General features: G+C 34.4%; 28 protein-coding genes, 2 non-coding genes and 1 pseudogene across 52 annotated transcripts; 16 read left to right on the top strand and 15 right to left on the bottom strand.

Moving 5' to 3' along the window:
- The first annotated feature begins 10829 nt into the window (after positions 1–10829).
- LOC18050000 (scarecrow-like protein 6) lies at positions 10830–13956 on the top strand. The gene has a single exon (XM_006440270.2). It carries the CDS (start codon positions 11165–11167, stop codon positions 13544–13546), a length of 2382 nt encoding a protein of 793 aa, XP_006440333.1. The 5' UTR covers positions 10830–11164; the 3' UTR covers positions 13547–13956.
- Positions 13957–24502: 10546 nt separating this feature from the next.
- On the top strand, positions 24503–25004 carry LOC112100284. Its single transcript, XM_024189289.1, has one exon. The coding sequence runs from the start codon at positions 24680–24682 to the stop codon at positions 24854–24856; it is 177 nt and encodes a 58-aa protein (XP_024045057.1). The 5' UTR covers positions 24503–24679; the 3' UTR covers positions 24857–25004.
- Positions 25005–27795: 2791 nt separating this feature from the next.
- Positions 27796–31077, bottom strand: LOC18049999. Its single transcript, XM_006440269.2, has one exon. It carries the CDS (start codon positions 30688–30690, stop codon positions 28423–28425), a length of 2268 nt encoding a protein of 755 aa, XP_006440332.1. The 5' UTR covers positions 30691–31077; the 3' UTR covers positions 27796–28422.
- A 7662-nt stretch (positions 31078–38739) lies between these two features.
- Positions 38740–43789, top strand: LOC18049997. Of its 2 annotated transcripts, none has more exons than XM_024189186.1 (16): positions 38740–39175; positions 39265–39442; positions 39574–39628; positions 39721–39760; positions 39857–39910; positions 40151–40263; positions 40380–40445; positions 40521–40663; positions 40779–40839; positions 40945–41006; positions 41452–41556; positions 41722–41797; positions 42401–42513; positions 42909–42968; positions 43057–43145; positions 43271–43789. In XM_024189186.1, exons 1-16 carry the CDS (start codon positions 39088–39090, stop codon positions 43294–43296), a joined length of 1329 nt encoding a protein of 442 aa, XP_024044954.1. In that variant the 5' UTR covers positions 38740–39087; the 3' UTR covers positions 43297–43789. The 2 variants fall into 2 exon arrangements, with proteins under 2 accessions (XP_024044954.1, XP_024044953.1); XM_024189185.1 differs by having other exon boundaries at positions 40512–40663.
- A 906-nt stretch (positions 43790–44695) lies between these two features.
- LOC112100357 lies at positions 44696–45508 on the top strand. The gene is made up of 3 exons (XM_024189600.1): positions 44696–44977; positions 45124–45205; positions 45298–45508. The coding sequence occupies exons 1-3, from the start codon at positions 44921–44923 to the stop codon at positions 45489–45491; spliced, it is 333 nt and encodes a 110-aa protein (XP_024045368.1). The 5' UTR covers positions 44696–44920; the 3' UTR covers positions 45492–45508.
- A 161-nt stretch (positions 45509–45669) lies between these two features.
- Positions 45670–46920, bottom strand: LOC18049996 (heat shock 22 kDa protein, mitochondrial). Its single transcript, XM_024188328.1, has 2 exons — positions 46406–46920; positions 45670–46298 (listed from the first exon to the last, which is right to left on the bottom strand). The coding sequence occupies exons 1-2, from the start codon at positions 46587–46589 to the stop codon at positions 45877–45879; spliced, it is 606 nt and encodes a 201-aa protein (XP_024044096.1). The 5' UTR covers positions 46590–46920; the 3' UTR covers positions 45670–45876.
- Positions 46921–46991: 71 nt separating this feature from the next.
- LOC18049995 (vesicle-associated protein 1-2) lies at positions 46992–50345 on the bottom strand. Of its 3 annotated transcripts, none has more exons than XM_006440265.2 (8): positions 49979–50345; positions 49782–49852; positions 49401–49482; positions 49195–49310; positions 48942–49106; positions 48805–48855; positions 47968–48045; positions 46992–47448 (listed from the first exon to the last, which is right to left on the bottom strand). In XM_006440265.2, the coding sequence occupies exons 1-8, from the start codon at positions 50028–50030 to the stop codon at positions 47338–47340; spliced, it is 726 nt and encodes a 241-aa protein (XP_006440328.1). In that variant the 5' UTR covers positions 50031–50345; the 3' UTR covers positions 46992–47337. The 3 variants fall into 3 exon arrangements, 1 of the variants encoding a protein (XP_006440328.1); XR_002906436.1 differs by having other exon boundaries at positions 47360–47448; positions 47968–48092; XR_002906437.1 differs by having other exon boundaries at positions 47360–47448; positions 47968–48083.
- Positions 50346–52044: 1699 nt separating this feature from the next.
- Positions 52045–55477, bottom strand: LOC18049994 (phosphatidylinositol/phosphatidylcholine transfer protein SFH11). The gene is made up of 11 exons (XM_024189530.1): positions 55053–55477; positions 54802–54901; positions 54244–54510; positions 53960–54037; positions 53671–53772; positions 53533–53582; positions 53293–53401; positions 53104–53166; positions 52296–52406; positions 52169–52210; positions 52045–52089 (listed from the first exon to the last, which is right to left on the bottom strand). Exons 1-11 carry the CDS (start codon positions 55424–55426, stop codon positions 52045–52047), a joined length of 1341 nt encoding a protein of 446 aa, XP_024045298.1. The 5' UTR covers positions 55427–55477.
- A 6428-nt stretch (positions 55478–61905) lies between these two features.
- On the bottom strand, positions 61906–72758 carry LOC18049992 (bifunctional adenosine 5'-phosphosulfate phosphorylase/adenylylsulfatase HINT4). 3 transcript variants are annotated; one of them, XM_024187864.1, is made up of 7 exons: positions 72587–72758; positions 72354–72400; positions 72128–72204; positions 71956–72022; positions 71053–71130; positions 70846–70948; positions 61906–62479 (listed from the first exon to the last, which is right to left on the bottom strand). In XM_024187864.1, exons 1-6 carry the CDS (start codon positions 72665–72667, stop codon positions 70846–70848), a joined length of 453 nt encoding a protein of 150 aa, XP_024043632.1. In that variant the 5' UTR covers positions 72668–72758; the 3' UTR covers positions 61906–62479. The 3 variants fall into 3 exon arrangements, with proteins under 3 accessions (XP_024043632.1, XP_024043633.1, XP_006440325.1); XM_024187865.1 differs by lacking the exon at positions 61906–62479 and adding an exon at positions 70621–70709; XM_006440262.2 differs by lacking the exon at positions 61906–62479 and having other exon boundaries at positions 70621–70948.
- On the bottom strand, positions 62864–64886 carry LOC18049993 (probable aspartyl protease At4g16563). The gene has a single exon (XM_006440263.2). It carries the CDS (start codon positions 64691–64693, stop codon positions 63233–63235), a length of 1461 nt encoding a protein of 486 aa, XP_006440326.1. The 5' UTR covers positions 64694–64886; the 3' UTR covers positions 62864–63232.
- Positions 72759–73315: 557 nt separating the features above from the next.
- LOC18047315 (protein arginine N-methyltransferase 1.6) lies at positions 73316–82217 on the top strand. The gene is given in 15 exon segments (XM_024188378.1): positions 73316–73831; positions 74145–74379; positions 74734–74859; positions 75631–75795; positions 75865–75983; positions 76062–76141; positions 76938–77209; positions 79379–79502; positions 79505–79614; positions 80237–80310; positions 80680–80773; positions 80896–81045; positions 81156–81230; positions 81516–81612; positions 81774–82217. Coding segments are annotated over 15 exon segments (2205 nt in total). The 5' UTR covers positions 73316–73505; the 3' UTR covers positions 81932–82217.
- A 1495-nt stretch (positions 82218–83712) lies between these two features.
- On the bottom strand, positions 83713–90080 carry LOC18047314 (chaperone protein dnaJ 13). Of its 4 annotated transcripts, none has more exons than XM_006440258.2 (14): positions 89666–90080; positions 88911–89197; positions 88430–88627; positions 88238–88352; positions 87776–87862; positions 87540–87628; positions 87047–87131; positions 86191–86244; positions 85771–85851; positions 85422–85499; positions 84720–84959; positions 84443–84550; positions 84290–84360; positions 83713–83996 (listed from the first exon to the last, which is right to left on the bottom strand). In XM_006440258.2, the coding sequence occupies exons 1-13, from the start codon at positions 89807–89809 to the stop codon at positions 84304–84306; spliced, it is 1623 nt and encodes a 540-aa protein (XP_006440321.1). In that variant the 5' UTR covers positions 89810–90080; the 3' UTR covers positions 83713–83996; positions 84290–84303. The 4 variants fall into 4 exon arrangements, with proteins under 4 accessions (XP_006440321.1, XP_024045138.1, XP_006440320.1 ...); XM_024189370.1 differs by having other exon boundaries at positions 83713–83993; XM_006440257.2 differs by lacking the exon at positions 83713–83996 and having other exon boundaries at positions 84081–84360.
- A 1160-nt stretch (positions 90081–91240) lies between these two features.
- Positions 91241–93205, top strand: LOC18047313 (ABC transporter G family member 23). The gene has a single exon (XM_006440256.1). The coding sequence runs from the start codon at positions 91241–91243 to the stop codon at positions 93203–93205; it is 1965 nt and encodes a 654-aa protein (XP_006440319.1).
- A 2423-nt stretch (positions 93206–95628) lies between these two features.
- Positions 95629–95724, top strand: LOC112100589. Its single transcript, XR_002906957.1, has one exon. It is a non-coding gene; the product is annotated as a small nucleolar RNA Z161/Z228 (small nucleolar RNA).
- Positions 95725–95954: 230 nt separating this feature from the next.
- On the top strand, positions 95955–96053 carry LOC112100590. Its single transcript, XR_002906958.1, has one exon. It is a non-coding gene; the product is annotated as a small nucleolar RNA Z162 (small nucleolar RNA).
- Positions 96054–110068: 14015 nt separating this feature from the next.
- On the top strand, positions 110069–114834 carry LOC18047311 (putative glucuronosyltransferase PGSIP8). Its single transcript, XM_006440254.2, has 5 exons — positions 110069–110755; positions 113059–113317; positions 113409–113610; positions 113694–113841; positions 113939–114834. The coding sequence occupies exons 1-5, from the start codon at positions 110475–110477 to the stop codon at positions 114477–114479; spliced, it is 1431 nt and encodes a 476-aa protein (XP_006440317.1). The 5' UTR covers positions 110069–110474; the 3' UTR covers positions 114480–114834.
- Positions 114835–115514: 680 nt separating this feature from the next.
- On the top strand, positions 115515–116414 carry LOC112100253 (annotated as a pseudogene).
- A 1609-nt stretch (positions 116415–118023) lies between these two features.
- On the top strand, positions 118024–120817 carry LOC18047309 (probable pectinesterase 68). The gene is made up of 5 exons (XM_006440251.2): positions 118024–118471; positions 118572–118761; positions 118947–119153; positions 119959–120197; positions 120345–120817. Exons 1-5 carry the CDS (start codon positions 118185–118187, stop codon positions 120499–120501), a joined length of 1080 nt encoding a protein of 359 aa, XP_006440314.1. The 5' UTR covers positions 118024–118184; the 3' UTR covers positions 120502–120817.
- Positions 120818–120983: 166 nt separating this feature from the next.
- Positions 120984–123728, bottom strand: LOC18047308 (peroxisome biogenesis protein 19-2). The gene is made up of 5 exons (XM_006440250.2): positions 123436–123728; positions 123304–123352; positions 122905–123175; positions 121438–121754; positions 120984–121169 (listed from the first exon to the last, which is right to left on the bottom strand). Exons 1-5 carry the CDS (start codon positions 123473–123475, stop codon positions 121124–121126), a joined length of 723 nt encoding a protein of 240 aa, XP_006440313.1. The 5' UTR covers positions 123476–123728; the 3' UTR covers positions 120984–121123.
- Positions 123729–125398: 1670 nt separating this feature from the next.
- Positions 125399–129170, bottom strand: LOC18047307. 2 transcript variants are annotated; one of them, XM_006440249.2, is made up of 3 exons: positions 128549–129170; positions 127044–127154; positions 125399–126744 (listed from the first exon to the last, which is right to left on the bottom strand). In XM_006440249.2, exons 1-3 carry the CDS (start codon positions 128948–128950, stop codon positions 125566–125568), a joined length of 1692 nt encoding a protein of 563 aa, XP_006440312.1. In that variant the 5' UTR covers positions 128951–129170; the 3' UTR covers positions 125399–125565. The 2 variants fall into 2 exon arrangements, with proteins under 2 accessions (XP_006440312.1, XP_006440311.1); XM_006440248.2 differs by lacking the exon at positions 127044–127154.
- A 461-nt stretch (positions 129171–129631) lies between these two features.
- LOC18047306 (asparagine--tRNA ligase, chloroplastic/mitochondrial) lies at positions 129632–136564 on the top strand. The gene is made up of 15 exons (XM_006440247.2): positions 129632–130166; positions 130494–130562; positions 130680–130790; positions 131119–131223; positions 131412–131549; positions 131951–132031; positions 132242–132319; positions 132416–132484; positions 132609–132683; positions 132818–132901; positions 133047–133133; positions 134626–134721; positions 134843–134917; positions 135070–135196; positions 136318–136564. Exons 1-15 carry the CDS (start codon positions 129786–129788, stop codon positions 136431–136433), a joined length of 1692 nt encoding a protein of 563 aa, XP_006440310.1. The 5' UTR covers positions 129632–129785; the 3' UTR covers positions 136434–136564.
- Positions 136565–136857: 293 nt separating this feature from the next.
- Positions 136858–145217, bottom strand: LOC18047305 (protein transport protein SEC16B homolog). Of its 4 annotated transcripts, XM_024189377.1 has the most exons (14): positions 145034–145217; positions 142858–144894; positions 142337–142657; positions 141634–141753; positions 141428–141550; positions 141098–141268; positions 140519–140644; positions 140301–140435; positions 139758–139885; positions 139571–139679; positions 139173–139490; positions 138907–139062; positions 138481–138779; positions 136858–137818 (listed from the first exon to the last, which is right to left on the bottom strand). In XM_024189377.1, the coding sequence occupies exons 2-14, from the start codon at positions 144757–144759 to the stop codon at positions 137332–137334; spliced, it is 4395 nt and encodes a 1464-aa protein (XP_024045145.1). In that variant the 5' UTR covers positions 144760–144894; positions 145034–145217; the 3' UTR covers positions 136858–137331. The 4 variants fall into 4 exon arrangements, with proteins under 4 accessions (XP_024045145.1, XP_024045144.1, XP_024045146.1 ...); XM_024189376.1 differs by lacking the exon at positions 145034–145217 and having other exon boundaries at positions 142858–144988; XM_024189378.1 differs by lacking the exon at positions 145034–145217 and having other exon boundaries at positions 138907–139056; positions 142858–144987.
- Positions 145218–156524: 11307 nt separating this feature from the next.
- Positions 156525–157747, bottom strand: LOC18047304 (zinc finger protein ZAT1). Its single transcript, XM_006440245.2, has one exon. It carries the CDS (start codon positions 157667–157669, stop codon positions 156716–156718), a length of 954 nt encoding a protein of 317 aa, XP_006440308.1. The 5' UTR covers positions 157670–157747; the 3' UTR covers positions 156525–156715.
- Positions 157748–165155: 7408 nt separating this feature from the next.
- LOC18050197 (putative pentatricopeptide repeat-containing protein At5g47460) lies at positions 165156–167202 on the top strand. The gene has a single exon (XM_006440244.2). The coding sequence runs from the start codon at positions 165315–165317 to the stop codon at positions 167148–167150; it is 1836 nt and encodes a 611-aa protein (XP_006440307.1). The 5' UTR covers positions 165156–165314; the 3' UTR covers positions 167151–167202.
- Positions 167203–167406: 204 nt separating this feature from the next.
- LOC18050196 lies at positions 167407–169847 on the bottom strand. 7 transcript variants are annotated; one of them, XR_002906283.1, is made up of 4 exons: positions 169472–169847; positions 169238–169387; positions 168566–168624; positions 167407–167666 (listed from the first exon to the last, which is right to left on the bottom strand). XR_002906283.1 is itself a non-coding variant. In XM_024187392.1 (4 exons), the coding sequence occupies exons 1-3, from the start codon at positions 169630–169632 to the stop codon at positions 168008–168010; spliced, it is 300 nt and encodes a 99-aa protein (XP_024043160.1). In that variant the 5' UTR covers positions 169633–169847; the 3' UTR covers positions 167407–167666; positions 167986–168007. The 7 variants fall into 7 exon arrangements, 4 of the variants coding, with proteins under 4 accessions (XP_024043160.1, XP_024043158.1, XP_024043159.1 ...); XR_002906282.1 differs by having other exon boundaries at positions 169207–169387; positions 169472–169846; XR_002906284.1 differs by having other exon boundaries at positions 169269–169387; positions 169472–169846.
- Positions 169848–180680: 10833 nt separating this feature from the next.
- On the bottom strand, positions 180681–181774 carry LOC18050195 (metalloendoproteinase 1-MMP). Its single transcript, XM_006440238.2, has one exon. The coding sequence runs from the start codon at positions 181755–181757 to the stop codon at positions 180681–180683; it is 1077 nt and encodes a 358-aa protein (XP_006440301.2). The 5' UTR covers positions 181758–181774.
- A 12460-nt stretch (positions 181775–194234) lies between these two features.
- On the top strand, positions 194235–199934 carry LOC18050194 (O-fucosyltransferase 29). The gene is made up of 9 exons (XM_006440237.2): positions 194235–194837; positions 194987–195086; positions 195859–195935; positions 196304–196392; positions 196502–196691; positions 196986–197167; positions 197524–197626; positions 197916–198244; positions 199079–199934. Exons 1-9 carry the CDS (start codon positions 194565–194567, stop codon positions 199461–199463), a joined length of 1728 nt encoding a protein of 575 aa, XP_006440300.1. The 5' UTR covers positions 194235–194564; the 3' UTR covers positions 199464–199934.
- Positions 199935–200404: 470 nt separating this feature from the next.
- On the bottom strand, positions 200405–211897 carry LOC18050193. 4 transcript variants are annotated; one of them, XM_024187812.1, is made up of 17 exons: positions 211677–211897; positions 211469–211564; positions 208821–210490; positions 208424–208741; positions 208010–208156; positions 206946–207343; positions 206274–206737; positions 205987–206039; positions 205803–205910; positions 203888–205725; positions 203624–203732; positions 202726–202906; positions 202403–202470; positions 202131–202246; positions 201154–202047; positions 200868–200964; positions 200405–200791 (listed from the first exon to the last, which is right to left on the bottom strand). In XM_024187812.1, exons 3-17 carry the CDS (start codon positions 210478–210480, stop codon positions 200775–200777), a joined length of 6468 nt encoding a protein of 2155 aa, XP_024043580.1. In that variant the 5' UTR covers positions 210481–210490; positions 211469–211564; positions 211677–211897; the 3' UTR covers positions 200405–200774. The 4 variants fall into 4 exon arrangements, with proteins under 4 accessions (XP_024043580.1, XP_006440299.1, XP_006440297.1 ...); XM_006440236.2 differs by having other exon boundaries at positions 211496–211564; XM_006440234.2 differs by having other exon boundaries at positions 211469–211561.
- Positions 211898–216780: 4883 nt separating this feature from the next.
- Positions 216781–222265, bottom strand: LOC18050192. 2 transcript variants are annotated; one of them, XM_006440233.2, is made up of 11 exons: positions 221910–222265; positions 220869–220944; positions 220593–220703; positions 220223–220339; positions 219599–219946; positions 218699–219021; positions 218459–218558; positions 218322–218381; positions 217972–218058; positions 217541–217681; positions 216781–217341 (listed from the first exon to the last, which is right to left on the bottom strand). In XM_006440233.2, exons 1-11 carry the CDS (start codon positions 222035–222037, stop codon positions 216940–216942), a joined length of 1893 nt encoding a protein of 630 aa, XP_006440296.2. In that variant the 5' UTR covers positions 222038–222265; the 3' UTR covers positions 216781–216939. The 2 variants fall into 2 exon arrangements, with proteins under 2 accessions (XP_006440296.2, XP_024045720.1); XM_024189952.1 differs by having other exon boundaries at positions 217295–217341; positions 217461–217681; positions 221910–222264.
- A 6723-nt stretch (positions 222266–228988) lies between these two features.
- LOC18050191 (probable aquaporin TIP2-2) lies at positions 228989–230193 on the top strand. The gene is made up of 3 exons (XM_006440232.2): positions 228989–229115; positions 229462–229712; positions 229822–230193. Exons 1-3 carry the CDS (start codon positions 228989–228991, stop codon positions 230191–230193), a joined length of 750 nt encoding a protein of 249 aa, XP_006440295.1.
- Positions 230194–231017: 824 nt separating this feature from the next.
- On the top strand, positions 231018–235578 carry LOC18048408 (3-hydroxyisobutyryl-CoA hydrolase-like protein 1, mitochondrial). The gene is made up of 14 exons (XM_006440231.2): positions 231018–231425; positions 231560–231640; positions 232333–232401; positions 232497–232560; positions 233231–233310; positions 233415–233498; positions 233607–233691; positions 233788–233873; positions 234218–234339; positions 234472–234532; positions 234639–234737; positions 234832–234933; positions 235038–235079; positions 235165–235578. Exons 1-14 carry the CDS (start codon positions 231387–231389, stop codon positions 235291–235293), a joined length of 1143 nt encoding a protein of 380 aa, XP_006440294.1. The 5' UTR covers positions 231018–231386; the 3' UTR covers positions 235294–235578.
- The last annotated feature ends 3295 nt before the right edge of the window (positions 235579–238873 follow it).

Here is a 238873-nt window from a genome sequence, read left to right as displayed (position 1 = left end):
CTGTTGACACTAAAAGTTAGTTTTTTTTTTCCCTCTCTTTATTTTCAATTACATTACCATTTAAGATCGAAGGAGAGATCTCACACTTTAGTTGAAGTGTTTGTAATTTTTAATAGTGCGTTTACTAGACTAAAATTGTAATGGCTGAAATCGGAATAGGTTGGAATGAGAATGAAAAATAGAAATCGGAATGAGTTAGATTGTAATAAATTATTTAAAAGTACTTAATAAACTATTGTCATAATTATTATTTTATAGTTTAATTACATTGATTATTTATTCGTAAATTAGTATTAATAATAATTATTGTTTATAATATATTAATTAATGATAATAAAATTACATTAATTAATTATTATAATATATTAATTAATTAACTATAATAATATAATAATTATTATGATTATTTATTCAAACATTTATTAATATTAATCATTTTTGTTAACTATATGTTAATATATTAATTAATAATATTATTATTAAATAATTGTAATAAATAATTAATTAATTAATTAATAACAATATATTGAGGGAAAAATGGGTAGTTTTGATTTTGTGGAGGTGCAAAATGGTTATTCATAGGAATGAGAGATTCATTCCCACCATCCCTTTAAGAATCAATCTCTCATTATTCATTCCCTAATTGGGATGAGCCCCACGATTCCGATTTTGATTCCCAACTCTATTTTGTAAAATAAATGCGGTCAATGATTTCAATTTCCTAATCTAAGAAGTAAATGCACAATATTTGGATCCAATGGGTTCGAATCTAATCGTCCATTATTTATTTTAATTTTAAAATTTGCATATAGTAAGACATATCTTATATAAATTTTATGAGCCATTCCAACCAGGATCCCCTATTTTAACTAAAGTGCAAAATCCTTCATTGGAACATAACTTTATTATCATCTACCATTGTATTATATTAAAGTCTATCATAATTCACCTCTACATCTCAAACACTCGACTTAGAAAGGAAGATGAAGAGATGCCTACCGCCCAACTAAGGTGATCAAGGTTTGCGATACCAAATATGATTAATGAAATTATGCATTCCATATGAGATAAAACCCAAGAATCAAAATAATATTCCACCCTTTTCAAGAAAAAAAATTAGAGATTACAATTCAGAATTCATAAACATCAAATTTCAAAGATGTTTGCCAGTGGGCTCCTTGCACCAATAGTCCCAAGCTCTCAATTTTGGATTCGAGTCTGGGCTTCTCTGTTTTTATTCCAATTATACACACACAGACACACTGGGGTGGGAATTTGATTTTTTCTCCTGTTGATTAGTGTTGAATTCTAATTAGTTGAACTGTACGTCTGTACCATATTAAGAAATTCCAAAGGCGTTTAATTCAAGTGGCTTCCTTGATCAGCCGATGCCACGCATGCAACGGATACATGCCTTCATGGTGCAAATCCACCCACCTTTCCATGTGTATTGCTTTCTACTCCCTAGTTACAGTCTTGAGTATCAATTGTCATAAGAAAGAAGAGAAAAAATCTACTCAGTTTCCTACCCTATTCCCTAAGAAAACTAAAAGACGGGAAGCGCATATTACGAACCTTTTTTTTTTGTCTGGGGTGTAGTACCCAAAGAAACATACAAGACAAGAAGATGGAACGTTTGATTTAAGGGGGAACATATGGTTGTTGCACTGCTTTTGATGGCTTGCAGCAATCGTTTCGTAAGGAAGAAATGTGTGTTTGGACACTGGACACAGACGGAAAAATAAAATAAAAATGAAATTAGACTCAATCAACAATAGCAAAACCCCAGGCCAAAAAGCAAAGATTGTATGTTTCTTTGATGTGTTATTTGCTAATTATTCGTTATTTAGTTCCCAATGACTTGCAAATTTCATGCTTTTCCTCATGGCCAACCGACAAACGCGGAATCTTAATGCCTCATTATTCATTAAAGCAACCCATTATGGTGACTGCTGGTCCATGCATGACTCCATAAGCATATAATTTGCTGCATTTAGTTTTAAATAATTAGATTCTGATTTTTCCTTGCGAACCATTATGATGATTGACTCTGACAAAGTGGCTGTTTTAGTTTTTTAGAGAAAGATTAAAAGAAGATTTCGGAGTCGAACGGGGGGGGGCTCTACTTGCATGCAAAAACAGATTTAGATTGTAATTAATTACTATTGGATTAAAGTTGGAAAACTACTATATCTTCTTAATTTTATAAAAGCCGATGAGTGATGACTAAAGATGCATGAATTATGGGGGGGAACAAAAAGAAAAGTCCACAACTTTTACAGTTTGTAAGGTCATTAAACAGCACCATTACACGGTCGATGGGGTTCTGAATTTAAATATAATAACAAAATAATCTGAAAAGTTGATTCCACAGTATACATGTTGCTAAATCTCCCATGCATCCTTCATAGGAAACCCCATTTACAATAAAAGCCGATAATACTAGTTAACCACCAAATCGGTGACTTTTATGTTGCATGATTGATTGTATATTGAACTTTTGTTAGTCAAAAAGCTAAAAATCAAAACAAATTAAATTATAAACCACTTGGGTACTAAGTTATATATCAAAGCCACACCAAATCTCTTTTCTCTTACGTCGGCAGATCTACTAAATTAATTAAAACAGCAAATATCATAAAATCTATAGTTATATATACTCTTTTGCAACCTCCAGCAAACTGACGGCCGATCGATTTGCTTTCCAGTTGACTTTGTTAAATGATGATCTGCAACTTCCGTAATTAATTAACAAACACTTTGAAGTTGGAGGAACGGATTATGTGTATATGCCCTTAAATATAGGGTCATATATATATATATATATATATATATATATATACGTGTGTGTGTGTGTGAAGATTATTTATTCACCCATATATTGCGCTTTCATCCGTACGGCTTTACTAAGTTTATAGTTGCTTCTGTTGAAAAAAGGAACTCGTCAGATATATCTGTTGTCACACTTATAATATATATTTTTTCCTTCCTATTGATCAAAGATCAGCTTGCAATCTCCAGGTTTAGATCTTTTAAATTCTAATATTAATATGTGTTTAGCTTTTGTTAGGAAATTGAACTTCCTCCCAAGATCACTTCAAGCAATTTATCAAGCAACAAATTAATAAGAAAATTAAATGGAGAATACATCAATCAAACAACACAAGATTTACGTGGAAAACTCCAAATCCGGAGAAAAACCACGGCCGTTGTCACAAGACAACCAAAGAAAAATATTCACTATGTGGAAAATTATTACAACCACTCTCAGAAATAATTTTCTCTCACCCAAGCCCCAAATACATAATCCTGAGAAATACCCCTTAACAAAGCAAACTCGTAATACCCATATTGAGGAGCCAAATGCTCTTTCAATATAACTACATGCTTAAGAATATTTCTCTTTCTCAATTTCTCACCAAAACTTGGATTCATTCTCTGGGATTTTGGATGCCAAGCTCTCAAATGAGAGCTTCCTTTTATAGGCAAGATTGTCCCTAAAATCAAGCCAATTTTTCAACATTCAATAGCCACCATTTCAATAGTTTTGACCACTTCCAATTGCTTATCAAACTTCTCGACTATCTCCAAATTGAATTCAAATGATATCTTCCAAATTGACTTTTCAACTCTTTTTTTTTTTTAATCAATTTTCAACAATCTCCACCTTGATTAAAAAAAAAAAATTCATAACTAATGTTACAAAGCACTGTCTTCACCAACGGTCATAATTCTCAACATAGAGAATTACCATACTCCACCATAAAGAGTATACCACTTAGAATTAACCATTCTAAGATTTTTTTTTTCGGCACATGTCGAACATATCCGCTGAAAATTATGGTGCAATTCTCATGCTTGGTTTCCCTGAGAATTCTTCAGCCATGACATAACTTTTCCACCACACACCTTGCATTTATACCAAGCCAATGCCCGCGTGCAAACTTGTGGACCCCGCTGATCATAACATGTTCTCTTTCATGGCAACTTGGAGATCTACATGCCAAAAGAACTAACCCAGTCTCCTATCAAAAGGAAACTCACCATCTACGAGAATATCAGTATCTCCTTTACTGATTCTGGAGTAATTTGCCGAGCCCACTCTGCTTTCTTGACAATTTTCTTAAGGTACCAAAATTGTCCACACCTTCAAATATTTGTGCATACCAGATTGGATACACCTTTGACTTGAATTCTCCACAAGCCAATAAAATCATTCTCCCATTAATTTTTCAACAACATCATGAAATGCAAGTTATGCAACCCAAGAGGGGGGGTGAATTGGGATTTTAAATTTTATGCAATACAATTCGCACAACAATTTAATCTACCGCCTTAATCAAATCAAAAACAATAAATTCAATCAAGTACAATATTAAAAGAGTAAGGGAAGAGAAAACGAACACAAGGATTTTTACGTGGTTCGGCTATCCCCGCCTACGTCCACGCCTCCAAGCTCACCCGGCTTGAGGATTTCACTATCCAAGCCTCCCAAGGCTTCAAATGTTTACAATTGACTTCCAAGGTGTCAATGAACCTTTACAACAAGAGATTATATCCCCAATCTCTTCACCCCAAGTGTTTCCCACACTTGTACACTCACAAATTGATGAGAAATGAAATTCACAACAATAAAACTCTCTTTAAGAGTGAATAACAAATTATAGCTCAATGATGATTCAACAAATGATGATTTACGAAATGGAAGCTCAATATATGTTATATGATCTTATATTTGCTTGTGTTAGTTCTTAAAATGAAGTTTGAGTTGAGTTTTTATAGTGAAAGCCCAAAAACTAGCCGTTATAGGCAAATTCCAGCGCTCAAGCGGTTAGCCGCTTGATTATCCGGCTAGCCGCTCAGGAACAGTAATATTACCGTTATTTTTGAATTTTGCTACAGTACTACTGTTCACTAAAATTACACTTTATCCCAAAACTTTCTATAATTATACTATGGCCCAAAACGTCAGAAAACTTTGCAAATAGGTCCAATTTCAGAACTTCATAAAAATAGATGTCTTTCTCAAACTTTCTGAAATTATGATATGGCCCCAAAGATTTTCTTGTTTCACACAAAGGTCCTTTTCAACATAATACCTATATTTTTCAAAGTTCTCAAAATCTTTCACTTTAGTCCAAAATATTCATAAATTATAGTATGGCCCAAAACATTTCAAATATTTGTAAAAACGTCCAACTCCGAAATTTAATACTTATTAAAATCAAAGATTTCAAATCTTAGCATTTAAGTCCAAATTACTTAAATTCACAAAATACTTTTCTTTATAAAAACAAAAACTTTTAGTTTATGAAAATTATTTAATTAAATTAATTTCTTGAGCTTCTCAAATGCTAAATCAAACATCAATTAAATCATACCGGCTTTACAAGAATTTATTGCACTAATTTGTTCGTTGAGCTCTAAACTATTCTTGATGTCGCCATTGTCCGTTGAGTGTCTTCAATCTTGATTTCACTTGATTTACTTGTATAAATATTATCCTTCAAAAACTAGTAAAAATGTGAAATACAATATTTATTAAATCACTCAATACATATGTTTGTTATCATCAAAATTACATTATGTATAGCCCTTTAGGCTAACACATCAAACTCCACTAAGTTTGAAAAAACACTAGCTGCTAACATATTTGCTTTACAGATCAGCCTATTCTCTTCACCACAGATTATTTGGATTGGCTCCCACTGCTTCACGTGAACAGTACCGTATACGTGAATAGTACCCCGAAACCAAAACGTCAATCAATGGCTCTGATACCACTGTTAGGAAATTGAACTTCCTCCCAAGATCACTTCAAGCAATTTATCAAGCAACAAATTAATAAGAAAATTAAATGGAGAATACACCAATCAAACAACACAAGATTTATGTGGAAAACTCCAAATCCGGAGAAAAACCACGGCCGTTGTCACAACTTTTGGCAATGGGAAGCTAGGAATATATTTTTTGGGGTAATTTGGGTTTTTTTTAATTAAATGCTTTTTTATTGGTCGAGAAAATTTATTAATAAGAAATTCAAGATGCACCTTATTTTGGATATAACAAGCTTACTCCTCAAAAGTTTGTTCTATAGAATTGAAATTTGTCCTAACCCTTTGATTTCAATTTTAAAAGCTTACATTTTGACAGTGAGACATGAAAAGATGAGATCTTGAAGTTGAAAGAAAGATGAATTCTGACAAGAATGACGGTAGTTGAAGAGAGGCATAATTAATCAGTATAAAATTTTAATCCCCAAAATATTTGTTCTATAGAAATGAAATTATTGGAATTTGTAATTGCTCTGCTCTTTGATTTTAATTTTGGAAGCAGAAATTTTGATAAAGAGACATAAAAAGGCGAGAGCTTGAAGTTGAAAGAAAGATAAAATTTGACAAGAATTTGATGATAGTTGAAGAGGCATAATTGATCAATATAAAATTCTTATATATGTTCCAGTGAGAACATTTTTAAAATTAACGAAAAAAATTTCATTTAACTTCACCATTGGGTTCTAGTATTGCTTTCCAATTTTCTAATTTTTGGCTTTAAAAACTCTTTCTGCTTCAACTTATTTTTTTCTACAGTATGAAACTCCTTTATAGTGTTCTATATTCATGGTCATTTTGTAACCTTGATCACGAACATCACGAGCCTGTTGATCAAACGTTGCTTATGCATATATAAATATACACCCTGTATTTATCACATTAATTTAACATATATATCTTCTAGGTAGATTCAAAGAACTTGAAAATTTTAGGTTCCTGAATCGTATTACTATTATTAGGGAGAAACCAAACGCTTATATCTAATAATCGTTTTCAGAGGTTTTATTATTAAGTCGTCAACCAGGGGGGAAAAATTGTTTAATTATAGGGAGCTTCTAAGTTACAATAATTGTAACATACATCCCTCATGTGAACCACACAAAATTATAGGACCCATAATTTGTGTGGTTCACATAAAAAATGTATGTTACAATTATTGTAACTTAGCATTTGCCTTAATTATATTATTACTTGGGATGTCTTCAGGGTGACGGAAAGAACGTGGCGCCATGCAATGCACCCATCTTTTAAGCCAACAAGAATGGGAAATAATAATTAATATCACACAAATATTAAAAATAACCTCTCTCTCTCTATATATATATATAGATACACACACATACACATACACATACACATACACATACATATACATATACATACATATCAAAAATCAAAATGATAGGCTGGTCAAATTTGAAATTTCGACTCTCATTATTTATTAATCCGTTTACCAATCTTTACTTTTTAATTTTCTTTACTTTTTTTTTTTCTTATGAATAACAAAAGTTGCACGCACTGCACAATTAGGTAATGAACCTTGTGAGAAATGAATTTCATATCACCAATGATGGGGCGCAGCGTTGGACTTTAAGATTTCGAAATGCCAGACAAATGAAAACTTCTAAACAGTAGATATTGATTGATTTGATTATTCATATCACTAGTGATGGGGCAGAGAGAGAGGAGATTGATGAGTTGTGTCGCATTAATTCCGCTTCTTATTTGGCTAAGCAATATGCATGACATGATGATCGCATTCACATGGGGCTGGTAGTATAAATGATACTGATACGTAAACAAAATTGGCTTTGTACTGCTGACATGTCCAAAATCATCGTGGTCCCCTTTTAAACGATATTTCGTAAGAGTAAAGAGACCAAAGCAGAAGCATGTCTCCTCTCTAGACTCTCTTCCCTTCCTCACAAGTGACCAATACCCATTGTTTTGGCAAATGCTGCGTTACATAAAATGTAACATACACACTTCACAATAACCACACAAAATATATGGGCCCATAATTTGTGTGATTGTTGTGGAGTGTGTATGTTACATTAAATGTAACATAGAGGCTCCCCATTGTTTTTTTTCTTTAATGCATGTCATCTGGACAAGGAAACATTACACACTCCTTCTGTTGGAGTAATTAATGTACTGTTGTTTCATCTTACTGTTAAATCTATAGACAGAGACTTTTTTTTTTCCTTTTTTTTGAATAAACATGACTCTTAATTTGTAAATTATACAATATAATCTCTAATTGCTGTTTCTAAATCAAAGTCATTAGTGTTTATCAAATATTGTAATTTAATATTTAATGTCAAAGGAAACGTAATTTGTACTAGGACAGCTGGAATATCATTTTGGACAAATCAACTATAAAAAAAAAAAAAAAAACTTGTGATTGACCTGATCATACGTAATTGATATGCTGTAAACAAAAAAGAAAAGAAAATAAAGAAACCATGGTCTTAATGTAAAAATGATTCTTGCCTACTTTGCTGCATTGGGTAATGGTATAAGTAGATCGAATTCAATCAAATATTGATTTGCAGCTACAGGTCCATTTGGGATCGTCACTTAATGTCCCGGTATCTTAACACACATAAAAGGGAGTCCTAATTTAATTAAATCTAAAAGATTATAATTTTTCATTACTAAATTAATAATTTTATGGGTTGAGTTGTGTCCCATATTAACTAGTAAAGCGAGTTACTGAGATTTATAAGATGAGTCATTTCACCCAATAAACTTGTCTTTTGAGTTGGATATTTAGAAATCACGGACCTAATTTCCCAACAAGTGTTATCAGAATCAGATCCTAATAGACAGAATGTGGTGGTGAAACAACAAAGATGTGTTAGGCGAAACACTGGCTCGAGAAGTGGTTTCTTGAGAGGGGGAGATTGTTGAGCTATGACCCACATTAGCTAGCAGAGAGGTTCACTCAATAGACTAGTTTCACTCAAACAAGTGATATAAGAACTAGACCCCAATAGTTAAATTGTTGTGGGTTGGAAAGAGGGATTGCTTAGTTGTGTACCACTCTGCCTAATAATAAGTCACTCCACCTAATAGGTTAATTTTTTAAGTTGGATACCTAGAAATCATAAGCCTAAACCTTCAATAAGTGATATCATATCTAAACTCGCAATATCATAATTTAATTTTAGTAGTCAGACAGCGGTAGTGAAACAACTCATGTGTGTCGAACGAAATGATCGAGGTATAACAGTTGTTTTATTGCAGGTGATTATTGAGTTTTGTCTCAAATTGAGGTAATAAATAGGATTGGTCACTCTACTTAATAGACAAGTTTTTGGAGTTTAATAATTAGAAATCATCCCCAGCCCTCAACAATTTGGCCTTCAATTGTATGAAGTTTCTCAAACCACGTAAATTGGCTGCGTGTTCTGTAAATAATAATACGTTTTAAGATTATTTGAAACCTCATTTTAAACTGTATAATAAGGTCAAGCTAGAGAGCAGCACCAATGCAACAGGTCTCTACTTAACGACGAAGGTTTTAGTTTTTGAACATGGACTGCCTTTCATATTCACAGAAATTTAACAAGTGTATAATGAGTTATAATGACCGGTAAAGCTTTTATTAGCTGCTTTTTTCTTTTCTTAATTATATCTTTATCAAGCATTTACCGGTATGCTTGTTTGTTCTGTATGAAAACTATTGCAACTCAAAGGAAAAAAAAAAAAGTTGGAGGGAAAAAGAAAAATCTATACGGGCCTTTTTGGACGTAACCTATATTCGGAAATTCTCGAGACATTTGGTTTTAAAGAATTTGTGCTTTGAATTGCAGCCATTAGTCGATAGTTGGAAATTAAAGTGTGCCCTATTAAAAGCCATTATAAGAACTTGTGATGTCAAGAAAATGAATCAAATTCTCTCAACACATGTTTTTCTCCCATCTGTCTATAAAAAGTCGTTTTGTAAGATCACGCTTCATACTTTCTTTCAGGTTTTTGGCAATTTGCATAATGAAGAAAAACCCCAATTTTGGTATAGCCAGTTGACAGAAGAGTAGTAATAAACAAGAAATTTGTGGGCAAAATAGGAAGAAGAGGCATCACTTGTCCGGCCTTTTGCCTTTTCTAACAGAACATGCAAGGGGGGGTTACAGAATTACAGACAAGTGTCTGTAATAAGAAATCAAGGCAAACTACTAATAATTAATGACCATTGACATTTGGAACAGGCTATTTTAGGTCCATTATAGATCAACGTAGCTAAGGCGTTAATGTTCCGAATGATTTTAAAATGCGGACGAAGTTGATAGATAAATAAAAAATAAATAAAAATTGACATTAATGCATTTTTTTGATATATTTTATAGTATTGGACGTTCGTATTTTTACATTTTAATTTTGGGTACATTTGAAATTCAAATATTATAAAATAAAATAAATAATATATAATAAATTTAAATTTAAAATAATAATTTTAATAAAATTATTAAAGATATAATAATTTTTTTATTATATAAATAAAAATTATATTAATATAATTTTTAAACAATAATATTTAATATTTAATAAATATTTTAATATTATAATTTTTAAATTACAATTGTATAAGCTCGATCTCAAACCCAGCTTCTGTCTGACGGTTTAAAATTGAAAATTATGTTTCCCATAAACTGTTCTTGTCAGTGACTGCAACCGCAGCTTCGAAATTGAAATTCAGTAAAACAAGATGAAAGTAAAGTGACAAGGCCCCTGGGCTTCTAGCCCAGTACCCAGGCATCGAGGGTTGCGCTGCCACTCGACTGAAAACTGAGAAGCATTGAGCCTTGGCTTGTACTAGTTAATAATAGTTTAACCGCAACTGCACGGACAAAACAACCTGTGATAAGGACTGTAGTGTAATTTGATTGGCTAGTGTACCGTAGTACAACGTGGAGTGCCCATTTTACCCTTTGGAAACAAGAGTATAGGCATAGCATTATGAAAGTGACAGAAGAGAGGGAGAGAGAGAAATGCAGAAGAGTTAAGAGGGAGGACACTCTGTTCGCCTTTTTTATGATGCACGCATCCACGGCAGAGCAGAGAGGTACTGGCGTGACACAAGGCCAAGGCTCTTAGAAGGGGGGGAAAAAAAAGGAACCAAGAGCAGCACCCCCAGCGGCAGTTCAAGAGCAGTCTACTATCAAGAGCCAAGTTTCTGTATTTGGAGGAGGCAGATGAAATATGCACATGGGAGGCTGGGGCTGAGGAGAAAGAGAAAAGAGATTAAATTAAACAAGCGTTTTGCTGGAATGGGTGCGTCTTGTTATTGACTTTGAGTAGTTAGAGAGAAAGATTTAAAGAAACAAATGTCCGTGCCCTCTCACTTGCAAGAAAAATGTGTTTTTAAAATCCAAGATTTCACTCCTATTTGCTCTCAAGGCAAATGGAAACAAAAACACCAACAGCAACAACAAGTGAACAACAACAGCTTCTGTTTTTCTTGTAACATTGATAACGAACCAACTTCTGTCCTTCATATGAGAAGAAGCCAAAGCCCACCCACTTCGGCTTCCACTCTTTCCTCCTCACTCAACAACACCAACACCACCACCACCAACTCGGTCCCGCAAGAACCGGTGTCTCCTTTGCTAAACAATGAAAGGAAAGATGAGTGGGCTACTGAGTTGCTGTCGATGCCAAACGGCTTGGAGGTGATTCCTACTGGAGCTGAAAGATGCGGTCTTGGCTTGGAAGATTGGGAGACCATGTTATCGGAATCCGGTCAAGAACAGTCTATCTTAAAGTGGATCGCCGGGGATGTGGACGACTCGCCGTTTGGGCTGAAGCAGCTCTTGCAGAGCGGCGGAAATGGGAATGGTCAAAACCCTTTTGTTGATTTTGATGGCAATGCTGGCGGTGGTGGCTTGGGGTTTGTTGATCAACCTCCAAACTTTGAGTCAGTTGGTGGGGGTGGCAGCCTTGCATCTGGTAATTTTATTGCTACTAATTTATGTGCTTTTCCTGGTTCTGAATTGCTTTCAAATAACAATGGGAATGGAAAGATTGGTTCTTCACCTGGTTTGGTTAATCTCAATCACAAGGTAGTTTCTGGTGTTGGATTGAATAGTAGCAATAGCAACAACAATTGTAATTACCAAAATCCAATTTTTGGTTCGCCAACTAGCAGTAATGTGTCTCTTGCACCAGTTTCTTTGCCTCCTGGTGTGAATATCCAGCAGTCTCAGAACTTTGTTGAAGCCCCTGAAGAGAAGCCACAGATTCTCAATCCTCAGATATTTATGAATAACCAACAGGTGCAGTCTCAGCACCATCAAAATCCGAACTTTTTTTTCCCTGTGAGTGCTTATCCTTTGCACCAAGAACACCACCACCATAGCCACTTGCTTCAGCCACAACCAAAGCGCCACAACTCAGGAGGAAGTTTAGACCTTTCCTCTCCTCACGTCCCCAAACCACCATTCTCTGATCCACGCCATGAGTTCTTGCTCAGAAACCATCAACAACAAATGGGTTTTTCTCAAAATGTGCATTTTCTTCCTCAGCATCTTCAACAAAAAAGTTTGATCGTATCAGCAAAGCAGAAGGTTTTAGGTCCAGGGAGTGAAGAGATTTCTCGGCAACAACATGCTTTACTCGACCAGCTCTACAAGGCTGCAGAGTTGGTGGGAACTGGGAATTTCTCACACGCGCAAGGGATATTGGCGCGGCTCAATCACCAGGTGTTTCCTGTAGGTAAGCCCCTTCAAAGGGCTGCTTTCTACTTCAAAGAGGCTTTGCAGTTGTTTCTACTCATGAACAACCAAGTCACCAACCCACCACTACGTAGCCCTACTCCAGTTGATGTTATCTTTAAAATGGGAGCTTACAAGGTGTTCTCTGAAGTGTCTCCTCTTATTCAATTTATCAACTTTACTTGCAACCAGGCTCTTTTAGAAGCTCTTGATGATGCTGACAGAATCCACATTGTGGACTTTGATATTGGCTTCGGTGCTCAGTGGGCTTCATTTATGCAGGAGCTCTCAATGAGAAGTAATAGGGGTACTCCTTCAATGAAAATCACTGCCTTTGCTTCTCCTTCCACTCACCATCATATAGAGCTGGGGCTTATGCGTGAGAATCTGACTCAGTTTGCTAATGCGATTGGTGTTAGTTTTGAGCTTGATGTGATTAACTTTGAGTCATTAGATCAAACCTCTTACACACTGCCCATTCTCCAGTCAAGTGAAAATGAGGCTGTTGCTGTGAATTTCCCTATTTGGTCTTCTTCGAATCAACCCTCTGCACTGCCCTCTCTCCTTCGCTTTGTGAAGCAGCTTTCGCCAAAAATTGTGGTATCAGCAGATAGAGGATGTGATAAAAGTGACTTGCCTTTCCCGGAACATATTCTTCATGCCCTCCAATCATATATAAACCTACTGGAATCGCTTGATGCTGTTAACGTGATGCCTGATGCTCTCAATAAGATTGAGAGGTTCCTTCTTCAGCCTAGAATTGAAAGTGTGGTATTGGGGCGGCTCAGGGGCCCGGGCAGAATGCCAATGTGGAAAACAGTCTTTGCATCGGCTGGGTTTTCCCCCGTAACATTCAGTAACTTCACCGAAACTCAGGCAGAATGTGTGGTGAAGAGGACTCCAGTGAGGGGCTTTCATGTTGAAAAGCGCCAGGCCTCACTTGTCCTCTGTTGGCAGCAGCGGGAACTTATCTCTGCATCAGCTTGGAGGTGCTGAGGTGTAAATATTTGGCAAGCAGGGGGTTGTTTTTTAGCAACTCACTCTACTATAGAGGTTCCAACTTGCTTTACTTAATAAGTGAATAAATATATTGAACTATGTTGTTGGCATCTCTTTTATGCCTTATTCCCTGCAAATTGTTGTGCCTGTGAGTCCTCTGCTTGTTCTTCGTCTAGTATATGAACAAGACTTGTATTCCAAGAAGTAGAAAACATCTATCTGGAAAGTTTAGTGGAGTGTTACATTTCTGGACTTGATATTGTTACTATGGCATTTTGGTGTTTTCATATGAGAAGCTACATTATCTTCTGGTTAAGGGGGCGATAGTTTGTTGTATATCTGACAACAAATGTGAACTTTTAATGACATTGATCTTACCAGAAAGTTCAGTTTATTTTGTGAGTGAATTTTTGATTGCATGCTGATTTGATATGTGTGTGCATTCTGATGCCTTGCTCCATATAATGGTATAATTTCAGGTTATTTGGTTCAAACCGGTTGTTACAATCATAAAACAGAAGTTCCTTTCCTCTATCTAATAAATTTACTTGTGTTTATACTTTTGAAAGTAATCATTAGGTAGTGATAAGCTTTTGATATTGTAGAAGTTTTAAAATTGAGAGTGAAAGGGAGAAGATGTCGCTGAAGCAAGAAATTGGGATGTCAAGGCAGTTTGCCTTTGGCCGACAATTGTTGCATGAATTTTCCATTCATTGAGCTATGATAGTGCGAGCACAGGACTTTCATTTCTTAGAATTATGTAGTCAAGTGTGTGGATTTAGCTGCTTAGGTAAAATGCTCATTTCCTCAGTTGAACATAGTTGTAGGCAGTTAATAAAAGTTGATTTATTGGATGGGTAGTTTATAGAATGCCAACAGTCGTCAAGACAACAGGAACCCTTAAGATCATGCCGTTTGAAGTATCTATGAAGATATAATATACCACCACCACATTCTTTGAAGCTCAAACCCTATTGTGATCTTCAGTTTTGGTGCGAAATAGATCCTTTCCAAATTGCTTGAAGTGTTAGAGGATGCCCCTTGTTGGATTGAAATCTGATTAATTAAATGCAGAGAACAAAGCGGTGCAAGATTTTGTTAGATACAGCAAATTTAGATTTATATTACAGTATCTTATGCAAAATGAATTGCTTCCTCCTGTTTGTTACTTCTCCGAAGCTGACATTAGACGAATTCTCGAAGCAAGATTTACATAGTTTAGCTATTGATTCATGAAGAAGCAAGCCTTCTATACGTCGCCCATGGCCCTGGTGCAATGATTGCCCAGAAAATCGCAACATTAATATAGAATTAACCAGCTGACTTTTAAGATTTAAACAACCAAAAAATAAAAAAATAAAAAAAATTGCATGCTGTGACAAAAGAAGACAACACAGCTTCGAAGACACCTAAGATTGATCTATCAATTTGACATAATTGGTTTGAGTTTTGATATAGCTTGTCTCAAAATTTTATTTTTCTTTCACGTACGTGATACGCCGAACACGTAACGCGTCATTCTCCTTTTCTTTTCCAAGTAATTAATATAATATAATATTAGGTTTTTATTTAGTCTTCAAACCTTTGATTATTGTTCGAGCTACCAATGCTTGTCTAATAGTTCATTGATTTATGATTAGTTATGGGACATCTACTGATCGGTTCACATGGGGTCATGAATACTTTAATTCACATTTCTATAGTTTTTTTTTCTAATTTATTTATAAATGTTGCGTTTGAAAGTTACATGAAAGCTAAGATAGTCCATGAAATTCATTATTCATGTTAGGCTACTTTAATATTATAAAAATAAAATAACCAACAAAAACTCATGTATTATAGTTAAAATAATAAAAGAACATGCTGGGCATGGACAGCGACAAGGATTAATCATAGCTTTATTTATGGTCTCCCTTATTTTGCCTTAAAATATTGAAATAATAAAATTCATAGTACAAAACGTCGGTATCTTTGAGAACGAACTTCTATAAAAATGCCCGCAAAACAACCTTGATAATCGTTTCAGATTTGAAGTAAACCAATTAACAAATAAATAATTAATTAAGAAATGGCCTTTTGCATAATTAACTAATAAATAAAATAAGATTTGGTAGTGTCATGTTTATTATATTATATTATATTATATTATAAATCTATGAGCTACGAATTTATTAAAAAAATCTTTAAAACCTTAATCATAATGATGATTAATAATGAAAAGAAACCAAGTTCCCGTTGCCTTTAGCTCATTATGAGTGTGTATTTTATCCTTCTCAAATAAAATACATTGATGTTCTTAATTTTTTTTTAAATTAATTCATTAGTTCTTTTACTATTATTAGGTGTAAAACGGGTATTTAAAGAATTAACTGAGGACCAATTATTAATCGTAGCTTTTAAAATGATTTTAGATAGTTGTGTTGTAAAAAACTAAAAATAATTAAGCTGTGAGGAGAATTAATAATTAAGTGTTTGATAAGTTTTATTTTTAAAAGTGTTGAGTTTTAAAAGTAATTATATGTATTTGACAAATCTTATTATTAAACTAATGCGAATGATTAAAATAGATATAATATTAAATGAAACTTACTTATACATGTACAAGTTTAATATATTTTTTTAATATTGTATATATAATAGTCGATCATCAAAAAAATAATATTTGTATATTATATTTTTTTTATTTTTTGTTCTCTCAAAATAATTGATAATAAATAGGGCAAAGAATGAACATGCTAAAGGAGCATTGGAGAGAGAGAGAGAGAGAAGAGAGCATTGATATAGCCATATAAGTGCTTTTTTAAAAAAATTTACTGAATAGCAATATTATCTTTTTATCTTATAAAAATCACTTTACCTTCCATCAGTAATTTCAAATAGGCCAATACATGTGAGACTTATGAGTAGGACTTTTGACAGCTCTCAAAATTTCTTATAATTTTTTTTTAATTGAAATTACTTAAATAACATAACATGAATTTGATAAATTATTCTTTTGAGAAACCTTTTTACACCCACTCCACTCCATTCCATGATTTATATTTATATCTATATTTTAATTTCTAATTAAAAAATATTTTTTTTAGAGAAAGTTATAAGAGTTTAGGATTATGAGAATTGAAATTATATAATGAGAATAAAAAAACTAAGATAAATTGAATATTTTAGGATTTGTATGTAATTTAAAAAAAAAAATTGGTTAAAATTTTGTGAGAAAATAACTAATTTTAAGATATAAATTTATATTTTATTAATTTAACTGAAGGTATTCGAAGAAATAAATTAAAAAGGGATGCTATAAGGATTTTAGAGGCGTGTTAAAAGCTCGACTGGAGACTTGCTCTTGTTTGGAAATCTCTGGGCTGCGAAGCCCAAATCCCAATGCGAGTTTGTGAACTTCAATGAGATGACCCCTTTTACAGCGGGTGATACGATCGATTTTACATGGTTGGGACTTGCAGGTGCGCCGGTGGACCAGGCGACCAGCCCAGCTAAATAGCTAATGGTTTTGTGACCATTTTTTGTTTTTGTTTTTTTTTATCACTTGAGAAAAAGAAAACAAAATAGGGGCACCACTATTTTCGTTTTCTTTCCGTTTTATCCAAAAATGGAAAGATTGGACAACAATACACTTCAATAATGGACAATAGCCAAATGGAAAAATATCCACCGTCCACCTATCTTTTATAATTTTTTTTAAAATACATAATTTCTTATTTTTTTAGTTGGAATCCACCTAAAGTTATATTTTATTTCACTTTTTCACTTCCGTTTGGAATCTGTTAAGAAAACTAACGGAAACTTTAAAAAATGATCATTTTACCGCCAAAACGAAAATTACAATTTCACCCTAAAAATGTCAAAAATAATCAGATTTAATGATAAATATCATTATTGGTACGTTAATGAAGTACAAAAAAATCTTAATTATTAGAGATTATAACTCAATAAATAATAAAACTCTACTTATCTTAAATTCAATTGATGGTTTGTGAGATTGAGCTATTTTTAATACTACTGTTATAATTTAGCATTCTAATTACAGACATATTTTAAAAAAAAACTTGCATTTGATGGTTGTGGAATTAATTTCTTTATTGACCGATGGGGAAAAAAATTAGATTTAATCTGATTATTTTTGGTAATTTTTAAGGTGAAATTGTAATTTTCGTTTTGAGGGGTAAAATGGTTATTTTTTTTAGTTTCCGTTAGTTTTCTTAACGGATTCCAAACGGAAGTGGAAAAGTGAAACAAAATGTAACTTTAGGTAAATTCTAGTAAAAAAAAAAGAAGGAATTGTGTATTTTTGAAAAAATTGAAAAAAACGGGTGGACGGTAGATATTTTCCGTAGCCAAATTACGCATCATATTCCCCACTTGTCTTCTCATCCGTTTGACAAAAACATCTGAGGTCCACACCATCAATTATTTTTTGTGGTATAAAATGAAAAATAAATAAATAAATAAATAGTGATCGATCACGTTTAAAGGCCGAGAAAATTTGAAGAATTTTTCTTTTTTAAAATGATATTATTTTAGGCGATCAAAATCATATTATTTTTTTCTGTTTTTTTTTTTAATAAAAAAGTGACTATATTGGTAAAGCCAAAGAGCAAAAACAGTTAAAAGAAGAATATAACCGGCAAGCGATTGTTTTGTTGGACTCAACATAGAAAGTTGTTTTGGTGATGGTTGTTGAGGTGGGCCATTCACCCATTGACCAGATGACTTTGTTTCTTAACTTTGCGATCATAAAATACAATTTCTCATATTTAGCTCAGCCGATTGTCACGGATTACTAAAAATTCCAGACCAAAGAGGCTAAGTTTGCAAGTCAAGGTATGCTAGCTTGGCTTGATCTTAAAAGCTTCCAGTTATGGCACACTCCAGCACACTTTCATAACTTATACATGGATAGGAAGTCTTTGAAAATAGCTAGAGTAGCATGTATATAGAAATTTCTAGGCATTTTTAGATACGAGAGCTCTCACTAAGTCTTGAGAACACTCTAGACATAGAACATTCTAGATCTAGGCAAGGCCTCCCCTATAAATAGGTGCATGACACTTAACATTACACAACAAGAGCAAGCAACTCAAGCATGTAACTTTGTAAGTTATTAAGCTCTCTTGTACAGACACTCTTCTGAATAATACTCATTCTCTTTGGCTCAATTGCTCACTATTCTCTCTACCTCTTTCGCACTTAACTAATCGAGAAGTTCAACATGCTTATTTAACAACTATCAAACTAGATTGTTTAAGTAGCTCATGGAGTAGTTGCACAAAATCTTCATCCCGTGACGTGGTGCTCATTTTGGTCTTTTCGAGATTTTACAGGGTAGTTCTATAGTTAAGAATCTTTAAAAACCCAAATATGCCCTTTCTTTTGCTTAAAATTCCAATCATGCCCGTAAAAACAATGATGAAAGTGGATACGAGTCAAATGACCTGATCTCTCTACCCCATACGTTGCGCAATGAGATAATACAGAGATGAAAATGACTGTGAATCTCTTAGGTTCCCCTCTAGCCCTTTAAGGTGGGTCTAGTTGCCTGAGTAAGATCATGCCACGTGTATGGACTGTTGAGACTAGTAGGTAGCGGTAATGAGATTAGCGATTGATAAAGGCAAAAAAAAAGAATAATGTATTGATTGATACTTGATGATATATGTGTAAAATGGTTGGATTACATCGAACTTTACAGGAAGATAAGAATTTTGACTGAAATTGTATACAAAATATAGGGTATTTCTGTTATTCTTATTTCACGATTAGTCCCTTCGTCTGTACAGATGTTATGTAATACATATATATTCTTCTTTTTATATTTGAATCCGCCTCATTGTCTATTTAATTTTATAATTTTATGTTATAATGTACTCAAAATTATTTGTGACTTATAAATGTGTCCAATCAGAATCCAAATTTCGCCACCGAATAAAACTTAAAAGAAAATTGACATATACATTTAATCAATTTGATCACTTCCTATCGGACCTTCATTAAAAACGCACGCGCTAGGCACTTGTACGTAACGCTCAAGACTATACTGGAAAGGTTGTATCATTAACAAGCCTCCAAAGAGTGAGGGATCAGCTTGATTTTTATTCAGTTATTTGGACAACAACATAGATTCCATCATGAAACAGGAACCGGTTTTTTTTTTTTTTTTTTTATCCTTCTCTTTCCACAATCATGCATGTTGCGCAAGACAAATGATGAGTAGCAATCAAACCCTACTTGCCATATTAATATCTTCAACTTTTTTCTCATCAACAAAAAAAAAAAAAAGATCTTCTTCAACTTTTTTCTTTCTTTTCTTCCCAACCAAGATAATATATAATTACTTCATCATATCTAAAGTTTCTATTAATCGGGTGCTAAATTACTTTCTTTTTAACTACTTGGAAACGTAAATCTAACTCCTTGCATATGTAAAATTTTGGACAAACATTTTGTCGGCATTTTGAAGCAAATTAATGACTGTATTTAAAGGGAGAGAGAGAAGGAAAATATAAAATAAAAAATAAAAAAAGGACAAATTAATTTCGGGGAACGTGTGAAAGAAACCATAGGGTGCTACTATTCAACATATTTAGCTCGTGGCTTCTATGGATTCCTTGCTTTGGCATCACATCTTTTCCAATATCTGATCGAATCTTTTTGATGCTGAGCTTAATACACTGCTTATTTGCTGTGCCGTCTCCTTTATGTCGTACAGTCGTAGTGAGCGTTTAAAAAACGCAATCGTTGTTTTGTTTACTTAAAAAGTTAAAACCAATCTCCAAAAAGTCTCTCATGCATGTCAAAAAGATTAAAGAAGCCGTTGAATTGTAGGGCCCCTAACGTCAATCAAATTGGTTCGATTTTCTTTGTCTTTGGACCACACAACTCATGGGAGTTTTGGGTTCCACGAAAATCAAAAGTTTTGTAAAATTTGTTCAAAGCAATGAAAACCTCAAGTCTATTTCATGATAACTCAATTTTCGCGTTTATATAATTGGAAAAACACGTCAAATGGGCCACTTGTATTTGTTCCTTCTATTAATTTCTCTCAAACAGCCAATCTCAATAGAAGCCGAATGTCAAACTATTCAATCTTCATTTTCCAAATCCTTAACTTGCACACAGCCACACACTCAATTGTGCTACCTTTTTCCAGATACTTGCGGTATTTATTCCCAAAACCATAGTTAATCCTATTGTCATATTTCATATGTAATAGAAATTGCTAAATTTGTTCTACTTTGCTTCAGATTAAGCATTGCACTGCCTAACTGTTTATCGATTTGTCTCGAAATGTTATTAATTTATTCAAATGTGATAATTAACGTGGACCGAAATTCTAGAGTGTTGATGAAATTATTTTGGCACCACAAACTTTTTTTTTCTTCCTTTAGGTGTAATATCATAGAAGATTAGTTAATTTTTTTCACCCAAACTTTTTATATAGGAGAATGTTATGTTACATAATCATGTAACATACATGATTATGTAGCAGTTGGATTTTCATCCAACGATTGTAGAAATATAAGATAATAAAATCATGTTATTTTCACAATCGCTGAATTTTTATCCAACGACTGTTATATAATCATATATGTTACATGATTATATAACATAACAAAAAATTATATAAATTACGGAAAAATTAGAGAGAAAAACTATCAGCTAAGCTTGTCAACTCACACTTTTTGAGTTTTGGCGACAATAACTTCGACTTTCTTTGTAAAGCTAATTAATTCCAATATTTCCCTTTCGAAATTTCAAAAGCAGACATTGTCCGGATCGAATTTTTTGGCCGCGCAGATAAAGATTATGTCTTGTGCTACTGCTGAAGCTTCTACAATCTACTGGGGTCTCAAGGCCTCAAGGCGCTGGTTGTCTATTTCGGGAGTTTGTTGTCAGCATGGTAATTAAAGAGGTGTGGATTAATCCGACATCTTTTGCCAAGACTGTTTTGCGTTGCAATTTTGGATGCTAGAGGGATGGCTTTGAATTTTTCCAACCTGCTTTTATCTGATGCTGAATTCCACAGTTGTCTACGTTGTTTATGTGGGGAATCTGGGGAGATAGATAGGAATAAGATGCCGTGTGAAGGGACGCTAACGAGGCCTTCTTGTGTGGTGGCTAAAGGCTGAGGGGCCTTTGGGACTCACGTAATTCTGTGAACTGGGTTGCCATGGGGCAGATCTGGCGACAAATAATCTTTCTACAGTAGCATGGGTGCCCCCACAATTGTGTTGGTTTAAAGCTTTATACTGATGCAGCAATAGATTTAACTTTTAATTGGTGGTGGTGCTAAAAATCATGAGGGTTTGGGGATGGTGGCGGGTGTTGATATTGGGTTTATTCAGATGATGTTGACGCTGTTGAGGCGAAAGACTTATGCTTTGGTTTGCAACACACTAGAGATTGATTTATTTTCATTATTAGTTGAGTTATATTTATTTCTTGTAATTAGTTTTCATGTGAGCTTCATATTCGTACTAAGCTGTTTTAGATTATTTAAAAAAATTTAGTAACTTATTGAACAAAAACGAAATTTTCACATTTGTCATATCTCAAAGGTTTGCAACAGGATAGCAGATGCTGTAATTAAATTTGCTCTCTGTTGGGCTGATTTCCTTATTCGAGTTGAAGATTTTTCATAATTTTTATCTCGTTTCCTTGAGTTCTAAGTTAAAAAATGAATGAGAGTTACCAATTTTTTTTTTAAAAAAAGGAAAAAGAAATAAATAAATAAAAAAAGCAGACCTGCTCCAACAGAAGATTCTGGCCCAATGTGTAGCCCAGTTCAAGAGTTGGAAGAACCCCAAGCCCAAAAACATAGAAGCAATTGTCGACCCTTTTTTTTGTTTGGGTAATAAATAAGATAACTCAACTATTCAAGTGTTGGATATCCATTAAGTTGTCAACTTAATATCATCAAGGAGATCGCTAATTTTTTTACCTAAAAAAAACTATGAGAAAATTAAGAGCGCATTTGGTAATGTTTTTTAACTAGTATTTTTGGCTCTAATTTTAGAGAACAACAATGATATTTTTGATGTGATATTTTTCAAAATGAAAATTTGTTTGGTAGTTTGTTTTAAAAACAACATATAATAAAAATGAAAATAGTAAAAACGCGTTTAGTTGTTTATCTAAAAATATAAAAAATAATAAAAATACATTTGCTTATTTATTTGAAAATATAGCATTTTTAATAAAATAATTTTCTTCAATTTATTTGTACATTTTATTTTTAATATTATAATTTTAATCAAAATGAGATTAAATTTCATATAGGAATAATAATTTTCAAAAAACCTGCTCATAATTTATTAAGTTTAAGAAATAAAATAATAAATGTAGAATTAATTAGCATATACCAAAATAAACAACTAATGCTTTCAGTATTACAACAAAGTACATGCTTAAAATGCAAAAATACATAAGCACGTATAAACTTAAATAAGATAATTTAAAATAAAGCACCATTATTCATTCTTACTAGGTAAAACTTACAAAAAAAAAAAGAGGGATCTTCATCTTATATTTGATATAATAAAAAATCATACAAAATTTTAATGAACAATAAATAAAATTATAAAATTCAAACAAAAAATACTTGGATCTTGTTATAAAGAGATAAGAGCTGTTGAGTGATTACAGTGAAGAAGAAAAGATAAGGTGTAGAAGAGGTGAAAAATTGAAGGGATAATGTAAAAGTAATTAAATAACAAAGTAATAAAATAATAATTGAAAGTGGTGGGCTAGCACCACTTTTTGCCTTGCCTTTTTTAATCTTTCTCTAAAGAGTCAAGAACGCCAATTTGGCGTTTTTAAGTTTTCTTTATAAAAATTTAAAAATAAAAATATTTTGTTTGCTAATTTTTTTTATTAATTATTAGAAAATGGATTAACTAAACATTTTTTGTGTTTTTTTTTCTGGAAAATAAAAAACACTCGACAAAAAAGTTACCAAATGCACTCTAAGCCTCTAGCATTCAAACATTTTGCTAAGATATAGAAGTAATTCAAGTGTTGGACATCCATTAACTTGTCAGCTTAATATTATCACGGAGATTGCCAAATTTTTATTACCTAAAAAATAATGAGAAGTGATTAAAAATATGTGAAAAAAAAAATTAACTCTCCATAGCTCAAATCCATTTATATATTAAGAAAGTTATAATTTTTTACAAACAATTTTCCATTAATAAAAAATTAATAATATTTATATTAAAACTCGGTGGATTTAAATTTTTTAAGGGAAATTATCATTGCACTATTTTTATTTTTTCTTATATTTATTCAACCACCACAAATTTTTAATATGTTCTCTGCACCACTTTTCTTTTTAAATTTAGATCAATTAGCCACTTTTACACTAACACTGTTAAATAATCTAAAAAAATGATAATTTTACCCATAAATAAATTAAAACAATATTTTATCTTATAAAAGTTTTGAAAAATAAAAAAATTATAATTATAAAGATACCCCTAAATTTAATAAAAATTTTCCAAATAGAGGTGCTCAGCTGAATTTATTTATTAAAAAAACTTAATCCTAAAATTTTAATAATTTAAGGGATTTTTATTAAATTTCAAAAATTTGCAATTATTTTTATAATTAAAAATAAAAATTTTAATTTCAGAATTTATTTTATTAAATTTAAGGGTACTTTTATAATTATAATTTTTTTTAAAGATCTTATAAAATAAAATAATTTTTTAATTTATTTAGAGGTAAACTTTTTATTTTATTTAAATTATTTAACGATATTAGTATACAATAGTCAATTGATATAAATTAAAAAAAAAATGGTGTAGAGAATTTTTTTGGTGGTTGCATGCAATAATACCGAGAAGGGACCCGCAAACAACTTGATTGAATCAACGCCTAGTTCCTTAAAGCCCAAGTCCGTCAGTGACAGCTGAACTTCGCAGAATGGGCCAGCAAGTCAACAATTAACGCAAAACCAATAAACAATTGGCCTTGAGGAACAAGTAAATGAGTTCCGTTCCGTCATGAATCGAGCGATTACATCATTATAAAATCTCAATTTAATTTCGTCTCAAAACCCCAAGTTCACGCAGACAATTAAGTAGTAACTGCCAGTCACCGGCGGCGGTGGTAATGGGTATAATCAAGAGCTGCTTCTCCTTTATGGCGGGTACGGTGTTCGGCGTCTATGTGGCTCAGAACTACAACGTCCCTAATATCAGGAAGCTAGCCGATACTGGCATTTTGATGGCCAAGCACATCGAAGAAAATTACCGCAAGCCCAAGAAGAAAACTGACCGCGATGATTAGTTCATCTTACATTCCCAGGTTTTAGGAATTTTTTTTTTTTTATCTTTTATAATGTCTGCCGTAACCACGAGCTGATAATTCTTGGCAAACTATGTACTCGAAATTTTAAATTATTTGTGTAAATTTAAATATAGTTTGTGAATTCGTGTCTTCATTTTATTAAATTTGACGTGAATTCAGTTTGGGGCTTATTTAGCAGCTCATAATTATGTGATAACTGGGAACTGGTGAAGACTTTGAACGTTTGATTCTGCACTTTCTTGTGCGTTTTGGTGTCAGGAAATTGCTTTTTATTCCAGCTTTTAAAAATGGTAACTTAGTATCCAAAAATATTGATACGAAAGCTGTTTACATCTGATGTTGAAAAACAATGATCCTAATTTTAATGATTTTCATATGGGGATTACAGAGACGTAAGCTTTTGATCAATCAATCAAGGAGGCTTAATCCGTGTCATGTTGATATCTGGAGTTCACAGTCACTTTGCTCGGCTGAATTGAAGTCCACTGAGTAGTTCTGTATATCTTCATCATACTTGCTTAATGTTTTTGATTGGGTGATTTCTCCCTAAGTAGCGCCCATATCCTATGCTTATGTCTTTCTTGATCTGTTGTTGTTGTGATGATGGTCTAATGGAGGGTGAATTTCTTCTAATGGAGCAGCAGCTTGCTTTTTGATGATGCGTCTCCTGTTGCTAACATCTCTTTGCCATTAACACATTAATACCTCTCCATGGAGGTTAGTTAAATGTGATATAAAACTGAGTTTCCAGTTTCACAAAAAATAAGGGATGTTATTATATAAAATCTACAGAAATGATGCGGTTTGTCATGTTTACATTACAAATCTGTATCACAGATCAACTGTGTTATATATAATATTTACTTACAAGCATCCTGCATGTCAGTTGAATTCTTCTCTCTTCTTCTCAACTAGCCTCAAATAGCATGTTAACTTGGGATGCCCCTTTGGTCTAAAATTTTCAATATTGTTTCAGATTTACCAAAAAGGTAAACTGTGTTCCGCATACAGTCTTCTCTTTGGTACACGGTGCTACTCAAACAATTCAAGCACATGACATGTGGTAAGTTGGTGAGACAAGCACCAATTATATCGGAGGTCATGACAGCAATTACTTCAAACAATCTTTCTGTTGTCTGGTTGTTTCTGCTTTGGTGAATCAGCAGAATTGTTTGGCTTACTCTATATATGGAATTAGATGCCAATACCTTGATGGGTCAGTTTGAAGAGCTTTCCTTAAGTTCTTGGATGAGCTTTTTTTTTTTTTTAAATGATGGGCAGGGAGATGTTCTTCAAGGAGATGTTCATCAAAGAGTGAAAATGATGGGCAAAAAAAAGCTCATCTGCATCCAAGGAGATGTTCTGGCTGCTTTTTTTTTTGGCCCATCTGCATCCATTGCTAGTTCATTTATATCAACTAATTCATGCCAATACCTTGATGGGTCACCATTTTGTTCACGACTTGGTCGAATTTGATGCAACATTTATAGCCCGAGGAAGTAATTGACCTTTAGTTCTTGAGGTTGGGGGAGAAGTCTATGTTACAGATTCTGTAACATACATCCCCCACTCCATGCACTCCACGTGTCCCTGTATGTGGAAACAAACTAACAAAGTCAGCAAATGGCACCATTGGGGAGCTGGCTAACCTGGTCTGTAAGGTACAGAATCTGTACCGTAGCCAGCTCCTGAGGTTGGGTTACATATTCCTTTGGGAGAAGTAAAGTAGAGCATAATAGACCTGCTGTAATCAGTGTTTTGCAGATAAATCGAAGAAAGAATTTGCCAATGCAATTTATTGAAAAATTTATGATATTAATGATAGCACACAAGCAATTTCTTCTTTAAATTTATCAGATAACATGAGCTATATCTACCACTAATTTATTGCCTAAGAGGCTAATGTAAGTATATATATACTTCAATCTCTAATTCTCTATCCAAAAACAAACTCAAATTGAAAAATTTTAGCTTGGGGTGCTATATAATTATAGATCTATCCCTGAATCTATGTGTTTCTTGGATTTTATGCAGGGATAGCTATACATAGAGCCTAGTGTGGGTAATTGATCCCACTCAAGAAAAAATTTCATTTATTTTCATAATAATTTTTTTATAAAATTTTGTTTGGTTTAGGGCAAATTTTATAAGAAATTATGATAGTGGGGTCAGCTTTATAAATTATTAATTTTCATTATAATTTTGCACCCAATTAATTAATTATTTTTAAAATCCACCCCAGATTTTATGAAATAATATGGAGACACTAAAGTAGAAGGTTGAACTATGAGGTGATGGAAATAGGAAAATGATGGTGATATTTCATATAAGTTAGAAATTTTTATGAACATTAATACTTCTTGCAAACAAAATCATTAATTTATAAATTCTAAAAAATATATTAATTTTGAATTCTGACAAGAATATGGGATATTCTGAGATAAAACAATAAAAAATTGCGGTTCCATTCCCCACACAAAAACAATAAGCAGCCTTGGGGAACAAGAAAATGAACCCCGTTCCGAAATGAATCCAAACGATTACAAAATCTTCCAATAAAATTCCTCTAATTTCAACTGAGATAGACAATTAAGTACAGGCACCAGTAGCAATCGGTACAATCAAGGTATGCTTCACCTTTATGACCGGCACAGCCTTCGGCTTCTACTTGGCTTAGAACTACCCCCAAAGCCATTGAAGAAAATTACTGCAAACCCAAAAAACTAACCACGACTCTTGTTTCAGGTTAGAATTTTTTTTTTAAAATGAAATAAAAGATGCCTGTTGTAATAACGAGCTGATAATTCTTGACTTGATTTTACTTGAAATTTTAAACTACTAGTAGAAATTTGAAGATAATTTGCGATTTTGTGTTATAATTTTATTGTTAATTGTGTTAAAGGTGAAAGTCGGTTTGGGCTCAGATCATAATTATGTGAAAATGTAGTTTTGGGCTGTAAATTGTTGAGGTATAATTGAATTCATTTGCATGTGTGATGATAATTCTCGAGCACTGAAGCAACCAGGTCACGAGGCTTTCGTTGCGGAGCTTTCTGTCGATCTTGTAACTTTTGACAATGGCTACTGTTTCCATATATCTTCATCGTATTGAAGTTCACAGTTAATGTTATTGATTAGCAGCACTTATACCCAATGATTATGTCTTTCTCGATATGTTGTTGCTGTGATAACAGAGAATTTCATCTAGTAGAGCAGTAGCTTGGGTTTTGATTATGTATCGCTAGCATTATACCTCTTCTTCCCATCATCACATTGCCATTTTTGCATGTGGGATACACCTAAGTTTCATTTTCACAAAATTTAGGGATGTTGTCCCCCCCCACTTTTACATTACTTATCTACAAAAGTCTAGCAGATGCAGTCTCTCAATTTTAAGTTACTTTTCTGTACTACACATTCACTTTGTAATATTTACAAGCATTGCACATATGTAAGTTGCATTCTTCTCTCTCCCCTGAACTGGCCTCAAAGAGAAATGTAAACCATAATATATTTGCTTCTTTCAGTTCCATGCTTCTGTTATTTTACTCAATGGTTAGACAAAACTCGCTTGAAGGGGAAGTAGCAGTGCTGCTCTCTGATGTAGATGGAATCGAGAGCAGACAGTCTTTCGGCTTCTGCAATGATCGCCATTTGTCAATCAACACCATTTCTTCAGGATGTAAACTTGGGATGCCCCTTTGCTCTATGATTTTCAATATCTTTTCAGATCTGCCAAGAAGGTAAACTGTGTTCCGCACACTTTCTTCTCTTTCTTCAAAGATACTACTCAGACAATTCAGGGATATGACACGTGGTAAATTGGTGAGACAGGCACCAACTATATCGGATATCATGACAGAAAGTACTTCAAACAATCTTTCGCTTGTCTGGATATTTCTGCTTTGGCAGTTCAGCAGAATTGTTTGGCTTATTCTGTACATGGAATTAGATGCTAATACCTTGATGGGCCACTTTGCAGTGCTTTCCTTAATGTAACATTGATTCATATATGTCTCCTTTTGTTCCAAGTACTTCTTTTTTGCGGCGTCCACAAGTGCTTCAAGTATTTCCTTTGGGCTGTCTGCTTGAAGGGACAGTTTACGAAGATTCACATCCAGCCATTTATGATGAAGATCAACTTGTAGCCACACAGAGTCAGCCGCCTTCCTCATGTTCAGCAGATCTCCTTTCACATCTAGGCTTTCTTCTACGATTTTGACATACGTGAGGCTCTCATGCACCCTATCCATCAGATCTTTAACAAAACAACTTTTGATGTTTGGCAGTGCAACTGCAATAGTTGTCAGTGTCACTACAGGAAGAGCCCAACAATTTGGAGGTTCCACAACATCTAGACAAGGAACTAGGTAACTGTCAAAGTCTTGCACTCCCTTGAATCCTTGTGAATTCGATTGTTTCAACAGTTGAAGGAGATGTTCTGGCTGCTGCTTTTTCCCCTTTCGCATCCAATGATCAGTAGCATCACAATTATTCTTCATTATTATCTCAACTAGCTCATTCTCACCTTCGAGATGCAGAACAAAACGGCTAAGATCAAGCTTTGAGCTGGGTTGTGACTCTGATCTTGATTCATCTGAAATATTGCAGTTTGGTCTGAACTTCTTCAACAACCCTATGCAACAATCACAGAATAACAGAATCCGGCTCACAAAGTAAATGGAAATGAATTGGATTACCTTGCTCGCTAACACAATCCCAGTTTGCATTCCAATGCACACATTAAGGCATTTACTTTTGGATTCATGGAAAAGTTTCCTGCATGGCCGATTTGGGATTTGAAAAACTGATGGACACTCTTTCAACTCTTCTAGCATCTGAATCCAGTACCGTTCTACTTTGAAGATCTTATTGATGCAAATTTTCTTGCCTCTGCTTGGGCATCTGAAATTTATGGCTGTGAACCATCTAAGTGCTGGGGCAATTGTCCCAACTGCTACTGCAATGGTCTGTGCAACAAGAACTAAAGTGGTTGACCACTTATAGTCGGACTCCCCAGTACAAAATTTGAATGACCAGGGCATCAAGTAAGATCGGAGCATGGTTTCTGCTAAAGTTAAGGCACTCAGGAGACATAGTGCACCAGAGGCAACGCATGTTACTGAACGCCCCATCACAAACTGGGGACTGCAGGTATGAGCCATCACCCAATGTTTCATTAGATGTTCTTTGAGCTTTTTCACCACTGGTGTGTCAGCTTCATTTGAGCCTTCTTTGAGAGCTAATTCATACTTCTTATTGTACTTCCTTTCTAAATACTGCTTGTTGATTGGCACAGTTAAAGCCGAAAAACTAATGATGACAAGCAAAACAAGCATGAGAAACATGATAAAAGCATGCTCTTTCCAGAAAACAAAGATTACGCCAGTGCCTAATTGGATGCAGATGTTAACAATCATGGTAATAACTAGAATTCCCAAAGCTATAATGTCCATGAAGAGTTCTTTGGTGTCCATGGTTCCAAGAGAAGGCATAGTATTACCCATTACCGTACAGATCAAGGTGGCACTGCTAAGCTTTGCGAGTTGATCCTGTCTGCGAGGCATAGCGGTGTTCAGATCCACTGAAAACTTGACTGCTACGGCTATTATGGTCAGGGAAGTGGCGTTCAGAGAGAAACATTTGCAGGGGAACCAGAATTTGCGCTGGCGGAAGCCGTGAAGTGCATCACAAGCCATTGAGACTGCACAGGCTAGAGATGCTACTGCAACATAGATGCCGATCCACGGCATGGGCTCACTGAACTTTTCTTCATTCAAGTTTCCATCGATGCTGCAGCCGAGCCTACCCATCTTCTTCTTTATCTAACACAGAATCGATTTCTTAATTATCTTTTCTTTATGGCTGAGAATTATCGATTCTGTTTTTTTCTCATTTATTGTTTGATCAAGAGTTTCTCCCAGTTTCCGAAAGGCGTCGTCTTTTAACTGGGATTCTTTTTATCTTTCCAGTTTCCACACAAGAACACGATGCTCGTGTCTTTGACGCTGGAAAGTCAAGTAGAGCATGATAGACCTGAAAGGCTGAAACCGATGTTTTCCAGATTCATTGAATTTTTTACTTTTCAATTTGCTGGTGGCCGCAGGTGGTTGGTCGTTTTTTATTAAATTTTGAGTGTGAGTTGTGGCATACGCACTTGAGTTAGACATTCGAGTGCTACGGATAATATTATTTCATTGAGTTTTGCTATGGGAAATTTGTAACCTACCCCCAAATTAATTGACATTTTGCACCGCGCACCCAAAAAAAATGACGTGTTACACTGCGCCCCCAATTCCGTTAGTTTTTCGGTTATTATTAACGGGGAAAGGGCAAAAATGGAAAAGCAAAGTGATATTTAAAAATAAAAAATTATATTGATCGAAAACCGCGCCAAGTCATTTCATCTATGATTTTACTTGTTAAGTCGGCAAGGACAGGCATAGAAAAAGCAATTCCATGGATCCAAAATCGAGACGATGATATGTAATTGGGCGCCAAAAAAACCACCTAACCCAGACTCATATGCAAAGGAGATAAAATTTGTGAGAGCCATAGTGGATATTGGTGTGTGGCTATGTGCATTTTACTAACAAGAGAGGAGAACTCAGTGTTTGGTCGTTGAAGAAGCCCAGGTTAGTAAGAAATCTTTATTTATTTTTTGTTGATTTGGTTTTCCATGATGGCTGGGTCTTTATTTTTTTTTTTAACACTCACAGTAGCTCCATTTTCACTCACTACCCATTTATTTCCTCACCATCTTGGTCTTGGTTTTCTTCCCTGCTTCTCATTCGATTCCTATCATAGTGCTCTGTGGTAAATTTTTGTTTAATTTTTCTTTTAAAGATCGAATTTCGTTGATGAAGATTTTATTTTTATTCATAGCAATTAATAGAATTCTTTGAATGCTTGCTTTTGCCTACCCATTTTATTTTAATTAACTGAAACTATATGCATGTTATTGCACTATGTATGTGATTGGATCTTCAATTTCACTTTAAATGCTTGCTTTTGGTAATAAATTTTAGTTTAAAGTTCATTATTTGCATGTTATTGCATTATGTATGTGCAACTCGAGATTTTCGGGCTTATAGTTTCACTATTTAACGATAATGTCGGGAGAGGATTTAGGTGAATTGTTTGCACCTTCATCTTACAGAATATAATATCTATATTACATGACACTAGCTGTAAACATTAGGTATTTAAGGACAAAATCTACTTTGTACAGGTGAAAATGGATGATGCTGATAATACAACTTTTTATGTCACATTCAAAGACACAACACATAATCTTGGTGTCATTGATCCTGACAAGTTGAGTATAGTCTCTGTTATCAACAAAGTTCTAATGACAGTGTATGGAAGAAGGATGACTCATGATGAGAAGTTTAATCTAAATGTTTGGCAATCTTGGGAGAGGAAGAAGGTTCAAATTGTGGATGATCATGATCTCATTGTTCAGTTACAGGAGCACCACAACAGGCTGTGCTATGATATGCAACTTTACCTCGACGAGATACATTCAGTTACAGAGTCAACAACAAAAAGAGCGTTATTCCAAACTTCTGAAGATATCACTTCTGCAGCCCCTAAAACCAGCATTCCAATCATCATTGATCAGAATAATCTTGTGTCAAATGTCCCTCCTACTAGGATAAGTGCCAACTCTGATTTGTTTGAGGATTTTATGGACATCTATTTTAGATCATCAACAGGCCAGCAAACAGTATCACCAAATCAGAGCAATAAAACAGACACTATTGATACTACTAGTGATAGTAGTGTTGATAAAACCTCTTCAAATTGTTCTGATGAAACCCCACAAAAGAACAAAATTACAAAACATTGTTCCATCTCTTCTCAGCTTCAGCAGCAACAACAGATGTCGTATCTACGTGAACCAACACCTGATACCCCAAATGCCTTCCCAACCCAACCAACACAGAACCCTGACTCACAGGTCTTCCAAACATATAATGTTTTTCAAAGTTGTGCTGATAATGGGCAGAAATCCACAAGAACTAAACCTATAGCTTCCACATACGACTTTGATGACAGTGATTATTGCTTGACTGAATCCGAAGAAGAAGATCCATATCATCCACGAGGTGCTGCAAATGTTATTAATTCTGCAGCCCCTCCTATTGATCAAGCTAATGAGGGCTATATTCATTCTGATAATAGTGATGTGGATTGCATACTATCTAATTGTGACAGTGATGATAATGAATTTGGTGAAGATTCTAATGATGAGACTGATGAGGTTTTGGCAAAGATGGATGCAACAATGAGAGAAAACATGTATGTTCCCAGTGAAGACCCTGTTGTATTTAGAATTGGACAATATTTTAGAAACTTTAGGCAGCTAAGTTGGGCTTTAAGAAATTATGCAGTTGAAAATAGGTTCAAAATGTACAAGCACAAGTTTGAAAGATCTAGAATTACAGTTGGTTGTGCCTTCTTTCAATGCCCTTGGTTTTTACATGCAGCAAAGACCAGATTCGGACCACCATTTCTTATTAAGAGACTTCACAACGTCCACACATGCCAAAGAGATCTGAAAAACCCTGAATGTACAGCAGAGTTCATAGCTGTGAAGTTTGCATCAACATTTATAGAGCAGCCAGACACCAAGGTTGAATGGTTTATAAGCGAACTTAGAAGAAGATATGGTGTGAAGGTTAACAAACATAAGATATACAGAGCCAAAAAGAAAGTTTTAGAGCGTCAAGGTGCTGATCATGAGTCAAGTTATCGGCTAGTGAGGAGTTATGCGCAGATGATACTTAACAAGATGCCACAGGCTCTGGCACTTGTTAGTGTGATCAGGTATCATGTAGAACAACCCAAGACTTACTTTGACAGATTTGTTGTATCCTTCCCTGTATTAAGAGAATGCTTTAACCAAGGTTGTAGACCTTTCTTGGGCATTGATGGATGCCATTTGAAGGGCCCTTACAAGGGTGTACTGCTATCAGCTGTGGCCATTGATGCAAATGATGGAATCTTCCCAATTGCTTTTTGTGTGTGTAGTGTTGAGAGCACTAGCACATGGACATGGTTTCTCAGGCACTTGAATACTTTTTTAGGAGATAATAGGCAGCTCACCTTTATGTGTGATAGGCAGAAAGGTATTCAAAATGCTTTAGCGTTGGAGTTCCCTAATGCACATGTGAGGTATTGTGCCAGACACATTCTAGCCAATCTGAAAGCAAAGCATCCACACTCTGATTTCAAACCACATTTTTGGGCAGCAACAAGGGCTTCAAATCGAAGAGCATTTGATAGAGCTATGGAAGAGTTGAGAAAGACAGATGAGGGCGTATATGAGACACTAAGGAAGCTACCAGCCAAGTTTTGGTCCAGACATGCTTTTGACAATAATTGCAAGTCTGATCATTGTACTAACAATGTGACTGAATCATTTAATGCATGGGTTGGGGTTCAAAGGAAGATGCCAATACTGACAATGCTAGAGTGGATCAGAAAAAAGCTTATGAAGAGACTGATTAATAGAAAACAGAAAGCAATGGCTTGGGGGAATAAGATTCCAAGAAGAATTTATGACAAGATGATGAATCATTTGAAAATTGGAAGTGTAAATCCAATTTCAAGAGCTAGCGAATGGTTGTATGAAGTGGATGACAGCTATAGAACCTATATTGTTGACCTTGAACATCATGTTTGTGACTGTGGATATTGGCAAGTAAGTGGGATTCCTTGCATCCATGCCATGCCTTGTATAAGCCACAGTCATAAGGACCAAGCTGATTTTCTCAGCCCATGGTTAAAGAAGGACACTTACATAAGAGGTTATTCGTGGATGATTCACCCAATTCCAGATAAGGATTCTTGGCCAAATCCTGGTGGTGATGAAATTTTGCCTCCTTTAATGAAAAGGCCTCCTGGAAGACCTAAGATTAACAGAAGAAGGGAAGCTGATGAGGTACCACCAGAAAGTAAAAGATACAGGCTCCAATGCAAGTGTTGCAAAGAGTATGGTCACAATAGAAGAGGTTGTCCTGCTAACCCTGAAAATTTAAATAAGAGGACAAGATTGTACAAGGTCAGTTGGCTAGCTTCCGTTGGAAGTTTTAATTTTTTTTTTAATGCTCTTTACAATAGAGGACAGCTGTATAACAATAAATTTTTTTTTGTTTGCTTATGATTTGTCTCAGCGTCATCTGAGAAGCTATTTAACAAGGCGTGAAGGAGAAGAACAAGGTCGGTAACTATTTAACACAATTTATTGTTACATTGTTGCTGAATTTAGGCTGCCCTGCTAAATTAATTAATTCCCTGCTAAATTAATTAATTAATCTTACTTGCTGCGTTAATTAAATACCTAATTACTTGATGACATGAATTGTTTGATTTAAGCAATTAAATTAGCATTCTAAATTGCTACATTAAATACATGTCAAATAGCATTATGCATATGATTTAATTTATATTAAGTAAAGTAGCAATTGAAAGATGTTTAATGCCATAGTAAAAGATACAGCTGCAGCATTAGAAGGACCTGCTTGTGCATCAATCGTTGCTCCAAGACAGACAAGTGATAACATCCAAGTGGCTGTAGAAGTTGAAGATATAACAACATACAATCTGCGTAATTCCAAGAAGCATAAGACTGCCACTCAGGCAGGCCCATCAGCTTCAAAGAATTTGGTTAAAAGGAAAAGGATGGAAGGAAGCAGTGATGCTACTTGGGTGGGTGTCCAAGGCAAAAAGATCATAACAGCTGCTGGAATTGACCCGAGGGAAGACCATCGAAGAGATGAACATAAAGCTAAAAAGAAGTTGGACAAAGGGAAGGCATTGGCTTTCCCACCATGAAGGGTAAGTTATATGTTTGCTAGGCCAAAAATTAATTTGAATACTTTATAAATGGAAGTTTTATGGTATTTGTAAACATATCATCTACACTTATTATACATGAGTATTAGATACATTATGCGTAATATTTCATGTATATTATTTTAACTTGGTATGATATTTCAATAATGTCATTTTAAATGCAGTGATCGTGTATGTTTGCTTGAAGCATTGGCAGTAGCAGATTTGCTAACAAGTAGTGGAGGTAGTATAACCATTTTTTGACACCTTCCACAATGCCATTTTGAACCACCCGACCGACATGAAGATCAACAGGCTTGTATTTTGACTTGCTCTATTTTTTACATGAAATTGGAGCTGTAGTGTGCAGTTTGTGATAAGTAGTATATAAGTTGTGCAAGGTTCGTGGCATTTTGTAAGTTGTTGGGCATAAGACTCATATACAAGTATTAGAGATTAGACCAACAATTCATTTTGTTTTTTGGTTTCAAATGTATGTAACCATAGAGGTTCTAATTAGAATGTATAGGCTGCTGCCAATGTTTGTTTGAGAATCAAACAGTAATTTATATTAGAATGCTCAAATCAGATCAGGTATTACAGTTAATATATGTCTTGCTTTTTTGTTACAATCAATCATTCTACACTATTATAACTTGCATTATAATGTATTACAAACAACAAAACTAGTAGCATCAATATGGTTGTGAATTGATACTTTTTCAGTTGATGAAGCATGGTTTCAATGTTGGTAAACCTATGATGAAAGGCGTCAATGTCTAATTTGTCACTAAAACTACGGCTGTTGTGAACAGCTTCTTCGACCATGTATGGATTTGCTTGTTCTTCAAATAGGTGTGATCTTGCTTGAATTTCTCCAGCCTCCTCTTTAGTTGGCTCCCACCATCTAAAAAAACCACATCCATGGTCATTAGGACAGCAGTAGTATAATCTATTGGGATTTGGTATAGATTTTGAAATTTTGATTGCTGCTCTGCGTTGACAGTAGCATATTTTGTTGTGAAACTTGATAATGCCCCCATTGATTAAATTCCTCTGTGATGTTGGGTGGGTTGATGAACTTGATGCACTCCTCGAACTGGACATCTCTTCTCTTCTTTTTCTATGGATTATTCCTTGTAATGTTTATGATATGTACAAAGAATGGAGTCACAACTGAAAGTGTTATGCTTAATTGTTGAATGTGGTATGCTGTTATTGTTGCTGATGTTTTAAGCTTGCATTGGGTGAAAGTTGAAGGTATGAAGTTACTGCTGATGTTTATTGTTGAATGTTGATGGAGGCTGGTTGTGAGGGTGTGTGTGTTGAATGTTGATGGAGGCTGGTTGTGAGGGTGTGTGTCTTGAATCTCTATATATTTGGGTGCTTAATTTGACCGTTGGAAACATATATAGCCGTTGGATCGAGGCTTCAACATTCACTTAAGTTGAATGTTGCTTCATTCATGTGCTGCCACGCGGCTGTAAATAATCCATATTTACTTGGCCATTCAAGCAAATGTCTATCGCTAGCCTCATCAACGATGTGCAAAGCCTTCATACAGGGATAATAACGTCAATTAACACAATAAAAAAATGGTCTTTTGTAGCTTTAGTGTTTGAATTTAAAAAATGGGTATTTTCGTCATTTCATTAAATTTCACACCATTCTGTTAATAATAACCGAAAAACTAACGGAATTGGGGGCGCGGTGCAACATGTCATTTTTCTTGGGTGCGCGGTGCAAAATGTCAGTTTATTTGGGGGTAGGTTGCAAATTTCCCTTTTGCTATTTACCCGGGTCAAACCCCGAAAGTTAAAACAAAACGACGCCGTTTTCTCTTCTTCATGAAATGTTACCGTTTCATCCTAGCAAAAGCAAATGCTCCTCTGCTCTTCGTTTTCCTCTTCCTCTGCTCTTCGTTTTCTCCTCTTCGTTTCCCTAGGGAACGACATAACCCAATCCTCTTCCACTCCTCTTCGTATTGTTCGTTTTGTTTAAGATCCAAATTGGGAAAATTTCCTCCTAAACAAATCTCGTTTTGTATCAAAAGGATTTGGGGGCAAATTAAGATTTTCAACACATCCACAGAAAGAGAGTGAGAGTGGTGAGTGAGTTATCAAAAATGGTGAGAGCCCCAACGTATAATGGAAGAGGAATGAAGAAAGGTGCATGGAGTAAAGAAGAAGATGATAAGTTAAGAGCTTATATTCTGAAATATGGCCACTGGAATTGGGCTCAACTTCCCAAGTTTGCTGGTATTAATAGATCACATCAAGTTATAAAAATCACATCAACTAATATATGGGATCTTTATTTCTTGTTGTTGATAATTGTTGTTTAATTATCAAGGAGTGGCAAGAGTTGCAGGCTGCGATGGATGAACTACCTGAGGCCATATATAAAACATGGGAACTACTACACCAAGGGAAGAAGAAACCAAAAGGAAACGACTACACCAAGGAAGAACTACACGATTATTGAAACGACTACGTTTCATGGAAGCAAAAAAAATAAACCGGCATCATTTTGGTCTAATTCGGGGTTTGACCGGGGAAAGTAGCATTTTCCTATTTCATTAGGAAGCTGACGTACTCGATGATGCCAGAAATGTCATCGAACTCTGAAGCTGTCTTGATTCTCTGGCATAATTCAACTCTTTTCGGCTGAGGAGTAGTTATACACAATACAGAGTCAAAGCCTTCAGGAGTGACTGACGGTCAATATACGGGCATGTTTGAACTTTTGGGTTACGGGCCTTTCTAAGACTCCTAAGAAACACGTTTCTGAATTTTAGACTTTGTTTGACCATTTGCCACATTGATTGGAATGCAAATACTGGATTATGTTGGTCCAACAATTTTGCGAAATCCGTTAACTTGATTGTCCATATTTCTCACATGCCTTCAAACCTTCGTTTTTCAATTTGCAAATTTGTTCCCAGACTCTAGTGACCAAAAAAAAAGGGGAAGAAAAAAAAAAAATACTATGTAGAAGCTAATCAATTTGAGTTGAAAGATTTTATGACACAAATCATTTGGAAACTTTGACTAAAAGCTTTCATTTTTCCAGACGACTTGTCATACACGTCTTCAATTTAATATGACTGATCATTTAGTTTTGTTTGGATAGACATTTATTCCTCCATATATTCGCTTTAAGACCGACAAGTCGTGTAAAACAAAAAAAAAACTTCCACTACGTACCTTTTTCATCAACGCTTTCGGTGACGCATCCTGCTTTCCGCCTCGTCGTTCGTGGCGTTCTCTTCTTACCTCGAAACGCACCGTTTTTGGTTCACCGTCGGCGGTTACCGAATTCAATTCATCGCGACGCAGATACAGTCATACAGAGAGACTTTGAAAAAAATGACGACGAGGACTAATTTCTACAAGAATCCTTCATCCGCTTACAAAAAGGACATAAGCCTCTCTTCTGTTCTCCAAAACTTGAGAGGTACTAAATCCAATCGTCCCTTTTGTAAGAAGATTTCGGTCTATTTGGCCTCTCTTTGATATTTTGGTTACTTATTCAAAATTTTGTAGCATATAATATCGCCACGGGAAATGCTTCTCCTATTGAAGAACGACCTCCACCCGAAGACAGAAATCCCCGCGTGAAACGTCGTCGGTTTTCGAAACCACAGCCCGATAGTTGCAGCAACCCCGAAGATGAAGGGAAAGATGGTCCCATGTCTCATCAAGACTACATTGACAAGAGAAGGCAATTTTTTTTTTTTGGTTTTCCTAATCAAGTTTGAGATTTCTAGCTTTAGTTATTCCAATTAATTATTATCAAATGATGATAAGTTAATATTGTCTTTTTTCTTTTTTCTTTTTTTTTGGCTTGAGCAGGAAGGAAGTTAGCTCAAATCAGTCCTATTCGGAAGAATTAACGGCTGATGTGTTGGTAATCACAATTGCATTTGGTTCCATTTAATTTTGATTTTAGTTTTTGTATTGTATGTTTATAATTATAAATGTTGGTCTCTTTTGTCGCAGATAACTTCTAGTTCGGTTATCAATTTGGTCGGTTACGATAGTAAGTTATATTAACCTTATAAATTTTACTGTATCTGGAATTTATATGTTTCAGTGTATTTCTCTCATGTTTACCAAACATATGTTGCAAGCTCAGGTGATGACAATGATTCTCCAGAATGCAAAGAAAGGGAGGATCCTCTGAACTCTGGTTTGTTTTTCTGTCATCTTATTGTTGTTTGGAAAATAAGTAGTTAATAATCTCTCTGTGTTGCAAGAATTCTAACTTCCTCCGATTAGTTGTCGCAAATCTTGCTCATTTCTTCAAAATTTCTAAACATTTAAGTAGTATTTTTTTTCCCCTAAAAAATTAGCGTTCAACCTTTCTTTTAGAGCAAGTATACGGCTGTAGTTGTTGTTGTGTAATTAATTTGGTTTATTTTCTCTTCAGATAACATAAGTGAAGTTGAATCAATTAAGAGTAGAAGTGAGCAACGATATCCTGTTGCTGGAGAACCTGTTTGTGTAGTGTGTGGTAAATATGGAGAGTATATATGCAATGAGGTGGGTTATGTGGACTGTGTATTTTCTATTTTACATTTTTGGTCACTTTATTACCGTTTTATTACCATTTTCCATGCTCCTACACACCTTTTATGTAAGTTTGTATGTCTTGACAGACTGATGATGACATCTGCAGCCCGGAGTGCAAAGCTGAGCTTCTGAAAAATCTTAAGCCAGTTGAGGTGCCTTTGCAGTTGCTTAAAATTTGAGGTAGCGAAAGTAGTTTTGTTTTTAACTGTCTTTTATAGTGTTATCAGGGGTCCTCAAGTAACGAAAATTCTGATGTCTCATCATCTACATATGAGGTTGCTCCTCCAGTGCCCGAGTTTGAGAAGGACTTTTGTGTTAATAACTGCAATCAATGGTCCAAAACAATATCTAGTCTTTGTACTTATGAATGGTATGTCTCTTCATCTAACATCTCCTCTGTGCATCATGTGTGTATATGTATTTCTTCAAGCATGTCAAATGGGAATTATGGCTGTTTTTGTTTTTTGACAAACTTCTCATTGCAGCTGGAAATGTAAGAGGCCTGGGCACCTTGCCAAAGATTGTTTGGTCATGACTAGTAGCCAGGTAGTAGTCATGCTTTCACTGCAAGTACAAAAAGTTTGCATTTCTTGGTGGCATGAGTATATGTTGACAGTGGATTAGCTATATTAAAGTTAATTTGGCATGTAGGAGGCCATGGGGCAGAAGAAGTCCACTTCCATATCCAGAGATCTTCTTCAGCTGTATAGAAGGTGCGTAGTACATAACCTCATTCATTGTCCTCTTGTAATATTTATTTTCATTTTTATTTGTACATGTATGTTTTTCTCATCTGTTTCCACATGCTACTGAACAAGTATGTTTTCTTCTTTTGTAGTATTTATAACATATGAAGTAGTAAAACTCTGTTTTCCCATATCAATTTTATGGTTGCCCTTTTTTTTTGTGTTGAATGCCTGCCTGGTAGATCTAAATTCTGTTCCTCAACCACAGGGCGTGAATATTTTGGTTTGGTCTCTGAAGTTAGTAGCTGCAAGAATTTGTGCTGTCTCCTTTGATTTCTTCTTTGTAAATATGGCTGGCATGAACAAGCTGAAAATTACTTCCCAGCTCCCCCTCTTTTTTTTTTTTTTTCCTAACTTTTTTTGTTTTGAACAACCTGGAACTCACAAGGATCTCACTCTCTTTTATGTGCAGATGCCACCAAGTTGGCAAAAGCTTGTCAGCAGCAAATTGCAGTGCGTGCCGTGGCTCCTTAAATTTGGCCACTTGCCTTGATTGCAGTGCTGTTTTTTGTGACAAGTAAGTAGCAGAAGTCCTGTTAGTTGGCCACTGCCAAGTTTAATTTAGGAGTGAAATTGTGAAATGATGAGATTTTTTTGTCCTATCATTCTTTTATTTGGAAGGAAAAATTTATTTGGTTTTGTGTTAGTGGTGAGATTTGCTGATAGGGTTACCTATTTTCAGTGCAGGGCATTTGAATGAACACATCAAGGGACACTCTTCACATAAAAAGTATTTCTCTCATAAACTCAAGCGCTTGGTGAGTATTTTCATTGAGATCCAATAGACAGTAGATTTGATGCTGTTGTTTGTCTTGAATTTATGGATTCTGCATTATAATTTATTCTGATTGGTTTTGGTTTCTTAATATTGAATATGTTGTAAGCAGCATCTTAGTAGTGTCACCATTGAGTCCTGGTATTCGAGAGCATAAACTCTGTTGGCAGATTTTTTCTATTGCAACAGTGGTCAAACTACGTGAAACTCAACCATTAATTATTTTATGATATAGAAGTGCACGAGTTAGTGGACCGGATCATCTCTTTATATGAAATTGAAATTAACCACATTCAGACAATATATATTTGTGTATTTTCTTTGAACTCATGTAATCTCTCTTAATTATTCAAGGGCTTAGTGCACAGATGCAAATAGAATTTTGGATGCTTTACTAAGTTTAGGGTTAACGACTATTTTAGTTTGGTCATCACTTTTCATGGCTTGAGATCATACCGAGGAGAAACCTTTATGCACATTTGTTTTTTTGCTCACAATCTGCTGTAGTATTATTCAAGTTTAGATATAAGATGCATAAGTTTATGTCATCCTTCTGATTAATGATGACAAGATGCTGTTGATGTAGGTGAAATGCTGTAAATCAACATGCAAGGTGACTGACATCACTGATCTTATGGCTTGCCACTACTGTTTTAGTAAAGCCTTTGACAAGTTCTATGATATGTACACTACAACTTGGTATGTGGATCTAACTGCAAGAATTATTAGAGTTGTGTGAGGATGGCGTATGTTGTGCTTTCATGTTTTTTTTTTTTTAATTTATATTATTCCTTGGGATCAAGTATATCATTGGGGAGCTGCTGTTCGACGGGAAACCACTTTTTTGGTCTCCTCATGTAACTGTAATTCCATGGTTCTAGATAATACAATGCACTGGTTATTTGTCCAAACAGTTGGATTAGCCTAAATTACCTGTACAAGATAGGTCATGAATATCCTTCTGATTATCTTTCAAACTAAGCTTCATAAGTTTCCTTCTGGGAATTGATTGTAGCTTAAACCTGTATAGGACCGTGTTATCTTTTGTTTCATTCTCTTACTTTCTCATATTCACCTTTCTTTGCTTACTGTAGGAAAGGAGCTGGACTTTCAATCATTTGGAATTCAATATGCTGTGAAGATCACTTTGAGTGGTATGTCCAGTAACATCACTGCCTGTCATATTTTCCTACTACGTTCTGTAGAGCCATTGACTTTAATTATGAATTTTCATTGTTACAGGCACAGGATGAATTGTTTAAATGCTGACGTAGAAGACACAGCTTATGTCATCAGTAGGACTAACAGAAAGGATAAGCAAGTTCAGATCAGTGAGTTTATTTTCTGATGGAGTTGTGATGACAAATTTACTGCCATCTAAACACCCATTAGAGCACCTACTAATATTCAATATTGCAAGAGGAAGAATAGCTATAGAAATGATCAAATCTTACAGTCACACTACAGGATCACTTCCAGTGAGTTTGATCGCAACATCCATGTGGTGTATTTTACTTTTACCTGGGTGAGCATCAAGACGTGTACAAGACAACGAGGTAAAAATTGCGCTCAAGAATTTTCTCTGTTATATGCTGCAGTTTTATTGCTGTATGGTATGGACTGCAATATCACTCCGAATCTGCCGTCATGCACATGTTGAATTTTACCTGCCTATCCTGATTTTGATGCTTTCAGTGCAGCAGATATCAGATAAGCTACACGGAATTTTGTTTAGAATATATGATAATTTCTTATCAATTTACAAGTTTTTGTGTTGCTGGGTCTCCTCTCCCTCTCTCTCTCTCTCTCTCTTTTCCAGCATTTAAATTTACAGTTAATGTTTTCGAAGATTACGGTCAATTGTGACAGGCCTTGCAAGCCACCATCAATTTGCATTAGAGGTGAGCTAGGTGGTTGTAAACATTGAATTATGAGAGAAAATAAATTGGTGCCGCCAGTATTGAGAATGTTTGTATGCTTTTCTCTATTGCTACTTGCATTTCCTTAATGATAGAGAGAATTCAAGAGTGAGACGTGTGATTGCGATGGGAGGAGATTAGGGAAAAGTCGAAGCAATTTCATATACAAAATTGTAAAGATAATGCATTAGAAAGATTCAAAATATCTTTATATATTCCGGAATCTCCACCGTCTGAATTAATGAACCGTGCGTTCCGTGGTGATATTATAAAATTCGAGTTTAACCCTCTGACGAGAGATTGAGTGTGGCGATGTCTTTTTTAAAAAAAAAGAAAAGAAAAGAAATTAGAACTGTAGTATCAAACTATTAGCACACTTTGAATATTATTTAACCTTGGTTGCACGGGTGATGACGAGTCGCTGGGGCTTCTGATTGTGACCCTGATCCAATAACACAACAGATATTCAGGAGGTCAACTGATTGCATTGTTCCTTGAATGAAATTTATGTATTAAATTAGTTTTATATCTAGCTTGCAGATCCAAGCTCTTTAGCTCATTGCGTAGGAAAACAAAACTAACGACAAACTCTTCATTTTCAACGTACCTTTCTGAAGAATTGGAGTAAAAATTTGTCCACACCTAGACGCCTGCTGAATAAAGATCAACAAATATAACTCTGTTGAATAGCTAGCCGCTTCAATTCTTAACTTACCTTGTTTAATTTAAAATAATTTAGTAAAAACTCAATGAGGTCAGTCATTTGATAAACGTTGTTGAGAACATGAACCCCACAATTACATGCAGCTACGGGCAGCATGCGAGGCCAGTGGGTTTCGGTGGCCATAACGTGCTATTTTCTTGCCTAACAATTGCCCTTGAAGATGATGCTTTTTGTTTAATAATGTTTTCCCAAAAAAAAAAAAAAAGAAATGAAATTTTAAATATTGAGCAGTTGAAACTACTTGAAGAGAAGAGAGTGGCAAACAAATTAAAATGTGAATTTATTAAGAGTCAAAGATCTTCAAGATTGAATTCATGTATGGGTAGAGCTGATTACGCAAAAGTTTGGATTGAGTATGCGTGAGGAGAAGTACATGCTCCTCATTTAATGTAGGTACAACTAAAGCTGATCATCAGCGCCATCGGAAGATACAGCTCCTCAGTTCTTGTATGCAATTCTGAAGATGGTGGCGGTATCCAAGCAGTCTCTCTTATATTTTGAGGATCTAACGCTTCCTTCCGTAAGTTGACAATATCAATCGCCTCTTCTGATCAAGTTGACTCATGTTCATATGCATCGATTCCTAGCAAATTAAAGCATTGGATACAGCGAGTTGAGAGCTTGTTCTTTATACTCTAAATCTGTCTTCCTTCTACATGTGTTCAGTTTCAGGTAATAGTGGTGACTGCAAACATGGGCTGTACTCGATGCAGAGGAAGAGTCAGCCAGATTATTTCAAAGCTGACTGGTGAGGATTTCAATCCCTCTGGATAGAATTCATCGTTATGTGTTCTCTCAGCTTTTCAATAGTGCTCGTGCTAATTTTTAACTTTATTTCAGGATTAGAAGAGTACATAGTGGATGTACCCAACAAACGAGTAACAGTGAAAGCTGATTTTGGACTCAATAAGAATGTAAAAGATGATCCGACCAGAAGCCGTGTAAAGATTTCCGGGTGTTATCAGTTCTTCATTAGTGTTTCCGGGCTATTTGCTTCAGCAGCATTTTTGAGGTTCAAGCAAAAATCTGCGTGATTAAAGCTACTGTTCCATGTTTATTATCATTGCAGGGGCAACACACAAAACCCAACTGTCTCCGTGAACCTCATTCTTTTCTCGTTAAAAGAGTACTTACAAAAAAAAAAGCAGTATTTACAAATACTATTTTTAAAAAAAATTGAAAATAATATATCAACAAAAAAAAAGAATCGCGGCAAAGTGCTCAGTGTTTGGTAAACTTGGGTCTGATTTTGTTTTTCTAGAATACAGTAACAGAGGACACACATAACTTATGACTAACCCGTGCTTTGAAATCTAAATTAAAACTACAGCACCTAGATTATTATTATTATTACAGTAGCAGGACCCTAGTTAACTCATCAAGAGATCTCCGACTCAAGACTCGGGCTCGCTCGCTCGCTCACTCAACATTGACCTTGAACACATTCTTGGCCTCGTCTTCTTTAACTTTAGGCACCACAATTTTCAAGACACCATTTTTCATCCCAGCTTTGATATCATCGAACTTATACAAATTGGAAGGCAGATCAATTCTGGTAGAGTACCTTCTCCCATTCTCCTGATCATCATCGCCACCACCTGATTCTGATTCGTTCTGAGGTCCTTCGCCTTTGATGATCTGAGTGTTCTGTTGAACTGAAACCCTGACGTCCTCTTTGCTGAGTCCGGGCATGTCCATTTTCAGAATTAGATTGTTGTCATCTTCCTTGGCAAGCCAGCCTCTCCGAGAGACGGGAGACACAAATGGGTTGTCCAAGAATTGGTCCATTAAGTTCAGCACTTGGTTCAGACTCCTTGGCGGCGAAAAGGGATCCAACGCATCTGCAATTAATGCAGAACCAAACATGCATTAAGAAAAAAAAAATCAAACATTTGTATCCCCAGGAAAGAAACTGGGATATTTCGGGAGCATTTAATTAATAACTTAACGGGGAAGAAACTGGGAGAAGGATCACGACGGCGAGAGACTGAACGATCAGAGCGACGCTCAACATCAACGACCCGAGCGTTCGTGTTGAAGGAGCGAGAGACAGAGGCCGGGCGAATTAGATTACTGAAGAGGAGTCTATAGGCGCCGGCCCTCCTCAGCGCCATTGATGATGATAATGCCATTCTTTCTTATTTCGGCTTTTGTTTTTATTATTCGGTCTTGAGGGTTTAAGAAGTGTGCGTGGGGGTGTGTATAAATATGTGTATGCAATGGAAGGGGTAGAGGGGATGGATGTGGGGGTAATACGTGGAGAAGCCGAGAAGGGGAAAGGAAGACAGAACAAAGCGGTGCAGAAAGTTCCAGGGCAGAGAATAAGGTTCTAGAATAATCACGTAAATCTTCTTCTTATTACAAAGATATTTTTTCTCACTGCCTCGCTTTTAACAATGAAGAACATTTACAAGGTCATATAAGATCGTGTGATTGAATATTTAGCATTGCAGAAGATGAGAATTAAAATGGATTTCCGAAATTTGTTTCTTTCGAGGCTGCGCTATCAGGAAAACGAAGTACCATCGAAGGAATTTGCAGCAAAACTAAGCCGTAGATTTTATTAAGAGTCACTGGTATTTCCATAAGTGGAGTCTCTCAGGCTGAACACAAATGAAAATATAATATCCTCTTTTTAAGTTACAAAAGAATGCATGTTAACAGAAGCATGAATCACCGCATCAGATACACTTAATTTCAGCAAGCTAAAGACCCATAACCACACCTAAACAAAGTTCACTAATTCGATAAAAGCTAACTAAAGAAGACACCGTTATCTGCTCATCAGTTTGTCTTCTTCCCCTTTCCTCGTCTTCTTTGATCGAGGACAAAAGGGCATAGAGATGAAAATTTCAACAAAACCCTGTAGTGGACAGATACTTATGATTTCTTCATCACGTACCCCAAAACAATGCCGACCAAGCCAACCAAAATGACAAATATGAATGATACGCCACCACGATTTTTGTTGCCTTCACGCCTCAGGAGTTCCTACAAGTTGCAATTTTATCATGCAAGTGATTATCATAGTTCAAAGCTTTAGAGCATAAAGCACAAAAGGAAGAAGAAGAAACTTATCAAAAGCATACTCAGATTTGTGAAAGCAAGATTCTTTACAATGTTTACTATGGTTCACATACAAAAGTATCCCCAAATCTAATCAAGCTGAAAACACCAGGACAAATGAAGCATCAGAATTTGTCTTTCAAGACCTAAAAGTGGGTAGCATTCAAGATCATCATTGGGTTGACTTCCAATAAATCCATAAACCCCATACCCACATTACAAAAAGTTAATGATCTTGTAGAAGATGGACATACTTTATAGCATATATCTTCAAAAAGAAAAAAAATTATAAATACTAGGCATACAGTATATTGGAGGCTCAAAAATTAAACCAACCCTGTCCACTTCCGGCGAGTGAAGTAAAGAAATTGAAAAAGAAAAAGCAAAAGTCAAAGGACAGTCAAGTAATAAACCATAAAGATGAAGTTAAATGTAATCACTAACCAGATCCTGACGAAGCTTATTATTTTGTTGAACTGCATTATTTTTCTCATCTGTCAGCTTTGAAATAAGAGCTCTGGCCTGCAATAATCAGATACTCTCAAGAGCAAATACGACAGCTGTAAACTCTAATAAGAAATAGTACAAAAAATTAACACCACTGGATGCTACAAAATCTAGCTGCAATTTAGAGGACAAAAACAAAAATTTCTCAATTCAAAAGTCAAGGCATAGAGCTGCTGCCTGCTGCAAGTCTTGCAAACACGACAAGAATCAACACTAAACAAACCAACCATGTAGAAGAGAACCTCTATAGAGTGTCATTTCGTTGGTGTTGAAGCATAAACAATTTCATTATCATTAAACACGTGGAAACAAGCGTATGGAAAGGAATGCATGACGAACCCTAAATTAGTCTAGCAGCAGGAAAAGCAACTAGCATTGTGTTTCTGTCAAAATGCCCTAATGGACACCTAAGGAAATTGCAGTTAACTATGATACATCAATCCTGGGCTACGGGCTACAGGGATTATGAAATGAGGTGGTAGAATTTTTCAACACATCTGACAACAGAAGCAGAACCATAGATTCAATGAATGAAGACTTATTTCAGACGTATCCAAAACACACACTTATGAACTAGATGATCTCATCTCTTATTGCAGGTGTCTGCTTCTTAGTCTAACAGTTAAAGCCCTTTAACTAGTTATAAATCCCTCTAACAATACAGTATATGGCTTTTGCATTCAATGTAAAACAAATGAAGGTAGATATCTATTATTGAAAATAAGCAAAAATAAACTAAGCTACGCAAGGACACAAATGAATTTTAAACTTTACCTCTGTGCTTTTGTCTTGATGTTCAATCCGCTCAGTAAACGCTCTGGCAGCCTGTTTTCACAGAGAAAAAGCATGCAATCAATTTGCTTCTTTGATAACAAACAAAATGTAAAACAAAGTATGGGTCAAGCACTGACAGCAGCAAACTCAGCACTATTCACATGCCCATTGTCTGACACAGAACCCCTGGGTGAAGACCCTTCTTCCGATCCTTCAGGAACAGGAGATGGAGGTTGCGGTGGAGAAACATAAATCACTCTCAATTTGCACTCCTCAACCACATGCCCTGCCTCCTTATTAAACTACACAAAAGCGCTTCCACAAATTAAAAACTTCAAATTACAGATCATAAAAACTCATATAATCAACAATATCACTTAAAAAGAATACCATTTCAGCATTAATATCCTTGGCGGTTGTTCCATCATTCGTTTTTACACTCTGAAGAAGAAACTTATCCTTACATTGCATGTCAGGAGGTGCCTCTTTTTGCGCTTGCATGGTAACTAAATCAAGAGCAGGCATTCGCAAATTATCAACTAATACCAAAATCAAAAAATTAAAAACACTAGAAAAAAGAAAAATTAGCAATGTACCTATAATATCACATGTAGATCGAGGCAAAACAATCCCAGTGTTTGGACGCACACAGTACTTCTTTGGGTTTGTTGTTTTCACCTAAACATAATCAATAACAAACTTAGAGAAACCAAATCTACATTTAAATTTTATTTCCAATCATATAATCCTATATTTAAAAAATAAAAATAAATAAAACCCTATCAAATGTATATAATTCACGAAATTGTTCCATGTGAGAGTTATTAATAATTTATAGTTAGAAAATTTCGACACCTTTCCAGCAACAAAACAAGATTCCAAATTGCATCATACAACAATGATATTAAACGTTGTAGTTCAATATAAGATACAATTAAAAAAAATGACAACTTAACGTATAAATCAGAGAACGATACCTTAAAGGCTACATAATTGTCGGTTTTATTCGACAATTGAAGAGAACAAGAGATCTGCTTCTTCAGTTCAACTAATCATCACAAACCGGAAAAAAAAAAGAGAAAAAAAGGAAGAAGAAGAGACACAAATTAAAAACGGAAAAAAAATAAAAACCTAGAAAACAAAAACAGATCCAACAAAAAAAAGAGAAACTCACAGGGAAATTTGAGCTCTAGAGGCTCGATGCTTAGAAGCTCTCCCGTGCTCATTTTCCAAAAACAATGTTGAGAGAGAAGATCGAATCTGTTTTTATTGTTTTTGAAAAATAAAAAAGTGTGAATAAAAAGAAAAGGACTGGGGCGGACAGATCGAGAATTTGAGGTATGGTGTACTCGCAGAAGAAATTAATTGTGATGGTGGTTGATTAATGCGTAGTCGCTTGCTTTTTTAGTTTTGTTGAAAACATTTTCTTTTTTATTTTGCTTTCGACGGATTTAATGGAGAGAGCGAGCGAATAATTAAATAATTAGAGAACGTTCAGAGGAAAATCCACTTGCGGAAATAAATGCATCGCGCACCCTACTCTTTTGGGTGCTTTGTTTGGTTTTGGTGCTTTTTAATCTTTTTTTTATTTAAAACCAATTAATTAATTTAAAACTTTCAAAGTCTTTGGAAAAAAAAAAAACCTCCTTTGAAGTAAAATATAGCTGGAAGTTTTAGAAGAAAAATTAAAGAATTATATGGCCACGTGAATGAAAATGGATCGAAATTAATTTTTTTTCTTTTGTTTTCGTTAAAGCACAACAGATTTATGGATTAATAATCGTGATTAAATGATTATTTTTGTTTCCCATGTTACAATTTCGATATATTTGGCTTTATAATTTTACTTACCCTTTATGAAGACAACAAATTTGCGTGGTTCAGTCAAAGTCATATGGTACAAGTGGATCGTTTTGAAGTACTTTGGCCTATATATGTAAAGAAGTATGATTCTCTCCTCCTAAGTAAAAATATATATGAGTAATTAGTAATTAAAAAATAAAAAAAATAAATCTTACTCATATACTATTACTTAAATATACATGACACAAGATCATTAAAAGCTCATAAAAGCTCATATCAATAGATAATTTTTATCCATATGTAAATTGGTCTCAAGTACCCATTACTGTGAAGATTATGGTTACGTTTGGCACGCATGATTGAATTGGATTAAGTTGGATTATAATATATAGTCTTATGTTTGGTACAATACCGGATTAGATTATGTTAAATTATATTTAAATAATATTAGCTAGCATTTAAGTTGGTATTTTAATTTAAATATCAATTATCCATGAAATTTTATAATCATAATTAAAATAAATTTAAAAAGCACTTACTAGGAAAATTAAATATATTGTAAATAAGTTATTTGTAGTCATAATATAATAAACAAATAAAAATAAATTAAAAAAATTAAATACTTAATTAATTTTTATCAAATATTTAAAAATATTATATAAAATCAATTAATTAGTGGCATTATTATTTTTCATGATTATTTTTAATATTATATTAGTGATTATTAAATTTAAGACAATCAACTAATGCAATAAATAATTAAACATTTAATTTTATCGATTAATAATTATATATACAAGTAATGAAATTTTAATCTCAAGAGTTGGCCGAAGTAAAAGTATCAATTTAATTAGATCATAGATAATAAATAAAAATAAAATTTAAGTAAATCATAATAAAAAAAATTAATTAATTAATCAATCAATCAATCGATCAATATTAGGTGTAAATGAAAAAAATGATACAAATAAAAATCTCATAAATTGACAATTTTTTTCTTTAATCTTATCCCAACTAAACTCATGTGTAAATTATGATTATTGATCCCATGATTCTAGGATTAAATTCAAATTTAGTCCCCCTTAATCCAATCCAACTAAGCTTGCCAAACGTGGGATAAAAATTTAATTTCAAAATTAGTCCAATCCCATACTTAATCCTAACATCCAAACATGGCCATAATGTATTGAATGTGGCTAATGAGCCAAAATCTTGAGAGGAATTGTCTATTTATAACTTGTATTCTCAAATTCTGTACATGGCCTGCTATTCAAGCAAAGACTGTTGTAACTTCTATCGTTTGCTCTCTTGTCCAAGCAACCATTCCGAGACACAATCTATTTGTGAACATTCACCGGAACCTTCAGCCAAAAAATAAATGTAGCTATAAATAGATCTTCTGGTTTTGGATCATGCTTTTACTTGAAGATGATTGGCTCAATTTTTCAGATCTTCAATATGCTGAGCAAGTCCTTTCAAGGCCTGCGTGGGGCAAACATTTAGAAAGAAAAGATTGAAATTAATCGTCGGATATAGAATGTGAGCAGAACTTGAGACTCACCATCTTTGTGTCCTCAAGTGCAGCTGCCAATGCCTCGATTTTCTGTGACGCAAAATTCATTAACATAATTTTGCATTAGGTTTTAGATTGCTAGAAACAGAGGATCAAAATGATTAGTGCAACTAACCATCTTGGTTTCATCAAGTGCAGCTTCAAATGCCACGATCTTTTCCGATGCAAGCTTATTTCTGATAAGATTTTCTTCATATTTTGAATCGTCTTGATCTTGGACAATGCCCTGCATTGTATTGCATTAAACTCAGCATTCACTACTGTCACCCTTTGTCTTGTAAGAAAAGAGGCGGAAAAGGAAACTCGTTTAAGTTAAAGAGCATCATGATTATTATTCCTCCTTTTGATACAAAGCATTCTGTAGTGAATCATCCCCCAAGTCCATGATTATGATACAGCTTAGATTCTGCATTTGATTATTGAACATGAACATCTGATGCTAGCTAGTCTATAGCTATGCTAAGCAACTATGCAAAACGTAGCCATTCATACACAAAATCGTAGAATCTTTAATTTTTTCCTCCAAGCAGAAGAGAAATGGTGCACAATATATAGCATATCAGGTGACAGAGCATCATCTGAATCCTGAAATAGAAAATATCTAGACGTATGACAGGCAGCATAGAAAAGTCATTTCTGCCTGATGATTCCTAGCACAGAAACTTGAGTTCTTTTGAGGACCGTACCTCTTGTCGAAAATGAACATTACATTAAGGAAATGTTCAAAAGATGTCCAGGGGTTTAATTAAGTACCCATGGCATCTTTAAGATTACAGTTTTCACGAACGAAGCAGCCTCAAAAATGTAAAAGATATCAGAGCATTAGATATTTATAACATTAAGCCAGAAAGATTTTGGGAGTCAGTTGATAAGGAGTAAAGATAAACATCTTTGCATAGCAAATGAGGTTCCTCAGTTCTCACCATTTCTGAAGGGTCACCCCCATTTCCTCCCAAAGTATCCACCTCTTCTGTGGCAGAAACTGCCTGCAAGAGAGAAGTGAAAATATCATCTCAACTAAGTCGATACCAAAATTGAAAAGATTAGTTCATTTATGGATCCCACATTGGTGATAACGAGTTGATTTTCCTTAAGTGAACTCGGAAGTTCACCTGAAGAACTTCCTTAATTTCTGGATTATTCCAGGGCCCTTTGTCACTGAACAGGCAACCGCCATAGTCAGAACATGTGCAGTTTCCTCCCAGAAAACTCGGCAAATTACTGCAGAATGCAAAAACTATCTTTAGTAGGCCCACTACATTCAAAGGTCAGTGGAAACATATAAAGGCAAGAGCAAAACTGTGTACTCAACTAATTCATATAACCATATTGATATGTACTAGATATGTAACCTCGGATCAATAAGTTCGTGCAGGTTGCTGAGGTAGTTGGATCCCAGTACCTGAAAGTATAATGAACCCACCGTTTGAGAAGAAACTTCTTCAATCTCACCATACTTGATATTCAACATTATTAACGAGAACTCATACTTGAATTTTAGCTAATGTACGTGCATCTAGAAAGGCCTTGACTACTTTCCACAGCATCCTGAAAGCAGATCCAGCGTTGATAATGAAGAGTCGGTGTAAAGTCTGCAAGATCAATGGCCGAAAAATAATCACGTGATACATTAGTGTTCATAATAATCAATGCCTCACTATTAGGCATGGGAAGCATCAATCTTGCTTTGTGTCAATGGCTATTGGCTAATCAACGGCCGCATTTTTGCTTGAAAATCAAAAATTGGAAAACAATCAGATCAATTTGGGATCCACTTACCTCTGGGTAGTAGTTGCTATCTATCTTAAGAATTTCCATAAAGAGATATCTTGCAGGCTTCGAGAAATTAGACATTCCCTAAGTAAAGATCGCATATGAAAGTTTTAGAACTTAATACTAACCAATCTATGTAAATTACTAAAAAGCTTGGCAATCTACTCTTTGAGCCAACATACGCTTAGAAATTAATGTTAACAAGCTAGGTTTACATACCACTTTGACATGAAAATAAAACTAACTGTTCTCTAAGAAAAACTTTTCAGAAGATGTATGGGGGTACTTACCACGCCTGTCACATCTAAGATACTTGTGGTTGATGCTATATGTCTTTTCGCTGCAATCGAACAAGAGGGATATCTGAAACTTAAGGTTTTTTCTTGTTCAGATACATGATGCCGGATAAATCTTTCAACTGTAGTTACTTGCAATAAGGCATTTAGATCTACCATCCCAATCCTTTCAATGTATACCGGTCTACCAAATTTATCGACCCCATGATATCCATGAGGATAGAATTTTTTGACCTCCGCAAACTCCTCAAACTTAAATTCCTACACAATGTTCAATGTAAGTACGAAGAAGAGCATAATACAATGATAAACAGCTCCAAGCATCTCAGCCATCTACAAAGGAAGCCAGTTTCCTGCAGTTTTAAAGAGGACTTGCTTATAACAAGCATTGTTATCGCTGTATTCTAAACTTCTTTCAGAGTCCATTAAGCAGCTATACCTAACGTATAAATCGACTCCAAATACAGCTTCATATTTCAGTCAAATTCAACGTCGTAAAACCAAAGATATGATATGTTCATTGGAAAGGGTAAGAGTTCATCCGGAATTTACCTTCAAAATTGTATCAACTCCGTAATCCGCACACCACTTAAGATAATTCAGAAACATCTCCTTTGATTTTGAAATATCAAAATCCCTCATCCGTAGAAACCTGAATCCAAATTGAAAAAAGAAAAAAAGAAGGTGTGTCATCTTGTGATACAACAACTACCACTAAAAATATACACGTATCTATACCTTATTATGTTACGAACCGCTGACATTTCTAATCCTCTAAGAGAAAATGTTACCATTACACTTACCGTAAAAGGGTGTGATAGTCATTGTGCTTTGGCGGTAACTGACCCTCAAGAAGGAGCATTTCCCTGAAGGACTGAACAAGTTGTTCATCTTTCGGATCACTAGCTCCTTGAAGCACTACTTGCATGCTCTTGCTCCTTCCAATTCCTTTCAACGAATCGCGAATCTTGATTGGGTAATTTAGCAATGACTTAATGCCCCCTTTTGATGATGAAGGAGCCTTATCTTCTTTCTCAGGAGGGAAAAGCCAGTAGGTCTCAATGGGTGGATGTTTCACTTTAGTCCATTCTCCTGATCTCTTCGCCGTGGATTCCTCCCCTTCTTCACTACCTCTAGATATAACTATGTCTCTGTAAGTTTCCTTTAACTTATTCATGTGTATTGCTCAGGCTCAATCAAACATGAGATTCAAAAATGCAATATGCGTACAAGCAACAGAAGCATCAAAAGAGACCTGATCAATAAAGAAACTTTTATGTGTTTGGAGAATCGAGTTCCAATTGTTTCTTTCCTGCAGTGGAGATTAAGGCACAAGACTTACAACTGCCACATATGTGTAGCATCGTCTAAGTTGTCCCATAAAAAGTTTAAGGAATAATTCACAAAGAAGTTTCGTTACAAGTTGATTACAAGGCAAAAGAAAAGTACATTATATGAAAAACATGTGAACAGAACTGTGTTAAAAAAATGAATTAAAACTTCATTACTACAGCAGAAACCTTATTTGAGAGGATTAAAAAGGAAAACGTCAGCTTTGTGCACGCTTGAAATCATACAAAAGGCTTATAAGAGTAGAGAATCAAAAGTTTGCAAATAAATGAAAGAGACATGACAAGGATGAAACGAATTTGCAAGTGAAAAAAGAAGAAAAAAAAAATTTGAAGCAACAGTGAAGGATCGAATTTTATCGATTATATTCTTGCATTTGTCGAATAATTGAGTACCAAGGAACTGTGAGAAAGCAAGCAACAAAATTCTATTTTCTGTAACAACAAAAGTGGATTCAAATTTCAAAACGAAGCTGGTAAATTTTGGAAGCGCACTTTAGGAATCTCTGATTTTGCTGCTAAGGCGGGAAAAGGCATCAGGCCGTAACTGCCAAGTGCCAAACTAATTTTCGTGAAGTGCATCAACAGCACCCTGCCTTTTTTAATTCTTATATTGGGACTTCAATGCGATTTAGCCCAAGAATAAAAATTATGTATATATTTTTCTATGAATTGACAACAAATAATGTTAAAATAGAAAAAGAAATTACAAATATTTAAGTCGCTGTGTAAAAATAACAGTAATAATAAATAAATATATTTTCAGAGTTTCAAACAATTTTGGGACAAGCGCGATTTTGGTTGGGCCTGGCAAAGCCCCTTTCGGCTTAGCTGCCAAACAATGTGGGCTCCTAGCTTCTAATCAGCTAAACCAAACGGGTCAGCTGGGCTGTTTAAAGCTGGCCCAACTGTTTTTTAATTTTTTATTTAATGTAATATTATTTGACAAAATTATTAGAAATATTAAATTAATTGATAAATTTAGATAGCTATGTCTACAAATATCATACAATTTTTATCCTTCAACCAATGATTTACTAAATACTATAATCCCTACAATTTTTTCACAGAAATAATAATTTAAAAATTATATCACCTCAATAATAAATAGACCCTACAATTGGGAAAGGACCATTAGAAACTTGATAAAACTTTAGTAGTTATTCTGGATTCAAGAGAGACGCAATTGTGTATTTGTTTCATTCTTCAACAGCGTGTCCTACTAATTGAGTGGAAATTACACTCTTGTAAGATCTCAGGATATGCTTTCCATTTTGAATGAAACGGTGAAAGATTACGAGACAAGAAAATCCATGCAAATCTTTCCCAAATCCAAGAATTGTTTGTAATTTTCTCATTCCCATCGCCAATGCTTAGAGTTTTTTCAGGCAACTTGAAACATCATCATGGGGCTTGGAAGAGTTCAAACAAATCAAAATTTTTATATGTGCCTAAGGTACGATGAATGTACATCGGATGTACAATTGATTTAGTATATATATTAAAGTTTTGGATCATACGCTACAACCCATACCGCTAGCTATATTAAATGCGTGCCACTATGCTACAGCCCAAGTTTCTTTCCTCCCAATTTTTTTTTTAAGAAAAAAATAGTTGTTTGTTTGTAAAAATGTGCCGATCTCTGACATGGCCACGCAGTCCTGACATCAAATCTAAGCAGCATGCGTATGTGTATGTCAATTGGCACACAAAATACAAACGAAGTCATTGCCCTACACTACAGTCAATGAATATGAAATATTTGTATTTTTGGCGTTTTATGCGCAGGAGACTGGCAATTTAGGGGCCATTTTATGGAGAAAGATGCGAGCAAATTTGGCGGTTAAGGACTTGAGCGCGACAATTTCCAAAACACACACACACATATATATATGGTCCAAGCTAGGCTCCTGGCACAGGGCATGCAGCAGTTGAGACTTGAGAGCGTACCAATTTCTAAATGCTGATTTAAGTGATGGGTGGCTTTTCTCATTTATGTCAAAACTAAAAATTATAGGAATAACACCTATTTCTTCAATTAATACTCTTTAACAAAGGGGAACGCCCCATACATCATTATACGAGCATTAACTCGTATTACTATTTTTAATTGCTATTAACGGATGTAAATAAAAGCATTATTGATTATCTTAATAATGCGTCGGAAAAGTTGTTTGTATTATTAGGTGGATGAAAATTGTTTATTTTATTCTGTCGGAAAAAAAAAAGGCGCCAACGAAGTGGAGCCCAGACGGGCTTTTGCTCGCTTAGCAAGAGGAAAACGTGGAGAATAACCAAGAAGCGCACGTATGGCGACAGCTAGCTGTGTGCAGACACCCGGACAAAAACATCTCAGCTTTTCGGAAATTGGAGAAAGCCTGACGTCATGTCCAAATAAAAGAGAAGGCTTCGCGGCGGCCTGTTCGTCCTTTTCGCCACGTGGCATACAGCGGACCACTTCGTCGATGACGTGGCATAGTCGAAAGAAAACGAAGAGGAGTAGTTCATTGCTATCTGCTTCTCTTTAAAGTATTTAATCACACGATTTATTAAAAATTTAAAAATCTCCCACCAACCATTACAATAATTGGCTAATTGACTCATTGTCATAAAATTAGTAGAAAATAACGAGCTTGTGAAAAGCAAAGTGTCGGAATAAGGACAGGCTTATTGTAATAAAAATACAACTCTCATTTGTATTAAAAAAAAAAAAATACAACTCTGACCTGTGACACTTATGATTAGGGTAGATGAATAGTGGGGTCACGGAATGATTGACCACCAGCCACCATCAGAAAGAAAAGGTGGGTTCTGCTTCAATAGATGCCAAAGCGCGAGAGTAGTGGAAAACAGCTGGTTTGCATGACTGAGTTGACTCAGAGCAGAACCTCGGGTCCGAACTCTGAACTGAGGCCCTGCCGTCGGATTGTGCACAAATCTCCGCTTGTCAAGGCTTCCCACTGGATTGACGACGTCAAAAATTTTAATGAAACTAATTATTATATGGGAGCTGCTACCTTACATGCAATGTAAGGTACAGTCTCTCACAAATTTAGATGTGGATCCCACTTGAATCCACAAGCCTTGTGAAAGATTGTACTTTACGTGCATGTAAGGTAGCAAAAGCCTTATTATATAACTCTTACAATTTATGTTAAAAATACTAATCTTGTGTGTCACTCGGGGCTCGTTAGAGTCCTGCCCTCACAATTATGAAGATTTATGATTTAGCTAACACAAAATATTGTATGGGTTTAATTTCTTTTCTAATTATAAAAAAATAATTGAGTGAAAGTATTTTTTTTCTTTTCAAAATATGAGTAACGTTCCTTGAATATTAAAAAAAGATGAGTGAAGTAGATATTTTTCGAATATTAAAAAAGATAAAATCAGGATAATAAATTTGTCCTAATAATTTATAATTCAAAAAATAAAAAAATCTTGTGTCCTTTGCATACTTAAAAAAAAAAAAAAGAAGTTCTTCTTGTTGTATCCTTTTAGTACTTAGATAATCGGTTTTCATTTCATCAATTTCGATCTAAAAATTGGACACGTATAACAGAAAAAAAAAATTGTTCATAGAGTCGATCATTTTTAATGAATCGTTATCAAACAAGTATAGTTACATTACTTGTCTTCTAATAACACACGACTTACTATATTTTACGTAATAAAGATTAAAATAACATATAAAAATATAAATTTTAATATTTTATAAAATAAAATATATTGTATTATAATATATATATTTTTATCTTTTGATTTGATCCCTAAGAGCGAAATTATTTATGTGCAAAGACAGGCTATAACCTAGCCAAAATCTGACTTTTTTTTTTACCATAATTCTAATGTTGTAATTTCACAAATTACCATACAGTATTTGCAACACTATCACTATTATATTTAGAAAATTGCCGCAACATTATTTATAAGTTTTAAAAACTAACCACTATCATTTTTCCATACATCTTCTCCCTCACTTTCATCTTGTTATAGAATTTTTTTTCTCAAATAAACTAGTGATGACAAGATATTTATCACACATTTGATATTTAATTTTTAAAGTTAGGGCTGTTTGATTAATGCTAGAAAGTGTGCATCTAATAAGAGCTAAAATTATTAATTTTCATGTACATTGTTAATAACACTAATAATTTCACCACATTTACAAATTCCTAACTCATTTTATGAATTGTTTATTTTTATTTGTCTTTAAGTATGATTTTTTGTATTTTGCAAGCAAATCCTTAGATTCATGATGCTTGGATCGAAAAAAAAAAAAGAACATTAAATTTTGAATTCCAGAGATTCAAAAGCCTTTGGAAAATTTTTTAGCTTTTCAATCTGACACCAATTCTAAATGATTTAGATTATGCCACGCATCTAAGCTCAAGTGCACCTTGTTGCTCTAAATTTAACACCGATCAATCTACTAGTTCAACCACCTTGATAAATGAGCCAATGGAGAGTCCCATTTTGACTTCACCTAGAGTAATTGATTTATTGAGTCCAACGATCTATAATAGCTGCAATTTTAGACTGTTGGATTGTATTAGTAAAGTTTATCTAAAGGTTGTGGTTGCAAGCTCAAGGAAAATATTATGTAAATGCCCACACTTGATCAACTCTAAATTTGCATAGATGAAGGCAAGAATTAGAGAGATTTGTGATGGATTTTAGAGGTGAGTTTTGTAGAGAAAATTGATGTAAATCTAAAGTGAATTTTATGGAAAAAAAAACTCTTCTTTTCTCCTTTGTTTTCAATTTTCTTGTATTAGTATTTCATAAATTTGTTAAATAAAATGAGTGTTTTGCTAGCTAATATGGGTGACTAAATTTCTAAATTAAGGTGAAGAATGAATCTCAAGAATTCAAATTGTGGAATTAGTTACTCTCTCAAGTGGATTTTAAATTTATTATTTTTAATTGTATGTTTATAATTTGTATTTTCTACTAGTCATTTTCATTCCATGTTAATATATAGATTTAGATTCCCTTTGGATCTATATGGATTTTTAGACATAGTGTTGACACACTAATACGATAGTAATAACACTCCAACATGGCTATAACATATCACGTACTCAATCCTTATATTTATTAATAGAATAATTAGTTAAGAACTAAGTCGCAAAATATTCAAACTAGTAAAAAATATAAAATGTAAATATGAGAGATATTATGACCATAATTTGAATACCAAAAGTAAATCTCATAACATTGGCACTTTTTTTTAATTTAGATTATTCCTTATTAATTTCTTTTTCTGTAATTTTTTTATTTAAAATTGATTACTAGATTTTTAAGTTCCTATTGTTTAATCCTAGACTTACTGAATTATATTATAAATATGCACTTTTATACTTAAAAGTAATCAACCAATTTTGAATCATGTTATTGTTTATTATTCACAAGGATGCCAAACCCCTTAGATAATTAAAAAGTTATTAAAAATTAATAAACTATAACCATCTTACTCTGCCAGATTGTGGATATGGTACTTGTAGGGTATTGTAGTCAGCTCTAAAGCTGATTTTTTTTTTTACACTGATATTACAATTATATTATAACTCATATTACATGAGATTATTACTGATATTTACAGTCAAACTACTAGTGAGACCAGTTTATATTAAATATTATGAAACATTGTCCAATTTTTTTACCCTAACTAATATTCGAGAGACGCCTACTCTACTCATATTTTGTAAGTGAGAAGACTGCTTTCACTCAATTATACAAATATAATTAAAGAAGAAATTAATCCTCATAATGTTTTTGTGGGGGGGTTCAAACTGCTGCCCTCACAATTGACCAATGAGCCCTAATAGTTTTTTATTTTAAATGAACTTAATTCATAATGTATTTTTAAAACTCAAAAAAATGTTAATTTAATATTATGGTTTGATTTAACAACTTTGCTTTAATTTTTTTTTTTTTGCTCGACAAAAAAAAAAAAAAGATAGTCTACCCAATCCTAGAAAAAATTTATAGCTTTGCCCATGGTCCTTAATTGAATAAAGCACGAGAACTCTTAGTGTAATATCGCTCATTGTAATAATAATATACTTGCATGATTAAAATGATAAGAGGCAGCAATGTATATAATGAGCAAGTGCACACGTGCCACACGTATGTGACACTTTATCCTTTATAAATAATGTTAAAATTTTGAATTAACTCGACAATGTGAACAACATTGTCTAGTAAAATCATTTTCTTAGTAACTATTAAATCGTCCTTTTATTATTAGTAAAAAATTAACCAATTGTGACAAAAGGTGTAATAAGATTGTTCTTTAATCGGAGGCTTGATAGTGAATAAAACCCTTTTACTTTTCTCTAATATCTGGCGGTTGAGCAAAACTTCACAATTCACATGAATGCACAACTATTGAGCGACAGAGGCTGGAGTTGTGCGTGATTATTTTGGACGACCATGTCGAGACTGCGTCGAAGCATACGCCTATCAAAGCTATCGAGATTCAAGGTTTTGGCGACGCTTGGCTTGAATCACAATCCAAAACTATAGAGAAGTGGAGTTACTTAGTCAGTCAGAAAAGGATCCGTATCTTTTCGTGGGAACGTCACTCTTTATATTCATTTCTTGGCTGAGGGTTTACGCTACGCTTTCAAACCTACAACAGGAATGAAGGGTCCATGCACATCAATATCAACGCATCCTTGTTAAATGAATTTTAAATGTTGGTTCAATGAATCACATCTCCAGCTAATAACGAGGATTATGAAGAGAACTTTACATATGAGATTGGGTTATTGGGTTAACTTAATGATATAATCTCTAATGATTAAAATATATAAGAAGCATGAGGTCCATCCATAAAGATCAATCCTAGTCCCACGACATACGAAGGCCCCAATCTGCAGCATCAAATTAATGGCAAACTTAATGAGCTACGGGAAATATCATGGACACTTGAGAGAATTGAAACAAAAGAAAATAGGAAAAATTAAAAGAGTCTCCGATCAGAAGCAAAATATCTGACAAAACTCATGGCGTCCCTCCCCAACCCATTTTTTAAAATTTAATGTACCATCCACACTAACAATGGGGAAAAACTTGGCATAAAAGTACATCTTTTTCGGATTGACAGGCCCACTGCCAGCCAGCTGATAATTTGAAAATAATAGCGTCGTCATCATTAAGAAGCACTTATGCATAGAGCGCTCATCTGCAGCAAAGTCTGCTATGACTGCTCTTGCTTTCGCTTATAAATTCATGATGAATTCAAAGCTTCATGCAAAGATATGAAAATATGATAGTTCAAAACAAAACTAAAATTAACCAATACACATAATATAACATTGAAGCATATTTATGTTCAATCTTCAATTTATACTAGTTCTTGGGGATTGGACTGCACTTCATATTTTGCTTTACACATCCACCTTATAGACAAGTTGAAAGTATAAACAGCTTGATTTACATTATTTTTGTGGAGTCCACAAAGCTAAAAATGAAGTGCCACCTAACCTTAAGTCCTTAACCTTAACTTTATCCTTAATCTTAAACTAAAACTTATCCATTCACAAGATACGACCAACCCAAGGCCTGAAATCCACCTTGTTCACCGGGGTCAAAACCCCGCAGACAAAAGGTCAACTCGGTGCACGTTAGTTTTTGTTCAAGCTTTCCCACAAAGATGCGCACTGCCTCCTAGCAAATCCGACCTTCCCCTTTTCCAAATCATAAACCACCTCAAACCCCTGCTGCTGGTAATTCCCCAGAGTAGCACCGGGCCCACCACTCAATTCTTCTTCATCACCACCGTTCATCAGCATCAAACACCCCACATTCCTCTTCTTCGCCTTCCCATCTCCAGCGTCCAGGAAATCGTAGAAATAATTCTTCCTAGGCAACGCCACACTAGAATTACTTCCCACGAAATGCAACTCCACTGTTGGCACATTCCCTTTCACCACCTGATCAAAGTAATAACAAGGGCTCAGTCCCGTTTTCTCCTCAATCTGACTCGCCCGCTCGTGGACTCGCCCGAGTCGGCGGTCAAACTCGGCCACAACTTTCTCATACAGACTCGCCGGCAACATCGTAAAAGTGGTCCCAGAATCCACCACCATCCCTCCATACCCTTGCCCATCAACCCTCCTCAAAAACCCAGGCGCCGGAATATTCCTTTTTCCAACAGAGATTCCCTCAAGCCCAACGGAATAAAAATAAGGATGCTTAGGATTATCCAGCATGTCTGTGTAAACAAACTCAGCTTCTTCACTGTTAACACGCTTCTCTTTATCTTCATAACGTCCAAGGATGAGCGGACTCGGGAGACGAGTTCGGTTCGAGTCAAAAGAATGAGAGACCAGACAGTAAGAGAATCTGTTACCGAGATGAGGAGACAAAGAAGTGAGCTGAGCGGGAAACGAGAGCAGGCCACGACCGAACCCAGCAACACCAATGGGCTCACCGAGAGTGGTGTGGGCGCAGCCGAAAGTAAAGTTGTGAAGAACTAAAGATTTTTGTGAAGAAACGGGCATAGATAAAGAATCTTTATAAAGCCGAGCAACCAAGCTGCCATCGCCATAAGCGTAGTAGAAAGGCGGGCAAGAGAAAGACTTGCAATCAGAAGTCTCGATGGAGTCGAGAGGGCATTTGGCTATGGCGCACAAGTCGGAGGTTGGGAGAGAAGAGTGAGCTGCGGAGCATGCAGGGGATTTGCATGAAACTTTTGTGGCAGTTGGAGAAATATTGAGAAGTGGGGCTGGTTTTTCTTGCTTGTTTTCGCAGAGAATGCATTCGAAGGGGTGGCAAGGGAGCCATACGAGGTCGGAGCCGGTGTCGAGGTAGAGGGAAACAGAGGAGGAGGCGGAGCCGCCGAGAGAAAAAGAGAGTGTGTAGTCGCTTCCGGGGGAAAGAGGAAGGGAGACTTGTTGCTGGCGGTGACGGTGGCGGAAACGGGCAGCGGAGCGGGTTGTAGTGGATTTGAGGAGGTGGTGAGTGGAGGTGAGTTGGGTTTTTGATAAGGAGTGTGTTAGCGGGAGTACAAATTCTGATAAAGAAACAGAGGCTAATGCAGATAACAAAATTACTAAATGATATATGGACAGAGAAGGAGCCATGAAGTGAAGGAGAAGAGCAAAGGAAGAGGAAGAGTTTGAAGTTATGCAGAGGGAAACAGGCAGACTTGTTTTGGTTATATAAGTGTGAGAGAGAGAAAAGGTTCTGGTGGCTTAATACTGGGACTGTTACTGCGTTCCTATGAACACTAATTAATTCTTTAGTAGAACATTTTAATTTTAATAAAGTAAGAATATTATTAATAGATAAAAAATATAGATTTTAAGTAGGTGATGAATGATGATTAAATACTTTAGAAAGTGGCTATCTGTTAATTCTTAGAGCGCCAACGTTAATGCCACAAGATGACTTCTTCTATCGCTGTTTTGGGCCAGCCAAGAACCCACAACCATTTAAAGCCTTAAGCTGTGCTGGACTGCTAGGTGGCTAAGCAAAAGAACTAGGATAAAATAAGGGTCTGCCTAGCGCAAGTCAGCGGGAGAAATGTTATTTATGCAAATTTCTTAAATTTGACGTTATATCTCCTAAACAATTCTTAGACCGGGAGTGAAGATATTTGCATATAATTCAGGCGAAAAGATTCTAGGGTCTTTTGTTTTAATTGGAGATTAAATACTCTGCCGTAATAAGTGACGAAATTAATGAAAAGCTGCTCATTTGCTTATAGGGAAAGCAAGTTTGTCATTCATTGACGCCTATGATAAATAAGCAAATGGAGAGCCCTTACTGCATTGGCAGATTATTCTAATCGAGGAAAAGGATCAGGAGTGTACAATACTAACTGGAATGAGTCATTAAACTTCAAGCAACTCAATATACGCAAGTAGTAAAAAGCACAGGATAAGCTTGAACCCAATTTCAGTGAGAGAAAGCAGAAGCAAGCCAAACAGAGTATTAATGCTAGTCAGCTCAGAACTACCATTCATGCAGCTAGCGGTAAATCAATTCATTTTTTCTTGAAACAAGTTTCAAGCATTTTCTGAAATCCAATTGCCCTTGAAACAAGTACAAGAAACAGAGCTCAAAATATATCCATCTAACTCACTCAATCCAAGAGTTCACCAATGAAAGCCTAATAACTTAACTCATTAGACATGATTAGTTGACAAGATGTTATCTTTAGTAGATAATTCTGAAGATAAGGTCTAGTTTTAATGATAAGGAGTGGCCTTGCTACGGTTTAGTATTAAGTTAGAACTTTAATAAATGCGTGAGTTAATAAAAAAATAGTAAATAAATTTATTCATGCCGACAAGAAATATTAGAGGTTTCTTGCTTATCCTAACTCTACCCCTTAATCTATGAAACAGTTGTCCAATTGCAACACTCTTAAGCAACATAAATGCGTGTACCTTGTTTCTCTCGAGGAATCCATTGAATCCATCCATCTAATATTGTCCTTTAATTTTATGTACATTGGAAATTTCTATAGATGTCGAAAAGTTGCTTTTGTAACGGTCAATCATTGCGAGCCGACCAAAATTGTATCCATACCATAGGATATCAATAGATATAATGCAAGCTGTGGTTCAACTACTAGGAAATAGAAAGTAAGAAGACACAACGCGTTGAAGTCATAAACACAATCATATTTGACTCAGAAATATATAGAAAATTAATAAAAAGAAAATATTCTTCTCGATTTGCTTTCTGTTTAATGCATTCTATATATATATATATATATGAAAAATATTGTATGAAAAAGCCTACAGACAGCAGTCAAAATATCAAAAACTTCTTGCATATTCTCTCACCTAGCTCTCAGTAGCAGAAATATGAAGCTGCTCCAACTTTTACTGGTCCATTAGGTAGACGCCACTAATGAAGCCAGCCTATGCTTTTGTCCGAAAATGGGGAAAAAAAGAAGAAGTAAAAATGGCACTAAATGGCCAAACGACAGTAAGGCACAACTTTTGGCAAATTTATTTCGACTCACATCAAAGTGAGCTCTCTGTTCTTCCACTTGGGTTTAATCCCCCTACAATTGAAATTTGGTGGCAATTTTCTCCCAGCACAAATTTTTTAGAGGTGCCCACTTGGCCTTCCGATTATACTACTGTTTTATGGATAAACTCTAATAAACCCATGATTATAATATAATAATTTATTAAAAAAAGTAGAATTTAATTCCATCAGAAAGATAATTTTTCCCCGGGACATTTTTCCCAGGACAGATACTGAGCATTCGACGCAAAATTGCCAATAACCATAAAGAGTAATGGAGACCCGCCAGCTCAGCACAGCACACATGGATCAAAGATTAATCCCCCCATACTTTTAACTTGAGTTAGATTCTTCCGAGTCCACAAGCGCCGCCTATTAAAATAACCACGGGCCCGAACTACCAAACCCAATCGTGCGGACAGCAGGTCTTTTTTATTTGTTTTTAAGTTTATGAAAACGAAATACCACAAAACACTTTTAGCCAAATAAGTTTTCTAATCGAAAAAATAATAAATTCTATCAAAATAAACAACTATATATAAGCAGATGCCATGGTATCATAAATTTCTAAAACCACGTTGTTCTTCAAATATGCATATAAATATACATATAATTGAAGATAAAAACATTTTCTTTCAATTATTGTGTACCGAGTAAAGGGGAGAACAGAAAATCAAAGAAATGCTACAGAATATGTGACTTTCTTGGACTCCGCCAACTCTCCGTCATCATTGGCAGGACCACATGTCAATATATTCAACCCAAACAGACAAATAATATAATCGATGTTTTAAAACAAAATACAAAAAATGAAAGCAATGCATTATTGTTTTGTTCAAACATCCAATATAGCTGTACTTTGTGAACCCACAACCAAATAAAACAATGAAGGAGGATGCCTTTTGATCAACCAATGCCCCATAAATTTATGAAAATCATGGACGCCATGCCTACAGCTACAAGAAGGAGAAGTCCATGATGTATACGTCCTACTCCAGTCCTTTTCATATAATTGTAGGAGCCAGCTATAAGGAGTCACCAAACATTGCAAATAAAAATACAAAACTTATCTATCATATATCCTGTAGCCTTCCTTCGCCCTCCCCAAAATTTAAAAAAAAAAAAAAGTTCGAGCTAATTAAGTTCACATACCTCTTTATTTGGCCAGAAATTATGACAAACTTTTATAATGAACTACTTTCTGATCAGCAAAACTTTAGCTTTCAATATATCAATCACGAAACTTAACTACCAGCCAGAAGTTGTTATAGTTCTTTGTGAGTTGATTGCTAACCTAATGGATGAGACACTTACCTAAAAATGCAGTGTTTTCTCATAATTCATCTGTTACATCTAACAAAGAGACAAAGGATATACAGAAAATCTGAAGATCCGATGAAATAACAACTTTGTGGACCAGGTTTGGTGAAGTTGAATATCCTAAATGCTGTGGGATTTTAGAAACCATAGTTCTATCTGCCATAATCATTGTGAATTTAGAAAATTGCTGCAACAGTTTTCCTCTCCTACACATTTATACACTTATTAATTGAATATTGCAGTTATTTCTGACACTTGGTGTGATTGCTTTTCCAAATCTTAGGACATAAATAGAGAGCTCACGCATTGTATGACTTCGTCTTCCTCTACAGCTGGAAGCATGGCACGGTATTGGGTGTACATAACGAATTCACAGTTAATATCCTACATGACCTAACCAAGAGATGCTTGAACGAACACAAGTATGCTCAGGTCTCATAATCACTTGCTTTTTACAATACGGGATGGATAACAATGCTTCCTTTTCGCCAACTAAAATTTCATGCTAACAGCACAGGTCACAAGTGAATAACGATTCAAACTATGCATAGGGTTACAATAAAGGCTCTGCAAGCTGTTCTCGGCCTCATTACACTAGAAACATGTGAGCAGATTTTGTTATGTTAGTACTACCGACTTCAAACACAAGCATTAATAGCCATTTCATTAAAGTTGAAGCAGCTTATTCATCTTAATTGTAAATTATTCCCCAACTTCAACATTGCAAAATATATAGGATAAGTGCACCAGTAATGATGCCTAACAGCAATAAGCACAAAGGACAATGATCCTGATACTAAAATCTCCATCATAATTTTATCAATAAGTTATTATCTACCCTGATCTCAGCTAACCATTTATTTTGAGATCACAAACCTACTCCTTGAACTGAGAATTTTCCTTTGAAAAGTCAAGAAAAAGTTTGTAATTGTTCCAATAGGCCATGTAGGTACATTCAATTTTTCCCCGTCGTAGCGGATAATTTTATTAGGAGGTAATAACACAAGCGTCCATCCTATTTACACAACAAGTTAAATTGAGAGCAGCTTAGGCTCTTTCCTGCGGGGGACTAATTAATATATGCTGCTACCCTAACTACAGCTTAGAATTATTTTATGGCTAATGATGCTAAATAGTAGTTAAGCAAGCATCTGTCCAAATTCTTTCCCTATCATCATCAAAACAACTTATCAATTTATGAAATTTGAACTACAATAATTCCTCGTTGGTTTAATTTAAAGGGAAATTATCATTGCACCACCTCTATTTTGTCTTATATTCATCCAACCACCACAAAATTCTAACATGTTCTTTGCACCACCTTTCTTTTTAAATTTATATCAACTAGCCACTTTTAAACTAACACCGTTAAATAATTTAAACAAAATGACAATTTTACCCTTAAATAAACTAAAAGACCATTTTATTTTATAAAAACTTTGAAAAATAAGAAAATTATAATTATAAAAATACGCCTAAATTTAATAAAAAATAAATCCAAAATAGAGGTGCTCAGCTGATTTTTATTAAATTTAGATTTTGCAAAATTTTAATAATTACCTTATTTTTATTAAAATTTTGCAAAATAAAAAATTATAATTTTGCAAAATTTTAATAAAAATAACTGAATTTATTTATTAAAAAATTATAATTTTGTAAAATTTTATTAAAATAACTGAATTTATTTATTAAAAAATAAATCCCAAAATTTTAATAATTTGGGGGATTTTTATTAAATCCCAAAATTTTGTAATTATTTTTATAATTATAATTTTTATTTAGATTTTTATTAAAAATAAAAATTCTAATTTTGAGATTTATTTTTTTATTAAAATTAGGGGTATTTTTATAATTATAATTTTTTTATTTTTTAAAGCTTTTATAAGATAAAATAGTCTTTTAATTTATTTAAGGGTAAAATTGTCATTTCATTTAGATATTTAATGGTGTTAGTGCCAAAGTGGCTAGTTGATACAAATTTAAAAAGAAAGGTGGTGCAGAGAACATATTAGAATTTTGTAGTGGTTGAATGAACATAAGACAAAATAGAGGTGGTGCAGTGATAATTTCCCTAATTTAAAAAGGAAAGTAGGATAATGATCATACTCGACTGTTATTAGTCATGAACTGAAAAGGAAAAGCAAGATAACAATCAGATTGAACAAATATTCACAGTTCAGAATAGAGAAATTCATAATAACAGATGGACTCATGCATCTTATTTTTCTTGGAGTCTTTCTTGGTATTGATGATCGTATAACTTTTGGTCTCAAATTAAAGTAATTTTAGCTCAGGATTCAGGAATTAGTAATTTCCTGAACTCAATCATTCAGTGAACAATTATAGATACCAAATCCAATTTTGAATACAAGTAAGCAAATTTCCAAGTAATTTAAATGTGATTGCTAAACCCACGACCATTAAATGTGAAGGAAATCAAATCAAAATCACTATCTAATTTAAATAAGTATCTAAGTGAGTTACGTCCATCTGCATAGAGAACTTTAAGATCCATAAATGAGATTAAAATGCTGATGTGGAAAAATGCGTGGAATCTTTTCTAAAAATACAAGCAATTGGCTTTTGAAAAACTGGAAAACTTAGTTTACAATTAAGAGGAGTTTCCCTTTTCTATTTTCCCAGTAATTTCAGAAAACACTTGAGCGATCTATCCTAAGCCCCCCACCACCACGTAGACATGCACTTCTAGAGAATCCTCTCTTTCCAGGGCATAGTGAATACAGAATCTTAAGTGTCAATTCACCCATATATGATTCATGCACAATGCAGAATCTGATGAACATGCACAAATTACAGAGCTTACTAACGCTTATTAGGGAAAGACAGATCAATAATTAGCACGACAAGAAAAAGTCATATCTTAACTTAAAAACAAAGATAATTTAAGCCAATAAAAAAAAAACCACACCTATGAAGAAGTTGATGAGAGAGGTTTTATCTTCTCCAGCAACTTCTCAGCTTCAATGAACCCACCTAATGGTCCCAGAGACAAGTATTTTACATGTTTCCATCTGTTAAAGCTTGTTAAAAGTTAATTAGTTATGTTGTATCTTCAATTGCATTTATCAGGTATTGAAAGACAAATAACATGAGAATAACAAAGACAACGACTTGCCTGGGTATGAAAGGCGAAGCCAAACAATGGAGGTGAAGATGGTTAACACTGTTCAGCGGAGGCTGATGAAACCCAAATCTGTTATAATTGTAACAGAGGATCACACAATGTAGAGCATGTTCTCATACTAGATTCAAAACTAACTTGACTTGAGAAGTACAGACAGCTTGAAGTTACCCCAAATTCACAAGTTTCAAATTCAAGACATACTCTCTCTCTTACATGCTCTCTCTCTGTCTATATTCGGATCTTGATATGTTGTATCTTTCACTTTATTTATTATGTACAATTAATTATTTAGATTTCACAATCTCACTAAAACCAAGATCATAGAATCCAAGATGACATTGATCAATACAGATAAATGCTGTATGTTATAGTCGATTCAAATTAAATAAGCATTGTCAACTCTTTAGCATGCAAATAATGAAATAAGAAAGAAAAAAAGAAGAAGCATATATGTACAAACAAACAAGCTCTGCATTGTGCCACATTTTCCACTGCATATTTATCATTTTGAGATAAAATCACCAAAGCCTATATGACCACAGAGCATAGAACAAAAGCGGCAGATAGCAGCAGAAGAGGTTGGAGCATGAATGGTACTACACAGTGGCAGAAAGACACCACATTTACAACACAATGGAATTATAAGCAAGAAATTCGCTTAGTTGAAGGAACGACACCATTGCCTACAATCTATCACCCAGTAAACTGCAGTATTGGTGTTCATAAACTCAGTGAAGCATAGCAAATTTTGATAGAACATTGCAGCCAAGTGCTTAACAGTTTGTAGAAGCAATTTGAATGACTAAAACCTTCTTCAAACCAATTCTTATCAATGAAAGAAAGTTACAAAGGCAAAAAGAACTTTGCCAAACATTCATACACAATAAGCAATACCTGTACTGATTGGACTGAGGAGCATCTTGTTGTAACAGTTCTTGCCCAACATTCAACATGTGTCTCACTTGATAAAATCACAGCTAGAGGATTAGCCACGACGAAAATAAATACAAGAAAAGCAAAAAGGAAATATTGCATATTAAGCACTGTACTTCAAGATTTTATTTACCCAATGAGTAGTCTTCAGCTCTCCTCTGGAGATCTCTAACAGTTGGAATGTGGTCCACAGAAATAACCAAGTAATGCCTACAAAAGTCGATCGGTTTATAATATGCCGGAACTCAGATAATGATTGATTAAACTGATTGAAAATAAACTGCTAAACCGCTAATAAATTAAAAATCAATTCATAATCTCGTCTCTCGAACGACTCTTATTTCGTAAATTAGTGCAACCTGTAAGCAGCGGGCTTGATGTCTTGAAAAGCGACGACCTTCTCGTCCTGCATGACGTCGCAAAGCGAAAATAATTAGCACGTTAATCAAAGGTAAGGCCCCTGTTTGGTTTCGAAGGAAATGAAGGAAGATCCGTGGATTAGTTAAAAAATTAATCCAGCCATTTGGTCTCCTGCAGCCAAACCGAAGATGTAAAGGAATGGAGTTGAAGAGAGACAGAGAGCGGGGCAAACCGAATGAAGGAGCGGCGTCGAGGTCGAATTGCGAGCGATCTGACAGAAGACGCAAGGCGTCGGCGACGTCGCTCCCGCCATCCGTCCTAATTGGAATCATCTATGCCATGTCAGGATTTTTTTATCCATGGCAAGTAAACTGCAATTTACGGCCTAGTTTTAATTTTAAATGATAAATATAAATTATTATTATTATTATTAAAAAGTTATTTTCTTTGGGAAAACGAAAGAAAATAAATTGAAGATACCAGTATACCACATTGACTAATAATATCATTATTTTCGTGATAAATTATCTTCAAGTTTTTATTTCGTTTTGATCACGTTTTTGCTTTTTACAATTTTTCATTAGTTAATGTGTCAATGTTTTTGTTAATGCGACAATTATTTAATTGAATAATTTAATATATTAACCTTGTTAATTTTTCAATACATTGTGAGATTTGAGATGAATAAAATAGAAAATAACATTGCATCCATTTTTTTTTTTTAAATTCATTTAGTTAAAAGTTAGTCCCCAAAAAAAAAAAAAATCAAGAAAAAGGGTTCTACCGACGATGGCATGAACAAGTATATGAGTAAATTATTAACCACAAGAAGTAAATTACAGACAACTAAAATTATTTTATTATAGTAAAATCAACCTAGAATGGAATTATGATGATCAAATGATACACAAAACAAATATATGAGTAAATTTTGAAAACTTGAAAATTTACAATTATCAATCTTTTTAATGTGCATTGTCGTAATAACATCTTCGAACTTTACTCGAAAATTTTAAACTAATGATGGAACTTGGGAAAGAGCGGAAGTTCTTGGTTTATAATGAAAGTTGAAAGAGGTTTGAAACTCATATAGAAAAGGCGCGGGCTCGCGGCGGTGACACGCTAAAATCATCCCCCCCCTCCCGGTATAAATGCTCTCACTGATACCTAAAACCCTAACCCTCTCCCTTTCTTCCCGCGCCACAACTCGTTTGATTTTGATCCTTCACTCATTCAAACCCATCGCCTCGCGCCACATGTCGACTCAGCGAATGTTCCAGCTGAAGCTCGACCCACTCACCGGTAACTCGGAGTGGGTTGTCATCGAGGAAAACGAGGATGTTCCGGAAAGTTCGCAAGAACCGCTTCTGGCCACGACGTCGTATCTCGACATGCTTAATGACTCGTACAGGAACAGAGCCTATCGCCTGGCCATCGACAAGATGGTCACTAAATCTTGCCACGTGCTTGATATCGGGTACCATTTACAACAATAATCTTTTAATACAAGCGCTTCCAAATAGTCTTGTAGTTTAATAGAAGTTCCTTCCATGAATTTTTGAAGCCATTAGAAACTTATCTGATTCTTAAAAAAAAAAAAAAATTAAAGAAAATAACTTGGCTTAAATTGTGCCAAAATTTGTGAGGAGCACATTGTTAAATTTGTCTAGCTTTTCTTAGAAATTACATTTTGTCAATTCTTTTCTCAAACAAGTTTTAAACTGTTCCATTTTTCTTCCAAAATAAATATTTTAATATATCTCAAATGAGTAATTTCTATTATTGTGCAGTGCTGGAACGGGATTGCTTTCAATGATGGCTGCTCGGGCAATGGGTTCTAGTGACTCAACAACCAGCCTTAATACCAAAGGAATGGTTACAGCTTGTGAGTCTTACCTTCCCATGGTGAAGTTGATGAAGAAAGTTCTGCATGTTAATGGTATGGGGAGGAATATCAAAGTTATTAATAAGCGTTCTGATGAACTTGAAGTCGGTGTTGACATTGATTCTCGTGCTGACATTCTTGTGAGTATTGATTTTTTCATGTTTGCTATAACATCATGTTTTCCCCCTGCGAATAATTATACATGGTTACAGATTACTGAATGGTTTAAAGAAGGAAATTTTGAAAATTGAAATGTAATTAAATAGTAAGATGCTTCTCCTTTTGCAGTATCCCACAAAGATCAAACCGATATTATTTAAAACTTGTGCCAAGGTGCAACTTCATGTTTGAAGTGGGGTCATTGATAGACATAGGAATGCCTTATATCTGCCATTGTGTCCATCACAATATGTCAGTCTTATCAATTATACACAGCTGGGAGTTGGCTTCTTTTCGTTTCCTAAATATTATTACATTTTCACTCTAAAATGCAGGTTAGTGAGATACTGGATTCTGAATTGCTGGGTGAGGGACTAATACCAACTCTACAACATGCACATGACAGGCTGTTGGTGGAAAATCCACTAACAGTACCATGCCGAGTGACTACTTATGGTCAGGTATCTAGCTTTCTTCTTCTTCTTTTTTATGGCCCAATATTTCCATCCTTTTACAGAAAGGGATAGCTTTGAAGGTACTATTCCTATAGAATGGAGATTGATCAGAGTTCAAAGACTATGTTGTCCTTTAAGTCAAATGTAAAGTTGGGGCAAGCCACTGTTATCATCAAACTTTTCAGATAGTGGGACCTGGACTGGTATAACTCATGTTTGGTTGTATTCATCTATTATAATTGCAATTTCTCTTCCTTACAGCAAACATGAGCATTGGTTTTCTCACTTACATTGCCATGCTTGTATGGCAATTTAACTTATCAATTAGGGGCCTTTTGGCAACATGGAGTCTGTTTAACAGAGAAAAGGTTAGTTCTCTTAGATAGACAACATTGCAGTTGAAGATGGTGAAAGACAAAATATTTTAACTGATCCACAAGGCCTTCCTCCGTGACATTGCAGTGATTTCTTTTCTTCTAGTGGTTTTTCCTTATACTATCTGGTCAAACTGAACTCCACAACACTAATATACATTTAATGCTCTTTCCCTATCCCAATACATGATAATACTTGATTGTTTTTACTAAATTTTTATTGCCTCAGGGGCACTTTGATTTTGCTAGCTGGTTAGTCTTCTTTTAGTAGCTTATTGCTACCTTACTGTATTGTATTGATTTTGCTCTTCTTTGGGGGAAATCGTATTTTCTAATAATTTTAAAGCTCATACAAATGTATTTATCTCTTCTCTGGGTTTGTCTCCTTTCATCCCTTTTTAAGCTGGTTGAAAGCACGTTCTTGTGGAAGCTGCATGATTTATATAATAATGAAGCAAAAGCATTGGACGACATTCATCTTGTCCCAGCTGGCATGGATTCTATCTTACATGTCAAATCACAACAATATGCCATGCACTGTGATGCAATAACAAAAGAAATCAAACTGGTAATGATGTTAACCACTCTTCTACAGAATTCTTAGAAAGTACCAGTAGTTTAATTCACATTCATCCAGCTCTCGGAACCCTTCAAAATATTTGAATTTGACTTTTGGAAACGGCCAGACAGTCATGGAGAAGCTGAGCTGCAGATAAAGTCAACTGATGATGGTAGAGTCCATGCTGTAGTTTCATGGTAATTATATCTCTGCTATTTGTATCTGAATTTATTTTGTAGAGGGCATCCCTGGAAATTTTTGTCTTTTGTTTTCAGGTGGGTTCTTCAGCTTGATCGAGAAGGGACAATCTTTTATTCCACTGCTCCTAGATGGATAAGTCTGCCAATTCACAAAAGTGAGTCACTGTCACCATAATATCAGTGCTCTAGTATCATGGACTTATGGTATTGTTGAAAGCAAATCAAGTAATGTAATTAAGAAATATATATATATGAAAAAAAAAACCTCAGTATTTCCTTATTGCTTACATCTCTCTTTGTTTGGATATAGAATTTGGCCATGTACTTTCAACATTTGCACTCCCAGTTTTGATTCTGACTAGCACAAATATGCAGCTCCCATTTAAAAGCCTAACAGTGATGAAAACTAATAGCTATAGCAGGCAAATTATATCATATGGCAGTTCTCTGTGCAACTATACTTTTCTCTGTCAATTTCTCCAATTTATCAAAAGAAAAAAATGACTAATTTTATACACATCTTGGATGCATCTGTCTTTTAAAAATGATATCAATGGTGAGATGCAAAGCTTGCTATAAAATAACTTTAGAACACATTGTTCCTTGATGTTACTTTTAGATGCAACCTTAAAAGTTTTGTGCATTGCTTTAAAATTCAACCTTCACAATTTCATGCAGCCAATACAACTAAAAGATCTTGGTTTATGTTGAACTAAATAGGGATCTTTTTTCGAGCTTTGAGCAATTTTTTTTTTTAGATGATTAAGAAACTTACATGGCATTTCAAAATTTTTATCAGAATAGTTTAAAGATCTATCTGCAGCTAGGGGTTGCAGTTAAGTAAATCTGGAAAGATGCTTAACTTAAAATAAGAATAACCTTTCGAGTTTGCATGGTAAAATGCCATGGTTTCATGTTAATTTGACAAATAAAGCTTGTTTGATGCTTCAGGCACTGGGAATTGGTGTGATCACTGGAAGCAGTGTGTTTGGTTTATTCCAGGTAAGGGTATGTCCATATGCAAAGGTGAAGAATTGTTGTTTCATGCTTTGCATACTGAAACTAGTGTATCATACGAACTCAAGTCCCAAATCCCAATAACTGACGAGAGACAGCATAACTTAAATGCTAAGGATTTTCAGCTCGCATTACCACCAGAAAGAATTGCCATCTATGGTGATGGCGAATGGAGGCTTTCCATGGTAATGGCCATGAGAAATGCGGTAAGATCTTCTTCTCTCCTTGCGTGCTTATTCTCACTCAAAACTGAGCTTATACACTCATTCTATCACAAAAGTAAAGAGTTACCGTAGGAAATTGAGCACCAAAACCTGAGCTTATAAAATCTGTTTTCAAAATATTTGGACTGTTTCCCCAGATCTAATGTTGATCAAGACTATGCTTGTTGATGTTACCTTGTCAAAATCAGTCTCAGCGGTTATTAGTCAGGTTCTTACTACTCAATGTCTACAACAATGATACCACAGTTGTGGCTATATCTTCATGCTAACTGACCAGTTGGTAGGCCAGCATACCTGTCGAACCAGAAATGGAAGTTGGAAGAGAACCATTAGAATATGTTGCCTTTTCCTCTCATGGAAATACACTGTTAGGATATCTATAAACCTCGATACCTATTAGATCTACTATGAAGCCTAATAATCATAAGACACAACATCAAAATATAAAGCAATACGACGTTGCATAAAGTAACTGGCTTATGATAGTTTTTATTTGGAAAGTGATGTGAAATTAAAAATGCAGATTCTCAAAGTTTCCTTTCCATTTGGCCAATGTCTAATGAATTAGCTTGACTAATTTTGAACCATACCATTGTTTAGGCTATAACTAAGTGGGCTGATTATATAGCTTCCCTTAGTGATTTATGTCAGAGAAAGAGAACTTCAAAACAAAATTTGGAGGTTTAACAATTCTAGAGTGACAAAAGTGATTAGATTTGTTTATCTTTGCTGTCTTAAAAACCTGAATTATAGCTCAACCTCATGAAACAGACGGGAGAATCTTCATATACTTGGTGGGATATTTTGCTTCTTGGCTCCCATTTTAGACATGCCAAGTATCATGTTTATTCACTATCAAGTCCTTACTATCAGTCCTCAACTTGAATGTTGAGACCATCTTTTTTGCTTTTTCTCGTGAAATACTAACTGAGCAACCCGAGAAGGGGGGCGGGGGGGGGGGGGGTGGATAAGAGATTCTCAAAAAATTTAAGCAACTAAAGCTTAATGCAATTTAAGCAAAGAAATTAAATTCGAAATGAACAGATTGATGTGTAATGAAAAATAAAGAGATAAGGTGAGAGAGAGCAAACACGTGATTTTTACGTGGGTCGGCCAACCGTGCATACATCTACGCCTCCAAGCTCACTGAGTTTGAGGATTTCACTAAGCGAGCCTCCAAGGCTTTAACAACGCTTACAATTGACTTTTAAGGTGTTAATAGACATTTACAACAAAGTAATTAAATTCGAAATAAACACATTAATGTGTAATGAAAAATAAAGAGATAAGGTAAGAGAGAGCAAACACATGATTGTTACGTGGGTCAGCTAACTGTGCCTACGTCTACGCCTCCAAGCTTACTGGGTTTGAGGATTTCACTAAGAAAGCCTCCAAGGTTTTAACAACGCTTATAATTGACTTTCAAGGTGTCAATAGACCTTTACAACAAGAGATTACTCTTAATCTCTTAACTTAAATGTATCCTAACACTTTTAACATCTCAACTTAATTTTACAAAAAAGATTATAAATAAATTTACCTCGCACAATGTGTTTGATTACGAATGAAAGCCTAATGTGTAAATGAATGAAATGAATACACAAATTTTAAGCTCAGATTGTTGAAAAATGCTCAATGATAATAGTAGTTGTCCAACACTCATTTGAATTTGATTGAGTCATTTTATAGTTGAAGTAGAAAATTAGTTGTTATTGGCTTTCTGGTGCTAACCGGCTCACTGTTTATGCTAACCAGTTTTCTATTTGATGTTACCGTTATAGTAAAAAAATTTAAATTTTTGTATAACCAGTTTGTTGCTTTTCATTATCCGGTTAGCCGTTTTTATTTTAGATAGCTTCTGCTTGATAATTAATTTGCCACTTGCTAAATCTGGTTAGCCATTTTGATTCCAGAGAGCATCTCTCTGGTAATTAGTTTACCATTTATTTTATCCTGTTATCCGATTTATTCCCATTTTTGTTTTTAAACATACTCATTTCTGTTTTATTAGATCATAAAATATAATTCTTTATTATCCAAACATGTGGTTTGTTATTATCAAAATTAACATTTATAGCCATATAGGCTAGCACCCCAGAGTTTGAATGTACACATTTACTATCTTTTTTACATGAATTGTATTCTTTGCAGTTGCAGGGAAGAGTCCAGCCGTTGTGTGTCGTTGCTGATGACAGTGTTTTCTTAACAATTTGTGTTGCACGTCTTTCAAAAACAGCACATGTTTTATCATTGTTACCAGGTCTAGGAGACAAGGGTGCCAATATTTGCGCACCGTTGCAGATCCAAATTGTTTCTCAATAGATCGTGTAGAAATTCTTCAAAAGGGGAAAAAATGCTTGACTATGGATGACACTCAACAAAAGAAGGTAATTTCTCCACTCAGATTGTATACAGTTGCCATAAATTTGAAATACTGACCCTGCTTTACTTCCATGAATCTGTTGAAAAGTTGGTCCACATGAAACAAATATTTTTTGTGCATCCATTCTGTGGACATTCTATGCTGATCTAAGCAGCTAATCCACAAGTCCTCTTTTACCATCAGATTAAGGGTGTGATTGGGATTGAGGTGTTGTAACTTTTAACTACACCTGCTGTAGAAATAAAGCTGTAACTATGAAATAAAAGTTAGTAATATGTAGTAAATGTAAATTTTAAATAATGATTTTGATAAAATTATTGAAGATATAACAGATTTTCCATTATACAAGTGAAAAATCTTATTAACATAGCTTCCAAGGTACAGCAGTTAGTGTTTACTAAACACTTTAGTGCTGTAACTTTTAAGCTACAGCTGCCCAACCTCAATCCCAAACGCACCCTAAATAGGTGATTTTCAAATTCCAAAGCTTAGTAGAATACTTCGGTCATATGTGTTATCCTAGTCCTATTACTTGAGAGCAGCACTATGGCATTTTGGGTGCATAATATGAATTGTACATCTTTTTGACAGAATGTAAACAATTTGGTATGCTTTTTCTATCGCAGGTTGACCTGTTAATTGGAGAACCATATTATTTTGGAAATGATGGCATGCTTCCATGGCAAAATCTGCGGTTCTGGTATGTAACACAAATTGATTTCCGTTTTGTATAAGTTCTATTCCCATTCTTTGTGCTCTATTTAATTTATTCTGATATTTAACAAATTTCTCTTAGTTTCTTATAAAATAAAAAATTTTAAAAAAAAACTACATGACTGCAATATTGGTTCAGACCTTGTTAACATGTTTACTTTACATGCCCTTGGACTACATTTAATGATATGTTACATAATTGATAAATTAATTATGTGTTGTTTTAATTATTTTTTATAGTAAAAAAGGGGGTCTGCATTATGGTGGTGCATATCTAATCTATTATTCTTAAAAATACTCCGTATTTAAGAAATTTATCTAATGGTTTTTACTATATTTTATTTATTTTTCTAAGGAAAGAACGGTCTAAGCTTGATCCTGTCCTTTCCAAAGAAGTGATTATAATGCCTTTTAAAGGAATATTGAAGGCCTGTGCCATTTTTTGCCCGGTAAGTTTTATCCTTGTCACACAAGAAAAAAGCATGTGCAGACACTCACATATGCTTTTGGTATAAGCAAGGTCATGGGATTAATTCATGTGCATCAAGTTATGATTTTAACCTTTCAACAGGATATTTGGAACAGTCGTCGCAGCTTAAGTAAGATCGAAGGCTTTGACCATGCAGTTGTAAATACCACTTTAGGAGCATGTGGGGATTTACCGGCTCCAAAAGAGGGTCCTTGTCTGCCTTTCTTTACGTGGCAATGCGGAGAGATTAAGGTAATTAAAAACAATTGATAGAAACATAAACAAAAAATAAGGTTTGTTTAGAAAAAGTAAATTGAAATTGCATTCCACTGTGCTGATGTAACCATATCGGGCTTTTCCAGAAACTCAGTAATGTCTTTACTGTAATGGAGTTTGATTTCTCAAAACCAATAAGTCCATGTCAAGGAAAAGTCCAGGTATGCACCTTCTAATTAGAATGTTGTTGGACATGTTAGAATTTGATTGTCTACTTATAGAATTAGCATGGGTACTGATCTTGCAACTGCCAATTACCTAACTACAGGATGCAAAATATATTTCTATGTTACCATTCGCACTACCCAGTTAACTATAAGTTAGATTAGTAATGAGTAGATTAGAATACTGATATGTAGATTAGTAATGAGTAGATTAGAATACTGTTATGACTCAGTTTATACTTTTCTCTAGATCTAACAAAACTTTGCTTAATAAATTAGCAGGTTGAATTTACAGAGCTTGGGTTATGCCATGGATTTGCCTTATGGATTGATTGGGTAATGGATTCAGAGAATTCCATCATCATATCAACAGGACCCGGTATATTTTTATTCACTTAGAAACTGGTTCATTAGAAGCAAGCCACTTCTCAATTTTATGACAGTGCTTCTTTATGAAACACTATTGTCATTATGGGATATAAGAAGAAAACAAAAAATTATCATTTCAATTTTTATTATGCCTATGTGACATGCCTGCAGATAAAAGATATTGGAAGCAAGGAGTGAAGCTCATGGCCAAGCCTGTGGCAGTTGGATTCGAGGGGTCCGGAAGAACTGATTTGTGTTCTTCTACGCTAGTCGAAGCATCATTTAATCCATCGAACGGGGAGCTCAACGTCCAACACACCTTCTCCTGATAGTGATTTTCGGCACAGAAGCTCCTGTATTATTATTATTATTATTATTATTGCTGGTCGATGAGAAGCTTTGTCTCATGTATGAAATGTGGAGGCCCTGCTTTATGATTGATTCTGAGCACCGCTATTAGTGCTGGGCTGGGGTTTTGTTTATTAATCAAATGGCGATGTAGGGGATGGACACGTGCTTCCCGTTTTTGACGATTGCTACTTTGAAAGCAATGCTGCTGCTAAATTATATTATCGAGCGTATCGTAAAAAAAATCGTATCATCCTTTGAGATTCTCTAAATTATATTATCGAACGTATCATAAAGAAAAGGGAAATTTGTAACCTACCCCCAAATAAATTGGCATTTTGCACCGCGTCTCTAACAAATTTGATTTGTTGTACTGCGCACCCAAAAAAATTGACATTTTTGCACCACGCCTTCAATTTCGTTATTTTCTCAGTTAAGTTTAACGGTGGAGGGGTAAAATTGGAAGTTTATTCCTTAAATTAATTTTAATGGGAATTCTCTTTATTGTAATTAAAATAAAAATTTTTAAAAAAATTAAAGGAAAAATAATAGTGGTGATAATGTACATGTAACAAGAAATTTTTTTATTACAATTAAAATAAAAATCTTTAAAAAATTAAAGGAAAATAATAGTGGTGATAAATGTACATGTAACAAGAATTTTTTTTATTAAAATTGAAATAAAAATTTTTAAAAAATTAAAGAAAAAATAATAGTGGTGACAATGTACGTGTAATAAGAAATTTTTTTTATTGCAATTGAAATAAAGGTCTTTAAAAAAATTAAAGGAAAATAATAGTGGTGACAAATGTACATGTTAGAGCTAGCAAAACAGGTCATCGGGTCGTGTTCGTGTCGTGTCAGCTTCGTGTCGTGTCAAATTTAGGTCGACCCAAACCCGACCCATTTAATAATCGTGTCAAAATATTGAGACCCAAACCCGACACGGAAAAATAATCGGGTTACCCAATAACCCATTTAATATCTATTTATTGAACAAAAGTTACATCAAATATTTACACACTATCATACATATGTATGTACATAACTACATACATACATACATAATTTATCGATATTATAAAATATACATATCTACCAATATATTACACATTTACACTATTGAGGTTTTAATTATATATATATAATATTATATATCAATATTATAAAATATACATGTCTATCAATTTTTACACATTTACACTATTGAAGCTCTAAATGTATGTAAAATTTTATAAATAAAACACTGTGTTTATATTCACCCTTTTAAAGAATAAAAAAAAGAAAACCATCTCTAATATTTGAGTTTTAATTATAAGAATATGTAAATTATTTTAAAATAGAAAATATAATCGGGTCATTGATCGGGTAAATGGGTCAAGAATTTTAACCCAAACCCGACACGGAAAAAAATCGTGTTGACCCGGACCCGACCCATTTAATAATCGTGTTAAATTTGACTACTCATACCCATCTATTTATGTCGTGTTCGTGTTGGGTAATCGGGTCGTGTCAAATTTTGCCAGCTCTAGTACATGTAACAAGAATTTTTTTTATTAAAATTGAAAAAAAATCTTTTAAAAATTAAAGAAAAAATAATAGTGGTGACAATGAACATGTAAGAAGAATTATTTTTTTTTATTGCAATTGAAAAAAAAAACCTTAAAAAATTAAATGAGCTAAAAATTTTGTTTTTTTACATAGAGGGGCATTTTTGTCATTCAATCAAAAGTTAAACGGAGCCGTTAAACTTAACTGAGAAAATAACGGAATTGGGGGCGTGGTGCAAAAATGTCAATTTTTTTGGGTGCGCAGTACAACAAGTTAAATTTATTGGGACGCAGTGTAAAATATCAATTTATTTGGGGGTAGATTACAAATTTCCCTAAAGAAAAATCATATCATCATTTAAGATTCTGTCTTGCTCTTCCCTTCCTTTCAAATGCTCGAGTTTTAAATCCATGACTTGTCAAATCCGTTTACAGGCTGGTGACTGTGTAGTCGTGGGTAGGTTTAACCGTAGTAACAGAAGATGAAATTAATCTACTGTGATGAAAAGTGCAAGTTAGTAGCGTTCAAGAGACGACTAAAGAAGATCATAAACAAAAATAAATAAATAAATAAAAGTTATAAACAAATGCCTTTTTTCATTATGTCACTGTAAAAATTACACAAAGAATAATGCACCCAGTTTTGTAAATGCTATTATTGGATTTACTGTCCTAAAACGAAATTAATATATTAGTTTGAAATGCAACAAAAGTTGTGATCAAGGTGGAGTACCTCAAATGACACGTGATACATTCAAAAATGCGAGAGGTAACCAAGTCTTAACTTACATGATGAATTACATTTAAATTCTGTGAGCTTCCTGGGGTATAAACAATTCCTCATAATCATCGACAAAAACCTGATTCAGATTGCAAAATTAGCACAATGCAGAAAAGCAACCATAAGAATGATTATTCTAGATCAACAGAGAGCAGTCTTACCTCGTATCTATTGCCGCCATAAGTGTACTCCACATACAACTGCTTAGGTTCTCCGGGACAAGAATCACAGAAACCCATGATACCTGACTTCTTAACCCCGTCGTGAAGCTAAAACCAAAAGATTGAACAATCATAATATGTGAAGTCAAAATTGTGAGTGAAAAAGTAAAAAACATATAACGAATGGCTTTTGCAAACCTTGATACAGTGGCGCAAGCACCAAACTAGATTCATGTTTTCAGAATTATATAAGCAACAGGACTCAAGAGAACCATACCTTGAGTCGCCCAGAATCATTTACTAGGAAATTAAGAGGTAATGTAACATCCAAGACTTGTGAAGCCAATTCATCACTCGATTCTCCTGTTTCACCTAACTTAGTCAAAGCTTTACGAGCTCCATAAACTGCTTTGGTAATAATCAGTCCACCTATTTCTAATTGCTTATTTCTTTTCCTATTGGCCACATTTTGTAATAACTGCTGAGCTTTTTGTGCTGCCGCCTTTGTTTCCCGGACCTACATATTAAGTGAGAAATGCAGGTTATCCAATAAGGGCCAGAAAACTTCAAATATCCATCATGTTAAAAGTACCACATAATAGTCATTCCCATTTTGTGATAAGTCTTATAATCCCCTTGTTTAGTATTTGCAAGAGGTTCCTCACTGTTATTTCCTACTAGTATGACCAGACGAAAAACAAATATGAAATCCTTTTCTTCAGAAAGATAAGGTACAGTAGTCTCAGTAACCCAGCAAAACTCTTCCAATAATTGGGAGGTTGGGGGTCCAAAACACACAAGCAAAGTTCATCCATTTATAACGAATTCCAGTCCATTTCTTAATGTGCATTGTGTAAGATATAGTCCTTATGAAAAAAGAATTGATCAAGAAAATGAATCCGACTCTTGCAGATTCAGAAAGCAGGTTGACTAAGGCATATATAAACCTCACATACCCTTATCATATGAATAATCATACCTGAGCAGAAGTTTTTTCCATATTCTCTAGTGCTTTCTGCTTTTCCCTCTTCAGGTAATAGGGTTTGAGGATGAACTTCTGGAAGTACACAATGAAAAACATATAGATGATCCAACACCAAAGTACTCAGAGGTTGAAGAAAAAAACGCTAAAAATACTTCATTGCATATATGTTCAATACCCGAAACATAATGTATTTTCCTAACAGATCAGAAAGTAGCATCTATTAAAAAAACCCTTCATGCTTAACTGTATTATATTTCAAAGCAGTTTACGTCCAATGAACAATAAACAATCAAAATCCAACTGTTTCACTAATAGGTCAAATAAGAGTCTGAAATATTATAACCTTAAGTAAAAAGTAAACTGATGCTGGAATTATAAATGCTCCGGTTGCAAAGAAGGAACTGAAATGCCTGGAAAGCAAAATCTGCACACAACAAACAGTCAGCACAGATCAAACCCAAGAGGCAAAGCAAAGAGAAAATATCAGGAACTCTTTCCATGTAATGTTCCAACAAATAATAAAAACAGGGTAATGATATACATGAACATCTAATGGAATCCAAGAGATGACATTCATCAGCTAAAAAGTATCACATCCTAAATGTTTTCTTGCACAACTAAGTTGAATCTAAGCTTGCAGTCAAAACATAGAGCCATTTATCCCCTAAATTCTGCTAAGTTCTCCATCCTCAACACAATCCCAGTCCTATTGCAATTAAGAAAAGTGCACTGACATCCACGAAACAAGAAAAAGATTACTTACTGGAACAACTAACTTTTGACCCGCTCGATGCAACTCAAATTTCCAAAAGATACCCTGTTAATAGAAAAAGGTCTAAGATCTCCAGATGTACAGAATATTAGAAATAGCTAAAGAAGCAATCAATCACAATATAATTTCTTACATTCAAATGATAAGTTAGCAACTGCAGATAGCCATGCCAACACAACTTTCTATCCACAAAGTGCCCCTCCCCACCCACTCACCCCAAAAAAAAGAAAAAAGGAGAGAGTCAAGACGATAAACAAGCCCACAGACAAACTGAGACATCCGTTAGCTTCATTTTCCTCTTACTGTAAAGGAACTAGTTCAATCAAAATCCACTAAAGTATATTAAAGGAACTAGCTAAGCCAACGCAACTTAAAAAAAAAGATTCAAGACAATAAACAAACCCACAGCCATACTGAGACATCCATTAGCTTCATTTTCCTCTTACTGTAAAGGAACTAGTTCAATCAAAATCCACTTAAGTTAAAGCACTTAGAAATGGCAGTGTCACAAATATACTAAAACAAACAGCCCTCCATTTCAACATGCATATATTATGCACCCCTAAGCCTCTTGTACTCTTATTCCCACCTGAAAATTCATCATAAAGAAAGTAACTTTTCCTTCCTGATAAATAATTCTGGCACCAGCTAAAAGTCAGCACATGTGATAGACAATGTGTTTGGTGGAACTCTAACCCCCTTTACAGGAACTCATAAAGAATGGAACATTCCCTTTCTGAGACATAAATTCTGGCAACAGTTGATATATGTCGAACAAACCGGGAATTTGTTTCACAGCAACAGTATAAAAGCATGAACATATTTGGTCATAATAAGCAGCAATTACCTGAATTCCTACTGAATACAGCATGCGGATGGTGCTGAATTCAGATATTTTCCTCCCACCACCAACTTCAAGCTCAAGAGCAGTGCTGCAACAATGATATTTCCAGTCACAAGAGAAAGCATTTTCAAGTAGCTAAAATATTTGGAAGATTACAGAGTAATTTGTGCAAGATTGTTTGAAAATTTTATCAAAAAATTTATAGGAAAGAAGTATGAGTTACACTCAACTCAAAAAGTTTATCCAATTAAAGCTTATCCCTTACAAGATCCCTTATTGAAAAATTACTCAATATGTATATAGAAGATTGATCGGGCGAGCGCAGTCGCTCACCTTATGCACACACCTAATCATCACCCTATGTTAGAGAGTAATCATGGTCTATGTAATAAAGATATTAACACTTGTAAGATATATGAAGTCATCAGTCGTAACAGGAGGCATTTGATAATGATATTAAATTACAACTGCTAACAAATAGACTCTGTGCACATACCTTCCAAGCCGGCCTTGTATTCGACCATGGGATTTTTTGGAAAACCGGTGAGTATAATGAGCTGATGCCCCAAAAGAACTTGTGCCAATCTATGGTCAGGGAACATACACGAAAAGGAAGGAATAAAGAAACAGTCAGACAGTTCACACAAAATACCCAGTAAAGATAAGCATATCTCTTCAACCCTCTCAGTGAGAATGACTGTTTTGCATGCTAAACGGAAGCAACACATTTACCTTAAGCTCTCCAGCAGCAGACATTCTCTCATCTTTCTTTTGCCACCCAACAGAAATTGATGACTCTATACCCAACAAGAGCTGTATCTGGAAAACAAGAAGAGAAACAAGAATCAATTTGAAGACTGTAGAAGCCTGAAAGTTAAATAAAAATGTGAAGCTCAACATTTCATACTTTTCCATTGTTCAAAAATTTTCCATAATTTCAAGTTTACACTAAATATATCAAACTTGCAATGACTTATTTACTTTTTCTTATATCATCCTTAAGTATACAACATAATGTAAGAAAACAGGTGTGAACGTAAACACACAAAGCTGCATAACAATTTTCTTCATATCCTTGTTGCTCAAAATTAGTCCAGTAAAATAGTTTCAAGTAGAAAGAGGAAGAAAAAATATTCAAGTAAAAAGAGGATAAAAAAATTAAACTAACAGAATAGGTAAGTTAAGGTAGCATACATTCCCATTCGTTGTTTCGGAGATCTGGCGGGTCCAGTTATTAGAAAGATTAATGGAGCCATCTCTCAAAGACATAGCAACGGCCATTGTCGCAGTCGAATGTGATGATAGGTGACTATAAAATGAGAAAATAAAGTGAACAAAGTATATATGCCAAATAGTCAAAATGACACATCAAAACAAATGAGCTACCGTGTTGTTTGTATTCCAACCAGTGCCCGTAAACCAGCTGAAGCTATAAATTCTATAGATGAGACAGAGGACAACTGATGCCTAAGCACAACTGAAGCAGCTCCACCACCAGAATCATCATTTACTTCCAAATTTCCACCAAAAGCAAGAATACTGTTTTTAGATAGTTGAGACTGAACTTCACTACTCATAGCCATCCTGAAATTCGGGGATATTGAACAATGAGGCCAGATAAAATAGGCAGTAAAATCTAAAAACTACAGAGACATCGAAGGCATTGAAATATCACTGCATATATTTATTGGAAAATTTACAAGAAAGCAAAAAAAACCAGACATGAAAGTGAGCCTGCATGCATGCCGTGTGCATTGTGTGGGAGAGTGTTGAGAGTTCGGGTTGAAAGTTTTTCCAAACTTGTGAAGCACTACAAATCATTAACACATCAACTGTGAAAGATAAAATAAAATAAAAAGGGAAGCACCCTCTCATTATGCCATCACCCTCTAGAAACTGTGGCAAAGAGAAGCTGGCCAGTATCGTCCCAGAAGGACGAAAATGTGCTAAAGCCTTCTCTTGTTCCTTCCTCTGCCGTAGCCTTTCAAGCTCTTCCTTTAACTCTTCCACTTTATTTAGCTTTGGACCAAGTTCCAACCCAGAAGTCAATCCTTCCATACCATATATATCATATATCAGCCGCTTATTCTCATCTGATAATATTTCGTACGCTTCACATATCCTCTGAAAGTTCTCTGTAGCAATTTCCTTCATCTGAAAATGAAGATTTAATAAAAATTCAGTAACCACTTTCACAAAATCAACAAACCCGTCCAAATTCACGCTCATATTAATTAGTAAAAATTCAATTACTAGGCATTGCTGAGACAAGAGGCATACGTAACAGAAAGCGAAACAAGATCCTAATCATGCTTAAAGAGCAACAAGTTTAACAATTGACGCACATACTACTTCTATAACAATGCATTGAAGATTAATATAGAAAATAAACATATGAATAATGTTTTTAAAAAAAAAAGGGGAAAAAGAATATTATTAACAGTAGTACAGTAATATGTCTTCATAAACACAATGCACACGATTTTGGATAAGCAAAATATCACATTATAAAACACAATCAAACTCAACTTCGGTTAGTTTGAAAGAAAACGACGCAGCAATTGGATAAGCAAATTTACAATAGAAATAAAGTAAAAGCAGATAAATGATTGAGGGGCATACATGAGGAGCTTGATATTTATCAGGGTGATAGACTTGGGCCCACTGGCGATAAGCTTTTCTGATTTCTTCATCGGAGGCTTCCGGCGAAAGATGCAACAGTGCATACAATTCCCTGTTTGGCGGCCCGTCCTTTGCTTCCCTCATCTTTGACTTTTTTCTTCTTTTTTTTTTTCTCTCTTGGGTCCTCAGAATCTCAAAGAAAAAGTGAACTCAGTTCGTTCTTCGACATCCAACATGTTAGAAGAGAGAGATGCATTACTCCTTGTGGGGTTTTAGGGGTTTTGGTGACTAGCAGCACTCCAAATTTGCAATAATGTATTTCAGAAAAATTGTAATCAGGCAGCATTAAAATTCAATGGGCTTTTACGCAGCCTGCGAGCTCATTTTGTTTGCCCCTTTGGGCATGTGCCTGGCCGAATTTGAGAAGGGAAGTACTTTTCACACCACTTTTAAAATCTTTATAGAACCCCACGTTCCAAATCATTGTCTTATTAGCTTGAGTCAAAGCTACGGTGCAACTATGGTACCGTATTATAATTACATCTAGCCGTTAGATATATTTAAATAGGTGGGATCTACTGACATCCAACGGCTGGATGCAACTGTAGCACGGTGCCACAGTTGCACCACATGTTTTCTCGTCTTATTAATAAATGAACTTAGCAAGACCTTTAATTTAGTTAAATTAGTATTTATCTTTTATGTAAGTTACATCATTTGTAATTTACAGCAAATCCATGTTCAAAAGAAAAAATAAATAAATAAATAATTACAACAAATCCAAAAATAGTTATACATTATCTCTCACTTCTTTTACATATTATCATATTTTGATATTGGATAACTACTTTGGGTTACCGTAAGTCTATGTAACTTAGCACTCGTACTAAATCAAAATGTTTTTACACTTACAACTCACGAACCTTCTCATCTTTAAATGATATAAATAATTATTTTAAGATCAAAATAATTTTGAGGTAATAAAGTAATAAATTACGTAGTAATAAAAGCTGTATTCTAAAAAAAAATGTTTAATAGCTAATTAAATTTTATTTGTAACCTTTTATTCTTTTCTGTAACATTCTTTTAAATAAAAGTTATATATATAATATGTAGGATTTATAAGAGCTTTAAAAAAATGTCAGGAGCTTCGCTCAATTGAGAATCAGGCCAATTTGCGCAAAAACATCACCGCTGTTTTGACACACGAATTTATGTGTTCACCGCCTCGGAGGCTGAAAACGCAGTACCAGCAGTTTCGTTAATACCGTACGTATGCACGGATCAAATATGCCGCCATTTTACAGTAGCATATATCAACATGGCAACATCTGACAGGTTAATTCGTTCAAAAGATTAGGTGCAGACTACGTGCTAGAGAAAACATCCAAAATTAGTCAATTTGCTTGGATCACCAAACACTGCCAAACATGGCTGACCACCTTCACCAGCTCTCAAGAACTTTCTTTCACAACCAACTAAATGTTGGTGCAACCTCCATTACTCAATCTTCTACATTTCCCATTTAATTAAAAGCCTCACTGATCAACAATGCATTAATCCATTCTCCCAAAAATGGGGTCTTGTTTCCAGCAACCAAGGCCAAGTATTGAAGATGACTCGGCAGTTCTCTTCTCAACTTCCAATTCCCCTGAGGAATATTCCACCAGCCCTTCCTCTTCTTTCTACCAGCCTACACCGTCGCCGTCGCTGCCACCTCAACGGTTGAAAACAACCTGTAAAGTTACCGTAAGAAACCTTTCGTACGCCATTCAACCAAATACTTCAATACTTTCTCATTTATTACATGAGCCTAAGGTGCCACTTCACATACTCAAATCAGTCTCTTTTGAGGCCAGGGATTCTGAAATTCTTGCTGTTGTTGGCCCAAGTGGCACTGGAAAATCTAGCCTTCTTCGGATAATATCAGGACGAGTAAGAGATCAAGATTTTGATCCAAGGAGCATAACTGTCAACTGCCATCAAATTAAAAAACCTGCCCAATTGAGGAAGATATGCGGTTTTGTAGCTCAAGAAGATAATTTGCTTCCTTTACTCACGGTGAAGGAAACTCTAATGTTCAGCGCCAACTTCAGGCTGAAGGGGATGAGCCATAAGGAGAAAGAAGATAGAGTTGAAAGCTTGATGGATGAGCTTGGCCTTACGCATGTCGCTGGCAGTTTTGTTGGGGACGAAGAGAACAGAGGGATCTCTGGTGGAGAACGGAAAAGGGTTTCTATTGGAGTTGACATGATTCACAATCCTTCTATTTTGCTCCTTGATGAGCCAACTTCAGGCTTGGACAGCACGTCGGCACTTCAAGTAATTGAGCTTCTTGCTTCCATGGCGAAAGCAAAGCAAAGAACAGTTGTGCTTTCTATTCACCAGCCAAGTTACAGGATTCTTCAATACATTTCAAAATTCTTGATCCTTTCTCGCGGTTCGGTTGTTCATTATGGCAGCCTTGAATTGCTTGAGGAAACCATCAATAACTTGGGATACCAAATTCCAACGCAGCTGAATGCCATCGAATTTGCCATGGAAATTATGCACCCCTTGGAAGATTCATATTCTAACAACAACAATTTCTTGCCCTCGGTAGAAGATGCAGAGCAATTTCCTGATTTAAGATGTGAAAAAGTTGGCGGAGTCGAGCATCAACAGCATGCTTTCTATCTCATTTTGTATGAGATTATGGTTCTCTGCTCAAGGTTTTGGAAGATTATTTACAGAACAAAACAGCTGTTCTTGGCAAGAACAATGCAAGCACTGGTGGGAGGATTCGGATTGGGAAGTGTTTATGTAAGAGTGAGAAAAGATGAAGCTGGAGTTTCAGAGCGATTAGGATTATTTGCTTTCAGTCTAAGCTTTCTCCTTTCCTCAACAGTCGAAGCTCTCCCCATTTACCTTCAAGAACGGCGGGTCCTAATGAAAGAAGCATCAAGAGAAGCGTACAGAATATCATCATACTTGATCGCCAACACCATCGTGTTTTTGCCCTTCCTGTTTGTGGTGTCTCTCCTCTTCGCCATTCCTGTGTACTGGATCGTAGGACTCAATCCTTCAATTGAGGCTTTCGTGTTCTTCATATTCGTGGTCTGGCTTATAGTATTGATGGCGAGTTCTCTAGTTCTTTTCCTGAGTGCAATCTCGCCGGACTTCATCTCCGGGAACTCTCTCATATGCACAGTTCTTGGAGCTTTCTTCTTGTTCTCAGGCTACTTCATCCCCAAAGAATACATACCAAAGTATTGGATTTTCATGTACTATATATCGCTTTACAGATATCCGCTGGATTCTCTTCTGACGAATGAATATTGGAGTGCGAGGGGAGAGTGTTTCTCTTGGCAGAAATATAATAACGTTGATGGAGATCATTTTTCCAAGTGTTTGCTCACGGGAAATGATGTGTTGAAGAGTAGAGGACTTGAGAAGGATACCAGGTGGGTGAATGTTGGTGTCATGCTCGCCTTCTTTCTGTTCTATCGCGTGCTTTGTTGGATCATCCTCAGTCGAAGAGCCTCAAAAACAACTACCTAAAGAATTGAGAGTTTGGGATTTGCTCTTATGAGCTTTTTAAAATATTTTGTCACACATGTATATTATTGAAAGGGATTATTAACTTATATTTACACTTGGGACCAATCCTTATTTAAGTTCAAATATACTTCTATTTTTCAGTTCAGTTTTGTATTTTTAAATAGTACATATGTAAAAGCCAAATTCTTTCTCGTCTTTGTAGTTGAATGTTTTGGACATTTTATGTACATATATGTGGGTAGTCCTTCTCTAATGCGGGCGCTTTTATTTTTTCTTTTTTTCATATGGACACGCTTTTAAAGCGTAGAGTTTAAGAGAGTTAATTTTAGAGTTTAAGAGAGTTAATTTTAACTCTCTTAAACCACATGGTTTTATAGTTCATTTAAGAATAATTTTCTTAAATTACATAGTTTAAGAACATGTTCACATTAAAAAGAATGTGGGTATTCACATATGAAAATGATTATATATATAGTCAATGCCTTATATATCCTATTTGACGCTTAACTCGGATAATTATATTAGAAATTTATTAGGAGTTGTTTTGATGTAATCCTTTTGAAACTCATTTTGAAATTATAGTCTAAAAATAAGAGACATATGTTAAAATCAAGAGAAATTTTACTTTCATGAAATTATAGTCTAAAAATAAGAGACATAGTTTATAATCCTCTTCAATGGATAACATATGGAGTGGTGTGTGTGATAATTGAAAATGATTCGAGCCACACATATGATATTTACTTTCAATTTAATCATTTTTAAATAAAATTACACCAACCCTCTCTACCTCAAAATGCATCACTTAGAATAAAACCTTTAACTACAGCGGACCAAACTTACCGATGGCATTAATCTTTAAGTTGCACTATTAACACCCCTCCAAAACCTTTTTAAAACACCATCTTGAAGTATATCCCATTAAATAATAACTAAAATTTCATCACTACTATTAATACTCACTTTAATTCAAAAATTACCCTTCTTCTAAACGTTATTTTTTTCCTCACTCCAAACTCAGAAAAACTCATTTTTCTTTATTTTTCCTATTCGGTCTCACTACCCACCATCATATTCTTGGTGATAAAAAATTCTAAACATCGATCATTTATTTCAATCAAATAAACGTTAAATTCAATATTGAAAACAACGTTCATATCTATAATTTCTAACTCCAATGCGCATGTCACATTATTCTCTCCTTACGAATTAAGAAAAGAAAAGAAAAACTCATCTAGTACCTAAGAACAATTACATAAGGGTGTGTTTAGCAGACTATATTATGTTGCATTAGTTATATTGCATTATGATGTATTTGCATTAGGATGTATTAAACTGTAATGCAATATCATCTTTGGTAAAATATAGATTGCAACATATGTAATAATATTTTAAATTACTATTTATTATTAGTCATATTAACTTATTAGATAATAATAAAATTTTCTAAATATTAATTATTATAATATAATTAAATAGTACATTATTTAGTTATATGTTTAATATAATTAAAATAAAAATATTATAATATTACTGAATAATAAATTACAAAGTTATTTCTATTTATTATTATAATAAATAAATAGATAAACTAATGCAATAGTTATTACAGCTAAAGATGAGACTGTATTGCATAACATTAAGAAAAATCTTTCTTAGAGGACGTAACATATAGTGTTAAGAATTCTTATTGCACGAAAAAACAACCGTGGGTTTGAGCGTGGGTGTATATAAGAGTTTTTTGAGAGAGGAAATAGTGTGGGCTTACGAGATTACTTGTCTTCTCTATTGCAATTATAACGTTGATGGAGGGGTGCTAATAGTACCACTCTTATCTTTTAGGTCCAATGTTAAGAGAAAGTCCGTCGGATTAGTATTTCTTGAACATAAAAAGCAATGGGCTTAGGCCTAAATAGCAAGCTCGCGGCATGAGTTGAGCTTTTGACTTCTTCACATCATCAACAGTTGTTTTCTGTAACTTATGAGAACAAATTCGAGTCAAAACTCCACGAGATTTTCTGTTGTATTTGGAATACGTATCATTTATCGGGTGTGTGAGTTTAATTATAACTCTTTGTCGAGTACTGTAATAACCAATCATGATAAAACCGTAAACATAACAAAGGAGTTTTAAAAGGAATTTTAAAGCGTATCAAAAGCTCAACTCCCGTCGCATATGTTCTATTGGAGCCCATTTTGCCCCTTTGGGCCTGTAGAAGCCAGAAAATTTGTTTGCGGGAAAAACGTCACCGTTCTATTCTAGGGTTCCAAATACACAAATCTCCGTAAACCTATATATCTTTATAACCATCACCCCCAAACCTCAAACGCTGTGTCTGCAGTTTTGAGAAGGATTTCATTTTAAAATTTTAGATAACTCGTATGTTGAATTTTCGTGTCTTGGATTGAAGATTACACGTTCGAAATCAGGTGATGAGATTGGATTCAAATTTCTCACGACGGTCGTCTGAGACACTTCGTGTCGATACTGATGCATTGATCCAATGTTTCTGATGGTTTCATTGCTTCTTTTTATTTTTAATTTTAATAACTGTCTATTTTATTTTCGTTGGTGGTGCGTGCATGATGATGATAAATTCTAAATCGTCTGATAAAATTACATGACGAATACAAAACCTCCTACTCATACTGAGTGCTCGTTCATCACTAATTTTCATGGTCTTTTTTCTTCGCTTCTTTTTTTTTTTGGTTAAAAAAAAATATTTTTTTTTCTCGATTTATACTTCTAAATGACACGATGAGGAGCAAGCTTTGTGTATTCATTGAGATCGAATGATCTATGACATTTTCGAAAGTTAAAAAAAGTCCTTTTCATTCTGAGTGTCAATGTATGTAGTATTGTAGCTGGGCAGCAGCACTAAAAACACTTCTTATTAAATTGATTTCACTCTACATTCGTATGAAAAAAATTCATAATAAATTTATTATTTTTACCAAAATTATTATTATTTAAAAGTTATATTTCCATTAAATAGTAAAAATGTGCCGGCGACGATGGCGTCTAAAAATTATTCTGATGAAAGACTGAAACAAAGTGGCATGTATCAGTGAGGATGGCGTCTAAAATCTACTTCATATTGGAATGAAAAATTAAATAGAAGAGATGATTCGGTACGAGAGGATATTAAAGGTTTATTTTGGCCCAAGAAGTTGTAACCTACACGGCCCATTGGGCAAATAGTTTTAAACCGAAGAGATTGATTCAGTTTGGGCTGTGAGTGGTTCACGGTCTAGCCGATGAAAATCGGGAAAAATAGTTTTAGCTTTACTGAAGATTGTTAGAGAGTCACAATTTCTCCACGAAAAGATGCTGCATGATATGATTTGTTGATTAAAAATATAAATAATAAGATTCAATTATAGAAACATCGTGTTTTTAATTTAACTAATTGTAATGTATCGCGTCAGTTTTAACAAATACATAATATTTTTATAAAAAAACCCGTAGGGAGTCGAAGAAAAATTAGAAGCTATCAACTAAATTATTTTATTCCCTACCCCACTGTTCTTGCCTATTATTGATAGGGATTTGCGGTTGGGATGACAATTGTGCCCCTAAATTCGTAAATTCGTTCAAATCTGCCTGTAAAAATCTGTCCGTTGCAGATAATTTTGCGGGTTGTGGGTAAATTTAATATTATAAATTAAAACCCACACTTGGATGCGGGTGGATTTGGTATTATCTTAATAACTGTCAGATACTTGTACTGATATTCGCCAAACCCTCAAGGTTTATTTAAATATTTTTAATTTAATTTTAATGAAAAAATTTTAAATCTAAAAAATATACAAAGAAAATAATGCAATTATGTAAAGTGTCAGATAACATTGTAGTAGACTTCATCCAAAGACGTCGAAGGCTTTAATGTGTGCTCAAAATTAGTTATGTGCTGAATTTAATGATATGAAAATAACATCGTAGTAGACTTCATCCAAAGACGTTGAAGGCTTTAATGTGTGCTCAAAGTTATGTACTGAATTTAATGATATGAAAATGCATTTTTACTTCAATATAATATAATATCTATTATACATTACAAACTTATAATCATCTATCTTTTTTCTTGATATACTTGTTACTTGTAAATGCAGAATCTTCTAATAAAGTAGGAAATAACAAATTCTCTGAAAATGAATATATTGTTGATGAGGTAAGACACTAAATTTATTTAACTTAATTCATGGATTATTATATACTTATTATAAAATTTTATGAACTATTTTTCTTTAACTTAATGTATGAATTATTTCATTATTATAATTTTTTTCTTCATATTAATATTTGAAAAGTATTATTCTTTGGAAAATATTAATCTTAATCATTATTGTAGGCATCATGTTGGATGGGTGCTAATGGTGGTGAATAAAATGAAAATCTTTTCTTGGAATTTGTGTTGAATGATAATATGAAATGTAATTGTTATTTTTAAATACTAGTTTTTGATTTTTTTTTAATGGATTTGTGTATTTTACACTTAAATTTGAGAATTTGTGTTGGTTTAATGTTGAAATTTAAAATTTTCATTTACATTGGTTAAATTTAAAATTGAGTATGTTATTATTGTAAATTTATATATTGAACATTTGTGATTTTAAATGTACAAACACGTAAAAAAAAAATTCCACTGGATACCATTGTAGATTTGGTAATTGTCAAAACTTGCAGCGGATGAGTTTTCTTAAAAAATTAAAATTCGCTGCGGGTTGCGGGTGGGTTTGGTAATGGCAAACCCGCTGTGGGCGGTGCCTATTGCCAGCCCTAGATTTGCTTGATGCTGAAGGTAGCCTGGTAAAATTATTCATGGTTGTACTTGTATTATTACTCATGTTTAATTACTTACCGAACACAAAATTAAAAATAAAATTAACCATTCGACTAGGGTTGGCAAAATTAAAAAATATATATATATAATAGCATGAACACAAAACCATTGTCGCACCGAGACCTCTAAAGCACTCACTAGAAAGAAAATGCTAATATTTTCGCCTTTCTTCTTTTTGACATTTTGTTAAGGATGGCAATAGGAAGGGGAGGGGACTGACATCTCGGCACCCATCACTGATATTCTCCATATATCTAGATCCCCTCCCCGTCCCCATCAGAATTGCTTGAGAGAATCATCGTCCCCTCCTCGAATAATAAGAGGGGATCCTTAATCCTCGAATAACTGATATATTTTTAATTTTTGAACTTGATTTAGTCATATTAAAATAAAAATTTAAACAAAAGCAAGGTTTGACAACATATCTTACACTAATATTAATCAATTACAAAAATCACATTACAAAATACTAATCATCAGAATAATTATCTTCGTCAATTTTTATAATCCTATAATAAAAAGAAATTATTTTTATATCAATAATGAAATAAATGAAATGGGTATAAATATTGAAATTAATATTTTAATAAAAACATTTACTCTTATACCTCATGCTCCTCCTATTCTTCCTCAAGGAATGTGACAAATTGAGAGATAACTTCATGTTTCAAATCTAAAATAATAAAAATAATATGAGCAATATTACTCATAATTTTAAATTATTTTGGGCCAAGGCCTTTAGAATAAGGTTTGCTCGAATAGTAATTCAGGATTATAACTAGTTAAGTAGGCTCGAAATTTTTATAACAGATTTGTATAAAATATTTTGATATTTGTTATTTATACTAATATTTAATATTTTATAATTTAAATTTCATGATTCGTTTATTAATAATTCTATAAATAAAATCAAAATTAAAAATTAATATAAGGAAATGGGGGAAAAGGAGAGAGGATGAAGATTCCACCTCATCCTCGTCCCTTCTCTGAATAAGAAATTTGGTATAAAATTATTTTCATACCCTCCCCGAATAAGAAAAATCCCCAAGGGTCCCTGTCCCTGTAGAGATTGTTGCAATCCTTACATTTTGTTATTTGGATATTTGCTAAATGCCAATGGGATATCTATTTAGTCTTTAAGAGTGAAACTAAATTGGTGAATTTTTGCAATTATTGTTTTCATGAACAAGTTTTATGTTTGTGAATTTCTCGTATTTATTTCCCACACATAAGAATGTTATATAATTGGAGATATATAATTTATTAAAAAAAAATTGAAAATGGAGCAAATCTGCAAAACCAAACTGGCTTATCCCCCACTATACGTAGATTGGATGGATTAAGTGCTAATCCGACTAATAACCGTTCTTGACTTCAAGATATATAATTATTTTTTTGTGTGCATGGTATTATTGGGACTCAACTCCTCTCCTAGTAGGAGTCTACTTGTCTCATCGCATTTGGAGTAGAATAAATTTCCCTCTAATAAGGGTCGATTTTCAAACTGTACTACAATAAAATTATTAAGGAAAGTCTTGATTAATTTCTGAAGTAGCAAGTGCCATATGTATGGGCCACATCATAAATGAAAAATATGCGCCCATTGATGTTGATAAGTGCTTTAGTGACATAAACAGAAATGGGCCATTGGATCCCAGATCAGGAATCACGATGTGTGTGGTGTGGTGACTATCATTATCATGGGCAAAGCTGTGGTACCACAGTTGTATGGTACCACAGCTGAATCCAACCATTAAATTTAGCCCACAGTTATCATCAGAATTAAATACAAAAACTGGATTCAGTTGTAATACCATACAACTGTGTCACCATAGCTGGACCCCATTATCATTATCATTATAGTTATTGAAATCGCCACCATTAGTATTGTCTTCGGTTTGGTCATTGTCAAACAGCAAAAAATAGAGAGATAACCCTTTGCAAATAACAAAGAGTACGAAACTTCCCAGCAGTTTCCACTCGACCCCACCCCACAGATTGCCATTGTTTTCTTTAACCTGATTGAGTAGCAGATAAACCAATTATCCTGTACCACGTCACGCAGTTTCTATTTACTCTCGACTCGGGTCACTTGTAAATGTATAAACCTACTACACTTGCAAAAGTTGGATTCAATGTTCAAAGAAAGTAAAATGGTCTCATCCAAGCTAAGTTACAAGACAGCGTTAAACATTGCTTTTAATTACCTTTATAACCTTGCGGCGGCGGTAAAGAATGACTTTCCGCATATTGTTTTTTATTTCCTTTTTTTGTTTTCCTCCCAAAAGGAACCGTCTCGTGAGAAAAGTTTCTGATGATATGCCATCTGTCCAATTTATACGAAATCAAAATTTTACTTATATATATAACACACACACATATACTCTTAATCATTTAACCCTACATCCCGAGCGACACATAAAATACTCTTGTCATCACGTGGGTCATTTTTGTCAAATTAATATGGATAAGATGATTGGGATATTAATGTATATGTGCAAAAGTTAAAAACAGCCTCAAAACCCTAATTCTATAGATATTCTGATGATATTTTAGTACACTGATCACTTGGACACAAAAATGAGCATAATCGATCTGCTTCTGTAAATCGCTAAAACCAGAAAGTAAATTTCGTCCGAAATCTCCTGCTGATTCATAATTAAAAAGGTCTAACTACTAAATGGGGCTGCACATGGTGGCGCTGGCGAAGCTCAAACTGTTGTCATCAGCAGCGACGTCTCACAGCATATGTCCAGCAATACTCGCCGGCTTGGTATGCCCGTTAGTGCTGAAATTCTGCTTCAGCTTCAGGCTTGTGCGCCAAGCCTACATTGACTTGGTATATGCATCCAGGCTCTTTGTATTTCAACTGGGTCAGATTGCTTTTGATTCAGGGCCACCTGCTAGCAGTAATCATAGTCTTGGCAGCAGATGGCAACGAGCACTTCGGCTTGTTTGCGAGAGGGTAACGCTAACGCCCACACAATCCGATGAACATGATTTCCATACTCTCACTCTGATATCGCTTTAAAACTATCTATCCACTCGTTTCCTGTCGTGCCGTGTGTGCCCGTTCACTTTCAGGTCAGGATCTTTTAAGTCATTTAATTTCTGGTCATTCACCATCGAGCTAGCTAGCTACAAGTACTCAGATCGAACTCAATTATTGTACTTCTAAGTGGATACGATTTTGCTTTTTTTTTTTTTTGGCTGAATTATAATCAGTCAGACATGGACAAAGCTTACAGAGAAATCAACTAGCCACTGAAATTAAAGTTTACTGAAAATGTTAGCATAGGAGTAGCGTCAAGTGTGTGCACCTGCTCATGAAGTAAATCAATACTGCAGGCCTGGATCAATATTCAGTCTTGTGTTTATTAGAACCAAGTAACTGGAAATCTTTACAATTAAAAGAGTAAAAATGAATCCCCTCTCCCAAAAAATAAAAAATAAAAGAAAAGAAAATTTCAAATGCCTATTGAAAAGTTCCATGCAGTAATTCCATCCGAAGAGTCAAGAATATATGCCTTCAAAGGAAAAACTATGCACAATCCGGTAAAATGAACAGGTCAAATTAAAATTATGGAAATTTTCAGTGACATACTCTTAGATTTTCGTGTTAATAAGAATGCTAAAACACTTTCAATTGTGTCATTCAGTCACTCACATTATTCTGCCACCAAATCGTTAGTTTCCATTAGAAAATTAACAAAATTATTGTAAATTAATAATTTTACCTTGAAACTTAATTGAACATAAAATGAAGTTGGAAAATTATCAACCATATACCCTAGTTTAAACTAGTATAAAAAACAATTACAAAAATTTGAGTTTATTTTATAATTTCTATCAATTGTCCACCAAAACCTTACCATCATTGTAATAGTTTACAATACTTAAGTAAAATTACCATTTTGTGACTGAATTCAAAGGCCCTTTTCTTTTAGCACCATAATTAATAAAATAACATTTATCTTTATTGAACTATAAAGTCGAATTTAAGGAATGGATTGATTGGGTGTTTATGAGTTAAGGTTTAGGATAATTTGTGGACTTATTTTGATTATGCAAATTTGTGAAGATAAAATATTTTTATATTTTAAACTATTATTTTATTTTATATTTAGCATGTTAAATGTATAAATTATTCTTTTGACGTCATTAATTTAATTATAAACGACAGTTAACATTTTGATGGTTGGTTAATATAAATTACAAACTTAAGGTGAAAATTGAATAAATTCAAATATTTGTAGTATTCTTTATAACACAATAAACTTAAGGTCGATGTCTGATAATTTCTCTTTTATTTTTTATTTAGTATGTTAAGTGTCTAAATTACCCTCGTGATGTCATCACTTTCTAACAAAAACTAACGATTTGGTGGATGAGCAATAAAGAATATAAATTTATAATGAATGAATAATAAAATTTAAAAGTATTATAATATTATTTTATAATAAAATAATTTAAAAATATATGATTGATAATTTCTCATAACATTATTTAAGTGTTTCGTTCATGATTTGATTTTGCCTCGACCTAGGGGCTAAGAGGCCCAAAGCTATTATTGTCGTTGCCTTAATTATTAGTCACAGCGGAGCTGCAGCCCAAAAGGCCAAAACATGTGGGGAGCCTGTTCTGTGGAGGAAATTCAAATTATTGGACTTTTTATGCATCGCACGCACCTTCCAGAGGAATAGTTCTTTTGAGTTTTGACATCTCTTTTTAATTTTTTATAAAATCTCCTTCAATTAAAATTATTTAATTAACTAAAAATAATTTTTTTTGTCAAATAATTTTTTTTTATTTTGAAAAAAAAAATATTTAAAATTTTAATAAAATATTATTTTAATAAAATTTGCATTTACACTATTTTATAACTTATATTTGTATTTAAAATTAATTAGAAAATAATTTTTAAAAGTATATTATATTTTAAAATTATGGAGATAGAAATTATGTAATAAAAAATTATTTTAAAATTTTAAAAATTTTCGGTATAATAAAAAAATAATATATATATATATTTTTAATTAACTTCGTCTTGCCGAGGTAAATAGGGAATTCAAAGTGTTGGACTTGACAGGATAAAAGCCCAATGCTTGAGAGAAAAAAATATAAAAAATAAAATAAGGGCCCATTTGGTCTGCAATTCTCGTACAACGCTAGTACACATTTGTCATATTATGCGGTTCTTTCTCAAATCCGTCCATACATCTTACCTTTCTCTAGCGTTTCACATGTCTCAAGTGTTGTCACAATTTTTAAATTTTCTTTACAATCTCAAATAGACAGCGAGATAGAATAACAAATAATTTTAAAAATTACAACATTAATCAACTGATAGACACATGTCATATAACACTTGAGAAGAAATTATTTGAATATCTATTAAGAAATCCAGTATTACTTAAACAAAAAAAAACATAATTCATAACTTAGGACGTAATGAAAAATCAGAAAGATATTATGAAAAGCTTTTTGGGATATATTTAATGAAGCCACAGCAACTTGCTTCTCCACGTGTCTAATCTATCACTTTGACTTGGTGGTTGCGACTTGCGAGAATAGAAATTGAGTGTACGGCAATGAGCACCGCGTATACTTTTGAGACCATTGACTCTATTAAAAGATTCATAGCAAAAATATTTAGCCGACCATATCTACTTGCCAAAGATAAACTTGTTATTTCTTCTCCCACCGAATTAAGGACTTGGGAGTTATCAGACGTTGAAAAAAAAAGGTTATTACACATGCACAAGAAAACGCCAAAAGGCAAGAACCAGTTGTTGATGGCTTGTTGCAGTCACTCCATTTTTATTTTATTTTTATTGAAATTAATAACATGTATTATTACGATTGAGAATGATTAACAATACATTACCGTATAAATGTAGGTATAAGATCGGACTTAAGTACAATATATTACCACCATGCCTAAGACACTTCTTTAGCTTAACCAACTCAAAATTTTCTCTTCACTAGAGAAATTTTCCTTGTAAGTCGCATAGAGGCGTGGGAAAATTTTCTGATATTACAACTAGAAACTTTTGGAGAGTTTTAGCTTGAAAGTTTGCACGGTTGCACTTGCACCCAATATAGCTGAGATTTTTTTTTTTTCCATTTACAAATAAATATTTACACGAGAGTAAAAGTTTCCATTGCTCATTCATTCCTCCGAGAAAAGTTTCAGTATTAATTCATGAAAATTTATCCAATAAATTATTTGTTTTTGCAAGGTGAATTATTTCGTATTCCATAATTCAGGAATATTCGAAGAAGTCGGTTTTAAGACAAATAACTTTAACAACTTGATTATCTCGCACTTGCCTTTCCAAATTGATGTTTTATTGGATATCTCGTGGGGACTTCTGGTCTGGATTGTGGTACGGGTTTAAAGGTGCCTCCCATAGTTGGGCCCTCTCCAGGATACCTCGTGGTTAAGACAAAAAAAAAATAAATTAATGTTTTATTCTCGCATATTCGTATTCCTGGCATTGGGAGAATTTTATTTAGGGAAAGAAACAAAATCTCAATTTCTAATTTATTGTAGTCTAAGGCATCTTTACAAATTTCAGCAACAACGTACATAGAAAATGTTTCTTGTAGGGCAAAAGCATAGACGGTGAGACATGCCCAACTTAGTATAAGATAAAATCAAGTGAGTTGGGGAATAAATGTCACGATTCTTGTTAAGTTTACGAGAAATTCGCTGATACTCTCAATATGTAGTCTCTTGTTTTGTAAGTTTTTATTATATAAACGTCTGGAATAATCATGTAATAGTAAGGGTCACTTTGCTATTGTCATACCTTTCAAAGTAATTATTATTAGTTATATTATAGAAATAATTAATTGTGAAAATGTAAATTATTAAAATACATATAACTTTCTTTTTAGTATCATTTATTATATGATCAAAAAATTACACAGAGTAAGTGTGTGTGTATGTTTTTACTTTGTTAATTTGATTTCTTTTATTTTGTTGTCTAACAACTAATTGATAAAAGAAATATTTAATATTCCATTATTAAATAAGAACAAATTTATATAGAATGTAATAAATGTAAGGATACACACACATATATATACACATAGAATTTTATTAAAGGATAAAATGATTTTGAAAATTAGATTTAAAAAACAAAAAGAAAATTTCTATGATGCTGTGAATCTGTGATTGAAAACCACAGCATCAATGCCATAATTAAATATAAAATTGTTTAAATGAAATATTCATTTACAAAATTTATATTTTATTTTATACTTATTTTTTTTGAACATAAGAAACAAACCTTGAGAAGTGGAAACTGAAATTGGTAGAAATAGTCAAATAATAGAAAATTAAAGATGGCTAGTGCCCCATCACCTCGTTAAAATAAGTAGGTGATTTTAATTTTTATGAAATTAAATAACAAATTATGCCTTCACGCCACAAAATAAAGAGCTTTGAATACTAGAAGAAAATCACCTATATCTAATAAGATCAAATGAGTACCCAAAATTGAAAAATCAGGGGCTATCCTTTTTCCCAAAACTCAAAGGAATTTATTTTTTTTGTTTGTTGAAAGATTTTTTATTTTTCTAATTAGAATGAATTTGATTGTACGTACTCATCTACCAATCGAATATGAACAACCTACTATTCACATATCTCGATCATAATCATTGTGTAGGAGAGATGGTCGAGCGGTTCAAGGTATAACATTAGAACTACTATATAGATTTTTAGATTTTGACATATGAATAGTAAATTGATATATTATTGGTAAACAAAACTTATAAACGAAAGGTAAAACAAGTAAATTAACACTAATTTATCACTTTTATATTATATTCTTTATTTTATTTTCTATTTATTAGTCTTATGTGTAATTTACTAAAATTTATATTTATCACGGTATTGATACCGTAATTTTAATGTTAAAAAAAATTACTCTTTTACTACTTTTTAAAATTTACTGTAAGATAAAATATTCTTATCAAAGCCCAAAATAAATTTTTAAAATTTACCAAACACCAAAATTAACATTTGAACCTCCCATTGACAATTCCAATTTCTCTGCGAATGATGTGGCAATGATCAACTAAACAGGAGTGCACTCGCCGAAAATTCCCAAGATATTTCTTGCCGCATTGAATCCCTCCCCAAAACCAAAAAAAAACCTCACCTCCAGCAGTGTACCCACGTGAAAGTGTTTTTTTTTTTTTTTTGATAGGGTACCCACGTGAAAGTTGTAACGACTAACGAGTACCATCAAGTTAGAAGAGGGTGCCACTAGTCTGTCCAGACTCCACTGACTGGGGATAGAATTAGCCAACACAAAAAAGTGGTCTTGGTCAATTAGACGCATTAGAATTGAACCACTCGTATACTCGTGGCCTAACCTACCATACAACCACTGCTGACTACAAACTTCAACTACGTACAATTGCACGCATTGAGCTTGGAAACAAATTTCAAATTTGAATGCTGAGTCCTCCTCTGGGTTGTCTGAAGAGGCACCCCACCGTCCCCATCCGGTCAATAACATATTTTATCATTGCACGTATATTCCATACATGCGTTTTATTTTTATTTTCTTTAATTTATCGTAATCCCTTAGATCAATTTTATGATTCACAGAAAGATAACCGTAACCCCTATTATTATGTTTTGAAAGAAAAAAAATTACGTAAATATATTCGCTTGAATGAATGAAAAGGTAAATATTCGTTTAATCTCTATATTTTGAGTTAAGTACTCGTTTAGTTTCTATATTTTAAAAAAATACTTCAATATACCTCTACTATTAAGGGTGTGTTTGGGATTGAGGTTGGGCAGTTGTAGCTTAAAAGCTACAGCACTAAAGTGTTTGGTAAACACTAGCTGCTGTAGTTTTTAAGATATGTTGATATGATTTTTCACTTGTATAATATAAAATTTATTATATCTTTAATAATTTTATCAAAATTATTATTTAAAATTTATATTTACTATATTTTATTAACTTTTGTTTCATAATTACAGTTTTTTTTTTCACAGCAACTGTAGCTTAAAAGCTACAACACCTCAATCCCAAACGCACCCTAAGTATGTTATACTCTATCCTAACTTTTTTTTTCTTTTTACAATAATACTATTGCAACAATATTCTTGGGGATATCAATGAAAAGAAAAAAACTGATAATTTGTCAAATTAATCCTAAAAGTAATATAAAAATTTACAAAAACTTTTATATATAATTATTTATTTTTAAGATTAATTTGATAAATTAATTTTTTTTATAAAATAATTACTAGTAAGATTGTGATATAATGTATAAAAAGTACTAGTTCTTTCATACTAATATTTATTGATTAATCTACTAATTAACATTTTTTATATATAAATTAATTAATGTCAAGAATAGTTTTGGAAGGGTATAATTATAAAAGGAAAAAAAATAAAGGTAAAAATATAACATTTTTAATTATAGGAGTATTTTGAAATTCTTTAAAAGATATATAAACTAAACAAGCACTTAAATTAAAATATAAATACTGAACAAGCATTTAACAAAATGAAAATTATACTTCCCTATTAAAAAGAAAAGTAATACTAGGCTGGAGTAGTCACATTTGGCAACATAAATTAAAATAAAAATTTGTAGTTTGTGGGGACATATTATCCCCAGGTAACACTCCCACTTACAAAGCTTACTTCCTGCTCGGCAATGGCAATTCATTGACAGCTAAAAGCACGCCGTTTCGTACTAAGCCAAAGATAACAATTCATGTTAATTTATTCGATAATGACAATGTCAACTTAATTTACAATTTAATAACATTTCCGCCAGCATCTTTCCCAGGCCGAGGCATCTGCCTCATCGCACAGCATTTGACATCGCACATACTGGTGAAGGACTGCATTTGGCATCGCACAAACTGGTGAAGGTATAAATTTAGGCACAAGTTGACTCTTATTGCTAGCATTGAGCGGTGGGTAGAATCTTATTTTAGTGCATTGCGTCCAAACCAACCTCCCTGCCACGTCAAGTCCAAATATACTGAATTACACCAGATAATTTTTCTTTTTAAGTTGTGCAAGTTTAAGGTATAAAGGTAACCGCCGTTTGCTTATTGTTATCCTAGCGTGAATTTTGCAATTTTGGAAGAATTTAAAAAAAAAAACTTTTAATTGTATTATAATAATATAGATTGATGATGAGAGTACAAGTACGTACAAAGGATATGTGTAATGTACAGCAAGATGCCGTTAATCAATACAAAAATGGTTACAGGTGAATGCTGCTTCTTTCACGACAGAGACGTGAAAATATGATTATCCAGTTTACTTAGCGAGTTCGGACTGGACGGTTGTTAATCAATAATCAGTATGATCAGATGATACACGCAAGCAAAAGTGACTAGTAATAGTTGAATGCGTAAGGTGACATTAATTTATTACTAGTTCCTTTGAACTGATTTCTGAGTTTGAGTAATCGATGTTTAAATAATTCTTTAGCATTATCAAAAGCCAATTAGAAAGAAACATCAAAAAGCCTTCGACTGTAACTCGTCTATTCAGACGCCACATGGGCTACATGATACCGTGGTTGACCGCCACTTGACACGTAGGGGCCCTTGATAAAAATATCTTCTACTTGACTACTCATTAACGAGACTTTCATTCCATGTTAATAGTGAATCTTAGTTCTATTTTTTTTTTCTTTTTTAACAAATGATATATTTATAAAATTATGATATAAAATTTACATCCAAATAATATATTATCAATCAATCATTGTTATATGGGTAATAGACTAATAGATGATTTTTTATATTATTATTTATAAAATAATTTTATTAAATACACCAATAAATGAATGACACATACACTACAATTGAAATATAGATTTTATATCATAATCTTATAAATATATCATAACCCTTGATTTTTATTGGATTACATAAGTATTACTAGAGTTTACAATAAATACAAACTAGTCCATACATTTTCAAATCGTAATAGATATCTCTTTGAATTTTGGAACGACACTATTTCCTTAAGTACGAGGATCACTAAAGTTAGATATTTTCAAAATCTGATTTACAATTGATTTTATTTTAAAACTTAGAATCAAATTCTAAAACTTTAAAGTATTTTAAAAAAGTAACGATAGACATCTTAATTTTTTTTATCTCAAATGATGTGTTATTAATTGAGTGGCTAATAATTTTTTATAAATCTAAGTGAATTAAATGTATTATCTCATCAGCTAATTGATAAATATTATATCATTTGATATAATTTTTTTAAATAAAAAAAATTAAGATGTATAACATTACTCATTTAAAAATAATAACGTTATAATATTCAATATAATCAAACATATCAAGTAATTATTGAATATCAATTAAAATCTAAAGTAAGAGTTACATATTAGAAAACAAACAAAAGCCCATGCTATATTAATTTATTATTTTTTCATAAGTATTAATTTACTATTTTAAACAAAGATAAACGGAAGTCGCTATTTTCGTTAAAAAAAAAAAAAAAATTCCATCTTCTCCAGTCATCGACAAGATAGTGAGTTCTTATGTGTACAACTTATCATTATCGAACTAGATAAATAAACCATCTTATTTATCGAAGAACTAAAAAAATAAATGATAAATCCAATGAAATGATTCAGCCTGGAGGTCTGCAACTGAAGGAAATCCACAGCAAAGTTGTATTAGCTTGTGGACTTGTAGTTGAACCATGTCTCAAAACCGGGTCAAGGAATTGTCCCGTTCCTGAATTCCGGCTTTGTGATTCTTCTTAACGCGCTATTGAATACCAATTTAAAAATAAAAATGGTTTCTTTTTCTTTAAATTACTGGTTACTTTTTGGACGCAAGCCACGTGGCAAAATGTCACTAGTTTTGATCGTTTGAAACTTTCTGTTTCTTCTTCATATCCCCAAATGCCCTGGCCTGTATGGGTCTGTAGAAAAAGAATTTAATCAGTTTTTGGTAAAGATATTTTTATTTCTGACACCTTTTCAAAAAAAAGAAAGTTTCTCGCCTTGGAATCACGCGGTAAAAAATTGGCCGTGCGATGTAATATCGTTTTTCTACAGCCACTAAAACAGCCCAATTTTCTTTAATCAACGGCCAACATCTTAAAGTAGTCAGTGGGCTTTTAAATAAGATTACAGGGTCATTAAAGGTATAAGAGACTCTTCGTGAGGAATAGATACTCTTTATCAAGAGCGTTCCGTTCCCAGCTACCTTTCCAAAAAAACGATTCATCTCTGACTGTCTCTAATTTCTATATATACCGTACATAATTAGCTCATAGTGGCGCAAAGAGAGAGATTATAGAATTTCCAAATAAACAAAAAAGCGCATTTGGAGCTTTTTTGTTCTTCTTATACTGATTGTTTACCGCTTGAAAAAGAAGGAGAGATAAGGAATGGCCTATAGAGAGAAGCTTAAAAACGCTTCTGGGTTTTGGTTTTTGAGGGTTTTGTTCTTGTTTTATGCCTTTGTCGCCGCCACGACGACGGCGCAGCAGCGGCAGCCACAGCGGCACAAGAATGCGTACGCCACCATGATGTATATGGGGACGCCAAGGGACTACGAGTTTTACGTGGCTACACGTGTCATGATCAGATCGCTTGTTCGGCTCCACGTGGACGCTGATATTGTCGTCATTGCCTCCCTCGACGTTCCTCTCCGATGGGTTCAAGCTCTGTAAGTCTCCCTTGTTACTGTTTTTTTCCTTTTTCCGTTTTTTTTGTCTGCTTTTGATCTTTTTAAGGTAATTTCATCTTTTGTTTGCCGTGGGCCCCGCAGTAACTTGTGAAAATTTTCAAATATTAACCCGTCAAATGAATTAGAATCATACCAATACTCGATGACTGAGTCCGCATTTTTTCCATTAACGAACGAGCAAATGGGTACTGTAATCTTTGAAAAATCATAACACACTCCATATGTGCGTGCTCCGTGGGAGTTTAAATTACAATATTTTATAATGGGATAGTGTATATTTCTACCGTCCCCACAATAAATTGGGAGGCGGTGTCGCTTTAGTTAGATAATTAGATTATCTCATTGGTCCATATTTTGTTTATGTGGTCTTACACGTTCGAAGCTGAGAACTTTCAAGAAAATGAAGTAATTAAAAGATACGAAAAAGATATAAAAAAAAAAAAAGCAACTTCGCCTTTAGGCTTCATCCTTCATCCTTTATACCTTAAGTCTTTTTCAGATGGAAATATGCTTTTAAATTACGCGTGGCTCCCCATAATCTTTCATTAGTGTTGTGCCTTAGGAGATTCGGAGATGGTATTTGTGCCGATACCCTTTCACCGATAGGAAAGTAAAGTTTTCATCAATTTCGAACCGGTGAATAATGACATAATTCGTGAGGGGAATGAACCTTCCATATAAAAAGCTACTTTATTTAGCGAATAAGTCCTTGTTTTTATCGTGGGTTGTACGTTTTAGTTTGTTTGGCTTCCTCGATCTGTTTCGTAATTTTTTGGCTTTTAAATATCGGTACTTTGAAAAACAGATAATGTGGGCATATTTCTGTGACCCTACTACCTCATGTAGTGATGGAGTATACACGTGTCATCCAAAACGCATATTTTGTTAAGGTCTCTTCGCTTGCCAAGCTACAAATAATTCTGTAGACCTGTAAAGCCTTGTTCTCAAAAATGGAATATGACTTTCCCTAGACTCATTACTCATTAGTCCTTTGTTATATACTAAAATATTGCAATTTATAGACTACTTCCTTCTTTTTCCAATTTGTTTTTAAGAAATTACTTTCTGTGCATCCAAAGTGCTTTTGGGTGTGACTTGTAATCCACTGTTCCTTTTCTTGCCTTCTTATGAGCCAAGAAAGGGAAAATTTACAAGTAGGGAACATTGTTTAGAAACAATAAACGAATGTGAATTGTTTTTTCTTTAACCATTTCTTAAATGTTCTTCCATAAGATAAACTATAATGGAATTCAATAAATTTCATTTTTTGCATATTTTTCCCTGATATTTTCTTGAGAAAATTTGCTTCTCATTGATTTTAGCTATTGATAATTTTCAGTCAAATAATATAATTGACTTTTCTACCTCACGCACCTGCCTACTACTAGTATGTTAAGTGTGTCCAATCAATCAATTTAATGGTTAACTAACTGCCATTCTTATTTTAGAGGCAATGCTAATTGCCTGCCTTTCGTCTTTGCTCTCTTTGGTTTCATTCAACATTTCAAACCAAAAAAAAAAGAAAAAGAAAATCAGTTTAAAATTGAAGTGCAATGTTTGTTAGGCCAGTAAATGCTTTCTCTTTGACATAAGATATTTCAAGTTACATTCAACATTTCAAACTAAAAATTCGTCTATTTGTAATTATAATACACCTAACAGAAAGTTGAAAACATAAGGTGAGAAATTTTGGCTTTTTTGTCGCAAGGAGCAAAATTGGAGCAAGCAGCTAGTCATGTGCCTTTAATTACGTTGGTCAATTCACCGACCAGTCCATAACGCTCTGCTTTATGAAGGAAAATGGTAGATATAATACCTAGTTGCTGGGTAAAAGCACATGGGAACAATATGAAAATTTGGCAATTTTCAAATGAGATGTCCGACCGCTGTCCATCACTTAAATCAATTTCAAATGACTTTCCAAGAACTTTCATACCTGCCTGATAAACTTGTTTGTCATAATATGCAAACTGCTGTTGGTTTAACAACAATTTACACTTTTTAAGTTCAAAGTTTTCTCTGGAGAAAGTCTTGAGTGTTATTAGTGAATTCCAGTTGTCAAGTATATAGACTATAATAATTCAACAAATGAGAGAGTATATATTTTGAACCACCCAATATTTTTTTTTAATAATACCTTTATATCATTATCATCCAAGAAAAACACTTGCATAAATTTAATTGATATTAGAAATGCTTTACTATTGACATATGATGCGTTCAAGTTCTCTAAATGTTGACATGAATTAGGAAATGATAAGTTTTATTAATGTGGTGCATAGGGAACAGGAAGATGGAGCAAAGGTGGTGAGAGTGGAGAACCTTAATAATCCATACAAGGATCAAGCAAATTTTGACAGGAGATTCAAATTGACACTAAACAAACTCTATGCATGGAACCTAGTGGATTATGACAGGGTGGTCATGCTTGATTCTGATAACCTCTTTCTTGAGAAAACAGATGAGTTGTTCCAATGCGGCCAATTTTGTGCAGTTTTTATCAATCCTTGCATCTTCCATACGGGCCTTTTTGTCTTGCAGGTAATTTCATACCAAGTTCTTTATTATCTATTAGTCCAAGGACAGGCAATGAATTGTTTCTAATTTTTCTTTTATGTATATGAAATTGCAGCCATCAGAGACAGTGTTCAAGGATATGATACATGAATTAGAAACTGGGAGAGAAAATCCAGATGGTGCAGACCAGGGCTTTATCGCTAGCTATTTCCCTGACTTGCTTGATAAGCCAATGTTCCATCCTTCCCTCAATGGCACCAAGCTTGATGGACATTATAGACTTCCTTTGGGCTATCAAATGGATGCCTCGTATTACTGTAAGTATAATAAAGAAAAATATTATTTTCTTGAAGTGAATTATTCATCCAGCTATTAATGTGCCAATTTATGTGGGTTCCAGACCTTAGACTGAGATGGAGTGTACCCTGCGGGCCAAACAGCGTAATTACATTCCCAGGTGCCCCGTGGTTGAAGCCATGGTACTGGTGGTCATGGCCTGTCTTGCCATTAGGCATTGAATGGCATAAACATCGTCTTCAAACTCTCGGGTAAATTAAGAATGCACTTCAAATTTATTTATTTGTAGAAGGTAACACAAGGTGTTTTTGATCGTTACATGTCATTAACGTATACAAACTTGTCCAGGTATAGTGCAGAGATGACAATGGTGATAATCCAGGCAGTGATTTATCTTGGAATGATAGCAGTGACACGTCTGGCAAAGCCAAACATGCCCAAGCTGTGCTATCGCCGCTCAGACAAGAGCATCTCCATAATACAAACAGGTCTAAAATTAGTAGCAGTTTGGTCCATTCTTGCTTCCTACATAATGCCATTCTTTCTTGTGCCAAGCACACTTCACCCGCTACTGGCTTGGCCATTATATTTTCTTGGCTCCTTTGCACTTTCCACTATAGCAATCAATTCATTTTTCCTGCCAATTCTTCCTGTTTTGGCTCCATGGTTGCTGATATTTGGCTCACTTTTGGTCATGGCATATCCCTGGTACTCAAACGGCGTCGTAAGAGCTTTAGCAGTATTTTTCTATGCATTCTGTTCAGCTCCTATTGTTTGGGTATCGTTAACGAAGGTCATGTCATGTCTTCAAGTCTCACTTGAAAGAGAAATATTTTTTCCAAGACTGGGAGAATCTTCACCGCCTTCAGGATTCAACAAGTTGTACTGAGAAACTAGCCGTTTTAGTAGATTTTTAATTGATGGCTACACTGGAATTGGATGACATGAGGCTCTGTTAACAGTCTTAGAGACAGATTTTGGAGCTTGCTCAATTTTTGGTGGAGGAACAATGGCTGATAGACCGGTTTAATTTTGCCAGGATTTCGAGGTTCTAACAGCGGTTGAATTTAGCATGAGAGGTCGCGCTTTTGTCCACTCTCAGCTGAAAATAGCTTTGTAATGATACAAAAATTACTTCATTAATTATTTATATATATGTGTTTCACGGCCAACAGATTGTGTCCCAAGTTCCCAATGTTTTCTTGGAACTGAACTGAACGGGATTTAATTGGTTTATCATTTGTTGGATTCAATTTTTTTTAATAGGTTTGTTTTTTGAAGTCAAACTGAACAGATGATTACTCATTTTATAAAAACGAAATTGATTACTGTAATATTTGGTATTGAGATTGGATAATTATAGTTTACATATTAAACACTTTAATATAGTAAAATTTGTTTTGATCTATTATTTATATAATGAAAATTTTATAATTATTTTTATTTTTATTAAAATTATTATTTAAAAATCATATTTAACATATATTATTAATTTTTATTTTATAATTATTCACCTTTTTTTTAACAGCTACAACACACTAATACCCAACAAGACCTGCCTTTAACCAAATCAAATTGAACCATTAGATTTGGATCGGCTACCATAGAAATTTTTTTCACAATTATAATTAATTAACATTTATTTTAGAGAATCGGTTCGAGTTCCGTTGTGGGACTACGGTTGACAAAAGTCCGGGTTTGGGGCTGCCCTGGACCGGCCTACATGACACTCATAGCTCCCCGGACCCGGACCTGAACCGTGCTCGAATTTTTTCTATGCGGGCCGAGCATGGTCTTTTCATCCGGGTTTTCTCTACCCGCATTTTAAATTAAAAAGAAAAAAAATTTATGTAATAAATTATTACAACATCTTAATTATTTCAATCTATTTTATAAATTTTAAGTAAATAACAAATAAAAATTATTTCAATCTATTATCTGCTATCTAAATTCATTCAATCCCTATCAAAAAGTATACACAAGAAAAACTCAAAAATTACATAGAATAGAGCAAATTGCACAATCAATCAAAAACATAAACAATGTCAGATCCTTACAAGCGAGCGAAATAAAAAAGGTTGACCTTCAAAGATGAAACTCTTGCAACTCGCAAATCCAAAGAGAAGAAGAAGAAGAAGAAACAGAAGCATAAGAAAAAAAAACAACATCGAGGACGACAAATCTCAACCGTCCATCGCGGATGCTGCTGCTGCTGCTGCTGCTGCTGATGATGATGATAATAATAATAATAACGAAGCAGGAAAGATTTACAATATCGACGCAACCAAAAACATGAAGTACGAGGAGCTATTTCCCGTCGAGACCAAGAAGTTTGGTTAATATTCGAAATTCAGCACCTTCAAAACTGTCGAAGATGCTCTTGATGATCGCGTCAAGAAAAAGGCCGTTGAGAAGATGGTGGCTGCTGGTGGAGAGACGGAGGGAAGTGCCGACTGCCGAGATTTGGAGATTTCAGTGTGTGTGTGTGTTATGTTTACTCGCGATTTAGGGTTGGATTTGGGGCAATTGGGCAAAGCAAAATGTTTTTTGTTTTTTATATTTTCCTTTTTTTTTTTTACTTTATAAAAAATGGGCATAGGTCCGGGTTCTTGGTGCTGTGACCGGACCCGTGCCCGGAAGCAGCCGGGCATTGAAAATCAATATCTGAATCCGCTTATTTCATACATTCGGTTTGAATTTTACCCGAACCGAATACACTAGGTCCGGGCCGAATCCGGTCCGGATGGACTTTTTTGCCACCTCTACGTGGGACTCTTTGGTTTCCCTCCCAATAATAAGATAAGGCTGGTTAAGTATACGAAATGACGCAGCCGATTAGCTCTATAATTGTAAATATGAATTGCTAAAAAATATTTAACATTCAATTCTCTTTATTAGAAGAATCGGACCTGAAAGATGTATCTATCCGCGAAGATGTATTTATTTATCTGTGGTAATTGGTAAACAGTATTCAGCCTTTAATTTTACTTTTTACTGTGTATTAAGTTTGGGCCAACTGTCGGTCCAAATTAGAAACTGAAATCAAGAGACTTGACCCACCGATGTCCGAGCCTCAAATAAAAACAAGTGTACGGTGAACAATGCCAGATATTAAGGGACCAAGCGCGGCTCTATAGTAATTGAATCCACACTGGATCACACAACAGATTACCCGCGAACAACGGTCCTGATTTTACTAACCAGGAGGGACCGAAAAATGAGCAATCATAGCAAAGTGCAAACCATGACGTGCGAAGGGTATCTTTTCACTCTTTAGACCCGGACCCACTGCTCGAATTACTGCTCCAATCATCATAAATGACTTTCACGATGGCATTAAAGAAAAGGAATCTCAATCTGTGTACGAGTTAGGGTGATTTTTGTCTCTAGCCCTGATTGGGGAAAGGTTTCATCTCAGAGTTCCCAACGTTCAAAAACATGAATTTTCAAAAGAAGTGGGCTCCCGTTGAGGGTACCTGAAACAGACGAGATTACATCAAAGAATACAAAAATACTATTGAGCCATGCCTGGACCATCGTTGGCCGTGCACGCGCCACCACTGAATACTCGACAGTTTTAGAGGTGACCGTTTTCGATGGAGTTAATCGTATCAATATCGAAAACATTTAAACAACCAGTGGTCACCCTCGTACCCAGGAATGATGAGCCTTTCATATCCGCCCAGGCTCGGCTCACACCTGAGTTGAGATCGAAATATTTTAGGCTTGCTCGTGAAAAACATACATCACGTACATTTGGAAAGGCTTTCATATATATAAGTAACATGGCAATATCTGCAGTAAGCTGACCTTTTACTGCATATAATTAATTCAATAATGAAGGGAAGTTAACTAGCGAAATCACCTGATATCCCTAAGCATATTGGCCATCCATATATATATATATATATATATATATATATGATCTGATTCATTATTATCTAATGACTCTGTCATGAGGGTTTACGGTGTTTTAACTGAGCATAAGCGAACAAACAGAGAATCATAGCAATGTAGATTCCGAGTCCAATTAGCCAATGAATTTGTGTATGTATTTTTTGATCTCTTAATCACTTGATTATAACATTCCATTAAACATATATAACATTCTGAAAGGAAACTAGTGTAGCTTGTAGGAATCTATGACAGCTAATTAATTAATCCAACAGACAAAATTAGAGAGATTCTAGTATTCAGAAAGTATCTGAGTAAAGTAATGCAAGGCCAAAAGGATAGTGCCCCCACATGGAGACTCGTGCTTACAATGCAGCCAAGAGCTACTGTAAAACCTATGGCCGAAACAAACTGCATTGTCCCTAAGAGCGAGGGAAAAAAAAAAAATGACCGTTGCAAATGAGAACCCAAATAATATCATTGATATTCCCCCGAAAGGAATCAATATTATATTATTAACTATATATATTATTTATTCATTAACTAAGAGTGACTTCAACTCTGGAGATCAAATTCGTTCGGCTTATAAATGCTTCTCTCTTAAATTTCCAACTTCCATTGTACTTGCACTCATTCAATTAAATTTCTCGGAGCCTCTTCGAAAGCAGATTACACACGTTCTCTCTGACAATTTTAAATAATGCTGTTTAATTTAATGTCATCTGTTACTTGTTTTTCGTTCTTTCACTTGTACATTGTTACTTCTTTCTTGTCTCTTGCATTGTTTCAGGTTACGATCTCGGCCACAGCTCAAGCTGCAAATTCTACTAAGCACCATCACATGTGGATTGGACCCGTCGGCCACCGTGTAATCACCGTTGATGTTAATGGGTCCGGCGAGTTCAAATCGGTCCAAGCTGCCGTTGATTCCGTCCCTGAAAGAAACAGAATGAACGTGCTTATTCAAATTAGCGCAGGTTGTTACATGTAAGACCAATAATAATATTAATAACAAATCTTACGAAAATTAGTGGTGTGTTACTGCACGTAATGAGTTGTGAGTTCTGATATGGTGGATGCGGTGCAGAGAGAAGGTGACGGTGCCAGTGTCGAAACCGTACATCACGTTTCAAGGTGCAGGGAGGGATCGGACGGTGATCGAGTGGCATGATCGAGCATGTGATCGTGGGGCTAATGGCCAGCAGCTGCGCACTTACCAGACAGCTTCTGTAACTGTTTTTGCTAATTATTTCTCTGCTAGGAATATTAGCTTCAAGGTATATGACTAAAATCAAACTTAAATAATTGTACAAAGATGAAAGTACACACTGGGGTTAGTATTGTAAATTATTCCATAAAAATGTATTAGCTAACTGCGACGATGCATGGCATGTCACATTTCTTCTCTGCGAAATTGAATTGCAATAAGTTAAAAGTAGAACATATGGTAATGTTTACGTAGAACACAGCGCCAGCACCACTACCAGGAATGCAAGGGTGGCAAGCGGCGGCGTTTAGGATATCCGGAGACAAGGCTTACTTCTCAGGCTGTGGATTTTATGGGGCACAGGACACTCTTTGTGACGACGCAGGGCGGCATTACTTCAAGGAATGTTACATTGAAGGCTCCATCGACTTTATTTTCGGGAATGGCCGGTCCATGTACAAAGTAAGCACCATTTTTTTTTTCTAATTTCATTATCCTCTTCAACATTTAACATTATAAGTTTTGTTTTTAACGATATCCTCCATACTCTATATATACTCGTGATCTAGGACTCACTGTCTTCTTGTTTTAAAATAAAACCGACCCTGCAGCAGCAGCATGGCCACTCTTTAATGGTGAAAAGGATGTTTCATTTTTTTCTGTTTTCTCTGTGTTTCTGCCTTTATGGTCTATGAAGTTCAAAAAAAATAAATAAACAAATAAAAGGAAATAGTACTTTTCTTTAACGTGTTTTTGTGTCAGTAACAGTGGCACCCAATTCGCCGAAAGATGAAGAAATGTAGAGAACGCAGATTACAACTCGCTAGCCTCGAGCTTAGCATGCATGAATTAAAACTAATCCATAATTATCTCAGATTTGGTCACCATCTAATTTTTTCTTTTTACTAGTCAATTAATACTCGTTAAAAGTGCCCCTTGTAAATTAAGCAATCATCGTTCATCATTAACTGTAAAGTATATATAAATTTTGTCCCTTAAAGTTTGAATTAATTTATAATTATCATATCCCATTATGGCATCCATTTGAAAAAATACATTTTTATCATTTAAAGAACTTTACGGGTGGGATCCAGGTGGGAAAATTATTGAAATTTTCCTTATAGGCATAGTTGCATGAAAACAAGCGACTCTAGCGTTCATAAAGAATCTTTTATATTTATATATATATATATATATATATTAATTTCTGCCTTTTCTTACTTTTGGTCACGAAAAGAAAAGTTGACTGTTGATTGATTGGCGGCAGGACTGTGAGCTGCATTCAATAGCCACAAGATTCGGGTCAATTGCGGCCCACGATAGAAAATCGCCGGATGAGAAGACAGGATTTGCTTTTGTACGATGCAGGGTAACGGGTACGGGCCCACTATATGTGGGCCGAGCCATGGGCCAGTACTCGAGAATTGTTTACTCATTCACTTACTTTGACGACTTGGTTGCTCACGGTGGCTGGGATGACTGGGACCACATCAGTAACAAAAACAAGTAAAATCCCACCTCCAAATTCCTAAAGAAGAAGAAATGCTGCCCCATCTTTCTAATTCTATTCAACATTCCATTTTGACGTACTGTGTCAGTTGATGCTTTGTGCGTCTGACTGAAACGCGCTTTACTTTCGATTTGCAAATGCAGGACTGCATTTTTCGGAGTGTACAAGTGCTGGGGGCCTGGAGCAGCAAACGTCCGCGGCGCGTCATGGGCTAGAGAGCTGGATTACGAATCAGCCCATCCATTTCTTGTGAAGAGTTTCATCAATGGCAGGCACTGGATTGCACCATCAGACGCTTAGCATGATGACGGCCCACATCCATGCCTCCGTCCTCTTTCTTCTTCTCCAGAAATTCGTTTATTCCATTCTTTACATGAACCGTAACAACGAAGTTCCTGTCCATTCAATTCATTTGTTTATTCTTTGAAATTTGTCCAGTTTTGCACCTAGTTGTATTCGAAATCAATATACTGCCTTATACAATATTTGTTTAACAACCATCGCTGTGGGTTGGTTAGCCAGGAGCAGTCTGCAAAATAATCCTGTGGAAGCTCAAGCTTAGCTGCCCAGATAAACTTTTGTCACTCATTTAAATCTAGTACAGTCAGTTATGAATCAAAAGACGAAGCATTTTGCAACGGACCATCATTCTCAAAATATCAAACAAGAAAATTATTCCTTTGGTGATCTCACATCATGGTGATTGGTATATAAACCTCTTTGGATAATAAATAATAAAAGCTAACCTGGTTCATTAAAAGAATCACCAAACAAGCATACACTCAACTCTATCCCCAAACTTTATATCTCATTGAACTGATATTGAAATTAAATTAATTTATTCCTTGCAAATTCATATGAAAAGAATATCTAAGGCACAAATTGAAACAACAGCTGGGACTTGCAACTAGAACATGCTGCTTCACATTATACAACACTTCTCCTGAGAATCATGCATTTCTGTAGACCTGCAAAAGTCAGACACTTATTAGTCATGTCATACATACAAGCGTGCGGACGCACACACATAAAGTTAATTCCCATTTACTTAACATTGATAATAAATATCTAAAGGACGTGTCCGCCTTCCACTGACCAGTTACTGTTATTTACATTTTTGTTGCATAGTTTTGGCAGAATAAATTCAAGAATTCTTGTATATGTGAACACTTGTGCCAGACAACTGCATATGAATCAGAATTTTGATTTTTATGGTAATAAAAGAAGAGCACTTACAACTGGCCAAGACTAGCTAAATCAAAATCAGGAGCAAGCTCTTGCACAATATCATTTGGTGGTTGGCCACATTCTTGCATTTTCTGCATGAGATCTACAATCTTGGTGAAGTTACCAGGGTCATTTTCGTATACTTCATTAAGCTGTTTTATGAGTTCATATTGGTGGAAGTAACGGTCATATTCTTCTTTGTTCAAACTGGCTTTGTGGTCTTCCAACCATTTAGGGTATCTTTCTCCGATTTCCTTCATCGGATCATAAAGAATATCCTTAGACAACAGCTGCTGCATCATGGTCTCCACTATTGATTCCATGTCCTGGGTAAATGAAAGAACAAAAAAAAAAAAAAAGGTAAAAATGTCTTATTCCCAAGATCTTAATATCAAACATACAGATATCTAATTTACTCAGTAGACAAATGGGAGGACACATATGAGCATATGATACGTTAATCTGAACTCTATACTTTGAATTACGAATCAAATCAAAGCCAGTGCCAAAATATATAAGGAAAGGACATAATTTAGCTTAGTAGATGAAGCGCCAACGTTTGATCTTATCTAAACCCATAATTGAAGCAAGAGAACTCAGTAAAAACATTGAACATAATCACATTTCAGCTATAAGCCCCTACCAATTTGACCACATGATTCTCGCTGATGTCAGATTGGATATAAGGAATCATGATAAAGGCTCTCCAACTCAAACTCAAATTATTTCAAGCAATTTCAGAACACAGACTAATGCTATTACAGTTGAGACATGCGGCATTCAACTGAAAAATGCACCCTATACCCTCCCATGCATCACGCAATGAAGCATCAGAGCTATCGAATTTGAGCACTCTTCCAACATAGGACAATGAGGTTAAACATCAAAGTATTGCTAAGCGAAGAAGAGTAGCTCTCTATACAGCCTTTTTCTTGATAATTGGAAACTCAATAAATATAGAGGTAAAGCATGGGTCTATGCATCATAAAGCTACTAGATTGACCATTTGAGAAAGTTGAGCTTTGGTCTATGCCAACTATAAGTCCATAACCATATCCATGAATAAAAACACTACAAGTTGCAAATCAATCTCATGCAAATATTACCAATCCCAGAACAAGAGATTCATCAACAGTATTTTTTTAAGTGCTTCTGAAAATGAAACTCCAAAGTAGGCATGAAAAACAGATGGGTCAAGTATGCCTAATTACTGATGAGGCCACATGATGCAACAAGAGTCCCTCCAAACTCCAATCTCTAATGATGTTTCAGGTCATGGTCCTCTTTCAACAATGTTACAATTGAAACCAAACAGCAGACATCCATAAGCAAAGTCATAATCACTTAAACAAAAACTACACTATCATATTTAATAATGATTCACAACATTCTAAAATTCAATCCAGGGCAAAAACTCAAAAGCATGAACACAACCCAGAAACCCAATTCATTCAGGGAAGGAGTAAAAATTGTCACCTGAGAGCCGGCAAGCTCCTCAAACTGCTTAACCCAATCATCAACCATTGCATCCTCACCCGGCTTTGCCATCGACTCCAATCCCTTGACAGTCTCCCTAGTCTGTTCCCTCAATTTATCAAGTGCCTCAGTGGCATGGGATTCCTTTGACACCTTTTGTTTTCCCTTTTTCTTGCTCTTCAAGTCAGGCAATCCCATGCCCAACCCTTGCACTCCAGACGGTAAAGAACCAGATTCTTGCTTCTTCTCTGCGCCATTCCCTTCGCAACTCCTATTAAGCAACTAAAAAGCTAAGACTTCTCTAACCAAAACGAATAAAACTTCAAAATTTTACAGCTAAGGAAAATATCATATAGAAATCAAAACTCAAAATTCAAATTTCGAACAAATTTTATAGACCTTTGAGACGGATTAGTGAGATTGAGATTCTGGAAATCATCCAAAGCACCTGAAAAGTTAATAAATTAGGAAAACTTTCGTTAAAATAAATATAGAGTTTTTTAAGCGAAAGGAACAAAGATGAAGACTTACTGTCGAGAAGTTGGTCTAAATCATCGGAGGGGTCAGCCATGGATTCAACTGCAACTGTATTATCCAAATCAATTGAAATTCAATTATCCTTTATCTCCTACTATATTATATTATCTACGAGCGAGTTCTAGGCTAAGACTAGGGTTGTTGCGGAATTGTGAAGGAGGAAATGCTGCAGATGATCACGTGATTAGGCGGTGGAAACGACGTCAAGATGAAGTTTGTTTGTTTGAATCAAATACAAAATATCCAAAGGCTGTTATTTTAGTTTTGAGGAATTGTTTTGGACTTTTTTGACCCCCAAAGTCTTACGATACTTGATGGATCTTATTATTATTATTTTTTTAATATATATTTTCTTGTCCTAATATATTTCTTTCTTGATAGAATATATTTTACTTTTTTGATTTCATAAGAAAAAGAGTTTTGTATTTGCTATGGTGCAAGCCTAATACTACAAATTGATTTTTTTTTTCAACCTCTTAGTTCAAGCCAATTAAAGAATTTTAATTTTTATATTTAATTTTTGTATCAGTATCTATATATATACTAATTGAGTAGTTACAATAAAAAATATTAGGTATTTTAACTTTTAAGTCACAATTTGAGTCATAACCATTAGATAATAGTTAAATAATTTAATAAAAATCAATCATCCAATAAATGAGTAATACATTCTATTGGAATTCAAATGTTAGGATCTTAATTATTACAAAAGTAAAAAAAGAAATTGTGTGCAAAAAATATATTTTTTAAACTGTTTTTAACTAACCTTTTTAGTTAAAGGTGTGTGCAATTTTTTGTAAGGTTATCAATGTGTACGACCAAATATATGAGAGTGGAGCTGCATTCTGGCCTGATGTGCATCGGCGTATAATAATAAATCTAATAATATCTCAACTTCTATTGATGGGATTGTTGAGCACAAGGAAAGCTGACAAGTCAACGCCATTGCTGATCCTGCTTCCAGTTATAACCATATGGCTTCATGTGTACTGCAAGGGTCGTTTCGAGCCTGCATTTGTGACGTTCCCATTACAGGTTTGTTGGAATATTTGTATTCGGGGTTATTTGGGTGGCGAATATATGATGTTTGTTTTCTGAGAAATGAAAGCTGAATGCAGGAGGCAATGGTGAAGGATACACTTGAACTGGCTACAGAACCAAACCTCAACTTGAGAACCTATCTCCAGGATGCGTACGTGCACCCTGTTTTCAAGGGGATTCAGGAGCAGAATCCGCCGGCGGTTGAGGAGGAGGAGGATAGCAGCCCACTTGTTGCAACGAAGAGGAGGAATTGGAATGCTAGTAAAAATGAGTCTGCTGCCAGTTCTAAAGCTGGAAGTGGTACTGGTCAGTGAGAGAGTGAGAGAGAGAGATTATTATTGTACATGCATATTACATATACATGCGAAAGAGAAATGGAGGAAGAATCACACAACTCCGCTGCTGGCCTAGCTTTATTCATCAACAAGAAAAAATTTGTTTTTATTTTTATTTTTTCCCGTGAATTAAAAAAAGAAAAAAGAAAAAAAGAACACGTTTCACATGCAAAGATCAGCTTAAATTAAATTAAATTTATTTATTTTTATTGCTGCTGGGCAAGGGATAGTGTCAAGAAAGGAAATTATAAATAAATAGACGGGCGATCTCAAATCAGAGTTGTTGACTGATGATGAGGACTCCCACTGGCTGGGAGAGCTGTTTTTAGGGATGACGATGGACACCTCCGGTTTGTTAATACCAAACCGGACTGTTTCTAACTAACTTTTTTAGTTGAAGGTGTGTGCAATTTTTTTTTTTTTTTTCTGACCCAGAGCAGTCAAAGTGGAATTGTGGAAAGTCTTCCTTTGATATACTTGAAACAGTGTTGCCGCCCTTAATTTTAGAACGGAAATGCACAGTTATATTATGGAAGCATTGATATATTTTGGAACGTTTTGAAAAGAAGGCCATAAAAAAAAAAAAAGATTGCACATGGAATGTATAAAGCAATATCGCTATTTACGAATATATTTTTATATATTTTAAGCCAGCGAAAACTGCATTTGCTGCCATCTCAATGTAATATGACATCGTTTTCACACTCCAGTGACTCTGCTACTCTGGTGGGAACCTTCCTTTTGCTACCTAATGCTGAGCTTCTGATGCCGTTGTAACAGCATTCTGTCCACCATTTTGAACAGTGGTTTCTGCCTGAGCCATGGGATAGTGTTGAAATTGAGGATCCGTGCTAACTGATGTGGCCACAGCTTGGTGAGTTTGGGATGGTAAATAAGCCCCACGCTGAAGATATGAGCCCTGAGAACCATAAAGAGTATGTACTATAGGGTTAGGGGGGTAAAGAGCCTGAACCCCCTCAGGCCCATACATGGCTTGGTGACCTTCAAATCTTTTAAGCTTTGCAATATGTTTTTTACCAGAAAGATGGCGTCCAAAAACTTCCTTTGTGTCGCACTTGACATTGCACAAGCTACAGATTAAGGGAATTACCACTTTAGGTTTGGGAGGTTCCATTGACTGCCTTGAACCTTCAAATGTTGATTTCATGCACTTTCTTCCTTGACCAACTCTCTTCTTACGTTTCATTCCACGCCTCCAATTATCAAAGCGATCCATCCTAGGCTTCTCTTCTTGTGGATTGGAAGACTCATTCACAGGAACTTCAGGCTGGTCATCAGCATTACCTGGATGCTCAGCCTCTATTTCCTTTTCATCGTTGACAGTTTCAGAAGGTACATCAACTGCTGCCTCTTTTTCTTCACCATCCTGTGCAAGCTCAGGCTGCTCAGATGCTTCTGTCTGGCACTCAGCTATGGGTTTCTGTTCCATCTGGATTTCGGCCATTGGTTTAACAGCCTTTCTCAACTCCTCAATCCTCAGCAAGTTCTTTCTATGTCGCTTTCCATTCCTGTGCTGTTCAAGAATTTGCAAGCTAGTACAATCAACTCTACAAAGTTCACACCATGCTGACTTCAAGGGTTGCTGGCTTGGCTCTACCTTCCCTGCTGCTGTAGTAGATAGCAATGGCTCAGGTAGAAATTGAGCTGCTTTTTCAGTTGCATTAGGTGAAGGATCTGCCAGTTCTGCACCCTCAGCAGCAGTATATTCAGGATTTGGAGAAGATGATGATGCACCACGTGCTAGGACGTGTCTTGAACCTCCCCTACCCCGACCACGTCCTCTTCCACGAAAAGATCTGCCAGAAGTAGCGGGATTAGAATGACGGGGACCAAAATTTTTATGACCAGCACCTTGGAATGGCCTGCCACCCTGTCTGCAACCACCTTTGTTGGGGAATTGACCACCCTGCAAAATTTATTAAATTGTTTGCTTGGGTATTAAAAAGCCTGTGCAGCCAAACATGTGCTCAATACAAGCTGTAGGGGAAGTCTGGTTCAAAATTCAAATCTAAAAACAAGTCATATTAAAATAGAATTTCAAAACTAAATGAACAAACTAAATAATCATGAAAACAGCAGAGCCAAAAATGTCTTCATAACATGCTGAGGAAAAAATAGTTCTCAAAATCAGGGAAAAATAAAAAAATCAACAGAATAATAATGTATCAATATTGATTACATATGACATGCACTATGACGTGTCACCTGTAATGCTATTAGACATGTAAAACAGCAGAGGGACTTGCTCAGTAGAATCATATGCGAGATAGCCCCGATCAACAACACCAGCAATTTGAAACGTCCACACTGCAAAAGCTAAAAGCCTAAGCTAAATTATTTTCCAGGTGTGCACAAACGCAATAATTTAACGACTTGTACTAGCAAAGAACAAACAAATCAATTATTCAGGCTTGCGCGGTTGCCTTCTGGGCGCAGGTTGTCTAGAGTGAATGTGCTTTGAGCCCACGGTCGCCCAAGTTCATGTTAGTATAGGGGGGCGATGGTTAGTGTTTAGTGAGTGAAATTTCTCATCCCCATCCAAACCTTTTATGAAAGGAGGGGCAAAAGACAATTCTTCATGCTAGACACTATTAGTTTAACAAAGAAAGAAGAACCTAAGATTCGGAATCTCCACCTCAAAGCACATAATTAGATTTTAAAGAGGCAAACCATATTGCCCATCAGAAACTGTGATTGCAACTCAAGCAAAACTCTCAGACATGCAAAATTCTGAGTAGAATTGGGTAGGCAGACCAATAAATAGTTCACTACAATTATAATCAAGTGAGTTAATTCAATGAGATAAACCTCAATAAATTTTTTGAATCCCACTCACTGTGACCAGTGAACTTATCAGAAGAGTAAATGTCTGGGTGATCCAAGTAGGTCCTTAACCTCAAATATTTTTTAAAACACTTACTAAAAGCAAAACAAGTGATTCAAAAGATCCATACCTATTCCTTTTCGCAAAGAATCCAATCCAATGAGAATTCAAATGACAATAATATGATGGTCATCGTACAAGAGAAGGGCTCCTGATTTGCAATCTCTAGTTGGTAAAATTTCAGCATCTCCATTTCTTACTGAGACTTAACATTCTACCACACAATATCAAGAAAATTTAAGGCAACTATCAGTTAAGATTAATACAAAAGGACATGTCAAGAGCAATGCTATAAGCAAGATTTCAACAATTTGGCTCAGGCGCATAACTGCGACACTGAGTTTGGCCAAGGCTTAAGCTCATCCTCGTTTATGCTGAGCTGACAACACAGATTCCAAAGTGAACAAGCTCAAGCTTGCTTGGCTCAGTTCAACAGTTTACATTATGGAAATTTCCATAATTCCTTCCTGTATTGATATCAGATATTTTTGAACCCCTAATCCTTGCCAATGGTCCATAACAAACCCGTATCAATACAGGAATATTTATCTCAGCAAGGTAGAATGGCCCTCACACATCTGCTAACCTTACATTTCAGCTCTCTCTAGTCATATTGCTACCGACAAATTGAGTGTTCCGTTAGAGATAAGAAAAACACTGGCAATATCAATAGCAAGAGCTCTCCAAATTCATTCGTTTACTATTAATAATGACACATGAGATTAAATAATAATAGTCCTACAGAAAGGATAAAATAAAATTGTAAAATTCGCCAATGACTGAATCAAGGAAGGGTGTCATAAAAAATTCCAAGCAGACCACCTACCGGCGTATGCATTCCGCCCATCGCCCCCTCCGCCGCCTGCATCGTCCCTGCAAACTGCGCCAGCTGTGACAAAGGCGCAGCAGCCGGATAATACGCGCTATGCTGCTGTCGTGCCTGTTGGGCCCCACCGGGGCCGGCTATCTCCGCCGCTTCATTTGCAGAAACTGAAACCCCCGGCGGATTTAACGTACTCGTTTCAGGATACTGCTGATGTGGCAGGCTCTGATAGGCTGTGGAGTAATATGATTGTTGGTAATAAGCGTGATGGTGTTGTTGTTGTTGGTGGTAGTAATAATAATATGATTGATCGTATGATTGGATTTGTGTTTGATCATAATAAGATTGAGAAGCGTAATCTTGATTTTGCTGTTGAGCTTCTGGGAGGGATGAGAGGTCCATCATAAGTTTGTGATCTCGTATGTACGAGATAAACCAGTGCTTTTGTTGTGGTTTTCTAAGGTGCTTTTGTTGTCGCTGTCGAAGATTGGCAACGCCGATTACCACGGGTACGGGGAATACAATTGTGGGACCGATTAGATGCGGTCCCAGACAAGTTCTGCCGTGGTGTAGTGTTGACGCGTTGGGGAGTACGAAATTGTCAAGCCAAGTAAGACAAAGCTTGTTTTTCGTGTCTTTAGTTTGGTTTATATTATTACTCGTTAAAAAAAAAAAATTAATCGTATACTCTTAATTAAATTTATTATAAGCTTGACGTAAAAGAAATAATTTAATATTTTTATATGATATAAATAATAATTTAAAAATATATAAGTAATAATAAGAGATTTTAAAGGTACATAAAGAATAATTTTTAAAGGTAAAATATTAATTTACTACAATTCTGTTAAATTTTAAATAGTATTTAATAATTTAGTAGTTGGCAGATAATTTTTGTCAATTTAAAATGAATGATTGATATATATACTTAAAATATTGTAATATTTTTTATAAAAGTGTAAATTTAAGATATTCGATAATTTTCCTTAAAAAAAAAATTGTAAAATATTTTTAGACGAAATCACAATTAAATTGAAATATGCAGGGCATTTATAAAATTATAACTAAAATATAGATCTGCGCAGCAATACTGACGACTAAAGGGACTTAAGCAAGCAATATTCGACAAAAAAAAAAAATTCAGTTCAGGTTGAGGCCCTAAACTCCTTCCCTCAAAAAGATAACAGCACAAAACAGCAGGGAGTAGTCAGCATCCAATAATCCTCCCGCCAGCACGAAAATGGCTGCTGCTTTTGCACCGTCCACTACTCTCCGGTTACGGCCGTACTCTACTCTACGGTGCCTCTCCTTCTATCCCAAAAACCTAACAAAACCGTATCCTGTTTTCCCGCCACTTATCCGCCGCTCGCCAATTTCCCCCCGTAGATTATTCTCCTCAGTGATCTCCGGAGCCCTGCACTCTGGCGAGAGGACGAAATCGGAACTGGCGGAAAAACAGATGGGCGAAATGGGAAGTAAAGTTGGGGAGTTCAGAAAGAAGTTGAAGATTGTTGATGTTAAGGGTGGGCCTAATGAAGGTTTGGACCGGGTCGGGCAGATGATTGTTGTCGCGGGCTGGGTACGAACTCTACGGGCCCAGAGCAGTGTCACATTTATCGAGGTAACGCCCATTTCCTCACTGGCCACTGCACTCTGGAATTTGATGTGTGAGTTATTACTATATAATTGTCACATTACAAAAAGTCACATATATTCTATAATATTATGTTATAGTTTATAAAAATGAAATTTGTACACCGACGACTGTTTAAGTGCAGTATTACCAATGAGACTGTGGTCTAGTAGGAGAGTCCTTACTCTCACAATGTGTGAGAGTAAGGGTTTTGGGTGTCCATAAAAACATTATGGCAGTGCTTATGAAGCAATTAAAAAAAAAAAGGTCCAGTATTATTGGTATTCATAACCTTTTTCCGTTTGCTGTGTATAGGTTAATGATGGTTCATGTCTTTCAAACATGCAATGTGTGATGACCTCTGATGCTGAAGGTTATGATCAGGTATTACTTATTAGATTTTTCTATCATACTGATTTTTAAGTTTTTTTTTTTAAATTTAATTTAATCTTAGTCATCAATTATCTGTTTATGTCAAGCTTTGGTGTTTATTATTAATAGGTTAAATCTGGCTTGATCACCACTGGTGCATCAATATGGATACAAGGTAATGTAGTGCCAAGCCAAGGATCAAAACAAAAAGTGGAATTGAAGGTCAACAAGATTGTATTGGTATGGTATTGCTCACTGTTCTAGTTGAACAAGACCCTTTTTTCAATTCCATTTGATAAGAGTTTTTACCTTTTTCGGCCTTTTATTACTCAAGTGAAGTTATAATGTTCAGAACTTGTTCTGAAAAAAAAAAAAAAAAGTTCAGAACTTTCTACAACTTCTCTACTAATTTGGTAGCATCTGTGCATGTTTGCAAATTTAGCCTCTAAGTTGTCATAGAGCCAACGGCTCACATTTACATGTACTTATTGACTTATTGCTGAGTGGTTACATGTACTTCTGGCTGCTAGTTGTGGCATTGATTTTGTCCATTCATTTCTTTTCATAGGTTGGCAAAAGTGATCCTTCCTACCCCATTCAAAAGAAAAGAGTCAGCAGGGAATTCTTGAGAACTAAAGCTCATCTTCGTCCTAGAACAAACACGTTTGGGGCGGTAGGTTCTTCATTTTATTATAGTTGTTATTAAGCTTCTTTCTATTTGACGTGCTTAAAGCATGCGGTTAGATCTCTATAATGGCTTGCCTTTGGCTGGGGCTTTGGTAGGCGGCAGAGATATTTGTTCATATATTTATTTTGTTTGTTTAATCTCTCTCTTTACTAAATGGTGGAAGTTGGTTTTAGGTTGCAAGAGTTAGAAATGCTTTGGCCTATGCTACTCACAAGTTTTTCCAAGAAAATGGTTTTATTTGGATCTCCAGCCCTATTATTACAGCTTCAGATTGTGAAGGAGCGGGTGAACAGTTCTGTGTGACTACACTGGTATGCTCGGTAGCCTAAAATAGTATAACCTTTTGCACTGGTTTATTTGCCATATGATTTTTAGATTTATTATAATTCACCAAAAAAATAAATTAATGATGCACATATTGACTACGTCTAGGGTATACCTATTAGAATTTCAGTTTTGTTTTAATGATATATGTTTATGCGTGCAGCATGCTTGTTTTTTCATTGAGATCATTTCTTTTTGTTTGCTCGATCATTTATTTTCTTTCCTAATTGGTGTCTGAGTGGTGAGAAATTTTGTTTCCGTAAAATATCTCTGTGCATAGAAATTCTGTGAGAGGTGATTACCAATTGCTTGTATAATAGGTCTTATGCTCTGCTTTTAATAAAGTTCTTTGGTAGATCTCAACACTAAAATTATGTTAAATTGATAGATTCCAAGTTCTAGAGAAGCAGCTGAATCCCCTGTGGATGCCATTCCAAAAACAAAGGATGGGTTGATCGATTGGTCACAGGTGAATACGTCTGAGTCTGGTTTTCAAAATTTTTGAGTTAGTCCCCTTTGTGTTGTGTTTTATATTATGGCTGAAAGCTAGTATTCAGAAAATTGTTTTTGTTGAATTCTATTTTGTATTTAAAGTTATGTCCAGTCAGCACTTTGAAGAAGCATGTAATGTTGTTAGTTGCCATTAATTTATTATTCCTTTCTTATTTTGTTTTCTCAGGATTTTTTTGAAAAACCAGCTTTCTTGACAGTATCGGGCCAACTTAATGCTGAAACATATGCTACCGCTCTTTCTAATGTATTACTTTCTATCTCATACTTGTCCTTAATTTGATCACAAATTGAGAAAGTAATCTTTTTAGTTTCGAATTAATATAATTTTGCTTCTTCTCAGGTGTATACATTTGGTCCCACATTTCGAGCAGAAAATTCCAACACTTCTAGGCATTTAGCTGAATTTTGGGTAAGCCATCCTCATTTGTGTTTGCTATCTTTTGTAAGTTCATATTTATTTTTACTTATTTTTTCAAGATTAGTACTTATTCTTTTTTGAATGATGTGAGAACCACATTTTTGTTTTATTCAAGATGATTGAACCAGAACTAGCATTTGCTGATCTAAAAGATGACATGGCGTGCGCAACTGCCTATCTCCAGTATGTAGTATGTTACTTTTCACATCTGCTGTCAATTCAACTTCATGAGTAGACTGTATTCTTGCATGCAGGTGCAGACATTGAATTTCTTGAGTTTATCATTTTGGATGAAAGAGATTCATATTGTTTTATTTATGGAAGGTGAGATATATCCTCGATAATTGCAAGGAAGACATGGATTTTTTCAACACTTGGATTGAGAAAGGAATCATTGATCGATTGAGTGTATGAGCTCTCAGTGTAACTTATCTTTCTTAATCCCTTCTGTAATTCATTAATCCTTCCGTGCTTTTTGCTATATTTAACTTTTTCAAACTAATTGCATTGTTATTAATTCCCTAATATTTGGTGATATTTATCTGATTAATAGACTGTGGCTGAGAGGGACTTTGTTCAGTTGAGTTACACTGACGCAATTGAGCTCCTGATAAAAGCAAAAAAGAAATTTGAATTCCCGGTAATGCATTTTTTTCAATTTGTTGGAACATTTGTGATCCCAGTTGGGTGCAAATTCAATTTCAGATGTTTTCCTTGAATGTGATTTGGTTAAAACCTTATTGCTATCTCTTTATTTTCTGATGCAGCACTAATGCACTATAATAGTTTTTCTCGTACTTGGGTATAGGAAGATCAGGCTTTTGTGTCCACAAATGTATTGATTATGTTTTTTGAATGCCGAATTATAATATTCTACTAGTTTTGTGAAGTTTTTCCTTTATTATTGGGTGATTTTTCTTTCTATCCTGGAGATAATTTGGGCAACAGTGCTACATATTCCTTGGTGCGTTAACCATGTGTCCTATCTGATTTAGCTGCAAAAGTCATTTGTTGTGTGTTACTTGACGAAAACAGTTCATGCTATTAAGACAGCTCAGGCAATGGACTGTCATTTTTGGTGCATTCAAACATGCAACTTCTGCATACAAATAGCAACCATAGAACTTGTGCAGGATTATTCAATCATTACAATGACTTGTTACCTAATGTCAATAGGACATGGAGTGTATATTTTCGTGAGCTTGAGGCAGTAGTCACATAAAGTTATCTGGTAATATACATTAATCATGATTCAGCATCACCTATATCATTTATTTATTTATTTTCCCTTTTCTAATTCTCTTAATGATTAAAAGTGTTGATAGAAAAAACGGTTTGCTATATGAGGATATTTAGATGGGTGAATGTAACATGATCTTATCTCCTCTTTTGTTGCTTCCCTGTCGACTGAATTTTCTTTTTCCCAGATAATCTTCATCATTCTAGGTGTCATTCATCAGTAACTGAATGCATGACCTTTGTTATCTGTGATCAACAAGTGTTTATTGGCTGCCGCAATGCACTTTTTTTTTTTTTGTGGGAGGTTGGGGTTGGGGGAGTTGGGAGGGCGGAATTCACCACAATGGAAAGTGGAGTGCTCTCATTCTTAATGTTTTGGTTCAAATTTTGCCAGTCGCTCATATTTTGGTGCAGCATCCTTAATCTCTGGGGCCAGCCAATAGGGGGTGCAGGGTTGGGGTGTCATTGTCCAATTGAGAACTAAATTTTCCAATTGAGAAAGAAAAAGTATATATTGACATTCAAGAAAAACACCTGGTAGAGGATGCATGTTGACAGTTGTTATAATTGAGAATTATTTTCCTGACTATCAATACCTAATAGTGGATGCATGGTGACACTTGTTATAATTGAGAATTATTTTCCTGACTATCAATATATTTGATTTACTTCTCTCTCCTTATTTGTTCCGAAGTAGTGCAAGAATAATCTCCCCTATCTTGATCTTTGCTTGTGGCATGTCTGATGTTCTAATTTTCGCTTGCGATCGTTGATAATTTTTCAGGATGTATGGTGCAACGAGGATTTAGTCTTTTGGTTTGTCGTTATCTGTTAAATTAATATAATTATACATGTTAAATATCTTACATAATGGCCACGTTCTTATTCTCTAGGTGAAGTGGGGATGCGATTTGCAGAGCGAGCATGAACGTTATTTAACTGAAGAGGCATTTGGTGGATGTCCTGTCATTGTCAGTGATTATCCAAAGGTATGCAATCCCCTTCCCTTTTCTGCTTCTCTTCTAGAAGAAAGTGGCAGGTTATATGTTGGGACTTTCTGCCATGTGTGGAACTGATAATTGGTTATGTTCCTCAATGTAAAACTCTCAGGAGATCAAGGCATTCTATATGCGGCAGAATGATGATGGGAGAACTGTCGCGGCCATGGATATGTTGGTTCCTCAAGTAATATACTCTTTTTCTTATTTTATGTTTATATGTTAGATTCACTGTAAATGTTAATGAGTGTTGGGAATGAGCTTATAGAACATGAGTGCTGCCTTCTATGAGAATATTTCTGTTTGCTTATTACTGTTTTCATTGTTTTCTTTTGTCAGATTGGGGAGCTTATTGGTGGAAGCCAAAGAGAAGAAAGACTTGAATATCTGGAAGGTCGATTGGATGAGTTAAAGCTGAATAGAGATAGCTATTGGTGGTATCTTGATCTGCGTCATTATGGGTCAGGTCTGGTTTTCATCTTGATAAAAGTTACTAATTTCTTAAATTGCTGAAAATTGTGAAGCTTGAGTTTGACTCATTGTTTTACGTGTTATGTTTTCTCTGTGTTGGAAGATTTATTTCTAAACATTCAAGTTAAATTGTAAGATGCCTGTTTCTATCCTTCATGTTTACATGCATGGGGCTTGGTAGAGTTGATTTAGTTTAAGGCATATTTCTATTTGTCCTGCCTTGACCTTTCTCAGTAACTGTTGCGGTGGGACTAATTCCAATAAGTTGTTCGGGTACACTTTAATGTGCAATATACTTATTGTGACCAAGTTTCTAGTAATTTCACAATCTAAATCGATTAGTTAGGGAGAAGTTAAACTTCTATAGGTCTCTATAGGATTACTCATCTTCCTGCTCTGGTGAGAATAGATAACCTCAAGGGAAAGTAGGCTGGCTCTCCATATTTATTCTTGCCCACCTCTCATTTAGTTAAACAACTATGGTTTCCATATGTTTTAATAGGTTCACTGTTGGGTACACCATAATGATGGTGGGTTGCCTCGATAACCATCATACGTCCAATATTTTCATCATTGAGGATTCATTTGTGCATGGAGAACAGACACAAGTTGATCTCATTATGTGTGACTGACAGATTGAGGACTCATTTTCTGTTGTCTGCATTATTGGAATTTAGAGTTGAATTGTTGGTAGTAAAAATGTCTGTTCAACAAATTAACCAAGGGAAGCAGCTTGTTTTACATCCTTGAGTATAGTTGGTCTGCTGTACACCATGTTCATGCATCAAAATAGACCGAAGAACAGTTTTCTATTGGCCCCCATCTCCTCTGCTTCCCATGCTCATTTGGAGGTTATATGAGATTTGAGAGGCAAGAATAATACTCTCACCAAATTTACTAGAGACCGAGTGTGGTTTAACTACTACATTGAATCAATGAACTGTTCTGATGGCAGACAGGTTTCTTGATAGCAGTATAATAAGTTGCTTTTGAGAGGGGTAAAAAATTGTTCATCTGGAACTTACTTTAATCAACAGATAATCATGTTTCTGAATGGTTGAAATGGTTTCCTGCTAATTTGTGTATCTTGATCTATCGTGATATCTGTTTTGCCAGTTCCTCATGCGGGCTTTGGACTTGGCTTTGAAAGGCTTGTGCAATTTGCAACTGGAGTGGAGAATATAAGAGATGCCATACCTTTCCCTCGAACACCCGGTTCTGTAGAATTTTAACGTCAAAACATTGGTTTGATTTATTGGCAAACATAAAAGACGCTATAACTTTACTCGCTACCTTTTTTTTCCCCCTTTTTTTTTTCCCGAAAGGATTTTACTTTCAACTTTCAAGTCATGAAATCTACATTTTTGTATCGAAAATATCGAATAAATATATCATTTCTATAATGTACAAAAGTTTATTTATGAAGTGTTTAATGTAATAACTCGCAATCTCACATCATCTCGTGGGAGTTTGGTCATGGAATTTTGCGAAAAAGAAACGGTTGAACTGACAGGGTTAAATTAAAAACTATTCTCCTACTAGTTTGCGAGTGGAATTGATATTATTCCTCCAAATTAGTAAGAGTAGAATTCTCAAATGTACTGCAGATCTATGTAAAACTATACCAGTATGTGTAACGTACTCGGGAGAGGGGGCAAAAAGAAAGGAAACACGGTCAAAACATCTTATTTTCTACATATCAATACATTAATTATCCTTTCCCCTTGAGAAGTTACCCATTGAGGCTTTTCTCCTAATTCAAGGGTCGCTTTTTTCCCAAAAGTTGAAAAAAAAATGAACAAATGAACTGTACAATAGTGCGCCTATTAAGACTTTCTTTCCCTTTTAGTCAAAAACCAAAATGGAAGGACAAAATCCCCAGCTCCTCTGGCCTCAATCATTAGACGGTGGCAACTCCTTAAGCATAGATATTAGATATTGCTCGAGACTTGAGGTTAAACACCGACATTTTCAGCATTCACTGCCAGGACGACAATACTTTTCCATGGACCCTCCCGGCGCATGCACCACAATTTCGTATATTTGAGAGATGCATAAGAGCATGTTACCTGAATGGACTGACCACAAGGAACAAAAATTTGATATTTTATTTTACATCATTACTTTTCTTCAAAGTTCCACCTCATGAAGCTCATCCCCAACACTGCCACCGCTAATTGGACTAGGCAAAAATGATGATGGAGGCATGCCCATTGCCTCACCTAAAGGTCTTGTTTCTCTCAAATTTGGATTCAATCCATCAGGAAAGCTTCCACTCCATGAAGCTGTCCGCCTAGTATGAGGCGGAAGGGGGCTATTCCCTCTTGTCATAGACCCACCTGGGATATTATCCATGCTTGGGGACCTTTGTTTCGTCATTGATGATGCGGGAGGTTGGAAAGAGTCATTCATAATGGATGTTGAAGGCTTCTCACCAGTTGCACTCTCTTCTGGAACATTTTCTGCAATAGCCTCCATTGGCTGTTCAGCTGGTGATGGCGGGGCAGGTACAAAAAACTTCGCATTTGCAGTTGCAGCTGGTTTCACAGATGGAATTGGAGGTGATTGGAATGATTTTGCTGGGCTTGCTTTACCTTGGTTGAAGGTGTCGACATACCTGTCAAAGAACCATTAATATAACATTATCAAGATTGACTAGCACCTTAAATCACCTTTCATATGATAGAAAAAAGAATGAAGAATGGAAAGTAAATGAAACATTAAACATAAATTTTATTACCCCAATTTCTGAATAGTGTGGACAGTCATGACATTAAAGATTACTCAATAATCTTTAATTAATTATTCTTCTACCACATTTTTCAAAGCAGCAAAATATCAAAGGGTTAGGTTGCAACATTTGGAAGGTAAAGCCACCTGACACAGAACTGAAGCCTCGCCTTTCGTGTCCAAAAGAATAATCCAGCTTAATTCACGGTTAGGAGAAAATTAGCTGATGTTTAAAACCTTTGTTGGAGCAAACAACATTTTAGCACTAAGCCTATAACAAGGGGCTCTAATATTTTAGACATCTAAAGAGAGTGGGGAACAGAGACACAAATTTTACACCGAGTACATAATATTGCAATCGAAGCCGTAAGAAGCATAAAGATTTTGTAATGAGATCCATGGAACAAAACTTAAAAGGAAGCACCTGCTCCCACTGATCCAACAAGTTTTTAACCATCTATTCAATTTTAATACTACAGAATACCTTAAAAAGCATCAAGAAAGCTAAGTTTTTTTTTTTTTGGGGGGGGGGAAGAACAAAAAAATCACCTTGATCGAACACCCATACGTCCACGAGCTGAAAACTGATTTGTGCTTGTTGGAATAGGAGGTATGCCTGAAGTTTGTTCTGAAGGAGGTGAACTTCTGATTATTGGGCTCCCATTACTTGAAGAACCCTCACTCTTCAATGCATATTGCAAGTTGTAGTCAGACGTTCCATTCTGGAAGGCTGCGGTTGTTGGAGGGGGTGCGAGGGCAGCTTCTTCAGCTGGGGGTTCAGCACCTTCCTCTACCCATCTCTTAAGCTTTTCATCATAATAGAACTTGTTCTTTTCACCCAATTTAGCCTTCAATAGAAATGGAAATACAGAAAACGATCAACTTTTGTACCAACAGAGATTTTCAATCATTCTTCCATGAAAGTTTTATGAATTTAATCTTGACATAACATGGAAATATACCTCAAGGACTTACCTGTTTATCCGCTCGAGGCCTTAAGACCAGCCCCACTGTCTTCTGCAAAAGCCCTGAGCCAAATCCAAAACGAGAAAAGCGAGATGTCCCACCTGAGCCTGATGCTTTGCCTTCTGCACTAGATGAGGTTGCTTCCATTGACGAATCAACCTGATGCTACCAAGTGCCAAAGCAGACCTCATAAAAACATTATACAAGATAATGGGCAAGCACATCAAGCAGTTAAAAGTAAACACAAGGTTTTCTACTTTATAGCAATTACCCACCTGTCTCGGGGTTCTACCAAAGTCTGGCTCTGAGACACTTCTATTAGGCACTGTCATTCTGTTGCCATCAGCAGCCCACTCACTGATGGGCTCCATAGAAGCAGAAGGTATTAATGATGACATAGCCATTGTTGACTGACTACCTGATACTCTATTGCCCATAGGTTGGTAATCATGTTCATTACTTTGACCAGTTCCTTGAGATGCGGATGGTGCAGGCGGTGGTAGACCGCCAACAACACGATGTGCAGTACTATCAAAAAAGTTGAGCAATTTGCCAACTAATTTTCCAGGAGCCAGATTTGCTGTGTATCCACCCTGTGGACATATTTCATTATTAGGACTAGAATTAAATTCCTGAAAGTTGACGAAATTACTCACCGGCAACCAAAAAATACCTGTTGATGGATTCTAATCCTCTCCTCAAGAGATGATACTAATTGCTTCCATATTTCAATTTCAGGGGCTCGGCCAGTTTTCAGTGATTTTGATAAAGCTTGACAGTACCTGAATTAACTTCATCCTGTTAGAAAGAACTGAAGGCAGAACTGGCAGAAACATTGAAAAGGCGAATACTTCACATACTTTAGAGAATCTGAAACCTTCCCCACTTCAGCGAGCATGTGTGCATATATGAGCTTATATGGCTGAAAGGGTAGCAGGCTAAACTGAGAGTTTCCAAGCACCTTTGAATATTCATATAACTCGGTCCTCTGTCCATACAACATTCAATCAACCAATTAAGACTTTCTTAGGAAGCATAATATACAAAATAAATTACTGGGTGCACAGATAAGCATATAGTGCTTTGTTTATTTGTCCTGTGTGCATGTCATGTCGCCTTGCAGGGCTGGTGGTTCTCAGAAAGAGAGATGAGTTGCAACCACTTGAACACAATCATACTAACGAAAACTCATTGAAATCAATCAATATTTCTAATAACTGAGAAAATATTCCCAGCTTAATATACATACTAGTATTGGAAATTGTTAAAAGTCCAGAACACTACCCGAAAATAGCATCCACAAAAAGCAACTAAAATCTGCATTTTATTTTCTTGGTTGGATTAAAAAACCATAACCATGTAATCTAGTCATTAACAAGAGCCACAAAAATATTAAAGAGCACCTGAATAGCATCTGGACTAGCATATGTTCGAGGAAATTTCCAGTGATCTGCTCCAATAAGACAAAGTCTCGCACTATCTGAATATGGCTCAAAGTTTGCTTCAGCAACTAAATAGCAGATGTGAGCAGCAGTGATCTGAAGCATAAATCTCAATTGTGATTCAGGAATGAAATAGTTCCATAAAATGTAAAGAAAATTAGCCATGAACCTGAATATACCTCACTTCTGTCCTTCCATAAGCAATCTCCGAGATGAATAATCACGAGTTCATCATCTTTTGTTCTATTTGCAGTTATCACAGCCAAATTTTCCTCCCAATCATTGAGCATGCAATTGTCTCCAAACTGTAGTTCCAGAGTTAGGAAAAGGGGGAAAGAAAAACGAAAAAACAAAACAGAACAAACATTAAATCTTCCACAACTAACGTATATACAGAAAGAAGAGTTGTAAATTTTAGAAATATGACAATGACATAACAGTTTTCTAAAAGCCACAAGTTTTCAAGAGTTTGGTAACCTGGTCCTCGGACAGGCATATTTACTCTTCGAGCTAAAATATAACCATATTGTTGCGCAAAGGGACTAAAATCACCACCCCAACCAGAATGATCAGACACACTTTCCGATTAGTCCTAGTAAGAAACTTGCCCTCGCTCCAGTATGTATTTCCCACTTTTTTTTTCTAAGGATGTATAATTTCTAGTATATGAATCCCCAATACCACAAAGACAAATTAATTTAAATTATAAATTGAGTGATAAAATATTAGGACAGATACTTATGACACCAATATCTTACGTTTGTGGACTGTTGTGGCATAGTAACAGCACCAGGAAAACCATTAACAGCTGGCACTTCTGTGGCAAACACATCTGCTGGTTGCCCAGCTATAAGCAAGCATAATGTCCGCAGAGGAGATCCTGCTATCAGCTGCCGAAGGGCCATTTGCTTCACAGTATCAACATAAAACTGCAAACTCCCATGTCCCAAAGTAAGCACTCAAGTGAATGACAGTATGTGTGAGAAAGACGAGACAGGTGCAAGCTTAAGCACAAATTTGACAGTCTTCTTCTCAAATATAAATCCATGTCCTAAGAAAGAGATAACAACGTGAAACAAAAGCCAAACCTGTTCGCCAAGTTGTGATGCAAGGATAAGTGCAGGCCCCCACAGCTGACCTTCTTGTGCACATAAAAGAGCCTCCTTTTTCCGACCAGAGACCAGAAGGTTCTGCACCTCAGAAGCAGTTGCCTGGAATAGACATTGCACAGTTTTCTTCAGAAAAATGACAAAATGTTTGTCCCATGGATAAAGAGTAGTGATCCAAAGCATACCCGAATCTGTCCTTCTGATGGCAAATTTTGCAAGCAGTGGTTAAGAGCACCAAACTGTGTGCCATTCATCTTGGCAGATGCAAAAAGTTTAGCAACTGCTGATTCTGGGGTATCACTTTCCTATCAACACCACAAAAGCAAAAGAACATCCAATGCAAAATTAACTTATCTCCCTAAATGGCACTAAAAGCTCTGTGAAAACTACTAAAAAGATTGCACAGTTATGAAGGCAAAACAAATGCAAGACAATAGCTCAAAAGATATAATTTTAAAAAAAATGAAATAACCTCGATATAAATTGGCAGAAAATGAAATGTAAACTACAACGTTCTCATTTACAAATAGCTTAAAGATTTATTTATTTATAAACAAATCACCAGGATTTCGACTTATCAATTACATAGAGTTGACAGTACCAATTGGGGTTTTATTTCAATACAATTTGCAAATAATGGGCATACGGATGCATTTTTGCCAAGATATACAAGGTGCTTAACACCACATGAGAAACATGATTTTATGCAAAAGTTACCAAATGCAGCATACAACAAGGTAATAATCTAGGATCAAATTCAAAGTGGTAGAGCAAGTGGAAAGCACTGCAGAAAATACATTAAGAAAATAAATGCAAAACATTTTTAAACCCAAAAAAAAGAAGGTTCATGACCCAGTTCAAGAAAAACAAAATAAAATAGAAGGTTACCCTTAATGTAGCATCAGTGCCAAAAGGAGATCGAAGTTTTCCATAATGCTGACAAGCTATTTTAAGTAATGAGAGAAGCAACTTCAATGCTTCACCCTTCCTATAATCCATGTCAAGAGATTCACAGTTAGCAATCCTCTCATCGATCCACTTATTCAACTCCTTACTTCCAACACTTCCACCAACCAATGGACCTGGACAAGATTGTTGGCACAGAGCACGAAAGTAACCAAAAGCACCTGTTCCAGTGCTAGAAGCATCAGTGTTTCCCAGCACTACTTCCATCAAGTTCAGCACACTAATGGATGCTTCTACATGACCCTTCACAATTAAAAAAAAAATTAATTATTAGCCACAGCATAAGAATTCAGTATTTAGCCCATAAACTAAAACAGAACTTTTATTTTTTATTTTTTTAGTATGGAATTGAAGACTATCCCAAAAATCTTCTGCAACTGCTCTTTTTTAGCCAACTCACTGCCCTTTTAAAATAAACAGTGAGAAAATATCCAAGTCCTAACCTGGTTTCCAAAAGCTGAGTTCTGAAGAGAACTGTTATCTTTCATTACTACGAGTTTTCCACCAAAACCAAAAGTAACCAATGCATGTGGAGGACGCCCAGCAGATGATCTTCCAATGTTTGGAGCATAAGAATTCTGATAATCACTCTGAAGTGATTGCCGTGGAACAGTTACTTTGTTCTGACTGCCATAGAGGTCATTTGAGTGCTGCATTTGTTCATTCTGCTTCGTATATGCCTGATTCAACTGCTGACTAAAGTCCCCACTGGGCACAAAGTTTTGAAACCCAGAAATCCCTTTAGCTTCAACACCATGACCTTGACTTGCTTTGTCATATGATGGAATAGACCGCATAGAACTGAAAGCATTCTGTTGATCCACATGGCTGTTTAAAGAAGCCTTGGAACCATAAAAATTATCCACTGGCTGATTTTGACGAAAATTTGAAACAGACATAGCATTAGCATCAACCTTGGGTTGCCACATATTTAAACCCTGCTGATTGTAATTACCATAAGACTCAGCCCAACTTCCATTTTGATTTAGGTTGCCAAGGCCTTGAGACCCATAATTATCAGCTTGCTTGTCATGTAGGCTTTGGATACCATCACCTTGAGACCCATAATCATTAGCCTGCCCAAATTCACCATAAATACTGTTACTATTATTGAAATACGCATCTGCAGAAGTGAATCCATTTTGACTCTGCTGATCATGAGATTGAACTATAGATTGTTCTGATGAATTATAACTCTCCAATGCGCGCCATTCTTGAGCAATTGTATCATAATACCAACCAGGATATTGAGGATCAAAAATCATATGTTCGGGGAAACCATTATTATCCACTTGAGAAACCTGACTCTTCCAATTGGACACACTCTCAGTTGTACTCGTCTCTGAAACTGTCCCCACAATAGACTGAGAATTTTGCTTCAAGTACGCAAGCTCTGATTTCTCTGAAATAACATTCCAATCACTACCAAAAGTTGTATCAGAGCTCCCTTGTTGAGTGTTCGCTGTTGCACCCACCTGATACCATTGCCCTGTATTTGCATCATACTTCCATCCCGGATACATACTCTCCCAATATTCAGTACTATTCAAATCGTGACCATTTGCATTCTGTTCAGCCCCATAAACTTGACTCTCTTGATACTGAGCATAATTACCATAATCAATGGAGTTCCCTAACAGTGAACCTGTTTTAGATTCTTCATTTCTGGATAGAATCTTAGCTTCTCCATTTTCACTAAGAGCCACATTTGCATTTCCCTCCACTTTTCCAGGGAACTCTGCAGAATTCTCCCCCAAATCACTGAAAAAATCTGAATACGAACCAAACCCATGATTCCCATTCTGCTCCGTTCGATCTGCATAAAATGAATTCCACCCAACCTCCCTAACCATGGATCCATTATTCTTATGAGGAACCGGATCCATCCCATCCTTTGCATCACCCTCATTATTTGATTCGTCCAAACGACCAGCAACCAAATCACTCTTATCATCCAAATTCAATTCTGTACCGAAGTTTTGTTCCCAACCATTCCACTTGCTCTTATTTTCAGCAATTGACTCCGTACCAATATCTTCTATTGAATCATCAGGCTCACTCTTCTTTTCCCCAATCGATTCCGTGGCAACTTTTTGTCTCGAATCAATTCCGCCATCATCTATAGTCAGATTTGCAAAAGCTTTCGCATCGTCAGAATCAGAGTCATTGGAGTCAACCGTAAATTTATCGTTAACGGCGGATGTGGAGGTGGAGGAGGTGGTGATGTTGGTCGCGATGGGGGTTTTGGTGGGGCCAACGAAATCGTCCTCGTCGTTAACTAAATTATCGAAAAAGTCCTCGTCCGTCTGATCCTCCACCTGAAACTGCGGAGGATTCGAAGCCATCGATCGGACTATAACCTGACAACCCTCACTCCTCGCGATCTACACAAATCAAAACCTAAACACCCTCCAATCACACAATAACTTACAAAAATACCTCGATATTCGAGCTGTATGATTGCAAGAAGTTCGAGATCCCTAATTCAGAGAAAGAACGAGATCTATGATTTTAAGATCTATTTTAAATCCAGTAATTAAACAAACCTATAAATTTTTTTAGGATAGAATTAAATTGAAGAATAAAAAAAAAGGTTTAAATAACAAAAAGTTAACTTACGGATTGAGGAGAGAATTTGCATAGAAAATCAAAGACAGAGAGAGAGAGAAGAAGAAGAATAGAGACAGAGCCTTCGATTTCGCACCGCCAACACGACAAAGAAAGAAGAGAGCTACGTTTTTTTTCTTAATTTTAGTTTTATTTATTTACTCTTTTTTTTTTCCCTAATCTTTTCGCCCTTCGTGATATGTCGAGTTATTTTGTAGCTGTTTTTATACTTCAATACCTTTTTTATGTTTATTATTATTATTTGGGACGTCGCTGCGTGATTTTCAATTTTACCGCCATTGTATTTGAGCAATTTTATTTACGTGGGCTGCGTTATTATTTTCCAATTTTCCCAGCGTCATTTCTGCTGCTACCACTTCCTCTGTTGTTTTCTCATTGGTCGAATTTTTGGAAAATTTTCTTCCATTAGTTAAACACTCTTATTAATATTTAATGTTGCCTTAAGGAAAAGGTGGACATTAATTACCCTAAATCTACTACTCTTTTGATATTACCATATCTGCCGTGTATGTGTCTATCCATTCTCCAAAATCTATCCACTACTACATGTCTATTGTGGTAAAAACCTTGTTATGCCTAAAATATTAAGGAATAGCTACATATGTGAAATTTTAGTTCCCAAATTTTTGTACTATCATTTACAATATAAAATAAATTTTAATTATGAGATTGAAAAACAAATAAATTATAAAGCAGTATATTTTACATGTCGGCACAACTCTGCCGTCAATTACCATCAATGGTGAAGTTAGAAAATTATTTTAGTCCGGATCAAACTAATAAAATTATTACTATACCATTTAATAAATGAATGTTAGATATAAATTAGGTTCAATATGCTAGAATACTTAGGGTCCATTTGAGATTGCTTTTGAGAGGCTTAAAAGTGATTTTTAAAATTTAAAAACTAATTTTAGTGTTTGGAAAAAAAATCAAAATCAATTTTGTCAAAATCAACCTGTCTTACAGCTGATTTTGAAAAATAAAAAAGAGTAGTTTATAGATTTTGATTTTGAGAATCAATTTTATCGTTTAATTCAATTCCATAAATATGCTTAAAATTATTACCTAAACCCAAAATTATCTTTATTCAAATTGGAAACAAAATCAATATTTTAATAAATTTTTATTATAATTCATCAATGCAAATTTATTAATATCAATTTGTTGGATGAATTACTATTAAATTTGTTTCACTATATTATAAATTTAATTATCAATTGTTTTAAGATAAAAAAATAAAATCAATACAATACAAATTATTATAATACACAATTAAAAATATTATATGAACATGTTTTTATATGTATAAATAACTTTTATCTTACATTATGTATATTTTAATCATTTATTTTCTCTCAATGGTTTAACAATAAAATTTACCAAATATCCATAACTACTTTCAAAATTTATAGTAGTTCTGAAAACGAAATTTACCAAACATTTAATTTATTCTCTTCACAACTAATTATTTCTATAACACAGCTAATAATAATTATTTTAAAAGTTACAGCATTCCCAAACTGGCCCTTAGTATTATTATTCTTATTTTAGTATAATAAACAATTATATGAAATGTTAACTAAGAAATGTTAATACAATATAGAGAAAAGAAATCGTGTCCTTCGCCAAAAGAGCATTTGTGAACTACTTAAATCGCCAACTAGATCATAATTATTCATAATAGAAGAATGACCCAGATTATATTTAGGATAAGATTCTCTTTTTTACATATATAGAGATAAATAGATAGATAGATTTCAATATATTAAATATTGTATTTTTCATATATATTTTAGTGGCATCTTGAGATGTAGGCATGTAGCTGATAGAGTTAATCTTGTAATGAAGATAAAAGTCAATAACATTTTGATGCAGAGCAAGAAATTGAAGAAATTCTAATTAGATTTAAATGTATAATATTTAGAATATTTTAATTAATTTGTATTTTAGTTTAATTTGATTTCCTATTTAGAGTTTTGTTGTTTTGGTATTGCTTATTTAAGTAATATTTCTAATTTAGGTATAAGTCTTATTAAAATAGGTTTTCTAATCATATTAGGATAAGTCTTAGTTAGTATAAATAAGTATCTTTTGTAGCTTTTACAAATAGATGTTCGATTTTAATAATATTTTCAATTTTCAAATCTCTTTGTGAGTGTTTGAGTTTAGTTAATTCTCGGTATTCTGCAGAATCAATGAGTCTTAACTCCTAAATTCACGGCATTCTTTTGAATCAACATGAGTTTAGTTGTTCTTTTATTCCGGCATTCTCTAGAATCAACGGAGTATTTTGAACTTTAAACTTCCGTTGCATCATATTTTGTTCCACCCTGAAGCACCTAATTACATAATTTTTCTTAATATTGTATCAACTACTGTTGACATAGATCTGGATTTTCTTTCATATTTATATACATAGTCTATCAAGTGCTTCTTAATTCTCTCACATTATAGGATAAGGCATTTTCTTGTTCATGGTTGGCATAGAGTTAGGGTCGACCGATGATGAATGATGTCTAAACTCACTACCCATCATGCATAGATGTGCGTGTGTGTGTGTATTATATATACATATAGCACATGATCAACAAATAAGTTAAAAAACAAGTAGTCGACATAAGTAGACTTTGAAGCTGATTAATGAAATTTTGCAAAATAGTTGTACTTTCAAAATAACAAGTACCGTTTTTCTTATTTGGCCACCATTTTTGTCAACGACGTATTAATGACTCTGACATCCAACTATATTTTACGACTAATCATCACCAAACTTGTGCTTCTTGTCAAAAAAAAAAATACTTGTGCTTCTTGTCGGCCATTGATTTGCTGTGCCTATTTGTCGCACCTGTTAATACAAAGCGGCCATTGAGAATTACTTTTAACTTCTTTAAAATGAATTTATATTATAATTAAGCAGTCTTATTATTACTATTAGCTGGAAAGAGAAATGAAAAAGTAACTAAAACCAAGAGACAAGGCCAACAAGAGCGGGTGATGTGATTGAGCCCATGAAATAGAGCAGAAATGTGCAAGAATTCTGTTGAGCGAGAACTCGATTTTTTTAAGCAGGGCCATCATCATCTATCAACATGCACGTCGCTGGGCTGCGTCATGAATGGTACTCTTTATCACCGGCTGAAGAATCCAAATGAACGAGGCCGATTCATGAACATTGCCAGCCGGTATTGGCATTTGGCAACAACTGTTCGGTTGCAGGATGGTTGTTTGGCCTCCATTTAATTCTTGTGACCTAATTATCGGGTGAATACTTAATTGGTCCTCATACTTGGAATTAAGTGTATGTTCAGTTCTTATATTTAAAAAATATTTTAAAACATCCTTATTATTAAATATGTTGTACTTCTAACCTTACTTTTTATTTTCTTTTATAATAATACCCTTTTAATAATATTTCTAAGATATTAATAAAAAATGATAATTTATTAAATTAACCTTAAAAGTATTATAAAAATTTACACAAACTTTTATATTATTATTTTATTTTTAGGATTAGTTTATTAATTAATTTATTTTATAAAATAATTATTAATGATATTGTTGAAACATTGCTTTAAATTTGATGATAGTAAGGTTGTTGTACATGTACAAAAAATAATAATTCTTTCACATTGATATTAATTAATTAATTTTTAATAAATAATTATTGGTTAATTTACTCATTTATAGATAAATTAATTAATATCAAGTATATTGTTGAAAGTGTATTATTGTTAAAAAAAAAAAGTAAGTGTAAAAGTATAATATATTTAACTACATAGATGTTTTGAGATATTTTATAATATAAAGGGATTAAACAAGTATTTATCCCCTAAACAAATTCTACTATGGTCAAGTATGGATATTGAGTCCAATCTGAATATAAAATATCTGAGTTTACCTTGTATCGACTCTCTGTGCAGTGCAATCTAAGTACATATTTAAAGAGTTTAAAATGAAATGGATCTATTTTTAGATCTCTTGTCTTGTATCAACTCCATTAAGGTGATGAATTGGCTAAAAAGAAGGAAAAAGTAATTGTAAAAATGTAATACATTTAACTACATGAATATCTTGAGGTATTTTATAAAATATAGAGACTAATCAAGCATTTATCTCCTAACTATACTCTACTATGGTCAAGTCCTGATGTTGAGTCCAACCTGAATATAAAATGTATGAGTTGATCATATATGGACTCGATGGAGTGCAATCTAAATATATACTTAAAAGAGTTTGAAATGAAATGGATCTATCTTCAGATCTCTTGTATTGACTCTATTAAAGGCGTAGCTTGAATATTTGAGCCTATATGAAACCCATTCTATTTCTAAATATTTGAAATAAGTCTTCCTTCACAAAAGACTGAAACTGTACTTTCTAGGCGTGCAATGAAAGGTGGATTAACTGCCATTCAACCAATAGGTCTGATTTCCGCCTTCCTTTACTCTCTTGAGATTAAGATAGTTCTCCTTTTGGTCATGATTAGGCCTAGGCCCTGAGCTATGTATGATTCGAGAAATCTTTCTCCGTTACTGAAAAGTCCCTACGTTGAGTTGGGTCCAAATTGTGACTCAAGTTCCATGACAGTGATATGTGGTCGTGGCCCTGTCATGGTGGGTTAGGCCTAGTTTGAAAAGTACATACATCAACACACATCATCTTCAAAACCTAAATTCTTTATTAAAATATTTGTGATTAAAGGAAACAGTGTCACTCTTTTGATTATCTAAAAAAACAGAATGATTCATTATAAAATTACATCTCAAAGAAATTTGTAGCAAAGTATCAATGTAATTTTTTTTTTTGGCAACATATTATCAATTTGTTTGATATTTTTAGTATTATTACAACTACGATGTTCATTTATATTTCCTTTTAATATACAGTATAATGGATGCGTGTGACAGAACGATATATATGTATACCACTGATTGTTGCCATGAGTAGAAAATCTTTTTCTTTTTAATTTTTAATTTTTCGATTTTCCACTTATTGTCTTTATGTATTTAAACAAGCTGGGTATCTTGATTCTTGGCAGTAGAATGGAAGCTACGGTTAATTATCAAGTAATGTTAAAATTTTTGTCATGGAGTCCATAACGAATTGACAAACTTCCAAGTGAGAAAATTACCTTTTATGCATTATATTTCTTAACCATGACAGTACAGGGCAGTTGCCTAATAAAAGCTATAAACTATAAAGTGGAATTTGATATTTATTTGTCCATGGCTTTATCTGCAACAACACAGAGGGGGGACAACACCAGAAATGAACAAAATTTGCATAAGCACATACAGTGGCTTTAATCATCGTTTTGGAATATGCGACCGTGGCCAATTTACAAACATCCAAAACAATCCAATTAAGCAGGCCGCAGTGCATTTTTGGCTCCATATGATTGTTCATTTTGATATTATCCAATCTTTATTGATAACCATAAAGAATTTTTTTTCAAGGATTACAGCAGCACATGCTCCAAAGATGCCTGTGTGTTTTAAATGACCTTTGATAATATGATCTAATGGGAGAAGTCTTGTACTTATAATATTGAATATAAGAGTTTGATCCTCCGTAAGAGTTTTATGGAGATTAATTTCAGTACTACTTCAATTATCAACTAATTGAGTGGAAACAATATATTCTTTACGAAAAATAAGTGAAGTAGACACATTAGAGGGTTTAAAGTATTAGGACAAGTGCTTCAGTGTGTCAATATATGGCGGTAATCCCACTTGTATAGTATGATTGTAAATATGAATTGTAATATCGATGTAATATCAGTAAACAATCTTTGTATACATAATTAAAAAAAAAATCCTCCCCCCCCAAAAAAAGGAAAAAAATATCATTCTCTAAAATATGTTTTCACATTCAAGTTTAAACATAAACGGGGTAAATCTAGCCCATAGAAATTTGACTTACTCATAAAATCAGTCACTGTATCTAAAAAAAAGTTTACATAATTATATTAATGGTGCAATACGATCTAAATGAGTTTATGATATATAAATCTATGGTCATAATCTATTTCTTAATGTGCACATAATTTATTGATGAAATTGTATTATTTCAAAAACTACTTCTCCGTCGAACTAATGTGAGTGAATTTATAATGATTTAAATACTTGGTAAGCGTAGAAAGCTATTTGTATAGATGTGTAGATCTTGTTAATGTGGGATTTGTAGCTGGACATTATATTTGGTAAAATAGCTGCTAATTTCCTCCTCTCCTTCCAACCCACCCCCCCCCCCCCAGTTTGACCCAGGCTTGACTAGTACCTCATCTAGTCATCTGATCAGCGTTCAGCACGTGCATGCTAAGTATACTAATCTGGAATTTAAGAGTTTCATCAATCTCCATAAGGAGGTCGGATAAAACCTGAATCGGACGGTGAAGATTGGCGTTCAGTAGATGCAGCAGATAATCATATCCATGCGCGGTATAGAGGGGTGGAGGCATAGCATAATGGGTGTTGGGACTTTTAGGTAATCGAAAGGCTCGGATCACATGCTGCGCGCTTTTGTGTGGCTGCTGGAAGGCAGGCAGCATATTGACGGGGACTGAAGTGAGTGAGCAAGGGAGCATTAATTTGCCGTGTTTAGCTGTGACGACCTATAAAATTGGTGCGTGAAATCATGGTGTTTGTAATGCGGCGTGGCGTGAATCAAGGTTAATGCCAAAGGACGCAACAAAGTTGTGGGCTTAACACACACTCCTGAGCCTTCGAAATAAAGTAATAATAAGTGAGAGATGCCGCTATCCGCAGTAAAGCACTGAATTGTTAAAGAGAAAAGTGGGGTGGTGACTGGTGAGAGGCATTCATGGTTATTTACATTGTTGACACCAACAGCATTTACGCCGCAAGAGGGACTCTTATTTCCTTGAAAATATTAAACCTTTATTTGTTTTGTACGTCCATATTTTGAATGTATGCAGATTTGGCATTAGTTATTGGTAACCAACCGCAAAATAAGAGACAGAGAGAGCATTGAAATTCATTTCTGTTTTAGCTAGTTGTCAGCAACTACTAACTAGCCAAGTTTGTATTTCTCAAAAGTCTAAATATTCACACCAAATAAGACATTGGCACTCTGAAAAAAATTTAGAGTCTTTTCTCAATCCATGAAAACTGAGTTAAGACTTTCTAAGTTATACCTCTTCTCCTACTCAATAAATGTTATCAATTATTATTTCAACCTTCTTTTTCCTGGATCGAAATTTCAAAAACCTACGGGTCCCAGCCGAGCCATGAGCGTACTAAACAAGAGAATACAAAGATAAATTACAGCTTTTTTATGGAAATAATAAAATGTTTAGCCAGGAAGACAAATAGAAAGCAGACAAGGAGGTATATAAATGATTATGTTGATAATGATGATGCATACACATTGCGTAGTTTGTTAAGTCTTTTAGTGATGGACTGAGGGTTAATAATTACCAAGTAGATTATTGGGCACATAATGCCCTTCCATTTTGTTACCAAAGAATTTTCAAGGAAACTGTGTCGAACACAATTCGTCAATAACCGTATACAATTTATCATTAAAATTTGTTATCTTATGTACTTCTGGTGCAGAGTTATATGTTTCTTAAAAATAATTGAAGCCATTAGTGTTTCAAAACCGGAAGCGCATCATTCCCAAAATTATGATTTAGTGTACCCTAAGATAAATCAAAAAAATCCTATAATATGACCTACATATGTCGGTTGGAACTTGTCGTTCGGGAAAAGAATATCACGAGATAAAGTGAAGAAAGTGCTTTCTAAATTCTACCATGGCACTGAAACACCAGGGATTATTGGGTCAATAATTCCTTAAAACACTGCGGCTCGGTGATTTGAAATGTAATTTAAAAAAAATAATTAACCAAAAAAAAAAAAAAAAAAAAAAAGGGACTGCTGTTATAAAAAGCATAATTAGCCACTTCGCAAGAGACAAGTGCAGACCCCATTCACTTATTCTCATCTTTCCGCCGGACTCTTTTTTGGCTACTGTTCCTTTTAATTTCGGATCACGGGTGAATGATAAATTTGACTGGAGAAAAAGATAATAAATTAATTTCCACGTAGGAAATAACTCTAGCGGGTTCAGATGGGGCCCGGATAACATTTTCTAAGAAAATGATTTGCGGAAGTTGACCGAGAAGCCACTGCCACCCCCACTTTAACCCACTTCGCGACTTCACGTCTTTTCTTCCGCCCAACTCTCATGAAGCGTGGCACAACTCACGCTGACTAAAATTCCTCAAAATGAATTCATTTACCAATCTACCCCTCCCATGCGTCTCCTGTGCATCAACCATTTTTATAAAAAAATTACTGATCCTCTGCCGTTGGATGTGTGGAAAATTAATGCGATTTATCACGTGGATAAAAATTAGAGCAGCCCACTTCTTGGCTCTTGCTAAGCTCTTTCTTTGCATTAGCTGGCGCCTGTCGAGTTTCATTAATACACATGGTCATTCTTGTCACAAGGCTCGTGTTACGTGCACCGTGATAGGCCCTATCGTGTTATTCTATCTAACCTTTTGATAATGACAGAACCACCAAAATCCTTTTTTAATAATCATGGATAATGGATTAGTTGATATGAAGCACCTACGTAATTAATTTTGGTCATAATTTATTTCGCGTATTAAATAGAGAAAATAGTCACGTCCCATTCCCATGATAAGTGATTCTTAACATTATTATTTTTTTAAAAAAATGAAAATAGCCACCGGCTCACACCTTTAACATCCGGGCGCGTCCGCGAGTTCGAGCTTCAACCAGGGCTCATTTTCCTTTCAAATATTTAGATAGGTAAACATCTCCCTAATTTGTAAATGTTTTATTTTCATCAATTTATTTAGCATTGTGAATGATTCAAACAATAATCTTTTGTTGTATGCTTTTTTTAAGAGTTATTATCCTTTCACTACAACCACACAAATTATTGAAAGATAACATTTCACCTTAATTTTTTGAAAAATAACAGTTTATTATATATTTCTATCACTGCCAATGGTTTAATGATGGTATCATGTTGACGTCATAGGAGTAAATTTATATTTTTATCAAATGAAACCCAAATTTGTAATTAAGTGTTAGGGTTATTATCCTTTCATTACGGCAATGCTTATTATTAAGAGATAACACTTCACTATATTAACTTTTTTAAAAATAACAGCTATCAATTTGCAATACAATAGATCAATTGCAGGGATAATATTGTAATTTAAATATCATTATAAGCAGCAATGGTACTTTGTTTCACACTAAGAATAGGGTAAGATTGTAAATTCGCACGGCACTCATTTCTATTACTTTTTTTATTTTATTTTAGGAGTTGTTCGTTAAGAATAAAATTGGTATTTTATAAGTCAATTAATGGGTCAACTAATGGAAGTGATAAAAATATATTAAACTATTATTTAAAAAAAAATTAATCTAGTAAAGTGTTATATTTTAATAATTTGTATAGTAGTTTGTTAGTTTGCAATTTCGGGGCCTAGTAAAAAGAAAATAAAATCCTTTTTTTAATTTTTCTTTTTATATTTCACCCCTTCGCTTTTTTCTTGTCTTCATTTCCACTACAAGGTACATCAATAACCACTTTAACCGTTGTTATCAACCCGGAAAAAGAAAAATGATCACTTTCAACGTAATTTTTCATTGCATGTGTTTTTTTGACAGGAAAAGGCCCAAAAAAAAAAGCTATTTTGACGTCCCCTTAGCAAGAATCTACATTGTAAATTTATAAGCAATTACTACCGTGACCTTACGAAGACGATGCATTTTAAAGGGGACATTAGCAATCACAATTGTGAGAAAGTGAAAGTTTTTAGAAGCACAGGCAAAATAATCAAAACTATAATATACCCTTTTAAGGGGTTTAGCAGTGGTGCGAGCAAAATCACAAAATAGAAAAAAAAAAAAAAAAAAGAGTTATTTGGGGGATATAATTTTTTGTATTAATTAATGTGGTATATAAAAGTTTATGCATGTAATGACAGCTAATGAAACAAATTAATCAATGCAAATAGTTTGTGTCTCTAGCATTATTCATTGAATAGACAAGTCTTTTGTCAGACAAATTGGTGTTAATATGGTTGGATATTTATCAGCATAATTTTTTTTTTCTTGCGTTACTTTGTTCCCACCCCTTTCTCACGACAACTTAATCGTATTTCATCCTTAATTTGTTGTTTTCATCGTAAGAGATCAAATCAACTATATGCTATCATTTAGAGAAACCATGAACATAAAATTTGCTTTGAGTTTTGATTCTAAAAATCAAAAAATTAATTTGACTCAATCTAATTAAGAATTTAGAACAAAAATAATTAATGGCATCTTTTCAACTGTGAATTTTTTTTTTTTGGTGGCACAATTTACTAAGAACATGATCTATTTTACGTGCATAAGTCAAATTGAATATAACTTTTGAAATATATAATTTGGGTTACATGGACAAAATTATCCTTGAAAAAAAATTCATAGGTTAAATGAGAAAGTGATGAGAGAGCACAAAATGGTTTTGGGTAGATGAAGCTTCCCATCCATGAAAGGTGAAAACAACTAACAATGGGTTGCACTGGCACTAATCCCTAACATAATTTAAGCTGAAAAATCTTGTGAACCAAGAAATCACATTGGTATGCATGAAAGAAAGGAACCCAATGACCAATCATTTATTGACTGACATGTCCTTGTAATCAAGACTGTACTGTCTTTACTAACCTAAAGCATTATCAACTCATATATTTAATTTAATTAACTCTCCATTATATTAGTATTCTACTTCCTTTTAATAAATAAATCTTGACTGATTCTTCTATAAGAATAGCGTGGGTTGGGTGCCTCCTTTTGCCCGGATATTTCGTTCATTTCAAGGCAGATTATTTTTTACATATCTTTCCAGTCAGAAAAAAATTAGGAGAATTCAGATCTCCACCAGTCACATTATGGGGATATGAGTGCGTAAACAAAAACTACGTGGTCCATTGAGGTTATTCCTGTCATTTCATCTTGTAGTTTGTGGTTCATCTTCTAATCAAATCATTGATTTTATACTTTTAAGCTAAACCAACAAACTGAGGCTGAAAGCCTGAATCAGAGAACAAAAGAAATAGTGTGCGAGACTTGTGAGAGAGAAAGAACTCTTCTTCTTCAGCTTCGTTCCCCAAGCGGACAAAGCCCATGATCATTTTTTTAGCAAACTTGTCAGCTTTAACTTAAAGAGAGTAGAAACTAGCAACTAGCAAGCAGTTTTTACATGAACAGCTGGAAACGTGAATAGGACATGTAACATTAACTGAATTGAACTCCCCCAGGTACTTGCAGAGAACATGTTCTTGGGTCCACTGGCAAAACCCCAAAAGTACTCATCCGAAACGAAACAAAGTTTTGCTAAGCATTGCTACCAGGACACTCTTGAATGCGTGCTTACTTGCTCCACTCTTAAATTGCTTAAATGAATGAGTTCAAGATTTCAAAGGGATGAATGTTGGCATGTCAGTCAATGTTACAGAGACTGAGTTTAAACTAGTAATGACAAAGTAAGCGGTGAAGAAACCAAAGAAAAGAACTATTCTTTCCACAAAGGAGAATCCATACACTTCAAAAAATTATCGAATGAACATTAAAGCTAACTACAAAGAACAGTTTGATTTTCCCAAATCATCTATTACGCATCTGAAACCACACTAAAGTCATCTTCTTCCAATGGGGCAGGAAGATTGAGATCTATCAAATTGTTCTCAAACTTAACTGCAGGGTCTGTAGCAACAACAGCAGCAGCGGCAGCAGTTGATGATGAATTGGCTAACAAGTGAGATCTCTTGTGGCCGCCAAGTGCTTGACCAGAACCAAACACCTTGTAACAAAATGGACACTCAAATATTTTTTCATCAGCAGCAACTTTAGTACCCGCATTAATGTTTGTTTCACAAACTTTCTTGTGTCCGCCCAAAGCGTGATAAGATCGAAAGGCTTTCTTGCATTTCTCACACCGGTATTTCCCGCGAGTCAACTTGATCTCTTCGGATTCCTCCACCATCTCGACAATTTTATGATCTTGTGCTTCGTCATTGTTTCTCATCCACACATCGCGCGAAAGCATCATAAGGCACATGGCAACATCCTCTTCAGGAGAAGTATCAGATACTGAACTCACCGGTTCCGGCTCTGCTGGTGACTCAAGGAAATTGGGTTTTTTCAACATTGGTTTCTGATGATGATCCTGATGAGCTGTAAACAGTTTCCGGTTCCTCTTAGATCGTCTCCGAGTTGGGTTTCTTGACTCAGTCTCACTCTCTCTGTCTTGAACAACAACAGAACCAGAATCGACTGCAAAAGAAAACTCAGGATCTGCAAACCTGAAACTCTTCTTTGGATTGTTTCTCAACCCGTAACCCAAAGATTTCTCTTCTGCAACTTCTGGGCTTTTGCCTTTCACTTCCACCCCCTCTCCAGAAGATGAAGACGAAGTTGAAGCTGACTCGGTACTATCACTGGGTTGCTGCTGTTGATTCGTCTTTGGAGGTAGAGGATGAGCTGCCAAGTGAGCTTTCATGTGACCACCCAAGGCTCTGCCATTAGAGAAACTCCTAGTGCAAAGCTTGCATTTGTGCTTCTCCATTGGCACAGAGCATAAGCAAAAGCAGCAACCTCTGAAGCAAAAGCACTTTTCTTTCTCTCACAAGTAAATAGAGAGATTAATTGGGGGAACTTAAAAGGAGTAGGTGACAAGCATTCCTCCACCAAAAGAAACACACAACCCAAAAATTATGATTCTGAAAATAAAATATGAAAAAACAGTTGTAAATTTTTAAAGAAAAAAATATATTATTAATCAAACTGTATTTTTTTTCTTTTTTCTTTTTCTTTTTTTTTTAAGAATTGCAAAAACTATGAAAATGTGTGATCATGAATGGCGAAAGAGGGACAAGTAACATGCAAATCTTGCCCATTTGGATAATAAGCTTTTCTTTTTACCGCTTTCTGAAAGTCCATATACTGCCAGTTAGGCAATTACACATCTTTTTTTGCTTAATTTAATTTAGTTAATACTATGCTTTGTGTAGATACAGTGATACTCATTCATAACACTTATCATCAGAATCATCATTTTAATATTTATTTGGCAGTCAGCTTAATTTTATGATGGGTTTTCAATTCAAAAAATTTGAGCGCACCCTTTTTATATATTCTATGGACCCAGTAAACTTTGTTGATGAGTGTAACTTTGCATCTCTTACATTAAAACCATTTTTTTTTAAATTTCTTTTCCGGACCAATGATCATATTATATGGTTTGTTTTTTCTCCCAATTACACTAACAAAAAATTTTTAGTCAGAAATTTATGGAATCTCCTAAATCAACTCTATGATAACCTAATATAGGTCAAAGTTGCTATTTCTACATTTTTGAAAAACATTACCCACATAATATATATAAGAGGACTCAAACTCTCAATTTTAAGAATGAGTCGAAGAAACACCTATCACCCAATTAAATAATATTTTACATATTTTACGATACTTAGTTTAACAATTTTGGTAAATAAAAAATTGCTCGAATTTATAAACTTATAACTATGGGCTTGTAAAAATCATTTTTATTCCGTTACTATATTGCAATCCACACACATCATACTTAGAAAATTTGCGTAGATTCTAAATACATATAATTCCAGTATGACTGAAGAATGTTTTGGGAAAATTTTGGGTTAAAAATTAGATGCATAGGTGGCTTATACAGTTAAACAAGTCAAGAGAACTGTTGGGTTTGTTGCATCTGACAGCCCGATCAGTCAAGATGCCCATGAGAATGAGACGTGCTAACCAGCTATTTTATTTCACATTCCCAAAAAACAAAAGTAAGTTTTCATTGCAAAATTAAAAAAAGAAGAAGAAGAAGAAGAAAAAAAGTCTTATGCGTTTTCAACGTAAAATCATCCTAAAATTTTTGGCACGTTTACAGCTTCCCCCTCTATATAATCAGATGTAGTTTCAATTCCTTAATGTATTTTGCCTAAATAATCTACCAAATGTCATTTGTTAATATGATTTTCTAAAATAAAAATTTTTTCTTCACCCCAATCTGCAATTACACTTTCATATCAATATGATTTCAAGATTAAAAAATTAGTTCAAAGTCTAAGGGTGTGTTTGATATTGAAGTTGGGCAACTGTTAAAGTATTTGATAAATACTAGCTGTTATAATTTAGAACTTATGTTGATGTGATTTTTCATTTGTATAATAGAAATCTACTATATCTTTAATAATTTTATCAAAATTTTATTATTTAAAATTTATATTTACTACATTGTAACTTAAAAATTACAACACTTCGATCTTAAACAAAATCTAAATTAAAGATTTTGTAATTTTTTATGGGTAATGTAAATTTGCGCACCAGTTGATTGCAACAACGAGTTTTAGCATGCCGGCCGATGCTTTTAACAGAGTAACCCACGCTCCACACATGATTGTGATAAAAAAAACGGACCTAATGCGAAAGGGCTTTTATTAATTTCGTTTCTTGTTATTATTACGAGAAACAAATAGCTTCTCTCTCCTTTTATTATCATTATTGTTTCTTTTTTTGTCCTTTTTTTGTGTGTGAAATCAAATTTTCTTATTTTCGAACCTTCGACCATCATACACAGTTAATTCATCGTGTAAGAGTAAAATTGAGTCGAGTTATGAGTTGCAACCAATGATTTTTGCAAATTTTCGGCAATGGCCGGGTGAAAACACATTAACACTACTTCTCCATCAAAACATTTGAGTTTGAGTACTCATATATCAAAATTTTTACTTATTGAGTTTGAGTCACCGTTGATAAAAAATTTTACTGTATAAATATTTATAGTTGTAAATATATAGAGTAGACCTTCCTTCATTTTGTGTATATTTATTCCACGTTGCATTTATTTTACGTAAAATTTTCAATTATGCTCAATAAAACGTGATACCTTATAATTTTAATGATTTAGATTATGGGTAGACGTATGATTATAATATCAATTAGTGTAATTAATAATTCCTATAGTTTAAGTCAATTACTAAATCAATTTTTTCATTTTTGAAAATTTGCTAAATGGTCGCTGTTGTATACATATTTTGATTAAAGTCTACTTAATTATCGTATGTTATTCACTCATTAATTTTATGTCGTATTTATTTGAATTTTAAGTTGTATGGAATAATGAAAGTAACTAAAATTATAGAACCATTTTGGTCATTTTCAAAAATACAAAGACTAACTGACATTAACTCAACTGTAGGGACTAAAATAGTAATTACCCTATAATGCAGTACTTTAAAAACAGAAAGTAAAGTGAACAAACAATAAATTCATGTAGCTTTTGATTGTATTGACCTCTAATATATTATAGCATTCTTCTTTTTACTCTTTTTTTTTTTGAATTCTTTTAACCAAGAATTTCTACATCCTCAAAATCTACAGTCGTAATCAATTCTTTTTTCCTTTTTCTTCTTATTTTTTTACAAGCGTTGAATATGGTACGTCGGATTGATGATTCATTTTACATGTACATACTTCATGATTTAGAAATTGTTTGTATTAAGTTATCCACAGATTTTTTTTTAAATTAAATATGCATTGGATATAATATTCAAGAACTTGACATACAATATAAGAAAATTAATACGAGTACATTGTACACGTATTAGTTAGGTACGATTTATTAAACGTGCACTACTGAGTTGTGACTAAGTGAGTAGAGTTTTTTTTTTTAATACTGTTATACAAGACTGTAGGTATTACAATTAATATTTACAAACATATTCTACAATTGGGACCTTCTTTGTGGCATGTACTACTCTGAAGCGCTGCCCAAATTCTTCAAACTCTCTCAAATATTCGAGAGCTGTCCACTCCACTCACATTTCGTGAGGGATAAACTGGCTCCACTCAATTATTTGATAATTGAGGGAGGATTGTAAATAACCCCCATAAATGCTTTTATGGAGGGTCGAACCCTTGCACTCAATATTGTAAGTGCAAGGACTCTAAGTGAGTAGAGTTACTGTGATAAAAGTGGTAACATGTATGGATATTGTTGATGGTAAGATTTGAGTAAGAAATACTTAGGATATGACGCGTGTGAAGACATTTTATATGACACTTGAGTCTCTATGAAGAATGAAGAAGGAATTGAAAAGACAAGGGTGTAATGGGAAAATCCCATAAAATCAGCTTAGCCACCTAAATCACCTGAAATCTATAGAAAATGTCTTCGACAATACATTAAAAATGCCACATGTCAGTATGGGACCACAAAGCAGTGACAACTTCACCAATGAGGCCAAGACACATCTTCACAACATGGTCTTCATTTGGGCCGTCCCCCAAATATCTGACTACAGGCCATATGAATCAAATGTGAGAAATGGGGACCACACACACAGCCGTCAGCTACCTACTTCTCCTTTAGCGAAATCAAATGCTTCTCGGCCGAATTAGCTTATTTGAAATGAGCCAATCATAGTAAGGACAATCTTTTAAAGGACAACCATCCACCCCAAGAAAACCCAAAGACCTCAATAAGAAACACTAAATTACTCTTAAACCTTTACCTGAGGATGTAAACAACCAATAACAATCTACCACCTATCCAAAAAGATACAAAGATGCCCTCAAGGGCACTTCAACTTAAAAGTTTATGTTAGTCTCACAAAGGAGGCAAGTTCTCTAACTCACACAAACATTCAAATTTTGTATCATTCAAGGGTTTTTTTTGAAATTCATCATCTCCTTCAACCTCCGGTTGACTTGACTGTCGAAGTGCCTTCGTTGGCGTCACTTTTAACGGCAGTTTTCTTTGATTTCAAGTTCATCCAATCACCGCTATTCCCAACAAAAAAAAAAAAAAATTTTAGGCGCTTTAGTCTCCATCATCTTCAAAACTACCTGCTGAAAAGGAGCTTTGATAATATTTTCGGGATGAACTAAACTTACGCCAAAACAAATATCCATACACATCCATTGACCCGTAGATATAAAACAAACTAGTGTAATAGAATTGAAAAAAAAAAACTAAAGATAATTAAGTCCGGCCAAGAATAGACTTAAAATATTACAAGTTGCTATAAACAGAAATTTAATTTAAATTTCGATCATAATTATTTTGTTTATACCATGATTAGATTTGAAGATCGAAGGCTATTGGCGTTGTAGCAGTAAACGCCGTTCTGTTAGATACAATAACAATTCATAGTGGTTAGGGAAATGCCGTAATTAAAGACTAGGCCATATATAGAATAGATATTAATAGATTCCCCAAATACAAGGACGGTTTAGTACATGTACGGTGTCGTATTCGATACGGTCATGTTTTGTAACTTTGTTTTCGTATGCAGAGAGAACGCGACAGATGCCACGTCACGCTGTTTGCTGTTTATTAAACTCTCCGTGGTCTGCATGATATGGCAAGCTTCTCTGTTCTTTTTGTACAAAACATTGACTGTAATTTGTACGCACGCTGCTTGTGCGCATCATTTTTTCTGTTTTGTTTTTTTTTTTGCGTATTTTTTTTAAAACCTTTCTCGGCCTTTCGGCTAACATTAAGCGTATTTTTTTTTTTTTGTTACCTGCAAGAAATACTTAGCTCTCGCGTTCTCAATTTTGCCATTTTTTTTCCCAATAAAATGTTCAAACTTTAACCATATAGTGGCATCTCACAATTATATAAACGTGGGATAAAATTCGTAGAAGTTTATGAGAGTTCATGTTAATGGATGGTAGTCTAAATTCTACTTCTATTTTGATCAAAGATAACAAACTATAAGGTTTGTCGATAAGGCTAAGGGCCCGTTTGAAATTATTTTTTTGGAGACTAAATATTAAAAAAATTAAAAGTTAATTTTGATATTTGATAAATTTTTCTAGAAATAACTTTTCTTAAAATCACCTCATCTTAAAGTAGACTTTGAAAAGTAAGAAAAAATAACTTTTTAAAATTTGATTTTGAGAATAAGTTTTTATACTAAATAAAATTTCATATATATCCTCACATATATTATAAAAACAAAAAATCATCCTTATTAATTAGGAAATAAAATCATTAAATTTAAAGAGATTCTTATTATTATCAATTATATTGAGACAAAAAATAAAGAACAAAATTAATAATATAATAAAATATTTATTTTAGTTATCAATTAATTTATATATACAATAATTTTTTATATATATGTGTTTACAGCAGTTTAACAGTAATATTTACCAAACACATACGAATACTTTTAAAAATCATAGTACTTTTAAAGTTAATTTTTACCAAACGTTTTAACTGATTATAATCATGGCTAATAACAGGTATTTTAAAAGTTACATAATTACCAAACTATAACTGATTATAATCATGGTTAATAATAGTTATTTTAAAAGTTAAATTATTACCAAACTAGCCCTAAGTGCATTTGATATTTAATTTGCAAATCTAACCAAATTTTATTTTATCGAGATAACCAAATTTCTATTGATAATCATTTCCATTGAATGCTATAAACGACAAATAGAACAACTAGTAGTCTGTTACAAGTGACTTTATGAAATCGAAATCTAAATTGCATACGATCCTCGGATCTGTTATCGTTCCCAAAATTTTAGAAGTTTTGTGCTTCTTCAACTTAATGAAATAGATGAAAAAAAAAAATTGTCTTAGTTAAATAAAAATAGTAATACTGCACTAACAAAATTTTAGGAGGCAAACTTTATATCCTAAATATAATCCTCATATATCACAGTATGATAGTAAAATGATAAATTTAAAAAAATAATGATGCAACACGCACGATATCATTTTTGCAATATGTATATTGTATATTATCAAGTCTCTCAATTTTATAAGTATAGCACTCCAGGAGTTAAAATATTCTACCAACGTATTTGAGTGGCTGTTACCTCTTCACCTCATTTTTTATTTTTCATCATTGATAAATTGTAACAAGAAATGGAAGGTCAAAAAGCGAAAATATAATTTTAGTTAAATAAGTTAAACTGCAGGGGAGCACCACAATTGGAGAGGTTAGTAGTTGGAAGCCAAAATAAGTGAAATAAGTACAGCTACGGGAGGGCACAACAGCAAGAGAGTTCAATAGCTAGAAGCTTAACTGAGTCAAATAAGCATGGCCATAGGAGGGGATGACAGTAGAAAAGCTCAGTAGCTAGAAACTTGAATTAGGAATGGCAAAACTGATCCGGATTTGGAAAAATCTAGATCCGTATATTAAAAAATGCGGATCCGGATCTGTAACCAGATGCAAATGCATCCAAAAAACTGGATATCCGAATCCGCATTATTTTTTAATTAAATTATTTATTAAATTAAAATTAAATGAAAAAATATATAAGTAAAATGAAAAAAACATAATAAGACTAATTAAAAAAAATATAGAAGTTAAATTAAATTAAAAAAAATTAGGATTTGTATTATTTTTAATTTAATTATTTATTAAATTCAAATTAAATGAAAAAAAATATAAGTTAAATAAAAAATAATAGGATTAATAAAAAAATATAAGTTAAATTAAATTAAGAAATATATTGGGATCTACATTATTTTATGTGGATTTGGAGTCTTTTTATAATTTTATTTGTGGATTTGTGGTGATGCCAGACTTGAATTTATGTTATTCTTGATGTTTGATTTATATTGTGATATTTTTATTTGTGACTTTATGGTGTTGTATGTTATTCTAGGTATTAAATTGTTGACTGTTGAATTATGATTGGATTTTATTTAATATTATTAGGTAAATTATTGAATTTTAATTTTTGCAGATTCGGATATCTAGAATATTCGCCGATAATCCATGTGGATTTTATCCGCATAGGGATCCGTATTTTTTTTTTACTGATCCGGATTTTATCCGCATAGAGATCCAAATTTTGCTATCTCTAACTTGAATAAGTCAAATAAGTATGGCTAGGAGAGTATAGTTATAGAAGGGCACGAGAGTAAGAGAGCATGACAGCTAGAAAACACAATCGTGGGAGATAAGTTTGATTGAATAAGCCTAGTTTCTGAATCCAGCAGTTAGGGCCATTCGCTTTTTTTTTTTTTTTTTTTGTCCCTAGTTGCTGCCGCAAGTAACCCCGTCACAATTCAAAAAAAAAAAAAAAATTGTGAAAGACAGTTGTCTATGGAACCATAAAAAAGATCGGGTATGTTCTAAAACAACTTTCAAATTGCTTTAAAGCTCCGAGTCAGCAATGCAAACTATGATACGGTTTTGGATTACAAAGATATGCATAAATTTATTATAATCAAGAGAGCTCGAAAGTATCTGCTAACCAAAAAGCATCCCAGTGCCCTTCGCACATCGAGTCACTGTATTAGCACTAGCACTACAAGTCTACGCATTGACAATTACATTGTTGACGACTTTCCCCAAAGAACAGGTCTTGAATCATGGACAAATGTCATTTCAGTACTCGCCCAAGGTGGCCTTAATACTGAGCTTGGCGTATATGAAGCCTCCCAATTGCTTGATTCTGGTTATAGACCAAATGAGTATGTCCTGTTTCATTTGCTCCGAGCCTCAAGTGACCTGGGCTGGGACACTTACTGCCAACAGCTTCATTGCTACATTTTAAAATCTGGGTTTCTCTCTAATGTCTTTGTGTCCACTGCTTTGATGGGCTTCTATAGAAAAATTAATTCGTTGGCTGACGCTCACAAAATGTTTGTTGAAATTCCTCAACCAAGTGTGGTGTCTTGGAATTCCCTAATTTCTGGGTACGTGCAATCTGGGAAATATCGTAAGGCGTTAAATTTGTTTGTTGAACTTGAGAGGAGCGAAATTTATGCTGACGCCTATTCGTTCACTTCAGCTTTAGCGGCTTGTGGTCAATTGGGTTCGTTGCAGCTTGGCATGGCAATTCACTCTAAGATTGTTAAATATAGCCTGGAGCGTGGCGTTGTCATTGCTAATTGCTTGATTGACATGTATGGAAAATGCGGGTCTGTTGAAGATGCCATTGGGGTTTTCGGCGAGATGATTGATAAGGACATTATTTCTTGGAATTCGGTTATAGCTGCAAGTGCTAGAAATGGAAATCTTGAATTGGCGTTCGGTTTTCTCCATCGGTTGCCTAATCCTGACACAATCTCGTATAATGAAGTGATAAATGGCATTGCCCAGTTTGGAGATATAGAAGATGCTATTATGATTTTATCGAGTATGCCAAGTCCAAATTCATCTTCATGGAATTCGATTTTAACGGGATATGTCAACAGAAATCAAGTTCCTGAAGCTCTACATTTGTTCGGTGAAATGCAGTCTAAAGATGTCCCAATGGATGAGTACACATTTTCCACTATGCTGAGCGGTATTGCTGGTCTCTCAGCCTTAACATGGGGAATGCTGATCCATAGTTGCGTGATAAAGCAAGGTCTGGACGCATCAATAGTTGTAGCGAGTGCTCTTCTTGACATGTACTCTAAATGTGGACAGGTGAAGATTGCTGATTCGATGTTCCGATCACTATGTAGAAAGAACTTGGTGACGTGGAATGCAATGATCACTGGCTATGCTAGGAATGGTGATTTGACCAAAGTGATTGAGCTTTTTGAGCAATTGAAGACGGTGAGGGATTTAAAACCTGATTCGGTCACATTTCTAAATGTATTAGGTGCATGTTCCCATACGGACATTCCATTTGATAAGGTAAGTGAGTACTTTGAATCAATGACCAAGGATTATGGGATTAAACCAACAGTTGAGCATTGTTGTTCAATGATTCGGCTTATGGGACAAAAAGGGGAGGTCTGGAGGGCACAGAGGATGATACGTGAACTGGGTTTTGGCTCTTATGGTGTGGTTTGGAGAGCGTTGCTTAGTGCCTCTGGAGCTTGTAGCGATCTGGATGTAGCAAGGATTTCTGCCGCAGAGGTGATTAAATTGGAGGGTGATAGTGATTATGTTTACGTTATGCTGTGTAATTTATACACAAGCCATGGCAACTGGGACGTTGCAAGTGTGATTAGAAACTTCATGCGGGAGAGAGGGCTGAGAAAAGAAGCCGGTTGTAGTTGGATTGAGGTGGAAAATGTTGCTGCCCATTCATCAAATATACGATGAAAAACTTTATATGGTTGATTATAATTCATCTACTATACTTGATCCGGGTCAAATCAACCCTCATAATTGTGGAAGTAGACAATAGAGATATCATTTTGAAGAAACGTTCATTGATGTCAGCCTGACATCAGTAGCTGGGAAAAAGATAAAAGTTTAACCAAGAAATTATTCGTAATTATTCTGTAGATATTGATAAATAATAAGAGACGAAAGCTAACCAAATTGGGGAAGAAAATGAGAGCGATCGCACGAGAAGTACAGAAGAAAGATGTAAACCTTTGGCCACTACAGGGTTAATGAATAAATGATACACAGGATGGTAAAATTCTTATTCCTCATCAACAAAATCTTCTCCGCTAGAATAACTAAATCAGTCTTAACGGCTTAAAAAAGTATCAAGCAGTATTAATATAATGTTGAGCAAAAAGCTAAAATTATGTTGCTTCTCAGCCGAGCATAACCCCTCGTATTCCGATATCTGCCAACTGAGTCACCTTGGAACCGACAGGCCAAACTCTATAGCAACAGAATGCAAAGATCAAGATCAGAAGAATATATAAGGGAACAAAGAAATTTGATACAAACCAGAAAAAAAAAAATGCATTCATCAAAATTACAAAAAAGATACAGAGAGAGAAAGAGAGACTACTTTTATATAGCAATCTCAACTGCAATATGCATATAAGCAAAATTCAGCTTCTGTTTCATTAAATAGTTGTACACTTGATTTTTTAAAGGTTGTACAAAACAATTTAAGTCATCCCACTATCATTATTTAGCATAGTTTTCCACATTCTTTCTAGTCATAGCAATGAAGCATAGATGATAGGCCCACCTCCAAATACGGCACACATGACTCACGTACCATCAATTCCATCTGGGAGAAGGAGCAGTTAAGTTACCATAGTATTCTAATCACTTATAAATGGATCATTCTATGTACACAAACTCAAGCAAAAGTATTTGTGCTCAGCAATACAGTCTCATTCTCTCCTAGAATTGTAATCATAGTGCCTACCTCTTGGGCATCTCCAACTTATTATGTCTCAAAAGTTTTTAGTTATTGTTACAGTGACACATGTTCCGTGTGTCCTAATATAATTACAGAGCATATTGGCTTGGAGAAAGGACTGACAACGATACAAAAACAAGAAAATACAATGTAATAGATAGATACACACACCCGTTAAGAATTTAGAATGGTAGGAAGAAAGTCACCGGTATCGGACACAAAAAGCAAAAGAAACTCACATGCAGCACTAAATTCAAACGAACCTTCTCAGTTTTCCAAACATATTTAGAAGGTATGGGTAAATCAACAAGGGAAAAAAAATAGTTTACTAAACAAGTGTTCCTTTGTTCTGATATCACTAAAAATTTGGAAGACATCTAGAAGAGGACTAATAGTTTCGTACTTGATAATGATGCAGAGATCCATAATTGACAGGTCATTCCCAATTTATTTCTTATGTGCCTGCAGGAACCAAATTTTCCAGTTAGATAGAATTAAGATAGCCAACCAGAGCACTTACGCCCCAATTCATGAGCTCAATATGTTTCCCTCTACATATGGCAATCTCTATCTTACATGCATGTAAGATACACTCCTCTCACATGAATAGTGTATGTGTGGGATCCATATACTATTCATGTGAGGGGAATGTATCTTACATGCATGTAAGATAGAGGGACCCCTCTACATATATGTGCAATTTCACTAAATAGTTTCCAAACACACCAGTTTTAACAAAGAAACACTTTCTGACAAGTGTTGCTTGATGTGAGAGTTTTAAATTTCGCCTAACTATCTAGTCACTTGTAAGTGAAATTAGTAGTCACAGCTTCGTGTACAATGACTAGCCAAAGAATAAAACCTAAAGGGTTACATGCAAATTTTCATTAGGTAGTACTTCGGTAGTTTCAAAGAGACGAACAAAAACAAATCAAAATACAATCAATCACCCAAAGCACCAATAACTAAATCACAGGATTGAGCACTGGAGAAAAAAAATGATTAATTATTTTAATAAAACTACTATAGTCTATAGGTACTCACAATAAAAAAGAGAGAGAGAAAAAGCAAGTACTAGAGGCCGGGAGAGGTGCAGCAGAGAGTACCCTGTGAAAGCGCTCTGCAGCTCTTTGATGCTGCGCTCAGGCATGACGTCATCCTCGCCGCGGCCACCACGCTGTGCAGCGGCAACAGCGACTGCGCGCATCCCAATTCCGATGGAGATCTATCAAAAAAAGAGGAAACAAAATTAAATTAAATATTATTAAGACAAAAATTTAAAGAAATGAAGATGTTGACGGACGAGTACCTGGAGAGGGAGAAGCGGCGAAGAGGAGAGGGAGATGATTTTGTGGGGAGACGGAATGGAGCGGAGGCGGCGGTGGGGGATTTTGGGGCGTTGGATCTGAAGGCGGATTTGATGGACGACAGGGATGATCTGCGGATGAATCTATGACAAGAAGATGCCATTATTTAATTTTAACTGAGGAAACAGACGAGGGAGTCTAAATGTGGGAATTAAAGAGTGAACCGGCGCAAGGGTTTAGGGTTTTAGCCGAAGAGATATTTTTAGTGACTACTAGTCTGCTACGACCACATACCCATTTCAGTTGAAAACGGATCGGATCAATTCAAAAGCATGGTGATGTAGCCGTGCTCACCTCACGGAGGCCCTCTTAAAATTAGTCACGTGATTCGTACAATTTTTTTTTTTAAAAGAAATTCTTCTTTTTACAATCTATATATGAGATAGGGTTATTTTCCGCCAGCCCCCACATGTTTCAACAAAAGTTGTCGTGCACCCTAAAGTTTCAACAACCATCACCAGACCCCCAAATCAGCACATTCAGCCGTTATCTTTGATGGTAGAAGGGCAAAAGTGAGATTTGATACAAACGACTGGAAAAAGAAAAAGAAACCGACAAAACTCAGTTGCAGAATTTGATAGTGGGTAAAAAAGAAAAAATATATTGGTTTCTTCATGTAGTCTTAATGGCAATTGAGACTTGGTAGTTGTGAGCTGAATGTATATGTATAAATATAATTGATGGACCGTATAGTCAAGTGAAATTGTGGTGTAGTGTTACGAAAGACAGAGGAGAAAAACAAAGTGAATTTATTTAAGCCTTTTTGCTTATATGAAACTTGATCTTTTATTTTATGTATTATTATCCTAATTCTTAGTTCCATGCAAATGAATATTATTGTTCTGCTGAGAGTTTAATTGGGAATTTTCCGGTCTAATTATTTAAAATTGTATAATACTCGGCTGTTTAAGAAATTCCTTCATAGAATAGTATTTGAGATTATCTGTTTTATTTCTTTGAGTGTGCAATAACTATGTTGCATTTACTATTTCATGGCAGTAAGATCAGTGGCCGCTCTTTCGGAAGCTGTATCTGGATTTGATAAGATGGTGGCTGGGACCCAACGGAAATATTACATGTTAGGTGGGAAGGGGGGGAGTAGGCAACACAAGTTGTGCGGCTTCACTTGCTGTAAAATTTGTAAATAATGGGCACCCCACTTTAGTGTTAAAAAATAATAAGAATATGGAGGCAAAGAACAAAGAAAATTTCTTAGGATTTGAGACGTGTTTGCACACTTTCCTTTAAGGTCTTATTTGCCCTCTCCAATCTTGGTTTGCTATAGAGTATTAATGGTAAATTACCCCCAAGATATATCAAATCATGAATACAATCTCTAACAAATAAGATTGTATTTCTAGAACATATATGAAACCTGCAAAATCTGATGATAATTTCCAAAATATGTATATTTCTTTTATGAAGAAGATGTTAATTCAAAAGAATGCAACCATTCGAAATGATACTTCTTCAAAAAACTCTTTTGGTTTGAATTTGCAACGATTAACACTTGAAATTTTCAAGCTTGTCAACCGTTTCTAGTTGATGCCTTTCTGGAAATAAACGGTTAACTGTTTTCTTAATAAACGGTGAGCCGTTTTATTCCAGAATGTCAAATACGTTGCTCTCTGTACATAAATGGTTAACCGTTTTCTCAATAACCGATGAGCCGTTTTCTCTAGACCATAAAACATGCTCTCTGGAGTTAAACGGTTAGCCGTTTTCTCCATAAACGGTGAGCCGTTTTCTCCATAAACGGTGAGCCGTTTTCTCTAGACCATAAAACATGCTCTCTGGAGTTAAACGGTTAGCCGTTTTCTCCATAAACGGTGAGCCGTTTTCTCTAGACCATAAAACATGCTCTCTGAAGTTAAACGGTTAGCCGTTTTCTCCATAAACGGCAAACCGTTTTTGTCCAGAATATCAAACCAAAGATTAAAAATGTTACAATCTCTCTTATAATCCCCACTAGATTGAAATATTTTTCAGATTTATTAATGATCAACTTATACATACAAAAAGGTATCTTTCGATTTTAACCTTTAATTAGTGAGTGTATTTCAAAGTATTTACAAGACAATAGTGTGCTAAGCATTAAACTTTGTCTCTTAAGTAAATACCGGAGATACATCACATATAAGCTATCCTAGATTTCAAAGTTGTGTTCCAATAGTTAGCATTATTCCGGCCTTGTGCTCTATCTTGGATTCATGAACATTTACAAGATTAAACCATGACCTTGTTAGAAACGGCACCATTTCTTATGTTCACTTAGGTGAAGTTTCAAATCATGTCTTTAGCTACTATAAGACTTGAACTTCATTAAGAGTAAATACTCAATCTCAACCTCGTAGCTATTTACACCGAAACTCTCGAATGAGATTATTTATTACTCGGTGCCAAACCAGTCACATAACAACAACTTGTTATTACCCATTTAACTATGGAGTAGTGGTATAACTACTACATAGTTGGGTTACCGTCGTTGGTGACTTTATTATGTAAATGTTTCAATCCCATTCCAAAATATGTATCCTTAACTAAGTCTCTTGAAAGACATTTTGTTAAAGGATCTGCTAGGTTCTTATTAGTCCTAACATAAACAATATTAATAACACCATCTGCTATTAATTGTTTCACATATTCATGTCTCAAGCTAATATGTCTAGACTTTCCATTATATACTTTATTATAAGCTCTAGACAATGTAGCTTTACTGTCGCAGTACAAAGAAATAGATGGCATCGGCTGTGGCCACAACATTATATCAAACAATAAATTTCTCAGCCATTCTGCTTCTTTGCTTGCAGCCGCAAGTGCTATAAACTCACTTTCCATTGTTGAATGAGTTATGCACGTTTGTTTCTTTGAAGCCCAAGAAATCGCTCCTCCAGCAATTGTAAAAATCCAACAAGAAGTGGATTTATTATCTCTTGTATTGGTTACCCAACTAGCATCTGAATATCCTTCCAGTACTTCAGGATAATCATTATAAAACAAACCCAAATTAATGGTCTTTTTAAGATAACCAAGTATCCTACCAATTGCTTTCCAGTGTTCAACGCTAGGGTTACTCGTGAATCTTGACATTTTGCAAACTGCAAATGCTATATCAGGCCTCGTACAATGCATAGCATACATCAAGCTACCAATAGCACTAGCATATTCTAGTTATGCTACTACTCAGCCTGAATTCTCTAGTAATTTAATACTAGAATCATATGGGGTATTAGCTTCTTTAAATTTCAAATAATTGAATTTAAGAAGCACTTTCTCTATATAATGAGATTGACACAATGAGTAACCCCCACTATGTTTATTCACTTTGATACCTAAGATAGTATCTACTTCACCAAGATTTTTCATCTTAAATTGTGAAGTTAAATACTTCTTTGTATCATCTACTCCTTGCATATTAGTTCCAAAGATAAGCAAGTCATCAACATACAAGCATATAATCATACCAATATCATTCGTAAATTTAAAATATACACATTTATCAGCATTATTATGCTTAAAACCATGTGATAAAATTACCGAATCAAACTTCTCATGCCATTGTTTTGGTGCTTGCTTTAAGCCATAAAGATATTTGACTAACTTGCATACCTTTTTCTCATTTTCAGGCAAAATAAATCCCTCAGGTTGTTCCATATAGATTTCTTCATCAAGATCACCATTAAGAAAAGCTGTTTTAACATCCATTTGATGCACATACAAATTGTTCAATGAAGCAATTGCAAATAGCACTTTTATAGAAGTTAACCTAGCTACCGGGGCATATGTATCGAAATAATCAATACCATTTCTTTGCTTAAACCCTTTGGCTACTAATCTAGCTTTAAAAGTTTGCAAAGAACCAATCACTATTGTACTTTCTTCTAAATACCCATTTGCTGCTAATTGGTTTAGATCCTGGAGAAAGATAAACCAAGACCCATGTTTGATTTAACATAATTGAATCCATTTCATCATTTACCGCCTCTCTCCAAAAAGAAGCGTCTCTAGAAGACATAGCCTCGCTAAATGTCTTTGGATCTTTTTCAATATTTAACAACAATGGTACTTTGTTAAGTACATTCTTTCTATCCCATTCAACCAAGAAGAGTAGTGCTTGTGATGAAATAAAATCCGGAGCTAAACTCTTTTCTTTCTTTTCACGTTGACTCCTCCTTGGTTCGAAAGATGTCATAGACTCTTTCCTTTTATTATTATTAGTGGAGGTACTAGGAGTCTTAACACATGGTTGATCAATACTTGATTCTAATTCAATATTATAATCATGTTGAAATTTATTCTCTATAAATTTAACATCTCTAGATTCCACAATCACATTAGAATCTAAATCTAACAACCTATAAGCCTTGGAATTTTCAGCATATCCTACGAAAACACTTTTTATACCTCTAGCACTCAACTTTGATGACTTAGGTTCATGTATTTTATAAAAAGCTAAACAACCCCAGACCCTTAAATACATCAAGTTTGGTTTTCTTCCTTTCCAAATTTCATAAGGAGATATATGTGTTTTCAAAGATGTAATTCTGTTATGAATATGACATGCAGTGAGTAATACTTCCCCCCACAAATTCTTTGGTAGTTTTGCATTAAGGATCATGGAATTTATCATATTCGTGAAGATCCTATTCTTCCTTTCAGCCAAACCATTTTGTTGAGGAGTAAATGGAGCTGATCTTTGGTGAATAATTCCAACTTCTTCACAATAATTATTAAATTCAATTGAGAAATATTCACCACCTCTATCACTACGAATCATTTTGATTTTCTTATCTTTTTGGTTCTCAACTTCAGCTTTGAAAATTTTAAATTTATCAAAAGCTTCATTTTTTGTTCTAAGTAAATAAACATAAGTGTATCTAGAACAATCATCAATAAAAGTGATAAAGTACCTCTTACCTCCTCTTGTTAACATGCCATTATACTCACAAATATCGGTATGTATTAAATCCAATATTTGAGTATTTCGTTCAGCTTTAGGAAAAGGTTTCTTAGTTAATTTAGCTTGGATGCAGATTTCACACTTATGACCTTTACCATCATTGCAATTAATCAAACCATGCTTAGACATGTATTTCAAAGATCTAAAGTTCAAATGTGTTAATCTAGCATGCCAAACATCACAAGACTCAACAATATAAGCTAAGTTGATATTATTATTATTAATGCTGAGTTTGTACATTCCATCACAAGAATACCCTTTCCCAACAAATAATCCATTCTTTGACACAATACAAGTATTACCCTCAAGCACAATCTTAAGCCCATGCTTACACATACAACTAGCAGAAATAAGATTCTTCCTAACGAAAGGTACATGAAAGACATTATACAATGTGACTTTCTTTCCAGAAGTGAAGTTGATCTCAACTACTCCTTTCCCTGCTTCTATGGCTACATTATTGTTCCCCATAAGAACCATTTGTCCTTCTGTTTCTTCTTTGTATGATAAGAAAAATTTCTTATCATTACAAACATGAATTGTTGCACCCGAATCGAGACACCAATCATAGGACTTAGTTTCAGCCATATTTGTTTCGGTAATCATGCCAATTTGCATTTCAGAAACCATAGCACAAATCTCTTCAGATTTGTTTTCAATCACATTAGCTTTATGGGAATTCACTTCTTCATTTTTCTTCTTGAATCTGCAATTACTTTGGTGATGGCCTTTCTTACCACAAAAGAAACAATTTCTAGAAAAATTTTGTGTGCTGGACTTTTTGAATTTCTTGTCATTCTTGACTTTAAAATTCTTTGAGAATTTACTAGCTTCAACAACATTAACTTTAGTAGAATCATGCTTATCATTGGATTCGCGAGACCTAGTCTCTTCTTCAATTACCAAGTGTTTTTGCAATTCTTCTAAAGTTATGTTCTCTTTACTATGAAGGAGTTTCTTTCTATAATCATTCCAACTTTGAGGCAATTTAGCAATAATAGCCCCAACTTGAAATGATTCAGAAATTTCAACTTTTAACTCTTGAAGCTTAGCAACAATAATTTGTAACTCATGTATTTGATCAAGAATGGATTTTGTATCTACCATAATAAAATCAAAATATTTAGATACAAGAAATTTGTCGGTACCTTCTTTCTCCGTTTTGTATTTGTACTCAAGAGCATTCCAAATTTCCACCGGAGAAGTCATAGAATTGTAGAGATCATATAACCTGTCAGAAAGCGTATTGAGTATGTGACCCCGGCACATCAATTCATCATCTTCACGACGTTTCCTTGCAGCCTTAACAACTTCGGTATCATCTTCTCTTGGTTCTGGAAATGGTTCCAATTTCGGATCAAGAACATATGCCACTTTAAGAAATATAATAAAAAATAAAGATGGGAACAAAATAAATAAAAATAAAGAAGAGGGAGAAATTACGATACTAACCTTATTGCGCTATTACAAACTTTCTATAAAAATATACAAAAATAAATACGTGAAATAAATTAACTGAAAAGAATTAGTAAGATAAACAAAAATTACAAAGAAAAAAAAATAACTTGAAAATTAAATTATAGGAATTTAAAGAAGAGAAAAAGAAAAGAAATTACTAACCTCTAAATGCGGATTCACTTTTTTTTTAATAAAAAATACAATAAAACAAATAAAGGAAATTATTCACAAAAATTAATTCTATGAATAAAAATTACTTACCTCCCCGGCAACGGCGCCAAAAACTTGTTGTGCAAATTTTAATGTACTCGCAAGCACACGAATCTATTGTAGTATAGACTAATGGTGACGAGTGTCGATCCCACGAGAAGGTGGATTTTAATTGTGTATAGAATTAATTTTGTAAATGGGTTGTTGGATTTATGGTGGAAATGATTTGGAATATGCTAAAACTTAAATTAAAATGGCGAGAATAAATTCTAAATTTGGAATTGAAATGGCGAGAATAAATTGAAGAAAATTCTATTGAAATAACGTACTTGGGTATCTGGATCCGTATCAACATGCATCATGGGCTAAATAATCTGTATTAATGCCAATTAAATCATGAGGGGGGAATCCACACCTCATGAACCACGCTCTAATCAATATGGTGCTAAGGGCTTATCGTGCCAAATAATAATAACCTTGTACTAGAGGGCTGGTGAAACCAAGGCGGTACTAGACAAGATTAGTATTATTTGTCGACGAGAAGTCAAAACATCCACAAAAATTAGAGGGGAAGAGAAAATAAATTTACCAAATTAAGCCCATGACACATGTTGAGACTTCACCTTCAACCCAAGCTTAAAAGAAAATTAGCTACTCATAATTGAACTAGGGGTAAAATGGGAATTTATTAAAATACGAAGAAAATACAAGATGGAGAGAGAATTACAGAAAATGGATCCCAAAAATGGATTCAGAGATATCAAATTAGGAGGGAGATGCCCCCTTTTTATAGATACATCAAGTAAATCATAGTCATCGGATTAAAACTAGTTTGGACGCTCAGGATTGCGCCACATCATCAGTCAACAGTACGCGGTTTGACCACGCGGATGAACAGTAACGCGGTTTGACTCGGATGAACAGTAACGCGGTTTGGTTGAAAATAATCTTGTGTGATGCATGTACCGTACGCGAGATTTTTCATCCAATGATATGCTGCCACGTCACCATCAACAATACATAAGAATTTTAGCCCAACAGGATCGTGACACCTCATCAGTCAATGCCACATCATCGGTCAATGCCACGTCATCGATCCGTCTATGTGAACAGTGTTGTGAACAGTAATGTAGATAGTACCGTACACGTGAATAGTACCGTACATATGAATAGTGCCATTTTTTCTTTTATGCTCCTCTTAAGGTTTTCGACCGTCCTAAGTTCAAAAGTGATGTCTGTTTTGCCGTCTGATCTCTCCTTTAATTTGAAATTACTATAATGCCCCTAAAATACATAAAATACTTAATTAAAATAAAACACATGTAATTAAATCACAAGAAGGTTAAATACATAAAAGTAAGGGTTGTTAGTAAGACTTGAAATGTAAAATGACGGTTTTCTCCTTTATAAATATGCATTTTCTAACATTCAACACCTGGATTGGACTTGTATTTTGATTTGTCATGGATAGTCTCAGTAGTTGCTTCATTTTCATTTTGGTTGGTTTAACTTAGCAACTTTGTTAACTCAGGATTCAGTTGTCTTTGCCATGTGTATGGGGGTATAGTGCAAACACACACACACACACACACACAAATAATAATAATAATAATAATAATAATAAAATAAATAAATAAATAATTGATGTCGTTATCTTGATTTATTCTTCTCTTGATTGGTTGTACATGGTTGACAAAGTTAGGAGAATTAAAACTAGGAGAACTATTGGACACTCCTCCTCCTGGTTTAGATGAAGCTATTGCTATTTCAAAGGTATGTATTATCTTCCTGCTTATTCTGCTGCTTGTGTTGTGTATTGTATATCCCAAAATTTCCACTGATCGTGTAACCTTTTTCCAGGTGATACAATTCCTTGAATCTCAGGAGTGTAGGATGTTCACTCGAATAAGTAAACATTGAAAGGGTGTTTAAGTCCATAAAGTGTGTGAATAGCACCACCCGATATATTCCTAAATTTTGGATGCCTAATTTTCACATCAAGGGCAGACAAGTCTTTTCACTCAATGGAGTGACTATCTGTCAAAGATAACGGCTAAATGTGCTGATTTAGGGGTTTGGTGATGGTTGTTGAAACTTTAGAGTGCACGGCAACTTTTGTTGAAACACATGGGGGCTGGCAGAAAATAACCCTATATGATATTATTATAATGTCGTTCTGAAAGATCAATGGTTCCACACAATACATGTTTCTAATCCGATTGGTGACCCGTTAAGATAAATTATGTTTATCAACTATGTAGGTAACTTTTCAACCAAAAAACTAAAAAAAAAAAAAAAAACCCCACTAGGTAGGAAAAATAAATTATTATTTTTTAAATGATTAAAAATTCTAAGAGATACTATTTGAGGGATTAGAGTGGGGTCATTTCTTCATCATCTGATCTGATCTCTTTTAAGTTATTAAAGATCTCGTTTCACATTAAGGTGATGTTGATATTTATTAAATAAAATAATAGTTAAATAAATAATTTTAAGAATTGTTAGTTGTTCAACTAAAGATAACACAGATATTAGAATTTCATTATTCGATGAACGAATAACAAATGATTTGAGATGGTCGTTGTTAAGAAATTGATGTATAATAATTGATGTTAAAGGAGTTTCTACGTCACAAATAGTAAAAAGGGGAATAATAATTTGGGGGTGATAAAGTAACTTTCACGACACTCATCTAAAACTAGTCAAGTCTCTACAAGAAACTTAAAAAAAGTTAGGTGACGTTTGTTTTTTTATCTTAAATCTGAAAAGACCTCAATTAGTCGGAATTCTGAATAGGTCTGAATGTCTGAATCTAAATAATATGTTTATTTTTTTGTCTGAATCTCAAAAAATAAGTATTAAGTTGTTTGTTTTTTTCAACTTAAAAAGTTGAAAATATGTACTTTTACATTTGTATCCTTATTAAATTTGAATGTCAAATAAATAATATATTAAATACCATAATATTTTAACATTTATAAATAAAACTATATTCAAGTGACTACATAATTATTTTGGAATTTTAATATATAAAATACCATAAATTTCAAATTTTATCGTATATATTATAAGAAAGAAAAAATATGGATATTTTTATGTGGGGTAAATATTTATGGGTGAGTTTTGGGATAGACATGAAAAATAAATTATAAAACAGAAATATTTTTGACATTAGTAAGTAATTGACTTAATTCAGATTTTTTCATTAAGTAAAAAGAAAAAAATAGCTTATTTTATTAAGTCAAAATTATCTAAAAAGTCTTATTAAGTTATAAAAACAAACACCTCTAATTAACTTAATTAATTAAGTTAAGTCACTTTAAGTCATTAAGTTAAAAAACAAACGTCACCTTAATCTGTTGTAAAACATGTGCAGATATTGCTCATAGTGAAACTCGAACCACATTCCAGGTAACGCAATTGTAATTTCAATAACTTGTGATGTTACATAATGAAACGCAAAACACACTGATCTAACTTTTAAGTATTTGTAATATGGTGGGTAGACTTGCTTACTGAAAATGAAGCTGGTCAGTCTCTATCATTGTGTCGAGGGTCGATTTGACCATAAAGTGGAGACGACCAGACTTTGAATTCTTCGCGTTATGGCAATTCACACCGGGACTTGACGGCAAATAAGTCCTTGGTTTCAAATTTTCTATGTTTATTTATTTGGAATTCGCGAAAGGAATGGCTCTATAAACTATGTATAGTTCCTTTTCGTGAATCGTCAGAAAGATGTTACTTCATACTCCCTTTTAAACACGCCATGTAATTAAGTTTTCTTCTACATTTGAGCTTGGACTAAATCGACCCATTGATGACAAAAAACAGGATTAGGTTCCTAAAACCCTTTCAGTTCGACATCTATTACTTCCTTCTATATGACTAACTCCATACATCAACCTTAATATTTGAAATCACTCGCTGCTCACGGCAAGTTTCATTCTTGGATGGTAAGTGATACCTTTTATGACATGCGCCGCCCCTTGGGCCTTCTCCGAGTGTAGGCATATTCTTTGGGTGCCAATTACGATTTACAAAGTGTGCATGTATGGCATTTGGTTTAGCCTGTCCCTCGTATGAATAAGGATTCGATACTGAATTGAATTTTTACTGAGTACTGAATCAATAGTTGTTAGATGAGATAAATAAAAAATAAAAATTTAAAATAATTTTAGCTATTAATTCAATACTCAACAAAAACTTAACTCACCACTTAATCCTAGTCCCTCTCTTATAATTATCTCATTTTTAATTTGTGGGTTCTTATTTCCCATATTTTCAACCTATAAATGATTGCCGCTATAATGTGAAAGTACACATGGGTAGGTGGAAATAGAGATGCCAAATTTATATATTCATGAAAATATATTTCTAAAATCAAAGAATTATTGAACTTCCTTTAACTGTGTGAACAATGTTTCTACGTGTGTATATAAGACACAAAAAACGAAATAAAAAAACACAAATATCAAAAACAAAAAGAAAACACCAAGAGGGAGAAGAAAAAAAGCCCCTCATCATGTAATCAAGGAAAGTAAGAATAAAACCACTAACAAAGAATTAATGGTCCACTTTGATGTTCTACCTTTAAGTGCAATAGCATCATTAGAAAAATTTTCCGACTCCAATAAAGAGCTAAATTTGAAATTAGGATTTGACCCATATAATGCTTGAACCCCTTCCACGTCATCAACCTTCAAGTCCACTTTCCTAGTCCTGGGAGTCAAGCTCGGATACATCACAGCTTCTTTAACTGAAGTGTGAGCCAACCCAAGTACATGCCCAATCTCATGCGTCGCAACTGACTCCAGGTCAACGGCCACCCTTGACTTAACCGATTCCAAATCAACGGCCCAAGTCTCAGCCGCGTCAAAATGAAATCTTCCGTTTTCAGGGGAAAAGGAGTGGGCCAGCACGCCTAAGACCCCATCAAACGGCTGTCCGTCACCGTGATCCCCATGATAAAACCCGATATGAATATCGGCGGAGTCGTAGTCGTATATCTCGGTGAAATTAACGGGAATAACGGACGACCATCGTTGAAAAGAACGCTTGAAAGCGGCTTTCACATCCGTTAAACCTATGTAATCAATCATGTCGGTTTTTGAAAACGCGTAGGTTAACGTCATCGGAGACTCACGTGCCCACCTTGGCTTGCCATAAAAATACGAGTAACGTTTCGTTGCATGTATCTTCTGGCGGAATGACGTGTCACTCACACCGCACCTTGGGGACATGATCGTAGAAATTGTTTCAGAATCGAGCTTGCCTGTAACAGGTAAACCAAGTCTCGTCTGGTACAAAACGACGGCGGATTGGAGTTGAGTGTCGAAAACATCAGTAAAATTTGGGTATGATAAAGAGAGGTAGCCGAAACGGGTGAAGTATTTCTTGAGCTCGGACATGCCGGTTATGTTGCTGCCCATTTCGGCGTCCAGGAAGCGGGCGAAGTCGTGCCACGTGGCGCTGTGGGCAGTGTTGTTGGCGGCTATTATAGTTACTGCGTCCGGCATGATTCTGGCGGGAAAAATTGGGCGGGAAAGAAGGAGGGAGGTGTAGAGGAAGATTGAAAAATAACTGAAAATTGGAAGCATGTTGTTTTGGGAATTGAGCCAGGGGTTGCAGGGGATTTCGGATTAAGAAAATCTAATACGTATTTATAGAGACGACTTTTTTTGTTTTCCCCTTTTTGGGAAGTATACGGATGAATTGTTAATTGTTGTTTAGATTTAATAATAATAAGTGAAACAATATAAGCCAGTTAGATAAGATCAAGGAGCAAGAAATTGATTACGAGAAAGTTAAGAAGATTCTGCCGTGGCCGTGCGTGCCTTTTCATGGGAGATTCTGACTTCGATTGTTGGTGTTATGGTGGGTTAACCACTGCTTCATTTCTAATTACATTACTTCTTCTATTCTGATTAATTTTGACAAAATAATAATGAAATATGATTAGCAGATGGAATAAAATGGACATATTTGAAAAATCAACTATAGTTTGATTTGTTGAGGGCTTCTGTGTTTGTTGGCCAGTATTAGGTGGTCTAAAAATAAACAAATAAATAAATCATTTTCAATGGAGTTTCTCTGATGCATGCTAACTTGTGAGACGTGATACAGGAGTTAATCTAAATATTAAAGAAACTGCAAAGACCTTTAATGATTCCATATATAATTTCATTCATCTTATAACATGCACCTATATAGATCGTTATAACTCATGCTTTTGGAGTTCTACGCAATTACAACGATGTCACCGATCCCAATTTTTCATTCAATTGCTGGGGAATTTTAATCAAATTAATTAATACAAGTGAAAAAAAGACCCTAAATTATATTTTGCCTTAAAAAATCTAAATTACACACATATATTTTTTTTATATTCAATAAAATCTCTTTATAATATTTGATATTTGAGTGTTTAAACTTCATGTAAATGTTGACATCTCCAATCACGTCACATATATTTGTTAGTGGCGGCTCACAAGTTTGTGTGAGCAACTGAGGCAGGCAGCTATGGTCCTGGACATCTTTGGTTTCGCTTTCAAAGAGCAATAAAGCTATCTCAACTGACGCAACGCAAGTAGTGTCCGGTGTAATCGTCAAGGGCCGGCGTAGTTTTAGCTCTCTATACTTCTAATTGGTTTTTCTCTACGCTCAGCTTTTGTTAAATGATTTTATTTTGCATGACAATTGACTGACTTCCAATATGTATTCAGTTTGTCATTCTTTTATCATTGTGAGAGCAAATCTTGTGTCTTGCGAATTGGAGGAGACACGTGATAAGAGGGTTTTTTTTTTTGCCCCTTTAATATTACACAATAATTTTTTTATGTGTATTAAAACATTTAGTATTTGACGATCATATTGAGTCTCGCCTAATTCAGATTCAAGCTGAATAAAACTACTAGAGCGGTAAAGATCTCTCAATAAATATTTAATGCAGTTGAACAATAAATTTATTGATATTTATAACTCTGAAAAAAATTATAGATAGTGGAACTTTCTAATTCAGATTCAAGCTGAATAAAACTACTAAAGCGGTAAAGCTCTCTCAATAAATATTTAATGCAGTTGAACAATAAATTTATTAATATTTATAACTCTGAAAAAAATTATAGATAGTGGAACTTTCTAATTCTGAACCAACTGTGAGTTTGGAATAGACTACATTTATTATTTAATATTTTAAAAAAATAATCCCACGAAATAGCCAGTTAACGGATGTTTGCCATTTAATTTATATGGGATCTGAAAATTCTTAATCAAGTCAATGACTTGAGATACTTGGAAACTTCAAACGGTAAACCGTCCGATGTTAAATTAAAGGTTTGACAGTTGAGATTATTTGATGTACCAAAACACGAATTTGCAATTGTCCGAAAAGTTCGTAAAACATGAAGTATACGTCAGGTTATATGTAACCATTTGGAATAAGCCAAGTATTTTTGTTTAAGAAAAGGAGATGAGCAGCTAAGCTACCTTAGACAGACTACGATTTGGGAAGCGCTGGCCGTTGGATTTCGCAGCGGACGATGATATCATATTAAATGAGTGCGAGCGGCGTAGTAGGTACACTGGGAATTCGGACGAATGAAACTCAACCACGTGGCGCGGATTGTATAACCGTATGGAACTAAACAGTAAACAAAACCACGAGTGAAGTGTCCGCAATTATATAAGGGAACACTACTGTGAATGAAGCTCCGATCACAAACCAAAATTCAAAATTGTGCATGTACATGCGCTGATGATTTTAGGAAATAGATATACTATTTTGTAGATACAATAAAATCGAAACCAAGAAAGTTTTTAGTAATTAAGTAAATATTAATTAATCGAATTATAAATTATAATATAGCAAGTTGACACATAGTGGAGTTTGAAAAAAATATTAGTCATTCAAGGTTTTACCAATGATTTTTATATATTTTTAAATTTCATGACAATTAAAAAAAAATTTATCTGATACCTTCTACATCAACTTTATGATGACTTGGTTCAAATATTTAAAATTAGAATTTAGGAGAGCTCGAACCATCTTCCTAAAAAATAAAGTGAGGACATGTCTATCACTCAATCAATAAGTGATTCACTTCATAAAAATGAATGATTAAATCTTAGAATTTCATATATTTATATCTAATTTTTTAATTAAATTTTGTTTACTTGATGGAGCTAAAGAAATTATATAGCACATAATCTTGGTGGATATCATAATACATTAATTTTGGAGGACATAACAATAAGTTAGTACTTTTTTCTCTGTTCCAATTAATAATATTCATCAAAATTCCAAGTTTTTATTTTTCAAAATTACAAAAATAATTATCTATTTGTGCCATCATCGGATATGATGGTGTCTTTTTTCTAATTTAGATTGATAATTTTGTCAAACTACAAATACAATAGAACATCTTTATAGTGATATTTTGTATAGAAATAACCTCTATAGAGTTATAGAAAAACTCTTATCCTGATTCGGGTCAATTATAGATAAGAATAAACTATAAAATTTAATAAGTTACAATTTTTTTTACATACCATCGGAGGAAACTTGCTTCAATATATATATATATAATGAAGGGTCAAGATTAAATGACACGAGTTATTAATTTCTTTCTCTCTCCTCTCTTTAATGTTAAATTCTATTTCTTCTTTTATTTAAGATTTTTTCTTTTCTCTCTCCTATAAATTTGTAAATAGAATAATTAAAATTAATGTACTTACAATATCTGTAAAGTTGTGATATTCTGAGTCATGAGAGAATACCTACACAATATATGACACTTATAATCTCCAATTTGCTTTTCAAAACCCACCCGGAAAGGTTCCTCTCAATGATCGAACTCAAAATGGCATATTGAATGGCACCGAAGAAGGATATGATAGCACAGCTACAATATTGACATGGAAATCGCTTGCTAATTCTCGCTTGCATAAGCAACCACGAAGACCATGCAATGCAGCCTATGATAAAAAATATTGAATCAATGGTCCACCTCTCTGTCTTCTTACTCGAAATCATCATTTTGGCATGGCTTGTTTTATTGTAATTTGTGGCTTGAAAATGTGGGTGGGATATTAGCTTTCCTTTGTAAAGGGTGAGCAACACAGCTCCAGTGCTCCACCAACGCAAACAACTGTGCCTAATCCTCCCAGCCAAGCTGTTCATGTTCACTTTCTCAAGCCTGCCAGTTTGATAAGAGGATTAGAATTTTGGTCTTAACAAAAACAAAAGGACCATACTTGCCGTACTTACCCAAACGGCAACGCCAATAGAAATGCGATTGCAGGAACCTTGTTAAGGAATGCACATAAGAAAGTAGCAGATATATATATTCCAGTCCTCGAAGTAGTGGTGGGCATAAACCCACAACTCATGGGTTTATCCAAACCCAAACCAAATTATTTGGTTTGGGTTGAGTAAATCATGTAAATGAATTAAATTTGAATTTTTATGTATGAAACCATTTTAAAATGGTTTGGGTGTGGTTAACCCATGGGCCAAGAATTACTACAATCCACCTCAATGTTCATCTAATTGTTAAGCTAACTAATTGTTTTTTTTTTCTCTACACTACCAATGTTCGTCTATGTTGTAATCATTTATTTAATTTAAACTAATGTATTACTACAATCCCTGAATCTCTATTAATCCTCAAGTAAAAAGAACATCCTTTGCTTTTTTTTTTTTTAATCCCCTTTGTATAATGTCCTTTTTCACCTGCACCATTAACTATCCATTTTCTATTAAATTTATAACAAATGAAGGTAGTCCTAACCAATAGATGCCAGCAAAAAAATCGAGGAATCGAATGAACTGAACCGACAATTTTGATTCGGTTTATAAATTAAAAAAAAAATCTATTCAATGAATTAGACGCAAAAAAAAAAAAAAAAACTAACTTTAGAGCTAGATAACTAGAAAGAATTAATATTTTTAAGTTAAAATAATTTATGAACCACTCCAATCTAGAACCAGACCGATTTCAATTCGGTCAAGTTCGATTTATAATCTTATTAAATTTAATCAGTTCAGCACAAGTCGGAACAAACTGAATTGCACCAAAATGGGCAATTTAAATTTAATCATATGACCATGCTCCATTGGATCAAATATATCAACGGAGGCGATGGCTTTGAATTAATATTATTCTTATGATTATCAAATACAAAAACAGAGTTTAGATCAAACATTATAATTTTTCTTTTTTGATTATTTATTTATTGGTGAAGGAGTGGACTCAATTGATCATTGAATTTTATTTTCTTTCTTTTAATTTACTTGTTTATGTCATGTTCATGGAAGTTTGTTATTGCAGTCTAATTTAGTTCTTTCTTTTAATTTTTTATCCACAATATATTTTTCATATTTTAATATTAATTTAATAATTAATAATAATAATTATTTTGATATAATTAAATTTATCAAAATAAAAAAATATTTTGATTATAAAATTTAATCCAAACCCAAACCAAACTCAAATAAGTTGGTTTTGTTTGGGTTAAAAATATTTGGGTTGGATCCAAAATTTTATGATTTGGTTTGGGTTGACTTAAAACCCAATTCAAACCAACCCATGTCCACCCCTACCTCAAAGTAATTACAAGTATTGTGTCAGTGAAATGGATCAATATTTTTCATTTATCATCAGCGATTGTAATCATTTAAAATGAACAAATCGGAGGTACCCCAATAACTGTGGATGTTATTACTAACCAGATTATATAAGTAAAATAATTTTGATGGTTTTAAATATTCCACTTAGAAATTTATAGGGGAGAGAAAAGAAAAAAATCTTAAACAAAAGAAGGAAGATAATTAAGCATTAAAGAGAGGAGAGAGAAAAATATTAATGAAATTAATAACTCGTATCATCTAATCTTGGCCCCTCATTTCAATCTAATTATATGGTTGAAAAATTATGTTTAAACTTATGTATAAAAATGTGTCTCTTAAATTTATTTACCTACTCCTATTATTATATGTACTAATTTTTCAAAATTATTTATATCTCTTTTATCAATATCTATACATTGAATTTGACATTATTCATTAATGTAATTCATACTTCACCTGTATATTAGTTGTGGATTAGAATCCTCTCCTAATCTGAGCACTCCTGATCTTTTACAGATCTTGTGTCATCTGTCTTTTAGTGTTAATGTATGATTAGGATTTAACTGTTTTTTCTTTTTAATTTATTAACCACCAATCACATTAATAGAATTTGATCAGAACAAGATCATATCAGAAGAGGATCATGATCTATTAGTTTTACTAGGGATAATTTTAAAATAATAACTTTGTAAATACATCTTTCTTAGGGATGGCAAAAATCCCCACAGGGACGGGTACCCTCGGGGATTTTCCCCATTCGGGGAGGGTATGGGGATAATTTCATACCCAATTTCTTATTCGGGGAGGGGACGGGGAAATTTTTTTACCCAATTTCTTATTCGGGGAGGGGACGGGGATGAGGTGTAATCCCCATCCCCTACCCATTTCCCCATTTTAATTTTTAATTTTATTTTAATTTTTTAAAATTACTAGTAAATAAATAATAAAATTTAAATTATAAAATTATAAATATTGGTAAAAATAAAAAATATCAAAATATTTATATTATTAAACTTTTAGGCCTAATTAACTAATTAAAGTCCTAAATTTTTATTTAGGACATTAAAAAGACCGACTAGATTCTATTAGCCAAACATTTTTTTATAATTTTAATATTCTTTAAATATTTTAAACTTAAATCTATTTTTTATTTATTTTTAGATGTTATAATTGCCCACAGCGAATCACAATTTTAATATCTAATCTAATCTAATCTAATATTTGCTTTTGATTTGCTCCGATTTAACTATTGTATTATAAAGGGAATAGTCCACATTTATAAAGTACCCACGCCACCATTGAAAAAGTTAATTTTGAATCTAAATTCGATTTTATTTGTAACAATTTTGTATTAAACTATTAATTTGTTCATGATAGTTTGTAAAAGAAGTTTGTATTCCTTGTATGTTGCGTTACTTAATAATTTAATGTATGTGACTTTTGTAATAGATATTAATGTAACATATATTTCGAACTTTACTTTTATTTGAATTTTTTATTTTAATATATGATTAACTCAAAATTGAAAAAAAATGTATTAGTTATTCGGGGATCGGGGACCCTCGGGGATCCCCTGTTATTATTCGGGGAGGGGATGAGGATTCTCTCAAGTAATTCTGACGGGAACGGGGAGGGGACGGAGACATACGCAAAATATCGGGGATGGATACGGAGAGATCGGTCCCCTCCCCTTCCCTCCCCATTGCCATCCCTGATCTTTCTTCGCAGAGTTGGAATATTGGTAGTTTGGATTTTGGAACCCCACTAAAGTCTTGATAAAATTTCTTTTCTTAAAAAAAAATCCGAATTAACTGATTAATAGAATTCATTATTTTACAAGGGCACCTGTATTCTTCCAAAACTTCCCCTATTTTTTTTTAAGAAATTAATACTTCATTTTAATGAATTAAGTGATGGTTAAAAAAAAAAGTGAATGATTTTTTCATCAGGATAAATGGAGACTCGACAGATGGGTAATCGCTCAAAGGAAGGATGAAGACGAGAGAAGTTTTGGCGTTTAGAGGCGAGCTGTTGACGTGTTGAGCACGGTGGTCATATGCGTCACAAATATCTGCTTCATTGGAGCCGGCGACGCAAAACGTTGACACTTTATTTTTGTTACACAAGTCGTCAATTGTTGATTCTTCAATATTTCAATTGAATTCTGGAGAAAGTGATTTACTGAAATTGATTGATGGGGTTTTGTTAGTAGAGCGGTTGTATTAGGACTTTATAGAGATGCTAATAGTAATGGGCGGACTCTGCTTCGTACTCTCATCACAGGCCCAAAGTCATGAGCTGGGTCCTAGACATAGCAGTCAGGGTAGGAGTGTAAAGTATTTAACAATAGGATGACTTGAGGTATTTTTATAAATATAAAGCTAAACCAGTGCCTAACTTTTAAGAATTAAACAAGTATTTGCCTATATTTTAGGTGCACCCTTCATTTTTTAATACTTATATGTATATTATAATCATAAATCTATTAAAATAACTTAAATCAAATTTATGACATAATTTAAACTTTTATCTCGCAAATATCAAAATAAATTTATGTATTATATAATCATTCAACTAAAGGGCGAGAGGTTCGGGCTGATATGCTGAGAGGGCAGCGGTTCAAACCCCTATAAAAGTATTGTGGGGGTAAAATTTGGTATGAAAGTACATTTATATATCAGGACTGTGGGGCTGTCAAAGTAATGCAGCCAAAATGGATAAACTACATGTTACACGTTTCCTGCATTATTTGGTGGCCTAAGCTAGCTTTGAATCACAATCTCTAAAAAAAAAAAAAAGGTCAATAAACTACATGCGGCTAATGCGATCTACCATCATATTTGTTGTTGCCATCAAATCTAAATACAGGTACTTATAAGTACATATATTTTAATTCATCTGAATCAGCAACGTGGCCGTTGGGAGTTGGAACTTCACCAATTCATTTATTTTAGCTTTCGCCTTACAGAGAGGATCTCTCACATTCTCTTTTTCATGCATATAGTTTTCTCAAAGTCAAATCCATCTAAAAATACTAGTAGCTATCATGTCTGTTCATTAAATGCTGGCAGCTTGTTGCTTAGAGTGAGCAATAACACTGCATTCATGACTAAAGCACTTGTAAATCAAATCACATGCCGTCGCTTGTCCAACTAAAATGAACTCTCTAATAACAACCATGATTACAGCACATGAAAATTATGTACCCACGTCAAATCACACCATCTAGCCATGCTCCACCTAAAAATCATGGCCAGTTATAGTTAATCTTCTCTCACGTGCAGCCAATGCATAGTGTCACTCTTAGTGCATAATAATTGATAAAGACACTTAGTCAACTAATATAGTTAGCGAACAATGTATCGCTTTTATTATTACGCGCTTGCTTATCACTAGCTTTTAGCTAGACAATTAATTTCCTAATTCTTGGTGGTATGTTATCAAGCACGTGGGCCCAAAGCAAAATAAACATTCTCTCTATTTTCCCATCAAAATTAAATTAAAGACACATTTTGCTTCTTTTCATAGAGTGATCATTTCATTTTCGAAAAGATCATGCTAAGGACACACCCCTAATAATCACTTGTGCTCATAACTCACGGGAAAATCTCTAGATCTGGTTTCAAAATGGGATGGGGATCTTTTTTTATTTTTTTGCCTCGGTTGCCCAATGGCGGACCTAGTTTCTTTTTTTTTTTGTGTATGTCATCCGGTATCCGGCGATCGCATTAGGTCCCGACTAATTCAAATTTAGGGTGTAGTCACAGTTAAGGTTATTTACCTCTCCCAAATGGTGTGTTTAGTAGGGATCGAACTCGATAGCTATTCCCACAAACTCAGCTTGCGTCGGACCTAATTTCTTTAATGCCCCGTAAGTTGTATTTTTTTTTACCAAATAATGTAGTTTTTATTTTATTTTTAATTATGTATCTAATTCAACTTTTTTTAAAAAAAAAAATTGGAGTTAGAGACTTATTTTATAAATATAATTAAATTACACATTCATTAAATATATTAAAATCATTAGGGGCTAATACGTGAGCATTGCTTTAACTTATTATAAAAATGTTATGATTTGATCTAATTGGAAAAAAAAAAGAATGACAATATATTATAATATTGTCACTAATATTAAAAAGTTATAAAATGATATAGTAACAATTAACAATATTTTTACAATTTAAAGGTTTATTTCCTTTGTAGTCATTCTTAGTTTTTTTTTCGTTTCTTTAAATCAAATTATATAGATATATCGCATTGTCTACCACTAAAATAAAAAGAATTTCTAAATAAAAATTTAATGTACAATTGTAATTGTTCATACTATTATCTTTTTTATTATATTATTATCGTACATACATACATGGATCGACGTTTACATAAACATTTACCATAAATTTATAAATTAGCTGGAGGTAATAAAAAATCTTGAGTCCACCTCCATCCTTACCTCTCATAGTTTTCATAATTAGTAGCAAAAGTTGGCTTCATTGTCAACATCAAATACAATATTCATGCTGCATTTACTTTTTGGATTGGATTGAGAATCCTGAGGAGTGGGAATCCTAGGATTGGGAGTGTGGAGTGTGAGTGAGAGTAGGTTGTTTACTTACACTGGAATGGAAGCATGGAATAGAGATCATAATCCAATTTATGTGTTTACTTTATCTTGGATTGGGAGTAAATAGTTTCAAATTACAATTTTATCCTTATTTAAAGAATTATAGTTTTTAATTACAAAACTAATAAAAATATATTTAATGAATAATATTTATTTTATTATATTTGTAAATTTATTATAATTATTAGTATTCTTAATTATGAACAATAAATTATTAATTTTAATTTTAATATAAAATGAAACCTTATTTTATTTTATTTAATATAATTATATTAAATTTATTATTATATAAAATAATAATATAATATTATTTAGTACAAAATTAATATTTTCTTAGAATAAACTATTTATTATTATTATTAAATAAATATAGTACTATTATTTTTAAAATAAATATAATAATATTATATTTATTAATTCTCTATTAATATAATAATATTATTTTAAAATAATTTTAACTTAAAATCAATGTAAATTATTATTTAGTTAAATATAATATTATTATTCAAATAAATATAATATTATTTAAATAAATATAATATTATTTAAATAAATATAATATTATTTAAATAAATATAATATTATTTATTTTATTTTATTAATTATAAAATATGAAATTAAATTAAATTAAAAATAAAATGGTAAAAAAGAGAGAGGTGGGAGTGGATTCTCACTTCCACCTCCCCCAATGGGAGTTCCACTCCCACTCCCCACTCTAAAAATGGGTGGAGCCCACAGAGTGGGATTCCCAATCCCTTCCCATTTTGAGGAAGTAAACGCTGGAGTGGGAAGAATCCACACTCCTCACTTCCACTCCAACAAGTAAACATAGCCTCAATGTAGCCACTTACTAAGTGATGAGAGATAAGGAGAGAGATTAAAATGAGGATCTTTAAAACTTTGCCAATCAATAATTAAATTAAATTATACAATCATAATTCGTTGATTTTTTTATTAACGATCAATCACATGAATGGAATCCAAGTAATTAATGATGTAATAAATAATTTCCTTTTTAACATGTACAGTATTTATCATTTTATTAGAACTTGAATTGAATAGGCGGGGCTAGTCGCGAACCACTTTTCTGGACCACTTTCATTGAAACATTTATTCTGGTGCCAAAAGTGCTTCATCCACAGCACTGATGATTAACCCCGCGCCAGCAAAGGCCACTAAAATGTTTTTGTAAGCCAAATTTTGTTAATTTAATTTTCGTGCAGACACGATTTAGCATCCCCTATAATTGCATTATGGAGTTTGGTCATTTACATACCGGAAAATTTTTAATTAGCTAATCGCACGTAAATATCATCGAGTTTATTAATCGATAATCGTACAATTACATAATGGAAGATCCTTCGAAGACTATGGTCCTGTTTGAGATTGAAGTTAGATTGAAGTTGGGCAGCTGTAGCTTTCAAGCTACAGTACTAAAGTGTTTGGTAAACACTAACTGCTATAACTTAAAAGTTATGTTGATATGATTTTTTACTTATATTATGAAAAAAATTTTATATCTTTAATAATTTTATGAAAATTATTATTTAAAATTTATATTTACTACATATTACTAATTTTTATTTCATAATTACAACTTTTTTTTTTCACAACAACTATAATTTAAAAACCACAACACCTTAATTTCAAACACACCTTATATATTCAGAAATTGATGTGATTCTCATATATATTTGTAATCGCAGGACAATGAATAATACTATGAATAGAAGTAGATACTAGAAGAATGGGCTAGAAGATTTTTAAGGATCAAAACGAGCCTTCTTTTTTCCTCTTTTTTGGCTTAAATCAATATGGGACGTAATTGTGGCAGCACAATTTAAAAAAGAATGAGAAATATCTAGGACCACCACTACGCTCACGATCACAGTTGACAGTTTCACACTCAGCTAAGGCATATATTTGATGCTAATTGAAAATGAGAGTCGCCTTTTGCGTAAGACAAGCGTTGGGAACAAACCACTGCCCTGTTGAGTCATTCATGGCTTGAATGCGACTGCACTTGTGCCCTGTTGCTGACTCCACAATAAACACAGGAGACTCTTTTAATCTTGAGTAGTGATAAGCACACAAATATGTATATGAAAATATATTTATGTTTTTTTTTAAAAATATTATTCCTTAACTTTTTTAGGATAGCGATTAGCGAACATCAGAACACATACTAAGCGTTGAGAATAAGAGGTCGTAATTGGGTGTGCTTATCAGAAAAAAGACAAATTAATGACAAAAGAAATGGATTAGCCAAGAAAATGACCTTCAAATAGACATGACGAATAATTTATAAAGAGTAGTGCTACACATTTTAAATTTTTTATCTTAAAAAATTATCCTAAATGATGTGTCATTTATCAATTAGTTGGTGAGATAATACAATTAATTTACTTGGATCTTGTAAAGAATTATCAACCACTCAATTAATGACACATTATTTGAGATAATTTTTTAAGATAAAAAATTTAAGATGTGTAGTACTACTGATTTATAAATATTACCGTGAAACACAACTAAGATAACGTGGCACAAATGTGACTCCCCGTGAAGAATAACAGTTGCTTTATTTATTTATTTTTTCCCACCGTCGTATTTACTAGCAATTTCCTAAAAACGGTGACAGCGGCCACCGTTTAGGTTTGTGACTTCCATCTAATTCCTTGAAAGCCGGGGATAATGGGTCCCTCTCTTTCCTTCTCAATTTTCTAAATTAATTTTTCAAAAAAATAGAAATACACTTGATCTTCGAATCAGTAAAATTTGGAAGAGAATTTATTTCATTTAAAACCACAGCAATTACAATAAATTTTTTTAAATATTTAAAAGAAAAAAAGCATCCACTCAGTAGTCAGTAGCCCTGGCCTTCTCTTACTCAACGTAGCACAGACTCACTCTCCCGAAAGCCTCTACAGTCTCCCACATTTCGAAGTGTACAACTTCTTTTTTCCTCTCTCTCTCTCTCTCTCTCTCACTGATCACGCCAAAACAAACCCTAATTAATCAAGCTCCGAATTCACATTATTCACACGCATACCCTCCCCTCCCTTGACTCCACACTGGCTCTGTACTACACTAGATGATGCGAAGTGCAATGGCATGTGTGTAATTATATGATGAAACTGATGGTGAAATTGAGTACTCATGGGCGTGGCGAATGCGTGGAGGTTTAGCTTGATATCGGCGAACCTGGCTTCGCTACACCAACAAAACGGTTGCAACGGCGGCACTAACAAACAGTATGTGCTGTGGAGGTGGCGATTCTATGCTTCGCAGCGTAGGAAAATCCCCTGGTCGTTAATTTGTGGTTTGATGCTTTTTGCTTTGGGCTTGATTTCCCTCTTCACCGGTCATGTAGCTTCTGATCTCGAGTGGTACTCTCAGCGATTGGTCAAGCCTAGCTTGTACTCCAAATTAGTAATCTTCTTCTTTTTATTTATTTAATTTATTTTAATTTTCAAATTATAACTTCAATTTTTTATATTTTAGTTTTCCTTTTAAAAAATTACTGCGCTACATTGAGTCATTGACTGACTTGTTGAATTATCATTTGTGCTAATGTATAGAAAGATGGAATTGTAAGACGGCATCAACCAATTGATATTTGGAAATCGAGATATTCCAAGTATTACCACGGGTGCAGTGAAAGAAGGAAAAAATTTCCTCGTAAGTACAACGTGTGTCAATTTATTCTCCTTAGTTTCTTAATGGCTTCTGATAAATCTGTGGGTTCATTCTTCGACAATTTGGAATTCGAATCACATGTTTTTTTTTTCCTTAAATTTACTGGCAATAACTTATTTTGTGAAATTCTAGCTCTGACCTGTGAATTTGGTCAATGCTTTTAGGTTTGTATAATTTACAAGCTATAGTACGAAGAAGTGAATTTATCATTTTCATTTGTTGAAATTGTAAAGCAGTTACTGAATCTAGGTTTGACGCTCCAAAAAGTTGCCTAGTTTTTGTATTTAGACCTCATTTGCAGGAGTATACTATATTCAGGTCAATTAGCTGGTAACACTCTTGTTTCTTTCTATCATTATCAATTGTTTAAATGGGTTTGTTTGATAATTAGCTTCTTGAATGGACTGAGAGCTTGTTACTAGCATAGGGTTCCTGTGTCAGCCAAGAAAGGGCCACTCCAGTTTTGAAAGATTGTAAGTTGTTGGTGATTTTCCTAGGTGTTTCCACCGATAATTTGAACTATGGTGCATGCATATTTTGTTACTACTTTCTCTAACTCGCACAATTGTTGGTCCTGCTTAGCAAAATATATGCAGTAATCAGTTTCTCTAGGTTGAAGAACGTTTACATGTTGATGCATTATTGGAATTGATTTTATGAATTCCTTCCTATCATCGCATGATCTTGCACTCTATATATATATATATATTTTGATTTTTTTCTCGGCTCTAACACTGCCATTCTTGATATTTAGGTGCCAGAAGTGAGCGGTCATCAAATGGCTATTTGCTGATTGCAGCAAGTGGAGGATTGAACCAACAAAGAACAGGGGTAAGTCGGTATCTCTTTATGTTCTTTTCACATTTCTATTAGAAGATATTGTTGTCATATGAAATGCTTTAAGTAAGAAAACTCATATTTTTCTTATGTTTTACCTATATGTCTTTGGACCAGCAGCTTTGGTTTAGTTGACTTTTGGTTATGAAAGGTTGAGTAGGATCATGAGTGGTTTTTCCAAGTAGATTCATATTTAGGCCAAAATGAAAATAATAAAATGTGGTCATTTTCAGTGCTGGCCTGATGGAGTTGGGTCCTAGGAGGGATTTTTGGATGTTAGCATTTTGCACTAAGTGGTGGCATTCATGATTTAGTCCTTTTGCTAATTTGTTTGGAAATGACAATTCGTTTCTTGCATTCAGATAACGGATGCTGTGGTTGTTGCACGGATTCTTAATGCTACATTGGTTGTACCTGAGTTGGATCATCATTCCTATTGGAAAGATGATAGGTATCTTGAGATTCTAACAACTACTAAGAGTGGTATTTAAACTGTATCATTTACTTTTTATGATTGTGTTGTTTATAAACCTCTTTATTATTATTGTGTGGGCATGCAGTGACTTCGCCAATATTTTTGATGTTGATCATTTCATTTCTTCGCTCGCAAAGGATGTGACTATAGTCAAACGGGTTCCTGATAAAGTCATGCGATCAATGGAGAAACCACCATATACTATGCGTGTTCCGAGGAAGTCCACCCCAGAATATTATCTAGATCAAGTTCTACCAATACTCTTGAGAAGACGTGTAAGACCACTTTGCTCAGTCTGTAATTCTTATATTTTCTTTAAATTTGATTAGATAAATATTTTGTGTAATCAAACTTTATATTTCCTTATTGTTTCTTAGCAAACTTCTTGAGATGTCTTTTCATATTGCAACTCGAAATTTCTCAAGAACTGTGAATGCCTCTGATTCCCTGAAACTGTGAGGACAGATTTAGTAATGAGCTAACCTGTCTATTGGTTATCCATAGGACTGCATTTGTTGAAAGGTTATTTTTGGGTTGCAAGGGGCAACTTACACTCTGAAATTTTGCAGGTGGTGCAGTTGACAAAGTTTGATTATAGACTTGCTAACGACCTTGATGAAGAGCTGCAGAAGATGCGATGCCGAGTCAATTATCATGCTTTGAGATTTACAAAACCTATAGAAGAACTTGGTCAGAAACTTGTTATGAGAATGCGAAGTATGGCAAAACGCTTTATTGCAGTTCATCTGAGGTTCGCCCCAAGTATTAAAAGTGGAAAAAGTTTAGTGTGCATGTGATGCTTTATCTGCTAACAATCAAACATGTCATGATGTATGTGGCGGATGCAACTCCCATTTTTCTGTTCCCTTTCCTTGTATAATCTGGGATATGTTTAAATCATCTAGGCATTCAATATTTCATGACCACTTCCTTTGTAAATTGTTTGTATTCTCCTGCTGCTTCACATTCTCATGTTAGTGTTTCTAACAAACAAGAAGTTTCATATATACATACATGATGCATACTTGTACACCAACATATATGCACGGTAAATTTCATCTTACATGTTTGAATTTTCTAATGTGATCAAAACTGTTTGAAGTACAGGTTTGAACCTGATATGCTAGCGTTTTCTGGGTGTTACTATGGTGGGGGTGATAAAGAAAGATATGAACTTGGTGAAATAAGAAAACGCTGGGCAACATTACCTGTGAGATTGCTTTACTTTCTGACTTGTGTTTTTTGTTGTTGGTCTCTGCTTGCAAAATGTTTGAATTCATTTGTTCTCAAATAACCAAACTTCTTGACAAAATGCATAATATATTTTCATTTTTTTTTCTTTCTTTTTAATGGATAATTTATTGGAAATGCATAAACATCATTTCTGAACCAATTACCCAAAGGTAAAATGTACGATGCTCATGAAGATGAATTCTTGTTTCATTCACATATGTCATGTAACTTGGACTAATAATTATACTTTAACCATTAAAATACAGGACTTAAGTCCGGAGGGAGAGCGAAAGCGAGGGAAGTGTCCACTTACTCCACATGAGGTGGGTTTGATGCTGCGGGCACTTGGTTTTGCTAATGACACGCACCTCTATGTTGCTTCTGGAGAAATATATGGGGGAGAAGAGACTCTCCGGCCTTTAAGAGAACTATTCCCAAACTTCTATACAAAGGAAATGCTCGCTGATGAAGAGCTGAAACCTTTTCTTCAGTTTTCCTCTCGGCTTGCTGCCATTGACTACATTGTTTGTGACGAGAGTGATGTTTTTGTCACTAATAACAACGGAAATATGGCTAAAATTCTTGCAGGTCGAAGGTAAGAATCAAGTCCATTTCTTTTGTGTGATGCTCTTATGCATTTAAGTATAAGCTTTATTCAGTATGAAGGGATTGATAAATAAGTTGTGCCGAAAAAAATTACTTGGTGAATGTTTGTGGATAGATGATGTTTGAAATGGGTTCATTTCATGGAAGCATGACTCATGTTTTAGGAATTACTCATTCACCACTCATTGACAGTCCCTGATTCAACTATTCTTCATGCGTTGTGCTAGCATCCAGATATTGTTTTTAGATGGCTAAAACATATAGCAAAATAACTATCAGCCTTCAGGCTGAATGAGGATCTGCTTAATAGACTTTTTGAGGACCCTTTTTCTTGCATTGTCGCAACTGTATGGCAAAAAGCTCACATGTTGACTCTCCTACTCCATTTGGACATAGAGGGATGAAATTTAGTGATCTGGATTCTGAAAGTTGCACCGTAGAAATTGACTAAAAAGAATTTAGAAGTGCTGCAAGGTGTGCCTGTGAAAATGGGCGCAGTCCTGATTTTGGCACTGATTGATAATTTCCTCCATGATTTCTGCTTAACTGACAAAGGTTGTTCATAAAATAGTCCGAAAATTTGAAGCAAATTACACTGTTTACCAGTGAAATAATAGTTACTAGTTACTAGAGTTACAATGAAATTTTGCAATATGCAGATTCCTAGTTTTGGCACGAATAACTTATGTCTGAATCTTTATGGCATTGGTTTTATAGTGCTGCATCTTCATTGTTCTCATCATTATCCCTGCTGTTATATCTCTTTTCTTTTGGACCTTAATTGCTTTACTATTTCTTATTGATCACATGTTATGGATTAAAGGAGGTACATGGGGCATAAAAGGACCATCAGGCCAAATGCAAAGAGGCTCAGTGCTTTGTTCATGGCAAAGAACCAGATGGATTGGGATACTTTTGCTAGAAAGGTAAAGTCGTGTCAAAGAGGATTCATGGGAGAGCCTGAAGAGATGAAACCAGGTCGAGGCGAGTTCCATGAATTCCCTTACTCTTGTATTTGTGAGAAACCAGTCACTGATGAGGAACACAAGGATAGAGATCATCACTTAGACAAAGCTTCCGCACATTTGATTGCAAAACTTCAATCCAAAGACAGAGAGAAAAAGGGTGAGAAAAAATTTAAGAAAAAAGGCTTGGTAGAACCGATAACCTCAGTAGACATTGAAGGTGAAGAACTTTTTCCAGACTGACGGGGATGAAAGGATGCTATATAATGGTTTGATGACCAATATTTTGTTCTTAAATGGATCTGATGTTGGATAAGATACTAACAGCTTTGCAATCAATATTTATCTCAATGCCAACTGTAATCCTGCTGCACCAAAATTTTAGTTCAGCTCCGGGGCTCAAGCTAGGTCAACGTTAGTATCTGGTATTTATCAGATCTCTCATGTTGGACCGATTTATGTACAGAAACAAAGGGAGGTTTGATGGCTGCAATTGTTCATAAATAGTTTTGATAGATGCATAGATTTGTAGGTACGGTAAAAATCATGTTGTTGAAGGCTTGGAGCTGTGTCTGTTGCATTGACAAAATTTCACTCTACTCTGTTTGGCGTTTGTAATTTACTCAGCTTTTACTTCATGATTGAACTGTTGGCGGTACAATGTTGGGCATTAGTGCTAATAATATTTCCTTTTCCAGAGTGGAATTTGATAAGGGCACCAGCTAATCTTCGCACCCTACATCAGCATACAGACCCTCAACTACTAATTAAAAGCCGCCATTTTCAATATTTTCGAAAATTCGAAAGAGGTTCTTTTAACGCGAAACCATCCCATATCCTTGAGAAGGTTAAATTGCATGTTTGCTCACCCAAATCCTTACCAGTACTTTGATCAATCCGAAAAGAACAATTACTTCAGTCTGTTACTTAACCAGCCACCCAAGTTCAGCTTGTGAGAAAGGTAACAGTGTTGAAAATTTATATCTTTGCTCCAACCATAAATTAAAAAACTGATATTCCGTAGTTTAAGACTAACCCAATAACTAACAATATTGGATTATCTCTTATATAACAAGTGCCGCAAATATTAAATCTAACATCAAGCGTGAAGATAAAACTATTCCTTAGTTGTTATGTACGCATTCCTAACTTTTCCAAGGATCAATGTCAATTTGAAGCATAAAGATATAAAGACATTCAAATTTTTATATTTAAGAAACAAGATTTTGGTAGGGTCAGATGGAGCCTTTTACCAGTCCCAGTATTTAATGTCAATGTCTGCAAAGCTTTCTATGTAAATTTTAAAGCCAAACTACATGGAAATTTTCCATATACATCCTAATAAGGTAAGACCTACGGCGACCATATCATAATGTTAACAAAAATCAATATTAACATCTACCAGCTAGATCTCATAACTAAACCCAAGGAAGCATGAATTTCCATTCCTAGCTTTTCTCATCTACCATAAATATACACAAAACCTATGCTGGAGCATACTGGTCAGCTTTTAACCACTGGATTATCTTTGGACTCAGTTTGCAAGAGCTCATCTCAACCAAGGTTGCTCCCTGTTACAATCAACCAGTCAATTTCATTAGCAAATAATGAAACAGTTCAGCAATATAACTAGAAAATAGCTCTCACCTTTAGAGATACTCCTGTTCTGACTTTTTTGACTTTTTTCATGTGAAACAGAAGGAATTTTTGAGATGATCAATGAACTCTGCAAACCTTCCAATAGCTGCAGGCAACAAAATCAGTAAGAAAACAACTTAAGACAGACAGCAGGAGGTGCACAATTTTAATTTTTTTTTAAATAAGGGTAAGGAAACATAATGGCAACAAAATAATCAATTTGATTAAACATAATCCCCGTTTCAAATGCTTAATGCCAAAATTTAAGATAAAAATCAATAGTTCGTAAACTCACTCTTGATGTTGGCTGAATTCTTCGGTTAGATCTTCGGGGCTCAGAAACTTCAGATGATGTTTTGGCAGAATTGCCATTAAAAACTTTGTCTTCCTCAATCTTATTCAACTTTCCACCTGCAGGCGCAAGTTTTCCTTTTGTCACCCGTTCAGTTCTGGAATTTGATACGGAGCCTCTCTTAGATGGAGCACCTGATGAGGAAGGCATTGAGGAAAACACAATTGGAGTCTCCGCTGTTTCCTCAGAGGTAGACAAGGATCGGAACTCCATACTGTCATGCTTTCCAGATTTATTCTCCGCATGCCTAACAAAATCCTTGATCTTTGCTGTGTGATCTATATCAGCCCCATCTTCAGAAGCAGACACTGCTGAACTTGCAGAATTGTCTTTCTGCGTAATCGTTCTACCTGAAAGAGGCGGCTTTCCAGACTTGAGAACCTTGGGCCTGGATACGGCTGGACGTTTCTCCTTTGGCTCAGTTCTTAAAGCATTTTTCCATCCCCGCGATACTGATCCTTGACTTTGAGGCATCAAATATTTTGCAAATTTAACTGAATCATTTGCTTCAGTGACCTTGTTACTCTCATCCACAACATAATGTTTGCTTACATCCATAAATTTCCTCTTCTTACCAGGTTTAGGAACCCCGAAAACCACTCTTGATCCTTCCTTCTGCAGACCAGTCCGTATCATTCTAAGTGCATCAGGTTTATTGTCATCTCTACCGCTCTTACCAATATTGAAATGTTTCTCATTTGAAGCCAAATCAAGCAACGTTGGCTCATCAGGATTCCCAGATTCCACAATGCCATCACCCTTTGATAATTTATCCTTCCCTTTGGCCGCAACTGTAGGACTGCCCAATCTCAATCGCTTTTCTTGTGGAGTATCACCCTGAAAATCAGAACAATTATTAGCATAAGCAACTGACCAAAAAAATTCCAAGCTCACAACAAAGTGACATCAAGCAAAATCACCTCATGAGAAGCACGGTTGTTCCCTGTGGAACTGGACCATTCAACCCATTCCCCATCCTTCCAAATGAGAGATGGTCGGAGATTCCAGGCTCTAACAGCTGATGTTAATCCTTGAGCTGTCAGCAAAACCACAAAAAATGACTCATTTTCATGCCAAAAGCTATACATTTTATTCGATTTTATATCAAAGGAAGTGGTCATCAATATAATATTCTATCCTACGTGGGAAGCATATAACAACCACAGGTCATCAATTAATCAGTCCCAAGTACCTGGGAATTGGATGGTAAACATCGTTTCATCTTTCTTGCTCTTTTCCATGACAACTCCTTCCCACCAGCTGAAGAATAAAATCAAGCAACCATGAACTTAAAAAACAAATTAATACACAGGAGGCAGAGACAGCAGGAGACTGATTGTTATCAACAATATCAATGTTTTCATAGCCAGTCAAGCTTACCAAATCCTAAAAAAGTGTAGTTAAGTCCTGACTCTCAATGTGATTATTTGCCTTCATTCCTATCCTACATTTGTTATCTCATGCCTTACAACGAATACATAACAAGAACACAAATAAAGTGATGCAAGCACATACCTATTTTGCATCCAAGCATCGACTCTATCCCCAACAGACCATGTATACTCCCCCATAGCCGCTCTGCGTCTCTTCCTTGTTCCTTCAAATGGCATGGCAGTAACAGGACGAGCAATTCGTATTTTGGGTGCCTCCTCTCCTTCACCTCCAAGAGCCAGCCATTCCTTCAGCTTCTCCAAACCTAAAGATTGAAAATCATACATGTTTATACAATAACAATTGGTAAAGAGATGAAGCGAAAATCTAAATTTTCCATTCCTTTTACAATAAGTCCATGTGAGGAGAACTGAGGTAACTGCATCCTACTGTAATAAAAAAAATTAAAATTAATAAACTAAGCCCTCATTCCTCTTAGCTCAGTTTCTGAAGCACAAGAATACATTATATACAATTCATAGTCAAGCTAGCCTATATGACACTATTATAATCCTGTTTTCCTTTTATAGCAAACAGATCCTCAATTCAAGTGTTTCAACCTCGTGCCAGTACATATCATGGTTTCATATGAAGGTTTAGTTCACAGAAGATACCAATATCTTACAATAGTGGACTGTGTCATGAGCAATCCACCGTAAGTACTTTTCTAGTTAAAAGAAAAACCGAGATGAGAGATAAAAGTTAAAAAGCTGGAGCAGGTGCTCGAAAATATAACAGAAAACGGGGGAAGCCAGCTAATCTATACAAAGCCCATCCACCATCCTACCCCTATCCGAAAAGAATTCACACAAAAATTAACCCAATTAACCCAAAACCTTCTAATTTAGATGTATGAAGAAAAAAGAACACATTTTATATGCCAAAAATAATTTCTTTTGGGTTTTACACTAATTTTGGATTACACACCCACATTAAATAGATTTACTTGAGCAAATGCTGTACTTAAAAAATATTAGCTAACCTCCATCAGATGGAAGTTCATCGTAACAAACATAAGCCTTCCCATCCTTCAAACTTAATACATTGGCTGTATACCAGCCTGCTTTAAACTGCACCCCATCTTTGAAAACCTAAAAGGTATTAAACGACCAAGTTAGCGCACAGATCCAATAACAAAAGAAAACTTTGATAAAAAGGATAGCAATATTTTCAAATAATAAAATCAAAGTTTTGCTTCCCAAAATCCAGTAAAATAGATATCGTAAGATAGTCTAAGTTGACAAACCTCTACACAAGAACCTTCCTTGATGATGTTGTCTTTCAGAGGTTCAGAACCCCTTTCTCGCTCAATCTGAATGGTAATTGGGGGGGGTCTCGATCCAATATTGGATTCAGGAACAACCCCAGTTGTCTTAGTCAAATCCAAAGCTTTGCCACCTTTGTGTCCTTTAATATTCTTTCTACCGGCTACAACAGAACCTGAAATGCCATCAACCAATGGAGCATGGTCGTCAAACGACTCACCAGATATATTTCTCAGAGTAGGAAACCCCTGTTGGTTACTGGTCTCATTTTCCCCATTATTCTCTGATGGAACCTCTTTTGAGTGCCCAGCGAAGGTATCCGAACCTCCTCCAACACAATCCATGTTCAATCTTTCACCATTCATCTTATTAGATGTAGGAACGAGTTGAGTAGAAGCCTGGGGTACTTTCCAATAACCCTCTGGACCTGCTTCAATTAGCTCATCCAAAGGGAAAGGATCACCTAAAGCAACAATTTTTCCAGCTTGTGACACAGCTGCTGCTGCCAGCTCAGCGGCTTTTACAATGGCATCCATATTTTCAGCTCTTTTCGAAGCAAATGAAGCCGCTTCAACCTGCCTCCTAGCAGCTTCCCTAGCAGCGAATATAATTGAACTCGAGCCACTCATTGCATTTTCACCCTTCAAGATGGATGCCGGAGTAGCTTTTCCCATATCTTTCACACTGTCAGAAAGAGAAGTTCCATTAATTAGACTAGAATTGCCATAATCACTTGAATCCAATGCTTCATCGGCCATCAGTTTTGCTTGCAATGCAGCACTTGATGCAACATTGGCAGCTGCAGCTGCTGCCTTTGCAACAGCAGCAGCAGCAGCAATTGCAACGGCTGCCGAAGCTAGCTTACTTTCAACATCAGATACCAATCTGGAATTTTTCTGCTTATCCATCTGATTCCATATTTCTTGACTGTGACTGACAGCGGCAGCTGCGAAGGTGGCAGCATCCTCAGCTTGTGTCTTAGCCTGTTTAAGTTTAGTAAGGGTCTCCTCTGACAAAGAAGCTTTCGGCTGTGCCTCCTTGTTCCCTCCTCTAATGAGATCAGCAGAAGCTACAGGAGATACGGGCATCTCTTTCTCCGTGAAGGCCTTAGACACCAAGCTAGCAGGAGTTGCAAAGGAAACAGAAGTATACGTATGACTACTAACAATAGGTGCCGAAACTGGTTCTGTTTGAGATTGAGAATGCAACATAATCTGGCCCGAATCCTCAGAAGCCGGAGTCTTCTTTCGTTTTCTAGGTTTCGGATCAGTAGAATGCTGACTGGGTGATGATGACATCTTTTTAGGGTCAAGCATAGGGGAAGTTCCAGGAAAAACAGTAGCAGGACTCATACTTTGAATCATAGGTCCAGAGGATACATGCTTTATGCCAGATGAATGGGGCAGAGATGGTTCTTTAGCAGGAGTGAGCTGAACTGTTTCTGTGATGGGCAACACAGGAAAACGAGCACCAGCATCAAATCCAGAAGTCTGAGGAGAAGCAACCCAGGTAGTGCGGAAAGGGGCCTGAGACATCCAAGAGGTGTTCTGGCCAGCAAAATTCCTAATGGATGGAGTTTGATGAGCATGCAGCGGAGAAAGCGCCTGCTGATAATCCATAACCGCGCTTCTCGGCATGCCACTAGATTGCACAGTGTCGGCGGAAGGTGTAGGAATGCTCCAAAGTGGTGATGAAAGGGGTATGATGGGGTTTAAAGTTGGTGAAGGAGTACCCTTACTAATGGCTCGACCAAGGGGTGAAGATGCAACTTTACTAGGGATTGCACCGTGTTTAGTTGCTTGATCAGGAGCTCTTGTGCCTAATTAGATGCCAATTCTGTCAACTAAAAACTCCAGCTCAGAAATTATATTAAACAGTTATGAGTGAAATATTTACCTGATCGTGACTGCAAAGGCGTTTCTGCATTATTGAGGAGAGGTTTTTGACCATGTAGTCTCTCAGTGCATCCACGCCAGGCAGTCTCCCACATAATTCTTCCACCATCTGTGCATATAAAGGGCAGGAGTAACTTTGTAAAACAGTCGATATGTAACAAATATATAGGGAAAAGAACACTAACCAGGTCCACCAAATGCCGATATCATATATGCCTCATCAGGTGCTATTCCTTGTCTGCAGAAATGATTTACTAGACAATTAAGTTGGCAAGTCCAATAATCATAACACCAAAGCAGAAATAAAGTTCTACAAGCTTATCCTAGGCAACATATAAGCTGATGGAGTGGAAAACAGAAGCACCTAAAAGTCAGATGTCAGGGATAAACCATATCTGTGAAGTAATTATGGTCAAATCATGCCACGATATGACAATTAAAATGCATACTGTATAAAAGGAAGAGCACTTACATCAGAGCTCCATAAACAAATATCTGTGCACGCAATTGCACTTGCTGTAAGTCAGTGAAAGGCTGCTGAAACATTAAGGGTGAAGAAGTATTTAAATCTGGCAGAGCAGATGCTGAAGTAGTAAGAACAAACGGTTTCAAGCTACCATCGACATGCCCATATTGCATCTCATTGGACTGCACAAGTTGGCAAATCCCAGATGGACTTAGGGGCACATTGCTTGTCCTATCCCCCTTTTCTGATGGCCTTGCTGAGGTAGTGTCCTTTATAGGATTTCCCTTTTTAGCAGTTTCTTTTCCTGTAGCCTTTGTAGATGTCCGCCTTGTCTTGCGCTCAGAAGTACCTTTGGAAACACTACGTACATTCTCCCTATCAGATGCTCGAAGATTTCCACGAGATGAATCTTGGGCAATCTTAGAATTTGACTGGCAAACACCAGAAGTTGAAGGAGTCCCCTCTACAGTCTTCAAAAATAACTCCAGGTAAGGATCAGAAGAGTAACATTAGGCTTAAAATAATTACACCATAAAACCACCAAAAATTTAAGAAAAAAATCAATAACAAAAATATTCTAGCAACATATGAAAATATCAGTGACACAAAGCACCAGGCAGAAAAGGTGACAACAGGTAAGGCGACACATTTTCTAACAAAAATAACAAGAAAATTTACCGGCGACGCCGTAGTAGCTTGTATAGTGGGAAACGGTTGCCAATTCTTGCCAGGTTCCCTTCCAGATGAATCTGGCAATGGACTGACCTCAAACGTGAAATTCTTGTCACCTTTGGAGGCATCATTTTCTTTTGAATCTGGAGAAACAGACTGAAATTTGTTAGCACCTCCATCAATGCCCTCAGAAACTGGATTATTCTGATCTGCAGATCCTTCAACTCCTTGCTTTTCACTTTCAGTCTGAGAAAGTTCAGTAGCTCTAATGACAGTAGGGGACCCGCAGATAGATTTATCAAGATAGGAACCACTGCTTCCACTTTCCACAGCAGGAAACTTGGCATCAGATTCAGACAAAGGAGTAGAACTAATAGAAACTTCATGCATTTTTAAGGTATCACCTGCATAATTGGACACAACTTTAATAGATATATATAAACATGAAGATGGACACCCATAGGATTTAATTTCCTAAGATCTCTGCACTCAGTTAATATGTGCTACAAAAATAAGATAATTTCCATAAACGTTACATAATACATATTGGAAGTGGTTTAGAAAAAAAAAAAAGTCATCAAAACCAATCAAACAGTTGAGGACAGAATTATAAAAAGTAAGCAAGCTATATGCCTATTTGTTAAAGACACTACCCCAAGAAAAAACCTTATATCCTTCACGTTTCATATCTGGATTATCAGCAGAAGCAAGAACTTCTCGCTTGCTTCTCATGTTCTTTTTCTAGGAAGTAACATCGACAACAAAAATATTATTTTATTCATCAATAAAGATATGGGAAGTAACACAGACAATAAAAATATCATTTTATTCATCAATAAAGATTTGGGAAGTAACACAGACAACAAAAATATCATTTTATTCATCAATAAAGATATGGGAAGTAACACAGACAGCAAAAATATCATTTTATTCATCAATAAAGATATGGGAAGTAACACAGACAACAAAAATATCATTTTATTCATCAATAAAGATATGGAAAGTAACATAGACAACAAAAATATCATTTTATTCATCAATAAAAATGTTGACGCCACTAATTGGCTCACCATCGATGCATGGCTCAGAGATCTTATCTCCAGATATCAACTTTGATTCATTGTCTTCCTGGCCATTTTGGTCAGCACCACCGTGAATTTCCTCCAGAGGTAAAGTTTGTGCAATTGTCTCGCTGTTCTTTGGAAGTGATTCAGGATCTGATAAGATAATCATTTGATGCCATCAATATCATAGGGTTCCAATAAAATAAACATACAGGTAATCTGCCCAAAAAGAACATGCCCCATATCCAGTGTTGGTAAAATCAATTCAAAACACACATGAAAAGGTTGTAAATAAAGATGCAAGTTATTCAGCAAATGTCTATATGTACAATGCTGGTCGTCATCTGTTTTTTTCAAGTTTGACTTCAGTTGCTTAGCTATAACAAAAAGAATCCAATCTTGAAAAAGTAAATTGATCACCAGAAACTTCTGAGGACGTCTTTCCAAGATTCTCTTTCATGGTTACTTCATGCTTTTCAGAGATAACTTGTATCTCCGCACCTTGAACCTCCCTAGCTGAATCAGGGTCAACAGTAGACCCGTCGAACTCCTTTACACACTCCTGGCTGACTTCATTCCGCACTTCTACCCGTGAATCGCACTGGCTTTCTTCATTACAAGCATCCATCATTTGACCATCTTGATGAATGATAGCAGCATTAGCATCTGCAACATTCTCAAAAGGCAAAAGAACACTTTCAGTTGTGTCATGGGATACCAAGGTACAATCTTCCCGAGCTGCATAAGAGAGAAACAATCAGCAAACGTGCAAGCTTGATGTTCAGAAACACATACTGGATGAGCTCATAATACATACCTGGTTCTTTGCTAGCAGTAGCATCGGAGTGAGATTTCGAAGCTGTCATCTCATTTTCTTTGCTACCATCAACGACCACTTCATATGTATTACTATGGTCAGAAGGAAGATCTGTGTTCTCCTTATCAACTGCTATACAATTATTATCACTCTGCCTGGAGACAGCATTTCCCTCATGCACTTCTACAGACTCTGCCACAATGAAAGTTGAATCATTGACTTTCGAATCCTGAACACGAACTTCAGATACATCATTAACACCTTTCGAAGTCAAATTTACTGGTTTTTCACTTGGCAGTTGAGTGGTAGAATCCTCCATATTTGTAGTAAAAATGCCACCTCCATAACTATCACTGTTTTTGATAGCTTCACTTGTAGAAAATTTATTATCCTCCGGAGGTAACAAAGATGAGTTAGAATCAATGGCATTGTCCACTTCAACTCTCTGAGAACTATTATCACATCCTAAGGCCACTGGTGATGTCTCATGTATATTAACTTTAGATGTATCACCAACCTCAAATTCTTGCAAAGAAACTTGATTTACAGACCGAACATTCTCATTGCAGTCTTCTACCCTATGCAAGTCAGTATCTTCCTTAAGCATATTAGAAGATTCTCCACCCTTACCAGTAGCAGCTTCAATTATGTTTCCTTCCTCCAGAGATTCCATCCTTGAGGCCAAACAAAAAGGGTTCTGTGAATTTGGGATGCTGGTATCAGCAATATTTCCCTCTAAATTCGGATAATTGGTTTCAGCCCCTTGGACAAAATGGCATTCCTGTTGTTGACCACTGATCCCTGTTTGTAAAACATCTACGTTTCCACTAATGTCTTCACTACTACTGATTTTCTGAGGTGGGGCATCTTGCTTATTCAACTGACGGCCACTCAAACTAACATTTGAGCCAGAAGTAACCACACTGTCATACTGCATCCCTGAAGCAGAAGAATCTTCTTCTGTTCTGTTATTCAGGGACTCAATGAAAGTATCCACTTTCCTTTGATCAACAGTATAGCTTTCCTTGGATAGAACAATGTCGCCCTTTCCACTGATACCATCTGAAGCTGGATCACTTAAACCACCATCAACAGACGACTCGCATTTGTTTTTTTGGAAACTCGCATCAGCCTGAGGCTGGCCCCCTCCTACACCATCAGGTGGTACTATTGGCCGTATATCTACAACATCACCTCCTTTAGAAAGATTGTCATCATTGTGTTTTGGACCTAGCTCCATTTGTTTTACTACACAACCGAGTTCATCACAGGCATCTGACTCCCTCATAATAGTTTTTCCAGGAATATTTTCTTCCTGCCCAACTGATTTTAATAGCATTTCAACAGATTCTGAGGAAGTGGCCTCTGACCAAACATTGATGTGCCTTGAAATAGAGCAAGATTCTGCAGCACTAGTTCTAAACTCTATTCCACTACCACCCCGAGAGTACTCCTCAATCCACTGGTTATCTTCGTTACTTTCAATACCAAGAAACACCTCTGTCTCAACCAAACTATCAAATCTTAAATGTCCATGAAGACTGTCATCAAAATCAAACTTAGGAAGAGCATATGGCCGTAAAACAGGAGGAAATTTGGTGTTCCCTTCACCAGCTAACTGAAGATTCTGGCTTTGAAATTCATTGTCATTATAATCCATGGGTGTACGCCTACAACATACATATGGTAAACCAGAGAGAGAAAATTATAAGAACAAGAGATAGACCTCACAAATAATGCAAGGACCAAGTCTCCAAATTTGAAGACCATCCCTACAATATTAGTACAAACCACAAAAATTGCTCTATGAATTTCCAGCCATACACTTTTCCCATGAAAACAAACACTTATGAGCTAAAAATTATATAACTTCAACCACCGAACGTCAGTAAACAATTAAAATTTATTAGATTTTCAATAAATCAGCAGCATGTCTGCAAGTCAGAATAAGTATAGATGAATCTGATTTGTGGAACACACCTCACCTATGTCAAGTACCCAAGAGTAGAAATCTTGATTATACAATTTTAATCAAAAGTTAACTCACTACATCCACAAAAAATAAAAAATGCAAAAGTAGCACAACTGCATATGCTTCCAATGAAAGAGCACACAGAGCAAGGCCATAAATATTTTTTGCATGACAGAACCCAATAGAATATGGTAAGATGTACCCTAAAACTAGTTAAGAGTTAAACAGCGATATCCCAGCATTGATAACTAACAGAAACCTGTACCTATCTATTCTCAGAACCTAAAATTCAACCCCAATTAACAAAAAACCCAAATTCAAGCTTTGCAAAAGTCAACTCCGCTAAACTATCAAAAAGACTGACTTGCCACAAGAACCATTCGTAGGCTAGTTAAATAACAACTTCTCTAAAATATCAGCAAATTATCTCACAGAAACCTCTAGCTCGGTAATCATTTATCACCCATAAATGAATCCAACCCACAAACGCAGAAAGAGTTATCTAACTTCAAATAATATTCCAAAAACAACAGCTTTTTTTTATTAATAATAACTGAAAAAAAGACACCTTATTTAACTCAGCAACTCACCACTTCAAGCAATACTTTTCCAATTTCTAAAAACAGAAAACACCCTAATAGCTTAATTAGGAATTAAAGTAGGAAATGAACAATACCAGAACAAGTAAGTCTAGAGACGCTACCTCCCTCCATCCGGTGAAGAAATCCTAACCGTTTGATCCTCAACTGGTCCCCAATCGTAATATCATCTACTGCGACCAAAAGAGGAAAACCCTAATTTACAACCCTCGCATGATAAAATTTTTGTAATTTTTATTGACTAAGAAAAACAAAAAACAGAATTATTTAAAGAATCAAACTGACCGGAATCTCTAATTTCGGGCGGATCGAGCTAGGGTTTCGGTTAACAGAAAAAGGAAGATTAAAAAATAAAAAAACACTTGTGTTTGGGGTTAAGTGAAGAGTGAGGTGAAGAGAGAGAGAGTGATGTGGTTTTTTTTCGGGTTGTTTCGTTTTCTTCGCTAAAGAAATGAGATCCTTTTCCTTTCTTTTTCTTTTTCTTTTTCTTTTTCAATGGAGAGAGAGAGAGAAGTAATAAAAAAATGAGTGATGGTGATCGAATTTTGAAAAAATTGGTGGGGGTATACGAATAAATAGAAAGGATCTGACGGGAATAAGTGAGTCGGATATACACGTGGCGTCTCTATATGCGTGCGATTCAAGTAAAGAAGTAGTTTACGGTAACTGGCTGTAACAAGTTTTATCCTCACAGACCAGGCGCGCGATGGAAACTGGAAAGAATCGAGACCGTCGGTAGAAAAAACTAGTAATGGACGGCTATGATGGGGTTATGAGAGTAGGGATTAGTGCAACTGAGTGCGACTTTAAATCGAGAAATCCCGAACCAGAAGAAGGGGGAAATCCCACGAGAGCCGAAGTATATCTTGTTGGAAAGGCACGTGGCGGGAACCGTTAGGTTGGGTTGGAGCATTGGATATCTCTTATCAAAGATGCAGAACGTTAATGCGCGTGATAACGATCGTTTTGGACCGTCTGATTAATTTTCTTTTATTTAGCATTTTCTAAGTGTTAAAATTGCTTTAATTTAATGAGATTGTAATGAATTGACAATTTGGTATGGAATTTCATTCTGGTCTGTTTCTTAAATTCCAAAGTACCTTTTTTTTTTTTTCCTGTTAGTTCAAAGTTCAAGTCTACTAGTAGTTATAATCAAAAGTTCTTTTGTGGAATTTTACTCTCGAAATATTTTAATAAATAGTTTTTAAATAATTTTATTCGTAAAAGTTAGAAAATTAACATTTATTTTCATAAGAAATAAGGAAAAAATTAATTGTATTCTTTTTAACAAAAATTGAGACTTAATATCTCTAAACAAAATTAGTATATTGTAGTAATATTTCTTAAAAATTATGTTAACGAGTAAAGACATGTACGTTACAAGAAGTATACGGAAACCCATTCCCGTAGATAAACTCGGCTCAGCAGCCCAAGTGATTTGTGATTATAGCACAAATGATAAAGCACATAATTAAAGCGGCTTCACGTGATGGAAAAAGAATAAAGATGGACCTTTTTACCTTGAACTTTGCAACTCAATCCGTGGGGAGGAATTGACAATTCTATTCTCAAAGTCAGTACATAATAATTTGCAAAAAACTTTAAAAATAAAAAAAAAGGAGTCGGTACGGGTACATAATAAGGACGACCCACTTTTTTAGTTTTGAGTTTGCGTGTGAGAAGTTCCCAATTTTCATTGGCTATACGAACACATGCCCCCAAGTCTCCAACTCCAAAAGCTTACTTCAACCAAACAAAAAGATTGAAAATAAATTTTTAATTCTTTTCGGTGCTTCTACTAACACACGTCACACTTATCCCTATAGAATTCCTCTTCTAATATAAAATTATTAAAAAGAACAAATATTAATCTAATTAAAACCCACTTAGATCTATTCTTGCAAATTACTTGCATTCATCATAATCAATCCTTTTTTTTTCCCCGGATTTGTATCTGGCTTCTCATTTGATCAATTAATTTGCACATATTTGGAACAACCCCTCATTTTTTCCCCTTTTTCTTGTATAGTAAATATTTTTATACTAGAGGATTGCTTTCAAATTTATATTAAATTTAAGTAATGATTGACTTTCAAAAATTCATAGTCCAAAAAAACATTTTAATTTATGTGTATTGTGCGAGGATGCAAATACTCATACACATGTCTATTTGGTAGATGACATCCACATCATTGACTCGTATCTATTATGAGTTTGAATAGGTACAGATCGCGAATTTCTCCATAAAAGTTAGAGATACTCGTTCTCTTTCCCTATCCCCATATCCCCTTTTATTTTCTAGATGAACATGCAACACTTTATTTCAAAATATTTAAAAAAATTATTCTCAATTTTAGGTATATATTAATTATAATTTGATAGATTGTTAAGTTCAATTTTAATCATTGTATTCCTAAATATTTGGATCGAAAACTAAAGTCTTCACTTTAGCATTTTCTTGTCCATCTTTCACTCCTTTCAACTAACCCTAATTTGAATATTGTTATTTGTTTTTAGTTAGGACAAGATTTTAGATGGTCGGGTAAATGTAACAACTAAAAACTTCAAGTAAATGTCTAAGACAATATCATATTAAATGGTTGTTCTGATTACTAAGTTGCTTAAGTTTTGATGTTTGCGTTTTAGAGTTTTAATTTTTTTACTATAATATTTATTTGATTTAATTGTTAATTTTAACTTTTAAAATATTTGAAAAAATAAATAATCAATAATCAAACGGGTTTAGTGAGCGGGTACGGGTATTAGTGTTTTATACCCATACTCGACTTAGCTCAATCAATAGGTATAAAAAGTTATACTTATACATGATTTTTTTGTTTTTTTTATAAAACAATGTAAAATTTAGACTCTATCCAATCCTAACATAACGATTCCTCGCGGCCCCGTACCGTTATCATCCCTGATGGAGAGCATATAACTTTTAAGTTTTAGCAGCGAGAAAATGAAGGATACAACTACTATGTACCGGTTCCATTGATAGACCGCATGGAGTTAAATATATGGAAAGAAATAATAACCATAGGATTTAAAGTATTGTGCAATTAACGGCTGGAAGATGAATACAAAAATTGAGGGAATTGAGAGAATTGGGACGTGGTGGCTCAGCTGATGTTGTAGTGAGAAATGAAAAATGCATCTGTGATGTTCATGTGAAATTGAAAAAAGGTGAAATTGAAATCGAAAAAAGAGTGAAAACACCGAAGAGTTGTTTTCTTTTCCCACTTTACATATGTTTTATCATTTTAAAATTATGTTTCCAATTAAAACAATTTTTTTTGAATGAAATAATAATTTAAAATTAGATCAAATTCATTCAAAATTAAATTTCTTTCATAAATTTTTTGATAGAGAAAATTTCTATTATTACTCCGTAACATATATTTGATAGAAAAAATTTTTATTACAAGTCCATCATTAATGTTGACACACACCATAATTAAGGCATGAATCCATCATATTTTTATGATAAAAAAAAATTCTATCATAAAGCATATGTCATCTATTGTCAATTTTCTTATAGTGGATCATGAACAATGAATTTTTATATTTTTTTTGCATCCATTTACATTATTACTAACTACATTTGTGTTGATTGCTAAAATTACAGTCCCAAGGGGGAGTGAAGTAATTTTGTGTCGATAATGTGACACTTGATAGCTTCAGTTTACCAATCAAAGTCCAAAACATAATTTAAAAAAAAAAAGAAAAGTATTCCATAAAACGGGCTCCAATGCAAAGGCTCGAGATGTTGTCTTCAATTGATGACTGGACTAATTTCCTTTCTGGGCCATTAATTTTCATTTTCAACAAACCCCAAGACCCTTGTAAAACGGGAATTATATAAATTATAACGATATTTGTAATACAATATGTTGAATATGGTATAGTAGCGAGACATTCATATTGCGTGTCTTCGAATTAAGGAGATTTTAGAGTAAATACACACTGCCACATTTTTTTCTTACTATATTATATTATTTATGCAAGATTACTTATATTACTAAATTGAATTTTAGTTTGAGTTTATAAAATGGAAATCTTATATTTTTGAACACATCAATAAATCACTGGGTCTCTTCAGTCTTCAGAAAACTTTGTCTCTTCTCCACTAAAATGTCCATTTTAGTGTCCATTACCTCTTTATCAATGACTTTCAGTCTATAAACTTAAGGTTTTGTACTTTAAAACATATCAATAAACTAATAGATATGTAGATAGTACCTAGTTTCTTCTCCACTCAAAAGTTTCATCTATTGTTGGGTTGATTGAGACCTTTTTTTTTTTAATTCCATCTCCCATATTTATTTTTTAAAAATATTTTATATCATTTATACAATATTACCATATATACTACATTAAACCGAGCCTCCACTAATCTAAATTCATTGGTATAGCAGTGAAATTAGCAAAATAATTTTGTTTGGAACCCTTCAATTAAAAATAAAAAATAAAAAATCAGATATACAAATTCACCCATACTAGCGCTCAGTTGTTCAATGGCAATTTAAATTAGTAAATCAATATTCATGCCTAACACTAATTAAGAGATTGACAGTCTTATGGTATCTCTATAGCATTTTCAATGACACCACTTTGATTTTCTTCATCAAGTATCATAATACCAACTTCAAGCTTCTTGCATCCAAATCCCACTCTATAGTCTCGTCCTCAACTTGGGCCAATTTGTTTTTCCCCATTTATTTCAATTCATATGCCATCCACTTAAAAGAAAAAAAGTCAGTTGCAAAAAAAATTTAGAATCGTTAAATAATTTAGTAATTAAAGAACTAAATTTAATCCTATTTGTCTTTGCAATATTATCATACTTATTTGTCATCAACAGTGTATTTGAGAAAATCATGTTAATATGTTACATTAATCTTTAGTTATATATATTGGAAACGTTTCTTAATAAATCTGTGGTTTAATGTTTAGTAGTTGAGACAACAATAGACCAATTAGAGTACTTGTGACATGGAGTATATTACTTGGAACACTAATAAGCAACAATTGAGATAATAAGAGATTACAGAACATGTGACCAAATGTAAACAACTTGACTGCTGTAAAAATGAACCATGCATACACCGGGTGCATAGTAGGCAGATAAAAAAATGAATTAAAAAATAGAAGAGTGTATTCAAATGAGGACTCATTATGTTTTCTTTAAAAAATAAAGGTGAACAAAACTTAAGTTAATTTTTTCTTTTAACCCTCCTAAGATTTTGTTGTTTTTTTTTTAATGAGATAGCCATTTGAAAGTAGGTGGTCAGTTTTAACAAAAAAGTTTATGTAATTAAAGCCCACAAGTCCTTGAGGGCAATAAAAACATGAAAGATCAAAACACGAAATAAAACTCTCAAGCCGATTTAAATTACAATGCTTCAATAAAATAGTATCTTCAGACAACAGTATCAGAGGGATACTAGGTGATATCCGAAACAAGCTAAGATTAGAATTTACAATCAAATGTACTACAAGAATTGCGAACTGAACCATGTTTAACATTCCTAATTACTAAACCTAGCTAGCAATGCTTGATGGCTTGTGCTAATGACATTGAGAAACCTCCTGAAGGTAAGCATGAAGAAAGAAATTCACATCCACACCATGGCTTCTCCATCAATTCCTTGGAGAATACATACCGGAACCTTGAGCTGTAAGGCAACCACTCAATAACCTGAGATGCCTTTCTGTTGGATTTACGGTCAATGCATTTTTGCATTGAATCTTGGAGCTTTTTATCAACGTTTTCGGTAACCCATTTGAGAAGATCATCTGAGGTAACCATGGCTTCCTTTGCAAACCTTTCCAGCAACTTCGGTAAGAACACTTTCCTTGACTTCTTTACTACTACATTTGCTTGAAGAAACTCTCTTTTTGCTACTTCTAGTTCCTCTTTAACATTTGATGCTGTGTACACTTTCAGCTGCAAAAATTTCAAAAATTTAAATCAAATGTTTTGTTAATTACAGATCTAAAACCATTCCTAGTAATGTACTTCATATCAAACAACATGAAAGGATTCACTGTAATACTAGCTTATACCACTGATCACTGCTAGTTCGATAATGAGTGATATTAAAACTGCGCTGTCATATAAAAGAATAGTGGCTACAAGATGTTACCACAGGATCAGAAAATGCTCCAGTACAGAGGGCAAAGCAGGCAAGTGGTTCAGAATTTGGAAGACCAAATTTTGAACTGATAAGTTGCCTTTCTTCACCAGATTTTTTTCTCAAGGCAGTTGAAAGGATGGACTCAAGCCACTGCAAAAAGGCAGATAAAAAGTGAGTACAGCAAATGGTAATCTTTTCTTGCACAAAATAATATAAAATCTTAGTTTGAGAACCAACAAGGCATATTCTGAATTCAAGTAGTTAATCAGTATGATAAAGTTCAAGCAGTTTTCTCAGAAAGAACAGTGTAAAAGAATAATTCACTGTACAAAGTAACTAGCCTTTATGGAACAATTTATAACCCGACTGACACGAAATTTCAAGATAAAATAGAGATCAATATATATAAATGTGTTATTTAGGATGTAAAAGGCCAATACCCGCCCAATTCGAGGTGTATGGAAACGAAATATTGACTGCTCAATTGCATTTGCACTTATGATATGACCACCGATATTGTAAGCAGCCTGCACTATACAGAAGAACCATCAATTTCATTGTGTTGTCTGTCAGGAAAAGGGAAACGAAAGTTGCCATAGGGACAAAATAATAGTATCACTAGAGTCAAGACTTTGGGGACAGGACAAATGTAAGCTTTGTAAAGACTTTCATAGGCATCCTTTATTTGTAAAACATCTCCATTCAATGATATTTCTCTAAATACTGTCCCACCTATGTAATTTTTCTTTCCACCAATGGCCACTAGAAATTAGACAAAGAAGTGCACTACCTTGTGAAACAAGGCTAACCTCCTTAGAGAGCTGTTAGGGATTCCATATGCTAAATATGCCTGTACCAAGCGAAGAAGACAGTTATATAGTTGAAAATCATGAGACATAAACTGATGATGAGTTGTGTGAGTTTTACATGCATAACAAGGGCATTGTACACGTTGATCCAAAATGCAGTTTGTGTATTGCTTTCCATCTGATTCACTGTCACCCTTTCAAGTTGTTCTACTAGAACTCTGAAATTTCAAAAATGAAAATTCGAGTCAGCACATCATCAAGGGACATACATAAAGGAAATCCAAGAACATTATCTCTGTGCACCAGTTTATAAAATATTCTTAGTATGTGCCTAACACTTAAACGTCAAGGAACAAACCTGTAATTATTGATGGCATAAGATGCACGAGAGAACTGACTCTTATCAGTTGCAATCCAAGATATTTCAACTGTGGATTTGCAAGACCAATCACATTCCTCTCCAACACCATGTCGGGGAAGCACAACATTAGTAGATGATCTTGACAATAAAGGTGATCGGTTTCTTCCAGGATTGGTGGATGCTGCACCACAAAGCCAGCAGTATACTGCAGCCATACACCTTACCATCTCCTCAGACAACTTGATTGGGCACTGGTTGAGATGATCCTTCAGAGTTCGTAGCATGGAAGCTTTCTCCATATCTGGAATCTTATTGGGTCCCTGACAAATGATTAAGATGAGAAAATATGGAAACTTACGTGGTATTATACAGTAGAGGAGTACAATGGAAAGCATAACACATTTGATAAACAAAGAGCTCCAAATCCAGGGTGTGGATCAGCAAAATTTGTATTATGCACTAGGTTCCTAGTGGATGAAAATGGTTGAACTAAACTTGTAAGCAAAGCAAAACATATGTAAATTAAATTATCCACATTTCTCCATTTCTGGAACCTTTTCGTGTCCCTGACAAATGATTGAGATGAGAAAATATGAAAATTTACATTGTATCAAATGGTAGAGGAGTATGACGGAAAGCATAAAACATTTGATAAATATAGAGCTCCAAATCCAGGGTGTGGATCAACAGAAATTGTATTATGCTCTAGGCATAGTGGATGAAAACGGTTGAACTAAAATTGTAAGCAAAGCAAACAACATGTAAGTAAATTATCCACATATTTCAAAAATATAATCATCATGAGCAACCATGATGTTAATTATCATGAAGCTAGTGTGGTAATAAAGTAGACATGGACACTTGCAGAAAGAAAATGAACAACAGTAAAGATCCTACCTTTACAGGATCTAAGAAAATCTTTTCAGAATGCATGTCACTTTTTCCACAGAGTTGGGGAGCATCACTGGTCTTAGAAGATCTTTTCCCATAGTCATTTATAGAAACTAGAGCTTGCAAAGGTCTCAAAGGGAATTTTTTGGATGAACAAAATGCGCTTGAAATAATACTTGGATGCCTTTTAGGTATGTGCTTTGTATGAGCCGGAGAAGCCACACTTGAGCTTTGCTCAGAAGGTGGGCGACTACCACATTGCTCAAATATGCTTCTATAGAGAGAGAGCACATGTTTCTCGCGGTTTGCAACCTCTTCTTCAAGTAATTCAATTTCAGCAATCAATTCCTTTGTCTGAAAGACAGAGATAATATCCATATTATTTTCTTCTAAACTCGTTGTTTAGCAGCTGGAAATGAAATTGGAGAAGCTAAAATGAGAAAGCAAAAGTAGAAAACAACAATGCCTGCTGCATTGCAACATGAAAACAATAAAAGTTTGAATACTCAAGAATATTATCCTTTTCCTTAATTAGGAAAATGCAGTGGAGGATTTTATAGACCAACCTACTTCCCTCAATTCAATTCAGCAGCAGTTCTTGGGAATTCAAATTCTCACAAGTGGTGTTACCTTTGAGGCAAAATGCCTGTGTCCAGGAGATAAGGTGCTCGAAACTCTGCCCATCGCTCTCTCAAGTGTCATGCGCATATTTCTCTCTTCCTGTAAACGTGATTGCAGCTGCTCAATCTGCAATGTTATGTCAATTGTCAAAACACCATGATATTTGACTGCTCAATGTTCTCCAAAAAAATGTAGGAGCCAACAATGGTCCAGTTTTCTTTGGCAGTTTATTTAAAGGATAAGTTCCCAGAAGCTCACTAGGATCATATCATCACTTAATACTTAGTTAGTATTTTAATTTCTCTGAGGTTCTTGCAAAGAAAATTATCGGAGTGAAACATTTATTTTATTTTAAGAATGACTTCGTGTGATTGCTTACATCTTTTTCCAAGGAGGCTCGATGGTTCAATGAAGAATTCTGGTTGTTACAACTGAGATGGTCATAAAGAGGAGTTTGTGCCCTAAAAGCCCTTGTGGAAAGTGGCGATGCCTGTTAATTTCATATGAAGGAGGAAAGTGAAAAAGATTATGTAACCAATGAATAATAGAAGAAGATTATCTCTTTCATATCACCCTTCATTTTCATGATCAAAATACATGGCACGTGCTGCACAATGACTTTCAATGGAGAAAGTGCACGCTGTTGAGTTCTTACGTATATTTCATTCAGCTCCTTCTTGACAGAATTTGAAATTCCACGTCTTGAGATGTCTGAATTTCTTTCGGCAGCACTGAAATGAAAATACAAAATGTCAGAAAGGATGCAACTATATAAGCTGAGAATTGCTATGTGCTGCTAGAGAACAAATACGCAATATTTTAGATAACAAAGACAAGCTACTCAAGCTCTTGTGTAGAGGGAAAAGTTGCAGGGAAAGGGCAAGAAAAATTGCTCAGAATTGTTTTAAGGCTATATTGGATCAATCCTTAGGTGAGTTTTTCTTTGATGTAAACAGCTGACGAACCCTGCTTCCTAATGATCAATACCCAGAATTTCCTATTATTTAACTCTCAACTCAAACAAAATAAAGCAGAGAATGGAAGAGATGATGAAAATCTAATTGAGAATCCAATGTGACCCATCTTTACAAATTTTAAGCCAATAAATAACTTTAAAAGCTATTTGATTAACCTCACTTCTTCCAAATAATTGACCTCAGACCCCCCACAATACAGAACTTGTCCTTAAAAAAAAAAATGACTTGCAGAACCTATCATCTTGTTTTAATTCCAGTTAGTAAACGTTGAACCCTCTCCAAACTTCGAAGTTAGCTATATGGATTCCCAGTGTGACCTCACTACACTCGCCAGATCTCTTCTCCTCATCACTCAATTAATATTCAGCTTCAAGTTGTCTATACCACATCAACCAACGACTGATGCCCAAGAATTTGAAACCACTTTAGAATTGATCATCCATTTCCAATAAATTTCTTTACATGAAAAAAAGAGAGAGAAAAATAAAACTATACAATCTTTACGGTTACCAAAAATGAGGTAGAAAGCACTGCTACTGCAACAAATGAATATGATATTGCACTCAATGAAAATTTACACATAAAAAGTCCATAAAAGAAAGAGAATATTTATGAATTGCTACAAGTTCACTGAATGCGAATTACATTTGTCATCAGAACAACAATAACAGATTTTATTTTTTCTGGAAATGGGAAGAAGAAAGAAAAAGAAACAAAACCTCTTGGATCGCCTGTGTTGAGCTTGAGCATGAACATGTGTACGTGACCAAGAATCTCCCTTCTGTCTCTTCCCAGCTGCCTCTTCATATTCCTCTACATTGAAACCATTCATTTTACCATTCATCATCAAAACAATCGCTCATATCCTCTGTTTCCAAAACAAGACACTATCAAATCAAAAGTTAATATTGATATATATTATTATTTTATAAAGCACCCGACCAAGGATATAGAGCCAGTTGGTGAGATGGGCAAGAAATGGAGAGAGAGAATTCTCTTCAGTCTTTTAATGGGTATGTTATAATTGCATAGAAAAGTTGGATGTTCATATTTGAATAAGGAAGCTTGTGAAGGAAATAGAATGTGAAGTAAATAACTTCACTTACTTCAAAGAATGGGATGGGAGAATTGAATTTGACACTTTTGGGTCGTTGAGTGCATTCAATGACATGATTTATTTCCCCTGATCAAAAGAGTGCCGTTAGGACCTAGACACCACTCAGATTTATTTTTATCTTTCAAAGATCAAAGTGTTAGCTGTTGGGTCACTTTCTGTGTTTGTGAGCTTGCTCTAATGCTTGTCCTTCCCAGTCATTTACCCGCCATAAATTCTGCGTCCGTTTTGCTTCAAGTCTGCAGAGAACAAGCCCATGATAGCATTCTAAAATTGCATGGCAGGTCCATGCAGTGAATTTGGCTACTCTCTGGTAAAGTTTGGGTTTAATTTGTGAATGAGAATATGTTCGTAAATGTTGTGATTCAGATTAAGTTTGAATGTATAACGAAAACTTCAATCTCCGTTAGACTTGAAGACCGATTTCAAATCATGCGGATGCTCACTTTCTTTGAGTAAGTAAGTATGCTTTGATAGGCTAACAGCTGTTATGACGCAGTATAAAACTATAAATATTGAATCAAAGTATTGGTTGGATTTGCTTTTAAGTGCATGATATAAAATATCTAATGATTATAAGTATTTATTTAATTTTATAATTTTTTTAAAATTTTTTATATTATTTAATTATATTTTAAATATAAGTTTTGGGAATAAATAACTATCGTTTCTATCATTAAAAATTCAATTTTTTTATTTTATTTTTTGGAGAGGAGGTTGTAGAGTTTGTTTAAAAGGTTAAATTATTTAAAGTACCTTTGATTTGTTTCATAATTTTATTTTATTTATTTTATAATATACTGAAAAAACTTATTTATTAAAATAAATTTTTAATTTTTAATAAAAATTCTTATTAATAACTAAATAATTCAAATAATTTTTTTAAAAAAAAATTGTATAGTGCAATTTAGAAAAAGTATACACTCGGAAGACTTGGGCTGACAATGTTTGAAAAAAATAACTAAACAAATAAATGCAAGTCATATCAAATGGGTCTTTCCACAGCAGCTTTCATTTGGGAATCCAATTATCGCGAACGATGGGTGTTGATGCCGTGATATCTCAGTTGGACAAAAGTTTTTAATACGAAACCATGCCACCGTCGAGTTATGAACCTAACAAAAATTGTGAAATTGAAGAAAGGACTCGGCTTTATCAGTAGCAAAACAGAACTTAATTCCACATCTAACGCCACCAAACTCCTACTGACTAGTTGGCAGCTGGATCAATAGAAAAAAAGAATGAAAAATGAATGCAATTTGAGATTATGGACCATATTCCAAGTTCAACATATTCAATACGGCGGCCATCGCTATTATCTCGGCTGGAGACTTAGGCAGACTTTGCCCAAGCTCTGGTAAGAGCAACGAAAGTTTTTCACATAGCCAAATTTGTAGCAACCATTTAAATAAGGATGAAAGCCCTACTCTTCTTCCACCCCCCCCCCCCCTCTCTACTTTTGGAAATTAATGGCAATGAGTTCTTTGGTATTTGGAGTAGAATCTACCAAACGAAATGCATACCTAATACTTAAAAATATTTACGTTTAAAAGAGAGAACTACCATACTTATAAATATATACTTTCAATGGGAGAAAGTTTTGTGTACCCTATGTAAGAGAGATTGTAATATTTTATTATCATACATATGAGAGAACATTGATGCTGTAGCACCAGAAAAAACTATGCTACAGCAACAAGAAGATAGAGCTTTGGTGCTGCAGCACTAAAACGATAAACTGAAATATATCTCCTCCGTAATTAATTAATTAGTTTATTTTAAATAAATAAATAAATAAAATTAAATGATTGAAAGGTGCAATGTTTCTCCATAAAATGTCTATTTGAAGGGGTGTAATCTATTTTAAAAAAAGGTGCTTTTATTTGAAGGAATGTATTGTTTTGTGAAAAAAAAACACATTACTTCATGAATAGACACTTAACTAGCCTGAGCACGTAATTTCAACGTCTTAAACCTTTGTTGCTTGGCTCAATTCGCATAAACAACATAACCGCAATGGATTAAGATTAACATTATTAGAGCAGAAGCAAAACTTACAACAAGAACAGCTACAATCTGTGAATGTGGCCGAGATTGTAATTAGCAAGCTTTCGGCAGTGTCAATAACATAGCCGCTGCCCATATAGTCTAGCCCCAGGGAAAAGTAATTAAGCTCAATAAATCTTTGAATACTTTCAGAATATAAATGAGGAAAGAACTTGGAGCAGCCGCAGTTCAGCAAATTAAATGAGCTTGTGAATGTAAAGCACAGAAGTTTTCTTTGCATGGTTCTGCCTGCTCATAAATGATCTTGAAATACTAAATTCTTCGTTGAAGACATCAAGGAGGTAAGTGACATTCTTGATGAGACGCCATAAAAACACCACAACAATCTATATTTAATAAGCATCATATAATTAGGTAAATTCAACGGTGGCGGATTGGTCATTCATAATTTAATTAGAATAATAATAATACCAGAACTTGAACTGTCGTTAACCAAAATAATAATTCCACTATAATGACAAAAGCATTTCCACTTTAGCCCACCAAACCTTACAATTCAATTATTTAAGACCAATAACATAAGGGAGCCCCTATGTTACAATTAATGTAACATACACACTCAACAACAACCACACAAATGATGGACCCACACAATTTATGTGGTTGTTGTTGAGTGTGTATGTTACATTAATTATAACATAGCATTTGCCAATAAAATAATCCATATAATTGTTGCTGAGCTTTCCACACATCGCAAGAAAATTGGACAGGCGTTCCTGATTGTCAGCTCTTTTTCATCGTGGATATGCGGGGGGCAGCCACAATAAACTAATTAATTCAAACGTTTTTGTCAAATTAAATCACTAATAGTTCCTTTCCAACAAAAAAGAAAGGTCCAAAATGCAATAGAATTGACCTTTAATTGCAAACTTATGGGGATTATTTCTTAATTACGAATGGCAAAAATTCCCACGCGAACAGATTTTTGGGGATTTTTTTTTTTAATTCGAGGGTGGTAAGGAATGATTTTATACTTAATTTCTTCTTTGAAAAATGACAAAGACGATTTTTTTACACAATTTCTTATTCACAAAGGCCCCATTTCTCATTATAATATATAATTTATATTTCTAGAATTATTAGTGAAAAAACATAAAATTTAAATTGTAAAATATTAAACATTAGTGCAAATAACAAATATCAAAATATTTATATAAATAATATAAATATTAGTTAATATAGAGACTTTAATGTAATTCAAACTTATCTATGGCCGAAAGTCCAGAACTCCCACGATCCACAAATCAAACTCTAAGCCACCCTCTCATAGTCTTACTTATTTTTTCTAAATTATTCATGCCACGACTAGCACTCATCTCATTATAATACAGTAGTACGTCGCATCGTTATTAGTTTAGTAGCCTAGCTCTTTGCATTGTCAGGCAATAGCCTGATATGCGGCATTCGTAGCGTCATACTTGATCGCCAAAAGGTGTCATTGCTTGTGGACAACACTCACATCAATATTGTACACAAATCACATTATTTGAATTTTATTTTGAAAAACATTATTCGAATATCATATATACCAAAATTTTCATGGAGCATAATGAAATAAGACCCATTTGTGATTATTCTCATTTTATTTTATACATTTTTAGGTTAGTATGATTAAATTAAGTTCAAAAACTAAAAACATATTTTAGTTATTTGAGGATCGGCGATCGTCAGGCATTGCCATCCTCTCCCCTCAAGCAATTATGATGGAAACAGGAATGGGACAAAGATATATGCAGAATTTCAAGGATGGGTACGAGGATGCCAGCCCCCTTCTCTCCTTCCCCCATTGCCATCCTTGTAGTAATATGATAAATTACTATGTGAGTTTGAGTTCTTTATGTAGGGAGTTTAAGTCTCCCTATGCATTTATTGCTGCGTTTACTTTTTGGATTAGAGTGGGAATCCTGAGGAGTGGGAATCCTTGGATTAGGAGTGTGGAATGGGAGTGGGAGTATGTTGTTTACTTACACTAGAATGGAAGCATGGAATAGAGATCAGAATCCAATTTATGTGTTTACTTTGTCTTGGATTGGGAGTAAATAGTTTCAAATTACAATTTTATCTTTATTTAAAGAATTATAGTTTTTAATTACAAAACTAATAAAAAATATATTTAATGAATAATATTTATTTTATTATATTTATAAATTTATTATAATTATTAATATTCTTAATTATGAACAATAAATTATTAATATTAATATAAAATGAAACCTTATTTTATTTTATTTAATATAATTATATTAAATTTATTATTATATAAAATAATAATATAATATTATTTAGTACAAAATTAATATTTTCTTAGAATAAACTATTTATTATTATTAATATTAAATAAATATAGTACTATTATTTTTAAAATAAATATAATAATATTATATTTATTAATTCTCTATTAATTTAATAGTATTATTTTAAAACAATTTTAACTTAGAATCAATGTAAATTATTATTTAGTTAAATATAATATTATTATTCAAATAAATATTATTTATTTTATTTTATTAATTATAAAATATTAAATTAAATGAAAGGGTAAAAATGGGAGAGGTGGGAGTGGATTCCCACTCCCACTCCCCACTCCAAAAATGAGTGGGGCCCACGGAGTGGGATTCCCAATCCGTGGCCATTTTAAGCAAGTAAACGCTGGAGTGGGAGGAATCCACACTCCTCACTCCCACTCCAACAAATAAACACAACCTTATGGTAGTGGTGGAACTATGTTAAGGAGATTTTTTTAAAGAGAAAAGATGTGTTGAAGTGAAATTTAACTATTTTGTATAAATTTTTAACATTAGACTCCGTGTTCATTATTTTAACTTCTAGTTTGTTATTTTTTTATGGGAAATTTGTAACCTACCCCCAAATAAATTGACATTTTGCACCGCGTCCCCAACAAATTTGACTTGTTGCACTGCGCACCCAAAAAAATTGACATTTTTGCACCACGCCCCCAATTCCGTTATTTTCTCAGTTAAGTTTAACAGTGGAGGGGTAAAATTGGAAGTTTATTCCTTAAATTAATTTTAATGGGAATTCTCTTTATTGTAATTAAAATAAAAATCTTTAAAAAATTAAAGAAAAAATAATAGTGGTGACAATGTACATGTAACGAGAAATTTTTTTATTACAATTAAAATAAAAATCTTTAAAACATTAAAGGAAAATAATAGTGGTGATAAATGTACATGTAACAAGAATTTTTTTTATTAAAATTGAAATAAAAATCTTTAAAAAATTAAAGAAAAAATAATAGTGGCGACAATGTACGTGTAACAAGAAATTTTTTTTATTGCAATTGAAATAAAGATCTTTAAAAAAATTAAAGGAAAATAATAGTGGTGACAAATGTACATGTAACAAGAATTTTTTTTATTAAAATTGAAAAAAAAATCTTTAAAAAATTAAAGAAAAAATAATAGTGGTGACAATGAACATGTAAGAAGAATTGTTTTTTTTATTACAATTGAAAAAAAAACCTTAAAAAATTAAATGAGCTAAAAATTTTGTTTTTTTTACATAGAGGGGCATTTTTGTCATTCAATCAAAAGTTAAACGGAGCCGTTAAACTTAACTGAGAAAATAACGGAATTGGGGGCGTGGTGCAAAAATGTCAATTTTTTTGGGTGCGCAGTGCAACAAGTCAAATTTGTTGGGGACGCGGTGCAAAATGTCAATTTATTTGGAGGTAGGTTACAAATTTCCCTTTTTTTATTATAACCTCCATTGAACCAAAATTTAGTTCCAATGCTTATTAGTAAGGGAGGGTTGATTTTCTTCTAAATATTTAGAGTTATAAATATGACTTATTATAAGTCTAAATATTAAAATTATGCCATCACAAAGTTTTATTTAACAGATTTTGATAATCTATCTTGTTATTGTAAATTCATGCTCAAGAAACTTATTAGAAGTTGTACATGATCGGATTATCTTAAAAATTTTTAACTAGAAGTGAGCCAAATGTTGTTCATTTTGGATGTGATTGCCACTTTGCTAGCTCTAAACAACAGGCATATCCATCTGTGTATGCATATAATTTAGTCAACCTTTACTCTGATCAAATTTAAACAGCTGCATTAGACCAAATTTGCGGATGAAATTTTCTTGACAAAGTCTTACTAGATGACGAAAAAGCACAAAATAACCAAACCCTTAAGATTATACATTGTTTTTGTTATCATCACTATCATTGGCCCATTGCAACCGCCAATTTAATAAAATAATACCATTCGTAAGTTAGAAAATTACATCAGACCTCACAATGATGCACAATGGAGCTTACTTTTGACAATATTCTCTTAAAACATGCTTATCCTCATTCATAGAGCTCTTAAAATAAGCAGCTTATCTCTTCATTAATTACTAGCTAAGTTGGTTGTCTTATGCTCATAATTCCTCTAATTTATCAAAATAAAGGCTGTTGGTCGGCATATATTATAACTATTCTATTCACGCATTTGGGTCCCGCGGCCGGTGCCGGCTTGTTCTTTCTGCTTTGCATAGTCTTTAACTTTCAGTATATAAAAACCTAGCAACACTTTCAAGAAACTCATAGCAATTAGAAAGAAAAGTTTCTTCTGGTTGTATTTGATTTCCTAGTGAGCAACAGAAATGGTGAAGATTACTTTAGGCAGCCTCGGTGACTCTTTCAGTGTTGGGTCTCTCAAGTCTTATTTAGCCGAGTTCATCGCCACGCTTCTTTTTGTGTTCGCTGGTGTTGGATCAGCTATCGCTTATAGTAAGTGACACTGATTAATCGTTTGAAGCATTTAGCATTTCACTTTGGCCATCAATTGATGTACAGCTTTTCCCTGTGAATCCCAACAAATCTTTTCAGTGTGTTTCGTCCATATACGACCTGAAATTAATTTTGCATGAGCAGTCCTGTCCCCTTCAGCTTTAAATGCATGTAAACGAGACAAAGAGATCGTTTTTCCATTTAATATTCGACGGACCCAATTTGACCAATTTTGAACCGGGGTCATGCCGGATCGCATCCTCGTGACTTTTTTTAATGAAACAAGAAGTGAAGGAATTGAGCCACGTGTAATTGAATGATTTTATCTATTATTGTGGATTTGTAGGCAAGCTCACAGCGGATGCGGCACTAGACCCAGCAGGCCTGGTCGCCGTGGCCGTGGCCCATGCATTAGCACTGTTTGTTGGTGTTGCCATCGCCGCCAACATCTCCGGCGGCCATTTGAATCCAGCTGTCACATTGGGATTGGCCGTCGGAGGCAACATCACCATACTGACTGGCATTTTCTACTGGATTGCCCAATGCCTCGGCTCCATCGTTGCTTGCCTCCTCCTCCAGTTTGTTACTAGTGGCTTGGTATGCACATCTTACCCATTATTTCAACAAATCGTAACCATGGTTCTATTTTGTCCTTATTGTATATTTTTGTAGCAAATTTGATGTGTTGTGTATGTATAATTGGCAGAGCATTCCCACACACGCAGTTGGTGCAGGATTGAATGCCGCTGAAGGTTTGGTTATGGAAATTGTCATAACATTTGCACTAGTCTACACAGTTTATGCCACAGCTGCTGACCCAAAGAAGGGCCCACTGGGAACAATTGCACCCATTGCTATCGGCTTCATAGTTGGTGCCAACATTCTTGCGGCCGGCCCATTCAGTGGCGGGTCAATGAACCCCGCCCGATCATTCGGCCCAGCTGTGGTCAGCGGCGACTTCTCGCAGATCTGGATCTACTGGGTTGGGCCTCTTATTGGAGGAGGCTTGGCTGGGCTTGTCTACGGTGATATTTTCATTGGGTCTTACACCCCAGCCTCTACTGAGGACTATGCTTAAAGCGAAAAGGGTTGAGATCTGTTTGGGCTTTTTGGGTTTGGGTTGTCCGAGTGGTTCTCTGTCTGTACTTCTTCTGGGTTGTGCCTCGTCATGTTTAATGTTCATCAGGAAAGAGGCTGTACTTGTGGTAATAAAGACATGTAAATAATAAGTCAATTTGAGTTTTTGTGAAAGTTCATTTTCTGTTTCCTTGTTCAGCCGTTTTTTAAAATTTTTTTTTTTATTATACTAAGAGCATCACCAAAGACTTTTCAAATAAGATTTTATTAATTATTTGAAGAGTCACCTCAATATTTAAGACTCCAAAAGATATTCTAATTAAGATTCTTCAAATAAGAAATTATTCTCTCTCTTTAAATTTAGAGAGTTGATTTCTCCCTCTTCAATTTATACTTTATTATTTTTCATTGGAGAAAAAGAGAGAAGTGCTTTCATTGTTATTGATTGTTTCTTTTAAAAAAATAATTATTTAATTAAAATAATATTAAGTTATTTTTATTTGAAGAGTTTTTTAGAGAATATCATATTTTTTTATTTTTTTATTTGTCACATAAGTAAGTAAATAGATATTTAAAGAGTAAAATTTAAAGAGTATTTTAGAGATGCTCTAAAATATCTAAATTGAGAGCACAAATTAAAAATCAACATGACGAATATTGCTGGGTACCCCAACGTCAATTGGGGGAAGGGACTTTAACTAGTAGTGCCCGACGCCATGTACCAGCGGGCTAAGGCAATTAAAAATTTCCCGCAGCAGGTGAATTTACGGGTTCGCGGATAATTTTGCCGCTACGTATATAAAAAATTTCTTGTTCTGGTTGTTGTTGTTGTTGTTGTAGTAATTAGATGCTAACAGGCAGCCTTCGGGTCAAAAATTTGTTTTGAGGATTGAAGGGCTGCGGAACTTTGCATGTAATCCACTTCACCTGTTTCTGTTTTGAGTAAAAATGTCGTATCACCAACCTGAAAAATCAAACTAAAATTTAGATTAGTCAACAGACTGTACACACCTTCACACCCAACGTCAAAAGTTGTTCGCAATAAATAAATATATACGTGTCGACGGAATATTCTTCAAACGCCGCCGGTCCAAGACATTTCCCAAGGATTATAAATAAATATAATATTCCACAAAAAAAAGCTCCAAAACACATTATCCTGAGACGATCTTGTAACGAGTGGTAGCAGAAGGCATGTCTTCACTCAACGATTGCAACGATGCCGACAACATGGTAAGTTTGCTCAGCGCTGCTGTATACAATCATCTTGTTGCATTATGCAAACAGTGCACGATTTACTTTTATTAATGTTTTGGAATTTATCGGTATCCCTGAATGTATGACTCATTGCATTTTCTTCTCTTCAGGTACTGGTTGAAGAAGGGGCAAGCTCACGAACTATCATACTCAACAGACCCAATGTCCTGAATGCTCTGCTTACTCCCATGGTTTTTTTCTTGGCTCACATCTCATTATTGTTATTGTTTTAAATTACTGACTTAGTAATTACAGCAGTTTCTTAGATCTTTGGATGAATAGTCTTAGAAGTTACTCTTGCGATCTGGGTGTTCTGAATTTTGTGCTCAATTGTTCATTTTAATTTCCTTGCATACACTTTCTTTATTTTCGTTGCAATTGTGTTTGGACATTTGAGTTTACAGGCGCTTTTATTGAAAGGACAAAGCTCATTTTGTGGAAAAGTTTTTTTTTTTTTTTTCACTATTCACTGGCACACATCCATGTTTGTGATGCTTTTCTCAGTTTGATAAATATTAGTTTGCTGTTCATTTTTTACGACTACTAGTTTCATTTGCGGGTCAGATTTAACATATACGGCCCTTAAATAATTGATGAAATTCCTCAGGTGTCACAATTGAATGCATTGCAAGATTAGAAGAATTGGTGGCTAATAAAGTTAATTAACAATTTATACATTACTATTAATGATAGGTGACACATTATTTGGAATACAAACTATCTACTGTGTATATATGTGTGTAATACTATCATTCAAGAGTAACAGGCTGAAATTTTTTTTTTTAATTTTCTTGTGTATCTTCTTGTTAAAAAAAAATTGGTATCCATTGTTATTGACTCATGATGACTAATTATTATATTCATAATGTCCTCACTTCTTTAGGGTGTTCGGATGACTAAATTATACGAGTCCTGGGAGAAAGATTCCCGAGTTGGTTTTGTCATGATTAAGGTATGTATTTTCTTTTTCTGAATAAATTTATCTTCTAGTGAATTCAGCTTACTAACTTGGTCAAAGCAACCGGTTTATTGGTTTTTTATACAAAGGGAAATGGCAGGTCATTCTGTGCTGGTGGAGATGTTGTAACCTTGTATCGGTTGCTTAGCAAAGGTAAGAGACATATTTGGATTTGGTTAATCGATGAGCCCTGTACCATTTAAGTATTATTATTTATTAGCTAAATTGTTTTGAATTCAGCATTTCCTCATTAATCAGTAGTAGGGACATGTTTGATAAATTCTAGAATACCTCTAGTCTACTATAGCATTATTCTTACAATAATCTAATAAAGTATGTTCTGCTTTATATTTATTGTGAATGTTGACGCTGCAAATCGGTAGTTAAAATAAATGAATGCACTCATAACATAATGTTGTTTGTTGATTGTACTGCTATAGAGATATTCTAAACTCTCTATCTGATGATGCCCTTAATGCATTGTTAGTTAATTATTTTATAACCCATCATTTGTCCTGGCTGTGAGAGTAGAAGTATCAGTACTTGCATTATTTTGAATTTTCTCATCATAGTCACCATTATCATTATTTCTATTAAACCTTTTTTGGAACATAGTGAAACCCACAGTTGTTACTCTTTCATTAACAATGCACTAGGATAGTTGATGTTTGACTTCTTTACTTCTTGTCAGAAATCATACATATACACGCAAGTAAATAAATTTAATTATGCACAAATTGCTACATATGCATTATTATTATGTGGTTGTTGCTGGTAACTGCTGACTATTTTATCTACTTCTTCATTAATTGGTTATATGCAGGGAGAGTGGAAGAATGTAAAGAATGTTTCAGAACATTCTACAGCTTAATGTACCGTTTAAACACATATTTGAAGCCACATGTGAGTCTTTTGTTTATACTTTATTCCTTACATGTTTATGCAACATACTTTTAGTTGCTTATTCCACTGTATGCATGATTGCATTGCTGCTATTTTCTATGCAGGTAGCTATCATGAATGGAATTACAATGGGTGGTGGTGCAGGACTTTCTGTCCATGGTTCGTTTTGCATTGCAACTGAGAAAACTGTATGTATCATTGATATTTAAATTCATGATTTCTTATACATGTTATAATTTTCTCCACCCATACTGAAGCTTGTTTGAACTTACATGGCATTCACATAATCATTTCAGGTGTTCGCTATTCCTGAAGTACTTATTGGTTCGCATCCTGATGCTGGGGCTTCATATTATCTTTCACATTTGCCTGGTCACTTAGGTAGGTTCAAATTTCATGTTTAACATATCTTGCAGGTGTTAATCAAGTGTTAATCAAATTGTTGCTTAATTGCTTCCCTTTTTGTTTTCAATACAGGAGAATATCTGGGTCTAACTGGAGGGAGGCTTAGTGGAGAAGAGCTGCTAGCTTGTGGATTTGCTACTCACTACATACCCAGTGCAGTTTGTTACTTGTTCTCTTATATAAAATGACCAAAAAAAATACTCTAGCTTAATTAGGGATGTATCTAGAATGCAACGCTGTCTGGCACAACACGCTTCATTCTCTGTTCAAAATTCTTTGTTTATCTCTGAGTTTAATGACAACCGAATGTTAAAAGTAGTGTATGTATGATGTGTAATAAGTAGAGGGACAGTTTTGAAAACTTGTGGAGTTTGCAATGAAAAACTTCGGAACTTGAGTTTCTTCAATCAAGAATGTGGGTGGGAATACAGAACTAGGCAATTTTGTGCTGTAGTTGGTCTGTTTAATTAGCTGCATATCTAATATCAATTATTGTTAACAGAGACTTCCACTGATCGAAGAGCAACTCCGTTCATTAGCTGTGCATGATTTTTCTGCCATGGAAACTTTTCTTGCAAAGCACAGCGAGCATGTGTATCCAAATGAAAACAGTATTCTTCACAGGTACATGCTTATATACACAAATAAATTTCCAATATACCATATTTGAAATCTTGAGCTTCCTTATTCTTTTAACTATCCTTGTTGGACAATCATGTCATAATCTAACACAGTCTATGTAATGATTATGCGCAGAGTTGAGACTCTGAATAAATGTTTTGGCCACGATACAGTCGAGGAAATAATTGGTGCTTTGGTAAGGGTAGCTACTCTATTAGTTCATTGATTTATTAACTCCTTTCTACTTGATTAAACTCAACATCCCTAAGACTGACGAATCATAATTTCTAAACTTTTCTCAGGAAAGTGAAGTGGCTGAAACAAACGATGAGTGGTGCCTTTCAACACTCAAGAAACTAAGAGAAGCTCCACCTTTGAGCTTGAAGATTTCTCTAAAATCTGTAAGTTCTCTGTTTCATGTTTTTACATTATACTTCGAAGCCAAGCAGTATCAATTAACTCATGACCTAATTGTTTGGTGAAATATTAAAACAGATACAAAAAGCCAGATTTGAGACTCTTGAAGAATGTCTTAAGCGTGAGTACCGTATGAGCATGCGAATGATCTCCAGGCAGATATCAAATGATTTCTGTGAGGTACAAATATGGGAAGTGAAAACTATCTTTATTTAAAATTGAATCATTCTATGAATTTTTGTGAACCTTATAGTAATAATTATTGTTCTGCCTTTTGATAACAGGGGGTACGGACACGACTGGTGGAGAAATCCTTTGCACCTAAGGTACAAATTTTGTGATGTTCAGCATTTTGTAATGGACTTTATGCAAGCAATTTTCTTTTCTCATTAATGAAATGAAATAATGCAGTGGGATCCGCCGTGTTTGGAACAAGTTACAGAAGAAATGGTAAATGCATACTTTGAGAGGATTAGTGTCGACGAGCCTGAGTTAGAGCTACCAAACAAATTGCGAAAAGCCTCCCATGCAAATGTGTAATTTGCATTTGCTACTTTTTATGTGCGGAATACTAATAATTATATGGTGTGATAATAAGTTTAGTAAGCACTTCCAAACCGATTCTTATCCGTTTGCTTATATAGTTCCAATCATGTGAACGTAGGAAGTAGATGTAGAGTTGGTGGTATTACTGTGGTCAAATCGACAGAAAGGAGAGGACCAAGTGAAAGGGTCACGTGATTTAAGTGTGCCTTGATTAATAAGCAACCACGTCCTAGGATTTTTATATTATTTTTTCTGAATTGTTACAGCTTTTAAATATATTTCAAAAATGGATCGATGAAGAATCTATATATATTTACAGACAACCAAAGGTCCTACTGAATATAGATCAGAATTTTACCCCCTCTACAGAGTAAAGATATAGGTAAATGCATCTATCTTCAATTGAATAACTCTCCGCCTTATCTTTTTATCACCCCACAAGGCATCAAATTTCTATAATATTTAAGGTGGCATATCAAAATTTAACCTTTGTTTAATGGAGATAATTGTATACATTCATGCTGCATTTACTTGCTAGTAATTGGAATAGGTTGGAATGGAAATTGGGAATGAGAATCAAAATAAATTGTTTACTCGAGGTGCAAGAATTGGAATCGTAATAGTCTGAATTGTTTCAAGTTATTAAAATGCCCTTAGTTAATTACAATAATAACTATTATTATTATTAAAATTACTGTTAATATATTAATTAATTATATTCATATATTGTTAGTTTATTAATTAATTATAATTTATCATTAATAATAATAAAAAATTAATCACAATAATCAAAATAAAAAATATCATCATCAGCAAAATAATAATCCATTTCAAAAAATAATAATGATCATAATCGGATTCATCATCATCAACAAAATAATTCATTTCCAAAATAATAATAATAATAATAATAATCATCATCATCAAATTAATCCATTTCCCAAATAATCATCATCAACAAAAATAATCCATTTCTCCAAAAAAAAAAAAGAAAAGCAACAATCAAAATCTCAATTGCCATCGTCATCAACAACAACGACAACAACAATCATCGTCGTTAGCAGTAGCAGCAGCATCAGATCATAATTGTCGCCATTAAAGACGAAATCGGAGACGAAATGAGATGGGGGTGAAATCGAGACGGTGACGAAATCGACGCGGCCCAACCGAGACGAAACTAGCGATGAGCAGCTGTCCACAGCCAGCGAACCACGACGTCAAAGACGATGATGGCTGTGATGGTGATGGAAGCAGCTCCAATGGCGTTCGATTGGGAGGCATGGGTGAGAGAGTTTAGGTTTTAGGGATTTTTTTTTATTTTTCGCTTTTTATATTTTTTTATCTAAAGTGAGGGTATTTTTGGAATAATACAAAATTAACGTGGGTAGAATGGGAAATGCAGGGAATGGGGGTCTGATTCCTAAGCCCCCCTTGGGAATAAGACTCTCATATTTGATTCCCAAATTGTTGTGGGGTCCATGAAAATGAATATGATTCCGCTCATTATTTTAGCAAGTAAACGCGGGAATGATTCCGATTCCGGATTCTCATTCCTGAATCTGGCAAGTAAACGTAGCATTAGGCTTTTCGATTTAGAATACATATTAAAGAGACTAGGGCGTTTTACTAGACTTTCATCTAATATTTTATTATCATGTATGCATTTCAGTTCAAAATTCACAGTAATTAATATTATTATTAGGTTATGGCTACCTTGGAGTTGTTCTAATGTACAGCATGACTCACAATCACGCGAGCAAAGTGATAAACAGTAAAAAACTCATTATAACTTTGATCGTGTAGTTATAAAAAAATATTTTATTTTAGAGCGATTTCAAAATAACCGGACCCTTATTATTATTATTATTATTATTATTATTATTATTATTATTATTATTATATTATATATATATATATATATATATATATATATATATATATATATACATATATATATATATATATACATATATATATATATATATACATATATATATATATATAGAGAGAGAGAGAGAGAGAGAGTTTTTCTCTAGTGTAGCTATACATAATTTTTAAAGGTCGGATGCTTGCATTTCTTAAAATGGAGATTCGAATTAACACCATTTGATGTTATAGTTAATTGAATAAATAATAATAATAACACATCAACATCATCTCATGTTATTATCTCGAATCCATTTTTTTTTTTTAAAAAAAAAGGAACATCCACACTTACAAAAAAGGAACATCCACACTTGAATATATATAATTCATAAAATAAATTCTAGAAATCATAAGTGATTCACGTGTAGTCTTATGTTACTTTGTTATTGTATGAACTATACATATTACACATTTTCTAGTAGTCCACGCGCGACCGAAAAATTAAAATGGAAGAAAGAAGGCCGCGAGACAGTGAGAAAATACAAAGTGGTTAAAATGATAGCCAGCAAATTAAAGCACAACAGATTTGTATACGAAGTTTGAGAATTTAAATAACAGTACAGTCACAAATTTTTCGTATAAATTAATGTATATAAAGTGAAGTGTGGTAAAGAATTTGATCAGATGCAAATAAAAAAAAAAAAAAAACTAAACTAAACTACGTAATCCACATAATTATACTCAATTAATTTGATGCGATATGAAAAGATTGATGATCCAAAGCATCATCGGATCAGCAAAATTATTATCGTTTGTGAACCCACACGATACGTTCAGTTCAATTAGAGTGTCATTGACTGGTATGGTGCCCTCAGTGGACTGGCAGTCTGCGTAATTATTAGAGTGGACGAACACGACATATGAGTTACTTGTCATTAAGCCACTTAACCCAAGCCGGCAAGCCCCACGACCACGGTAGAAAGAATTAGAGTGGACGAACATGAGTTTCTTGGGTCATTGAATATAATTATCAACCACACTTTTCTTGGAGTATATAATATGATTTTTTTTTTAAAAAGTAAATAATACGTTTGGAGAATTGCGTGTAAGTTGGTGTCGCTCTTTGTAGCAAGAACGATAATGATCAAATTTATCCCCCCCTTTTTTTTTTAATCCTAATTTGTCATTCTCTTATTTGAACCGTAACATATAAATTCTCAACTACGCACTTTTCTTTGAATATTTATGATTTGAACACATATTTGTCAACGTAATTGATATATATGTTGAAGCGGGCAAATTGGGGCAGATATTTGGAGCGTAAGGCTAGTTTGGTAATATTATAATTTTTAAGTAATTATTGTTAACTGTATTATAGAAATAATGAGTAATGAAGAAAATTAGTTAATTAATTCGTGGAATTTATTTTTAAAAATATTATGAGTTACAGTTAAACTGCTGTAAGAATGCGAATAACTGAAAAAGACATTATATTGGATAAAATTTATTTACACATTTATAAGCATGTGGATAAATATAAATTTTTTTTATTGCTAAAGTATAATAATCGATAAATAAAATATAATCCATTTTATTATTTTAACTTTTATTTTGTTATTTGAATATGAATGGTAATAGCAGCAATAATTTTTTTAAATTTAAAGATTTTATTTCCTAATTAAAGAATGATAATTTTTGATTTTTATAA

The sequence above is a fragment of the Citrus clementina genome, unplaced genomic scaffold (assembly GCF_000493195.1).
Source record: "Citrus clementina cultivar Clemenules unplaced genomic scaffold, Citrus_clementina_v1.0 scaffold_3, whole genome shotgun sequence".
Lineage (NCBI taxonomy): Eukaryota > Viridiplantae > Streptophyta > Magnoliopsida > Sapindales > Rutaceae > Citrus > Citrus x clementina.
Note: the sequence above shows the minus strand (reverse complement) of the source record. Positions and strands in the feature narration are given on the sequence as shown.

Bases quoted from the DNA above. Each gene is read 5' to 3' on its own strand.
- LOC18050192 (XM_006440233.2), bottom strand. From the start codon at position 222,037: ATGATGAATGGTAAAATGAATGGTTTCAATGTAGAGGAATATGAAGAG. The intron at 220,704-220,868 runs GTAAGAACTCAA...TGAAATTAACAG, and splicing joins AGGAGCTGAATGAAATATAC to GCATCGCCACTTTCCACAAG. The intron at 217,342-217,540 runs GTAACATCTTGT...AAATTTTTGCAG, and splicing joins GAGCATTTTCTGATCCTGTG to CTGAAAGTGTACACAGCATC.
- LOC18048408 (XM_006440231.2), top strand. From the start codon at position 231,387: ATGTCTTCACTCAACGATTGCAACGATGCCGACAACATG. The intron at 232,561-233,230 runs GTAAGAGACATA...GGTTATATGCAG, and splicing joins GTATCGGTTGCTTAGCAAAG to GGAGAGTGGAAGAATGTAAA. The intron at 233,874-234,217 runs GTTTGTTACTTG...TATTGTTAACAG, and splicing joins CTCACTACATACCCAGTGCA to AGACTTCCACTGATCGAAGA.
- LOC18047304 (XM_006440245.2), bottom strand. From the start codon at position 157,669: ATGGAGAAGCACAAATGCAAGCTTTGCACTAGGAGTTTCTCTAATGGC.
- LOC18050195 (XM_006440238.2), bottom strand. From the start codon at position 181,757: ATGCTTCCAATTTTCAGTTATTTTTCAATCTTCCTCTACACCTCCCTC.
- LOC18049996 (XM_024188328.1), bottom strand. From the start codon at position 46,589: ATGGCATTATCATCATCAATGGCGCTGAGGAGGGCCGGCGCCTATAGA. The intron at 46,299-46,405 runs TTAAGTTATTAA...CATTAATTGCAG, and splicing joins TTCTCCCAGTTTCTTCCCCG to ATGCGTTGGATCCCTTTTCG.
- LOC18049994 (XM_024189530.1), bottom strand. From the start codon at position 55,426: ATGAATAAGTTAAAGGAAACTTACAGAGACATAGTTATATCTAGAGGT. The intron at 53,402-53,532 runs GTTACATATCTA...TGCATTCTGCAG, and splicing joins CACGAACTTATTGATCCGAG to TAATTTGCCGAGTTTTCTGG. The intron at 53,167-53,292 runs GTGAACTTCCGA...TCTCTCTTGCAG, and splicing joins AAATTAAGGAAGTTCTTCAG to GCAGTTTCTGCCACAGAAGA.
- LOC18047309 (XM_006440251.2), top strand. From the start codon at position 118,185: ATGCTGTTTAATTTAATGTCATCTGTTACTTGTTTTTCGTTCTTTCAC. The intron at 118,472-118,571 runs GTAAGACCAATA...GATGCGGTGCAG, and splicing joins ATTAGCGCAGGTTGTTACAT to AGAGAAGGTGACGGTGCCAG. The intron at 119,154-119,958 runs GTAAGCACCATT...GATTGGCGGCAG, and splicing joins ATGGCCGGTCCATGTACAAA to GACTGTGAGCTGCATTCAAT.
- LOC18050194 (XM_006440237.2), top strand. From the start codon at position 194,565: ATGGGCGTGGCGAATGCGTGGAGGTTTAGCTTGATATCGGCGAACCTG. The intron at 195,936-196,303 runs GTAAGTCGGTAT...TCTTGCATTCAG, and splicing joins TGAACCAACAAAGAACAGGG to ATAACGGATGCTGTGGTTGT. The intron at 196,393-196,501 runs GTATCTTGAGAT...GTGGGCATGCAG, and splicing joins TCCTATTGGAAAGATGATAG to TGACTTCGCCAATATTTTTG.
- LOC18049992 (XM_024187864.1), bottom strand. From the start codon at position 72,667: ATGGCGGGAGCGACGTCGCCGACGCCTTGCGTCTTCTGTCAGATCGCT. The intron at 72,023-72,127 runs GTAAATAAAATC...GATTTTATCAAG, and splicing joins AGCTGAAGACTACTCATTGG to TGAGACACATGTTGAATGTT. The intron at 71,131-71,955 runs GTATTGCTTATT...CAATTATAACAG, and splicing joins CCTCAGTCCAATCAGTACAG to ATTTGGGTTTCATCAGCCTC.
- LOC18049999 (XM_006440269.2), bottom strand. From the start codon at position 30,690: ATGGGTAGGCTCGGCTGCAGCATCGATGGAAACTTGAATGAAGAAAAG.
- LOC18047314 (XM_006440258.2), bottom strand. From the start codon at position 89,809: ATGAGGGAAGCAAAGGACGGGCCGCCAAACAGGGAATTGTATGCACTG. The intron at 88,353-88,429 runs GTAGCTCATTTG...CTCATTTTATAG, and splicing joins GTTGGAATACAAACAACACG to TCACCTATCATCACATTCGA. The intron at 87,863-88,237 runs GTATGCTACCTT...CTTGTTTTCCAG, and splicing joins CCGAAACAACGAATGGGAAT to ATACAGCTCTTGTTGGGTAT.
- LOC18050191 (XM_006440232.2), top strand. From the start codon at position 228,989: ATGGTGAAGATTACTTTAGGCAGCCTCGGTGACTCTTTCAGTGTTGGG. The intron at 229,116-229,461 runs GTAAGTGACACT...GTGGATTTGTAG, and splicing joins TGGATCAGCTATCGCTTATA to GCAAGCTCACAGCGGATGCG. The intron at 229,713-229,821 runs GTATGCACATCT...TATAATTGGCAG, and splicing joins AGTTTGTTACTAGTGGCTTG to AGCATTCCCACACACGCAGT.
- LOC112100284 (XM_024189289.1), top strand. From the start codon at position 24,680: ATGGGTATAATCAAGAGCTGCTTCTCCTTTATGGCGGGTACGGTGTTC.
- LOC18050197 (XM_006440244.2), top strand. From the start codon at position 165,315: ATGCATAAATTTATTATAATCAAGAGAGCTCGAAAGTATCTGCTAACC.
- LOC18049995 (XM_006440265.2), bottom strand. From the start codon at position 50,030: ATGAGCACGGGAGAGCTTCTAAGCATCGAGCCTCTAGAGCTCAAATTT. The intron at 48,856-48,941 runs GTCAGTGCTTGA...CTGTGAAAACAG, and splicing joins ATAGTGCTGAGTTTGCTGCT to GCTGCCAGAGCGTTTACTGA. The intron at 47,449-47,967 runs GTTAGTGATTAC...TGCAACTTGTAG, and splicing joins ATAAGCTTCGTCAGGATCTG to GAACTCCTGAGGCGTGAAGG.
- LOC18049997 (XM_024189185.1), top strand. From the start codon at position 39,088: ATGACGACGAGGACTAATTTCTACAAGAATCCTTCATCCGCTTACAAA. The intron at 39,176-39,264 runs GTACTAAATCCA...AAAATTTTGTAG, and splicing joins TGTTCTCCAAAACTTGAGAG to CATATAATATCGCCACGGGA. The intron at 39,629-39,720 runs GTAATCACAATT...CTTTTGTCGCAG, and splicing joins AATTAACGGCTGATGTGTTG to ATAACTTCTAGTTCGGTTAT.
- LOC18047308 (XM_006440250.2), bottom strand. From the start codon at position 123,475: ATGGCTGACCCCTCCGATGATTTAGACCAACTTCTCGACA. The intron at 123,353-123,435 runs GTAAGTCTTCAT...TTAACTTTTCAG, and splicing joins TTTAGACCAACTTCTCGACA to GTGCTTTGGATGATTTCCAG. The intron at 121,755-122,904 runs GTGACAATTTTT...TCATTTACCCAG, and splicing joins AGGAGCTTGCCGGCTCTCAG to GACATGGAATCAATAGTGGA.
- LOC112100357 (XM_024189600.1), top strand. From the start codon at position 44,921: ATGGTGGCGGTATCCAAGCAGTCTCTCTTATATTTTGAGGATCTAACG. The intron at 44,978-45,123 runs GTAAGTTGACAA...ACATGTGTTCAG, and splicing joins AGGATCTAACGCTTCCTTCC to TTTCAGGTAATAGTGGTGAC. The intron at 45,206-45,297 runs GTGAGGATTTCA...ACTTTATTTCAG, and splicing joins GATTATTTCAAAGCTGACTG to GATTAGAAGAGTACATAGTG.
- LOC18047313 (XM_006440256.1), top strand. From the start codon at position 91,241: ATGGGGTCTTGTTTCCAGCAACCAAGGCCAAGTATTGAAGATGACTCG.
- LOC18047311 (XM_006440254.2), top strand. From the start codon at position 110,475: ATGGCCTATAGAGAGAAGCTTAAAAACGCTTCTGGGTTTTGGTTTTTG. The intron at 110,756-113,058 runs GTAAGTCTCCCT...TGTGGTGCATAG, and splicing joins CTCCGATGGGTTCAAGCTCT to GGAACAGGAAGATGGAGCAA. The intron at 113,842-113,938 runs GTAAATTAAGAA...AAACTTGTCCAG, and splicing joins CATCGTCTTCAAACTCTCGG to GTATAGTGCAGAGATGACAA.
- LOC18047307 (XM_006440249.2), bottom strand. From the start codon at position 128,950: ATGATGGACCTCTCATCCCTCCCAGAAGCTCAACAGCAAAATCAAGAT. The intron at 127,155-128,548 runs GTAGGTGGTCTG...TTAGGCTTTTAG, and splicing joins TGGGCGGAATGCATACGCCG to CTTTTGCAGTGTGGACGTTT. The intron at 126,745-127,043 runs GTGACACGTCAT...TAAATTTTGCAG, and splicing joins CATGTCTAATAGCATTACAG to GGTGGTCAATTCCCCAACAA.
- LOC18050000 (XM_006440270.2), top strand. From the start codon at position 11,165: ATGTCCGTGCCCTCTCACTTGCAAGAAAAATGTGTTTTTAAAATCCAA.
- LOC18047306 (XM_006440247.2), top strand. From the start codon at position 129,786: ATGGCTGCTGCTTTTGCACCGTCCACTACTCTCCGGTTACGGCCGTAC. The intron at 130,791-131,118 runs GTATGGTATTGC...TTCTTTTCATAG, and splicing joins AGGTCAACAAGATTGTATTG to GTTGGCAAAAGTGATCCTTC. The intron at 132,684-132,817 runs GTATGTTACTTT...TATTTATGGAAG, and splicing joins CTGCCTATCTCCAGTATGTA to GTGAGATATATCCTCGATAA.
- LOC18050196 (XM_024187390.1), bottom strand. From the start codon at position 169,632: ATGGCATCTTCTTGTCATAGATTCATCCGCAGATCATCCCTGTCGTCC. The intron at 169,388-169,471 runs GTACTCGTCCGT...TTTTTTTGATAG, and splicing joins CGCCGCTTCTCCCTCTCCAG to ATCTCCATCGGAATTGGGAT.
- LOC18049993 (XM_006440263.2), bottom strand. From the start codon at position 64,693: ATGGCTCCTTCTCTGTCCATATATCATTTAGTAATTTTGTTATCTGCA.
- LOC18047305 (XM_024189377.1), bottom strand. From the start codon at position 144,759: ATGGCTTCGAATCCTCCGCAGTTTCAGGTGGAGGATCAGACGGACGAG. The intron at 141,551-141,633 runs GTATGCTTTGGA...TGTCTATTCCAG, and splicing joins CATCAGAAGGACAGATTCGG to GCAACTGCTTCTGAGGTGCA. The intron at 140,436-140,518 runs GTATATTCAGGT...TTTATGCTTCAG, and splicing joins TATGGAAGGACAGAAGTGAG to ATCACTGCTGCTCACATCTG.
- LOC18050193 (XM_024187812.1), bottom strand. From the start codon at position 210,480: ATGGATTATAATGACAATGAATTTCAAAGCCAGAATCTTCAGTTAGCT. The intron at 205,726-205,802 runs GTAAATATTTCA...GCATCTAATTAG, and splicing joins GCCTTTGCAGTCACGATCAG to GCACAAGAGCTCCTGATCAA. The intron at 202,048-202,130 runs GTGATTTTGCTT...TCTGATTTTCAG, and splicing joins ACAACCGTGCTTCTCATGAG to GGTGATACTCCACAAGAAAA.